This window comes from Phacochoerus africanus, chromosome 2, assembly GCF_016906955.1.
Source record: "Phacochoerus africanus isolate WHEZ1 chromosome 2, ROS_Pafr_v1, whole genome shotgun sequence".
Taxonomy (NCBI): domain Eukaryota; kingdom Metazoa; phylum Chordata; class Mammalia; order Artiodactyla; family Suidae; genus Phacochoerus; species Phacochoerus africanus.
This window is the reverse complement of record NC_062545.1, coordinates 273,637,305-273,875,115: the sequence shown is the minus strand read 5'-3', so window position 1 is coordinate 273,875,115 and position 237,811 is coordinate 273,637,305. Positions and strand designations below refer to the sequence as shown.

Sequence of the window (237,811 nt, the reverse complement as noted above, 5' to 3'; positions counted from 1 at the left end):
TGATGACAGTAGCAGTCTAAGCCCTATAGAAATCCAGGGGCTCCTCTGTATTTCTTGCCCACTGCCCATGTGCCAGGCACTGGGGACACTGCCATGACCATTTCTTCAGGGAGCCCAAGGACCCCTCGCCTGCCTACCTTGCCTGCGGTCCCCAAATCACACTGATGACAAACACCATGAAAGGAACAGGGAGAGGGCTCTGGGGGACCATGCAGAGAAACTCCTGTGGGGGCGGGGAGGTTCCTGGTGGCTCCACAGAGTCCCTCTGTCATTCAGCAGGTATTCACTGCGCACCCACTGTGTGCCAGGCCTCGGAGAACATAAGCAGAACCTCTGCGGTCTTGGGGCTTACAGTTAATGAGGGGAGAGAGATGTAAGCTAGAAATAGGAGTTCCCACTGTGGCTCAGTGGGTTAAGAACCTGACTAGTATCCACGAGGTCACAGGTTCGATCCCTGGCCTTGCTCAGGGGGTTAAGGATCCAGCGTTGCCCTGAGCTGTGACGTAGATCGAAGACAACTCAGATCCCGAGTTGCTGTGGCTGCGGTGTAGACCAGCAGCTACTCCAATTTGACCCCCTAGCCTGGGCACTTCTATATGCCACAGGTGTGGTGCTAAAAAGACCAATACATAAATAAATAAACAACAAAAAAAATTAATGAGTAAGATGTATTCTGTCAGAGGTAAAACTAAAATGCTTACAATAAGGCAGGGAAGGGGTGGGGTGGGAGGTGTGAGATGTTTACTGGGGCAGAGGCCCGACTCGGGAGGTGCTATATGAACAAGGACCCAAAGAAGCAAGGCGCCCTGCAGTGGAGCTCAGCCTGTGGCCCGACAAGGACACAGCGAGGCGTGGCTTAGGGAGCAAAGCAGAGATGGAGATGAGGTCCCACTCAGGGATCTGTGGCTGCCTAGCCGAATGGAGTGGATGCAGGTGCGAGAAAAAGAGAGCCTGAATCAAGGTCAAGGACGTTGACTTGAGCCACTGGAAGGATGGTTTCCATTTGCTACAGTGGAGAGCGGCCAGGTTTGGTGGTGGGAAGAGGAGTCCAGTTCTGGACCGAGAGGTAGGAAGTGCTTTTCAATGAGACATCCCGGTGGAGATGCCGAGGAAGCAGGCGATGCCTGGAGGTCACGGACAGATCCAGGCTGCAGGAGTCAGCTGGGAGTCATCCTGGCGGAGATGGAATGAAAGCCCTGCGACAGGACAAGATCACTAAGGGACTCTAAGGGTCGGGGAGACAGAGGGGGTGCTGGCGGGGAGGTAGGAGGGCACAGGAGGCTGGAGTGTCCTAGACGTCACTGGAAGGAGGAAGAACTCATTTCAGGAAGAGGGAGGTGGATACACGGGTCAGGCAAAGGGCGGGCAGGCCCCTATGATGTGGGGCCAGCATGTGGGAAGGTTCTGGGCCTTGGGGCAGCCCTGCCCTCTTTCCTGACCTGGATTTCAGCCCAAAGAGTCCCAGCTCACATTCAAATGCCTTATCCTAAGCTGCCCTGGACTAAGCGCTGGGAAGCACGCTCCACGCCCTGGTCGTCCTGAGAGCAGTGGTTCCCGTTCTTTCTGCCACGGGAGTTTGGTGTTCAGGGTGAAGGGAACTGTGCCGCCAGATATCGAGCCAGGGTTTCACGACCAAATTCCCACTTTGAGAGCCCCCTTCTGGCTGCTGTGGCTTGGAGGGCACAGGGGCCGGTGAGGAGCCAGGGAATCTGAGGGGCAACTGATTAGATGGGGGGGGTGGGAGGTGGGGGAGAGGAAGGGACGGAATGGGACCCCTGGGGGAGGGGGAGGGGGAGGCCCCGCAAGGAGCAGATCATAAACCAATGCCTATAGAAGAATTGAATCAAAATTGTTGAAAAAAATAGGACGAAAGGAGTTCCCTGGTGGCTCAGTGTGTTAAGGATCTGGCATTGCCACTGCTGTGGCACAGGTTCCATCCCTGGCCGGGGACCTTCCAGATGCCACAGACATGGCCAAAAAATGAAAAAGCCATCATTTCCTGCCTGGTTTCTTGGTTCCCCACCAAGCTGTCAGCACATCAGGGCTGCCCTCCTCCCCTCCCGTATCACAGTGACCGCCTAGACCTGTGAGGTCCCACCCGTGTAGCCACTGAGCACGTGAGATGTGGCCGATTCAGTGGAGGTGTGCTCTAGGCATAAAGTGCACACGGGATTTCAAAGGTTCATACAAAATAAAAAGAATGGAAAAAATCGCATTAATGTATTTTTATAAACAGTAAGAACCTACTGGATAGCACAGGGGGACGATACCTAATCTCCAGATAGAGCAGGATGGAAAATAATATTTTTTAAAAAAGTGGAGTTCCCATCATGGCTCAGTGGTTAACAAATCCGACTAGGAACCATGAGGTTGCGGGTTCGATGCCTGGCCTCGCTCAGTGGGTTAAGGATCTGGTGTTGCCGTGAGCTTGTTGTAAGTCGCAGATGAGGCTCGGATCCCACGTTGCTGTGGCTGTGGTGTAGGCCGGCGGCTACAGCTCCAATTCGACCCCTAGCCTGGGAACCTCCATATGCCTCGGGTGTGGCCCTCAAAAGGAAAGTATATATATATATATATATATGACTGAGTCACTTTGCTGTACGGTAGAAATTGGTACAACATTGTAAATCAACTATACTTTAATAATAAATAAAGTAAATAAAATTTGTGCAGGGAAAAATAAAGTTATACTTCCTGGAAAAAAATATATTTGATTTCACGTTGAACTGATCATACTTTGGATATAGTGGGTGAACCATATTATTACGAGTTCCCATCGTGGCACAGCGGAAATGAATCCAACTAGGAACCATGAGGTTGCAGGTTTGATCCCTGGCCTCGCTCAGTGGGTTAAGGATCTGGCGTTGCTGTGAGCTGTGGTGTAGGTTGCAGACTCGGTTCAGATCTGGCATTGCTGTGGCTGCGGCATAGGCTGGCAGCTGTAGCTTCGATTGGACCCCTAGCTTGGGAACCTCCATATGCCGCAGGTGCGGCCCTAAAAAAGGACAAAAAATATAAATATATTATTAAAATTAATTCCACCTGTTTCTTTTCTTTTCTTTTAGGGTTGCACCTGCTGCATATGGAATTTCCCAGGCTCGGGGTCCAACTGGAGCCGCAGCTGCCAGCCATCGCCACAGCCACAGTAATGCCAGATCTAAGCTGCACCTGCAGCCTGTGCCACAGCTTGTGGCAATTCGAGGATTCTTAACCCACTGAGCCAGACCAGGGATTGAACCCACATTCTCAGGGACACTATGTGGAGTTCTTAACCCACTGAACCATGATGGGAATTCCTCCACCTGTTTCTCTCTCTCTCTCTTTTTTTTTTTAATGAATCTACTAGAAAATATAAAATTCCGCACGTGGCCACATCATATTTCTCTCATGCACTGCTGTCTTGAACATTCCTTTTAGTCTCCATTGAAGTATCCCCTCCAGGGAGTCTTCCTGGGTCCCACAGATGAGCTCATGTTCCCCTGGTGTCCCCCTACACAGTGGCACCTGGTCCTGGGTTTTGCAGCACTTTCTGTGGTTTAAGGAGGTGTGTGGAGAGAAGTCCTTTCTGGGCAGGTGGATACACATCTGGCTGCCCGGGTATGGCAACGGCCAGATGTTGGCAAGGGGTGTCCTGGAACTCGGTCCAGAGGAGGGGGAGAGGGAGGAGGGTCCCACTGGGGAACCTGTGGCCTGAGGCCCGGGTTTAGGCTGGTCCTGGTTCTCTAGGCATTGTGTGGTTTTGACCGAGCTCATCCCATCTCACAGGTGAACGGGATCTTCTCATGGGGTTTCTAAGAATCAAAAATGCTTTGCCCAAGCACAGGAAAAAGAGTTCATAAAATATCTTTACCCTCTTAAGAACTTTCTCAGCTAATAAGAAAAAGATGAGCCCTTGATAGAAACTGGGGTGATACAAACTTCCCATCAGCCCAGAAACGGTCCCCCAAAACTCATCAAAGAGACACAAAACAAACTGGGGAGCAAAAAGACAATGATGACAACCCAGGGTTGGCAAAGGAGTAGAATATGGGCGGGGGGGGCAGGGGGTGCCAGTTGGAACTACCTTTCTGAACAGCATTTTGGCAGTCAATATTAATAGTCTCTGACTCAGCATTTCCACTTGGAGGAAATTATCCTAAGCCAACAATTAGAGCTCTATACAAATGTTTAGCATCAAAGATGTGACTCTGGCACATTTACAACGACAACAAAAATGGAAACACTGTATAATCCACTCATTCTACTCCTCGGCATTCAACTGGACAGAACTATAATTCAAAAAGATCCATGCACGCCAACGTTCATTCCAAGTGTATTTACCAGAGCCAGGACATGGAAATGACAAGTGACTATCACCAAATGAATGGATAAAGAAGAGGTGGTACATAGAGACAATGGAATTCTACTCAGCCATTAAAAAGAACGACATAATGCCATTTGCAGCAACGTGGATGCAACTACAGAGTCTCTTAGTAAGTGAAGGAAGCCAGAAAGAGAAAGACACAGGCGTGCCTGTCGCGACTCAGCAGAAGCGAACCCAACTGGCATCCACGACAACGCAGGTTCGATCCCTGGTCTTTTGCTCAGTGGGTTAAGGATCCAGCATTGCCGTGAGCTATGGTGTAGGTTGCAGACGCAGATCGGATCCTGCATTGCTGTGGCTGTGGTGTAGGCCAGCAAATACAGCTTTGATTCAACCCCTAGCCTGGGAACCGCCACATGCCACGGATGTGGCCCAAAAAAGACCAAAAAAAAAAAAAAAAGAAGAAGAAGAGAGACAAATACTATATGATATCCCTTATATGCGGAATCTAAAATGTGACACAAGGGAGTTCCTATTGTGGCTCAGTGAGTTAAGAACCCAATTAGTATCCACAAGGATGTAGGTTCGAGCCCTGGCCTTGTTGTGAGCTATGGTGTAGGTCACAGACGTGGTTCAGATCCCATGTTGCTGTGGCTGTGACTTAGGCCGGCAGCTGCAGCTCTGATTCGATTCCTAGCCAGGAACTTCCATATACCACGGGTTCAGCCCTAAAAAAGACCAAAAAAAAAAAATGATGCAAATGAACTTACGAAACAGAAACAGACTCATAGACATAGAGGACAGACTTGTGGTTGTCAAGGAGGAGGAAGAGTGAGGGATGGATGGATTGGGAGTTTTGGGTTAGAAGATGCAAATTATTATGCAGAGAATGGATAAACAAAGTCCTACTATGCACCATAGGGAATTGTAGTCAATATCCTATAATAAACCATAATGGACAATAATATGAAAAATAATAGGTGTATATGTATAATTGAATCACTTTGCTCTACAGCAGAAACTACCGCAACATTTTCAATAAACTACATCTTCGACCTACACCAGAGCTCACGGCAACATTGGATCCTTAACCCACTGAGGGAGGCCAGGGATCAAATCTTCGTCCTCGTGGATACTCGTTGGGTTTGTTACCTCTGAGCCACAGTGGGAACTCCCATTTTTATTTTTATTTTATTTTATTTTATTTTTTGTCTTTTTGCTATTCCTTTGGGCCGCTCCCGCGGCATATGGAGGTTCCCAGGCTAGGGGTTGAATCGGAGCTGTAGCCACCGGCCTACACCAGAGCCACAGCAACGCAGGATCCGAGCCGCATCTGCAACCTACACCACAGCTCACGGCAACGCCGGATCGTTAACCCACTGAGCAAGGGCAGGGACCGAACCCGCAACCTGATGGTTCCTAGTCGGATTCGTTAACCACTGCGCCACGACGGGAACTCCGGGAACTCCCATTTTTAAAAAAAATGGTAACAACCTACATAGCCAAAAGTGAGGGATTCATCTGTCTATACCAGGAATTTTGTACAACAAGGTTAAATTATAGCATGGATGGAAAGAGCATACGAGATAGACCTGTTAACAGAGCACAAAGATTCCATCAACTGTGTGATGGAAAAAAAAAAAAACCAAAACCAAAAAAACCAAAAAACCATGTTCTTTATTGTGTATCTTTCTCTCTCTCTCTCTTTTTTTTTTTTTTTTAACAGCTATACCCAAGGCACATGTAAATTCCCAGGCTACATGTCATATCAGAGCTGCAGCTGCCAGCCTTTACCACAGCCTCAGCAATTCGAGATCTGACCCACATCTGCAACCTACACCACAGCTCACGGCATTGCCGGGTCCTTAACCCACTGAGCAAGGCCAGGGATCCAACCTGCATCCTCATGGACACTAGTAGGATTCATTTCCGCTGAGCCACCACGGGAACTCCCTCTTTTTTTATTCTTTATTTATTTATTTTTTGGGGCCACAGCAGCTCCATGCGGGATCTCACATCCCAGACTGGGTATTCAACTAAGTATTAAACCTGGGCCACAGCAGTGGAAGAGCTAAATCCTAACCATTATACCACCAGGGACGTCCCATCATTGTGCTTCTTAATTAAGTAGCTTTTAATCATATTTCTTTCTCTGAATTACAAAAAGATTGTCAAAAGTGTATAATCCCAGAGTTCCCTGGTGGCTCAGCAGGTTAAGGATCCAGTGCTGTCACTGCTGTGGCTTAGGTCGTTGCCGTGGTGCAGGTTCAATCCCTGCCCAGATGTGGCCAAAAAAAGCGCATAATCCAGTATCTCCTAAAGAAACAACGGTCTCAGAGTTCCAACTGCAGTGCAGGCGGTTAAGGATCCAGCGTTGTCTCTGCTGGCTCAGGTTGCTGCTGAGGTGCAAGTTCAGTCCCTGGCCTGGGAATTTCCATATGCTCAAAGGGAGATCCCCCCCTGAAAAAAAAAAGGAAAGAAAAAGAAAAACCTGTCTGCCTATGTCCTGTGGGGAAAAGGGTTTCCTACTTGAAGGCTTTGGGGAGATATTGAATCTAAGCCTCAGGGCATATTTGCATACTAAAGGCTCTGAGAAGCTCTGCAGGCAACAGGCTAGGGGTTGAATAGGAGCTGTAGCCACCGGCCTACACCACAGCCACAGCAACGCGGGATCCGAGCCGCATCTGCGACCTACACCATAGCTCATGGCAACGCCGGGTTCCTAACCCACTGAGCAAGGCCAGGGATCGAACCCGCAATCTCATGGTTCCTAGTCAGATTCGTTAACCGCTGAGCCACGACAGGAACTCCAAGTTGTAAGCATTTCTATGCTTATTTTTTTCCTCTACTCGCCATAGGATTTGAAGAACCGATGTCCAGGGGAATATAATAACCAGGAGAAGCCAGTTGTTTTACGAGTTCTGACTCCCATGGGAGAGATGAGGTCATGAGGAGGCGGGCCAGATGGCACTAAGGCGCATTCACAGGATGGGCACTGCTGGAACGAGTCCATCAGCCACCAGCTCCCTGGCCACCTCAGGCGTCCCTGCAGGTGCCCGGCCCGCCGTTGGATTCAGGTGAGGCACCTGCCCTGTCCCCACAGCAAGCTACAGGGGGCCCCCCGACTCCAACCCGTGGGCGGTAGCTGCTGGCGGACCGTGTCTAGAGGAATCAGCCAGGCGGGGACACAGCCGCCGAGAGTGGCGGGGCCACCATGGGTCAAGGTCACTGGGTCAAGATCGCTGGGGAGGAAGATGCCCCATGTTGCCTCTCAGTGTCTGCCCCCTTGGGAAGAATTCTCTGGTATTTCCCACCCTTCTTGCCTGCTGGGGAGCTGGCTCCATCATTCACGCCGCGTGAATGCCACCCAGTCAAGGCAAATGGCGTTTGGAGAGGACCAGGGGCTCAGGGAGGAGCAGAGGCGGGCCATCCAGCCGTGTCAGAACTGCCCACCACAATCACAACCCCACTGGGCCCTCTGGTCAGCAGCCTTGTGTTTTAGGGGCCTGTGGACGTAGCCAGTCTCTCGTCTCTGTTGGGGGAAGCAGGATGGAACAGTGGTGAGCACAGGCCCTGGAGCCGGACTGCGCTTACGGCTTATGTGGCTTTAGGTAAATGATTGAAACACCTTAAGTCTCAGTTGCCATATCTGGAAAGTGGGCATAATTAAAAGGCCACCTCGGAGTTCTCCTTGTGGCTCCGTGGGTTAAGAACCACATGATCATGACGAGGATTCATGAGCATGTGGGTTCGATCCCCGGCCTCGCTCAGCGGGTTGAAGATCCGGTATTGCTGCAAGCTGCAGCATGTGTGGTTCGGATCCCGCGTTGCTGTGGCTGTGGTGTAGGCCAGCAGCTGCAGCTCTGATTCAACTCCTAGACTGGGAACTTCCACATGCCGTCGATGTGGCCCTAAAAAGAAAAAAAAAAATACTGCTTCCCCACAGAATCGTTATGAGATTTAAGAGATGTAAGGAAATACTTCGCACTACCAGTAAAGACTGACGGTTATTATTAATGAACGGTACACATGTTTAATGATATTTCATATTAACAATATTAAAATTATGGTTATGGACAAAGAGAAATCACTTAATGACGCTGTGGAAAGGCTCCTGAACCTTGTCCCGCCTGTGGGATCTGGGTTCAGGCACAGGGCCCCTCTGAGCCTCCGTCTCCTCATTTGGAAGCTGGGACTGTGGCGTCCCCAGGAGGCTGTGGCCTCGCAGGGCTGTTGATGGGCCTTGAAAGTGGGGCTTCGCCATCGAGGAAGGCACAGGTGTCACAGGGAGCAGCTGGGCCAGTGGGTCTGTGAACGAGAAGCTGGTGCAAAGCCCTTCCAGCCTGGGGACAAAGGCCCCCTCCCCAGCTTTCTCCAGGGCCCTGGAGGCGAGCAGGGATCTTTCGGTTCCTGAGTCCGCAACCATCACCAACACCACGCGGCAGGACAGTCATGAACGGGCAGTGTCCTGGTCCTCAGTCTGTGCCCACTGCCCTTGGGCAGACGGCCCTTCTCTGAACCTCACCCTCCCCGGGGAAGCCTTCAGTGAGGGTTCTGAGTGGGGCTCATCTCACAGACAGGCAGGTGGACACACACACACACACACAGGGGCCAAGGGTCCCCTAGTGCTCGCCTCGCCTTGCCAACCCCACCAAGGGCTAAGGGTGAGTCTTTGGGTCTGAGGGAGGGTCAGGAACGCCATGCTTGCCCCCTGGCCCAGGCTGAAGCAAAGGGGGGAATTTACCAGAAGGTCAGGAGGGGCCAGGGCCCCTCCCTGATGGTAAAAGCAGCCCCGGACAGTACCAGTTTCCCGACGACCCAGCTCCCAGGTGGCCCTCAACAGCCGCCAAAGCAGCAGCAGAAGTGGCAATGTCTGTACGCACAGAAGTGCTCAGGGGACGGCTGGGGAGGGGCAGGCCCAGGAAAATCTCCAGGCCGTGGGCTCCACCGGCGGAGACAAGGAGACAGTGTCTTCAGGCCGAGGTGGCCTCTGGCCTCTTCCTCCTTCTCTGCAGCCCTCTGCCAAAATTCAGTCCCGAGAGAGACTGTCTGATGGGCAACACTGAGGTTTGGGGACCACCCTGGATGGGGCGTGGGCAGGGAACTTGCCAGACAGCTCTCCTAGGGCTGTCCCCAGAGGAGGAGGGGGGGTCTCCTTGTAAAGGAACTTGGATGTGTTTTCTAGAAGAATGAAGGAGGCGTGCTGGGGACATGGGTGCACTCGGAAAAATCCCGTGGATCATTCTCGGGACCCTGCTTCTCCGGGACAGCTTCCGCCTCTGCAGACGGCTTCCCCTCGGCCTCCGGCCCCGGCTCGGCTTGGCCTTAGCTTCCCTCCCTCTCACCTGCCCACCGACCGACTGGTGAGTCACAAGGCCCGGGCCGGGGGAGAGGATCTGATTGGCCCACGTGCGCCAGGTGTTTGTCTGGTCCAATCAGCCCCGGCCAGCAAGGGCCGGTCACAGTGTTACTACAGCATCAGAGGGAAGCAGGACGGACACCCCAGTACCACTGACCACAGAACTCAAGAAGCCTCAAAGCTCGGAGCCACGCTCTGAAGCCCACCAGGTCCAACGCGCCCACCTTACAGACAGAAGAGAGAAGGACTAAGGTTCGCTAAGGGCAAGGGTCTGGATCCTGCGGCTTCTGCCAGGCGCGGTGGCGCTTCCAGGAACCAGTGGGCTCTCCCAGAGTCAAGCTCAGACATGCCGGGAGCAGGAGCAGCTTTCCTGGAGGCCAAGACCTGGAGCCCACGACCACAGGGAGCTGCCCACTGCCTGGCCTGCCCCAGCTCATCAGCGAGATGTGTGCAGGTTTCGGAGCCAGGCCGGCCCCTCCTTACCCCAGGGAGATCCAGAGCCAAGAGCCAAGATTCAGACTCCTTCGGGCAGATCCAGGGATGCTTCTGAGGGCAGCCCTGACGGCCCCTTGGGCCTGGCCCAGCTCTCCCAGGGTCCCACTGTCCCCACCCACCTATTTCTGCGCCAACCCAGGGGCCCCAGGAGAGACGTGTCTTGTCGCTGCTGCCCGGCCAGGGCCCAACCCAGAGCGGAAGCTCAGACAACACTGATGAATGCGATTGGTGACTCTTCAGCCCCTTGACTCCTCTTTGGCCATGACATTCAGTCCATCTGTCTCTTTGAGGTCGCCGTGCCCTGAATTCACTAACGCGCAGGCCACTGCCTGGAGCCCACTGACTTTTTTCCTATTCACACTTGGTCACTCTTACTCCCTGGACCTCAGGTCCCTCATCTGAACAATGAAGGGCTCCAAGTTCCTTCTAGCCGGGACATCGTGTGCTGTAACAGTTCCAAACTGGGGTGCAGGTGTTCCCATCGCGGCTCAGCGGAAATGAATCCGACTGGGAACCATGAGATTGCAGGTTTGATCCCTGGCCTCGCTCACTGGGTTAAGGATCCGGTGTTGCCATGAGCTGTGGTGTAGGTCGCAGATGCCGCTCGGATCCTGTGTTGCTGTGGCTCTGGCGTAGGCCGGCCGCTACAGCTCTGATTGGACCCCTCGTCTGGGAACCTCCATAGACCGCAGATGCAGCCCTAAAAGCAAGAAAAGAAAAAAACAAAGAAAAGGGTCAAGGCAAACTGTTTGGTGGAAGAGGCTTTGCAGGAGGAGGGGCCTCACTCCACACAGCAGTAAGGAGCCCCAAATCATGTGCCCCCAACCCCCATCTTCTGCCAGCATTGGCCCAGGGAGCCTCACTGACTACTAACCCAGGGCTTCGCACCCAGGGCTTCCCCCCGCTTGAAAACCAACCCACTGTGGGGCTCAGATGGGGTCGTCATGCAGATCCTGGGAACAAAGAGGCAGAATGTTGAAAACTGGAACTAGGCGAGCCTCCTCCGTAGGCTGAGAGGTCGGAGGTGGAGTTCTGGAAGTGTCTTTCCTGGACCCCCGCCCGCCTCTCTCTGTGCCCTCACTTAGAAAAGAGTAGGTCGGAGTTCCCGTCGTGGCGCAGTGGTTAACGAATCCGACTAGGAACCATGAGGTTGCGGGTTCGGTCCCTGCCCTTGCTCAGTGGGTTAAGGATCCGGCGTTGCCGTGAGCTGTGGTGTAGGTTGCAGACGCGGCTCGGATCCCGCGTTGCTGTGGCTCTGGTGTAGGCCGGTGGCTACAGCTCCGATTGGCCCCCTAGCCTGGGAACCTCCATATGCCGCGGGAGCAGCCCAAGAAATAGCAAAAAAAAAAGACAAAAATAAATAAATAAATAAATAAACTGAGTTAATGTTTAAAAAATAAATAAATAAAAATTAAAAAAAAAAAAAAAGAGTAGGGAGCTCCCATGGCGGAAACAACTCTGACTAGTGACCATGATGCAGGTTCGATCCCTGGCCTTGCTCAGTGGGTTAAGGATCTGGTGTTGCCATGAGCTGTGGTGTAGGTGCATACGTAGCTTAAATCCAGCGTTGCTGTGGCTGTGGTGTAGGCCGGTGGCTGCAGCTATGATTCAACCCTTAGCCTGGAAACCTCTATATGCTGCGGGTGCAACCCTAAAAAGACAAAAAAAAAAAAAAGAAAAGAAAAGAAAGAATAGCTTCTGCTCCTTCTGACTCAGAAATGCTTCTGGAGCTGGCACTGTCCCTCCCCCACAGGTGAGATGTGGGCTGGGGGCTGGGGAGGGACACCCTCCACCCCCACTCTGAGATCCAACAGTGCACCCAACCCCAAGTACCACATTGCTGACTGCTGGCTCCCAGGAAGGGGGCAGAAAGGACAGAAGTGACTCGAGGCTCCGTGGAGGCTGGCCTCTCTTGCCCTCCTGCCCAGCCCAGCGGCTCCAGCTCTGGCTCCTGGTGGGTCTCTGCCTCGCACCCCTTGAAGGACGCTTGCCAATGCCGCCAAGTTGATGGCAGAGCCCTGCTGGTGACAGAGTGCTGCTCTGGGCCTGGAGCCTGGGGAGAGACTGAAAACAAGCTAGAGGGAAAGAGCGGGGACGGCTTCTGGCTCCTTCCAAAGGGCCTGGTGGCTTCGGGTGACCTCAGGGCATTTGGTCTCTGAGGGCGAGGTCTGGCCCTTAGCCGGGAAGGCCCAGGGCGCCAGGGCAGGCTGTGGGGTTGGGGAGGCCCTGCGACAACCAGGCACCTGATGGTCTGAGCAGCCCCGGGTTCTGCCCTGCTCCGCTGCACGGCTGGGTTTCCCAGCAGCCCCTCCAGAGGAGTAAATACAGCCTTGTTAATAATTCCGTCTGAATCACCCGCACAGCCTCTGGGAGCTCCGTGCTAGGAGTGGCCCACAGGGGCCTGCAGAGGCTCATTATGTAGAGGTGAAACACGACTGAAAATCAATAAAGCCACCCGCGAATGGGTTTTATGAGGCTTGGACCTGGACAGAGAAAAGGCAGGCACCACGGAGACACAGGGAGGGCAAGGGAGCCCGCCTGTGGACTCTAGATTCCAAACCAACAAAGTCAGCTTTATCCCAGGCTCAGCCCTGGGAGGCTTGTTGCTTCCAGCCAAAACCCAGAGCGTTGGGTAGAAAGGACACAGCCCAGGGAGACGGCACAGCTGGCCTTCCAGTCCGGCGCTGGCTGCCTGGCCAGGAGCAGGTCAGTGGCCCCCTAGGACCTCACCTGGGCTGCCTCATCTGCGGACCGGCGAGCTACCTCTCATGCTCTCAGTGTTGGGTCTGGGGTCAGGGCTGCTAAAATCCCACCTGGCTCCCTACCCTTAGGGCACCGGTGATGGATGGATGTCATTAGCAGATGCTCAGGAAGGACACTGTATAAATCATGCCCTCCCCTCCCATGACAGCCTTTCCACTTCCTTTGCTAACCATCCACTTCTCGTCTCAGAGCCCCAACATTTTCTAGAGTCTTCCAGAAACCTCCAGGGAGATTGCAAAGGTTCCTCAGGGCTTCCCAATCCCTTGTACTTCCCTTCTGTCAGAGTGTTTATCTGCTGGAGCACCTTAGAGTAACAGAAAACCTGACCTAAACTGGCTAAAGCCTAAAGGGAACACTATTGCCTCAGGTAACTCAGGAGTCCAGCAGGATCTGCCTTCAGGTGAGGCTTGATCCCGGTTCACAGGCTAAGAGATGATCTGGGTTCCCTCTCTCCACTTCTGGCTCCGCATCCTCAGGGTTTGAGGCCATTCTCAGGAAGGCGCTCCTATTTGTCTGCAGGTGGAAGCTTAGGCATCCCACTTGCTATCTGCATCTTGCCAATAGTGACCCATTTCCTCCCCACCCTACCCTGCCAATCGATGTAGGGGGAGGAGGAGACAAGGGACGTGCTGATCAGCTTAAACCAACTGGGGTCCAAGCCTGGAGCCAGGAGTAGGGGGTGTCTCACCCAAACCACAGGCCTGAGAAATCTGAAGTCCAGTCTGGGATAGAGAAGAGGAGATAAAAGCGTGAGAGGCAGCCAAGCAAGGACCCCGCATCACTCCCTCGGGCTGAGCAGGGTGCAGTCCGACCGTGTCACCTCCCTGTGACAACTTGCCCATGCCTTCCCACTGCCCTCAGGGTAAAGGCCAGCCTCCTTGGCAGAAGGCCTCCTGGTGCAGCCACATCAGCTTTTCTAGTCTCATCTCTCTGCTCCTGACTTCAGATTCATGATTCCAGCTCTCCTAGATTTGTCCAAGTGTGCCAAGGTCTTCCATCACCAGCTAGCACATGCTGTTCCCCCTGCCCGAACACCTTTCCACCACCCGCTACTTCAGTGAGCTATTCATCTTATACAAAATGGCACTTCCTCTGTGAAGCCCTTCTTGATCTAGCCAGGGTTGGGTGCGAGGGCTCTATGCTCCCACAGACACCCCTCAGTTTAGATCACTGGTTTTTTGGTTTTGTCTTTGTTCCCTTATTATTTTTTAAATGGCTGCACCTGCAGCATATGGAAGTTCCCAGGCCAGGCAGGGATCGAATGAGAGCTGCAGCTGCCGGCCTACGCCGCAGCCACAGCAGTGCCGGATCCAAGCCGCATCTGTGACCTACACCATAGCTCGTGGCAATGCTGGATCCTTAACCCACTGAGCGAGGCCAGGGATCGAACCTGTGCCCTCCTGATTGCTGGCTGGGTTTCTGCTGAGCCATGATGAGAACTCCTGGATATTTGTATTCAAGTTTTTCTGTGAACATATGTCTTCATTTCTCTTGGCCATGCACCTAGGAAGGAAATTGCTGGGTCATACGGTAATTCTATGCCTCATCTTTGAGGAACCGCCAAGCTTTTTCAAAGCGGCTGCATCATTTTACATTCCATCAGCACATGTATAAGGGTTTCAATTTCTCCACATCCTCACCTTAACCCGCTGAGCCACCAGGGAACTCCTGCAGTAAGCTTTGAAATTGAAAAGTGTGGGCCCATCAGCTTTGCTTCTCTTTGGCAAGGCCGTTTTGGCTACTCTGGAGCACTTGCAGTTGCCTATGAATTTCAAGATGGGTTTGTGAATTTCTGCAAAGAAACCAGCTGGGATTTGGGTAAGGATTACACTGAATCCACAGATCAATATAGGGGGTGTTGTTTTAACAGTCTTGTTTTTTCTCTTTTTTCCCCGTCTTTTGGCATTTCTTGGGCCGCTCCCACGGCATATGGAGGTTCCCAGGTGAGAGGTCGAATTGGAGCTGTAGCCTCCGGCCTACGCCAGAGCCACAGCAACGCGGGATCCGAGCCGCGCCAGCGACCTACACCACAGCTCACGGCGGCACCCGATCGTTAACCCACTGAACAAGGGCAGGAACCGAACCCCCAGCCTCATGGTTCCTAGTCGGATTCGTTAACCACTGCGCCACGACGGGAACCCCAAGTCTTGTTTTCTGATCCATGAATGTGAGATGGCTCTCCATTGCCTTTAGCTCGTCTTTAATTAAGAAATAACTGGTTTTCCTTTCTTGACCGTGCATCCTCCTTTCTTGCTTTTGTGTGTTTATGTGCAACAGGCCGAGCAGAAGGCGCTCCACTGGGGCATGGCAAAGGCCGGAAGTGAGGCGAGAGTGGGGGCCAGGCCACCAGCTGCAAGGCAGCGGCTGAGGTAACCCTGGTGAGGGGTGCAGGTGGCTGGCCCGGCCAGTGGCAGTGGGGAGAAAGAAACGGGTAGGCTTGAGCCACAGAGCTGGTGCGAGGTGAGGGACAGGCAAGCGTCAAAGAGGAGGCCCGTTTTTGGGCTGGACCACACTTAGCAGGCGTGGTAATTTCATTTTCAAAGTGTGGCGTCGAAGTGCCTTTAAAACAGTCTAATCTGGCTGGTGCGGAATTGGAGAAGGGGGGTGGGGGCTGCAAGGTGATGGGAGCCGAGGGGAAGAGACCCTCTGTCACACGCTGACCCAAAGGTCGCAGGAGACCCTGGCCAGCCGAACCCAGACTGTGGTGCGGGGGTGGGGGATACCGGAAGGCAAAGCAGCCGGCCTGAGGAGCTTGGCCTGTAAGGGTGGGGTGTGGCTTAGTCCAGGGAGACTGGTCTTCACACTTGAACCAGCTCTACTGCTGACGGGAAGGGGCCAGCTCCCTTGGAGAGGGTGGAAGGAGAGGATGAAGCGGGGGCAGCGCTCCCCCACAAGCTCACCTCTGCCCCAGGGCACTACGGTCGCTGTCACTTACACGGTGGCCCTGCAGACACTGGCGTGTTGAGAAGTACTGCCATCCCCAGTGGGCTCACAGACCACAGCCCCGGCAGGAACGAGACCAGTGGCCATGCCAACTGGGGCCTTGGTTCTGCAGATGCTTCCACCAGCAGATTCCTCATTGTTTATGAAGTCCAGCAGCCTTGGCAAACTGGGAAGGAGGGAGCTCCTGCGTGGGGCACACCAACCCCTCAAAATACACCCCCAAACCGCAGAGGCAGCTTCTTCTCAGGTGGCGGGCGGGGAGGGATGCTCAGAAGTGCCCGCGGCTCCAGCCTGCGAAAGCGCAGGTCCGTCTGCAGGAAGAAGTCAGCACTTTCTCACCCCACTTAGCAGCCTCATTGCCACGTAGCCTGGGGGCTGTGCAGCAACCAGCCTGCTGCCCTGACAGATTCCCAGGGAAGGGCAGGACGCCCAATGGCAGCTGTGCCCTGAAGGAGCCCATGTGGGCGCTGGGAGGACGGAGCAGGGGTGGGGGTGCGCAGGGACTGGGGTGTTGGCTGCTCCCAGTAGCAGATCTGCTCCCCACTTCACCTGCTCTGCTGGCTTAGCAGGCAGAGAAACCAGAGGACAAGTGAGCTGTGTTCAGGTCCAGGCTTGAGCTCCCTGGTGGTCTAGTGGTTATGACTCTGAGGTGCAGGCAACTAGGCCTACCTGGCTTATGTGCAGTCAGGCCTGAAATGTATTTCTAACCAGGGCAGGAGGAAGCCAACGCTGATCAAGCGGAGCAGTTCAGCTGCCCCCCCCCCCAACAGCAACAGCCCCTGCCTGCACCCCCACCCGAATGCCACTGCGACCCCGCCAGGCAGGCTCAGTCAGGACAGCCTTGCTGCTGACCGTGGGCCCAGCAGGAGTCTGTGCGGGTGAGCGCTCATAGGTGTCCCCTGAATGACGGGACAAGCCTCAAGAAGGGAGTTGGGTACTTCAGCGGTTCTCAAGGTGGGATCTGGGACCAGCCAAGGCGGCACCACCTGGGAGCCTCTTAGCAAGACACTTTCTGGGGTCTCACGAGAGACGTACTGGATCAGAAACCCTGGGCCTCCGATGCTTGCTCAAGCTTGAAAAGCCCTGGACTCGATGGTCCCCAAGGTCCTCGCCATGCCTCTCCTCCGCTGTCCCTTCCCAAGTGACCTCAGCACCTCGCACCCTGGACAATCTCACCTGATGCCTGGGCTCTGCCCTGAGAACGCCCTGTCCCCACTCCTCAGGCTTCAGTCCAGACACCCTTGGAGACCTAAGGGTTCTGCAGAGTCGGGAACAAGCTGGGGGGAGCCCTGGGGAAATGACACGGACTCCGAGGCCTCTTTCTTCTGAGCTTCTGCGATACGGCGAGCCGAGGGCCATTCTAACATTCCCATGAACACCCAGCAGCATCCAGCGGAGCTCGAGGCCGGGCCCCTGACTCATCCTGAGCACCCCACAAGGTCGGTCAGGTGACCTGGGTGCTGACCGCAGCTCCGACACCAAGGGGCAGGGGGACGTGAAGGCGGGGACAACCTTTTCTGGCTCCAGGTTTGGCAGGTCCCTGGCTTCCTCTGATTCTGAAGGGGGGCAACCAGCTGGGCTCTCTGATAACCAGCCTCCCAGGGGTGCACCCGAGCCTGTCCCAGAGTCGAGGCTCCGTCATCTGCCTCAGGAGGCAGCAGTGCCCAGGTGCTGACACAGGTGCCCCCTGCCCCCCACCCTGGGGGGGGGACACCCGTAAATCCCAAGCAATGTTCAGTCTGTTCCCAAACAAAGCCTCTGGAGCTGAAGTCACGTGTGAGTTTCGATAGCAGCTGCCACGGATCTGCTAAGACACAGGGAACTTCTCTAGTAGGTGTCACTATTGTCAGTGGAAGCCAGTGGGAGGCAGTTAACTAATTTAGTGAACAAAAAAGTCACAAAGAAAAAAATTATTCGAGGGAGGTGGAGAAGAGACAGCAGCCCAGAGCCAGCGACTCGCTCAGATCACAAACACACATTTCCGTCCTCCAATCTTTATCTTACACGTTTGCGTCAGAGCAAGAGAACCCATCCCGTGCATCCCCGCGACCAGAGCCCCCCCCCACTATGTGTACACGAATGCTCTTCAGTGACCTCAGTGTTAAAAAAATACTGAAAACCCCTTCTGCATCCCACTCTAACCTGGAAAGCAAACGATATTTACAGACGTTTTCTCCCCCGAGTGAAACTTATTTCTGGATGAGCTGTGTCTGGGCTTCTGCGGTCACGTGACTGGGCAAATCCAATTTATGATCCGCAAAAGCTGTTCAAGGCGTCCAGAAACCCCCTTGCGTGGCCAGGACTTTGGGATCCATTGGCTTGAGGCTTATGTGCTAAGAAGGCTGACCGTCTGGCCCCTGACTGCTTTGGCTGCCCACACAAAACCTCAAAGCCTGCCTCAAAGTGAGCCTGCTGGCTAGGGAGTGAGCCGGCGTTTCAGCTTCACCTCGGCCTTGACCCGACCCAGAACTCCTTCCCAAACGGCCTGTCCGTAGACTTGATGCCACTGGATCAAATCCTCACAGTCCGACCTCCTCTGTCCCCTCCCCCAGGCTCCTCCCCCACACAGCCCCTCAGGGGACATGCACGTCCTGAACTAGCCCTGAGCCGTGGAAAACCTCTTTCAAGCATGAGCCGCGTGGAGAGGGCAGAGGCACCGCCAGGCGACAGCGGAGGACCGTGTTCAGCGTGCCGATCGAGGATGACGTCCCGGTGGTGGCGGCCACGAGTGTCAGCCTCAACTCAAGCGGCTCTCTTTTCAAGACCTCCTGCCAGAACTGGAGTAAAAGGTGGATCTTCTAGAACGTGTGGTGTGCTTTCAGATACACCAAGAGGTGTCAAGTCCAACTTCGTCAGTGGTTAATGAACTTACTGAAATCTGAAGAGAACAAACAGCAGCAGGCACAGGGGCCCGGGCCTCAGGGAAGCCAGGGCGAGGCCTGGAGTGCGGGAACGGGAGTGGGGGGCTAGGAGCCACTCCCTCTGAAATTCAGCTGCTCGGCTGCCGGAAGCACAAAACCAGGGGTGTCCTGTGGAGGGCACGGAGCAGGGCCAAGGCCGTCATCGGACAGCTCGGGTCCTAAGAGCCTTCCTGGAAGGAAACGCTCCAGGACGGGGCGATGGCCAGGGCCCCTCACGATTAAAACTGGCATCTCTGACCCCGTTCACGGGTCAGGAAGGACTAGACTCTGAAGGAGTGAAACAAGACACATACTCAGTGCGGGAGCAGGACATCACACGGTCCAAAGCAATAATACGAGCTCTTGGGATACAATTCCCCTTAGCTTGGAAAAATACACCCTTCACACAGCTGCTGGGAGAAAACGCTGCGATGCACCAAAGCCTTCCGCCTGAGCCCACGGGGCGTCCATGGGCGTGGGCTGAAGGGCAGAGGGACGAGGGGGGAGACAAGAGGGGGAGAGACACAGGCTGTGGAAGCAGAGAGCAGAGATCCTCGCAGATCACAACGCGGAAGTGGCCACCTCTCTGTGACAACCACGTGGAGGGACTTCTGAAGAGACTGGGTGCCACGCTGGCTGGCTGTACACATCCAAGGCAACAAAGAACTGGAAATTTGACTCTAAAGGGGTTCCCTGAAAGAAACTGGAACGGACTCAAGCTACCGCCTTAAAACCCTCTCTCACACTAGAGCAAGCTTCTCCTCCCAAGAGCAGGAGCCGCTGCGCCGCTGGCCACATTCCGCAGCATTAAAATGCACTGCTCCTCAAACTTTACAGCACTGAGGGGCCAAGAAATTGGCTCATGGAGTCTTTGGCTGCTGTAAGGAGCCGGATTAAGACATCAGAGATTGTTCTCGTTGTCCAAGAAATATTTTGCTAGCAAGATACACACACTTTATTAAAGGATCCATTACTTCCTAAAAGTTCACGGCCTCGGCACTTCCAGTCGAGGGCCCCTTTCTCAGAGGAAGCGTGGGTGTTTCACGTGGGCGGAAACGGAGTGGGAGACAAGGCAAAGCTATAAAGACCAGGGGTCACCCTGTGATGCGCCCCAAGCCCTGAAATCCCGCGGGGGCTTAACTATCCCACCGCTGGGTCACAGGAGCCCACGTCGACTGTGAAAACCAGGCTGCAAGAAGCAGGCTGTCCGCTGGTGAAACTGCAGGGCTTGGGACCCCAACCAGTCACTTTTACTTAAGAGCAGAGCTGACTGCTGGTCCAGCTGCTACTCGATAAAGAAAGAACACATTTTCACAGAACAGGAGGAGCGCTCACACACACTTTGGTAAAACCTGAACTACCACCTGTCTTCCCAATCTTGGGCTGGGGCCTGACCTCAAACCTGCAGCTGCAAAACAGGATCCGGGCAGATGACCTGCCTGTTGGGAAGGCTGCGTGTGGCCTGCTGTCATTTCTAGACCACTGCTAGTCTCGTCTGTACCTTCCTGTTCCAGAAGGGTCAGGACAGTAAAACTGCGGCCGCTCAGCCACCCTGAGTACGAAGAGGCAGCTGGAGGTGCCACACGGGATCTGAACGGGCGGCTGGCAGAGGAGCCAAGCACCTGCCAGAGGAGGAAGGAGCAGCAGGGGCCGGTATCGGCCCCCAGGCGCACCTCCTCAACCTCCGTCCCTCGAGCCCCCGTTTCCAACATGTGAATGAGGACACCTCCCTGGAGACCCTCTCGGGGGGGGGGGGTTCCTCAAACCCTTGATTCTTGCCAAGAAGTCTACGGCCCCATCCAGAACATCTGCCTGCAAGACAAAAAGCAAGCGCGTTCCTCTGTGGGGACACGGAGGGAGTCTGGCCGCAGCAGGAGACGCAATTCTGAAGCACTGGGGTGGAGCCGAAGCACCGGAAAACCAGGTCTGAACAACACGCCCACCCTCCCTGCCACAAGCTCCACCTTCACAGAAAAGGGTCCCTCCGATGAATACTGAGGGCGTACTTCCCTGCCTGGGAAGATGAGAAGACACGCGAACCCTCGCTACGAGCCGCGCGGAGCCTGTGCAGCCGCCTGCTCTTCCTCCACGCTCGGCAGGACTGGCCTCAGTGAAGGTCGCGCTGGGCAGGGGACAGAGGGCTCATCAAAGTGCAGGAAAAGAAAGTCTGCTTCCTCACTGGTCACTTAGGAAGGGACAGTGGCACAGGAGAGGGAAAACAACTGTTTTCTGAGACTCTATGGGCTCCCAAACCAGGGATACTGAGCACCGCCCCTAAACCTCGTGGCTTCTGATGGACCCTTTGATGCCAGAGGCAGGAAACCCACCACCAGACATGGTCGCTGTGCAGCTCCCAGAAGGCCGGACCAGCAGGGGCGATGTGGGCTTCTGACACCCGCCGGCACTCCCCCCCACGCTGGGAAGCCTGCCTGATGGAGCTTGGGTCTCCATCGCCCGTCTCAAAGCCTCGGGAAGAAACGACTGGCAAGCCCTGCCACGCCCTCGGTCACAACACACCTGCTGAGCTCGTCCCGTCAGCCAAGTGACTGAGCGTCCCGCTTCTCGGCCCTTCCCCTCGGGAGCTCGCCCTGCTCATCTCCAGGCTCTGAAAGTCTGGAAGGCGCCTCGGGGAGATTCTGCACCCCTGAGCCCTGAGAGCAAAACGGCGCAACCACACTCATCTCCTGCACGTACGTGCTCCTGGCATCCAGGGCCGGGTCTGCCTCCCGCCTGCTCAGAAGCCCTCCCTGGCTGAGAGCAAAAGCTCTTTCCCGGCAGCAGCGATCTCCCTGCTCTGAGGGATTAGTGTCAACATTATCCTCTCTGCCCCCAGCCGCTCCTTCAGGAGAAGTCCTCCCGTTTCCCCGTGCCCCGCGCCGGGCAGTCGGGGCGCCAGATGTTGAGGGGAAGGCTGCGGGGAGGGAGGCTTTTCGCGCTTAAGAGCACATTCCTGCCCCGCTTAGGCAGCTCGGGATCCACTTTAATCAAGAGGACAGCTTCCCACCACCAGGGAGGGCCCGGACCCGGCCAGTGACCCTGCAGCCCTGGGCGACCGCCGTTTTCCCGGGTGCCGTCAGAATCCGGGAGAAAGGTCTGGGGCGACAGGCAGGGCCAGGCCCCACCCACCCAGGCAGGTTCTGACTCTGGTTCCCAAACTGACCTCGTCTCCTTTGTGTCTAGGCCGCTCCCCTCCCCCTTCTCCGGGAGTCCGTGTCCCCGCTCGGCACCTGATCACCGCCACAGGCTGGGCTACGCCTGTGTCTGCCTGAAGAGTCCCAGGTAAAAAACCAGAGATGTGAGTTAAAAACAAAGTCTTGCCTTTCCCCGCGTCTGCAGCCCCGCTCCCACCTGCAGGAGAATCCCAGCGGCCTAAGCCGGCCACAGATCCAGCGTCCATGAAAGAGAGTGAAAAGTTAGGTTCCCGTGGCCCTTGGCTCCCAGCCACGTGCTTGGTGGTGTCACCGCCGGGACGTGCCGGCCGCTCTCGCTGACCAACGGGGCTGTGAATAAATGAAGAGTCTCCTTCGACGGCGCCCGCCCGCCTGCCCGGGAGCCGCTCCATCAGGCGGTGCCTTCCCAGTCGCCCGGGGGCTCCAGCGAGCCGTTGGTCACCTTCTTGACTTTTTTCACGTTCTCCATCACCCCTGGCGTCGTCACTCTGGATGAGGGCAAACACAGGAAAACATCAGTCTTAAAGTAAAGGCCGTCCTTGGCTCAGCACGGCGGCTAGGAGGGGAACGGGCATTGGCTCTGGATTCAGGCCGACCCAGGTTCAAATCCCGACCCTCCCTTGGCTAGCTGTGTCGCCTTGCCCAAGCCACGTGACACCCCTGGGCGGCAGGACAGCACGTAATCCCCAGCTCCCAGACTGTCACGAGGGCAAAGGGAGGTCCTCCACGGGGCAGCGTCAATACAGGCCAGCTGTCGTCACGGCCAAGCTTCCTCTCTCTCTGCCGTGGCCTCCGCAGCTCGGCTGCTTTTATGCGTCACTCACGATTATGAGCCCACTGCCCATCTGCATCGTCACTAACATTCTAAAAAAAAGCTAACTGGCGGTAGACATTTATAACAACCAGCCACAATGGACCACTTCTGGGTCCTGGGCCAGAACCACGGGTTCAGAGGAACCTTCTGGGCCCAAAGATTCTTTGACCATTAAAGGCAGAGAAGCGACTACTTTCTGCAAACCCAGGCCCTCCCTGGTCTCTGCAGGCTGGGCCAGGCTGACGGCTGCCAGTGGCACGCAGCTCTGCCTCCACAGTGCGCTCTCCGGGGCAGGGCCCTGAATCCCGGCGCCAAGGAGGTGCCACTGAGCCCTTCACGGAACACGTGGATCAAAAATGGAAGAACAGGGAGTTCCCGTTGTGGTTCAGCAATAACGAATCTGATTAGCATCCATGAGGACGCAGGTTCGATCCCTGGCCTCGCTCAGTGGGTTAAGGATCCACCGTTGCTGTGAGCTGTGGTGTAGGTTGTAGACGTGGCTCGGATCTGGTGTTGCTGTGGCCGGCAGGTGCAGCTCTGATTCGAGCCCTAACCTGGGAACTTTCATATGCCGTGGGTGCGGCCCTCAGAAGCCAAAAAAAAAGGAAGAACACTGGTCCCCAAGAGCCTGAGCAGCTGAGCGTGGTGGCCCCTTCCAGAGAGCGAATCCCAACATGACGTCTCCTGGGAAAGGGGTGCTTAGCAGGAGAGCCTCTTGCCTCTCAAGATGTGAGCCAGACAGATTCTAAGGAGCTCTGTATCCAGGAGGCAACCAAGAGGCTCTGCAGCAGGAAACGCCAAGCAGAGATCCCGGCAGGCAGAGCACCGGGGATTTTCAGGGCAGTGAGGCAGCTCTGATTCTATTAACAGCAGACATACATCTGTCCAAACCCAGAGGGCGTACAACGCCCAGAGTGAGCCCCAGCGTAAACTTCGGACTCCGGGTGAGAAGCATGAGTCAGCACAGGTCCACCAACGGTAAGAAACGCAGCACTGCGGACAGGACGCTGACCGTGCAGGAACCTAGGCCTATGGGCAAGGGGACAGGGGAAACCTTTGCCTAATTCTGTCCAATGGGGAGCCCCTAACACTGCTCTAAAAGCAGTCTGTTAAAAACAAAGACCTTGGCCCAGCAGCTCCCTCAGTCCTCCACGAACAAAGGGGCGCCTACGTCCTCCCATCGTGGACCAAAGGAAACTCCCTGGTCAGTAAAGCGAATTCAATGCATCAACCCACAGGCCCGCTCCAAGGACCCTACCTATCCCCCCACCAGCTTCCAAACCCTGTAACCCACCCAGGGCCCCTATTCGTGACACATCTAGAATTTGCCCAGCTGGACCCAACAGGAGGTTGGTAAGGAAAGAAAATGTTCCCTCCCGTCCTTCCTGTCACCCTGCTGCTGCTGTGACCAAGCCTCAAAGCCATCCAGTCCTCCCCAGAGCTGGGGTTCTTCTCAAACAAGAGTCCTCTGGACTTATGGGTCATCTGTGCTTGTGGCGAAGTCAGGACAAGGTGTGCTGCTGGGACATGGCCCCTGTGGGAACCGAGGGACTCCTGCAGAGGCTGTCAGTGAGCAGAAATGCAGCCCCCAAAAGAAGGGGACACGGCAGCTGAGAGGACCCGGCGGCGTGGCTTCCTGTCCCCTGGGGCGCCTCTCAGGCCTGACTGACCTCGCTGGGAAGAGCTCCACGCGCCCCAGGCGGAAACGAGCTCCCCGGGCCGCTTCTGAAGGGGCTGACCCTCTCCAGAAGGGGTCATGGGACGTGGCGTGGCTGTAGGACCAAGAGAACCATAAGCCTTTCCAGCTCCAGGAGAGCACCCTCTAGGCTCCTCCAAAGCTGTTTTCTTTCCTTTCAGTAAAGAAAGACAACCTAGAATTTTCCAGGAACACTCCTGGTAACAGCCAGAGGTTCTGTGCTACGGCACCGTGTTGAACTGGACAGAGTCCAACACGTGCTGCTGCTGAGGGCGGCGCACAGGCACCACGGCCTGAGGCGGCCGGGGCACCGGGCTCGGGAAAAACCTCTGCTCCGTTTCTGTCCCTGAGAAAGTGCTCCGTGCCAGGCGGTGGGCCGACTGCGAAGACAACGCTCACGCTGTCAGGACAGGCCCGGGGCGGGGCGGACAGCCGGGAAGAGCCGGAACTGGTGCTCTGCCCAGAAGGGACAGTCTTCCAGAGCAACACGCGAAGCCACTTCGCACAGACAGGAGTGCCGGGTGCAGGTGTGCCGACGGCTCGGGGTGAGAAGGCCCACTGGCTGGAGGGCCTGGGGGTGCTGTGAAGCCTGATTTGAAAGACGAGGAGCAGCGGCAAGATTGGAGGGGTGGGAGAGGGCAGGAGAGCTTTTCTCAAAAGAAATCTAGGAGCTCCTGCTGCGGTACATGGGTTAAGGACCTGGCTTTGCTGCAGCTGCGGCTCAATTCCTGACCTGGGAAATTCCATAGGCCGTTGGTGTGGCCAAAAATGAAAAAAAACAACAAGAACTCTAACAGGAAAAGACACAGAAAGCTCCCTGGTGTGGTCAGGGAGTGCTAAGCAGCGGCTGGTGAGGGCAGGAGGCAGGAGAGCGGAGAGCCTCCTGCTGCCGTGCCACCAGGGTGCCGATGGGATGCCTATGCTGGGCTTTCAGGCCTGGCTCCCGCAGGGACCCTGGGGGGTTAAGAGAAAAAAAGCGGAGATTGGGAGTTTCCTGGAGGCCGAGCAGTTAGGACTCGGTGCCTTCACTGCTGCAGCCCAGGTTCGATCTCTGGTCTGAGAACTGAGACCCCACATCAAGCCATGACATTAGGCCTCCAAGAAGTGGTCACTCGCCCCCCATGAGCCGAGGAAGAGGGAGGCACTTCTGACGGGGATGGGGTGGAGGGGGCGCCGTCAAGGCCCACAGAGCATGAGGGGAGAGGCGAGCCCAGGATGCCGGCAGGCAGGTGGACAGAGGACCTGAAGCTCAGGACAGGCCGGGGCTGGAGCTGAAATTGGGGAGTGGTCAGTGAGCGGAGGGTGGAGGGAGCCTTGGGAGCGAGTGAGCACCCAAGTGAGAAGAGGCAGAGTGGGTGTCCCGGGCCGGGGAGTGAGGGGCGCGCCGGCACAGAGGGGAGGCACAGGCAGAGCTGGCGAGAGCAGGGGTCAGGGTGAGGCCTGGAGCAGAGCTGCGGAGGTGCCAGAGGCCGATCAAGACACCCAACAGCGGCGATGCCAGGTAGGCCGCTGCGCCCTGGCTCCCCAGCAGAAGCTCTGGCAAGTCAGAGGGATGCCAGGCAGCCAGCCGGCCAAGGGCCGCAGGTACGCCTGGCAGCGGGTGACCCTCAGCCCAGGGGTGAGAGAGGAGGAGACCGAGGGGGTCAGAGGGCACGGAAAGACAGCCTCATCCCGGCAGGAGGTGGGGCTTCGTCCACTTGACAGCTGCAGGTGCATCGCCCCGCGTGTCCTAGTCTCGGTACAAACTCAGACGGGGGACAAACAGCTGAAGAGCCGCCCTCCGACCACCACTGTGCACCACAGACAACCTGCTGAGAGTCCCTCCACGCAGCCTGGCTGGCTCTGCGCAAAGTTCAGGTCAAGCAACAGGCAACAGTGATTTTCCGTCTACACTCAAATCCCGAGGATGCAGGGCCGTGCAGCCACCAGCACTCACTTCTTCCCAGACGGGGAGAGAGGGCGCGGCCTGCCCTTCTAACCCCGCCTGCCCACCCTGAGCGGGATGCCCTCCTGTGGCTCCAGACGAGCACCTCTGTCGCAGCACTGTCTACGCTGTCACACTGTTCCCACAGGAGCCCGGGGGCTTGGGCATTGGTTGGTGCCCACACCTGTATCCACAGCACTGATGGAGCTCACATCGGGCATGAGCAGACCCCACAAGGGGGCAGGCCAGCCCCTCTGGCCACCAGGTCCCACGGCCGTTTCCAGCAGAAGCTGCCCTGCTCAGGGAAATGGCCGAGGGGCCATTCCTGACTTCAAGGGGGCACTGGCCCCAAGGGTCAGCGGCTCTAGGGCGCTCAGAGGCAAGGGGCAACCGTGCGAAGGGCTAAGCCAACAGAGGAGCTCCCCGTGGGGCCAGGAGAGCGTGACGTGGAGAGGCAAGCAGACCAGAGCTGAGCGGGGTGGGGGGACGTGGCCCCAGAGGAGAGAGAGAGCAGGACCCGGCTGCCCCCCCGCTTTCCTTCCACGGCGAAGTGGTGACCCTTCTTTTCCTTGCAGAGCCCGTGTGTGACCAGCAGAGCCTACGAACGTGGGCTAGACGAGCAGAGGGCCTCAGGGCCGGCTCCTTCTGCCACACAAGACTGCCCGCAGCCGGGGCCGGGCCAGCCGGCCCACCGACGGATCTGCTTCCGGAACCAAACTCAGCCTAAAGGAAACCGTTTCTGGCCTTGGAATGCGGAGACGCGTGGGTGAGACGAGTCTGTTGGTCTCTGACCCCCCGTCTCTACATTACTGGCCAACGCACTGGAAGGAAGGCAGCAAGTCCTAAGAGGCTAACGGCAACCCCAAGGCTGGCGTTCTGGAACAGGAACCCTGGAGAGACACCTCCTGGGCCCTGGAACCCACCGCAAGCATCTCTTCCCACTCGCAGTTCGCAAGACGCTAGAAATAATCCCAGAATGATGCAGAGATGCTTCGTGTCCCACGTGGGGGTCAGACCTCGCCCCCTCCTTCAGGAAACACCCTCCGCGTGGCTGACAGAGAGCTCCCGACCCCCGGGGAAGCATGGGCCAGAGCTCTGCTGGCGCCTGGCTTGGGCTGTCTCTGGGCGACTTAGTAAGGGCCGTCCAGGAACAGCTCCCCCTCGCGGAAGAGGGAGAGGACAGCCTGAGGTGGTGGCCCCAGAACCTGGCAGGCCTTGCCCCTCCCCTGCAGGTGGGTAGAGCTGGCAGGCTGGCAGCTGCAGCCTCCATCTCAGGCCTGCCCTGCTCTGTCCCATCTCATTCATTCACAGAACATCCCCAACGGCCGAGTTCCCAGCGAAAGAGAAACCCCAGAGCGATGTGCTTGCTGACTTAGAGGCACCCGGCCTCGGTGGGCCCCTCCACTTCCTCTTCGGGCGCTCCGCTGGGCCGGTGCGCAAGGGACACCCCACCCCCGCGCCCCACGCACACCTTCCTTTGTGCAGACTGTCTCTCCAGCTGCTCCCTACGTGGCCCCTGCCACCAAAGAGAGGCTGACCTGACTACTGCAGAAAGGCGCACACGAAGCCAGCCACGGAGGGCAGAGCAGACAGAGCGCTCGGCCCCTTGTAACAGGAGTGGACACCAAGGCAACCAAAGGGTCACCCTGGCTCGACGTGGGCCCGCCTTTCCCAGCTCCACCGGCCTGGGGCCCGTCTTCTCCTTCCCGTGTCCCTCTCCTGATTTTCATACACACAGGCCCTCTGGTGGAAACAGTTACCGCTACCCCTTCACACTGTCCGAGAGAAATGAAAACCGAAACGGAATTTTTAAAAATGTTGCCAGTGGGAGTTCCCACCATGGCTCAGTGGAAATGAATCTGACTAGTATCCCTGAGGTTGCAGGTTCGATCCCTGGCCTCGCTCCGGGGGTTAAGGATCTCACACTTATGTGAGCTGTGGTGTAGGCCGGCAGCTGTAGCTCCGATCCGATGCCCAGCCGGGGAACCTCCCTGTGCTTCGAGTGAGGGCCTATAGGGACTCCTCCCTTGCTGGGGGTGGGGGAACAGCAACTGAGCAGAATTCAGTCCAGCGGAAGCTGCTAGGACCCAGTCATTCAGCTTCCCAATGTGACGCCAGAGCAAGCCTGCCTTAAATGTTTATGGAATCGTTTATGGAAACTGAAGGTTCGCTAAGGGCCCCCCAGGCAGGGGAGAGGGAAAACGCACCACGTCTCAGGTTACTTCCTGATGCTGCTGCTCACCAAACGGACTCTTTAAAAAAAAAAAAACCGCTTCAGCATTTTGTTTGCCACTAAGCTTGTTAGTTATAACTATACAACAAAAATGTACAAAGAATGACGTTGCAGTTTTTGGTTAGATCTAAGTGAAAGGCATTCATTAATACGGAATCTTTGGATGTGAATACTCCAGAAATTCTAAGCTATCTGACCAGGACAATGGCCTCTGAATATTACGTTTCTCTGGAAGGTACCGGCATGCCTTTGATTAAACTCAGAGCTTTTCGAAATAAGCCTTAATTTTAAAAAACTAAGAGTTCCTGTCATGGCACAGCAGAAATGAACCTGACTAGGAACGATGAGGTTGCAGATTCAATCCCTGGCCTCGCTCAGTGGGTTAAGGATCCGGCGTTGCTGTGGCTGTGGTGTAAGGTCGGCAGCTGTAGCTCCAATTGGACCCCTAGGCTGGGAACCACCATACGCCAGGGGGGCTGCCCTAAAATACAAAAAACAAAAAAACAAACAAAAAATTTAAAAACTATTCAGTATTCAAATTCATTTTAAAAGACCTTTTTTTTTCTGGAAACAAGAAAAAGGAAACAACGCACACTGAAAAATGTGGCCCTGAACAAGGCACCGTAAAAAACAAATGTCCACTCAACTCCGGACGAACTGGTATTTGTGCCTCCTCAACCAACAGTCACTTGCTCCGACTCTGCTACCGACATCTGACAGTTCTCCTGCCCCCACCTCCGCTCCTATAAAGGGGGCTTCTTCCTCTGTACAGGGGGCTGTTGTTTGGGGACCACCAGTGGGCTCTGCTCCATTTACTGCTTCCACAGAGGAGCTGAGCACATCCCACGGTCCCAACCTGCCGGCCGGCCGGCCCAGAGGAGCCCGCCACAGCCGGAGGCTCAGCTTCGGAACTGGGGAAAGGCCACCAGGGCTGGAGGCAGCACACCTGAAAGAGCCCTACAGGAAGGGAGAAAAACTCGGCCTTGAAGCTGATCATCAAACAAAACTGACTGCCCCGGCCCATCACAGGTCATCCGTGAACAAGCAAATATTCTCCATCACTAGTCACTTCTCCAGAAAATGACTGCCCTTTCCCAGAACACAGGACCCTAGAGTCACCGACCCTGTGACTCACTTTACTGCTCAGATACAGGCCTTGTCACTGTGCCAGCTGTGAAAAGCCACTCAGTTATCAGATGGCAAAGGACATGTGAGGATAATGAGCAGACTTACAGATGACTCGAGCGATTGTATTTTCAGAGAGAAGCTCCCAAGAGCAGACCCGACAGGAAGTGGGGTCGCCCATCCCCAGGGGGTTGGGGTTTTTTTGGCCATACCTGCAGCACGCAAAGCTCCCAGGCCGGGGGCTGAATCGGTGCCACGGCAGCAACCCGAGCCACTGCAGTAAAAGTGCCTTCAGCCACTGCACCACCAGGGAACTCTGATCCGCAGAAGTTCTGAATAAGCCAAGTATATCCCCAAGTTCCTGCCACTGAGTTATTGGAAGCAGGCTCCGATGAGGCCTAATGGGATGGCAAGTTCGACTTTCCCTGAAAAGACTGAGTGACGCCTGGCAGATACTGTCCCTCAAACTGAACACAAGAGCCCGGGGCTTGAGTGTCCATGCCCTTCTAAAAATAGAGGTACCACCTCTGGAGCAGCGAAATTCAGGGAGCAGCTGCTCCAATTCACACCAGGCGGCTTTGTGGTAGTAAAGGGGTGAGGGCAGAAAGGAGGTTTCTTACACAGACTCCATTTCCAAGTCATCTTCTTCCTGAGACAGCTGCAGGTAGGGGTTATCTGAAGCAGGACGGAACTTATAGCCCGTTAGAACAAAGAACACCAGCGTGGCCATTTCATCCAGGAGCTGCAAGTTTTAAACACACCCCCCCCCACCACCAAATAAAGGGATTAGAACATTATCATCTTTTTTTTTTTTTGTCTTTTCAGGGCCACACCCTCAGCATATGGAGGTTCCCAGGCTAGGGGTCTAATCGGAGCTGTTGCCTCCGGCCTACGCCAGAGCCACAGCAACACCAGATCCGAGCCTCATCTGTGACCTACACCTCAGCTCATGGCAACGCCGGATCCTTGACCCACTGAGCGAGGCCAGGGATCGAACCCACAACCTCATGGTTCCTAGTCGGATTCGTTTCTGCTGCGCCAGGAGGGGAACTCCTAGAACATTATTCTTTACCAGGCAGTGGAACCAAACAACCTGACCTGACCCCAGCGCCACCCCACCTAACCCACCGCTTGCTGATCAGTCACTCCAACGCCAGAGCTGACTGATGGGCGCATTTTCCTGAGAAGATCTGCCGAAGCCTTAGGCCAGGGGCATCCTGCCCAGGGATGATGTCTGCAATTCCCTGCTGTGACCGGGACCTGCACTGCTGTCTTTTAAGAGCTCATCAGATCCATGCGCACATCTTCCTACGGTGCCTAAGGCAGCAAGTGAGCACGTCTAGCCAAAGTCCCCAGATCATCGGAGGGCTGCCCCGGTAGTTCAACTACAGTCAGCATGTTGCAGAGACTTTATCACTGAAATAAGGATGCCCGGCAAAGAAGTGGGGCGGTCTGGACTCCAAGCTATGCTGAGCCCTAGAACCGAAGGGTGAGGCTGCACTTCCTTTAGCTTTTAATTATCCAGGCGAAATCTTACGCTGCCTGAGGCTTTTCTCTTCAAAGACTTTTAACACTGAAAACTAAAATCAATAACGCAACGACTTCCAGATCTCTCATGTAAGCCAGCAGCTTTTCTGGACAAACAGATAATCTGAACTGTAGACCAGAAGAGACACAAGGTCTTAGTGGCCGCTGCCGGATAGATCTGTAACACCCCCAACAACCTCCAGGACCTCCTCCTCAGACAGGAATGCCCTGGCTCAGGCCCCCGGGAGCGGCATACCTGGTAGAGCCACTTCCACTGGAACGGGACGGCGAGTTTGAGGAGAAAGGCGATGATCCTGGTGAAGTAAATGTAACACACGATCTACAGGAAGGGCAAGGAGACGAGAGAGAAAATCAGCAGGGAGATCACAGCAGCACTTTCGACAAGCCGCTCTCACAAAGGAACGGCAAAAGAGAGAAGACAATTATTTGACGCTGACAGCGCTGATTAATAAACGCAGGCAAGAGGGAGCTGCCCTGCTAGTGACCCTCGAGAGGATTTCTTCCCTTTCTCTAGGTGACCAAGACACTGACTGATGACAGTCGGGTCTCGGGGTGGGGGTGGGGGTGGGGGGTGGAGGGGGGCGGGGACGGACCCAAAACACTTGGCAGTGACGGCTCCTAACTCCTGAGTGACCCCTTCCTCGCCTTGCCCTCATACATGAGCCCTTGATTTCATACCCCCGAGGGCAATATTTTTTTTTATTCCCAGGCTCTAAGAAATGTTTTCCAGCAGTAACACCGAAACAGAGCCACGCGGGAGAAACAGTGACTTCAGTCTCTGCAGCAGATGCTGTCACCACTCGCCATCCACACGCAGAGGCAGTGCCAGCAACACTAAGCACTCCAGTAGGGACGATGTGACGAGGCGCCAGCACGCTGACCTCGAGAGAGTGGACTGCTCGCCGGGACCCTGGCCGGGGCAGACGGGCTTGCAGGGAAAGGGCTATGCAGGGACAGTCAATGCCAAAACCACAGATGTAAGACGACAACTCAGACACTTTCGTGTAGGGTCAAGAAGCAAATTCTGAAAGATCCATACTTTATATATTCCAAGAAATTCTGATCCTAATAATTTGGAGCAAGTCCTGCCTTTGGTGCTAAGCTTACATGGACTTTGCATGTCCATCCCAGTCCTATTTTTATTTACTTATTTTAAAAAATGTTACGGCCACACCCACGGCATGTGGACGTTCCCGGCCAGGGACTGAACCGAGCTGCAGCCACGCAGGATCCTTTCACCCATGGCGGGAACTCGCAGTCCTATTTTCAGAGGTGATCACATTTTTGTAAAATAAAGCAAGTCAAAGAACAGCTAGGTGGAGTTCTCCTGTGGCACAACCGGTTAAGGATCAAGTGCTGTCACTGCAGTGGCTTGGGCTGCCATTGAGCTGAGCACAGGCTCAATGCCCGGCTGGGGAGCTTCCACATGCCATGAGTGCAGCCCAAAACAAGAAAAAGAAATAACTATTGAACTGTTAACCATGATACTTAGGGGAAGAGGAAGGAAAGGGTAAAGGGCAGAAGCTCAGGGTCAAAAAAGGCTTTTGCTACGTTTCTATAATCTTGCATTTTAAAAATATCAACTGCGGGAGTTCCCATCGTAGCTCAGAGGAAACGAATCTGACTGGTATCCATGAGGACAAAAGTTCGATCCGTGGCCTTGCTCAGTGGATTAAAGATCCAGCATTGCCATGAGCTGTGGTGTAGGTTGCAAATGCAGCTCAGATCTCACATTGCTATGGCTGTGGTGTAAGCTGGCGGCTACAGCTTCAATTCGACCCCTAGCCTGGGAACTTCCATATGACTCGGGTGCAGTCCTAAACAGACAAAACAAACAACTGTGTGTTGCTTTCCTGAGGTTTTTTTTTGTTTTTTTTTTTTCTTTAGGGCCACACCCGCTGCTGGCCTACACCACAGCCACAGCCACAGCAACTCAGGATCCCAGGCATGTCTGTGACCCACAGCACAGCTCAAGGCAGCGCTGGATCCTTAACCCACTGAAAGAAGCCAGGGATCGAACCTGCAACCTCAGGGGTCCTAGTTGGATTTGTTTCTGCTGTGCCACGATGGGAACACTGCTTTACTGCGTACTTAAAGCCAAGCTTAAAACAAAAACTTTAGAAGAAGTAACTCGGATGTTTAGGTTTTTTTTTTTTTTTGGTCTTTTGTCTTTTTAGGGCCGCAGCCTCAACATATGGAGGTTCCCAGGCTAGGGGGCGAATCAGAGCTGCAGCTGCCAGCCTAGGCCACAGCCACAGCAATGCTGGATCCAAGCCGAGTCTGCGACCTACACCGCAGCTCACAGCAATACCAGATCCTTAACCCACTGAGCGAGGCCAGGGGTCAACCCCACATCCTCATGGATACTAGTTGGATTCATTAACCACCGAGCCACGATGGGAACCCCTCACATGTTTAATTTCGCAAGACCAGAGCCACCGCTTGGTTTTACCAAACGAAGCCCGCGAAGCTCCAGGGAGCACCCTTGCTGGGCTCTGACCAATTCTTTGGAAGTTCATCTGCTCTATTACTTCAGCCAACCTTATTTACAGACTCAGGAACCGTGTACTCACCAAGACGTAGTAATGTCTGAAAAGCTTCAGCTTTGCTAAGTTGATAGCAGCTAGGGAGAAGAAAAGGACAGAAGGCGATGCTCGTTAACGTCTCTCCTCATTTTTAAAGCCCATCCCTTTCAGGCACCCTCTTGACTATGGGGCCGGCCGGCCGGGTCCGGCTCCAGCACGGACGAGTTCTGCCTGAGGGCACACCCGTGTTTCTGGAAATGCAGCTCTGCGGGGTCTCCCCGATCACCAGGAGCTGAGGGAGCAGCCGGCTGGGGGGTCCTGGGGCTGCACTGTATCAGCCAACCAGTGCAGCTGAGGGCCCTGGGGTCAGAAGCATTAACCAGCCATACTGGGGGTACAGTGACACCACAGAAACGCGCAGACACTACAAATCGGGCCTCCTCCACCCCAAAGCTGTCATTAAAGACTGCAGCTCAGCCCCTGTGGCTGACAGAGCCGCTCCCGCACTGAGACAGTTTCGGGTGGGTCGAGCCCCAGCTGCGGGAGCCTCAGCTCACTGAGGGTGTAAAGTCAATTAACCCACCAATGTGTCCTGCAAATTCCACCAGATTTTCACTAGGTGTCTTGCAACAAAGCCGTTAAAACAGACATCCCTGGCTCTGTCTCACCTTCAAGATTGCTCAAGGTCAGGGAGCCGGGACAGCTAACTTCCTGCCACTGCCAAAGGCCATGAAATATTGATGACCACAGAGGGCAGCCTGGCTCCCTCCCCATCAGCAGTCCTTTCATTCATCATAAACCTTCCCGCAGGAGGCAAATTAATTTTGCTTAATAGCACTTAATTACTGGTTCCCTTTAAGAACGGACTGTGGGTGGTGAAGGATCGACTTTCCTCTGTCTCCTTCCTCTGGCTCATGATGAGTGGGGGGCAGTCGAGCTTAGGATTCCCAAAAGAAACTCCTGGAATCCTAAATTAATCTTCAAGGTGATTATCAACTAATGGTATCTGCAGGAACCGCCTCCAAGGTTCCATGTGGGGCAATGAGGGAAGGTTCAGAAAATGTGAGAAAATCTAATTTCCAAAATTGAGAGGCCCTAACACCCACGGCTGGAGCTGCGATGACCCCAGGCACTCACGCCACCTGCAGAGAAGCTAAACCATGGAGGCGGATCAGCAGAGGCTTTCTTATCTAGCAACCCCTCTGGTGGTCTTGCTAGTTTTTTAAAAAATTATTTTTTAATTTTTCAATAAACTCTAGTTCTCAGTCCGTTTTCATCTCCTCTGACCCCAGGCCAGGCTCCAAGATGCAGCAGAGACCATGGTCTCTGCCCCGGGGCGGCTGCCGTCCCCCCGGGCATGAGGGGCCCTGGGTCACTGGCTATCCACCCACAATGCTTGGCGCACAGTGCCGGGCGGTCTGGGGGACAGGAGGACAAGACCTCAAAACCGAGACGTGCTGGATGACTCGCACATTTGTTTAAACCAGTGTTCCTTTCGCGTTCCTTTTCATGTGCACGTCCCTGCTCCCGCTGGCAGTGGTCAATGAGACGGCCAGGTCCTGCTCCACTCCGCGCCACAAGCCCAGGTGGCCTCAGAGAGCCGGGGCCCTTCCAAACGAGCAAACCACTCTTGAATTTGGATGCTCCATCCTCTCCTTTGTCAATAATTGAGAACAATCAGATCATTTAAACAGTAAAAACACGTTAAAAGTCTCTTCTGAATTTTGCTTGCTGAAATATCCCCTGGCAAACCAACTCTGCCTTGGCTTCAACAAGAGCCATCAGACCAACAGAGAGACGTGGCCGGGCAAGGGGTGGGGGAGGACAGGGTCCCCAAGGAGCCGGCGTCCACACAGAGGCCCAGCAGAGCACGGGAAGAAGGGCAGGGACCAAGGTTCGGAGAGGCCGGCATCACACCTGGGCCTCGGCCAGACCAAGGATGGGGCGAGAAACCCGGTCAGACGGAGACGGCGACCAGCAGCCTCCTCCTCAGGCCGAGGCCCCAGGGGCCTCCGAAGGGCCCGAGGCAGGGCAGGACCTTGATCAAATCCACACTTTAGCACGTCTTCTGGAGAAAGGGTGGGAGAACAAGGGCCCAACTGAGGTCATGACCCTTGAATTTGTGGAGGTTCCTCTGAGAAGGGGCGAGGCATCTGTCCACACAGAGCGGGCAGGGAGCAAGGCGGGCCCCACCCTGGTGGCTGGCAGGGGGAGATGACCTTGAGGACATCGGAGAGAACTCTTCAGGTGAAGCCTGATGGGTCCCCTCCCAGCCACAGAGAAGGGAGTCAGGGGGCAGAGGGAGAGCTGGCTGAGAGAGAGTGGAGGGGCTACGGTCCTGCCCCTCACAGCCCCTGGGATCTGGGTCAGACACTCGGAGTGAGGCAGGCCAGGAAGCGCTCTAAAAATGAGCCTGTCCGCCACATCCAGGCGCCGTGAGGACACTCCAGCAAGGCAGTGATGCCATGCCATCCCAGGGCACGAGCCAGGATGGAGAACAACAGTATTGGGAACAACAGTATTGACTCTACTCTGAAACCCCTAGTCAGGACAGCCAGCATTTCCAGGCAAAAGTAAGACATTTATTGCAAAAGCTCAGCTCCTGGGATCAGGCTCCTGGGTCCCACATGGTGTTCAAGTTACAGCCAAGGCAGCAAAGGCAGGAAGCAAGCTCGCTTACTGTCATAAGAAACAGGAGTGGGTAACAGCACAGGCCCTGCACATCTGAACAGCTTGGGTTAAAATTCCAACTGCGCTGCTTACTGGCTGTGTGACCTCAGATAACTCGCTTAACCTCTCTGAGCCTCAGCTCCTTCATCCGTAAATAAGAATAACACCACCTACCACTAGGGTTGTTGGGGGGATTGATGAAACAGTACCTGGAACACCACCAGCACACAGCAAGCACTGGATCAATGTCTGATGTGACAGTATTAGGATTCCAGCCGATCCCTGAACAACATGGGTTTGAACTGCTCTGGGCCACTCAAACGTGCACTTTTTTCTCAGGGGTCAACATTACGATACTGTGGGGGCCGCGGTTTGCTGACACACAGCTGTGGAACCACAGATACAGAGGAACCGTGATGATGGAGGGTCGACTCTAAGTTACACTTGGACGTTTGACTGTGCAGAGGGCCAGGGCCCCTAACCCTGCCCTGTTCAAGGGCCACCTGTCTGCCTTCTCAGTCCAATGCCAGAAGAGGTGCTGGGGCTGCCACGTCTGGCAGGAACCCAGGCTCTAGTAAGTAAAACAGGACGCAGTGGTGGCCCCGGGATCTCCTGGAAGCAGGGCAGCCACACGCGCACACGCTGGGCGGCCTGAGAGCAGAGGAGGACCCACCCCCAGGCTGCAAGCTCGCCAGCACGAGGCAACGGGCAGTGAGCAGCGGGGCGAAGCCCGGGATCTCAAGCCTCCCTTTTGCTTTTCTTCCAAAGAAGCCTTCCCCGGAGTTACGCACGCTGACAGCCTGTGCTCGCTGGACCTCGGCTGGGCTGGGCTCCCACGGGAGTGAAGGCTCCCCCAGGCTGGGCTGGCTGTTTCTCACCCCGCCATGGGGAACAGCAAATATGGTAAAAGAATGAGCATGGGGAGAGCAGACGTACTTCGGATGGGAGCCAGGAGACCTGAACTCCGGTCCCTGCACCACTGCAACTCCGGGTGCCTGCGCCTGGCCTGCCTGCCGCTGCCTCTCTGGGGGGCCCTGGTCTCCTTCAGAGGAGAATTTCTTCACGGCAAATGCTTCCTAACCTGGCTGAGCACTGGAATCACCCCGAGAGCGTTCCTGAAGGACGGACGCCCCGGCGGCCTGACCCTGGAACCGAGCCCGGCTGTGAGGCTCGGAGCAGCCTCCCCGGGACGGGAGGGCAGGGGTTGGGGGCAGGCCCAGCTGCTTCGGGCGTGGCTACAGGCTGCCTCGGTGTGGCTTCCCTTTCCTCCCCTCACTCTCAGGCCCGTGGCCAGGACTCCGGGCTTTGGCAAGTGCTTCTTCCCACGAGACCTGAGCAAGTGCCCCCCGAGGCAGGAAGCGCCGGCCGGGGCCCTGCTTCTGACCGGTCAGCTCCGCCGCAGGAGCCGAGGAGCACAGGCACCCACCTGGAGGCAGCGTCATGCCTTCTGCACATCTTCCCCTTCCCGCTTGCAGCCAAAGAGTAACCAAGCGGGCCGTCAAAGAGCCCCTTCCCCGGGCCCCGGTCTTCCCTGGATGGTCCTGGAACTGTGACAACAATAAAAACCGCAGAGCTGGGTGTCCCATCTCCTGAGCAGTAACGGTGCGCCAGGCCCCCATCCCGCGCCGTCTCGTGAACGCCTCCCAGGAGCCTCTGAGGGCAGGGGCGCTGTGACCACCGCCTGACGGACGGAGGACTTGGGCCCGGAGAAGTTTAGGAGGTGACCAAGGGCACCCAGCTTGCAGGGGGGGAAGCCAGTGCTCCACCCCAAGTCCCTCCCTCCAAGCACCAAGCTTCTAAGGCCCACCCTGGGTGGCAATCTGGAACCCTGTAACCCACTGACAGCTCAGGGATGGGCTCGCAGCCCAGAATGCCAGGCAATGCCCGGGAGCCGCCGGCCAGCCTGAGGACTGAATGCCAGGTGATCTATGGGAGGCACGAAAGCAAAGCCCCACGACAACCACTTAAAGGGTAAAACGTCCCCAAACAATCCTTCCCCAGCACAAGGAAAGCCTCGAGGCTTAAAAACATGCGCACCGCCCATCATCTTTCTCTCCTGCGTCCTCCCCGCCACGCTTCAGAGGGAATTCTGAGTCCAACACCAAAGTGAAAGAACCGAGTGTGATGGCGAAGCCTGGGCGGCATGAGAATCGCTCTGACTCACCCTCCAGTCACCCCTTCCCACCACCTGCTTCAGCTCTGGGCCCCAAGCTCACACTGCACAGGACCCACGCGGGCGGCCTGGCTTCTGGGCCTCTGCTTGGTCCCGAGTGGGGGAAGCTGCCCGTGTCCTGCACAGAACCCAATAGCTAAGGGCCGTGCACCTCACTGCGGGCAACACTTTACCTGAGATGACTAATAAAAAGTAGCAAAGAAAGAAAGAAAAATGGCCCAAGGGAGTGGCTGCTGACCATCCCACGTGAGGAAAATAACTGCAAGGGATTTTCACTGTCAGGTCAAGCCAGGGTCTCTGCCTCCGGCCTCCCTTTTGCTCCAGAACTACGCCCAAGGCCTGCTAGATGAGGGGCCAGGGCCACGCTCGTCTCTGACTCCACTCCTGCCAGCCCCTCCTGTCTGTCTCTTTTTTGTTTGTTTGTTTTTTGTCTTTTTGCCTTTTCTAGGGCTGCTCCTGCAGCATATGGAGATTCTCAGCCGTCGCCACGGGCCTACGCCAGAGCCACAGCAACGCGGGATCCGAGCCGTGTCTGCGACCTACACCACAGCTCACGGCAACGCTGGATCCTTAACCCACTGAGCAAGGCCAGGGATCAAACCCGCAACCTTTGCTGTTGGCTGAGGATTATATTAACTCCCTGGTTACTTGATTATTTCACACTGTTGATCAGAAGCTGTGATTAGACTGATGACACTGAAGGAATCTGGGGTGACCTGCCGAGGATAAGTAATGAAAAGAGCTTTTGGTGATTGAAAGAATTAAAAATCACTGTATTAAGCCAGTCTAACAAAATACACTTTTTTCTCTCATTCTCTCTTCATGACAGTCCACGGCGCTATGGTTTCCATGCTTCCGAGGGTCACGGACCTGCCTGAAGATCTGCTGAAGGCCACAGACCCCTGCCCTGCCTCGTAGGCTGGCGCCACCCCCTGGGGTGAGGCCCTTGCGGATGCCTTGGCGAGAACATCGACTCAGGGCCCGCCCCACACTCGTTGGAGGTGGCCTGCGCCCAGGACAGAATTCTCTGAGGGCCTGTCACAGGCCCCCTCACCTCACGCCATCGGCCTCGTGCGCCAGGGACGCTCTGCACAGGTGACAGGCCTACCGCCAGGCATGGTGGGTTCCAATACAACTTGATTTACAAAAACGGGCCGGGGATGTTTCTCTTCCTCTCTCATCAGTGGGTTTTTCATGAGGCCTGTTTATATGAATGTACCCAAATAACACAATTTGTTTTTTTTTAACCATGAGTTGCCTAGAACGGACACCTTAGAGTCGTAAGAATATGGCCAAGAAAGTCTGAAGTGGGCTCGGCAGGCGCAGGAGAAAAGAACCAGGCAGCCCCGCGCTCCCGCTCATCGTGACCGCCAGGCTCAGGAAGCCTGGCCCGAACACACGCCTCTCAAGCTTTCAGTCTCAGGACCCCTTCACACTTTTAAAAATTACTGAGCACCCCAAAGAGCTTTCGTTAGCGTGGGTAGCGTCTATCCGTATTTACCGTATTAGAAATTGAAATAAATTTCCGGAGTGCCCACTGCGGTGTAGCGCGTTAAAAACCCAACACGTGTCTATACGGATGTGGGTGCTGCAGTCACACCGAGGGGGCGCTGTCCCCAAGTTCTCCGCAGGGCAGACTTTAACCATGGGGACATCACTGCCCTGACTCTGGAAATGTCACGGGCGCAACCATTTCTTTTTGGCTTTTTTAGGGCCACACCTGAGGTATGTGGAACTTCCCAGGCTAGGGGTGAAACTGGAGCTACAGCTGCTGGTCTATACCACAGCCACAGCAATGGGATCTGAGCCATGTCTGTGACCTACACCACAGCTCACAGCAACGCCAGATCCTTAACCCACTGGGCGAGGCTGGGGATCAAACCCACATCCTCACAGACACTAGTCGGGTTCATTAACCGACTGAGCCATGACGGGAACTCCCGTTTTTCAAAGTACAGAGTGAGATGTGCATTTGCGGATTAGCTCAGAAGCCTCCCACAGCCTAAATCAGCTCAATGAAAGACTATCAGTCAAGAAGGCACTCCTATTCTAATCCCCTCTGTCTCCTTTTCAAAGGGCTTGTGCTACCTACCGACAAGAAACGGGGGCTTTCCTAGTGGTATGTCCCCCCACAATGGCAAATGAAAGCCCTCTGTGCCCGCGTGACCTCTGGCTCTCACGCTGGCTCCCTGCTGAAGAGGTCCTAGGCTGTCACCTGGTGGAAAAAACAAGACACTGCGTGTGCCCCAGCATTCCTGTTCCATAGGGGTCAGGGTTCTCTCTACTACAGACGGTGAGGGACAACTGTGACCCCCCCCCCAGGGCTGCACCTGCTGGGGTAGACAGAACACCTTACTGAGACCCTTAGCCACGGCTCGACTTCCCGTGGAATAAATGGTCACGGAGACAGGTAACTCCCCCAGTCACCCCAAGGCCTCTAAAACAAGGCAGAGACGGCAGAGGAGTCAGAGGAGCAGAAGGCTGGAGAAGGGGGGTGGGAGTGCCGAGAAAGGACCTGAGGACTTCACATGGGGACCCGGGGCGGGGGCGGGGGGGGGGGAGGGTAAAGCCAAGAAGAAAAGCACAGATAAAAAGTATCAGCTAGGAACATTTAGACACTACCAGCCATAGAGGCAGCAAAATGCACCCAGAATTACTGAAGATGGAAAAGTGAAAATCAATCATCTCAATACACTAAGCTAAGAGACAGAACTATGCATTAAGTTACAGAACTAATGAAATCAACCTTTAAAATAATGTGCATAGAAGGAAAAAACAAAAAAAAAAAGACAAGAATATGCCCCCCAAATAAGTACTTCCAGAAGGTGAGGTTTTGTTTTTTCTGTTTTTTTGTCGTTTTTTGCCTTTTTAGGGCCGCACCTGCGGCATATGGAGGTACCCAGGTTAGGGGTCTAATCGGAGCTACAGCTGCCGGCCTACACCACAGCCACAGCAACGTGGGATCTGAGCCAAGTCTGCGACCTACACCACAGCTCACAGCAACCCCAGATCCTTAACCCACTGATCAAGGCCAGGAATCAAACCCAAAACCTCATGGTTACTAGCTGGGTTTGTTAACCACTGGGCCACTGAGTTTGTTAACTCACCAGAAGGTGAGTTTCTATTTTCTACTTTGGCATTCTCTGTTGGCGGCAGGGTGCTAAATTATGAAGATTCTAATTTGTGTTTTATTTCGTACAGCTTCTCTTTCCCCCACTCCAAGAAGGCAGAAGGGCTCTCTGAGATGCGTGGTTCAGAGGAAGGCCATGTAGCTGACTGAAAAGCAGATTTCTGTAGGCAATGCACCCGCTTGAGCTCCATGAAAAGAATTTACCCCAGAGGGCATTCCAGAAGGGGACCAGGGGATCCAGGGCCTCTGAAGGGAGAGAGAATAAAGCATAAAAGAGCGATTTCCCAGGACTGGAACCAAAGTGAGCTGGCACACTCTATAAGCAAGAAGCCGGGCGGGCCGCGGGAGACCGGGATCTGAGCGCCGCCTGGGGCTCCCAGCCAGCGTGACCCTCACACACCAGGCTGCTCACAGCAAGGACCCAGACAGCAGGACTCCGGACAGAAACTACTGTGGCCAAAATGCAGACACGTCCCCCCCGGTACTGTGCTCTCAGTAAGAACCCCGGGATCGTGCCTGATACGGGTAAAGCCTTGAAGTCAGGTTTAATTCAACTTAAAGAAAATAAAGTGAGGAGTTCCTGTTGCGGCGCAGCAGAAACAAATCTCACTAGTATCTCTGAGGACACAGGTTCGATCCCTGGCCTCGTTCAGTGGATTAAGGACCTGGCATTGCTGTGAGCTATGGCGTAGGTTGCAGATGCGGCTCGGATCCTGCATTGCTGTGGCTGTGGTGTAGGCCGGCAGCTGTATCTCAGATATGACCCCTAGCCTGGGGACCTCCATATGCCACAGGTGCAGCCCTAAGGAAAAGAAAAAAAAAAAAAAAAGAAAGAAAGAAAACGAAAAGAATGTGCTATTAATTGTATTGAAAGCATGGAGCAAGATTTGTACCTACTATCTATTTTCCAAGTTTTCCAGAATGAATCCACATTACTTTTATAATCAGAAAACAGGTCAGCAACAACACTGCATTTAACAAAAACAAATGAAGACTCTGCCCTAAAGAACGTTACTACCAGCACAGGGGGTATGACTTCACGGGTCCAGAGGCAGCTGGGACCTTTGAGAGAACACAGCTCCTCAAGCCTGGGGTCTGACCTCCGTGCTTGGGCCACGGCAGCCTGCAGCCGTGGACCGTATTCAAACAGGCTCAGAAACACACAGAACGTTTTCTCTGTGGAGTCTTCTCGACTCAGGAGGCACGGATGGAAAATCAAGAAGATGCAAAAGAGTTAGAATGGCACAACTATTTTAAAAAGCCAGAGCGTTTTATAGGTTCTTTCTGGCACCGGTCTCTTTTTAAATTAATCCCGACACATCTATTTTGACAGCATGTTAAATCAGCAGGAAGGGATGCCTGACACACAGCCATCCCCGATCCATTCTACCTCCTGTTCTCACCGGGAAGTGTTAGCTGGTCCTTCCAAGACGAGCTTTTCTCCTCCTGACTCAGTTTCAGGAAGGTGAAGGTCACAGTCACGAGTGGAAATGCCACGAATCACCTCGGCGAGCAGCCACCCCCAAGCCTCTTGCACAGCTGGTGTCAGGAAGGCTCACCGCCTGCCTCACTGCCACCAGCCCCTCTTACCAAGCCCCTAGGGCTCCCCCAACCTGCCTCCCAGGAACACAGCACCTTGAGCCCGGCCTCCCTCCTCCACCTCAGCAGGGCCCAGGCACGTGGCTTTAGGAGAGACTGAAGCTACAAAGCAGCACAAAGGAACTTGCCTTTTCCATCTGTTGCCGATGCTTCTTGTAAATGCCTGATTGACCTAAAAATGAACATGTGGAAAACAAAAGGTTAGCTGACAAGTTTGCATTCCTGTTTCCAGTGGTGGTAACTTGAGGCCTTGACTTCTTCCAATGTAGACCTAATAGGTCGGACTAGATGATTTTAGAGCCCTCTCCCCAAACAGCCGGATCCCTGAGAGTCAATACTTCCGCACGTCTGCCGTTCAAGCCTGAAGGTCAAAGACGCCCTCTGCTGGCTGGAAAAAGCCTGGCAGGGCCTGGGTGTGTCTTTTTCCACCTAACCCCTCAGTCCCACAGCCTTATCCCCAGGCCAACACAACTGAGACAATGGAGCCTCATCGAGCCCACCTGCTACGTGGGGAGAAAGGACCCTGTACGAAGGTCACAGGCTGACCTCTGAAGTCGAGGTCTAGGAGCTGCGCACACAAGGCTTCAGGCAAACTCAGTGTTTCACTGACGGGGGACTTATAACTTTACTGACAAAATGCCAGCCTCCAGGGAGGCCTCTCCAGCTGTGAGGTGCTGGTAACTAACTGCCATCACCACAGTTCGGACTAGGGAACGTGAACATGATTAAAGAAGCTGTAGACCGTAGTTCTAGGCAGAGTTCAAAGGCAGAGAAGGAAGGACTGCCTGAGGTGTGGTGGGGGGTGGGGTGGGCACAACAGACACGGTGCAGGTGCAGGGGGCGGAGGACCGGGGTCACACAGGCACAGCTGTCCACTCTCTACGGGACTCCTGAGTCATTTCTCCTGGAACCTGCATTGTCTGCCCACCTGTGAGAACTGAAGGGAGCAACATGTGAAAAGCAGCACAAAGCTGGCTGAATCCGAATGCTTAAAATTTTTTCCATTATTATTTTTTATCTTTTTTTGGGGGGGGGGGGCATACTTGCAGCATATGAAAATTCCCAGCCCAGGGGTCAAATTGGAGATGCCAGCCTACACCACAGCCAGGGCCATGCAGGATCCTTAACCGACTGAGCGAGGCCAGGGATCGAACTCATATCCTCATGGACACTAGTCAGGTTCGTCATCGCTGAGCCATGACGGGAACTCCTCAGTGTTATTTATTTATGTCTGGCCATGCCCACAGCAGGTGGAGGTTCCCGGGGTCAGGGACTGAACCCACACCGCAGGTGAAACCAGAACCACAGCAGTGACAATGCCAGATCCTTAACCCACTCAGCCACGAGGAAATTAGTTCTTGAGTTTTCTCATTTTACGCAATTTTCAGAATATTTACCTCTGAGAATGCTGCTGATGGGGGTTAGAATAAGAAATGGCAGGTAAGGACCCCTGGCGCTCCACGGTCCCTCCGGGGACTATTCCGGGGCAGGATAGGGGAGGTTTAGAGACTGAAGGGACTCGAGCCCTCTCCTCTGTGCTGCTGCTGAACTGCGACATGCACACGAGCGGCGCACAAAAGAGTTGGATTAAGAGTGGCTCCAACTGGCTGGAGTAAGAATTCGGCTCCACTGGCGCCACGTTCTAAGTACTTAGAATAACGGAACAGTCCGACACACGCCCGAGCTGAAGACTATTAATCCACTGCGCAGGGCATGGTGACGCGGACACCTCCTTCTGAGAGAAGGCAGTAAATCCGCGTTTTTAAACTTTATTCCAAAGAACGGATTGCTTTCAAGCAGCCATCAAACTAGATCACTACGAGGGTGCTTGATCTCTGTCAGCCCGTCTTCCTCCACTGAAGCGAGAGCTTCCTTCACTTTGATGAGACCTAAGGAGGATATTCTTCTCCAGCCACTGACCTGGCACGAACACCAGTCTACACTCAGAGCGCCACTTGGTTTATATGCAATCAGAGCACAATAGAAGCCTCTAAAGCCTGCCACTTCCGCGAAGAAGCCACGCTGAACACATCCAGCCTACACGCTGAGAACAAGCGCTCGTTTTACATTAAGGCCCTTGCTCAGTTTCCATCTCACTTGGTGAGAGGAGGCTGGTGATGGAATTTTCTCACCTCCCTTTCCGTCAGATGCATGCTATTTTATGCTGCTACTCAGCCCTCAGCCCCAGCTCTCCTCCAGTGTCTAAACTGCTACAGGCCAGTCCCGATGCCAGCTGAGCCCCTTCACGGCAACCTGGGCACCTGACAGAGACGCAAATGCCCAGGTCTTGCCCCTGGAAATGAATTCAGGTCAGTCTGGGACCCTGGACGCTGTCCTCTTCCAACAGATGCCCTGTGCGATTCCGGCGGGTTTGGGTGTGAGAGACAAGCGGGCGGCCCAGACAGCCCCCCGCCCAGCACTCACCACACCACGGGGAAGAGGATGGCTCCGCAGCACAGCAGGTCCACCAGAAACAGGGAATCCTTCCACAAGCCGTACTCGGTCGTCCCTTCCTCGGTGGACTCTATGATGATGTAGGCCACGTTCGCCAGGACCTACAGGACACAGGAGGTGCTAAGGCGCCAGGGCGTGGGCAGATGGTTAGCATGGCAGCCCCAACGTCGGGGACCCCCAGGCCTATAGGCCCCAACTTGGGACCACGGCATGATTTCCAGCTCCACACGCTCGGGCAGAGGTCTGCTTCCCCCCAATCAAGACGCCATTTCTGTGCCCTTGTGTTCGGGCCGCGGGCTGCAGCAGCTTGATGGGGGTGGGGGGGGGGTCTCAGCTGCCAGCCCAGGGGTGGAACCCAGGCTGCAGAGATCAAAGAGCCAAGTCCTAGCCATTAGGCCAGCAGAGACTGCCCAGTGCCCTCTCCTGAGCTTGCCTTGCCCTGCTCCAGGGAACACTGAGGGCGTGATGCATGCGTGCGACCTCTGACCTAGGTCACAGGAGGAGAGACTGCACCTGCCTGGCTCTCGCGGGACACAGCTCTGGAGCCCTGAGCTGACTTGTTAGGAGTCTGACTGCCCTGCAGCCCCCACACCGGGGACCAGAAAGAGAGATGCCTGGGAGATGCCCAGAGGATACCTGGGAGCCTCGCTGCTCCCACCTCACCTGATCAAGGCCTCCCCGCCCAGGAGACGGAGGCTCATGAAGACCTGAAGGTGACAACACCCCCAGCGCCATCTGACTGTAGCTGCACTGATTAAGCCACTGCCCAATTCCTGACCCGCAGAACAGGTGAGAGGGCAAATGGTTACTGTGGTGGGAAGTTACTGGGCTCAGGGCAACTTGCTACACAGCCACAGGCGACCGGGACACTGCTCTCGGGGCACCTTCGGCCTCAGCAGAGTCAGAAACAGGTGGCAGTTTGCATCAGATCCACCACGATGCCCATGCCCTCAGGCTGCCCTCTCCCTGCCCCAGGGCTCCGGCTCCCAGGGTCAGATAACGGGGTGCTTTATCAGAGACCAGAGCAGCAAGGAGGGCCGGCTTCAGCCCCAGGCGTGCGTGGCCACGCCCATCTGCACAGGAACAACCCGTTCAGCCTGCTCCATAGCGTGTTTCTCCCCACCGCAAGCTCTCAGCATCCACACCCTGCTTCAATTTCCAAAGCGAAGGCTGTGCCTTATATGTTCAGTGCCGCCATCAAGCTCTCAGCAGGCCATGCTGGCTAAGCAGACGGCGGCGGTGTTTTAAAAACTGAGGTACGGGAGTTCCCGTCGTGGCGCAGTGGTTAACGAATCCGACTAGGAACCATGAGGTTGCGGGTTCGGCCCCTGCCCTTGCTCAGTGGGTTAACGATCCGGCGTTGCCGTGAGCTCTGGTGTAGGTTGCAGACGCAGCTCGGATCCCGCGTTGCTGTGGCTCTGGCGTAGGCGGGTGGCTACAGCTCCTATTCGACCCCTAGCCTGGGAACCTCCATATGCCGCGGGAGCGGCCCAAGAAATAGCAACAACAACAACAACAACAATAACAACAACAAAAGACAAAAACAAAACAAAAAAAAAAACTGAGGTACGGAGCTCCTGCTGTGGCACAGTGGAAACAAATCCAACTAGGAACCATATGGTTGCGGGTTGGATCCCTGGCCTAGCTCAGTGGGTTAAGGATCTGGTGTTGCCGTGATCCTGCATTGCTGTGGCTGTGGCATAGGCTGGTAGCTATAGCTCCAATTGGACCCCTCACTTGAGAACTTCCATATGCTGCGGGTGAAGCCCTAAAAAATCAAAAAATAAAATAAAATAAAAATTAAAAACTGGTACTACTGAGCATAAGGGAGACATGATTTATGAGATATTCTTTTGAAGATCATCATTAGGTTGAAAGCAGAGATGACAATTCCATGAGAAGTCCACGGTCCCCAATACTCTGTCTCCCTACAGGTAGCTCCCTACACGTCTACAAAAATGTGACACCTGTCGCTAGGACTTGGGAAGGGTAGTTTCTCTTACCATCTAGGACTTACCAGCTAAATCATCACGGAAGCCATCTTGCACCTAATACAAATGCAAAAACTAGTTTGCAGTTTCACTGTCCTACCTCAGACCCCGCCTCTGGGCTCCCCCTGAAGCCCAGTCGCTCCTAAACGGCTGCATCTGTGACTCCGCCCATGACGACACATGGGAAACAAAGCCTTTCCCAGCTTAAACGGCTGATGGCACTGTTGTACATAGTTCACCCTCTTAATGGGAGGCACAAAATGTCCCCAGAGGGGCTGCTGTGGAACCAAGTGCCAACAATGTCCTTGAAACTCCTTTTTTTTGGTCTTTTCAGGGCCGCACCCGAGGCATATGGAGGATCCCAGGCTAGGGGTCTCATCGGAGCTGTAGCTGCCGGCCTACCCAGAGCCACAGCAATGTGGGATCCCAGCCGCGTCTGCCACCTACACCACAGCTCACAGCAACGCCGGATCCTTAAGCCACTGAGCGAGGCCAGGGATCGAACCCCCAACCTCATGGTTCCTAGTCGGATTTGTTAACCACTGAGTCAGGATGGGAACTCCTGAAATTCCATTTTTACTTCGCCCACTCCCTACCCAGAAATGCACAGTGACTGTCTGTGGCCAAAGGGAAACAGCTGCACTTTCTAGGCTGATGTTGGAGGACTTTGCAGGCTAGTCCTTATGTTTAAATACTTATAATTTCCTTATATTTAATTTTTAAATGGCCTTGTGTCCTCAGTGACCTGCCCTGTAACTGTGGGCTGTCTTCCTTCTGGGGAGCACAAGCATTACGTCACAGTTCAGACTGGGCCAAGAGGATGCAAACAGGAGGGGAAGGGGATGGAGCAGCAGGAAAACGGGGAGAAGGACCGTGGCCCATCACGTCCAAGCTCTGAGACCTTGGCTGGCGGAAGAACTCAGCACAGCAGAGTGGCGGCCCTGGCAGCTGAATGAACGGCCAAGCGCCGTGCAGCCCCTTGGCCTCTCCTGCTCACTAGACGGCACTGTCATGTCTGCCTCTGTCCTGGTTCTTTCCTCACAGGCTAGGCAAGGCCCATCTCTACCACAAAGCCCTTCTGGTCATGCAGAGGGGGGCGAATACTCTCTCCTTGGAAACCTAGAGCAACTGGTCTGTACCATCCCTTGCGCACTAACGTATGTCCCTTAGCATTGAATGGGAAGATGGCCCAGCTGCCAACATCGCCAAACTGCCCATCACCAGCGCTGAGCCAGCTGACCTGGGGGCCTGGAGAGCCGTCCCCTTCCCCGCGCAGCTGCCACACTAGCCTGGGCTCCGAGATGATCAGCTGTCGAGAACAAGTTTACCGAACAGATGCCCTCTGGTCGAGCAGCGCTGGGCAGCTGTGCATCTCAGCTAGCATCTCCCTGCTGACTCCGCATCCCTTTCGTCCCTGTTCTATCCCCAGAAAGACGTACACGCGAGCCAAGGCTCCTCCCCCGAAGGGCTCTCAAGCTTGTAAAGCTGGCCTCAGCCCAGGGCCCTACACATACGAAGCATTTAATAAACGTCGGGCCCAATACCTAATATTCTACCTCGTGGAAACTCACTGATGTACGTCATTCACGGTTTTAAAATATTTTATTAATAACACCGCCGGGTAGCTGAGCGTCTCTGCTAAGAGGATCAGCTGGTTACAGGGCAGACGGAGGCAGAAAGTAGGCAGCGCGTCTCCCCGACATCTCAGCAGCTCCCTCGTCACCCACCGGCCCAAGGACGGCGGATGGTGCGGCAGCTCCCAGAGCGATGACCCAAGGTCTAGGTCATCAAAACTCAGGTCGAGACGCCCAGTCCTCAATCCCGAGGGCAGAGGCTGGGGTTTCCGGGACAGCCGACGCCCCCTGCCCACACAGGCCTGAGCTGAGCCGTGCTCGGGGTCAGGAGCGAATGAGGACCCCGGGGTGAGGGCCCCTTTACCTGGAGCGGGATGACGATCATGAAGATCTTCTTGTCTTTATCAGAAAGGATGTGCTTGATGAAAGCCCAGCCGGTGCCAATGAGCGCGATGGTGATGAAGAGCAGCGCCCCCTTCAGGCTGCAGAAGAGAAAACTCAGTAAGCACCAAAGGGTCTCTTAGACTCACTCTAAGTGTGAGAGCCTACAGCCCATGCTACGACTTCAGGGATTTCTTGCAGAAGAGAGGCACCACTTCTCTCCAGGCTCCGCACCCCACTATCTGACCGCCCGCTGCTGCAGGGGGCACCCCCCCGCCCCACGAGCAAGCCGATAGCCCCATGTCCTCAAGTAGGAACGGCCACCTGCTCGCCACACACCTCTGCCCTGGCAGGAACCCGCCCCCCTGGCTTCTCTGGAAGGTCGCGTCACGGCAGGGGCGTCTCCCCGGCCCCCTGCGGACTCACAGGTGAGTGATGTAGTACACCACGGCCCAGCCTTCGATCGGGAAACCCTGGGAGGAGATGTAGTGGTAGTCGATCTGCAATCAAACAAGCGCCTTTCAGAGGCGGACCCGCCACGTGCCTTGCGAAGCGAAGCCGGAAATGCCCCGGAGGACGGCCCTCCTCCCGCCGCCGAGCGCTTCACCTGCCCACTCGCCATCAGGCACATGCGCGCTCGCGGACCAACGGCAGGTAGCTTGAGAAACCTGACACAAGGCTCCCTGTCACCAGCACCTAGCAGGATCCCTCTCGTGAGGCAGGTGATCCATTCCGGCAAGTGGCTGCCTGTTCTTTTCTTTAAAATCTCCAAATGCCACAGGCTGTTCGGGGTCCCCGCCAAGAGCTCTATCTTTCCTAGCCCTGCTACTTACATAAGGAAAGCGGCCAGTCCCTGAAAAACCTACATGGAATCATTCAGCTTCAAATATGTTTTCCTTGAAAAAAGACCTGTAAATGAGACTTCCCATCCTGGCTCAGCAGGTTAAGAATCTGATTAGTATCCATGAGGATGGAGGTTCGATCCCTGGCCCCCGCTCAGTGGGTTAAAGATCCTGCATTGCCATGAGCTGCAGTGTAGGTCACAGATGTGGCTTGGATCCCAAGTCGCTAGGGCTGTGGGTACTGTAGGCCGGCAGCTGCAGCTCCGATTTGACCCCTAGCCTGGGAACCCCCATATGCCACAGGTGCAGCCTTAAAAAGAAAAAAAAAAAAAAAAAAAAAAAGAAAGAAAAGAAAAAATATGTACCATTAGAAATTTAGAGCTAACTGAAGCCACAATCCCCAGATGCTTCCCGGCAGGACTCCCACAGCTGACACTGGTGCCTTTGTACATTCTTCATGGCTGTCTAGATATGAAAGCGACTTAAGAATCCTATCATGGAGTTCCCGTCGTGGCGCAGTGGTTAACGAATCCGACTAGGAACCATGAGGTTGCGGGTTCAGTCCCTGCCCTTGCTCGGTGGGTTGACGATCCGGCGTTGCCGTGAGCTGTGGTGTAGGTTGCAGACGCAGCTCGGATCCCGCGTTGCTGTGGCTCTGGCATAGGCCGGTGGCTACAGCTCCGATTTGACCCCTAGCCTGGGAGCCTCCATATGCCGAGGGAGCGGCCCAAGAAATAGCAACAACAACAACAACAACAACAAAGACAAAAAAAAAAAAAGAATCCTATCGTGCTATCTACATGGTTTCAGGAAGAATCTTTTACCTTAGATCCAAACAGGATTTATCCAAATTCCTGTCATTTCTTAAAACTATAACTGGATATATCATTACCTTCTCTATGACATTTCTTTCTTTTTTTTTCTTTTCAGGGTTGCACCTGAGGCATGTAGAGGTTCCTGAGCCAGGGTCGAACTGGAGCTGCAGCTGAGGGCTACGGCAACACCGGATTCGAGCTGCATCTTAGTTGTAGCTCACAGCAACAGAGGATCCTCAACCCACTGAGTGAGGCCAGGGATCAAACCTACATCCTCACAGACACTGTGTTGGGTTAACCCCATGAGACACAACGGGAACTCTCAGGTCAACATTTCTAAGTGGAGTAGGACCCTGAGCACATGTCTGGAGGCTGTCACCAGAGGCCCATAAATGGGCACAACTCATTCCCATTTGCATTAGTACTAAACATACAAAACTTAAGCTCAATTCTTTTTTTTTGTCTTTTTGTCTTTTCTAGGGCCGCACCCGCAGCATATGGAAGTTCCCAGGCTAGGGATCCAATTGGAGCTACAACTGCCAACCTACACCAGAGCCATAGCAACACCAGATCCGAGCCATGTCTGCGACCTACACCACAGCTCACGGCAACGCCGGATCCTCAACCCACTGAGCGAGGCCAGGGATCGAACCTGCAACCTCATGGTTCCTAGTCAGATTCGTTAACCACTGCTTAAGCTCAATTCTTATGCCACTGTCTTCAGAGCATCAGTTTTCTCTCAAATAAATATGCTGACACTGAACTTCAAATCAACTGGGAACAGGGATTACTTGGAAAAATAAGTCATGAGATCAGTTCAGCAGGTGGCACTCCTAGCTCAAGAAATGACGGGAGGGGCGGTGTGCGGGAGTGGGGAGGAGCAAAACCAAAAACATAAAAACCAGCAGGTGTTTGGAGAAACCTCTGAGTGTGCAGGGCATGTGTGAAGAGGTCCTGAGTCTAGTGTTGAGGAGACCTGATGATTTATACCCGTGACCGGGCCCTCCCAGACCAAAGGCGGCTTCAGGACACCCACTGCTGTGCCCTGCCTACTGATTTATTTTTCCTGCTGGTAAAGCCTCTGTCCCTCACTTCCTAAAGGACCCCCGAAAGAAGGATACATACCGCATGGAACACCAAGGAAAGGGACTTGGTGAAAGGAAGGGCCGCCATCAACCAGTGAATTTTAAACACATCGTTCCTAAAAAAACAGAGGGAAAAGAATTAAAGGAACAGGCCATACTCCCAAAGGACAGCCAAAGCTCTAGAAATCTTATATTTATAAGAAGGCAGTGACTATAATCTAAGCAAACCACAACCATGAAGCTTTTTTAAAAAGTGGTTGCTGCCAGCAGCAAAGGCCTGGAACGGAGCCCGAAGTCATTTCTAAGGTATGATTCAATGCCGTGAACGCAACCGAGTTATGAACTGAGGGAGGGAGGGAGGGGTTCCCAGGCCTGCCCAGGCCACCCACTTCCTCTCCAGAAACCACCTTGGAAAGCCCGCGGTGGTGAGAAGGCGGCAGGTGGACCTATGAGAACGGCATGAAATCCTCGAGAAGGCGGAGGTGACGAGGTACAGCTGCAGGGGAGCCTGCAGCCCCGAGGAGAGTGGGTCTGGAGCCAGGCCAGAGAGGGATGGTCACAGAGAAAGTGCTGGGTCCTGCCCCCTGGTCTCCTCTCACAGCTGGGACCTGTCCAACACACCAGGCCACTCCTCCCTCGTTCCCCACAGGCACCAGGTCACCTTCAGGCTGCCAGGCATTTGATTACTCTACCCTCTCCCGTCTCGCCCTGGGTTAACCTAGTGAGACACACAAGACCCAGATGGAGGAAAACTTCAAACTCTATTAAACAAACAAGGATGTGAGTAAGAGCTCCAGGGGGAACTCCCACTCTCAGATAGTGAGACGGCCGGCAAAGCCGCCACAGCAACAATGGGGAACGGGTGAAGCATCAGACAAGTAAACCAAGAGAATAGACCAGAAAGCTCAGAAACAGACTCGTGTGTGTACGGGAGCTTGATAACATAAGGTGACACCATGTTGGGGGGAAAAGAGCAGGCTGCTTAATAACTGGCATCAGTTAATAAACCCATCAGACTGGGAAAAAATCAGCTCAAACCTACCTAAGAAATGAAGAAAAAAGTTAGCTTAGGAGCTCTCCTATGGTGCAACGGGTTAAGGATCCCTGCTGTGGCACCGGTTCAATCCCTGGCCTGGGAACCACATGCCTCGGGTGTGGCCACAAAGAAAAAGGAAAAGAATACAGTATAACTTTTATCTTAACTGATAGCTATGTGGGGTTTGTTTATTTGTTATTTTATAGTTTTATTAACATGGGGGCAACCAAAAAATAATAATAGTAAAGTTAGTGTTCAATAGCAAAAAAAAAACCATGTAAGAAATGAAGAAAGCTGGATCTCTGCTTCACATTTACCCCCCAGGTGGGGTCTCGTGCTATACATAAAATACACATTTTGTGACCCTGGAGTAGGAATGGACCTCTTGGGATCCAAGAGGCACTGCCCAAAAGACTAAACTTAGATAGCTTTGACTCCATTAATACAAAAGATTTTTTGTCAACAATTCAACTGGGAGAAGAAATTTGCAATGTCTAAGACATACAAGGGACTGATACCCAAATACACAAGGAACTCATGCAAATGAACAACAAAAAAAAAGGACAGAAAATCCAACAGAAAGATATGCAAATTCAAGCCGTCACAGAGGGGAAACCCAGAAGGTGAACAAGTCCCTGCAAAGAGAACTCACATCACGAATCAGAGAAATGCAAAGGAAAAGGAGGGACCAGTTTAAACCCATCAGACTGGCAAACAAGAGGTGGGTGTCGGTGGGGACATGGCAGAAGTACAAGCTGGCACAGCTCACGTCCTGTCGGGCATCCCGGGCACCACCTTCTGAGAATGTGCCTCTGAGGCTGCACAGAGCCATCCAGGCACAGGGAGGAGGGGGAGTGGGGAGATGAAGACAAGCTGGGGGTCCACCATCAAGGGGTGGGCAAGGGCAACGTGGGGACCCCCGCCGTCGGGGACGCGCCACAGCTGAACGTTAATGAACCGGATGTACGCACGGCCACGGGAGTAGATCTTCAAGAGGATGCCCCTGAGTGACAGACGTACCAAAGACACCACCCACGGACAGCACGGTTTACCTAAGTTAAAAATACATGCGCCCCCCCCCCAAACACGCCTTGTCCGTGAGAACAGGCAGATGCCCAAGAGCACGTACTAAACACACTCGAGGGCAGGGGTGGCAGTGGACGGGAAGGGAAGGAGGGGGACAGGAAACGGAAGAGGGGAGGGCCTCGCCCAGAAGGAGGAGGGCGTGTGGGGAGCTGCCGCACACCCCGGTTCCGGGCTGCGTTCCGCCCTGGTACCTTCCTGCCCCAGGGCCTACCTACCTGAAGGTCACAGGGCAGTCAAGGCCAGAGCAGCAGGCTCTCCTGAGTAGGAGCGAGACTCAGCCAGAGCGCAAAAGCGTCAAGGGCTGTGCTCGCCCGCACGCCCGAGGCCACCGCCACCTGCGGTCGAGTCACAGCACGGACGGCTGGGGCAGGCGGGGACGCAGAAGGAGAGGACTCGGGCTCTGGAGCCACGCCGGCCTGGCTCAGATGCTGCTTCTCCAGACGACCGTAACCGTACTCAGCCTCAGTAAGTTCTGCTGAAAATGGGCGGACCCTGACCTCAAGGAGCCACAACACCCAGGGCCTGGCTGGGCACAGAGCGGGCACCAAGAGCCATCAGCCGCCCACGTTTCCTTCCTGTTGCCCCGAGACTCCTCTCCCTGGGCTCTGGGGCCCACGACAGAACTCAGAAAAAGTGGGAGGCCAAGATCTCGAGGCGCCTCCAGCTCCAAGGGCTACGAGTCTCTGAAATGCGCTGCAGCCCTGCAGTCACGGCCGCGATGTGACTGGGTGACCAACCTCACACGGCTGGCGTGAGGCTTCTGGAAGAACATGGGGATGGGGCCGAGGGCTGCAATTAGGCCTTTCTGCAGGTACGTGACACTTCAGCAAGAAGTTGAAAGTATGTTGTACAAAGTGGGTCATTTGACCACAGGTTTTTCAACTGTTGCCACGATTTTCTGTAACTGAACCAGTGACGATGACTGCTGTATCACGAAAGGGAAATGAAAGTCCCCGAACGTCTGGCTGAACTCTTTGGTGAGCACCCCATCTTTGCAAGAGACCCTGATCTGCAAAGCCCTCTTAAGACACATTATTTCAGGGGGAGTCAGACCGCAGACCTAAGGATCTAAGCCGTGGACAGGAAGGCAGGGCAATTATCATCCTCCTCGTTTTGTGGCCACGGAAAAAAAGATTTAGGGTAAAGCGAAGCACACAGGCAGCAAGAGTCAGGGTTTACACTTGAAATCAGGCTTCTGACTCCTAGTTCTTACTTTTCTGATAAAGGCAAAAGCAAAGCTTTCTTTAAAACAAACCAAGACCTCCGCCATCACCTTTTATGGCCTGAATTTGTAGGATTCTCTTCTCCTTACTAATGACTGCCTAATCTCTAGTCCAAACATGACTATGCGGGGTCCTTCACAAGTAAACAAGACGCTCCTTCCAACAAAGAGGAACTGGCAGCTGCATCCAGCAGAGCCCAGGGCCCAAGCTGAGCATGTCCACTGGGAGAAACTCTGGCCACCAAAGATGAAAGAGGCCTCAATTCCTGCTCACCGCTCCAGAGAAAGAGGTATCTGGTATTTGGGGGGGCTTAATTACTGTGTGAATTTAAGTTATTAAAACCATATTCACATACTGTCATTTACACCGTTTATGTAATGTAACAAAGACTTCAGATATTCTTTAACTGCAAATGAGTATTTTAACTGCAAATTAGTATTCAGATAATGTAACAAAGACTTCAGATATTCTTTAACTGCAAATGAGTATTTTGTTTTCAATTTTGGAGGAAGGGATAGAGAATTAAATACTAGCGCCACACATATGCAGCTGCTCTCCTCAGGTACCAAGAACAGGAAGTTAAGGCCTCAGGGGTTTCAGAAGAAAGGCCAGGCCAGGCAGGTGGCTTTGACAAGGTTTTCTCAGGTGACGAGCCTCCGGGGCTCAGTCTGGGCTGGGGCTTTCAGGACTCGGCAGCAACCCCACACTCTCACCCAGGCACTGGGCCACTGTCACTCATCTGCTAAGACTGAATGCCCCTGAACAGGACCCCTGGCTTCGCTCTGAGTCCTGGATGGTGGTGTCTTCGCCGTGGAAACACTGTGCCTATGTACTTCATTTTGCTTGTGTATTACTGAAATACTTGGACTTGCTCTTTAAACAAAGCGATGGGAAGTGAACAAACACCGAGGCATACAAAAGCCTCCCACAGGCAAAGCTCCTGGACAGCCTCCCTTTGTCTGGGAGGAGAGGCCCTTTGAAGAGAAGGAGGTTGCCAGTGCCGGACCCTCCGGGCTCAAAAGACAGCAGAAGGTCAAAGTACACAAACCCCGAAGCCCTCCTGGATGAGGCGCTCAAGGAGATGACAATTTACCGTCGTTTGCGAAGGATGTGGATCCAGACAGTCCCAGAGAGAAAAAAGAAAAAGGCCATGGAAATGTATAATTTAGGGAGAGGAATCTCTCCCGCTGAGAGGTAGCTGTCAGGATTCTTCTCTGTGATCTCGATCTGAAACCAACACGAAATTCAGTTTTACTTTTCAGGAACAGATCACCCACACGCGATCCATGACCACACACTCAGCCATTTGTAATCCTGGCTGTTTCGCGGAAGCCTAAGAAAACGAGTACCAGGAGATGACGAGCACGTTCTTTTTGAAACTCAGTTAGAGGTGACTTATAGGCACAACCACCACATTCTAACTGCACAGGCTGAAATGTAAAAACATCCCGCATGCCTTTCTATTTTCTCATTTAGGAATCTTCCCCGGAACCATGCTGCCCACCAAGAGAAATGTTACTCTGGCCATATTTTTCTCTCACTCTGCTTCGGCGTTGTTAAAACTACTCTTACAGGGAGTTCCCACTGTGGCTCAGCAGTAAAGAACCCGACGAGTGTCCATGAGGACTCGGGTTCGATCCCTGGCCTTGCTCAGTGGGTTAAGGATCCGGTGTTGCCGTGTGGGTTGCAGACATGGCTCAGATCTGGTGGTACTGTGGCTGTGCTGTAGGCCGGCAGCTCCAGCTCCCATTGGACCCCTAGCCTGGGAACCTCCATACACTGTGGGTTCAGCCCTAAAAAGCAAGAAACGAAACCAAAACCAAACCACTCTTACAAAGAAAGAAATGCCTCACATCTTACACGGCTGACAAAACGCACGTGGGACAGCTTCCATGTGGTACTCACATCAAGGCTGAATGAAAACTTGTCATTAGACCGTGTTTTGCTTCCAGGGCATTTATGAAAATAAAGACTGTACAGGCCTTCTTGGTCATCAGTGCTGATGTTAAAGAAAAACTGAAAGGGAAGAAGAAAAAAAATTTAAGGTGCCAAATCCTCAGCTAAAATGTTTAAATCCTAGAAATAAATCATGAACACGAAGAGCAGAAGAAAAGAGACCACTTATTTAAATTACTCGAACTCTCCCAGAGCAGAGTCTAAACAGACGTTTTCTAAGGCCAGGATCCCCTCCTAATGTCCTGGTACAGACAGTTCCACGCCAACAGGAAAGCTGACGCGACCGTACGGTGAGTACCTATGAACTCACGACGCAGATTCCACCATGAGCAGCTGCCGACATTCGCTTTATCACATCGCTGTCCAGCAGAGAAGGGGTTTTGCAGGAGTTTGCAGAGCTAGCCTAAGAAGTAGCTATCTAGTCTTCAAGACAACATATATGGTTGTTTTGCTCTCTATGTAAAAACAAAAACTTCTGGGAGCTCTCTTATGGCTCAGCTGGTTAAGGATCAGGCATTGTCACTGCAGCGCCTCGGGTCTCCGCTGTGGCACTGGTTTGATCTCTGGCCCAGGAACTTCCACATGCCGTGGGTGCAGCCAAAAGAGAAAAGAAACAAACAAAAAACCTTCTGAAGAGAGAAGAAGAGAGTTCCTGCTGTGGCTCAGTGGTAACAAACCTAAACAGTATCTATGAGGATGTGGGTTCGTTCCCTGGCCCCATTCAGTGGGTTAAGGACCTGGTGTTGCTGTAGGTCACAGACACAGCCTGGATCTGGCACTGCTGTGGCTGTGGTGCAGGCTGGCAGCTGCAGCTTGGATGCGACCCCTAGCCTGGGAACTTCCATATGCTTCGGGTACAGCCCTAAAAAGACAAAAAAAGAAAAAGAAAGGAGGGAAGGAAGGAAGGAAGGTGGAAGGGAAGGAGGGAAGGAAGGAAGGAAAAGAAAGGTAGATTCATCTGATAAAGGTAGAGAACCGTATTCTCTCATCAAAATGACCTGTTTGATTTCAGACCATAGTAACAGAGGCTACATCTTCTACACTGAGACATTTTTCTTTGGTTTTCAGCATATTTCATGCATTCAGATGAAATGTAACATAAATCAAGAAATGTTTGGGAGTTCCCTTCGTGGCGCAGTAGAAACAAATTGACTAGTATCCATGAGGATGTGGGTTCGATCCCTGGCCTCGCTCAGTGGGTTAAGGATCCGGCGTTGCCGTGAGCTGTGGTGTAGGTCGCAGACTTGGCTCAGATTCTGTGTGGCTGTGGCACAGCCAGCAGCTGCAGCTCTGACTGGATCCCTAGCTTGGGAACTTCTGTATGCCAAGGCTGCGACCCAAAAAAAGGAAAAAAAAAAAGGAATGTTTTATTTATATAATAAGTCCACACAATGTGACTCCTTGATCAGTTCTAGAGAACATTTTACTGTAAGCCTAAAATGTATGGTTTAGGGCTACAGACATAGGTGGTAAACTGTAAAGAAAATGAGGAAATGGTTAGGATAACGTTTCTCATGATAGGTTCCTCCAGAGCTGAGAAGAAACAGGAGGACACGTGGAGTTTCTGGGGTGTTAGCGATGGCCTGTCTCCTGTCCCAGGTGATGGTTACAAGGGTGATTATAACTCTCTGTACTCAACCTAAGTAGTATGTACGCTTCTCTATGTACTATGCCTCCAAATTAAAAAGGATGGTGGAAAAAGGGAGACATCTGACACGAAGACGGAAATAAAAGACCAAGAATATTCAAGCTGAAACTAATCTGTTAAAGCACGTCCCAAACTCACCATCGTAAAGCGAGAGCATGTATTTCTGTCCACCCAAGGCAGCCAGAAAAAGAAAAGTTTTCTCAATGTGTTAGCAACTTTTAACTCCAAATGTAAGACTCAGATGAAGTTTCTAAAAAAAATGTTAAAAAAAACCAAATAATAGAACCATCACGGTGGATCAGAGGAGGCACCTGACCCTTAAAGGAAAAATAAACAGAACAAAATAAAGCAAAAACGAAAACTGCAGAGCTGGGAGAAGGCTCAACAGTCCCCTTCCTGCTTCAGGTGGATAAACCATCACGTCTATGCTGAGGATGGCGCAGAAACTCCATCCAAACCTGTACTGTCCAAATCGGGGAGGACCCCGGCTGGCAGAGCAGCGAGAGCCACCTACTGATTCCTCCACAAGGAGAGAGAAGCCAGAGAACAAACACGCTGTCCGTCTTAGGTGCTGCCTGTTTTATGCATCCCGAGACCCCAGTGAACTGGCTGTTTCAACCAATACTCCGAATCACCACGAGTGCTGCTCTCCCCTTGACTCTCACCCTGACACAAAGCATCAGTTAACTGACAAACGTATATCCTACAAACGCTTTCCTTCTGTGACTTAAAAACAACTTTCTGGAGCTCCCGTCATGGCTCAGCGGTTAGCAAACCTGACTAGCCTCCATGAGGATTCGGGTTCGATCCCTGGCCTTGCTCAGTGGGTTAAGGATCCGTGAGCTGTGGTGTAGGGCACAGACAGGCTCGGATTCCAAGCTGCTGTGGTTCTGGCATAGGGTGGTGGCTACAGTTCCAATTGGACCCCTAACCTGGGAACCTCCATGTGCCCTACAAGGTGTGGCCCTACAAGACAAAAAACAAAATAAAATAAAATAGGGTGACTGGGGGGAAGCTTTGTAGACAAGGTAGCACTTGAGCAAAGACTTGGAGGAGGAAGAAATGAATCATGCAGATTGCGAGGGACAAACATTTCCTCCAGCGGGTGCAGCTGGAGCAGAGCCCAAGGTGGCCTGTGTGGCTGGAGCAGGGTGGGGAGGAAACAGGAGCTGAGGTCACAGCATTGACAGCAGCCAGACCACGTGGGCTGGGAGGGCAGTGGAGGGGCAGGGGCTTCCACCCTGAGACAGACAGGAGGCTGCTGAGGCTTCAGGGCAGGTGAGCAGCCCACGAGCTCTCGGTTCGCTGTTACTACTGACACTCAGAGTTCCCGTTGTGGCTCAGTGGGTTAAGAACCCAACGGGAACCCATGAAGGTGCAGGTCTGATCCCTGGCGTCACTCAGTGGGATAAAGATCTGGCACTGCCATGAGCTACGACACAGGTGCAGATGTGGCTCAGATCCCGTGTCGCTGTTGTTGAGGCTGTGGGTGTGGCTGGCAGCCGCAGCTCTGATTTGATTCCTAGCCTGGAAACTTTTATATGCCGCAGGCGTGGCCCTAAAAAAAAAAGAAAAAAAAATTACCGATGGTCACCAAACTTACAGAACATATAAACTGTTGGGCAAAAGAATCCATGGTGAAAGAAGTCAGGACAGCGGATGCAGGGGTGGGGGACTTTCAGAGGTGACAACAGTACAGACTCCTAAGCGGGTTACACAGGTACATGCACTCAGGACGCATGCATTTCACCCTAAGCAAATGACACCTCGATGAATGAAAACTGGTTAGAAAAGAGGCAGTGATTCTTATAAATTAATGATACAAGATTATCTGTATAGTGCTTGACAAAGCACTTTTTTTTTCTTACAATACACCTAAGAACTGTATGAGATAGTGGCCATCATTTTCCACTTTCAGATGATTAAGGAGAGAGGTTCAGAAGTTATGTGAGTTGTCCAAGGTCACCAGCTAGTACGTGGGCTCTGAGATCCAGCCCAAAGTCCTATTCCACACCCAACACAACGATGCTGCTGCCAGAAACAACTGCGACGGCTGAGCAGGTCACTCGGGCCTCTAGGTCTCGATGAACCACCTCTGAAGGGACAGCGTCACCCAAATGATCACCAAGGGTCCTTTCAGGTATAGCCTTTTGTGCTCCTGACAGGCTCTTGTGAGACTGGGCGTGTGCAGGGTGCGACGGCTGTGGACTCTCTGAATGGGAGGCAGCAGGGATTAAAGAGTCAGAGCTGTGGGGGCAGCTGGGAGAGCCGGGTTGGAATCTGGGTCTTGGCCCTTGCATTCACATTCGCAAAGTTATCCTCTCTCAGAGACGTACGATGTGATACGTGGTGGGTAAATAAGAGCCACTCTGGAGGTCTGCTATGGAAGAGCTACCGTATGTATTCAAGTGACTGGATAGGCAGCGTATCTAAATTATTATTCCCAAAGTCGAAATTCCTTTCAAAACACACCCTTTTACATGGCAGAGATGAATTCCACAAAGCTTTCCCCAAAGAGACTACATACCTGAAATGAAACTGCCCCATCATTATTACGAACGGAAAAGGATTTCTCTCCTGTTGCCTAAAAAAGACATAACAACCTATTTTAGGATAGTACTTGTAGAAAAAATAGGCTAATAAAAATAAGAATTAAAAAAAAAAAAAAAAAGCTCCAAAAGCCTCAATATATTTTCTGGTCTTCAAATGCTTTCCGAAAAGGAAATTCCCCATCTTTTCAAGGTATTTGAAGTCCCCTTTCACGGAGAACATGGTAATTCTTTAACCATTTCCTTTTCTCAGCTACCTCCTCTCTCTCCAGTAACCCCCGATTCCCCACTGGAGCACCTCTCTATTCTTAAGGCTTCGGCTAAATGGCAGATGCCAACCGACAGATCAGTGGTTACTGAGGGACCAGGGGCTGACAAAGGGGCAGGAGACACTCTTAGGTTGATGGATGTCTTCACCTCTTGGTTCTGGTGGTGGTTTCACAGGAGTACATGAGTCAAAACGGATCGAACTGTCCCTTTAAACATGTGCAGTGTACTATATATTAATTATACCTCAATGAAGCTGTTAAAACAAAACAAAATCAAACACTGCCACTTGGATGCCCCTTCACTGAAAAACCAAGACATCCCAAACCAAACTTGCCCGTTTTTCCATCTGCTATTTCTACTCCCTACCCCGCTGGGGGGAAAATCCGCCTCATCTCCTACCCTCCTGCCACCCCCAAACGGCGCCCCCTTATTTTACCTTCCAAAGGCTCTGCTCTAGCTCAGACCGTCATCCCCCTAGGCCTGTATTATCACGACAGCCTTCGGCCAAGACCCTCTAAGTTCACGGTCCCTGCTCAAGGCTACCCTGTGAGTTCCCGTCAGGACGACGACCTCCCCTTAAGCTTTATGCTTCACACCGGAGCCTGATCAAGAACACACGCCGACTTCCTATTTTCTGTGCCTCCACACCTTCAATTTCCTGGCTCTCTACCATTTGGGTCCCTCTGTCTGCTCCCAAATACCTACGACCTTCTACTTCCAACAGGCCAGTGCCCGCCTCGCGAGAGGCTCATTTCCACGTCCTCTCTGCTCCTGATGCGCTTCCTTCCCTTCCTTCTCCCCTCCCCAAACAATCCCCGACTTCAAGCGCTGCGGACACCTCCCTCGGGGCTGCCACACAGCTCGCCTCCTCTCTCCTCACTATCCGAGCTGCTCAGCGCTCAACTTGACGGTCAAGCTGTCCGAGTGTCAGTGTCATCTGTCCCAAGAGAAGGCCTGCAGACGGATGTGTGTGTAAGTCCACAACCACACACACGTACACTCACGAAAGCTGAGAGCACAGGGTGGGGGTAGTTCTTACCTTTGAATCCACTGTACTCCGTTTGGACTTTCCACTGTCTAGAATCAGAACAATTTAGAAGAGATTATCATGAGAGCTCCTAAGGATATTTAGGATCTCTTTATTAGACTCTAGCTTGGCTAATATCAAATAATTCAAACAATCAAAAAGGGGAGGCCCACATGCTATCATGTGAACTGTCATTTCCTCAGAATCCAAAATACCCTTGGGCTATAGAAGCCACAAATAGGAACCTGTTCCATTATAAATGTAGTCTAATAAATGAGAATATTCAGGGAGTTCCCTGTGGCACAGCAGGTCACTGAAGTGGCTTGGGTCCAATCACTGGCCCAGGAACTTCCATATGCTGCAGATGTGGACCCCCCACCCCCCCAAAAAAAGATACTACTCAGCACCAAAGATGGAAATCACTCCCAAATCACCTAGTACAGTTACTGCCAGAGACGCTATGTAGAATGACTTCCCTTATTTTCTAAGCAATTACATTTGAAACCATCGTTGTTTGAAAAAAAAAGATACACATATATGAGATGTATTTACATACATAGAAAAACAGCAAATAATATTAGCTTAAAGCACCCTTTTTTCCGCACAGAAAGGAGTGTTAGGATTGCTAATGACTCCTTCATGGAACAGAGAGGGGCATCTGTGTCTCATTTCTATTGAAGATACTCCTTGTGAGGAAGAGAGCATCTCAAGCTCCCTGCAGGAAGGGAGAGAGTTTCAGAATAAGAAGAAGGCAAAGAAGATTTTCTGCCCAGGGAATGGTCATTTGACCCCAAGGAACCTGGACAAGGAGGTGGCGGACATATACACGAAACTACATCATCACACGAATGTGACACTTCTGTGTGCCCTCCCATCTGCGTTAGAATTTTGACAAACTGAGGAAAAATATAAATAATTATACAATAAATAGCAAGTTATCTTTAAAGAACCCATATAAAATTATGAGATAAACCTGACGGTTAAGAAAAGAGATGACCAATATAAACTGGCTAATCAACATATGGAAAAAAGCGCACTGGGCAGTAAGAGCAACTTAAAATCAACCTTTCTGCCCTTCACCTTAGGATTAAAAAACAAAACAAAACTGAGGCGTTCCTGTCTTGGTTCAGCGCTTAACGAACCTCACCGGGATCCATGAGGATGCGGGTTCGATCCCTGGCCTCAGTCCAGTGGGTTGAGGTACTGGCGTGGCCGTGAGCTGTGGTGCAGGTCGCAGACACAGCTCGGATCTGGCATTGCTGTGGCTGTGGCATAGGCTGGCAGCTGAAGCTCCAATTTGACCCCTAGCCTGGGACCCTCCATATGCCGCAGGTGGGGCAAAAAGTAAATAAGTAAAAATAAAAAGAGTGGATAAGCAACGAGGTCCTGTTGTACAGCAGAGAACTACACCCAGTCACCTGTGACAGAACATGCTGGAAGACAGTATGAGGATGTACTTGGAGGGATGACAGGGTCGCTGTGCGATACAACTGAAACTGACAGAACACTGTCAATCAACCACACCTTAATAAAAAAACTTTAAAGAAAGTAAGTTCTCCATGTGAAAAAAGTTCTACAAACAAAGGTATCTGATACAGCAATGTTTCTTTTTTTTGTTTTTGTTTTTTAATAAATTTTATTGGCGTATAGTTGAGGCAAGGTTTCTTGTTTGTTTGGCCAGGCGCAAAGCACGTGGAAGTTTCAGGCCAGGGATCAAACCCACACCACAGCAGTGACAATGCTGGATCATTAACCCTGCACCACAAGGGAACTCTCAGAAATGTTTTATAATAGCATCAAAATGGAAATATGTCTCCTTAAGGTGAAAGGCTGGGCAAGTGACAATATCCGTTTAATGGGTATCTGATAAGTATGAAATATCTTAAAGTTAAGTGAACAGGGATATTTATAAAATTATAAACATGACTATGATTTTTTTGGTTTGTTTTATTTTTTGGCTGTGCCTGTGGCATATGGAAGTTATCAGGCCAGGGATTAAACCTGTGCGGCAGCAAGTGACCCAAGTCACAGCACTGGACAACCCCCAGTCCTTTAACCACTAAGCCACCAGGGAACTCCAACTATGCATTTTAAAAATCGAATGTTTTAGGAGTTCCCACTGTGGTTTCCACAGCTGGGGGGTAAGGCATAGCCCGGATCCAACCCCCACCCAGCCCAGGAACTTCCATGTGCTGCAGGTACAGCAAAAAAATAAATTAAAAAAAAAAATCAAATGTTTTACACTTAGGAAACAAGTTTAGAAGGAAACATAAATTACTAAAATTCTAACACTGGGACTAAGAAGAGATGACTATTCTTTTTTCATCTTTCCCACTTTTTTTTTTTAATTTGTTCACCTCGAAAATTAAAAAAATGCTATCATATTTGATTTTAGTTAGGAACAAAAAGAATCTATACAGCAGGATCCAAAAAAAAAAAAAAAGAATGCTAGCTTCTACCTGACAGCTTACCTTGTTTTTTCTGCGTCTGGCTGCCTGCTGAAACAGGGCTAACGGCAGGCTCCGGGCTCTGACCGAGGACCTTCTCGTCCTTGTTGAAGACGATCTTTGGTAACTGGATACCGGCTTCTGGGGGAGATTTTACTTTCACTCTGTATTCAAATAAGATAGAAGAAGAAGAGTTCAAAGAAATGCTTGTGACCGTGAAATGTCCTAAGTCCGGCACTGGTCCACCAGCTCAAGGTCCACCAGCTCAGGCAGACCCAGGATGCCCGAGATGCAGATTCTACCATCCGCACTTGGCAGGTGCGGACGCGGAAGCATTCTACAGAAAGCTGGTCAGCAGCGGGACGAGGCCCCGGGCAGCCTCACTCTAAAGCTTAAGTTCGTAGCACCCATATGGTGCTGACATGTCCATCTCCCCCGAAGTATCTGCAGTGTGTTCACAAGGTGGTGCACTGGGGAGAGCAACGGGAGATGAAAAGCCAAGAAGATGTTAAAGCAAAGCCTTGGGGAGCACGCGAGGGGCAGCGAGCACTCGTAGCAGCTTGCAACCCCAATTTTATCTGCCCCATCCTGCCTGGGGGGCCGGCGAGCTCCCATGCCTGGGCAGACACGTGACCTCCACCTGCTGGGCCACTTGCATCAAGGGGAGCACTTCCAGCACTGCTTTCCCCAGGCGGGATGCGAGGCACCTGCTCCGCTGACCGCGTCACGCTATTTCACACCGCTCTGCCCTTGCACATGACACCCTGGTGCCTGAAATGCTCTTCCCTTTCTTACTCATCCGTGCCGTCTGTTCTGGAGAAAGCTGGTCGTGCCTACACTTCTCTCCTCTTCCAACCGGTCTCTGCCCGACTCCTAGTTCGCTGTCATCATCTGTCTTGCTGCCCAGGCTCCCTCCCTCATCTATAAACTCCTCCAGGACTGGCCCTCTGTCGCCCCATCTCGTCTGTAATCTCCAGGACTCAGCAAAGTATTTGCCAGGGGGCCGACACCCAGTGTTAGCTCCACTACCAAATCCCCCCCAACTCTGCTCTAGGATTGACCGGAAAGATTATTAGCTTTACTTACTCACTTCTGGAGATGTTTAGGATTAGAAGGGTGACAGAGGCGAACTGTTTCTTTAAAATACAATAACCCATATCTTCATCCTGGGAAAGGAAGACCCAATTACACATCACCTCATCCACTCACACGAGAACTAGAACAAAATGTTTTTAGGGGAGTTCCTGTCGTGGCGCAGTGGTTAACGAATCCGACTAGGAACCATGAGGTTGCGGGTTCAGTCCCTGCCCTTGCTCAGTGGGTTAACGATCCGGCGTTGCCGTGAGCTGTAGTGTAGGTTGCAGACGCGGCTCAGATCCCGAGTTGCTGTGGCTCTGGCGTAGGCCGGTGGCTACAGCTCCGATTCAACCCCTAGCCTGGGAACCTCCATATGCAGCGGGAGCGGCCCAAGAAATAGCAACAACAACAACAACAAAAAATGTTTTTAGGCACAAAGCAAATAAGTGGCCAGGCTGCGTTCCCACAGCACAACGGTGGGTGAAAGCTGCCACCACCTCAAGAAAACAGCAGTGACAGAGGCAGGTGTCCCTCCCAGTGTCTTGGGCATGCGAGTGGAGACTGACCAGGTCGTGCCTTCGATGCTCACCAGGTAAGAAGAAAATCCATCATTCTTTGTACGGTCTAGGCTGAATCCAATCTGAGAGGGTAAAAACAGGAGAAGCAAATAACCATGCGATGTGTCCGCCCTTTCCTATTCCATGGGCAAAAGCTGACTCTCCTGGCCTGGCCTCCCCTCGGTTATCTTAACATTTATTTTGTAAGAAGGATCAGTTGTTACGAAAATTATTCAAGAACTACAACTGAGGAGTTCCCGTCGTGGCTCTACGGTAATGAACCCAACTAGTATCCAGGAAGATGCGGGTTCCATCACTGGTCCGCTCGGTGGGTTAAGAATCCAGTGCGGCCATGAGTGTAGGTCGAGATGCAGCTTGGCTCCGGCATTGCTATGGCTGTGGTGTAGGCTGGCAGCGGCAGCTCCAATTCGACCCCTAGCCTGGGACTTCCATATGCTGTGGGTGCAGCCTTAAAAAGACTAAAAAAAAAAAAAAAAAAAAAAAAAGAATTACAATCTAAGTGTTAAAAGTGAAACTATCCAATGCCTGCTCACAAGTTAAGTTTGCTTTATGGTCACACCCACAACATGCAAAAGTTCCTGGACCAGGGATTGAACCTGTGTCACAGCAGTAACAATGCTGGACCCTTAACTGCTATGCTACCAGGGAACTCCTCACCAGTTTCATTTTCTCTGTATTCTGATACGTCTCACCTAAGCAAGAGAAAAGGGTAAAAGCCTTGATCTCCTGGAAAGGCACTTACAATTGCGTCCTTGTCTGTGGCTCCTTCAGGCTCTTTCACTGAAAGGCTGCTGACATTCACCATCATGTACCCATTCTTGAAGAATCCAAAAGTGTTCAGATGGACCTTATGCCTCACGTCGTCCTAAAAGATGTGCAGTGGTGGGATTAGTAACATGGAGAGGTGAACGTGATTGTTTAACTTATTCACTTGCTTGAAAAACCATGGTACCGAGTTTCCTGCCAGCCAGCCAATGCTTCCGCACACTCAGTCATACATACAGCTGTGCTACACATCTTGCCCCAAAAGCTGAAGAAGACTCGACAGAAATGTGTAAGACAGCAACAACTGTTTGCAGGAGGAAGCACACAAGAAATCTGATTCGTTCCAATGTGTCTGCAAGGGTCCCGGAGGCAGACTGGACGGCCTGCTGGAAGGTGCATTCCAGAGAAGGAGAAAGAACGGTTTAGGCATCCTCCCATCCTTCCTTTGAGGAAAAGGCCTGGCATCCAGTAGGCACTCAAGCATGGAGTGGGGGAGGGGGTGGAGAAGGGGCCAGAGCTGCTCCAAGAATACCTTCACTTATATAAACCCTCTTAGAAGGAGTTCTGTGTAAGCAGCTCCTCCCACTGCAGGATGGGAGGAGACACCTGCACATTACCTGAAACCGTCTCAAAGCTGTGACTCTAATCTCAACTCAGCCAACAAACTTTAGGGCCAACAGAACAGCGGTATCCGTGAATACGTCTAAAGGTGAGGTTCCACAAAGACACTTCACGGTGTGTAAAGTCAGGAGTTCTACATAGAGGATTATTGACCTGAATGTGAACAGTTACTACATAGCTCCTAAAGGCAAGGCACTGTGCTAGGTGCTTTTCCAACAGCTGGATTTGGCTCTTCCTCAAACCTGCAGAGTCATTTTTGCTAGTGTTTGCTTCTTGCTTATATTTTAAAATCCCATCCTTTGTTTCTTTTATTTTTATTATCATTATTTTTAATTTTTTTTTGTCTTTTTAGGGCAGCACCTGCGGCATATGGAGGTTCCCAGGCTAGGGGTCGAATTGGAGCTGTAGCGGCTGGCCTACACTGAAGCCAAAACAACGCCAGATCCAAGGTGAGTCCGCAACCTACGCCACAGCTCACGGAAATGCTGGATCCTTAACCCACTGAGTGAGGCCAGGGATCGAACCCGCATCCTCATAGATACTAGTCAGATTCATTTCTACTGAGCCACAACAGGAACTCCTCTTTTAGTTTAAGTATAGCTATTCTACAACATACTGAGGGGCTCAGGGGGTCTAATTCTCCTCTTGGTCGTCTCTGCTGACTTTCCCCACAGGCTATTTCTTTGTGTGAGAGATAATTTTTCATTTCTAAACCTCAATCTCCTGGACTTCAGAGGTAGGTTTAATTGCAAACACCAAGCGCCTATGGCAAGAGGCTGTGGATCAGACCTTCAGCAAAAAAATCAAAGGGGACCCTGCTCATTTTACTGGCCCCCCTCCCACTCAAGGAAGGGAGCTCTGTGAGAGTTTGCCACGACGGGCGGAGGCGACAGGTACAGGCCAGTTCTCTCCCTTCCTGGGTCGAGGGTTTGGCTCCTGCTCCCCGCCTACAGCTGTTCAAAATCCAAGGCTCTGGGTCTAAATCTCCATGCCTCTTGGCAGCCCTGGCTTGTGTTATTCTGCCCACTGCGGTTTCGGCTCCTTCTCTCCCTTGCCTTTTTCTGGTCCTGGGACTGCCCCTGTCTTTCTAGGAGCCCAGCCATGCATCTGCTGGACTTCCACTTCTGGGTGGGACAGCACAGCCCGCGGCAAACCAGAACTCCCAGGGAGGAAAAAAAAAAAGGCCAGATAAGAGACTAGAAGTCACCTGCTAGAAGACACTGGCAAGCTGCCAGACCCCAAGACCCCGAGAAGCCAAAGCTCCCAGCCTTTCTCAGGTTTCTGAGGTTAATCCCCACAGAACATGGTCTGAGTGGGTATTTTCTCAGTTCTCCCAAAGAAGTTACAAAGCTACTACCATTCTAGATGCGCAGGAGAGAAATTAATTCAACTATATATGATGGATCCCCCAGGACATTAGGGCTTAATATTCTGGCAAAATCCCCAGATGAAACAGGCTACAGAAGAAGAATGAAAGAAAATGAAAAAATTCCTGCCCCACGCAACAAGGATGAATCTCACAGACATAACACTAAGTAAAATAAGCCATAATGACCACAGATATAAGAAATTCAGGAGTTCCAGCTGTGGCTCAGCAGTTATGAACCCCATAAGTATCTATGAGGATGCAGATGTGACCCCTGGCCTCACTCAGTGGGTTGCAACTTAGATCCTGCGTTGCTGTGGCTGTGGTGTAGACCAGCAGCTGCGGCTCCAATTCAACCCCTAGCCTGGAAACTTCCATATGTCGTGGGTGCAGCCCTAAAAAAACAAAAAACAAAAAAAAAAGAAAAAGAAAAGAAAGAAAAACGAAATTCAAACAAGGGGGAAATACTCCATGGTGACAGAGGTCAGGACGGTGGTTGGTGATTCCCAGGAGGGACAGACTTTGCAGTCACTTGCAGGGGAGGGGCCTTAAGGAGCTTCTGGAAGTGCCTGGGTAACACTGCCGGTTGTACAAGTGTTCTTACGCAGTAGAAACTCACTGAGTTGCACGCTTACAAAATGAGTATTTTTTTTTTAGCATATATATTATACTTCAACAAAGTTGAAATATTAAAAGCATGCTTGTTCTAATTTATCCTGCATTTAGACGCTGTGCAGGAAAATGGAAGCTTTGTTGTCATTTAGTCTAGCTCGATGTATATTTTCTAGGTTTTTTAAGGAAAATGTTACAATTTCAACCATACGACAGTTATTTTTTTCCATACAAACAGTACACTCCTTCACTGTTTTCTCTCCCTTTATTTTTTTTGGCCGCACTCCCAGCATGCGGAAGCCCGGGCCAGGGACCAAACCCCGTACCACAGCAGTGACAATGCTTGGATCCCAAACCCACTGAGCCACAAGAGAACTGAGCCTTTTCTTACTTTTATATAGCATTTCACCTGATAATACAATGCCATTAAAAACATGTTTTTGAAGACTGTTTTAAACAGTCCTACCGGCATCACAACTCCACGGTTTCAGCACGTCCCAAACTGGGTCACAGGCCAGGAGCTTTCCCACGAATCTACTCCTCGCTCAGCCAGGGAGTTAAGAGCAGCGTCCCCACCACAGGGATGAAGACGAGTTCAGAGGTGAAATGACCGCCCTGGACCGTGCAGACTGCAAAAGGCAGATCTGAAGTGAAGGCCATTTGCATACCACCATCCCCTCACGTGGGAAAGTAATCACAGCGTAACACTAAATGCAGGTTAGATCGCTAGAAGCAATGTCCACGCTCCTAGACACACGCAACACACCAAGGCTCGATCACGAAGAGAAAATCTGAACAGACCAATAACGAATAAGGAGACTGAACTGCTATTCAATCGGTCAAAGGAAAATGAACACTGATGCATCTCCGACTCTTCCAAAAACCTAAAGAGGAGGGAACACTTCCACACTTATTTTACAAGGCCAGAATTATCCTGATACCAAGCCTACAAGGATGCTACAAGAAAAAGAAAATTATGGAGTTCCCTCGTGGCACAGCAGAAGCGAATCTGATTAGGAACCATGAGGTTGAGGGTTCCATCCCTGGCCTCGCTCAGCGGGTTGAGGATCCAGTGCTGCCATGAGCTGTGGTGTAGGTCACAGATGCGGCTCGGATCTGGCATTGCTGTGGCTGTGGTATAGGCCAGAAGCTACAGCTCAGATCAGACCTTAACCTTCGAACTTCCATATGCCACAGGTGCGGCCTTAAAAAGACAAAAAGACAATAAATAAATAAATAAAGTGTACCATTCAATGGCTTTTTAAAAAAAAAAAAGAAAAGGAAATTATGAGCCAATATCCTTGATGAACAAAGATGCAAAAATCTCCAACAAAATACTAACAAACTAGGAGTTCCCGTCGTGGCACAGTGGTTAACAAATCCGACTAGGAACCATGAGGTGGCGGGTTCGATCCCTGGCCTTGCTCAGTGGGTTAAGGATCTGGTGTTGCTGTGAACTGTGGTGTAGGTCTAAGACATGGCTCAGATCTGGCATTGCTGTGGCTGTGGTGTAGGCCGGCAGCTACAGCTCCGATTCGACCCCTAGCCTGGGAACCTCCATATGCCGAGGGAGCAGCCCTAGAAAAGGCAAAAAGACAAAACAAAACAAAAAAATACTAACAAACTAAATTCAAAAGCATATTAAAAGGATCAGACACCATGATCAAATGTACCCCTGAGATGCAAAGATGGTTCAACAAATATAAATCAATAAATGTGCCACACCACATTAATGAAGTGAAGGGGGAAAAATCCTATGATTATTTCAACATATACAGAAAAAGCATTTGACAAGCACAACATCCATTCATGATAAAGACTCTCAACAAATTAGGTATGTAAGGAATATACATGAGCATAATATGGCTGTAACATGACAAAACCACAGGTAACATAATACTCAAAACTGAAAAGATGAAAACTTTCCAAGAACAGAACCAAACAAGGATGCCTACTCTCACCACTCTTAGGTGACAAAGTACTGGAAGTTCCAGCCAGAGCAATAAAAACAACAGGTATCCAAATTGGAAAGTAAGAAGTAAAACTGTCTCTATTTGCAGATAACATGATCTTATATGCAGAAAACACTAAAGAATCTGCCAAGAAACTACTGAGGAGTTCCCGTTGTGGCACAGTGGAAACGAATCCGACTAGGAACCATGACATTGCAGGTTCGATCCCTGGCCTTGCTCACTGGGTTAAAACCCAGCGTTGCTGTGAGCTGTGGTGTAAGTTGCAGACAAGGCTCGGATCCCACGTTGCTGTGGCTGTGGTGTAGGCTGGCAGCTGTAGCTCCAATTAGACCCCTAGTCTGGGAACCTCCACATGCCCTAAAAAAAAAAAAAAAAAAGAAAAGAAAAGAAAAGAAACTATAGAAATTAATAAATTCAGTAAAGTTGCAGGACAAAATCAATATATAAAAATCTGCAGCACTTTTTATACAATGACAACGAAATATATGAAAGAGAAACAGAATCAGTTCCATTTTCAACAGCATAAAAAACAATAAAATATTTAGGAATAAATCTCACCAAAAAGATGAAAGATCTATACACTGAAAATGAAAGAAATTGAAGAAGACACAAGTGAATGGAGAGAGAAGCTATATTCATGGACTGGAAGAATATTGTTAAAAGGTCCATACTAGCCATACTATGCAATGTAATCCCAATCAAAATTCCAATGGCATTTTCCACAGACATAGAACAATTCTAAATTCACAAGGAACCACAAAAGACCTAAAATAGCTAAAGCAATCTTAAGAAGAACAAAGCTGGAAGCATCACACTGACTATATATTCTGAAATATATTACAAAGCTATAGTAATCAAAACAGTATGGTATTGGCATAAAAGAAGAGACACATAGACGGATGGAACGGAAAACAGAGCCAGAAATAAATCCACTCATTTATGGTCAACTCTCTTAGACAAAGAGGCAAAGAAAACACAGGAGGGAAAGGACAGTCTCCTGCATAAGTGACATTGGGAAAACTGGACAGTCACACGCAGACGAATGAAACCCATATATAAAAATAAATGTAAAATGTACTAAGGAATTCACTGGTGGCTCAGTAGGTTAAGTATCCAGCATCATCACTGCTGTGACTCTGGTGACTGATGTGATGCAGGTTCAATCCCTGGCCTGGAAACTTCTGCATGCCTCAGGCATGGCTGAAATCAGTAAATAAAATGGATTAAAGACTTAAATGTAAGATCTGAAACTATAAAGCTACTACAAGAAAACACAGGAAAAAAAGCTTCTTAGCAGTGGTCTGGGCAATGATTTTTTTGGATAGAGGAAAAATATTTGCAAACCATATATCAGTTAAAGGGTTAATACCCCAAATTCACAAGGAGTTCAAACAACTCAACAGCAGCAAATAACCTGATTTAAAAATGGACAAAGGATGTGAATAGATATTTCTCAAAAGACATACAAATGGCCAACGGACATATGAAAAGTTGCTCAACATCACTAACCATCAGGAAAATGCAAATTAAAACCACAATGAAGTATCACCTCACACCTGTTACAAGGTGATTATCAAAAAGTCAAAAGGTAACAAGTGTTGATAAGGATGAGGTGCTGGAGGAACTTTTTTTTTTTTTTGGCTGCACCCTAGGCATAGAGAAGTTCTCAGGCCAGGGATCAGACTGAAGCCACAGCAGTGACAATGCCAGATCCTTAACTTGCTGAGTCACCAGAAAATTCCAGTGGAACTTTTTTTTTTTGTCTTTTTGCCTTTTCTAGGGCCACTCCCACGGCATATGGAGGTTCCCAGGCTAGGGGTCCAATCAGAGCTGCAGCCACTGGCCTCTGCCAGAGCCACAGCAATGTGGCATCCGAGCCACATCTGTGGCCTACACCACAGCTCACAGCAACGCCGAATCCTTAGCCCACTGAGCAAGGCCAGGGATCAAACCAGCAACCTCATGGTTCCTAGTCAGATTCGCTAACCACTGAGCCACGACGGGAACTCCTCCAGTGGAACTTTTAAACACCATTGGTGGGAATGTGAATTGGAACAGCCAATATGGAAAACAGTATTGTTTCCTCACAAAATAAAATTAGAACTCTATATGCTCCAGCAATCCCACTTCTGGGTACTTATCTAAAAGAAACAAAACCACTATCTTGAAAAGATAGCTGCAATCTCATGTTCCTGGCAGTACTATTCAAAACAGCCACAATAAGAATTTCAGTAGTTGTCAGCAGATAAACGGATTAAAAAAAAAAAAGTGGGAGCTCCCATCGTGGCACAGTGGTTAACGAATCTGACTAGGAACCATGAGATTGCGGGTTCAATCCCTGCCCTTGCTCAGTGGGTTAAGGACCCGGCATCGCTGTGAGCTGTGGTGTAGGTCGCAGACGCGGCTCAGATCCCATGTTGCTGTGGCTCTGGCGTAGGCCAGTGGCTACAGCTCCGATTCGACCCCTAGCCTGGGAACCTCCATATGCCGCGGGAGCAGCCCAAGAAATGGCAAAAAGACAAAAAAAAAAAAAAAGTGTGTGTGTGTGGACTATTTTCAGTCTTAAAAAAGAAGGATATCTTGTCATTTGCGACAGCATAGATGAACCTGGAAGACGTTATACTAAACGAAACAAGCCAGACACAGAAAGACAAATACCTCGCAATCTCACTTACATGAGAAATCTAAAAAAGTTAAATTTAGAGAGCAGAATGGTGGTTACCAGGGGCTGGGGGAAGGAAACGGAGAGATGCTGGTCAAAGGGTACAAAGTTTCAGACACTTGTTCTAAAGTAACTACTGCACAGAGTGGTAACCACGGTTTACAGTATTGTTTACTTGAAATCTGCAGAGAGAGTAAATCTTAATTGCTCACACACATAAAGATACAAATGGTGATGTGTATGCTAATGCGCTTGACTGTGGTAATCATTTCCCAACGTATATCAAACATCACGTTGTAGGAGTTCCCACTGTGGCACAGTGGAAACAAATCCAACTAGGTACCATGAGGTTGTGGGTTCGATCCCTGGCCTCGCTCAGTGGGTTAAGGATCTGGTGTTGCCATAAGCTCTGCCAGGAAGGTCACAGACGCAGCTCAGATCCTGCGTTGCTGTGGCTGTGGTGTAGGCTGGTAGCTGTAGCTCTGATTCGACCCCTAGCCTGGGAACCTCCATATGTCGTGGAGTGCAGCCCTAAAAAGAAAAAAAACAAAAACAAAAAACCATCATGTTGTAAAAAAAAACAAAAACAAAAAATCACATTCACATTGTATATTTTAAATACACAATTTGTCAATTTCTACCTCAATAAAGCTAGAAAAAATATTAACCCCAAAGAGCAGAATCCAAACTATATACAGTAAGAGCTAAATTTGTTTAAAAAAATTAAAAGGCACATATATTTACAATTATTTATTTACAAAGGATTTGAAAGTAATTCATCACACCGTGAAAAGATTAGTATCAGCAGGATGACGGGTAGTAACTGATTCCTTGTATTTTCTAAATTTCTAACAAAGGCCATGAAGTCACTATAATTACCCAAAAAACTCATTTGGGGGGAAACACACATTCAGCATATAGAGGTTCCCAGGCTACGGGTGGAATTGGAGCCTACGCCACAGCCACAGTGACACCAGATCCGAGCCACAACTGTGGTCTATGCCATAGCTTGCAGCAACACCGGATCCTGGGATCGAACCTGCATCCTCACGGATACTGGGAGTATTCTTAAGCGACGAAGCTGAGACGGGAACTCCTCGGTTGCTGTTTTTAAGTTCCACCATTTGCCAGTCCTCACCTAACCTAACCTCCAACAGTCCATTTTAGGCTACCATGTCACTGCATCAAATAAGACCTATAAGGAAGTGACTCCGTGCACTGTATTTCACTATACAAACTGTAGAGATGGAAATTTTGAGATTAAAAGGGACCAGGAAGGTCATACATTCTAATCATTCGTTCACCTTTATTTGATTTAGCTCAAAGTAAATAAACCAATATGTACAAAATATCACTAATGGCTGAGGCCCAAGAAGTGACACTCAGTCTCAAAAAAAAAACAAAAAAACAAAAAAACCCCCAAAGTTTCTTTTATGGTTCAGCAGATTAAGTACCCGCCTAGTATCCACGAGGATGTGGGTTCAGTCCCTGGCCTTGCTCAGTGGGTTAAGGATCTGGTATTGCTACAAGCTGTGGCAGAGGTCGCAGATGCAGCTCAGATCCAGGGTTGCTGTGGCTGTGGTGTAGGCCAGCAGCTGCAGCTCTGATTCGACCCCTAGCCTGAAAACTTCCATATGCCGCAGGTACGGCCCTACAAGGACAGGGAAAAAAAAAAATCTCCAACAGCCAGTGCTAACTATCCAGGAACAAGGAAACTTCTCCTTCCACCACAGGGACCAGAGTTCTGGGTGCCCTGGGACAAACGGCCCACCCACTGCGAGTGTCTGAGGATGGGTGTGAGTGGAGGAGAGAGAAGCCTCAGCGCTCACATGGCTCCCTCCAGATACTCTCTGGATAAGGGGCAGCGAAGTCAGTCTCTTGGCGGTAGAGTGACAAAGCAAAAGGAGGCAAGACAAGGAGTTGCCCGAGTAGAGTAAGGATGACAGCACCTGACACGAGGAATGAAGATTCAGTTACATTTTCCACACCTACCCCATCATTTCCATCAGCACTGACTCAGCAGTGAGTTTTGTCTGTTTCTCCAAGGATCACAGAGATTTCGAGCACCTCACCTTGAACCCAGGACTGTGCTAGGAAGAGCTTTATCACCATTCACTCTTACTGCAACACTATGAGGTCGTTACTGGCATGCTCATTTTATGGATGAGGAAACAGAGGCTAAGAGTGGTAAAACTTGCTTAAAATTTTCATGTTAGTAGGTGCAAAGCTCATGAACTGGCTAAGTGTCTCTCTGTTTTCACTAGACATATCCATAACCATAAACATCATATAGCATCACTCTATTTTTAAAATTTGGGGAGTTCCCATTGTGGCGCAGCAGAAACGAATCCATTAGGAACCATGAGGCTGCAGGTTCGATCCCTGGCCTCACTCAGTGGATTACAGATCTGGCATTGCTGTGCGCTGTGGTGTAGGTTGCAGATGTGGCTCAGATCCCTCGTTTCTGTGGCTGTGGTGCAGGCCAGGAGCTACAGCTCCAATTCGACCTCTAGCCTGGGAACCTCCCCAGGCCTCGGGTGCAGCCCTAAAAAAAAAAAAAAAATCTGGATAAACTGTCACAATGCATACTTCTGGCAACTTGTATTCTCAGACAACACTGTATCCTCTGAGGCCCCATCCGTGTTGACACATTGAACACACTCTAATTCCTCACTTCATCAGCGTGTATTCCACCACACGTACATCAGGATACATCCACTTTCCCAATGCATTACCTGAGCATTCAGGTAATTCCCAACCATTTGCTATGGCTCCCTGTACATAGCTTATGCATTATCTGCAAGGGGATCGAGGAGAGAGAGATATATATCCAGATGGGCGATCCTAGGACATAGAAATGACTGAAGGAGGAGTTCCTGTGATGGCTCAGCAGTAATGAACCTGACTAGTATCCATGAGGATGCAGGTTCAATCCATGGCCTCGCTCAGCGGGTTGAGGATACAGCATTGCCATGAGCTGTAGCGTAGGTGGCAGATGAGGCTTGGATCTGGCGTGGCTGTGGTGCAGGCCAGCAGCTACAGCTCTGATTCAACCCCTAGCCTGGAATGTCCATATGCTACAGATGCGGCCCTAAAAAGACAAAAAGAAAAAAAGAAAAGAAAGGAAGGGCAATGAGACTACAGAGGAGACCGGCTCAAAGAAAGACTAGGAGTCTCAGGGGTTTGAGTACCCCCAGCCCAAGGAGAACTGGGTGCTGCTGATGGGTTTCAAAGCAGAGTGACAGGACTAGGTTTGGCTTTGAGGAAGATTATTCCAGACACAAAACAAAACATACACTGCAGTGATGCCAGGACACCAGGTATGAGGAGGCCACCCTGCTTCAAGAGCTAGAAGAAAAAAAAGAAAAAGGAGGAAAAAAAAGGAGTTCCCATTGTGGCGCAGCAGAAACGAATCCAACTAGGAACCATGAGGTTGCGGCTTGGACCCCTGGCCTTGCTCAGTGGGTTAAGGATCTGGCATTGCCATGAGTTGTGGTGTAGGTTGCAGACGTGGCTCAGATCCTGCGTTGCTGTGGCTGTGGCGTAGGCCGGCAGCTGTAGCTCCAATTCAACCCCTAGCCTGGGAACCTCCAAATGCTGGGAGGGTAGCCCTAAAGAGTGGGGAAAAAAAAAATAAAGCTGCAAGGATGGCTCAGACCAAACAGTCACAGTGGTGATGACAGCAGTGAGTGGACTGGAGAGCTGTTTATTTACAGCACACAGCTACGGTGCGTGGTGATGAGAAGAATGAAAGATTTCTGACTTGAGAACATGAGCAGCTGGTGGTCCCAGTTACTGAGAAAAGAAAAACTGAAGAAAGAGTATATATAGGTTGAGGGTGAAGGGAGCCGGAGGATGGGCTGGTTTCTGACATACAGAGGTGCTTAGGAGACATCTAAGCACAAGTGGGGGTTAAGAAATTGGATACGGAGTTCCCGTCGTGGCGCAGTGGTTAACGAATCCGACTAGGAACCATGAGGTTGTGGGTTCGATCCCTGCCCTTGCTCAGTAGGTTAACGATCCGGCATTGCCGTGAGCTGTGGTGTAGGTTGCAGACGCGGCTCGGATCCCGCGTTGCTGTGGCTCTGGCGTAGGCTGGTGGCTGCAGCTCCGATTCGACCCCTAGCCTGGGGACCTCCATATGCCACGGGAGCGGCCCAAGAAATAGCAAAAAAAAAAAAAAAAAAGAAATTGGATACACCGGCCTGGTGATTAGGACAAAGGTCAGATCTAGAGATGAAAGAAGGAAGAAAACATGGCGCTCCTATCGTGGCTCAGCGGAAACGAATCTGACTAGGATCCATGAGGACGCAAGTTTGATCCCTGGCCTCGATCAGTGGGTTAAGGATCCGGCGTTGCTGTGAGCTGTGGAGGTCGCAGACGCAGCTTGGATCTGGCGTTGCTGTGGCTGTGGTGTAGGCTGGCGGCTACAGCTCCGATTAGACCCCTAGCCTGGGAACTTCCACATGCTACGGGTGTGGCCCTGAAAGGAAAAAAAAAAAACATTCCCATAATTGCTAAAGACAACTACTATTTTGGTGTAGTTTCTCCTTTTTTCCCTTACTTTAAAAGATTGTTTTACACTGACAATCCTGCTCTTTTCACTAATTAGAACACAGGAGGAGTTCCTTGGTGGCACAGCAGGTTAAGGACACGATGGCCAACCCCGCCACCACCAAAAGAAACCCTAAAAATTAAAAAAAACAAAAAAAACAAAAAAACATAAGAAATGTTTTATGTTCCCCCAGCAACTTCACATTTTAAACCACTTTCAAATATAAAGCAAGTGGAGTAACGATGCTTTAGTTTCTCTCACAAACTGAAATTTTTTTTTTTTTTGTCTTTTTGCCTTTTCTAGGGCTGAACCCTCGGCATATGGAGGTTCCCAGGCTAGGGGTCCAATCAGAGCCACAGCCACTGGCCTACACCACAGCCACAGCAACGTGGGATCTGAGCCACATCTGCGACCTACACCACAGCTCACTGCAACACCGGATCCTTAACCCACTGAGCGAGGCCAGGGATTGAACCCGCAACCTCAAGGTTCCTAGTCGGATTCATTTCCGCTGCGCCATGATGGGAACTCCCAAACCGTAACATTAACTGAGCTAGCTAACAGTCACTTACCTAACCAATTCTTTATTTTTGGCTTCATCCGAGGCATGAGGAAGTTCCCAGGCCAGGGATCAAACCCACACCACAGCAGCAATCCAAGCAGCTGCAGTGACGCTGGATCCTTAACCTGCTGAGCTACATAGGAACTCCCTTAGTCACTTCCTTCAAACAGCTCCCCAAGTGGTAGTCCACTGACCGTAACAGTCCACAAATGTGTTATATTTGGCAACCACTGTATGTTGTTTTTGTTTTTATTTATTTATGTTTTTTAGTGGATGCTTTTTGTTTGTCTGTTGCTTTTACATGATGATTTTAATTTTTTTCCATCATAGCTGGTTTACCGTGTTCTGTCAATTTTCTCCTGTATAGCAGGGTGACCCAGTTACACATACATGTATACATTCTTTTTTCTCACATTATCATGCTCCTTCATAAGTGACCAGACATAGTTCCCAGTGCTTCACAGCAGGATCTCATTGCTCATCCATTCCAAAGGCAATAGTCTGCTCTGTTAACCCCGAGCTCCCCATCCATCCCACTCCCTCCCCCTACACCTTGGCAACCACAAGTCTCTTCTCCAAGTCCATGAAAAGGTTCATTTGTGCCGTATATTAGATTCCAGATATAAGTGATATCATATGGTATTTGTCTTTCTCTTTCTGACTTACTTCACTCAGTGAGTCTCTAGTTCCATCCATGTTGCTGCAAATGGCATTATTTCATTCTTTTTCATGGTTGAGTAGTATTCCAGTGTGTGTGTGTGTGTGTGTGTGTGTGTGTGTGTGTGTGTGTGTGTGTGTGTGACATCTTCCTAATCCAATCATCTGTCGATGGACATTTGGGTTGTTTCCATGTCTTGGCTATTGTGAATAGTGCTGCAATGAACATGTGGGTGCATGTGTCTTTTTCAAGGAAAGTTTAGTCTGGATACATGCCCAAGAGTGGGACTGCTGGGTCACATGGTAGTTCTATGTATGGTTTTCTAAGGTACCTCCATACTGTTCTCCATAGTGGTTGTACCAGCTTCCATTCCCACCAACAGTGCAGGAGGATTCCCTTTTCTCCACACCCCTTCAGCATTTGTTATTTGTGAACTTATTAATGATGGCCATTCTGACTGGTGTGAGTTTTTGTTTTTATATTTGACTTAGTTGCCAGCTAATTTCAAATGAAAGCACTGAATTTCTAGCTTTTCTTAAAACATACACACACTCCAGCATATCTAGGGCACATAGGAAGGAAGGCAGATGAACATACTAAACTATACTGCATGCAGGGAAATAATCAGCAAAATTTAGTCAGGGGGGTGGGGCGGGGAGTGGAAGGGAGGAGTGAGAACCCCTAGATCATGAGACTTAAGAATACTTACCAATCATATTGTGAGGACAATATTTAGATTCTGATTTAAAATTTTTTTTGTTTTTTGTTTTTGGTCCTTTTGGGGAGGCATATGTTAAGTTCCCAGGCTAGGGGTTGAATCAGAAATTCAGCTGCCAGCCTACACCACAGCCACGCCAGATCCAAGTCACATTTGCAACCTACACCACAGCTCAGGGCAACGCTGTGTCTTTAACCCACTGAGCAGGGCCAGGGACTGAATCCAACTCTTCACGGATACTAGTCGGGTTCGTTGCCACTGAGCCACAATGGGAGCTCCTTAAAAAAAACTTTTTCTATTTGGTTTTTTTTTTGGTTTCTTTCTGGCCTCACCCAAGGCGTGCTAAAGTTCTTAGCCAGGGACTGACCCTGCATCACAGTAGTACCCAAGCCACGCAGTGACAACACCAGATCCTTAACCAGATGCACCACCAGGTAACTCCTAAAATGGGTGAATTTTAATATATGTAAACTATGCCTTAATACAACCATTTCAAAAAATTAAAGAATCTAAAGAAAGAACAAAAGAGAAAAAATTTGGAACTAAGAAAACCAGAATGATAGAAAATGTAGCATGGAGGAGTTCTGCTGTGGGCATGGCCAAAAAAATAAAACAAGGAGTTCCCATTGTGGCTCAGCAGAAACGAATCCAACTAGGAACCACGAGGTTGCGGATTCCGTTCCTGGCCTAGCTCAGTGGGTTAAGGATCTGGTATTGCTGTGAGCTGTGGTGTAGGTCGCAGACTCGGCTTGGATCTGGCATTTCTATGGCTCTGGTGTAGGCCGGCAGCTATAGCTCTGATTCAACCCCTAGCCTGGGAACCTCCATATGCTGCCAGTGCAGCCCTAAAAGACAAAAGAAAAAAAAAAAAAGAAGAAGAAGAAAGAAAAGAAAAGAAAATGTAGCATGGAACAAGAAAAGTGAATAAAAATGAAAGGACTTGTTTCTAATTTAAAAAAGAATTCAGGAGTTCCCGTCGTGGCGCAGTGGTTAACGAATCCGACTAGGAACCATGAGGTTGCGGGTTCGATCCCTGCCCTTGCTCAGTGGGTTGACGATCCGGCGTTGCCGTGAGCTGTGGTGTAGGTTGCAGACACGGCTCGGATCCTGCGTTGCTGTGGCTCTGACACAGGCTGGTGGCTACAGCTCTGATTCGACCCCTAGCCTGGGAACCTCCATATGCCGCAGGAGCGGCCCAAAGAAATAGCAAAAAGACAAAAAAAAAAAAAAAGAATTCAGGGGGAGTTCCTGTCGTAGTGCAGTGGAAATGAATCCAACTAGTATCCATGAGGATGCGTGTTTGATCCCTGGCCTCACTCAAGGGTCGGGGATCTGGCCTTGCCGTGATCTGTGGTGTAGGTCGCAGACACAGCTGGAATCCTAAGATTGTTGTGGCGCAGGCCAGCAGCTGTAGCTCTGATTTGACTCCTAGCCTGAAAACTTCCATATGCTGCAGGCAGGCTCAGCCCTAAAATGCCAAGAAAAGAATGCAGGAGTTCACGTTCTACAAGCAGTTGAGAATCTTTTTTTTTTTTTTTTTTGCCAAGCCGGTGGCATGCTAAAGTTTTAGGCCCAGGGATCCAACGCGTGCCACAGCAGCCACTCCAGCCACAGCAATGACAATGCCAGATCCTTAACCCACTGAGCCACCAGGGAACTCTGAGAATCATATTAATCAGGATAATTTGTATTTACAAACAACTGATACCCAAAGTATGGAACATGGGTCTGGCCAGGCTTTTTACTCCTGATTATATATTCTTTAAACTGTACATTCACAAAATATAATGCTTTGTTAAAGAAATGAGTCTTAATAAGACAAACTTTCTACAATACCACACTTCTAAGAAAACTGTCTATTATGAAAATAATGTACAAGGCTTTGGATCATAATGATTTATTCTTCCATTCTCCAGATATCATAACCTGCTGAATCGCCTGGGGGCACGTTTTGAGTTAAAAAGCAAGATCCAAGGGATCATCCGAGGCCTGTCATAAATCTCTTCCCTAGACACAGGAGAGAGAGGAAAAAAGGCAGAGCCTCTAATTAGAAACATATTTTTAACGCTGGTTTTAAATTCCTGGTCTCGTCTTTCAAGCGAAATTTGAATTCCTCCCGGAGATTCCAGCTTTGACCAGTCCAGAGAGAACACGAAGCCCAACTGGGAAACTGAGGCAAGGTTCGGCGTACCTTCCAAAGACCAGGCTCAAGGGGACGGACAAGTGGAGACCGCGGACAATCCAAGTCGGGATAAAAGTTGGAAGTGACGAGGAAGGACTGGCTGCCTGCGGCAAGGAAGCTAGGGAAGCCAGCAAGGATTACAAGCGCGGCCTCCTGAGTCCTTTAGGGTTACGCCGCAGTTCAGCCCCTTCCCCACATTCAGTTCGAATCTTCCTGCCACTTCCAGACAGACGGAGGACTCCCAACATTCCCACAGTTCCCAACAGACGCCTCTCCGAGGGAAGCCGCGCCGGGAGGGCGGGGGCCCAAGAGTCCACAGCCCCTCTCCCCTGGGCCCAAGTCGCCCCCAGTCCCGGAGCGGCCGCGGCCTCCGCCCCCCCGTCCCGGTCCTGCCCGGCCGCGGTGGGCCTCACCTTGAGCGCCAGGTGGTGGACGCGGCCCAGGCCGGGCTCGGCCAGCAGCTGCAGCAGCCCCAGTAGCGGGAGCAGCCGAAGTCCGGCGGCCAGCAGAGGACTGCGTGAGCCCGAGAGGCCGACGGGCGCCGGGGCAGCCATGTTTGTTCCAGCATCACCAGTCGCTTCCTCTCCCGCCCACTTCCGGGGTTAAAGGTCGGCGGCCGCCGGAAGCCGGGAAGAGGAGTTCAGCTGCCGGAGACGGGGACTAAGACCTTCTTCGTGGAGTGTTTGGCCGAGGAAGTCGCTGATAGGCCTGAGCTGGCCATTTCGGGGGCCGTTCAGTTGGCCTCTCCTGTGCAGACTTTTGGTTTAGCCCGAAGACGTTGCACACCCTGTGGGGAGGGTGTGCCGGTTGCCATGGCAACGGTCGCTGGGCGGGACTAGCTCAGGCCTCCTCTCCCCCCAGTGGAGCTTTGAAAGCGGTGGTGGATCTGCGCTACTGGGCCCACGGAGGGACCCGGCTCTCCAAGGGTGGGGATGCCTCCAAGTTGCCTAGCTATCGATGGGACTGACTCCTCGAACAGCATGACTTGTCATAGGTCTTTTGGGTTTTCTGAGGCACTTCACACTAAAATTTCAGACTAAGTGATTGTGATAGGAATTTATTGCGCCCTCATCAGGCACTTGTTAGGCCTGTTGTGTGCATTTAAACTTGGAACAGTCTGATGAGATGGGGGATAATGAGCATTATCCCCACTTTACCGATAAGCAAACTGAAACTCTTGAGAAATTAAGTCATTTGTTCAGGTTGAACAGGGAATTTCATGGGAGCTGCTAAATACTGTGTTACAGTGCTTCATGCTATTTCATCCTTTGTTTCTAATCTTTGGAATTTGGAGGACGATTTTTTTTTTTGTCTTTTTGCTATTTCTTTGGGCCGCTCCCGCGGCATATGGAGGTTCCCAGGCTAGGGGTCGAATCGGAGCTGTAGCCGCCAGCCTACGCCAGAGCCACAGCAACGCGGGATCCGAGCCGCGTCTGCAACCTACACCACAGCTCACGGCAACGCCGGATCGTTAACCCACTGAACGAGGGCAGGGACCGAACCTGCAACCTCATGGGTCCTAGTCGGATTCGTTAACCACTGCGCCACAACGGGAACTCCTGGAGGACGATTTTTAATAGGATTCAGTAGTTGGTTCCCTCCAACTCACTATATTTTTTTACCAAGAAGTTATAGAATACGTTTATTAAAATTGCCAGTAGACTAGCTAGGTTTATTTATTTGCTTAGGTTCTTTTTTTAGCTTGCCACACACACCACTGCAAGTAATGCATGCTCTTTGTGTGAAGTCATTTAAGCAAAAGAGGATAAAATAAAAACCACCAGGAAATCAGCTATAATGGAAAAACTGAAATCATTATTAAAAAAGAAACACCAGGAATCACGATACTGAATGACTATCGGTATACTAAAGTGTTTAATGACTGAATCAGATTTTTAAAGTTTTTAACTGGAACTAGGACCTGGAATTACTATGATACATTTTAATGGAGATAAAGCGCTATATTCAGGTTAAAAAAAATCAGTTGGGAAAGTAAAGAATAGAGGCGGTAGCGTTCCTACTGTGCCTCAGTGGGTTAAGAACCCGACAGAGTATCCATGAGGATGTGGGTTCCATCCCTGGCCTTGCTCAGTGGGTTAAGTTTCCAGGACCTTGCCCCAAGCTGCAGCTTAGGTTGCAGATGCAGCTAAGATCTGGTGTTGCTCTGGCTGTGGCTTAGGCCGGCAGCTGCAATTCCTCTACCTGGGAACTTCCACATACCACAGGTGTGGCTGAAAAAAAAAAAAAAGAGGAGAAAAATTTCTAGATCTTTTAGTTGGATACAACCTTAGTAAAAGTCATGAATCTATGAATTTTTCCCTTGAATCAAAAACCAGTGGTTTCTGTCACACCCTCTGCAAGGACAAAGGTAGAAGACTAAGTTATCGCCAGGAAGATAGGCAATATTTACTAATTGGTGGATTCTTTCTCCAACCTCTGATCTTCAGCCATCTATTATGAATCTTACTTCTTTGAACAGAATTGTCATTTGATCTTAGTACCTCACTTTACAGATGAAGAAACTGAGAACAAGAAACTTTCTGTTTTGGAAATCCACAAAAGAGATAATAGTTAATTTATTTATTGAGCAATTAAATTTGCCAAATATTCTGCTAAGTACTTTGATGTATACATTATCTCATTTCAGATCACAAAATCTTGGTAAGGTCTACATTTTTGTTCCTTTTTAAAGATGAGACTTGTTTAGATTCATTATTCAGGGATGGCCTGCTCATTTATAAATGACCCAGAGGGACCTCCCATCCAGTCCCACCCACCAAGCCTAGCTCTTAGTCTCTGCCCAGCAACTGTTATAAAAAGTTAATTTCGGAGTTCCCGTTGTGGCTCAGTGGTAACAAACCCGACTAGTATCCATGAGGACATGGGTTCAGTCCCTGGCCTTGATCAGTGGGTTAAGGATCCAGCGATGCCGTGAGCTGTGGTGTAGGTTGCAGACGAGGCTCGGATCCCCTGTTGCTGTGGCTCTGGCGAAGGCCGGCAGCAGCATCTCCGATTAGACCCCTAGCCTGGGAACCTCCACATGCCGTGGGTGTGGCCCTAAAAAAAAAAAAAAAAAAAGGCAGACAAACAAACAAAAGAACATAGTAGGAGTTCCCTCATGGCCTAGTAGTTAAGGATCTAGCATTGCCACTGCTGTGGCTCAGGTCACTGTGGCACAGGTTTGATCCCCGGACTGGGAACTTCCACATGCCTCAGGACTGGCCAAAAAACAAAGAAAGAACATAGCAGACATGTAAAACAATTGATACTTTCTTTTAGGTGTCAAGAGGAAATACCAAAGACAGCTGATTTTCACTTCCGTATGAAACTTGTCAAAAAGAATGGGAATTTTCAAGTGCAGTTTCATTTTTAAAGGCAGTTTGCAATTTTTTGGAGTATTATTGTACCTTTTAAAGTGAGGTACATTTTTTTAAATCTCTGGTTGTGAATTTGTATATACAAGTCTTCTAAAAACAGAAAGATCAGGTGGGATCTTAACTTTATTTAAGAATATAAAATTGATGAGATGTTTAGCTAGTTTATAGACCCTCTTTGTCCTTTAGTCTCTGGAAAGCGGTTCTACAAGGGTTCAAACCTGGGTTCTTATTCCTTCATTCATTTCCCTTGGGAATTATCATGTGACTTTCACAGGGTCACATGCCAACACCGTCTGTACAGAAGTTTATGAGGAATAGCTTCTTCAGATATTTGAGAACCATAATGGTTAGTCCCTAGTTTGGATTTGAGAGAAGAAAGGGAATATTAATTGCAAAGACCTAAAGTGAAATATCTTTTTAGATAGTTACTTCTCAAATTTTGTGAAAACTGCTATCTTGGCAATTATATTTAAGCACATGATTTCAGAGTTTCAAGAAAAGATTATTTGCATAATCATAATACTGTAACAGGGAACAGACAAGTTGAGTAACAGAACAAGTTAGGCCTGCCTGTCCCTGGCAACATTTTCAAAGAGGCATTAAACTTTAAGGTATTGGAGTTCCCGTCGTGGCTCAGTGGTTAGCGAATCCGACTAGGAACCATGAGGTCGCGTGTTCCATCCCTGTCCTTGCTCAGTAGGTTAAAGATCCGCCGTTGCCGTGAGCTGTGGTGTAGGTCGCAGACACAGCTATGATCCTGAGTTGCTGTGGCTCTGGTGTAGGCCGGCGGCTACAGCTCTGCTTCGACCCCTAGCCTAGGAACCTCCATGTGCCGTGGGAGTGACCCAAGAAATGGCAAAAAGACAAAAGCAAAACAAAAAAAACTTTAAGGTATTGACTGAAAAGGCCTGGAGGGGCTGGAAAGACTCTCCTAAACCTGACTTTCAGCCTTACGCTCTTGGTCAAGTGCCTTTTCTTTCCATTTCCCCTAGCTTTGCAAGATCTGCCAAAGGTTGCCACTAGTAGCAGAATTTGTAGTTTGAACTTAGTGTGATTAATACTATTTGGCATGAGTTTAGAAATTTCCGGAAATATTGAAAGTGATCATTGGGTTAATATTCTCCAGTTATGATTGCCGTTTGTCTTTCTTTTTTTTTTTTTTGTCTTTTTGCTATTTCTTTGGGCTGCTCCCTCGGCATATGGAGGTTCCCAGGCTAGGGGTCGAATCGGAGCTGTAGCCACCGGCCTACGCCAGAGCCACAGCAACGCAGGATCCGAGCTGCATCTGCGACCTACACCACAGCTCACGGCAACGCCAGATCCTTAACTCACTGAGCAAGGGCAGGGACTGAACCCGCGACCTCATGGTTCCTAGTCGGACTCGTTAACCACTGCGCCACGACAGGAACTCCCCGTTTGTCTTTCTTATCAAAAGAGATGACATTTCAGACCAAAAACCTCTGTAAATACCATATACGGAACTAGAAGTCAAATTGAAGCCTGGCAATACATTCAGAAGTCAAATGTCACTTTCATTCTTTGACTTGAAATGTCATTTCTCAGGATGTGGGGGAAGCCCACGGCCTCTCCTTGCAGAGAGTGTCCTGACACATCTTCAGTCCTTGCAGGTTGAAGAGAAATTTCAAGTTCACTTCTCTGTTGGCACCGTGTGACTTGCTCGGCCACAGGCCAGCTGGTTTTTCCTGATTTGAGGCACATCTTTATAGACCAGGGGAATTCCATTATCAAGTACAAAAATCGGTCGCAGTTTTAAGATTCTACACACCATGGAGCTCCTACTTTTATCCCACTCCAATTTTTTTCCACTAGACTGCTTTCTTGGGCCCTTAGTAAGTAGTTTGAATGCTGAACAAGAGGAGAATTTTAATCTAGAAACTGATGCAAGCTGTTTTAAAGGGGAAAAAAAAATCCTGAAAATTTCATTAGGAAGAGTGCTTCAGGAGCTCCCACTGTAGCTCAGCAGTAATGAACAAACCCAACTAGTATCCATAAGGACTCGGGTTCGATCCCTAGCCTCCTTCAGTGGGTTAAGGATCCAGCCTTGCCATGAGCTGTGGTGTAGGTTGCAGGTGCAGCTCAGATCCTGCATTGCTGTGGTTGTAGTGTAGGCTGGCAGCTGCAGCTCCCATCGGACCCCAACCTGGGAACTTCCATATGCTGCAGGTGTGGCCCTAAAAAGACCAAAAAAAAAAAAAGTGCTTTACCAATGGACAACCAATCAATTGTAGTCTAGGCAGTCTGTCTTGCTGCATCAGAACTGCTTTAAGGATTGCTTTACTTAATGGAGGAAGGAAAAGTCCTCCAGAAAACAAGAGGAAGGGCAAGGGAACCAGTACCTGTGCCCTCATGTGCGAAGTATTTTCCATCATTTTTTTTCTTTTATTCTTTGCAGTAATCTTTGAAACAAAGCAGCATTATTTCCATTTTATGGAGGAGGAGACTGAAGCTTAAAGGAAAACAATTCAACCAAAGCTCTACAGCTTTCTGTGCAGGGCTGTCCAATCAGCCTCACACCAAAGCCTGTGCTCATTGCCAGCTCCCTGCTTTCAGCCTCACAGCCACTTATGAGGTCCTGGGGTGGGGGTGGGGTTGTTTTTTGTTTGTTTGTTTGGCCATGCCCCCGGCATGGCGACGTTCCCCAAGCCAGGGTGTGCCTGATCCTTCATCCGCTGAACCACCAGGGAACTCAAAGAGTTCCTTGTTTTTGGTTTTTGTTGGTGGTGGTTTTTTCCTTTTGGACCTTCACATGCATCTTATTTTTTTTTTTAATAAATTTTGTTGGAGTATAGGTGACTTACAATGTTGTATGTTTCAGGTGTACAACAAAGTGAATCAACCATTCCTATACATATGTATTCACTCTTTTTCAGATTCTTTCCTCATACAGGCTATCACAGAATATTAAATAGATTTCCCCAAGCTACATAGTAGGTGTTTGTTACTGACCAATGTTGTATATAGTAGTTTGTATATGCCAATCCCAACCTCCTAATTTATTCCTCTCTGCATGAAATCCCTGTTTTAAGTGAAGCTCCGAGAGTTTAATTTGCCAAAGGCCACACACCTAAGGAGTAGTGGAACACTAGGATCCCAACTGAACAATTACAAAACCTAACCCCTTTAAAACAGGTTGGAGGAGTTCCCGTCATGGCGCAGTGGCTAACAAATCCAACTGGGAACCATGAGGTTGTGGGTTCGATCCCTGGCCTCGCTCAGTGGGTTAAGGATCTGGTGTTGCCATGAACTGGGGTTGTAGGTCACAGATGTGGCTCGGATCACGTGTTGCTGTGGCTGTGGCGTAGGCCAGCGGCTCCAGCTCCGATTCGACCCCTAGCCTGGGAACCTCCATATGCCTCGGGTGCGGCCCTAGAAAAGACAAAAAAGACAAAAAATAAAAAATAAAAAATAAAAATAAATAAATAAATAAATAAATAAAACAGGTTAGAAATATCTATACATCTAAGCTCCTGAATTAGATTTTTTTCCTTAAAGAATTTTATTACATTTACAGGTGTACAACAATCATCACAACCAAACCCTACAGCCTGTCCATCCCAAATCCTCAGTACATCCCCCACCCCCAACCTGTCTCATTTTGAAACCATAAGTTTTTTAAGGTCTGTGAGTCAGTATCTGTTCTGCAAAGAAGTTCATTGTGTCCTTTTTTCAGATTCCACATGTCAGTGATGGCATTTGATGTTGGTGTCTCATTATCTGACTGACTTCACTCAGCATGATAATTTCTAGGTCCATCCATGTTGCTAAAAATGCCCATTATTTCGTTCCTTTTAATGGCTGAGTAATATTCCATTGTGTATATGTACCACATCTTCTTTATCCACTCCTCCGTCGATGGACATTTAGGTTGTTTCCATGTCTTCACTATTGAAAATAGTGCTGCAGTGAACATTGGAGTACATGTGTCTTTGAGAGTCCTGGTTTTCTCTGGATAGATGCCCAGCAGTGGGATTGCTGGAGCTAATGACAGTTCTATTTTTAGTTTTCTGAGGAGTCTCCATACTGTTTTCCACAGTGGTTGGACCAATTTATAATCCCACCAACAGCGTAATAGTGTTCCTTTTTCTCTACACCCTCTCCAGCACTTATTTTGGATGATGGCCATTCTGGCTGGTGTAAGGCGATACCTCAGAGTGGTTTTGATTTGCATTTCTCTAATAATGAGTGATGTTGAACATCTTTTTTTTTTTTTTGGCTTTTTGCCATTTCTAGGGCCACTCCAGCAGCATATGGAGGTTCCCAGGCTAGGGGTCAAATTGTAGCTGTAGCTGTTGGTCTACACCAGAGCCACAGCAACGTGGGATCCGAGCTGAGTCTGCCACCTACACCACAGCCACAAGCAACACTGGATCCTTAACCCACTGAGTGAGGCCAGGGATGGAACCCGCAACCTCATGGTTCCTAGTAGGATTCGCTAACCACTGAGCCACGACGGGAACGCCTCGAACATCTTTTCATGTGTTTTTTGGCCATCTGCATGTCTTCTCTGAATTAGATGTTCCTTACTTGCAAGCACCATTAGAGCTACCAAACAGCCATAACAGAATTGTTTACTCTAACTGCATGGCAACTACTCAAGGTCTCTCTTTGTCTAGATACCTTATTTCAGTGCTAATAACATCCATGGGTTCAGATTATTCAGTGGAGATGTATACAGCGGCCTGCCAAGATCATAACTTGGTGGATCAGTGTTCTCTGGATGCCACTGGAAGGTAAAAGGGCTGTCTAGAACCCAGTCAGAACCCCTAGATAATGTCAGCATTTACACTGTCAAGATTTGCAGTATCTCTTGTGAAAACTGACTCCTAAGTAGGTCAGTCATTTGTTCATAGAATTTTTTATCTTAAAAATCACACCCTTTTAGGAGTTCCCATTGTGGCGCAGCAGAAATGAATCTGACTAGTCTCCATGAGGTTGCGGGTTCCATCCCTGGCCTCGCTCAGTGGGTTAAGGATCCGGCATTGCCATGAGCTGTGGTGTGGAATGCAGATAGGCTTGGATCTGTGGCTATGTTGTAGGCCACCACCTGTAGCTCTGATTTGATGCCTAGCCTGGGAACTTCCACATGCCATGGGTGTGGCCCTAAGAAGCAAAAAAATAAAAAATAAAAATAAAGAAATAATAAGAAAATAAAATAAAAATTACTCCCTTTTACTATAAAGGAAACTTAGTGGATTTAGTTCTTCCTAAAAAAATTCTGTGCTGTATTTGTTTTATCTTTTTTCTGCTGGCTTATTTCTCTTCATCCTGAATCCTATTGATTTCCATTGTTTTAAGATCAGTGGTGTTTTTTTTTTTTTCTTCATTTCTTGGAGATTCTGACACTTTCCAACCTTTTTTAGTTGCTGCCAAACTTAATGAAGTTAAAGATATTTGCAGCATGGTCTCATTAACCCAGTTCCATGTAGTTCTGCTGCTGTGGCTTTTAATGGGTTCCTATGACTATTTCCTGCTTACTCATCTTAAAAAGTTTCCTTTTAATGTGGTCTCTCTCTCTCTCATTTTTTTCTGCTGTCCCCCCCCCCCTTCTTTTTCTTCTTTGAGCAGCCGCAGGTTGTTTTTTCCTCCTGATTAGCATCTTTTCACAAGTGGTCACTGTTTTTGAGAAGTCTTCTAGAAGGCAGTCAAGACTCGATCACTGTATTTGAAAAAAAAAAGTCCAAACCTGGGCAGGAAGGGAAATTGAGCATTTCAGCATTTCCAAAGAGCTAACTAAACTGCAATATTGTTTGTTTGTTTTTAAATTTTTATTGAAGTATAGTTGATTCATAAGGTTGTGTGGGTAGTATTGTTTGAATTTCTAACCCCTCCATCTCACCCTGGCTATTAGTTTACCTCGGGAGGTAAGTGGTTGGTGTTTTTATTTTAGGGCTGCACCTGTGGCATATGGAGGTTCTCAGGCTAGGCGTCCAATCTTAGCTGTAGCCGCTGGCCTACACCACAGCCACAGCAACGCCAGATCTGAGCCTCGTCTGTGACCTACACCACAGCTCACGGCAATGTCAGATCCTCAACCCACTGAGCGAGGCCATGGATCCAACTCGCATCCTCATGGATGCTGGTCAGATTCATTTCCACTGAACCACGACGGGAACTCTGGTTGATGGTTCTGATGGTTACATATATCTAACAGGCTTGGAGTAGATTTCCCAGACCTGGTAACTGTAAGAACAAAATATGTAAACACACACTAAAAATGAGGGGGTGGAGGGAACTTGTAACTGAAAAAAGACAGACCAAAACAGTTTTGACAGTTTAAATTGATTGTAATTCTGTCCAACAAAGGAAGCCGACTTGGTTTATGGGCAAGAGGAGGAAAACCACCCTTGCTCCACTCTCTCCTGGAGTATGACAAGCTAGCCGAGTCTGAGGGCGGTGGGATTGAAGAGAAGCATCCCCGTGAAATATTTCTAAAATGGGGCCCAGTTTAGAGTCGACGGTTATTCAGAAAAGTTGGTAGCACTGGCTGTGGGAGAAAGAAAACTGGGGAGAAAGGGCCTACGGATTCAGAGGAAGGAGTTGGAACTCGGTTCTCCATAGCTTGTGGGGAATGTAATAATGTGTGGACCCTCGGGATACGGAGAAAGGGCGTCAGTACCTCCCCAGAAATTAGCTCTCAGCTTACCAACCACGGGCCAGGTATCAGGTGCTCTTTCCTTGATCCTTGTCACCACGCGGTGACATGGCTCTGTCATTCCGTCCATCTGAGCTTTCAGGAGAGGTGGAGGCATTGCCCGAGGCCATCCAGCCAGTAAGTGCCGGAGGCTGGATTGGAACCAAACCCATTATCTGTGGACCCAGCGCCTTTCCTTTTACCCACTAAGTGGCAACGTGATTTCACGTCTGAGTCTGAGAGTTTCTTGGCAGAACAAGTTGGAAATCACTGGTTTCGGAGATTAGAAATCACCGGTTCCGCGCCCCTGGATCCCTTCCCTGGCCACTCGAAGCGGCTGGGTCGCTCTTTGCCTCGACATCCCTCTCTGTGCAGCACAGACATCGCCCCACTCCCAGGCCCCACTCCCACCGCGCAAGGCTGCAGGGCTCCTCGGGCCTCCACGTTTCCCAGGCGAGGGGCAAAGACCATCCCGAGCGAACTCTGGTCGGTGTAAATGGCTGCCAGGGAAAAGTATTGTCCTTAAATTCAAAGCGGCCCTCGACGCAGGGGAGCAACCTCAGGCCTCGGCAGAGCACCCTTAATAACAGGGGCCGGCTACGTTCAAAGGCGGGTGGTTGTCCTAGGAGCAAGAGGGTGGCTGCTAATAAGCAATAATAATGAACAAAACCCGGCGGGGGGAGCCCCGGGGTCCCAGGTCCCGGCAGCCCTCCCACCTCCCTCCGAGGCCTTCCGGACCCCCGGGCTACGCGGGCGGGGCGGAGGGCGCCGGGAGGGAGGTTGGGCCGGGGCCGGGGGCGGGGGCGGGGCGCGCGCGTGCGCGAGCTGTCAGGCCGGCCCCGCCCCCGGCGCGCAGCCCCGCCCTGGCCGCCCCTCCCTCCCCTTCCCCCTCCCCCTCCCCTCGCTCTCCCGGTGTAGGGCGGGCGGGCGCTGCGGCGACCGCGGCTGCTGCTTCCTCGGGCCATTTTGCTGAGGAGAGACGGGGAGGAGGAGCCGCCGAGGAGACCCGAGCCGAGGAGCGGCGAGCCGGAGGAGGCGGCGGCGGCGGCGCGGGCACGGGCTTTCCTCGATCGCGGGGATCTCGAGGGGCGAAGGGATCGCCGGGGAGCGGGACCGGAGAGCCGCGCCTGCCGCGCGGCGCGCCCCTTCCCGCCCCCTGCACCATGAGCTGGGGCACCGAGCTCTGGGTGAGTGAGGGGCTGGGCCCGCCGGGCGGCGAGGGAAGGTGCCTGGCGCGCCTGGGCTGGGGGCGCGGGCCCGGCTGCCCGGGTGGGGGCGACCGCGCGCTGGTCGGGGTCCCCGCGGCCTGGGGGGAAGCGCGGGACCGGGTGCCTCTCGTCGGCCCTGGCTCGAGCAAGGGGTGCGAGCCAGATTCGCCCTTCGGAGGTGCGCGGCGCTGGTGTGGGTCCCCTGCTGCTCGAGCGCGGGGCGCGCATCTGGGTGTCCCTGCGGCCTGAGCGGGGGGCGCCGGCAGGACTCCGTCTCTCTGGCGCCCCGAGGCCAGGGGTGTGTATCGGGAAGAGCCTTAATCCCCCGGAGCGAGTAACCGACGCGCCGCGGACCGACCTCGATGGGGGGCGTGGAGGCCCGGGGATTTTCAGGACTGCGCTGGGCACTGGGCGCCCGGCGCCGAAATCCGAGGGCTGCTTTCTCTCGGTGGAGGTGCTGGCAGGTCGGGCGCTCCCCCGGGGGGGCGGGGCGGCCCTGGCGGGTCTGGCTGCGAGGTCTTGGGTTTGGGGGCGCAGGGACGAGCGACTGGTGTCTCCCCTTTGATGGCGAGGACTTTTGACCTGTGACGGTTTGGGGTGCACTTGTGGTTCTTTGAGGGGCCGCTCAGATCCTGGATCTGATGTGGGGACTGCGGCGTTTGGCCTGGAGAGGGGAGAGTAGTCGGAGTTAGAGGGAGATCTTGTGTTATCACCTTTCGGAAGGGGCATTCGCGGGGTAAATTTTCCATTTTTTAGCTGCTGGGAGGAGAGCGTCCAAAATGGGGTAGGCTGGCGCGGAGGAGCGCCCCGCGGGGTTCCTTAACCTGGGCTGCGGGTGGATAAACAAGTAGATGCACTCCCCGCACCAGGGCGAGCAGAGGATGCCAAGGCCATCATCCTTGGGGAAGAGAGGCTGTGGCTTGTGGAATGGAGCTGATTTCCCTGCCTTCCTCTGGATTCCTGAGGAAATCACTGGGCAAGGAATGGGGCAGAGCAGTGTCCAGAGGGAGGAGTAGATGAAATCTCAGTTATTGCCCCGAAATGTTCTCAAGATGAGACATTTCCCATGATGAACTGGAAAGTGCCTCCCCGCGGAATTCCATTTGTAAAGGGTGTGGAGGAGAAAGTGCGGGGTGGTGGTTGCTCTTTGAGCTGAGGCCAAGAAATTTCACATCAAAATAAAACAAGGTTACAGCAGCTTTAGAAACAGAGCGCATCCTCCCTTAATTTTTTTTTTTTTTTGCTTTAATTGTTTTTTACATAACCATTTCTTAGGCTCCGAAGCAGCTGCTGTTATTAATACCAAAATCCTGAAGGCAATAACTCCCTTACATTAAGATAATTTTATAAACATCTTTTATCTAAGGGGACTCAAATTTTCGACACATCGTCCTTTTTAAAATAAAGTAACAGATGGTTTTAAGTATTTACATACAGCTGATTAGGCAGACTACCATTTTAAGTGTTGAATGTCTTTCCTCTTTTTTTATATGGTTTTTATTTTTTCCCTTATAGCTGGTTTCCAGTGTTCTGTCAATATTCTACTATACAGCAAAGTGACCCAGTCGCACATACGTATATACATTCTTTTTCTCACATTTCTTTCCTCTTCTATTTCTTGTCTGATCTTTTTACCTTCTCTGGGATGGGGGACTAAATCTGAAGTAATTTGCTATTCAAGAGAACAGAATTTTCCCCTCATGTTCAAATAAGAGCAAGGGATTCTGGGGGGAAAATACAGCATATTTCTAAGTGACATAGGCTGTGGTTAAAGGGACTGAACTGGGCATTCACAGTGATGGTGGTGAATCTTATAGAAGGTGATCCAGAAGCAGGGGCGGTTCGGTAGCTGTAAGAAGAAAAACATGAGTGAAATAGCTACAATCACCTGTGCTATTCTGTACACTTCTTTTGGGGGTGGGGGGAAGAGGGTGGGAAGGAAGGCAAAGATGAGGAGTTGTTGAAAATAAATGGGAACGGGAATATATATGAGTGAGAGGAAATTTTGGATTTGCTTGAAAAGAATTTGGGGTGGTAGCGGATGGAAATATGAAATGAAAGTGGCGAGGGTTGGTCACTGGGGAAGCTGGGTGATGGGTCATGGAGGCCCTGCGATTCTCTGCCTGTTTCCTGTCTATGCTTGGCATTTTCTACAGTGAAAATAATTGGAAAAGATTTTTAAGGTGGAAGATGTGTAAACTACTTGGCACATTTTTTTCACATGGTAGGGCTTAAGTGGACAAACGCGTCCTCATTGTCTATATGCAAATATTTATCAGCGAAGAGTTAAAAAAGGAAGAAAAAGACATTCCACCAAAGCATCGGCCTTTGCCCTTGAGTGGCTTCGAGGTTAACAGAAGGAAAAGAATGAACATGTAATTGGCACTAAGTGCACAGTCTGAGTTTCAATACCAAGAAGTATAAGGCCTCAAAATGTCTACGTTCAGTGGCCTTGTTTTATTACTCTTTCAGATTAAAAAATGAAATAATGAGGGGTTCTGAAAAATAAACCTCCAGTTCTCTGGTGGTGAGAGACTGAATGTGGTGTGGTGTGTTGGGCAGTGTTGGGGCAGCCTGGCAGGGCACTGATTGAGGGTTCGCCTTGAATGGTGGCTGTGGGATCATGCACATGTGTAATGAGATAATGATGGGGCGCTCAAGCCGAGAACTTGGCAGAACGATGCTTCTAGATGGAGCGAGATGGAACTGTGGTTTGGTTGGTCACGTGTTATTCCTAACAGGTGGCTGCAGCTTTCATAGACCTTCACAGATGCTACCAGGTTTTACACACATCCTAGGTCGTGCACCAGCGTCCGTGAAGGCTTTTCAAAACTGCAAGTTTCTAACACACACTTTACATTAAAGGCCTGTTCTTAGCCACATCCTGCTTTGTAGAACCTTTCTCTTCTCTTTTTTTTTTTTTTTTTTGACCTCTCCATAGGCGTGAACTTTGATACTGTAGGACATTTTTTTTAGAAATCATGAAATGTCAGGAAGTTACCATGCAATCATAAAAATGGACTCAACCCATACTTTGTGATCACTCGATTGATTAGATGGTATTTAAATTGGGGCTTTCTATTTTCTATCAGAAGGTCATAACAAAATAGTTTGCTGCACCTGTGGCACGTGGAAGTTCCCGGCCAGGGATCAAAGCCATGCCACAGCTGTATCCTGAGCTGCTGCAGGGGCAATGCTAGATCCTTAACCCACTGCACCACAAGGGACCTCCTAAATGGCTATTTTAAAGTGATTAGGACATAATAAAATTACTTCTCTACAGCTCTTCATGGTACTGCATTTTAATCCATTTTGAAATTTTTTATTGCACAGCTACTGTGTGCGAGACACTGATATGCATCTGTTGTAAGTCACTTTCTATACATTCTACCTATTTCAGTGAATGCATCAAGCAGCTTTTAACTCTAGCCTGCAACATTACCGTCAAAAAAGAGATGTGTTTCCAAGACGAAATGAGGTGCATTGACTCAAGACTTGGACATAGAGTAAATAGTTTGCACTGACTCTTTGGAATTGTGACTGGTCATTGGAGAAATAGCAAAGCAAGAATTTCTTATGTTTGAATTCCTGTGTCTTCTCTGCCATCTTTCTTTCTGTTGGTGCTAATAAGAAATGGAGTAGCCCCCAAAAAACAAAAGCAAGAAAGCAAACAGAGAGAGCCAAAGCATACGTATTGGTTAACATAGTAAGAAGCCACCTTTATTGACCGTGCTTGGTTTTATTAAAACCTGGCTTTTAGAAGTTCTGTTGTGGTACAGCAGAAATGAATCCGACTAGCATCAATGAGGATGTGGGTTCGATCCCTGGCCTCGCTCAGGGGATCTCGCGTTGCTGTGGCTGTGGCATAGGCCATTACCAATAGCTCTCATTAGACCCCTAGCCTGGGAACCTCCATATGCCGAGGGTGTGGCCCTAAAAAGCAAAAAAACAAAACAAAACAAAACCCCCCAAAACACCTAGCTTTTAATGTGCATCCCACGATTTGCTGAACATAGTGATATTGACTATGATGCTCACTTTTAGGAGGCAGCAGTGAAAGAGTTGTCTACCAACTGTGCCAGGAACAACGCCTGACTCACAGGAGTAGTTCAAGAAATATTTATTGAATAAATGAATGAATCCTTTTTTTTTTTTCTTTTTCTTTTAACATTTGCTTTTTTAAAGTAATGAGAGGGTGGTTTTAACACCCTTCTGCACTTTGGCAGTTGTAAACATTAAAAAAAAAAAATTCCAGGAGTGCCTGCTGTGGCACAATGTGTTAAGAACCCAACTGCAGTGGCTCCGGTTGCTGCAGAGGTGTGGATTTGATTCCCTGCTGGGCCCAGTGGCTTAAAGGATCCCGCTTTGCCAAGTAGCAGCATGGGTTGCAGCTGCTGCTTGCATTCAGTCCCTGGCCTGGGAACTTCCATGTGCTGTGGGTTCAGCCATTAATAATAATAATAATAATAATAATAATAATAATAATAATAATCATGATAATAATAATAATTCTAGGCACCTCTTTTTAAAGCAGTTTTAGTTTCCTAGCAAAATCAAGTAGAAGGTCCAGGGATTTCCCATGCACTCCTTGCCCACAAATACTCAATCTAAACCTTTTTAACCTTTAAAGTAGGGCTTAAAAAGATTTCTGTTGTCATGTTGCTCTTGCCTGATGTATGTGTTTATATAAGAACACGTTAGAGTGTGTTAAAATGTTTAAACTGATTCTTTTTTAACATTGAAGTAATGGACTATTAATAGTTGCTGGATTTGGAGAATTAGTACCTCTTCTTACTGGTACATGAAGAAGACTCCTACTTAATGGTACTCGGAGCAAACTACAGACAACAGTTTACAGCTCCTCTGCTCTTTTTCAACCCTTCAGAGATTTCTGTTTGGTATGAAAAACATAGGAAGACCGTCAGAAGAGACATCACTCCTGGAAATAAGTTGAGCAGAGCAGATCTGCTTCAAAGGATGGACCAAGGGAAGCTTAATTATTATCCCTACCTCTCTATTAAAACAGGGTTTGCAAAGTAGATATTAAACGAAACATGAAGTCTGGCAATTTTTTAAAAAGTTTTATTAATTGATAGTTGTACACCGTCATCACAGCCCCATTTTAAAACATTTCCGTCCCAAATCCCCAGCCTAGCCCTCAACCTGTCTCCTTTGGTAACCATAAGTTTTTCAAAGTCGGTGAGTCAGTTTCTGTCCTGCAAACACGTTCATTGTAAATTTTTTTAGATTCCACCTAGAAGTGACATCATATGATGTTTGTGTCTCTCTGTCCGACTAACTTTACTTAGCATGATAATTTCTAGGTTCATCCATGTTGCTGCAAATGCCATTATTTCATTCCTTTTTATGGCTGAGTAATATTTCATTGTATGTATATTACCATATCCTCTTTAGCCACTCCTCTGTTATGGACATATAGGTTGCTTCCATGTCTTGGCTATTGAAAATAGCGCTACAGTGAACATTGGGGTACATGTGTCTTTTGTTTTTCTTTCCGTCTTTTTTTTCTTTTTTTCTTTTTGCCTTTTCTAGGGCCACTTCCGTGGCATATGGAGGTTCCCAGGCTAGGGGTCTAATTGGAGCTGTAGCTGCTGGCCTACGCCAGAGCCACAGCAATGCGGGATCCGAGCTGCGTCTGCAACCTACACCACAGCTCATGGCAACACCAGATCCTTAACCCACTGAACAAGGCTAGGGATCGAACCCGAAACCTCATGGTTCCTAGTCAGATTCGTTAACCACTGCGCCACGACGGGAACTCCTCCTACATGTGTCTTTTCAAGACATGGTTTTTTTCTGGATAGATGCCCCGGGGTGGGATTGCTGGAGCAAATCGTAATTCTATTTTTAGTTTTTTGAGGAATCTACATAACTGTTTTCCATAGTGGTTGCACCAATTTACGTTCCCACCAACGGTGTAAGAGGGTTTCCTTTTCTTCACACTCTCTCCAGCGTTTATTGTTTATAGACTTTTTGATCGCAGTCTGCCAATTTTGTGATTGAAATTTACCCATCAGCGGGTTGCCTTCACTTTATAGACATTAGCTATAATCCTGAACATTGCATTTTTGGTAGGTCAAACTGTATTCCAGGCTCCATAGGGAGTATTGTAAGTGTCCATGCAGTTTCCACAGGGGAAATGAATCCAGCTAGGAACCATGAGGTTGCCGGTTTGATCCCTGGCTTTGCTCAGCGAGTTAAGGATCTGGCGTTGTCATGAACTGTGGTACAGGTCGCAGATGTGGCTCGGATCTGGCGTTGCTGTGGCTGTGGTGTGACATGGAAAGAGCCTCTTAGAAGGACTATTCAAATATCACCCACTTCCTCGCTAAAGCTAATGTTGTGTTTCCTGCAAGTATTACTCATACTTGTTTCATCAACACCACCCACATTTAAAAATAAGGCTTTATTTTGACACTTAAAAATTGTAAGCTACCAAGAATACATGCATACCCTGGGAGATTAATCTAATTAGATTTTGGAATGTGGGTGTGAAGTCTTCTGGAATTAGTGTTTGTAAAAGAAATATTTGTTTCCTCATTTAGTAATCTGTATTCATACCAGCTTGAGCCCAGTGATGTGTCTAGATAAAAAAAGGGCCAAATATGTAAATTATATTAAAGAGTTAGGAATATACAAGCTTTTAATATTGATTGATCACGGCCTTCCAATTGGGACCAACTTTCAACTCAAAGCCTCGTCTGATTTGTAAAATTCTATGCTAAATGTATGTAAAACTCCATGGCTTAATACTTGAACCTCAATGGCTTAATCCTAGAACTATGCTCATACCTCCACCACCAGCACCAAAATAGACAAAACTCCTAATTTCTTGTTGTAAAAGTTATAATACCTCTTCACATTTAAACTATAATATCACATTACCTGTATTGTGCTTTCTTTCTTTTTTTTTTTAATTTAGAACACATCATTTCAGTGATTGGAATGAAGTTTTCAATAAGAATTATTTTTTAGACTAACATCTCTGGGTTTAGTGTACAACAGATCAGCAGCTACAGTTTCCACTTTTACTTCTCTACTCTTTTTATGGGGTTTAAAAATAGAAATAGATTATAATTGCATAAACTGTAGGTGTAGTATTTTCACGCGCACCGTGCGTAAACACTGTTGCATAATTGTCATCAACATGCCCCATTATTGAGAGCTTATCATGTCCCGGGGTAATGCAAAGTTTTTCCATCCATCATCTCCTTTACGCTTCCCAAGAATCCAGTGAATTTAAGTAGCATTTGTGCCAGCAACTGAGAAGATTCTGAGGTGGAGTTAAGAGTGCTTGGCTTTATAGGGAAGTAGCATCTGTGAAAGGAAAAGGGAGCAGATGTAATGCTGCCTGACGAAGTCTCCGCTAGACCAAAGAGGAGCTCTAGAGCAAAGGCTGCCCATTCAAGGAGTGTCCCATTGGCAGATACGGGTAGGCCCTTGTACCACTGCCTTGCTCGTTCATTGGCAAAGGGCTGCTCCTAGAACAGTCTGACCTTGGCTGCCATCTTGCTCAGTCATTGACTGGGGGCTGCTGGAAGAACACCATGACCTTGCTCCAAAGATGAGGCAGACCCTAAATGAAAGAGGCTGTCTGCTCATCATGCCCATTGCAGCTGGGCAGCGAGTCCTTTCTGGAAGAAGGATCTGAGCGGCACATTACTGTACCCGCCACATCATTGGCATCCCCTTTCGTAAGAGAGGAAATGGAAGCACAGAACAGTAAATCCCTTGCCAAGGTCACAGAGTGGGAAGCAGAGATTCAATCCCAAGGCTTGGGCTCTAGATCCCCCTGTCTATTTTTTTCAAGTTAATACTGTCAGGATTTATTATTATTGTTTGAATGCTTCATTATAGGAATTTTAAAACATATGTAGAGAAGATATTAGGAATCCCTATGTACTCATCACTCAGCTTCAAGATTATCAATATGTTGGCATTCTTGTTTCATCTTTTTGCCCCCACATGGTTTTTTAGAACCCTCGTCTTCTCTGTCACACATTGTAATGCTCCTCTGTCTCCTCCCTTTCTGAGGAGTCAAGCATAGAACACACATTCTCCTTACATCTTTTTCCTTTTCTTTTTTTCTTTTTTTTTTGTCTTTTTAGGGCTGCACTGGCGGCATATGGACGTTCCCAGCCCAGGGGTCCAATGGGAGCTGCAGCTGCCAGCCTACAACACAGCCATAGCAACGCCAGATCCAAGCTGCATCTGCGACCTACACCGCAGCTCATGGCAACGCCTGGATCCTTAACCCGCTGAGCGAGCCAGGGATCGATCCCGCGTCCTCATGGATACTAGTCGGGTTCCTTACTGCTGAGCCATGACAGGAACTCCCTCCTTCCTCCATCTTTTAACCTATGAAAAGGGAAGAGAACCCAGTTGTTCTGCATCTGATGCACCTTTGCTAGGGGATTTAAATGCATCCTTTCATAACCTGACAAGGACCCTGTGAGTGCATTTCCATTTTATAGACCAAACAATGAATGCTTATGCTGGAATTTAAATATTTTTTTTCCTAATACTAAACAAATGCAATTTTTAAAAAATGCGTCTTCTGAATTAGTAGCTCACAAACCCTCTTCTCCCCATTACTCACTCGTAATTCCCCTATCACTTATGTAAGTTTTGCTTTCGAAAACGTTTGATGTTACTCATGTTGAGAATCCCTTAGAACCAGTGACTCACAGTGCTAAGCGCTGCCGATGCAGCAGAAACTATTACGAATGAAGCTCGTGCTCTAGCAGGTGCTTCGTATATGTCTTGTGATACCCTCATTCTTGGTTTTTTAAAAAATTTTAGGAGTTCCCTTGTGACATAGTAGGTTAAGGATCCAGTGTTGTAATTGCAGCGCCTCCAGGCACAGTGCTGTGGCACAGGTTCAATACCTGCCCTCTATTTATTTTATTTTATTTTTTTTGTCTTTTTGCCTTTTCTAGGGCCACTTCCGAGGCATATGGAGGTTCCCAGGCTAGGGGTCGAATCGGAGCTGTAGCTGCCGGCCTACACCAGAGCCACAGCAACGCGGGATCCGGGATCTGAGCCGCGTCTGCAGCCTACACCACAGCTCACGGCAACGCCGGATCCTTAACCCACTGAGCAAGGCCAGGGATCGAACCCGCAACCTCATGGTTCCTAGTCGGACTCGTTAACCACTGCGCCATGATGGGAACTCCCCTGCCCTCTCCTTAAATTAGTAATTTTTAAACAATTTTTTTTTACTTTTTTAGGGCTGCACCTGTGGCATATGGAAATTCCCAGGCGAGGGGCCACATTGAAGCTGCAGCTGCCAGCCTATGCCAGCAACACCAGATCCAAGATCCAAGCTGCCATCTGTGAGCTACACCACAGTTCCTAACATCACTGGATGCTTTAATCCACTGAGCGGAGCCAGGGATTGAACCCACATCTTCATGGATACCTGTCGGGTTCTTAATCACTAAGCCAAAACAAGAACTCCCTGGCCTGGGAATTTTTATGTGCCATGGGCGTAGCCCCCAACAATTTTTTTTTTTAATTTTTAAATTTTATTGGCATATAGTTACTTTGCAATGTTGTGCTAGTTTCAGATATACAGCAGTTATTCAATCATACATAATGATTCATTCCTGATTATTTTCCCATATAGGTTATTATAGGATATTGAGTGGAGTCCCCTGTGCTATAGAGTAGGTCCTTTTTGCTTATCTGTAATGCATATGATAAAAATGTATTATACATTGTACATATTACAAACTTCATTATATGTAACATAATGTATATATATTAATCCCAAACTCCTAATTTATTCCTTCCCCCACATTTCCCCTTTGGTAGCCATAAATTTTTTTTTGAAATCTGTGATTCTGTTTCTGTTTTGTAAATAAATTCATTTGCATCATTTTTAATATTAGTCCCTCCATTCTTTTAAATCCAAAGTTATTTTTTTCTTTTTAATTTAAAGAAATTAATTTGTAAAGATATTAAATAGTAAGAGGAATATCAAGTTTCTGACTTGGAGTCTAACGAAATTACGTCTAGGTGAAAAGTTTTTTTTCCCAGCTTTTTAGGGAAAAGTTTTTTTTTTTTTTGACTTTTTTAGGGCTATGCCTGAAGCATTTGGAAGTTCCCAGGCTAGAGGTCAAATTGGAGCTGCACCTGCTGGCCTATGCCCACAGCCACAGCAACAGCAACGCGGGATCTGAGCGGTGTCTATGACCTACACCACAGCTCACAGCAACCATGGATCCTCAACCCACTGAGTGAGGCCAGGGATCAACGTGCAGCCTCATGGTTCCTAATTGGGTTCATTTCTGTTGCGCCACCAGGGTAACTCCCAAAAAGTTTTTTTTTGACACTTAAACTTTCATTGAAGTAGAGTTGATTTACAATGCGTTAATTTCTGCTGTAAAACAAAGTGACTCAGTTATGCAAATACATGTATCTATTCTTTTTCAGATTCTTTTCCCATATAGGTTATCAGAAAAGCCTTTGAATTAAATGGAGAACAAACAAAGAGAATCTAGACATTGACGACTTTGCATGTGCTCTGGCTGTCCTAGACAGGGCTTCAAAGTGGTTCTTCGGGATTGAAGGCGTCTTGGGAGTGCTGGGATGCAGGTTTGATCCCTGGCCCATCGCAGTGAAGGATCTGGCACTGCCACAGCTGTGGCTTAGGTCTTGACTGTGGCTCAGATCTGATTCCTGGCCCGGGTACTCCATATGCCACAGGGTGGCCAGAAATGAAAAAAATAAAAAATAAAAACAAAGTTTTGGTTTGTGAGGCACAGGAGACTACACTTTCCTCTCCTACTGGTGGCAAAAGAAAACTTGGCACCTCTCCAGGGAGCTGTTCTCATTATACTTCTTCGTGCAGAACCAAAGCTGAGAGTGGGTTCCTGAAATGCATTAAAATACCTGAGGGGTCCTTGGGAGAAATGACGTAGGAGCCCGCAGGTGAGTGAGACAGCCTGGAAGGGCTCAGCCTGGGCTGCACGGCTTGCCTGATCTAATTCTTAGGGTTGGGCAAGTCCTTACCTCTGCTCCTCATTTTCCTGATCTGTAAAGTTGTGTGGTCACGCTTTGCCTGCTTCTTTCCGCAAAAGCGTAAAGATGGGTGCGTGTTTGTAAGGTGCTTTGAGATTGCTGAATGAGAGGCGATGGGTAAATATAAGCTAGGATAGTCTAGGGGAGCGTTCAAGGGAAAGAAGAACTCTGCTGGAAGCAAAAAATGAGAAATTCTGGTTTGCACAGCACAGTCTGTCCTTTGATTTAAAATTCTGCTTTTAACAATAAAATAAAATAGCCTAATAGTAGGAAAATACTTGAGAATCAGTGCTTTGGAAAGGAAATCTGGATTATAGGAGACCATGCATGTTTATCTCTTCTCTCTTTTTTTTTTTCCTAAATATAAAATGTACTGCAAAACACTAACCATGCTAAAAACCATACTTTTTAGCAATATAATTAAGTCCATTTAAGACATAATTTTGGGAGTTCTCTGGTGGCCTAGCAGGTTCATGATCCATCATGGTCCCTGCTCTGGCTTGGGTCACTACTGTGGCGTAGGTTCGATCCCTGGCCTGGGGACTTGCACATGCCTCAGGCCTCCCCCATCCTACCCCCCAAAAAGATATACTTAAATGTTAAACCTCAGGGGGAGATACTTCTCTTTGGCTATTATTTAATTTTAAAAAATTCTACCAAAGTCACATAATTTCCCTCCAAAATCTGGATATTTGCTGCTTGAGATAGCTAATGCGTTATTCTGTATATCAGCTTAGTTTGTTTGAGACTGCTTTCTTCTTAGGAAAGAGAACTAAGAAGTGTAAAAATATTTGTGTTAGGACAGATATATGTGGAAAATACCTGGCAATGTTTGGGCAGAGAAATTCAGAATTCATGAGTGTGTATATAAAATAAAATTTTCAGCATGACTCTGAATTTTTTTTTTTGGCCACATCTACAGCATATGGAAGTTCCCAGGCTAGGGATCGAACCGGTGCCACAGCAGTGACCCAAGCTGCTGCAGTGACAACAATGGATTCTTATAGATGGAGCTCCAGAGAGAATTACCTCTTAATTGTCATTACCTTTTTCAGCAAGAAGGTCGGTGATATTGGTAGCAAATAACTATGACTTTAATACGTCAAAGAAGAAACTAAAATTATAAAAATTATACCGGGCAGGAGAGACAAGATATCCGTATCTTGTTCACAGTATTTATTCTTTGAGCATCTACTAAGTGCCAAGTCATGGTTCTTGCCCCCAAATAGCTTACAGTCTAATGCGGGGGGGGGGGGAACAGAAACATCGATAGGAAATTATCGTGCAGTGTGATAAGGACTAAGGGTGACTACATGCAAACAGGTGCACAGGAGCAGAACTCAGCCGGGAAAGAAATGGAGTCCTAAAGGACTGATAAGGGGTACAGGTGAAGGGGTGGTCCGGTCGGCAGCGTGATCTAGACAGAATCTTCCTGGAGGAGGGATTAAAGGCTGTGTCTGAAGGCCCCTAAGTACAACAGGATGCAGAGCTCCAGAATGAGCAGAGCACATGAAGAGGAGCCGGAAAGGGCAGACTGTAGCTGAAGCCAGGTGAGGACAGTGGCTTGACCTTGAGGTCCTGCCAGGCACTCACCCTTGAACTGTGGAAAGCAGGTAGCTATGGGGCTAGTTTTTCAGCTTCCTTCTTGCAGCTGGGGAAGGTTGGCAAGGAGCTAGAGAGCTGCAGACCAGACCAGGCTAATTGGCTGATTGGATTAATCATGTGGTTTGGACCCAGAGCACCTCGGCCAGCCGCATTTTTATAGGGACGGAATTGATGAAAATGAATTGCTAGGGAGTCTTGCTGCCTTAAGAAGACCTGGCAGTGGACATGTTGAGTGGTGGGCCAGGAGCCAGGGGGTAGCGAAGATGAGGTCAGTTCATTGCCTTGGCTAGTGGGTTAAATAGTTACGTATCAACCTCAGGTCCTTTTCTTTCTTTCTTTCTTTCTTTCTTTTTTTTTTTTAAACCATTTGGGCACAAAACCAAAAGCTCCAGTCACTTCTTCCTTGCCTGGTCCTTGTTTCTTCTCAGATGGTACAACCTTGCTGGGGCTACCAGGGTCTGCTCCTCAGCCCCCACCCCCCACGCCCCGGCATATGGAAGTTCCAGCCGGGGATTGAGCCAGGGTCTGAACCTGTGCTGCAGCAGCAACCAAGAGAACTCCTCCTCAGCTCTTTTAAGCTGATAGGTTTGGTATTTTCAGTATGCTTTGGAGGTGACTCACATTCACCAAATTCCCAAAGACTCCTGCACACACCAGAATGTGGGTTTCAAATTTATGAGAAGTATATCCATACGGAGACTAGCTATTCATATTTGCTGAACTGCGCATGTTCTCCCCGAAGGCTAATCTTTGTGGAAAGCTGAATTCTTTTTTTTTTTTTTTTTGTCGTTGTTATTGTTGCTATTTCTTGGGCCGCTCCCTCGGCATATGGAGGTTCCCAGGCTAGGGGTCGAATCGGAGCCGTAGCCACCGGCCTACACCAGAGCCACAGCAACGCAGGATCATTAACCCACTGAGCAAGGGCAGGGACCGAACCCGCAACCTCATGGTTCCTAGTCGGATTCGTTAACCACTGCGCCACGACGGGAACTCCTTTTTTTTTTTTTTTGTATTTTTGAGAAAGCTGAATTCTATATGAAGTTTCTTGGAGAGCATAAACATCAAAAATAGAGTTGGGTGAATTTGATGGATTGTGACACCAAGCTGTGGAAGCCTGGGGCATCTGTCCCTTCTAGAGGCAAATCTACATGCAGGATAGAGCCGAGTCTGTTTTACAGATGCTGTGTGGATGATTCCCTTTCCTTTTAACCTGTTCTTTCTTTACACAGACTCTACAGGGTATTTGGTCACTTTTAGAGCTTTTGCATTCAAATCCCTGTGGAATCTTGGCATCCTTGAGATTACATCCAGGTTTCCAGATCGGATGTTGAGCGTTTAGCATCTTCTCTCGTCCCAGCATTTCCTAAACTGTCAAGTCTGATCATCCGTAATTTTAAAAACTCTCCGAGGTAATTCTGATGTAGCTTAGGTGGCACAATTGAACACAAAGATTCCTTTCCATACATTCTCAATTTTTGTGGGTGTGTTTGTTTTTTGTTTTTTGGCTGTACCCGCTGAACATGGATGTTCCTAGGTCAGGGATCAAACCAACATCATAGCAGCGACCCAAGCCACTGCAGGGACAACATGGCATCCTTAACCCACTGCACCACAGGAGAACTCCCATATAGTCTCAGTTTTTGGCTCATTTTTGTTCTTTATAATGAAATTTTATTTTATTTTATTTTATTATTTATTTATTTATTTATTTCGCCATTTCTAGGGCTGCTCCCGCGGCATATGGAGGTTCCCAGGCTAGGGGTCTAATCGGAGCCGTAGCCACCTGCCTACACCAGAGCCACAGCAACGTGGGATCCGAGCCGCGTCTGCAACCTACACCACAGCTCACGGCAACGCCGGATCCTTAACCCACTGAGCAAGGGCAGGGATCAAACCCGCATTCTCATGGGTACTAGCTGGATTTGTCTCTGCTGTACCACAATGGGAACTCCCCCCCCCTTTTTTTTTTAACTTTTTAAATTTTTTTGTCTTTTTGCCTTTTCTAGGGCCACTCCCGCGACATAAGGAGGTTCCCAGGCTAGGGGTCGAATCGGAGCTGTAGCCACTGGCCTACTCCAGAGCCACAGCCACGCGGAATCCTTGCCGCGTCTGCAACCTACACCACAGCTCACGGCAACGCCGGATCGTTAACCCACTGAGCAAGGCCAGGGATCGAACCTGCAACTTCATGGTTCCTAGTCGGATTCATTTCCACTGCATCACGACGGGAACTCCTATAGTGAAATTTTAAATCTAGCAATAATTTGGAGCTCCGGTCTTACTCTGTTATTTAACCACTTACAAACTTAATAGTTCTAAGGAACTCTTTATTCCTTATAGCTCTCTAGTTGTGATTTTCTCAGGGACCCAGATAAGTCATAATTAACTCAGAAAGTATTAATGACCACCTGCAGTGTGCCAGGCTTTGCTCCAGGGAAGGATGGCAGTAAACCAAACAGTAAAAAAATTGGGGGAGTTCCCGTTGTGGCTCAGCAGAAACGAATCTGACTAGCATCCATGAGGACACAGGTTCTATCCCTGGCCTCACTCAGTGGGTTAGGTAAGGCTCTGGTGTTGCCGTTAGCTGTGGTATAGGTCGAAGATGCGGCTTGGATCTGGCGTTGCTGTGGCTGTGGTGTAGGCCAGTGGCTACAGCTCCGATTGGACCCCTGGCCTGGGAACCTCCATATGCTGCAGGTGTGGCCCTAAAAAGACCCCCCCAAAAAAACCCCCGAAAACAAAAACAAATTTTGCCCTTGTATACAAGATCTAAGGCAAATAGCAGGGTATATATAATGTATCCAATAATGATAAATGCTGTGGAGAAAAATAAGGGTGTGAGAGACTGAGAACAGTAGGATGAGGGTTGATGGAGTAAAGAACAGAAGTTTAGTGCTGGACATTTTGTGAGATAGATGCCTATTCGGTATCTGTGTATCTAGCGTCTAGGAGATAGTTAAATATATGCTCCTGAAGCTCTGGGAACAGAGAGCTAGGCACTTTGAGTCTTTTTTGATCTGATTACCCAGTATAAGTTTGGGTAATCAGAAAAGCTCAAATTGGAATGAGGTAAAATTCTAAACTGGTGGCATAGTTATAGGCCTGCAAGCACTCTTATTTAACTTTGGAACTCATGTCACGTAGAAAAACCGTCACAATACGTTGCCCTTTTGGACAGTGGCTATGCTTTCTGTGTGCTGGACTGTTTACCTTACTGAGAATCAGTAAGGTAAATAGTTTTAGGTTAGGAGGGCTGTAGGCTATTAAGAACTGACTGGGGAGTTCCCGTCGTGGCGCAGTGGTTAACGAATCCGACTAGGAACCATGAGGTTGCGGGTTCGGTCCCTGCCCTTGCTCAGTGGGTTAACGATCCGGCGTTGCCGTGAGCTGTGGTGTAGGTTGCAGACGCGGCTCGGATCCCGCGTTGCTGTGGCTCTGGCGTAGGCCGGTGGCTACGGCTCCGATTCGACCCCTAGCCTGGGAACCTCCACATGCCGCAGGAGCGGCCCAAGAAATAGCAACAACAACAACAAAAAAGACAAAAAAAAAAAGAACTGATTGGTTTTGTAAATTGTTATAAAAGCAGAATAAACAGATCTCGAAGCTTTGATAGGCTTAGAAGTAAAACTAATATACCAACTCATAAATGAAAACATGAAAATAAATGGCCACTGGCAGTGCATTGAGTTTTTGGTAATCATCGGAAATTAATATCACGCATGCATCATTTTAATAGGTTTTTGCAGGCAGTCTGGTAGTTTCCATTTTACTTCTTTGAAAGCTGCTTGTGTGCTTTGGAGATGATTAGAGAATGTTTAGAATTACTCAGTTCACACCGTGTTGACTTAGATCTCTGTTGTACCTGATATATTGCTTAATTTTCCTCTTTACATTTCTCAGAAGCAGTTTAAAATCTGCCATACTAGATCACCAAATCAATCAGATTGGTGGGGGGCGGACCCTCCTTCATTCGTGTGACAGATTCCTTTTTTTTTTTTTTTTTTTTCAGATTCTCTTTTGTAAGCCACAACAGTATCTCCCATTCACATGCCCTTCCCGTGTGACCTTGAGACTCTTCAAGGAGAGGGCATGAGGAGTTCCCGCCGTTGTGGCTCAGCAGTAAGAACCCGACTATTATCCATGAGGATATGGGTTCAATCCCTGGCCTTGTTCAGTGGGTTAAGGATCCAGCATTGCTGTGAGCTGCAGTGTAGATTGCAGACATGGCTTGGATCTGGCATTGCTGAGGCTGTGGTATAGCTCCAATTCGACTCCTAGCCTGGGAACTTCCATATGCCACAGGTATGGCCCTAAAAAGCAGGAAAAAAAAAAAAAAAAGGTGAGGGTTTAGGGTCCCTTCCCCTTGAGCCTAGGTAGATCTTTATGACTTCCTTGACAGACAGAATGTGGTGAAAGTAACACTGTGACTTCTGAAGCAGGGTCGTCAGTACACCATGCACTTGGGTTTGCTTTTTCAGGATGCGTACTCTTGGAACCCAGCTCCATATTGCTAGGAAGCCCAAATGGCCCACAGAGAATCCAGTTGGGAAAGTCAACAGTAGGGATTCCAGCTGACAACCCAGTTGAGGTCTTGACTAACTGTCATCATCGTCAGCTGCCAGCCCAATGAGTGAAGGGCTTGCTCCGTGCAGTGGAGTCCCCAAAGCCTCTGAGCCTCTCTAGATGGCTCGCTCCAGATGGAGATGCAGAGATTAGTTGTCCCTTCAAATTCCTGACCTATAATTAAGTGGTTCTTTCCTACTAAGTTTTGGGGGTGATTTCTTATACAATAATAACTAGAACAATATCTTGGATGTCATACTGGGTAATATGACCCTTGTTCATTGATTTAAGAATAGGGCTTCTGGAGTCCCCTGGTGGTCTAGTGGTTAAGGATCCGGCATTGTCACTGCTGTGGCTCAGGGTTCGATCCCTGGCCTGGGAACTTTAAGAAATTGAAAAGTTGAGGATCTTTCAAGAAGTTTATACTTTCTCTGAAGATGATGAAGGCGTATAAACTTCTCAAACTAAGTTTGCCCTAAGGTTCTTGTCATGAGATTGTACACTTTGAATATGTTGATGCTGTGCGCTTCTTTACAAAATCTCAAGAGTTCTTACATTATTGTCATAACTCTGGACCCGCAGAAGAGGAATGTCATTGCAATTCCTTTTTTTTTTTTTTTTTTGCTTTTTAGGGCTACACCTGCAGCGTATGGAAGTTCCCAGGCTAGGGATCAAATCAAATCAAATGCAGTATTTTCTGTAGTTTTAGTTATAAAAAAGAATCAATGTTCCGGAGGCAGTGAAGTCATCAGACTAAAGGGTAGCATCGCGATGTCTCTCTTATTCACTCTGGCTTTAGTCTCTGAGCGAAACACGTGGGCTAGGTGGTCTCCAACGGTTGATTATCTTTAAGTTCTTTTATTTTACTCGTATAAGAGTTCTACAATTTTGTCAGTGTGATGTTTTGTTCAGGAGCATGAGTTTGGAAGCTGATTCCTTGATTCTTAGCCTGATACTAACGAGCTGCATCATTTTGGACAAGTCATCCAACCTCAGTTCCTTCATCTGTAAAATGGGGCTCATGATCATGTCTACTCTATGGGATTATTGAGAACCTTAAATGAGCTAATGACTACTCGGAGCAGTAAATGTCTGACACAATAAGTTTTATGAGCAATGGCTGTCATTATCCACTGTCACATGTTGTTGGCTGTGATAGTTCACTCACCTCTTAAATCCCACGTTGAGAAGACGCTGAATGAATGTTTCTTTGTCTCGGGTTTTGTAGACGTGATCAATTGGGTGTCAATGAGATTGCATGACCCGAGTCCCTTCCACTCAAGGTACCACGTTCTAGGTAAATCCGAGTTCCAGGATCAACTGACACTGGAAGTGGGTGTCTCGGGAGTACTGATTCATTATAAATAATAGTAGTAATACACGGAGAATACGTCACTGTCAATGTTAATTATGGCAGCGTAGCTACTTCCAAGGCTAGAAACTCTATTTAGAAATTTTATGTATCGTTCCCACACTGTAGCTGAAAGAAATGCTAGTAACGTTAATAGGAGGTCTGTAAGAGTTTCAGCGACTCAAAAAGGGACACATAAATAGAATCATTAGGCACATTCCTCAAGTTGTCAGTCACTCTGGTCGTGGATTGAATGTCCTGGGTGTGACTCCACTGGCAAAAATATCAGGGACTGTTTTGCAGAACAAGACCTTTCTGGCTGAGAAACCTGAAAGGCTTGCCGTTTAATTGATTTTGGTCATTTGTGGTAGCTGAGCAGGTGAATGGGAAGATAACCGATACCATCCCGAAAACTTAGGCAGACAGGTGCTTCATTTCTGCATAAAAGTATTCAACACCTGATGGAAATGCAATGCAGGTTGATGTCTTCTTTTTGCTTTACTTTCTGGATTATTTCCGGATTATGAAGTGCCAATAATTGAGAAAGTGGAAGGAACAGCCAATTAGATGAGAACGCCCTCAATTAGATGTGAGAAGCTGGAAACAGTTGGCTGGGAGAAAGAAGGTTTCTAATAATTCCAACCAGATCTATTAATTCTTTTCTACAGGGGAAAAAAACCCACAAAAGATTAAAAACTTTTCAGTTGCAGAAATGGGCAAAGGATTATCTCCATCAGCTGTGTTCAGTGTTCAGTCACCCATACCTGGAAATCTGTAAAAAGATTGTTTTTTTAAAAATACATCCAGTTTGGAGTTCCCATCGTGGCGCGGTGGTTAACGAATCCGACTAGGAACCATGAGGTTGCGGGTTTGATCCCTGGCCTCGCTTAGTGGGCTGAGGATTCGGCGTTGCAATGAGCTGTGGTGTACGTTGCAGATGTGGCTCGGATCCCGAGTTGCTCTGCCTGTGGTGTAGGCCGGCGGCTACAGCTCTGATTGGACCCCTAGCCTAGGAGCCTCCATAGAAATAAAAATAAATCCGGTTTGTTTGAGGTATAGACCCCACCCCGGTCACAGGCGTGGGGTGTGGGGCTGGCTGTTCAATGGCTGCCGTGTCGGCCAAGCTGAAGATTATGCTTATCTTGATTTGTCGGTGTAGCCGAGACCAGGGTAGCTCGGAGGGAGATTAAAGGATTTCATACACTATTTACTTGGTAGTCTTTGAATTGTGGGCCAGGCCTTGGGACCAGGGACTCCCACAGGGAGGGAAAGTCAGGGGAAAAAAAGGAGAAAAGAGAACAGGAGAAAAAGATTAGCTAGAGGGAGTGTAGGATTTGCTGATGTCAATAGGTTGCCCTCAGGACAGCTGGAAAAAAGGCTAAATGCCCAGAATTTAAAAACGACCCACCCTTTGGATCCTGTGGGCAGCTCCCAGGGGTTCTGTAGGGAGAACCTACCAAGGTCTCAGCATCTCAGAGTGAAAACTGAGTACAGACCGGCCTTTACCTTGTCTGCCTAACCAACCAGCACACTCTCTTCCGGCCACATCTGCCTTCTCATCCTTCCTGCACACCAGCCTGCTTCTTGCACGGGGCTCTGGACGGCTCTGTCCTCGCGCTGCCCTCCACCCTCGCCAGGAACGCTCTTGCCCCACGTTGCTTCCTGCCGCTTCACCTCCTCCCGCCACCCCTGCTGGTTTTGTCCCTTAATATCTTTATCCCCCGTGCATTTCCACCCTTCAGGGAACTCTGAGAGCTAAGGTCACGATGGAAGAAGACTCTATGAAAGAAGCCACGCTGGGGAAAGGTCATGCCTTCAAAAGCGTGATTTATTTCTTGTTTATGGATTAAATTTATTTATGTATTTCCCCTTTTCCTCCCTGGGGAAGGAACCACTCTTACTAGTTTTTTTGTGAATATTTCCAGAGAGCTACCAAACATTTACAAACAAATGCCCCCATACAAATGTTAGCATCCTATTCACACTTTTTGGTACCTTATGTTTATCACTTATAATAGCTTGGTAATCTGTAATCCTTAGCTGCCTCATTCTTTTTTTTTTTTTTTTTTGCTTTTTGGGGCTGCACCCGTGGCACAAGGAGGTTCCCAGGATAGGGATCGCATTGGAGCTACAGCTGCCGGCCTACACCACAGCCACAGCAACGCCAGATCCGAGCCACGTCTGCAGCCTACACCACAGCTCACGGCAACGCCGGATCCTAAACACACTGAGCAAGGCCGGGGATCGAACCTGCAACCTCATGGTTTCTAGTTGGATTCGTTTCCGCTGCACCACAGTGGGAACTCTCTGTTTATGTAGTCTATGTTTCAAAGCATTTTTTTGAAAACCGCAAGTTGTCCATTTTTACTATCTCCATTTTTCAGGTTAATACATTTTGTGTTTATCAAACTTTCCTTGGGAGGTAAGCTCCACGAGGACAAAGTTTTTGATTTGTTTTGTCCACCGTGGTACCACCAGCATAGAGACTAGTACCTCGTACAGAGCAGATGCATAATGAATAAGACAGTTGCCAGACTGGGAACAGTCTTGGATTTTGTCCTTTTGACACCACCAGTTCAGGCTCTCATCTAATTCATGTGACTTTCAAAAAATAGATTCAAGAAGTGGAGCGAGGGGTCCGTTTTAAAGAAAGTAGTAATAATTAAGATTTAAAATCGTTTGTGCTGAGAGTTCCTGTTGTGGTTCAGTGGGTTAAGAACCTGAGTCTTATCCGTGAGGATGTGGGTTTGATCCCTGGCCTCACTCTGTGGGTTAAGGATCTGGCACTGCTGCGAGCTGCAGTGTAGACTGACAGCTGCAACTCTGATTCAGCACCTAGCCTGGGAACTTCCAGATGCCGTGGGTGTGGCCCTGAAAAGAAAAAAATAATAATACAATAAAGTGAAATTATTTGTGTCTGTTGTCCCAGAAGTGGGGAATAAAAGGAGATTGGTTTTCCAAAGAAGGCACACAAATGGCCAAGAAGCGTGTGAAACGATGCTGAACATCATTAGTCATTTGGAAAATGCCGATCGAAATCCCCATAAGATATTACTTCACATCCTCCAGGATGATTATAATTTTTAAAAAGTGTAAAGTAAGAAATGTTGGGGGGAGGCGTGCAGAAATTGGAACCCTTGTCCATTGCTGGTGGAAATATAAAATGGTATAGTCACTGTGGAAAACCATTAATTACCATATGATTTATCAATTCCATCCTAGATATAAACCCAACAGAACTGAAGATTGGTGTTCAAATAAACACATATATGGGAATGTCCCTAGCAGCATTATTTACAGTAGCCAGAAGGTGGAAACAATCCAAATGTCCATTGACAGATGAATGGATAAAAATATGCTAGAGCCGCACAATGAAATATTATTTGGCCATGAACAGGAATGGGGTAATGATACATGATACAGCTTGGATGAACCTTGAAAATATTAAGTCTGGTGAAAGAAGCCACACACAATAGGTCCCATATTGGGTGAGTCCACTTTTATCGAATACCCAGAACGAGCAAGTCCAGAAAGACAGAGGCATACTGGTGTTTTCCAGGGGCTGGGGAGGGAGGCGGGGCTAGGGAGTGGCTGCTTAGTGGGTACCCGTTATTACTTTTGGGTGATGAAAATACTTTGAAGTAGATAAAAGCAATAGTCGCACAATGTGGTGAACATACTACATGCCGCAGAATTGTTCACTTTAAAGTGGTTAATTTTATGTTACGTGAATTTCACGCACCTCAATGGAAAAGAAAAAAGGAAAAAGGTGAAAAACCAGACTGGTGCTGGGGATATTTGGTATCTCAAAGATGGAAATGAGCTAATCTGGGGGAGCTCCTTGGCCTTGGGAAATTCCAAAGCTATTGTAAACCCTCGTGAAACAATGGAGCTGAAGCTCCTCAGAAAGGTTCTAGATGTTTCTCCCAAGTAATTAAAGGGTTGCCCTGCTCTGTTTGAAGTCTCCTTAATAATTGTCTAAGTGCTCTTGTTGCAAAACAGGTTATAAGAGTATATTAGGTGCTATTCAAAGATATGCCCTCAACATTAGACCAGATTCAAAGAATTAATTGGGAATTGTTCTCTCTGCTAATTAATTTTTCACCAAATCAGTTGTTAAGCTATTTACCAAAACCAGTATTTAGTGGCTTTCGGTTAAATTGGCTAATGGTAGTATTCTCAAGTAGAAGAGAGTGCAGCTGGCAGTGAGCGGTCAAGGTTGACTTTTTTACACTTTACTCTAATTACAGCGTGTGACCGAAAATAACTATCTGGTTCTTTTTTGAAAGGCGCTTTGGTTAGAAGAACTATAAACATCATTCAGTTTACCTGTTTTGTAACTTACTCCCACACACACGCGTTGTGCTCCACACTCAGGGGATGGATCTGAGCACGGACAGCTGTCCTGAAGTTTAATAGGTGTGAGATTTCTAGAAATTGCTATCATCATTTTTCATTAGCGAAAAACCTGTCTGTTCCAAATGACCCCTTGTGTGTTATGTCAGAAGCGTTTTGAAAAAGTAGCCAGCAACTTGACTTAGGAGAAGTCTTTTTTTTTTTTTTTTTTTTTGCTTTTTAGGGCCACATCCATGGCATATGGAGGTTCCCAGGCTAGGGGTCCAATCAGAGCTACAGCTGCCAGCCTACACCACAGCCACGTCAACATTAGATCTGAGCCACGTCTCTCATCTACACCACAGCTGAGGGCAACCTGGGATCCTTAACCCACTGAGCAAGGCCAGGGATTGAACCTGCAACCTCATGGTTCCTAGTTGGATTTGTTTCCACTCCGCCAGGACAGGAACTCCGAAGTCTTTTTTTAAACAAAGGTGGGTATCTGTGTCTAACTTTTTTTTTTCCTTTGCTTTTTAGGGCCATATTTGAGGCATATGGAAGTTTCCAGGCTAGGGGTTGAATGGGAGCTGCAGCTGCCGACTTATGTAATACCAGATCTGCCAGCTACACTGCAGCTCTCAGAAACACCAGCTCCTTAACCCACTGAGCAGGGCCAAGGATCAAACCCGTGTCCTCATGGATACTAGTCGGGTTCTTTACCTCTGTGCTACAGTGGGAACTCCCTATGTCTATTTTAATTCCTCTCAGTCATAGAGGATGTTATAACTAAATCTGGCTGTGTGCTGACACCCACGATCTGCAGGGACCAGTTGGGCTTTATATTCAGAGTTGTTCCTACAGTGGGAAGGAAGGGCTGAAAGCTGTCTGCCACTTGCGAGCATGGCAGCTTTTCAGAGTCCTGGAGTACTAACCTCCCTTGAATGTGTTAAGGCATTCAGAGCAGAGTACAAGAAACTTAAGAATTGAATTGGACTCTCTCTCTGCTGAGTCGGCATAGCATACTAATTCTCTATTCCCGTTGGTAGTTTTTGGTGGTGTTGCTAAATTTTCAGGAGCTTTTAGTTCTGTGCTGATGTGTTACTGAAACAACTGTTTTAAACTTATTACTGACAGATGAATTTATATACAAACAGAAAGACATCCACATAAAAAACAAACTATGGTTACCAAAAGGGGAAAAGTGTGTGTGTGGGGGGGGGTAATAAATTAGGAGTTTGTTTTGTTTTGTTTTTTGGTTGTGCCTGTGGCATATGGAAGTTCCCAGGCTAGGGATGGATCCTACACCACAGCAGCGACAGGGCTGCTGCAGTGCCAATGCCAGGTCCTTAACCTGCTTCATCACAAGGGAACTCCAGGAGTTTGGGATTAATGTATGCACACGACTGTATATATAATAGATGACCAACAAGAACCGAAAATGTAGCTCAGGGAACTATACTCAATATTTTGTAATCTATGAGGGAAAAGAATCTGAAAAAGAATAGATATACATATGTAAATGAACCACTGTGCTGAAACTAACACAACAATTGAAAATCAACTATACTTCAATTACAAAAAAAAGTTATTGGGAGTTCCCACTGTGGCTCAGTAGATTAAGCACCTGACTAGTATCCAGGAGGATGCAGGTTCCACCCCAGCCTTACTCGGTGGGTTAAGGATCCAGCGTTGCCGTGAGCTGTGGTGTAGGTCTCAGATGCAGCTCGGATCCCACGTTGCTGTGGCTGTGGTGTAGTCTGGCAGCTACAGCTCCAATTCAAAGCTTAGGCCTAGGAACTTCCATATGCCAAGGTTGAGGCCCTAAAAGACAAAAGGAAAAAAGAAAAGAAAAAACAGTTACTGGAGTTCTCTGGTGGTGCAACATGTTAAGGATCTGGTGTTGTCACTGCAGTGGCTTGGGTGCTGCAGTGGTTTGGGTTCAGTCCCTGGCCTGGGAACCTCCACATGCCGATAGCACAGCCAAAAAAAAAAAAACCAAAAAACCAAAAAACCCCCAAACCAAACAAAAACACCAGGTATTATTGTACAATTAGTCTCAAATAGGCAACACTTAGTAAAACAAAAAGGGGGAAACTGCCTAATATAAGTTAGAGGGCAGTTCAAAATTTCCCTAGTCTGTGTTCATGTATATTACTCATGTGAAAATAAGCATGTTATGTGGTTTGCTAGGCAGAGTCACTGCTTGTGCCACTTGTTATCATGCTAGGCTTTTGACAGCCAGTGGAAATTTCCCCCTTCATATTCACATGGAGAAATAGGATTAAAAACGTAGATCTGTTGCCTGAAAGGCAAATCAGAACAGCTTTATTTTATTTTATTTTAATTTTTTGTCTTTTTGCCATTTCTTGGGCCGCTTCTGTGGCTTATGGAGGTTCCCAGGCTAGGGGTCGAATCGGAGCTGTAGCTGCCAGCCGACACCAGAGCCACAGCAGCACGGGATCCTGAGCCACATCTGCGACCTACACCACAGCTCATGGCAATGCTGAATCCTTAAGCCACTGAGCAAGGCCAGGGATCGAACCCGCAACCTCATGGTTCCTAGTCAGATTCATTTCCGCTGAGCCATGACGGGAACTCCTCAGAACAGCTTCAGAAGGGACTTGTCATGGTTACTTTCAAGTTCTGGAGTGTTTTTTGTTTTATTTTTCTTCTAGTGGGGTCCTGCGAAAATAGTCCCGTGTTTATAGAGATAAAATCAGCAGTGTGCATTTGACCACTTGAAAAACTTGAGGTTTCTTCCTGGCCAGCCATCATTCAGAAAACCAAAAACAAACAACAAGACAGGCAAGGGTGGTATGGTTTATTTCTTTCCAGTTAATTATTGCCAAATTTGAATTTGTGTGGCAGGTTTTGGCTCCAGATGGAGCAGTCATGGTGATCTCTTTCGGAGCTTTTACTCGTTGATTTTTGTAAATATCAGAGCAAATTACAAAATAGATGCTCCAAAATATTTTCTCAAGTTACTCCACGGTGTATATTTCATCCAGCATCAGTTTATGAAAAAACAGTGCAGGAGTTCCCGTCGTGGCTCAGCGGTTAACGAATCTGACTAGCATCCATGAGGAGGCAGATTCGATCCCTGGCCTCGCTCAGCGGGTTAAAGATCTGGCGATGCTGTGAGCTGTGCTATAGGTCGCAGGATGCGGCTCGGATCCTGCGTGGCTGTGGCTGTGGCTGTGGCTCTGGTGTAGGCTGGCAGCTGTAGCTCCGATTGGACCCCTAGCCTGGGAACCTCCCTATGCTGTGGGTGCGGCCCTAAAAAAAAAAAAGAAAAAAAGAAAAACCAATGCATTCTGATTGTCACTTTAATTCAAAAAATCAACCTAGCTGGTGTATGTTGGCTTTGGTCTGGGGGAAAAATACAACGATTTGATTGTCTTTTTTTGATGTATTATTTTACGACTTAAACTAAAGCTAGCAAAGGATGATTCTTACTTGCTTGATGTAAAAGTCCTCACTTAAGATTTTCAGGGGGCAGAATTTTCTGAGTTTGTAGAGATTCTTCTAGTAAAATTTAGCTACCTTATGGTCTTTCTTACCCCAGCCTTATTGAGATACAGTTGATACATAATACTGCGTGTGCTTAAGGTGTACAGCTTGCGGATTTGATACACATATATTACAAAGCGACTATCCCCGTCCCCTTAGCTACCACCTCCATCATGCCACATCATTACCAGCTCCTTTTTGTGGCTGAGAACATTTTTATTTATTTATTTATTTGTTTTTTTTTTGTTTTTCGTTTTTTGTTTTATTCCTTATTTTTATTGTGGTGAGAACATTTAAGATGGACTCTCTTAGTGACTTTTAAGGATATAAAAGATGAGTATAGTATTATTAACTATTATCACCATCCTGTACATTAGGTCCTCAGAACTTTTTCATCTTCTAACTGGAAGTTTGTACCTTTGACCAACAATTCCCCATTCCCCCCAGTAGCCCCCTCCACCCCACCCCTTAGTCCCTAGTAACCACCATTCTATTCTTTTGTTTCTCTGAGTTTGGCTTTTTTATTTTTATTTTATTTAATTAATTAATTCATTTATTTTTTGCTTTATTTTAGGGCTGCTACCCACAGCATATGGAGGTTCCCAGCTAGGGGTCCAATCGGAGTTACAGCTGCCAGCCTACACCACAGTCACAGCAATGGGGATCCGAGCTGCATCTGCGACTTACACCACAGACCACAGCTCATGGCCACGCCGATTGTTAACCCACTGGGCGAGTCCAGGGATCGAATCCACAACCGAATGGTTCCTAGTCGGATTCGTTAACCACTGCGCCACGACGGGAACTCCCAGTTTAGTGGCTTTAAGTGTGGTTTTATTATTTTCAGTTACAGACGAGGAAACTGTAACACAGATTATGTGACATCACTGCCAGTGCAGTGAAGCGCTGAGACTAGAGTCTAACTGTAGTGCCTCCTGTTGCAGAATCCGCAAACCTCCCCCTGCCCTGCAGTGAAACACCGAGTCTGGCCAGCAGTGTTGTATGTTTTTAATTTACTCTCATTTTGGTTTATTTTTAAAGCATGGCTATTCGTGTATTGGTTATATCAGCATTTGCCCAAAGAAATCTGTAACACAGAAATAGGAGCTCAAAACAGTGAAGTAAGTAAGATGCAGCTAGAAATAACTTACAACCACTCAAAAATAGACCCAAACATGGTGGCTTTCCTTCAAAATATCTATTCATGTTTATTTTTAAAACTGGAGTAGCTTTTAGTGATTAAGAAAACTGACTACCCGTGTGTAATTAATGAAAAGAAAACACTTGTGTCAGGATTATAGATATCTAAACATTTAGCTGTCTCACATTCCTTGGCAACAGCTTAGGGAAGGCAACTATGTACTAGATTTTTTTTTTTTTTTTGCTTTTTAGGGTAGAATTTTTTCTTTAACTTTTTTTTTGCAGTCGATCTCAGGGCCTTAAGAGTTCCTAATGGTATGATTGGAAGTTTAAAAAAAAAAAAAAACGTTATATATGTAAAGCCTCATATTATTGCATTTTTCATAACTAATATTTGTCATAGATCCATGAGAACGGGGTACTTTTCTCTTCACAGTGGCATCCCCAGCACTTGGCAGAGAGGTTGACACACATTATCCTGAAATCCAGTATAATAAACTATGTATGTGAACTAAACGGACTCTGATGATGAGCGCGAAGGAATTAAATAACTGGATGAAGTTTCCATTGACTCATTCATTCCTTCCACAGATATTTATCGAAGGCACATAGGTGATGTGTGCCATGTTACTGTTGATTGACGGTGCGGGATGTGGTGAGTCAGGCTCAGATGAGCTGCCGGGTGAACTAGCTCATTCCCTCGGGTTGGGATTGTAGGTGAGACTGCCCAGCACACCCTGGGTACATGGATTAGTGTGAAGGTAGCAGCTCTTGGCAGTAGATTTAGAAACTTAGAGGAAAAGACCTTTGAAAGTGAAGCCTGGATTTCTATTGAATGTGACAGGACACATCAATAGCAATGTTTTTCCCTTTAGTAAAAATAGCAAATTTGAATAAAATGCCCACATTGATGCTCTTTTATCGTGAAGGATGACCTAGAAGGAAATGGTAACACAGTAAAGTGAAGGTAGAAGTTACTTGCAGAATAGATATTTCCTTATGTTATTTCCTTGGGTGCCTTTAAAATGGGAATGCGTTAATTACATTAGAATGGTCCTATATCGATAATTAGGAAAAATGTTCATTGAAGAATATTTGGAACACATGGAGAAGGGTAAAGTAGTGGGGGAACCCTTATAGTTCTAACCCCCTGCAGGAACCATATATTTATATTTTTCTGTGTCAAAAATACATATCAGATTTTAAACCCAACGAACTAGAAAAGACAGACCAAATATGACACTTTAAGATATGACGTGTTTATGCGCAGCAGTTAAGATAAATTCAAATTTTCTGGTAAGTAAAGATTAAGAAGAGAACAGTTATGCGAGGAAATTCCAAACACTGATGAACATTTCTTAAAGAAGTTAATTTCTTGAGAAATCAAATGCATAATAAAGTAACTTACCTATCAAATAAGCAAAGTGGGTTTTTTTGTTTTGGTTTCTTTTTCTTTTTTTCCTTTTTTGTCTTTTTGTACTTTTTAGGGCTGCACGTGCGGCATATGGAGGTTCCCAGGCTAGGGGTCGAACGGGGGCTGTAGCTGCCGGCCTACACCACAGCCACAGCAACATGGGATCAGAGCTTTGTCTGCAACCTACACCACAGCTCATGGCAACGCCGGATCCTTAACCCACTGAGTGGGGCCAGGGATCGAACCCGCAACCTCATGGTTCCTAGTTGAATTCGTTTCCACTGTGCCATGACGGGAACTCCTGTTTTGGTTTCTATTCATTTGTTTTTTGTTTTACAAATGGTGGATATTCAGTTCTGGTCAGAGTTCAATAAGATAGGGACCTTTACTCTTGATGATAGGGTGTAACTGGTCATCCTTTTCTGGAAAATACCTGGGCAACAGTTAAGGCTGTTTTTCAGTCAGGTTGCTACAGCACAGCTGGCCTGTTTTTTAAATTTTTTATTTCTTTAATTTTTTATTTTTTTTACGACCACACCCAGGGCATACAGAAGTTCCCAGGTCAGGGACTGAATCTGAGCCCCAGCTGTGACCTATGCCACAGCGGCAGCAGTGCCGGATCCTTTAACCCACTGTGAGGGGACAGGATCAAACCTGCTCCTTTGCAAGGCCTTGAGACGCTGCAGTTGGATTCTCAACCCACTGCACCACCGCAGGAACTCCTGGCCTTTGTTCTGACTGGAGGGCGATTCTGCTGATAATTGGTTGTTAAATATTTTAAATGTCATTTCTGCTAATAGGTATCAATGAGTTTTTTAATGTTCCTCGCTGGAGACCTAGTAGTTCTTCTCCTGGGAATGTAAGCAAATTAATTTTGAATTAATCTTTCTGAGATTTCTTTGTGGCTTTGTACAGGAAAGATCTACACGTATATAAGCTCCATGAGAATAGAAACTTTATGCTTTCTCTTTGCTGCCCTGCCCTTCCTTCCTAGAATAATATTAGACACATAGTAGGTATTCAACACACTATTACTAGATGAATGTAATTTTGGCATAGAGAAGAAACAGCATATGTTGCTTACTTACTATAATAGTTTGTGTTCTCTTAACCTCCATAAACATTTTTGTTTGTTTGTTTGCTTTTTAGGGCCGCACCCGCAGCCTATGGAGGTTCCCAGGCTAGGGGGTCTAATCAGAGCTACAGCTGCTGGCCTACACCACAGCCACAGTAACGTGGGATCCAAGCCACTACACCTCACGGCAACGCCGTTTCCTCAACCCACTGAGCAGGGCCAGGGATCAAACCTGCATCCTCATGGATACTAGTTGGGTTCGTTAACCGCTGAGCCACAAAAGGAACTCTTCCATAAACATTTTATTTGCAAGAAATTATTCTATTCTTGTGATAGTATATGAAAAATATTTTTAGCTTTTAGACAGTAATAGTCTTGTATTTCTTAGAAGTTTTTTCCTTCTAAGTGTGAAGTCTTTCTTGCAATCAATAATCAATCCATACTTGGGAACTGAATGTTGCCTATCATCTGAAGGATGCTTTATATTTTTTAATGGGAACAAAATAAGAAGCGTATCAATCAAGGAACAAGTAATAGTTCAATACTTTATGTAATAGATTTTTCTATTGACTTCAGCTTTTTTTCTTTCCTAAATGTATATTCATTCTTGATCTCCACTTGGCAGAGGTTCGAGTGATCTTAAGTTTCTCTTATTCTGAAAACTTTCTCGTCAATCCAACTGTCACAATTAAATATTTGAGTTCCCTGGTGGTGCAGTGGGTGAAGGATCCTGCTTTGGCGAGGGTTCGAATTTCCACTTGGTGCCGACATGGCCCCCAAAAAAAGTAAAAAGAAAAAATTAATTATGGTACATTAAAAAAGAATAGATGGAACAATGTATGATGGAATGATGTGTACAAAAACAGCAGTAAGATGAACAACCATGGGCATTCTACTCGGGGGAAGAAATAGACTATTAATCCCTTCCAGAAGCTCCCTGTGAGGCCTGATCAGTCTTCCCCCTCATACTCTCCCACCCTAACTGAGTATTATCCAAAATTTTGTATTGAAAATATTCCTTTGTGTTTCTTTGTAGTTTTTCATCACTTATGAATGCAGCAGTAAACAATACATTGTTTCATTTCGCCTGGTTGGGGACTTTACATAAATGGAATCAGATGGACAGCTGGGCTGTTTCTAGTGCTTCGCAGCTATGAATTATGCGGCTATAAACATTCCTGTGCATGGCCCATATGAGTTTATTGTTTGTTTGTTTATCGGCCAAGCCCACAGCCTGTGGAAGTTCCTGGGCGAGGGATCAAACCTGTGCCACAGCAATGACCCTGGCCGCTACCGTGACAATGCCAGGCCCTTAACCCGTTGTGCCACAAGGGAACTCCACGAGTTTATTGTTTAGATCCTAAACCTTATACACCTCCAGCAGAGGAATCGCTGGGTGTAGGCTCACTTCTACTATGTAAAACCAATCTGTGTTCCAAGGTCCCCATCAGTGTATGAACATTCCCATTGCAGCACATTCTTGTTTTCTGAGTTTAAATTTTTGCCAGGCTGGTGGGTGTGCTATGGTATGTCATTGTAGTTTTAATAAGCATTTTCTTAATTGCTAGTAAGATTAAACATAATTTCATGCTTGCAATTATTATGATTTTTGCCCCCTTTCCATGTTGGGTTATTTCTTCTTTTTGAGAAAATTGACTTAGTGATCATCACATGAAAAAATTTTTTTCATAACTGTGTGATGACAGATGTTAACTAGACTTACTGTGACAATCATTTCGCAATATATACAAATATCAGGTTATGTTGTACACCTGGAACGAATATAGTGTTAAATATCAGTTATACCTCAATTGAAAAGGAAGGGAATTGATTCAAAGGTGTTCCTTCTATGTTCTGGATACTAAACCTTTATTGATCATGTGTTATAAATGTCTTCTCCCAGTTTTCCCTGTATCAGTTCACTTTCCCTGTGGTATCTTTTTTTTTTTTTTAAATACAGTGATTTTATTTCCATCATCTTACAGTATCCAGTATTATATATATCTTATAAGACTCTTCATCTCTATAACACAAACATATTTAAAGAAAGCATGTTACAAGATAGCATATATATAAGCAACAGTTTGGCAGAATTTTATCAATTCTAGTAGTTAAAAAAACCAAATTTTAAAATTCAAAAATAGCAATTAGCTTATGTTACATGTTGCCACATAAAATATCATGCTTTAAATAGTTTGTCATAAACACTGTATACAAATAAAATATCACACAAAATATATTTAAGAAAATGTTTCCTCGTGGTATCTTTTAATGAGCTGAAGTTTTTAGTTCTTGTACGTCAAATTTATCACACTGTTTTTTTTGTTTGTTTGTTTGTTTGTTTTTTGTCTTTTTGCTATTTCGTGGGCCGCTCTTCGCGGCATATGGAGGTTCCCAGGCTAGGGGTCTAATCAGAGCTGTGGCCGCCAGCCTACGCCAGAGCCACAGCAACGCAGGATCCGAGCCGCATCTGCGACCTACACCACAGCTCACGGCAACGCCGGATCGTTAACCCACTGAGCAAGGGTAGGGATCGAACCCGCAACCTCATGGTTCCTAGTCGGATTCGTTAACCACTGCGCCACGACGGCAACTCCACACTGTTTTTCTTTATGGTACATGCTTTTTTGTATCTTGTTTAAAAATCCTTGGGAGTTCCCACTGTGGCACAGTGGGTTAAGGACCCAGCATTGTCTCTGGTGGTGTGGGTTTGATCCTCGGCCCAGGAATTTCCATGTACTTAGGGTGCAGCTGAAGAAGAAAAAAAGAAAGAAATCCTTTCCTACCTCGGTATCAGAAAAGTATTCTCCTATATTGTCTCCTGGAAATGTTATATCCTTGCATTTTTATTTAGGTCCTTCATCTACTTGAAATTAGTTTTTGTGTATTATAAGAAATAGAGGGAGTTCCCATCATGGCTCAGTGGTTAACAAATCCGACTAGGAACCATGAGGTTGCGGGTTCAATCCCTGGCCTTGCTCAGTGGGTTGAGGATCTGGCGGTGCCACAAGTTGTGATGTAGGTTGCAGAGATGGCTTGGATCCCGAGTTGCTGTGGCTCTGGTGAAGGCCAGCAGCTACAGCTCCGATTTGACCCCTAGCCTGGGAACCTCCATATGCCACAGGTGTGGCCCTAGAAAATACAAAAAAAAAAAGAAAGAAATAGAGGTTTGATTTCATTTTTTCCCCAATAGCTATCCCAGCATGTTTTATTGAACAGCTTGTTTTTTTCCCCATTGGCCTTTGGTGATGATGGTTGATGGTGGTGGTGATGATGAAGCTGGTGGTGATGGTGGTGGTGTTGGTGGAGATGGTGTTGGTGTTGGTGGAGATGGTGTTGGTGGTGGTGGTGATGGTGTTGGTGGTGTTGGTGGTGGTGATGGTGGTGAAGGTGGTGGCAGTGGAGATGGTGGTGGCGGTGGTGGTGATGGTGTTGGTGGTGGTGGAGATGGTGTTGGTGGTGGTGGAGATGTGTTGGTGGAGATGGGTGGTGGCGGTGGAGATGGTGTTGGTGGTGGTGGAGATGTGGTGGCGGTGGTGATGGTTTGGTGGGGTGGTGGTGATGATGGTGGTGGTGGTGGTTGTGATGGTGGTGGCGGTGGAGATGGTGGTGGCGGTGGTGTTGTGTGTTGGTGCGGTGGAGATGTGTTGTGGTGGTGGAGATGGTGTTGGTGGTGGTGGAGATGGTGTTGGTGGAGATGGTGGTGGTGGCGGTGGAGATGGTGTTGGTGGTGGTGGAGATGGTGTTGGTGGTGGTGGAGATGGTGTTGGTGGAGATGGTGGTGGTGGGTGGAGATGGTGGTGGTGGTGGTGGAGATGGTGTTGGTGGAGATGGTGGTGGTGGTGGTGGAGATGGTGTGGTGGTGGTGGAGATGGTGGTGGTGGTGTGGAGATGGTGTTGGTGGAGATGGTGGTGGTGGAGATGGTGTTGGTGGAGATGGTGGTGGTGGTGGTGGAGATGGTGGTGGTGGTGGTGGAGATGGTGTTGGTGGTGGGAGATGGTGTGGTGGAGATGGTGTGTTGGCGGTGGAGATGGTGGGTTGGTGGGTGGTGGAGATGGTGGTGGCGGTGGTGGTGATGGTGTTGGTGGCGGTGGAGATGGTGTTGGTGGTGGTTGTGATGGTGGTGGTGGTGGAGTGGTGGTTGGTGGTGGTGGATTGGTGTTGGTGGTGGTGGAGATGGTTTGTGTGGTGGTTTTGATGGTGGTGGTGGTGGAGATGGTGGTGGTGGTGGTGATGGTGTTGGTGGTGGTGATGGTGGTGGTGGTGGAGGTGGTGGTGGTGGTGGTGATGGTGGTGGCGGTGGAGATGGTGTTGGTGGTGGTGGAGATGGTGTTGGTGGCGGTGGAGATGGTGTTGGTGTTGGTTGTGATGGTGGTGGTGGTGGAGATGGTGTTGGTGGTGGAGATGGTGGTGGTGGTGGAGATGGTGGTGTTGGTGGTGGTGGTGGAGATGGTGGTGGTGGTGGTGGAGATGGTGATGGAGCTATATGATGGTGACCATGGTGATGGTGTAGCATTAGCACTTACTGAAGGCTTATTTCTATGTGCCAAGCCAAGTTCTAAGTACGAGATAACGTCATTAATCCTTATAGTAACGCTTCAAGTAGATTCCGCTGTTATCCACACTGTTTTAGACAAAAGCCAGAAACAGGGAGAGGTTGAGGGACTTGCTCCATGTGACACAGCTGGTATGTCAAAGAGCCAGAGTTCCCACCAATTCATTCTAGCTCCAGACCCTGTTCCCGGCCTTTCAGTTCTTTGCATTCACCTATTTTTCTGTCCCTGGACAATACTGCACAGCCTCTTAATTAACTTTGTGAAGGTTGGTATCCTGTGTGGCTGGTATTCCCATCTTGTTCTTCAAGAGTTGTTTTTTGTGGAGTTCCCGTCGTGGCTCAGTGGTTAACGAATCTGACTAGGAACCATGAGGTTGCGGGTTTGATCCCTGGCTTTGCTCAGTGGGTTAAGGATCTGGCGTTGCCACGAGTTGTGACGTAGGTTGCAGACATGGCTTGAATTGGGTGTTGCTGTGGCTGTGGCATAGGCCTGCAGCTGTAGCTCCAATTGGACCCCTAGCCTGGGAACCTCCATATGCCATGAGTGCAGCCCTAAAAAAAAGCAAAAAAAGAGAATTTAGAAAGAAACTCTGGAAAATATATCATATAGCAATCTAGTTCTTCCACGAAACATGAGAATAATCACACTAAGTGTGATAAATCAATGTTGTGAATAGGCTCGGGTAAAGTTTGTCACCAGATGAGTTAAGAAAAAATTTGGCTTTCAGGAATTTTTTGATTTTGGGTTTGCACACAAGGCACCTGCATTAAGACAGTCCCATTGGCTCCTCTTGGACACTACCTCAATAAATTATCTTAAAATCCAGTCTTTGTACCTGATTATCCCTTCCTGTAAAAGCTATTCTCTCCTTTTAATTCCTCTTTTGAGAATGTCAGAGCCAAGACTTCAGCTGTTTTTGGAATATAGAACTAAAATAAATTATATTTCACAGGATGAACTGGTCAAGCAATAAAACCTTCGATTTATCGTGTGTATATATATATTCTATTGTTTGATTTTTTTTTTTTTAAGAGAACTTGTATCAGTTAAGGAGAGACTGTTTCCCCATTTTACAGACGAGGAAAATGAGGCTTAAGAGACAAGGAATTTTGCCCAAAGTAACATGACTTATGACTATTAGGGTTAGAATTTGAACCCAGGTGTCCAGGCTCCCAAGTCCAAAGCTCTCAGGTAACAGTCTCTTGCTTAGGAATGTTTGGGAAGATAGCATTTCAAACTTTTGCTGGGTCTGGGTTATTGGCCTAATTGAAGAAAATATCGATCAATAAGGCTTTTGCTATGTCCAAAACTTAGGTTTCTCCTCTTTAATGGGCTTCCTCCTATAGTAAAACAAAACCAAAAACAACACCTCCCCCCAAGAAAAAAATGTTCCACCTGTTTTCAGAATCATAGCTCTTATCCCTAAATCTCATAAAGCAATTTTAAAACAGGCTGTAAGCCGCAAAGAAGTCTCAGAGAGATAGAGAGATTGTGTTAGTTGGCAAACATCCGTCACGGGTTTTGAAATCACTGGGTCTTAGGAAATCCTGGCCACGGCTTCCCAGGCGTTGACTGATGAGCATGCCTGTCTCCCCATCACTTCTTTCTCTTTCTCTTCATACTCTGGATACACTGGATCTTTTCGCTTCCTTCCATTTGTGTTCCTCCCTTCCTGAGGCCTTTTCACATTCCCTTCCCTCTGCATGGCCTGTCTTCCCTTCTCTCCCCTCTTCTCCCGGTTTGCCTGGCTGACTTCTGTTTACCCTTCTTGTTTCAGTTGAAACATCACTTCCTCTGAAAGGCTTTCTCTAATCCCACATCTGGATTGAGAATCCCTTGCTTACATGCTTCCACTGCTCTTTCATTTTATTTTATTTTATTTTTAAATTTTGGGTCTTTTTGCCTTTTCTAGTTCCGCACCTGCGGCATATGGAGGTTCCCAGGCTAGGGGTCTAATCCGAGCTGTAGCTGCCAGCCTACGCCCAGAGCCACAGCAACACCAGATCTGAGCTGCGTCTGCAACCTACACCACAGCTCATGGCAACGCCAGATCCTCAACCCACTGAGCAAGGCCAGGGATCAAACCCACAACCTCATGTTCCTAGTCAGATTCGTTAACCACTGTGCCACGATGGGAACTCCACTGCTCTTTTATTTTAACCCCCATTACGACTCCACTGTTTTCCACTATAATTCCAGTGCCTGTGGTCAGTGCTCAGTAAGAAATGGTTGAAAGCTTGCAATATGAGGAAAGAAACAGGGGTGAGTTAGATGGAAAGTAACAAAAGACCCAAAGGAAAGAGGCTTAGGACACATAATATCTCACATTGCAAAGAGTCCAGAGGCAGGGATGTTCCCGGATTGGTGTTGACCTGCAGTAATTTCATCAAAGAGCCAGATGCTTTCCATCTCTTGTTTCTGCCACCCCAGTGATGCTTCCTCCTCGGGGTTACAGGTGGGTGTCAGCAGTTCTAAGCATCGCAGGCAGCTCTGACCATGTCATGAAGAGGAGGCATTCATTAGGGAGGAGATTCTGAGGGGCCACCTGTAGGTATCCTATTTGCCTCTACTAGCTAGGGTGATGTCACAAGTTCATGTCTAGCTGCAAGGGAGCTGGGAAAAGTGACCTTATAACAGGAGAGTTGCTCGAGCCCCACGGTGGGTGGCAGGTGACTACTCGTACTGGACTGCCAGCCAAGAAGGTCTATCCCAAAGGATATGCTACAGAACCAGGGGCTGGAAGAACAGGCCAGTCTCCCAAAGGACTGGAGTCAGCCAGTACTTTTCAATGCCCGGAGTCACGTTGTCTGGCAACTCTGCTTTATTCTCCATTTTTGCAGACTCGCTTCTTGCCCTAAGTTGGCATGCACGGGGACAGTTTTCACCTCTTACCTCCAGCACCTGTTTCCAGAGAGTTTCTCTCTTTTTTAACATGTTTATTTTATTTTTCTTTTATCGAAGTATAGTTGATTTGCAATCCAGAGTTTCCAACTGGTCCAGTGTAGCTGTTACGTAGGTCCTTTGGGTCAGATGCTGGATGGTGCACTGGGGTTCAGGTGTGGTATCCCTCGTCTTAAAAAGGGACAACCTCTGGGAGTTCCTGTCATGGCTCAGTGGTTAACGAATGCGACTAGTAATCATGAGGTTTCTGGTTCGATCCCTGGCCTCGCTCAGTGGGTTAAGGATCCGGTGTTGCCGTGAGCTGTGGTGTAGGTTGCAGATGTGGCTCGGATCCCATGTTGCTGTGGCTCTGGTGTAGGCCGACAGCTACAGCTCTGATTCAGTCCCTAGCCTGGGAACCTCCATATGCTATTGGTGTGCCCCTTGAAAAAGACAAAAAAAAAAAAAAGGAACAACCTTAGTTTGCTTGACTTTCTTAAAATTAGAACGGAGTTCATTGCTGTGAATTCAGATAATCTTTTTCATTGGTGTTGACCAAGTTGCGGGTGCTAGGGCTTAGACAACTTTTTCCCTATGATATTTCTATAATATTTTGCACCCCCACCCCCAAACACACACACATGGAAATATTTATAGAAGAAATAAGTCAAACTTTAAAAATCTCTGGCTTTTTCCTTTCATTAAAAATTTAGCTTATAAATACTTTGCTCTTTGTGAGTCTTTGGAATGCTTTCAAAATTCTTCCTGTTTGTGTGTGTGTGTGTGTGTGTGTGCTTTTAGAGCCGCACCTGTGGCATATGGAAGTTCCCAGGCTAGGGGTCTAATTGGAGCTACAGCTGCTGGCCTACACCACAGCCACAGCAACGCCGGATCCTTAACCCACTGAGCGAGGCCAGGGATCGAACTCACAACTTCATGGTTCCTAGTCGGATTTGTTTCCTCTGCGCCGTGGCAGGAACTCCCTCTTCCTGGTATTTAGAGTGTGGTTCCCCCCTCTCTCCCTCTGCTTTTTTTCTGCCTTTGGGTTGGTCTTGAACTTGTTTCCAGGAGGAGAGACTCACCTGTGGAAAACTATGGGATGTTTGAGTGGTACAGCGTTCTCCAGGGCTTAGAGGGGTGATGGACAGCTGGAGGAGAGGAAGGGGACTGAACTCTTGTACCTGCTGATTGAGCAGGCTCAGGAAAGAAACCGATTCACATTTAAACAAAATTCACTATCCGAGCTGATGCACAGAAGCCAGGAAATGCGTGGGGAGATGCCATTCGGGGTCGAAGCCAGCCAGTAACGATTCTACGTGTTTGCGCTAAAGATGTTTATCTTGTCATAGTTCATCATGTAGTTATAGACGTGCCTAAGCTGCTCTTGTGAACATTTTTTCCAGGAAAGACCAAGATTTGCTCTCTGACTGGTTTAGAAACTAGCCTACCACAGTTACAATCTAGACCTAGCTTTCTGAACCAAGTCTTTATAGCATCTTCATTTTTTTTTCCTTTTTTTTAGGGCCGCACCGGTGGCATGTGGAGGGTCCCAGGCTAGGGGTGGAATCGGAGCTGTAGCCGCTGGCCTACACCAGAGCCACAGCAACACAGGATCTGAGCCACGTCTGTGACCTGCACCACAGCTCACGGCAACACCGGAACCTTAACCCACTGAGCAAGGCCAGGGGTCCAACCTGCGTCCTCATGGGTGCTAGTCGGATTCATTAACCACCAAGCCACGACAGGAACTCCATAGCTTCTTCATTCTTTTTATTTTTATTTTATTTTTTTCATTTTTGGCCACCCCTTGGCATATGGAGCTTCTGGGCCAGGGTTCAGATCCCAGCCACGGTTGCGACCTAAGCCCCATCTGCAGCAACACCAGATCCTTAACCCCCTGTGCCAGGCCAAGGATCAAACCCCAGTGCTCCCAAGATGCGGCTGATCCCATTGTGCCACAGCGGGAGCTCCCTTGTTATTTTTAATTTTTAAAATGTATTTAGTTGTAGTTGATTTACAATATTGCGTTAGAATATATACTTCTTTTCAAATTCTTTTCTTTTATAGGTTATTTCCAGATATTGAGTATAGTTCCCTGTGCTATACAGTAGGTCCTCGTTTATGTCTTTGCATGTAGTAGTGTGTATCCGTTAATCCCCAACTCCTAATTTATCCCTCCCTGGGCCATGCCCCCCCCCCCATCATCCTTAATTCTTTTCCTCCTCTGCTTAAGATGTTTGACCATGCCTGTCTGGAAGGTTACTGTTAAAATGGTCATTGACAAAGTTAGTGGGTTTTGGGGGTTTTTAATGAAAAAAGTAAGTGCTCTTTGAAATGTTTTTTCCTTGGAATTCTTACTCTTTGCTATCTCTTTCATCTTTCGTTCAACCTGTTTGGGGCAGTTACAGATGTTTGTTTTTGTTTGTTGCTTTTGTTGCTATATCCCAAGGAACAGAGAGGGGGGAATGGAAAGCGACTAAGGTGTTCTAAGAACATTGACATACACCAGAAGCTCACTGCTTCCTGTATTGTATTCTTTTTTTTTTTCTTTTTAGGGCCACATCTATGGAGGTTCCCAGGCTAGGGGTTGAATGGTAGCTGTTACACAACAGCTCACAGCAATGCCGGTCCTTAATCCACTGAGTGAGGCCAGGGATCAAACCTGCATCCTCATGGATGCTAGTCAGATTCCCTAACCACTGAACCATGACGGGAACTCGTTGTATTGGTAATCTTAAGCGAATACGTTCTGCAGCAATTTCCCTTCCACCTCTTATCTGCTCTGCCTCCAGTAGAGAAAAAAAAATCTGGTGCTTTTTCCACGGTTACATTTGTAACCTTCTCTTTTCACTTGGGGTTGCAGTGTAAAATTGTATCATATTTGGCCCAGGGCATCCTGCACTCATTAGTCTTCTGCTTTTGGAGCCTTACATTTGTTGCACATTCAACTTCAGTCTCCTTATTGCCCTTTTTACACAATATAATTATTGTTATAAAAACTCCAAAATGCAGTTTCTCATAGTCTGTGCTCCTTTCCACATTCTTTTTGTCTTTTCAGAGATGCACCTGCGGCATATTGAGGTTCCCAGGCTAGGGGTCTAATCGGAGCTACAGCTGCCGGCCTACACCACAGCCACAGAAACATGGGTTCCGAGCCCGTGTCTGTGACCTACACCACAGTTTGCAGCAATGCCAGATCCTTAATCCACTGAGCGAGGCCAGGGATCAAACCTGCCACTTCATGGTTCCTAGTTGGATTTGTTTCTGCTGTGCCGTGACGGGAACTCCTGCACATTCTTTATATCACTAACTTCATCCATGTGCTCTTGCCTCTTAAACTTCAGCTAAAGTTTGTGGGTTTTTTTTTTTTTTTTTTGACTCATACATGTATTTTCATCTGTTTGCGTTTTTACTTCTCGTGTTTCCAATGCTGTTGCTGGAAAGAACCGTGAACATGGACTAATTCGTTAGTATTTTCACCTTCTCAACAGAAAGAGTTCAGTTGTGATTTGTTACAGCAAATATACCTAAATGCGTACCTTTTGGTTTCTGCTTTTGTTTTTGTTTTCTTTTTATGGCAGTACCTGCAGCTTTGTAGAAGTTTCCAGGCCAGGGGTCAAATCCACAGTCACAGCAATGCCAGATGCAAGCTGCCTCTGTGACCTATGCCACAGCTCATGGCAACACAGGATTCTTAACCTGCTGAGCCATAATGGGAACTCCCTGTACCTGTTTTTTATGGCACATTGTAGACTTGCTTTTTAGAGAGAGTCTGAGTTCAGTAAAACCTTTCCTTTTGTGTGAATACCCTAGCTAATTAAAATCCATTGTATACTTGGCTGTCCAACCATGACCCTGTGATATCAGAGCCTCTATTTTTTCAATTATGTCACAGGCTTTTCTTGAGGATGCCTTTTCAACCCAAGGAGAACACTACCCTTAACTGCAGAGCCCATTCCGGAAACAGCAGGTGTAGATATGATTGGATGGCATCTTCGTCTTCTTGTATTGTCAGAACAACTGGCCGTTACAATAAATCCTCTAATGCTGCCTTTCCCATTTTATCAATGCTTTCTCTGGGCAGATATTGAAGTCACTTGGGTAGTGGTTTTTCCTCACCTTCCAGTTTGACAACTTTGATGTAAAACATTTATTTGGGGATATCTCTGCTCCTAATATATGAGAAAAAGTCTTAATTTGTCCGTGAAGATGAATCGAAGTCTGTGTTAAACATGCAAGAAATAGAACTGCAGGTGGTACTTTCGGATGACACATTTTTTTTGTTTATAAAGTTTTAGGAAACTTTTTTGTTTCTGGAGATGCAGCCACTGAAATACTCAGACTCAAATTGATTTTTTAAAAAACATTTTAAATGGAGGCGTTGTTTCCTTTGCTCTGTGTAAATCTATACCTTCTGACCCTTTTCCCTCAAAGAGAAGATGAAGCCAATACCAGTAACGTCATCCCAAGGGATTCTGTTGAAATAGAGCCATTTAAGGTCCACTGCTTCTCAAAGTGGCCAGGACCTTAGGAAAGTGGATTTATCCAAAATCCCAGTATCCTAAAACAGTGGTTTGACAGCACAGATGGAAGTGGCCCCAGTGATAGGGAGGGGACAGTTCCCTTCCCTGAATAACTTGCTGCCAAGGGAGGGGTTTACCTGGAGGACAGCTGGCCTTTCTCTGATGCGGAGCTGTTTACACAGAGGTAACTTTAGCAACTTAGTTTCTTTTTTTTTTGTCTTTTGTCTTTTTTGTTGTTGTTGTTGTTGCTATTTCTTGGGCCGCTCCCACAGCATATGGAGGTTCCCAGGCTAGGGGTCGAATCGGAGCTGTAGCTGCCAGCCTACGCCAGAGCCACAGCAACGCGGGATCCGAGCCGCGTCTGCGACCTACACCACAGCTCATGGCAACGCCGGATCGTTAACCCACTGAGCAAGGGCAGGGATCGAACCCGTAACCTCATGGTTCCTAGTCGGACTCGTTAACCACTGCCCCACGACGGGAACTCCCTAGCAACTTAGTTTCTTACTAGATTGGCTTTTTCCAGGGATTTTGAATGTGTCACTTTAGTATACTTTTTTTTTTTCTTTTTATGGCCACACCTGCAGCATATGGGAGTCCCCAGCCTAGGGCTCGAATCTGAGCTGCAGCTGTAGGCCCCCCACAGCCACAGCAACAACACCAGATCTGAGCTCCAGCTTGCGGGAACGCCAGATGCTTGACCCGCTGAGCAAGGCCAGGGATCAAATCCGCATGCTCGCTGAGACAACATCAGGTGTTTAGGCCACAAGGAGAACCCACTGAGCCACAAAGACAACTCCTGCTTTAGTATATTTTTTGATTACAGGAAGTATCATGTTAACAATTGACCTACTCTTTGCCCAATAGTCTGTGATGATCTATATGAGAAAAGAATCCACAGCTTTGGAGAAAAACTTCCTTGTGGCTGATTTGAGTCTCCTCATCTTTTTTTTTTTTTCTCTTTTTTCCTGGTTTTATAATAGTTTTCTTTATTATTATTGTTGTTATTATTAATAGTTATTTCCCCAATACAAGGGTCTCCTCATCTTAAACGGCTTGTCTGAATGGAGTTCCAGGGCTAGCTTTTTTACATCATTTGGAAAAAAAGGTCATACTTCAGAGGTATTACTGAATACACAAGAATAGTCATAATAGGAGTTCCCGTCATGGCTCAGTGGTTAACGAATCCAACTAGGAACCATGAGGTTGCGGGTTCGCTCCCTGGCCTTGTTCAGTGGGTTAAGGATCCAGTGTTGCTGTGAGCTGTGGTGTAGGTTGCAGACGCGGCTCGGATCCCGCGTTGCTGTGGCTCTGGCGTAGGCCGGTGGCTACGGCTCCGATTCGACCCCTAGCCTGGGAACCTCCATATGCCGCGGGAGCGGCCCTAGAAAAGGCAAAAAGAAAAAAAAATAGTCATAATGTGCTGACCCAGAGAGACCAGGCTTGACATTGACGGATGGGTTTCTATTGCAGTTATATGGGAAAGCAACATTTGTTTGTATTAAACTTCATGATTTTTAGAAACTCTGAGGAGGTAATGACCCAAACAGATGCCAGAGATCATGCTTGTTTTGCTTCAATCTTCAGTGTATAAAGGAGCTTAATCCCAGTCTAGGACATAAAACTAGATCTGAAAAACACATGTGAAATACAGCAATTATTCAGTGATTGATACGGTTGTCCTTTCTTCATTTATCTGTTCCGCTTACTCAGCCCCTCTTAGCGGGAAGCTCTTGGCAGGATCCTTTGGTGGTTTGGAATTCAAGGAGCAATGAGAATTCAAGAGGAGGCTTGGCGGTGGGCGGGGGGGAGGAAGGTGGTTCTGGAACAGTACCTGTCGGGCTGTAACCAGCTACTCGCACACATCCATTTGCAGTCCCGCTGGCATCTTTGGAGTTATTCGTTGAGTGTATATATAGCAGGCACTTATAAATGAACCCTTTTCCATTAGGTCATCCATTATCTGACTTTCTTCATCTTTGGGAGTATGAAGCTTCCAAGTAGAAATTTTAGAGGATGTGTCAAATGGTAGTGGTTCCTAAAGGGTGGTCCCCGGTCCTCTGGAGGGTCTAGAAACCCTCTCATGGAGTCCATGAAGTCAGAACTGCTTTCATAATGATCCTAAGACACTGTCTTTTCCAATGCGTGGGCACGGGATGCAGAATCAGTGGTGGAGTGACCGCTGTGGCTCCAGATTGCAGTAGCAGTTATTTTGTTCCTCACCATTAGTTGTTTGTTTGTTTTGGGCAGTTCGCAGCGTGTGGAAGTTCCCTGGGCGGCCAAAAAAGTTCCAGGGAACCTGCGCCAAACAGTGACAAGGCAGGATTCTTAACCTGCTGAGCCACAGTGGAACTCCACCATTTGTTGTTTTTAAAAAAAAATCAGTTTTTTTTTTTAGGAGTTCTTGCTATGGTGCAGTGGTGAAGAATCCAACTGCAGGGCTTGGCTCGCTGTAAAGGCACTGGGTTGTTCCCTGGCCCAACGCAGTGGGTTCAAGGATCTGGCTTTGCTCCAGCTGTAGCATGGGTCGCAGCTGGGGCTAAGGTTTGATTCTTGGCTCAGAAACTTCCATATGCTCTGGGTGCGGCCATTAAAAAAAAAAAATCAGTTTTATTTTTAAATATCTGTGATGAAACAAACACATTATTAATTTTATTGTATCTCAACCTTTATGTACATATATATATTTATATATTTTATATATGTAAATATATATATATTTTTTTACATCATACATCTCTTTCCTTTTTTTCCCCACCTATGGCATATGGAAGTTCCCAAGATAGGGTTCAGAGCATTGCTGCAGCTGCCAGCCTACACCACAGCCACAGCAACTTGGGATCCGAGCTGCATCTGCAACCTACACCACAGCTCTTGGCAACACTGGATCCTTAACGCACTGAGCAAGGTCTGTGATTGAACACGCATTCTCGTGGATACTATTCAGATTCGTTACCACAGAAGCACAATGGGAACTCAAATAACATTCCAGCTTAGAAGTGGAAATTAGAATTTTGGAAAATGTGTACTTGCCACTGTGAGCTTGAGCGTTTCCAAATATTTAAAGACTCATCAGATAAGCTAGGTGGTGATATAAACATGTGATTTTAAAATATCTTCTACTTTGGGAGTTCCCGTCGTGGCGCAGTGGTTAACGAATCCGACTAGGAACCATGAGGTTGCGGGTTCGGTCCCTGCCCTTGCTCAGTGGGTTAACGATCTGGCGTTGCCGTGAGCTGTGGTGTAGGTCGCAGACGCGGCTCGGATCCCGCGTTGCTGTGGCTCTGGCGTAGGCCGGTGGCTACAGCTCCGATTCGACCCCTAGCCTGGGAACCTCCATATGCCGCGGGAGCGGCCCAAGAAATAGCAACAACAACAACAACAAAGACAAAAAGAGAAAAAAAAAAAAAAACTTCTACTGAGGAGTCCCCATCATGGCTCAGCGGTTAACGAATCTGACTAGCATCCATGAGGACACAGGTGCGAACCCTGGCCTTGCTCAGTGGGTTAAGGATCCAGCGTTGCTGTGAGCTGTGATGTAGGTCGCAGATGCGGCTTGGATCCCTCGTTGCTGTGGCTGTGGTGTAGGCCGACGGCTACAGCTCCGATTAGGCCCCTAGCCTGGGAACCTCCATATGCTGTGGGTGTGGCCCTAAAAAGACAATCAATCAATCAATCAATCAATAAAATATTTATATTGAAATGTGCCAACACTTAGAAGACCTGCATGTATTGGTGAAATATTTTCCAAATGACCGATGTGTAAAACAATCGTGCATAGGTACAGGATCCATTCAAAGTGCAAGACGCACTAGTGCATTTTATTGTAAGCAGTATGAAAAATTCAGTGCTATGGTTTCAGATTTCACATTGCAGCTCGCCTTTAAGAAACCACTGTTTGTCGAGTTTGGGTATGGTTGTCAAATCAGAATATCGCAGTTACCTAAAAGGAGCTTGGTGTCTGTGTGAGGTTGTATTTTTTGATACACTTCCACCAAAGTAAGGACTCACAACAGACTGAATGCAGAAGAATATCAGAATCCAAATGTCTTCTGTTAAGCCAGGCATTAAAGAGATCTGCGGACATGTAAAACTGCCACTCTTCTCATTTTTTTTGTTTTGTTTGGGAAAGTAAAGTTCCTAAAAATAAAAAAAATAATGCGTGCTATTTACATTAATGAATGTTTAATGTACTTACTGTTGACTTTTTTTTGGGCTATGCCCATGACCTGTGGAAGCTCCCCAGCCAGGCCTCGAACCTAGGCTACAGCAGCGACAGGAGCGGCCGCAGTGACGGCATCTTTAACTGGCTGTCTCAAATGTCCCAAATGGAACTCCTATTGCTGACTTTTTAGATGAACGTATAAATATGTTTTAAATCTTTCAGTTTTTGATTTCTGATAGGGTACATATTGGTAACTTTAAACCACAAAAACAAAAGCTCTTTTGGGTCCTTGATGAGGAGCAAAGGAGTCTCCAAAACTGTCATGTGACATCAAATAGGAAGGGAGGCATTTCTCTTTCTCTCCCCCCCCTTCTTCCCTCTCTTTTTTTTAATTCCTCTAAATTGAGGTATAATTTACAGATAATGGAAGGGACTCAATTTTTGATGATGGTACTATCCGCAGAGTAGCCAAGGCTATTTTTTTTTTTTTTAAATGCTGCACCCATGGCATATGGAAGGAAGTTTCTGGTGAGCTGCACTGCTGAATCTCTTAACCCACTGCACCATGCCAGGGAATGAACCGGCACCTCCCCAGCAACCTGATTCTCAACCCACTGAACCACAGCAGGAACTCCAGCAAAGGGGATTTTAAAAAACACCATTTACAATGTTTGCTCACAAAAGAGTCTGTTTAAGATTTGGAGGTTTTTTTTTTTTTTTCCATTAAGTTTTCCACATTTTAGTGAAGAATGTAAGTTGATTAGTTTTTCATCTGTTTTGAATTTTCTAGCGGCTGTCAAAAAAAAGTCCATGTTAACGGCGGTCCACGTGACGCAGCCGTATTTTGGCTTCATCAAAGATGTTTTAATATAACGTGAAAAAAACCTATGCTATATTCACAAGCAAGTACTAGTTTATTTGTTACTGAGTCAGGTTTTTTGTTATTAGGATCTTCTATCTTATTTGAACCCTGTTATTTTAGTAAGGGCTTGATTATAGCTTGCAGAATGTTCTTGCATACAGATAACTTGATTGAAAACATATTGTTTGGTTTGAGGCCAGTAATTTTTAAGGTGGACTCAACTGAAATGTAGATTTAAAAAAAAAAGAGTTTTGATCTCAAGAGCTGTTGCTTGATATTGTATACATTAGGGCTAAAAGGAATTGCAAAGTAATATAATAAAAATATGAAGTTGGATTGTTCGCAGGATAAGAGGGAAATCTAAGAGCAGATGGTCTTAGCAAGATTTCAAGGGAAATATCTATAATAGCTAAAAATAGTAAGGCTCTGAAGATAGGAAATTATACAGAAAGAGGTCTCTCAAATGGAGGGAAGAGTGTGAAAAGGATTTTTTTTTTTTTTTTTTTTGGTCTTTTTTCCATTTCTTGGGCCGCTCCCGCAGCATATGGAGGTTCCCAGGCTAGAGGTCGAATCACAGCCGTAGCCGCCGGCCTCTGCCAGAGCCACAGCAATGTGGGATCCGAGCCACCTCTGTGACCTACAGCACAGCTCACGGCAACACTGGATCATTAACCCACTGAGCAAGGCCAGGGACCGAACCTGCAACCTCGTGGTTCCTAGTCAGATTCGTTAACCACTGCGCCATGACGGAAACTCCTGCAAAGGATTTTTAAGTAAATAGGATCATTGTGAACCTATTAACAAAGAGTTACCGATTAGCAGAGAGCTCTAAAGAAGCCTGCTCTAAATAACTAGGAATGATTGTAATCATTACTTGAACTGTTTGTATATTTGTTCTTTCAAGTAGTTTAAAGAGATCTCCAGTCTTGTTTACACTATGATTTGGCCCACAACCCTTGTCCTTGCAGATGACATAAATAAATGACCTTCTTGAGCAGTATTTCTGGAAATGAAATCTAGGAGTCTGTGAGGTACATGATGAAGTACTGAGAATCAATGAAAATCTTAAATATTCATCCCTGATTTGTTATGAAGATAAAAAAAAATGACTAGGTGTACAGATAACCATTTTAAAAGATTACTTTCAATTAGAAAACATTGTCCTAAAATAAAACCTGAATATCTTAAAATTTTTTTTATGAAAGCATAGTTGTGTTATAACATTGTGCCAATTTCTGCACCGTGACTCGGCTGTACATGTATATGTTCTTTTTATTTTTCTTCAATTTTAATTTTATTTTTATTTTTTCTTTTTTCGGCCACAAAAAAAGAAGTTCCCAGGCCAGGGATCACATCTGAGCCGTGCTGTGACGGACACCGCAGCTTCGGCACTTCTGGATCCTTAACCCGCTGTGCTGCAGCAGGAACTCCTATGCATTCTTTTTGATATTCTTGTCTGTCATGGGGTATCCCAGGAGATCAGATATGTTCCCTGCGCTCTATAGGAGAAGCTTATTTATTCTTTCTAAATGTAAAACCCCGAATTTCCTCAGTTGAGGTTTCTCAAACTGTCCTGGAGGCCTGGGTGGGGGCATAAGGTTGAGGAAGTTTTTTCCTTCAGAAGAGGGTCTCTCAGATTTCAGAAAAAGTGTCTGGGGCTCTGCCACCCTTCTGATAGAAGTCAAGTATACAGAACAGTTTCTCATGTTTTACAGTTGGCACTGCTCTGAATGGAAAATAGAATCAAAGCATAAAGACAGGTTTTAAATGGAAGATACTGGATCTAAAAAATAAGCTAAAGGACAATATGCCGAATGTATACTGTGAGATGGCACATGCCTGGGATGGGATTGCCTTGTGGCTTTGTGGTTTGTTTTTTTTTTTAATTACTTTTTTAAATTGAAGTATAGTCGATTTACAGTGTTGTGTTAGTTCCAGGTGTCCTGCACAGTGATCCAGTTATACATGCATACATATATCTATTCTTTTTCCAGATTCTTTTCCCGTATAGGGTATTATAAGGTATTGAGTCTACTTCCCTGTGCTATACAGGAGTCCTTGCTGGTTATCTGCTTTATATTTGGTAAAGCGTCTATATTAATTCCAAACCCTAATTTATCCCTCCTCCATTGGTGACCGTAAGTTTGTTTTCTATGTCTGTGCGCCTATTTCTGTTTTGTAAATAAGTTCATGCAGAAGTTCGCAGGCCAGGGATCAAATGAGAGCCACAGGAGTGACAACACCGAATCCTTAATCATTAGGCCACTAGGGCACTCCCTTCTTTTCTCATTTTTTTAGGATTCCACGTATATGGCTTTGTTTTTATATTTGATCTGGCACTTTTTCATTTTTCATGATCCTAATGACAGTTGGGTGATATTAGGCAGGGCTTCTGTCTTCATGTTGCGGGCAATTGACTAAAACCTTGAGATGTTTGGTGGCCTTTCTCTAGTGCCAGAGCTGGGCTAGAACCCTCATCCTCTACTCATTGCCATTACCCCTCAGGAGCCACCCGTCCACCTCTGCCAATTCTCTCCCCCGAAATCGTGCTAAGCCTCTCTTCACCTTTGGCTTCTGGTCCCAGGCTCGTCCTTCAGATCCACCAGCTCACCAGCCTCCATCCGTGAGCTCTGAGTAGGTCTGTGCTTCCAACTCGATTCTGGACATGTCACTCCCTCGCTCAACATGTCACGTCACCCAGACTGCTGCCCCTTCCCTCCGCCAGGGTGCTCCCGGGACGCAGAGCCAGGGAGTTGCCCTCGAACCCTCCTCTCCTTCACATCCCTTCCAGCCTCCCATTTAATCCGTCACAAAGACTAGCTGGTTCTACCTGTTCGTGGTCGGTCAAATCCTTCCTTCTGCTCCCACTTCCCCTCCTTTGGTCTGTTGAACACCCCTGACTTCCAGCTGCTGGTGATGTTAAACATAGCTATGGTTGTGCCACTCCCTTGCCAAGCCCTTCAGTGGCTCACTTGGGCCTGCCAGGGTCTAGGCACCCTGGCTCGGCATGATGAGGCCAGGACCCTCTAGATCCATCACCCACCACCAGGCCATCCCACCAGATTCCTGGACCGTCTTTGCCTACCTGCTCTCATTCTTCCAGACCAGGAATCTCCAGGCACTGCACACATCAGGATTATATTTCTCTTCTTTTTGGTTCCCCAGCCCTAAGCACCGTTCTTGGCACAAAGTGTAGGCTTGATGTCTGTTCAGAGGTTGGAATAAAAGTCATGAGTCATTTTATTTGTTTGAGGAAAGCAGGTATTTTGTAACCCTTCTCCCTCCCAGTTCCTTGCCTCCGATTTCGGGGAGCTTACTTGAATGCTAACTCAGATAACGGGTAAGGTGCTGACTGAGTTGTCCAGGGTGTGTGTTCCACCTCGCAGTCCGTGGTGTCTTGGAGAGGACACTTGGCTTTGCGCCAGGACATCAACTGTATCCAAACACCACGTTTCTAACAGGAATAGGGAACGTGAACGGATGGGTCAGAGGTCAATAGCTCAGGCAGTTTTCAAACCAAATTTGGTAATGTTGAAATCACGAAAAATGTTAGAACTGCTTTCTAGGTACTGATATATTGTTGAGAGACTTGTTCGTTGGAGTTATGCTAATCACAGAGAAAGATTACAAGCTCTCCCCCACCTTTTTTTTTTTTTTAACAGGATCAATTTGACAACTTAGAAAAACACACACAGTGGGGAATTGATATTCTTGAGAAATACATCAAATTCGTAAAGGAAAGGACAGAGATTGAACTCAGCTATGCAAAGCAACTCAGGTAAGTGGATACTGAGAAAGGTTGGTTGTTAACTGCAGAATGGATGTAAGGATAATTTAATATTCTCATTTTGTAGTATAAATGCATAATCCTTGAAATTTTTCTTCTTTCATGTCAGCTTATTCTTCAATAAAAACAATTGTTTTTAAATATAAAAAATTAATTTTCCTAGGACAGTAAGCCTACAAATCAAGTTATGCTTTTAGAATCTGGTTTCTTGAAAGGATCCCTGCTGCATTTTGGAGCAGCTTTTTTGTTTTTTCAGAAAACGTCTTAAAAATTAACTTTTTTGGAGTGTAGTTGATTTGCAATGTTGTGTTCATTGCAGGTATAGAGCAAAGTGAATCAGTTATATATATATCTCCATTCTTTTTCAGATTCTTTCCCTATATAGGCTATCACAGAGTATTGAATAGATTTCCCTGTGTGTTACTTATCAATTTGAAATATAACGTAGGAGTTCTCTTGTGGCGCAGTTGGTTAAGGATCTGGCATTGCCGCTGCAGCAGCTTGGGTCGCTGCTGTGGCACAGGTTCGATCCCTGGCCAGGGAGTTTTTTAACGCCACGGGTGTAGCCAAAAAAAAAAAAAAGAAAGAAAGAAAAAAGAAAAATTACACACATACAGAAAAGTTCACCGATCTCGTGTACAGTGCCAGAAATTTTCAGAGGGAATACAACCCTAGGACCAGCACCCAGGTCTAGAAACAGCAAGTTACCAGCCTCAGGGCCTTTTCCATTCTTCTCCTCCTCCCCCCCCCCCCCCGCCAGGGGGGGCGGTTGACCACTCTCCCGATTTCTGACAGCCTGGATTAGTTGTGCCTGTTTTTAAACCTTAACGAATGTAACCATTTATTATGCACTGTTTGTATTTGGCTTCCTTTGTTCCTCATTATGTCTGTGGGATTCACTGTTGTTGCATTTGCTGGTACTTTTCATTGGTGTTTAATATTTTGGTGTATGAATGTATCACCGTTTTTTTAAATGATTTTTATTTTTTCCATTATAGTTGGTTTACAGTGCTCCGTCAATTGTCTGTGGTACGGCAAAGTGACCCAGTCACACACACATATATATTCTTTCCCTCGCATCATCCTCCACCATGCCCCATCACAAGGGACTGGGTATGGTTCCCAGTGCTATACAGCAGGATCTCATTGCTCATCCACTCCAGTCACAGTTTTATCCAATCTGCTGTCACTAGATTATTTCTTGTTTCCAATTTGGGGCTATAAAGTATAGACCCAGGTGTGGAATTCCTGGGTCAAAGGTGTTGTGTATATTTAGCTTTAGTAGATGGAGTTCATTTTCCAGGAGCTTTTCGGATTCATGCTCCCTCCAGCAACATTGGAGAGGTCTGGTGGAGGCCCTTCGGACACCTTCAGTGATGAAACTATCCAAGAAATTTGTGTTTTTACCCAAAACATTTAAACGTTGCTGGTAGAACTAAACTTGAAGTGGCAATCATGAATGATTTCTTGATTGGTTGAACTGGTTTGTGCAGATTGTTTTAAGACTTGTGAAATGTCTAGATGACTTTTGGTTTAGAAAACATTTTGTTTTAATCCAAAGACCATCTGGATAAGGTGAATGCCATCTGTCTTTTAAAGAATCTGGGTTCTTTTTTTTTTTTTTTTTTCTGGGTTCTTATATATAGGGTGGTTGTTTATAAATAAGAACCTAAGTGGTACTTATAGTACTCTTTTATGGATGATAAGTTTTGTTTCCAGTGAGTAAAAAACAAATGTACCATGTGCTGCTCAGTGAAATAGTTTTTGTAAATAAATTTTATTGATGTAAATAAATTTCGATAAACTGTAAATTTAATGTATTATTAATAAATAAATTATTTAATAGTAAAAATAAAGTATTAAATATATTGAATTAAAATTTTAATTGAGAGGGAGTTCCCATCATGGCTCAGCAGAAACAAATCTGACTGGTATCCATGAGGACATAGGTTTGATCCCTGGCCTCGCTTGGTGGGAAAAGGATCCAGCATTGCCATACACTGTTGTGTAGGTTGTAGGCGTGGCTCAGATCTGGCTGTGACATAGGCCAGCGGCTAATGCTCCCATTTGACCCCTAGCCTGGGACCCTCCATATGCCATGGATGTGGCCCTAAAAAGACAAATACACAAAACTTCCACATGCCATGGGTGGGGCAAAAAAATTAATAAATAAATTTCTTTCAAGATAAGTAAATTATTAAATATAAATATTTGATAATGCCTTTACTCTTAAATAACTTTATAAAAAATTAATAAATTAATAAATATTATTCCAGATGAATTGTGCCCTGCATGTATATCAGCCTCATTAGCACTTGAAGGCTTTTAAAACTGAAACTGGGACTGGAGAATGAGCTGCTTCATGTTAATTATTTAGACATTAAGTCGTAAAAAGTCTTTCGTGGGAACATGGGTTACGTAACAGCTTTGGCCAAAATAAGCTCTCACCTAATGGATTTATCTCTGTCTGTGGTCTTCTTTTTCTATTAGCGCACTCCCCCTTTTCCTGGAGCTTTAGTCCACTGTTTTGTTTCGCTCTGGGGGTTTGTCATTAGATGTCAGCATCTCGGTTGATGGCAATCTTCTGCCATCAGTTCTATGTCGTGAAGAGCAGGTGCTTTCTTTGCTCTCCCCTGAAAAGCAGCTGGCTCCCTGCCCTTTCTCACCACCCTCTGTGAGGGAACTGAGGATTCAGGTGACAAAATTGGAGGCTCTTGGTAAAGACTCCAGATCCCAATAATTAAAGGTTCAGATAATGTTTAATAGCGTTCCACCGACCACTTTCCCCTATTGTGGGATCGTGTTTCACAACTTGAAATAGAGCGGTGGTATTCCTGCTGTGCTGGCAATCTCTTGGGAAGTACTTTTCCTGAGATTTTAAATATTAGCATTTGTTTCATTACATCCACGAAGTATCTGAAGTTGTAGTTATTGGGAAAAACTGATAAAAGCTTACGAGTAATCCAGCGCTGCCTTCCGGACAATGACTAATCCTTTGGACTTCGCATCTTTTCACTGAGATCTGGGCGGGGCCCTTGATGCTGATGGGTAGTTGTCCTCTCTCTCCTTGGTTGATGCGCTATCCTACTTGCTTGAGTCTTTCGTAGCTTCTCTTGCCTCAAACCTCAACACCTCCTTTCCCTGCCTACCTCACTGAGAAAACTGAAGCAGCCAGAAGAAAATGGACTCGCACACACTCTGACCCACCTGTCTGTACCTGTTCCCACAGGTACACTCTTGGAGTTCCCATTGTGGCTCCATGGTAACGAACCCAGCTAGTACCCATGAGGTTGCAGGTTCCATCCCTGGCCTCGCTCAGTGGGTTAAGGATCCAGCGTTGCGGTGTGCTGTGGGGTAGGTCGCAGACGTGGCTCGGATCCCTCATTTCTGTGGCTGTGGCTGGCAGCTACAGCTCTGATTCAGCCCCTAGGCTGGAAACTTCCATATGCCTCAGGCACCTAAAAAGACCAAAACAAAACAAAACTCTTGAGCTCACTTCCCCCACCAGCTGCCACCATTTGTTTGCCTCCCTTTGCAGAAAACTGTCCCAACAGTGTCCTCCCTCGAGGTCCCCACCCACCACTCTGCACTGGAACTGCTCCTAAGGCGCCAGTGACCTTCATCTTGTCCCACCCAGTGGCCTGGCCTCAGTCCTCACTGGCCTTGACCCCTCAGCAGCTTTGCTGGAGTGCCTGCTCCCTCCTCGAAACACTTGCCTCACCTGGCATCGGACTTGGCATTGGAAACCGCAGTCTCTTGGCTTCCTTCCTATCTCACCGGAAACTTTTCTTGGCCTCCCCCGTGGTTCCTCCTCTCCTCCTGCGTCTTTGCCCCCACGTGCCCCGGTGCCCGGTTCCTCATCCTCTTCCCTGTCGTCTATACTCCCCTGGGGATCTCACCCACGGCTTTAAGTACCATCGTTATGGCAACAGATATGTGTCTCCAAGCTAGACCTCTGTCCTGAACTCCAGAAACAGGCTACGCATTTGGGTTTAAGGCACTATTTGGAGGCCTTCAAATCACCTGATGCGTAGCAAGTCTGAACTGAATCTCTCCACTCAAACCCAGCACTGCCCCCCCCCCGACTCCAGGAGGGGGGGTTACATCCCTCCTTGCTTCGATTCAAATCCCCAGGGTCCTCTTCGGCTCCTCTCTTTCACCACACTCCCCCACCCCCATCCAAGCCAGGAAGCCCTGGTGCCTCTGCTTTCCAGATTTATCCAGGACCCAAGCCCTTCTTAGTACTGGAGTACTTCTCGTACTCCACTGTCGCACCATTGTGGTCCGAATCCCCATCGCTGCCTCCTGCCTGGGTTATTTTGAGTCTTCTATCTGATTTCCCTTATTCCTCCCTCATCCCCTATTCATCTTTTCCACAAGGCAGCCAGATCACCGTACTCCTTCAAAACACCAGCATCTCCCCACTTCACACTGAGTAAGTCCAAACTCCTTACCCTGATGTCCTACAAAGCTCTGCACGAACAGGTCCCCCTGCCTCTCTGACAGTGTCTCTTTCCCTTTCTCCCTTCCTTTCTCTGCTCTTACGGGTCTCCTTGCTGTATCCTGCACGTGCCAGGCACGCACTCACCCCAGGGGTGTGGCTTTTCATAAAGATGTCATCTAGAGGTTCATTCCTCAGGATCCACGTGGCCAACTCCCTCACCCCCTTCTGGTCTTTGCTCAGATGCCACCTGCTCCACGAGGCCCTCCTTGTCTCCCTGCTGGACTTTTCAGTTTTTCCAAAGCGCTGATAACTGTCTAACCCATCATATGATTTTCCTATAATATTGTATTGTTGACTATCTTCCCTGCTACAATATAAGCCTCTCAAGGGGGGGGGGGCTCTTTGAGTCAGGTTTGCTCATGAATCCCCGTTCCTGTGTCTGGAACAGTGCCTGGTACGTAATAGGTGCTTAAGTAAATAGTCGTAGGAAGAATCAGTCCGCAGGGAACAGGTCTACAGTATTTGGTCAGCACTGCTTAGAGGAGAATTTTGTGTCTGCCCAGGCTTATGAGGGCTGAGGAGGGTTTAACAGACAGAACAACTGGGAGTTCCTGTCGTGGCGCCGTGGTTAATGAATCCAACTAGGAACCGTGAGGTTTCAGGTTCAATCCCTGGCCTTGCTTAGTGGGTTGAGGATCTGGCATTGCCGTGAGTTGTGGTGTAGGTCGCAGACAAGACTCGGATCCAGTGTTGCTGTGGCTCTGGCATAGGCCGGCAACTACAGCTCCGATTCGACCCCTAGTCTGGGAACCTCCATATGCCTCGGGAGTGGCCCTAGAAAAGGCAAAAAGACAAAAAAAAAAACCCAAAAAACAAAAAACCAGAACGACTAACAATGTATCAGCAGAGTTGAGGGGAGGTGGGGGGCTCTGATGAAGGAGACACAGAAAGTGCCTCACTCAGCCTGACAGGCTTACCCTCTCACTGTGGAAAAAAGTCTGCATGCAAATAAGGAAGGCAATAAATCAATTAAAAAATAACATTTCTCACCCCAAATAAGTAAAACCATTGATGCAGTATGGACCAGGATGAGAAGCAGGGGTTACTTAGCTAGACTGACTGGCCAGGAAAAACCCATTGCTTGAGAACTTCCAGACAAGGAGACATGCAAAGGTCTGACAGTAGTTCTTCTAGGCCAAGGAGTCAGCACGTGCAAAGGTCCTGAGGTGGGGACATGTTCAAGGAATGGAGAGGCCAGTGTGACTGGAGTACATTCAACAAAGACTTCCTTGAAATAGCAGTATGACGTTGAAAAACCATCCTGAACTTTTGGCGGAGATGTCTGTCATTAAGTAATTTCTGCACTAGAGAGAAAAATGCTAACTTATTTTAGACGTAGAAGGTGATAATTCAGCCTTTGGGTTTTGTAGGTCAATGGTGAGCAAACTACCAGTTACTGAGGCCAAATCCATCAACGCCTGGCCTTGTAAATAAAGTTTCGTTGGAATACAGGTAGATCCATTCATTTCTGTATTGTCTGTGGCTGCTTTTGCAAAACAGTGGCAGCTGAAGAGTGCGGCAGAGCCCACATGACCATGACCTACTTTCAAGTCTAAAATATGTACTGATTTACTCTCCAGCCCTTTATAACTTTGCATGTGTATGTATATGCAAAGTTTGTTGACCCTTGCTCTAGGTACTATCTATTCAAGGCAAAGTAGGGTCAACTTCTTAATATAATTTTCAAACGTCTTATATGACCTGTATAAGAGAACCAACTATTAATTGCCCTTAGCAATTATTTCTTAAAAAAAAAAAAAAAAAAAAACTAAATTATTTGTTACGACCAGGTAGTGAATTCACATGATTTAAAAATTCTGATGGTACAAAATGGTTTACCGTGAAGTGTCCCTTCTCTTACCCGTGTCCCAGGGAACAATAACTGTTATCTGTCTCTTATGTAGCCTTCCAGAGATATTATGTATACACAGGCAACGAAGTGTGTTTTTTTCCTCACTTCCCCAGCAGTTCAGTTGCCCTGGCCTTTCTGCATCCTGGAGATTATTCTGGGAGTTCATTTTTATTTTTTACAGCTCTACAGTGTTGAATTGGTGGATATGTTGATTGTTTCCAATTGTTTGCAACTCTGAACAAAGTTGCAATGAATAACCTTGAATAATACACTTGGGCAAAAAGCATATCTAGAGCCCAAGTTCCGAAAAGCAGCATTTTGGTTCTAGTAGAATTTGCCATGTTGCCCTTCTCAGACGTGGCCAACCTTATCACCATTCCAGAGTGCGTGGCAGTGCTGCTTACCTTGACCCTCAGTGCTTCTCGTTACCCACTTTTTTTTTTTTTAATCTTTGCCAATTTGATAAGTAAAAGTTGCTAAGTCTGAGCGGAAATTTTTGTTTCTCTTACTATGATGTGATTGAATGGGTTTTTATACATTTGAGCCCTTCATACTTTCTTCTTTTTTTCTTCTTCTTTTTTTTTTTTTTTGGTCTTTTTGCCTTTTCTAGGGCCACTCCCGAGGCACATGGAGGTTCCCAGGCTAGGGGTCGAATCGGAGCTGTAGTTGCCGGCCTACGCCAGAGCCACAGCAACGTGGGATCCGAGCCGCATCTGCGACCTACACCACAGCTTACGGCAACGCCAGATCCTTAACCCACTGAACGAGGTCAGGGATCGAACCCGCAACCTCATGGTTCCTAGTCGGATTCGTTAACCACTGCGCCACAACGGGAACTCCTCCCGTTCTTTCTTCTTGATGAACCATTCTTGTTCTGGTCAATTTTAAAAATTGGAGCTCATTGTAAATAGAAAAGGAAACTGTGTAGCAGTCATTTCATAAAACCTCTCATTGCCTTTTGCATACACAGAATATTAAACTGAAATGTACTTGAACAGTGCAAAAGGACCTTAAAGTGAAATGCAGGATTTGCTGAACTCAAAACATTAAACACGTTTTTACGAGATTTAGCAAAAAGATTATGAAAAATGTGTAGGGTGTCATGACTGTTTTGTTGTTTTTGTTTTTTAAACTCATGGTATAATTTTAAACAGGCTCAATTGACTCACTGCGAGGAAAGATAAAGAAAATAGTATTTACTTGTTTACTTCCTCTCCTAATTGAGTTATATAATTTGGTTGGTAACATGAGTCTCACAGTAAATCTGTCTAAATTATAGATTTATGCCCATCCCCATTCCTCCTACCACAGCTTCCTCACTTGTTTGTTGGCATCAGGAAAAATAGGGGTATTTTCTCCCTAGTAATCCTCGAGTTCTTTCGTTTTGAGAACACTGCCATACCATCACCCCTTGGTATCTGTTGGGGATTGGTTCCAGGCCCCCTCCTCCCCTTAGATACGGAAATCTGAAAATGCCCAGGTCCCTTCTGTAACAAGGCTTAGTATTTGTGTATAACCTAATCATTCTTCCATATATTTTAAGTCGTCTCTAAATTATTTACAGTACTCAATACAATGTAAATGCTATGTAAAAAGTTGCCCGCATAGAGCAAAAATCAAGTTTTGCACCTTGGAACTTTCTGGGATTTCGCTCCACATTGTACTTGACAGCAATCTGAATGGATTATTCTCCGGTGGTACTTTGTATCTCTCCAGACCTTGTTGTTACATTGTTTTCTGGTGGAAAAGTCTGGAGTCAGCTACATCTTCTCTTTCTTTGTAGGTGACTTGCTTTTTGGACCCTGGATGTGAAGAGGTTTTTTTTGTTCCACTTAGCAGTTATATAACTTCACTCAGCAGTGCCTTGTGGTTGCTCTGTCTTTGTTAGTTTCCCTTCTAGCCCTTTCATGGGCAAAGTCAATTCTTTCAGGGAAACTGCCTTCAATTATACCTGAGTATGTTTTCTATTCCACTTTTTAGGTCATGTGCTTCAGGGATACGACATTTCCTTGTGTTACAGCAACTTGTTCTTTTTTTCCCTCTGACTTTGAGAGTTGCTCTTCACCTTATGATCATCTGAAACCTTTCCTCTATTAAATAGGATATCCAGCCTCATGTATTTATTAGCTCCGGAGTGGTGTGTTTTAGTTCCAAGCTCATTTCCTTCACCTCACAGCTCCCTTTTCATCCCATTCTGTTTTATCCTGTCGTCAGGAGGTTGCTGCTTTCTTAGCTTTGTGCTTTTATGGTTTGCTTCTATTGTGGAGGAGCTTGGGTTTGCTTTGTTTCCTTATATGTTTTCTTCCAGATTAGGGTTTTGCTGTCATTTTCTTTTTTCCCTCCCTCCTCCATTCCTCTTCTTCAGTATTTAGTGAAGTGGTTACGAGGAACAGATTCTAGAGTCCCAGTGCCTGAGACGGTTCTTCCACTTCATAGTAATATGATTTGGGGCACATTACTCTCCGTGCTTTGTTTTTTTCATCTGTGGTTTGTGAATAATTATAATGACGATAGTCCCCACCTTATAAGGTTGTTGAGGGAACCTCATGAGAGAAAGCATGTAAACATCTTGGGTTGTTTTTGCTATTAACATAAGCAACACCAGTGCCGTTTATGTATTTATTTGTACATGAACGTTTCCAGGCCAGGGATCAAACCCAAGCTCCAGTTGCAACCTGCGTCCCAGCTGCAGTAATGCCAGGTTCTTAATCCCTGCCCTGCAAGGGAACTTCCAGTGCCCCTTTTTGATCTGATAGAATGCAGATGAATGACTGTTACCATGTTTCTGGTTCCACTGGTCTTTCTCTCTGAGCTTCATTATAGGGTCAGAGCGGGGAAAGTGTTACCAAATCAGGTTTGCCCACACGCAGCAAGCCACACAAGGTACTGAGGTTTGCAGCAGAGAAAAAAACCAAGGTACTGAGGTTTGTAGCAGAGAAAAGGTTGATTTACAAGGCTGTCAAGGGAGGGGACGGGAGCACACGTCTCAGATCCACCTCCCTGAAGGTGAGGGGCTGGGGGTATTTATGGGATAAAGAAGCAGCGGGTCCTGGGCATGGAGAAAGGTGATTGCAGATAGGGAAAAGGTAAGCTAGGTGACCCATGCTCTGTGCAGGTGTAGTTGGGGACCGTGCCTCTTCATGGGATGCATATTAAAAAATGCAGGCACCCAGCATGATCCTAGGGTGGAGTTTTGAGCCCTCTGACGTCAAAAGGTCACTCCTCAGACACCTTTGCCGGCTCAGTTTTCAGTGGTTCCAACCAGTCTTAGCTGGCTTGAGCCCCGTCTGGACGCAGCCGACTCCAAGTTCCTGGAAAACAACTCAGGCAAACATTGTTTAGGCTGCATGACGCTCGGAGGACGTGCAAGCCTTTTTTAGCCACAGTTTAAGCACGCTGTATCAGTGGAGGCAGGTTACAAGCAGAGGAGTTTTTGGTTTTTTTTAATAGGCCGTAAGACAAGCTGAAAAATTTGCTAGTCCCCGGTTTCTGTTAACCTCATGGGGACAGTTTCAAAAGCGCCTGGTTTTATACATCTTGTCTTTGAGACTCTCCGTTCTGTTGTCTCTTCTCTGAAACCTTGTTAGAGGTTCTGTTTGGGTGTTCCCGTCCTTAGGGCAAAGGTGTCTCCTCTTCCTTGGGAGTCCCTAAGTTTGGGGCGGCCCCCTCGAGAGCTTTGGTTTGCAGCCCTGGGAAGTGAAGACCCAGGTGGCCAGCCAAGTCCTGGAGTCTGGGTGGTCCACCTGCATGTCGTCCTCTCCGAGCCTGTCTGTCACTGTTTCCTGAGTGCTAACGCACCCTCTCTTTCTTTCTATCTGGATCGATTTTCAGAGATTTCCCTCGTAACTGTGAGGATGGCGTCAGCATCTGTTCTGCATTGTCCCGCAATCTTCTGTTCCTCATGCCCATCACCACTTCCCAGTGTGTAGACTGAGGTTACTATGTGCCCTTCTGCCCTGGCTTATTTTTCTGCCGTCAAGAAATGTCCTGGCTTTTATTTTTCACCTCTCGTTGGAAAATCACAATTCTCTGATCCGATTTTATTTTGCCATCCTCGTCTGGAAATCTTGTGGTGAGCTTTTAAAAATATGAGCGATGGAGAGCAAAAAACCAAACCATCCCTGGGTCCAACCCTGGACCTTCCATTTCAGAAGGTCTGAATGGGGCCCAGGCATCTCCTTTTCAAAAGCCTTCCTGCAACTCTTAGGATCAACCAATTTTTTTTGTTGGTTTTTTGGGGTTTTTTTTTTTTTGCCTTTTGTAGGGCTGCTCCTGTGGCATATGGAGGTTCCCAGGCTAGGGGTCGAATCGCAGCTGTAGCCACCGGCCTACACCAGAGCCACAGCAGTGCCAGATCCGAGCCACGTCTGCAACCCACACCACAGCTAATGGCAATGCCAGATCGTTAACCCACTGAGCAAGCCGGGGATCGAACCTTCAACCTCATGGTTCCTAGGCGGATTTGTTAACCACTGTGCCACGATGGGAAGTCCAGGATCAACCAATTTTAAAGCCAGCATCCTTATTAAAAGTTGTGTATTTTCCTCTTACCTTTTAAAACACTTGGAATTTCTCAGAAAGACCCCATAAATGTAAAGATGTTTTAAAATTTTTTTTTTATCAAAGTATAGTTGATCCACAATTTGTGTCAATTTCTGCTGTACAGCAGAGCGACCCAGTCATACATATATATACATTCTTTTTCTCATTTTATCATCTATCACATTCTATCACAAGCGACTGGCTATAGTTCCCTGTGCTGTATAGCAGGACCTAAAGATGCTTTTTCTGGTTTATCCACTAGCTTGTTGGTTTTTATGGTTTATTTGCTTGCTTGTTTTTTAAATAACTTCATACAGATAGGGTGAGAGAGCCCATCTCCAGAAAATGGAAACGAAAGTTGATTTTTTTTTTTTTGTAGTGGTCCCTAAGAGAAATAGTCTTAGATCTGAAGTTTCCTTCTAGACCTCTTAAGCTTTTAGTTTTCTGCTGGCATTTTGGTGAATTATTCATTGATGCTTCTAAGAAGCATCGTGAATGCTGCAGATGCTAACATTGTCAAGGTGACACTCATTCATCAGCACTGAGCTGTCTTCACAGGAGATCACCCACAGCACATCTTGAATCCTGTTTATGATTTGTCTGGTCCAATGGAAGTATAAAGACTGCTGGGTTTCACCTGGATCTATTCAAACTATGTTTCCTTCAAGGTGATAAAAATTTAAGTTATTTTTAAATGGCTGCCAAGGACAGGAAGCTAAAGAGAAAACATGGATTTAAGTAAATCTTTAAAATAACAGTTTTGAGGAGTTCCTGTCATGGGTCAGTGGTTAACGAATCCGACTAGGAACCATGAGGTTGCGGGTTCGATCCCTGGCCTTGCTCAGTGGGTTAAGGATTCGGCATTGCCGTGAGTTGTGGTGTAGGTCAGATGCGGCTCGGATCCCACATTTCTGTGGCTCTGATGTAGGCTGGTGGCTACAACTCCGATTCGACCCCTTTGGGAACCTCCATATGCCACAGAATCGGCCCTAGAAAAGGAAAAAAGACAAAAACAAAACAAAACAAAACAAAAAACCAAACAAACAGTTTTGAATGAGTTTATATATGTGATGGGAATTTAGAAGTGGCTTTCTATTTGTAATTTATAGTTAGCAGAAGAGATGGTTAATATTTAAAATCATGCACTAAAAATATCTCACATGTAACCTCTAGGTTTTTTCAGTACTCTCAATACCATATATGCTGCTCTTACTCTATTTGGAAAAGGAGTTATTGATTATCTAGTTATCTGCTTTCCATGGCTTTTTCCTTTTATCCCTGGGACATGTAAGTAAGAGCTATTATTTTTATTAAAATCTACCTTTTTAAGGATGAAGTGTGGTAAACCAACTCAAAAACTCTACTATGCTTTCAATAAACAAATTGAAATTATTTGAATGATTTTTGAATTATTTTTCCTCTAAAGCACATGCTTCCAGGAGATACTGCTTTTTCACATTCTTTCGGGTCTATACCTGTTAACTAATGTTTGCCAGGTATCCACAGTATCAGTAGAGAAAACACAGCATGGTTTGTTTAAGCGTAGCTCACGGGATAGTAACCTCCAAGTGGGTACATCCTTCTTTCATCAATTTGTCTAATTATAATTTTTAAATTGTTATATGCTCATGCCTTCATTTTAAAGTAATTGTGGAGGGAGTTCACATTGCGACTCAGTGGGTTACAAATGTGACTAGTATCCATGAGGATCTGGGTTCAATCCCTGGCCTCGCTCAGTGGGTTAAGGATCTGGCATGGCTATGAGCTGCAGTGTGGGTCGCAGACTTGGCTCAGATCCCGCGTTGCTGTGGCCGAATTTGCAAACTTTAAGGGACAGTAGACTCAACAGTGCACCTCGGACTCACAGGTGAAGAGCTGGAAGCAGAGACTTGCCCGTTGCTTTGTCCCAGGTCACACCATCTAGGCACATGGTCTCTGGACTTCTAGAACAACGTCCTTTTTACTAAAGTGCACTGTCTCTCCCATCATCCAGTGATACTTGGTAGAGACAAACTCACATTTCACTTTGCCTGTAAACTCTAACATGATCAAAGTTGTTGGATCCGGCATTGCCATGAGCTGTGGTAGAGGTCACGGTCAAGGCTCTGTGCTCTGGCGTTGGCCAGCAGCTGCAGCTCCGACTGGACCCCTAGCCTGGGAACCGCCATACGCTGCAGGTGCAGCCCTAAAAAAACAAAACAACCCCCCCCGCAAGTTGTAAATTTATTATTTCCCCTGACAGATTCAGGGGAAATGAAAATGAAAGAAATGGCTTGCGGAATAATGAAAGTAGCTGCTCTAAAAGAGGAATAGCAACAGGGAATAAACAGGGAAGTGAATGCTGAGATGCGGTCAAGTGAAGAGTCTCACAGTGGCCCATGTTAGCTCCTTCTAACCATGGAAACCAAAAGCAGGACCCAAGGGAAATCAGCCAGTGGCAGCGATGTTAGTGAGTTTTCTTTTTTCGAGATTACCTCTTAGAACATGGGCAAAACATTCTCTGAGAGACATCATAGCAGTGTTTTCTAAGGTCAGTCTCTCAAGGCAATAGCAAGAAACAAATGGGACCTAATCACACACAGCAAAAGAAACCTTAAACAAAACAAAAAGACAACCCACGTGGGAGAAAACATGTGCAAATGATGCGACCAACAGAGCTTGGTTTCCAAAATGCATAAACAGCTCATACGACTCCATAACAAAAAAAATCAAGCAACCCAATCCAAAAATGGACAGAAGACCTAAATAGACACTTCTCCAAAGAAGACATAGAGACGGCTGTATGTTGGCAAATGACGAGATGCTCAGCGTCATTAATTATCAGGGAAATGCACAAAACAATGAGGTATCATCTCACACCAGTCTGGGTGACCATCACTAAAAAGTCTGTAAATAATAAATGCTGGAGAGGGTGTGGAGAAAATGGGACCTTCCTACAGTGTTGGAGGGAATGTAAATTGCTATAGCCACCATGGAAAACAGTATGGAGTTTCCTCTAAAAACTATAAATAAAGTTACTATATGATCCAGCAGTCCCACTTCTGGGCATATAAAACTCTAATTCAAAAAATGCATGCCCACCAATGTTCATTGTAGCACTTATTTACAGAAGCCGAGATATGGAAACAACCTAAATGTCTGTCGACAGAGGAATGGATAAAGATGTGCCATATATACTCAATAGAGTATTACTCAGCCATAAAAAAGAATGAAATAATGGCATTTGCGGCAACATGGATGGACCTAAAGATTATCATACTAAATGAAGTCAGTCAGAGAGGGAAAGAGAAATACTGTATGATATCACTTATATGTGGAATCTCAAATATGATACACATGAACTTAATCTATGAAACAGAAATAGACTCACGGACATAGAGAACAGACGTGTGGTTGCCAAGGGTGAAGGGGATGGGGGAGGAATGATTGGGAGTTTGCGGTTAGCAGATGCAAACTATTATATTTAGGATGGATAATCAACAAGGTTTTTCTGTGTAGCCCAGGGAACTATATTCAATATCCTGTGGTAAACCATATGGAACAGAATATGAAAAAGAATACACACACACACACACACACGTATAATTGAGTCACTTTGCTGTATACCAGAAACTAACTCAGGATTATAAATGAACCATACTTAACTTAAAAAATTTTTTGTTTTAATGTAGAGAATGTACAGGGGAGTGTTTGGATTTTTGGCCTTGGAGTTGGGATTAGGCAGAGAGATTAGGGTGATTTAGGCTAATCGGAGTGGATGCACTAAAAGCCTGCTAAAGGCAAGTTAAAAGTTCTCCTCCGTAACTGTCTTAGCATGAACATCTCCCAAATATTGTCTCTACTTCCCTCAAGAAGATTTAGTCACAGGTAGGTTTCCTTAGGTCTTTGGGAGGCGGCCCCACGCCTTGAAAACATGCCTTATAGGCACTTCGATGTTTAATTTAGACATTTGGACCCAGTCCGTATGCTTGCCTTGGATTGAGAGTAAAAATGCTCTAACTAAGGATGATAATTAGGAAATAGGGACTGGTAGCCTGGTAAGAAAAACTGTCCTCTGCTCAGTTCTGCAAATAAAAGCCACTGCAGATAAACACATAGTCCCACTGTCCAGTTAAATAAGGTCAGGTCTTAACGTCTGGGGAGTGACTGGCCGGCGACCACTTTTGTCCTCATTTGCTCCACCCTTAGGTAAAAGAATCAGCGCTGTACAAGTCCTTCCTGTTGAAAGATCGAAGGAAATAAATGGAGTTCACGTCTGGACCTTTTGTGATTTTTTTTTAACTTCTTTTAAACTTATTCTTCATCTTTTATTCTTTTTTTTTTTTTAACTTGTAAACAAAAGCATTAACTTCATCTTTTATTCCTGATCTCTCAGTTATCTTTTTGAATAAGGTGACATGTCTGCCTTTTCATTTTAGGAATCTTTCGAAGAAATACCAACCTAAAAAGAACTCAAAGGAGGAAGAAGAATACAGGTGTGTTTATTAGCGATCATTATGTGATAATATCTATATGCCACTGGTGACGGTTCTAAAGGAAATCTACATATCTTTGGTAGATACATCTACAAAAACGAGTTGCAGTCCCCATTTCTATTTGTGTTGGCTTTTAAATTGGGGGAAAGACAATAAAAACCTACTCAGATGACCTTTCTTACACCGAGTCACTAGACCTGTCCCACACTGTTTCAGTTAAGGTCATTGGGAAAAGCTTAGACTATAAGCAAATACGGGAGGTGTGGACTGTGCTCTCTATGTCTTGATTTGGTTTTGTAGTATCAGGAGTCTCCTTCCTACTGCTCATTCATCTGGGAAATATTTCAGGCAGCCATTAAGACATCTTACTTAACACGAATAGCCCCAAAGTATTATGTCTTGGAGTTCCTATTGTGGCTTACTGGAAATGAACTTGACTAGTATCCACAAGGATGCAGGTTTGATCCCTGGCCCCACTCAGTGGGTAAAGGATCCAGCATTGCCTTGACCTGTGGTGTAGGTTGCAAATGTGGCTTGGATCTGGCATTGCCATGGCAGTGGCATAGGCCAGCAGCTGTGGCTCTGATTCAGCCCCTAGCCTGAGAATTTTCATATGCTGCAGGGGTGGCCCTAAAAAAGCAAAAAAAAAAAAAAAGTATTATGTCTAATTTAGATTTCCATATCCATTACATGTATGTATTTGTATTAGGGGTCATACTACAGCTACAAACAATGCCAAATATTGCCTTATGTAGAGCAGTTTGGCTTCACAAAATGAAAAATGTTTCGAGTGTAATTAATTCTGCACCATTTTGGTGAGAACACTCTTATGTGTAATGAATTGTCCAGACCCGAGGGGAGATGAAATCAAATTAACGGGGTTTTAATTACTATTTCGCCGAGCGAAGCAGCGTTAGGGTGGATGTGCCTTGTCTGAAAAGGAGCGGTGTGTGTTCTGTTTCCAGGTACACGGCGTGTAAGGCTTTCCTTTCCACCCTGAACGAGATGAATGATTACGCGGGGCAGCACGAAGTTATCTCTGAGAACATGACCTCCCAAATCACGGTGGAGTTAGCACGCTATGTCCAGGAACTGAAGCAGGAGAGGAAATCGGTAACAAATTTTTGCTTTTGCTTCCTAAGAGATGCACCAAAGATGAGGGGACTATCTCCAGAAGTTTTACAGTTCAGTGGACTCGTAGGAGATGATGGTGGCTCTTAAATCGCCACCTTTGAGAAGCATCTAGAAATTATGGACCCTTGGGAGTTCCCTTTGTGGCTCAGCAGGTTCAGAATCGGACATAGTGTCTGTGAGGATGTGGGTTCGATCCCTGGTATTGTTCAGTGGGTTAAGGATCTGGCATTGCCATAAGCTGCAGCGTAGGTTGCAGATGTGGCTTGGATCCGAAGTTGCTGTAGCTGTGGTGTAGGCCTGTAGCTGCAGCTCAGATTCCACCCTTAGCCTGGGAACTTCCATATGCGGCAGGTGCGGCTCTAAAGAAGAAAAAAGAAATTATGGACCCTTTTCCTAACATGTTTCTGGGTCTTTACATCCAATTTCAAGGGTCCCTCAGATGCTTTCAGACTCATCTGTGCCTTGTAAATCTACTATGCTTCAATAAAAAAAGGAAAAAAATGGTAAAAACAAAAAAAAAACCACCTCCTCTGTGGATACTAGAATACTAACCCCTTTGAGGAATTTAAATATCTTTGAGGCTATCAGACATACAAGAGTAAGCAATATAATATGGCATATGCTCTGAGAAATAAATCATATTAAAACAAATGCTTATAAGGAGTTCAGAAGAGCAAGAAAAAATGACTTCAGTTACAGCCACTCCGTTCTGAGGCTCATTCATTGCCATCTAATGAAGAGGGCCTTTTTGTTCCTCTTGCCCTCATTATAGTCTTTTCATAACTTTTATTTTTAACAAAAGGGAAAAATGCATACTCAAGTAAAGTGTATTCATAGCCTATTCCTAGATTTTGCCCTAAGAGATTTATCATTAAGCCATGGGCTGTATCATTGCACTTTTATCACCTGTGAGGTCCATAATAATTTGTTTGTAATAAAGTGACAAAGTTGGCCAATGATAAGCTTTTCTGTATAAATTTAGGCCCATGGTGCTCCTATGATTCTTTTAGTGCTCTGGAGAGACCTGAGCCAGCAAAATTGATAGGATTCTTGCTGCAATGGAGGCGACATAAAATCATAAAGACCAAGATAATTATTTCTTGGCATTCACTTGTGGAGCCCTGGGTTAAGGATCCTGCGTGGTCACTGCAGTGGCTCGGATCACTGCTGTGGCGCAGGTTTAGTCCCTGGCCGGGAAACTTCCACATGCCATGGGCGTGGCCAAAAAAAATTATTATCATGTATTTGAGATAGTTGGGACAAAGCACAGGCGCCGTGACAGAGCCTGCACTGGGAATGCCTAACCTGATCGGGCTCCGTTCAGGGAAGAGCTTCCCAGGGGACTTAACAGTTAGAGTTGATAGAGTTGATTTACAATGTTTTGTTCATTTCTGCTGTGTAACAAAGTGATTCAGTTATGCATAGAGACATATACATTCTTTCTCAGATTCTTTTCCCACATAGGTTATCATAGGATACTAAATAGGGTTCCCTGTGCTGTCTAGAAGGTCCGCCTTGACCAACCATTCCACATGCACTAGTGTGTGTATATGCAGATCCCAAGCCCCCAATCCATCCCCTCCCACCACCTGTCCCCTTTGGTAACGTCTGTGAGTCCATTTCTGTTACTAAGTAAAGTAAAACAGACAGTTGAGGGTTTCTTGTTTGTTTGTTTGCTTTTTCAGGGCTGCACCCAAGCCATATGGAAGTTCCCAGGCTAGGGGTTGAATCGGAGCTGCGGCTGCCGACCTACACCAGAGCCACATCAACTCGGGATCCGAATTGCGTCGGCAACCTCCACCACAGCTCAGGGCAACACTGGATCCTTGACCCACTGAGCAAGGCCAGGGATTGAACCCACGTCCTCATGGATACTCATGGGGTTCGTTTCTGCTGAGCCACAACAGAAACTCCCAGTTGAGGTTTTAACGGGACTTGAGGATCAAGCAGATATGGCCTGGGACAAACATTCAGTAGAGGGAGGGGCTGTGCAAAGGCCCTGGGACAGGAAGGTGAAGTTTAGTTCTTTCTGAACTAGAAAGATGTAGTAGCGCATGGCTTTGGGTATGTTTAGAAGTCAGGAGAAGATAGATGCCTTAGGATCAAGCTGCTAGATTAAAAAAAAAGTTTGATAAACTGAGATGACTTTTTTTATCTATTTTTATCTATCCACGTTAGAGCAATGATTCTCAAGTGGGCAGAATTGTGCTCCCCACCTCAGCAACTTTTGTCAGTGTCCTGAGACATTTTTGGTTGTTTGAGGCTTTGTAGCTGGGGGTGGGGTGGGGTGGGCGGGCGACTGGTATCTAGTAAGCAGAACCCAGAGGTGTTAAACATCCTAGAATGTACAGCACGGCCTCCACACCAAAGAATTACCCAGCCCGAAATGCCCAGAGTGCCAAGTCTGAGAAACCTTGCACCAGAGCCCCCGTTAGGTGACAGCCTGTAGACCAGTCACTAACCAAGAGCTGTCCTTTTATATCATGGAAAGGAAGCAGGGAGACAGAATACTAAGGTTTGGAATGAAGTAAAATACCTAATATAATCGTGGGTAAACACAGTAACTCTGAAGACGACATTGGACTCCTTCCTTGCTTCCTGGATTCCCTTGACCTTGCAGAGTAATTGTTCTGGTCAGTGCTTGTTACTGACCTTCTTCCACTCATAGCGTTTAGCGTCTTAGCCAACACCCTAAACAAAAACCCTGTGCATTTACCTTAGGAGGGGATCTTGATTCTGGAGTGAATCATGAAATGTGAAGCCCAAATAACCTGGCCTGTTGTTTCTTCGAATTCCTCCCCTCCAGCCCTGCGGTGCTCCTCATTCATGCCCTGTGCTTTCCTGCCTCAGGGCCTTTGCACTGGCTTTTCTCACTTTGGTAAGCTTTTCCCCCAGCAGGTATCTGCAGAACTCACTTCCTGTCTTCTTTCTCAGTGGTATCACCTTCTCCTTGAGGTCTGTCTTCTTCACCTTATTTAAAATTACAAAGCCCCCCTCCCCTCCCCACCCATTTCCACAACCTCTCCCTGCTTTATTTCATTTTTTTCTTTAGTACTTACCAGCTGCTAACATTTTATGTATTTACTTGTTTGTTTTTCTTTCTTTCACACTGTAAGCTCCACACGGGCCAGACTTTTCTTGTGCACTCTTGTATCCTAAGCCCCTGGAACAGTGCCCACTGTCTTATAAAGCATACCCGCAATAAATACTCTTGCAGTGAAAGAAAGAATTGAGCAGCAGTTTTATTTATTTATTTATTTGTATTATTATTATTATTTTGTCTTTTGTTTTTTTAGGCTCTCGGTATGTGGAGGTTCCCAGGCAAGGGGGTCAAACAGGGGCTGTAGCTGCCGGCCGATGTCACAGCTCCAGCAACACGGGATCCGAGCCGCGTCTTCGACCTACACCACAGTTCATGGCCACAGTGGATCCTTAACCCACTGAGGGAGGCCAGGGATCAAACCCACATTCTCATGGATCCTAGTCCGGTTCATTAACCACTGAGCTGGTTCATTAACCACTGAGCCACGATGGGAACTCCTAGCAGCAGTTTCAGACATAGCTTAGTTCTCAGCTAGACTTCGTTTTGCTCATGCCAGATCCCTGTATTTCTTGGCTAAATATGAGCGGGTCCTTCTGTTTATTTACTCACTGTTGATCATATGTCTTTTCGACAGTCTGTCATATCTGGGCTTTGAATTCTTTTCCCTTTTTAATCAAAAATTATAGTAGTTTAATTATAGTAAATTATAGGTGGTGCAGATAAATGGTAAATAATATCTCGCAACACGGAATGTTCCTCTTAAGGAGAATTCCAAGTACACGTCTCTGAGTCAGATGTTCTGTTGGGAAGGAGCTGTAAACAGCATGCTCTCTTAAAGGGTTTTGTAATTCTATTAAGACGGAAATTTAGGAAATTCTGAAACCTTTTGTAATTCTAGAAAGAATGCCAGTGGGTGCATACCATTTGCGGTGTTTTGATAGAATGCATCGTGAGCACTTTTGCTTTTTTTTTTTGTTACAAAGGTAATAGTTACTGTTATTTTGAATGAGTAAATGTGTGGTGGTGTGTTGATGTCCTATCATTTCTAAAATTATTCTGGGAGTTCCCATCATGGCTCAGTGGTAACGAACCCGACTAGGATCCATGAGGATGCCGGTTCCATCCCTGCCCTTGCTCAGTGGTGTTAAGAGTCCAGCGTTGCCATGAGCTGTGGTGCAGGTTGCAGATGTGGCTCTGATTCAGCTCCTAGCCTGGAAACTTCCATATGTCACACCTATGGCACTAAAAAGAAAAAAAAAATTATCGTTAAAATTATTCTGATTGGAGACCCCTGGAGGCCTAGCCATTAAGGATCTGGCATTGTCACTGCTGTGGTGCAGGTTCCATCCCTAGCCCAGGAACTTCCACATGCTACAGCCATGACAAATTAAAAAAATATATATTCTGATAATATTGGATATGTAATTGTTTGGCCTCAAGTGTTCGCTTTTACAGGTTCTAATAACTGACCTCTGCTGCACTTAATAGTCTGTCCTCACAGCAGCCCTTGATGGAGCAGGGGCATCATCTTACACATTTTACTGGTTCTCTTACTCACATTTTGCACCCAGGCAGCCTGCCTCTCAGGGCAGTGGGTAGTCATACACATGCTTTTGTTCCTATTGAGCTATTTTCTTGAACTTACTTCCAAGGATGCTGGACCACGTGACGTGAACATCTCCACTGGTCCAGTTAGCTGTAGAATGGCATTCCTCGTTGTCAATCTATATCTTAATTTAATTATTATTATTTTTTTAAAGAATGGGGTTCCTAAGATCGTCTCATCCTAAGCAGTGTTTCTCCCTGTGATCTTTCGGCTGCCCTGACTTTCCTTATAAGTGATCTCATTTTCAGAAGGATGAGTCTCAAAACCCCGGCAGAATGTGATTGGTGCCCCTTCCTGGCTATGTCACGTATCCGCAGAAGCGACCCCCACAGGACTAAAACTTAAATCAGGCTCTTCTGGGGTCCAACTCACTTGCCACGTTACTCTGTGACCATGAAGTGGGGCCAGTGAACTTCAGATCTTCCTTGGAGGAGAAGAGACCCTCGATCAGTAGTTTGTCCACAGAGCCGCAGCTCCCGGGGCTCAGGGGGACGAGGAAAGAACCCACTCAGGACTCTGGCAGCCCCATAGCTGTGGAACCTCAGGCACATTATAAACCTCTCTGGGCAGCCAGTTCTGAGTCCGTTGCTGAAGGCTGATTATAATGAACCGCCTTCGAGGCTTGGGGGAGGAACGTGAGGAGACAGGTCCACACAGCTAGTGCCTTGGTCATGGGGATCGATATACAGGCACCTCCCATCCACGCATTCTGTTTCTCAACACGGAATCTCCTTTCGACTCCAAAGGTTTTTTTTTTTTTTAAATTTTTACTGAAGTATAGTTGATTTACAGTGTTGTGTTAATTTCTGCTGTACAGCAGAGTGATTCAGCTTTATATTTTTTTTATATTCGTTCCCGTTATGGGTTGTCATGGGATGTCAAATGCAGTTCCCTGTGCTATGCAGTAGGACCTTGTTGTTTATCCCACCTATATATCATAGTTTGCCTCTGATAATCGCACACTCCCAATCCTTCCTTCCCCGGCCCCCTCCTCCTTGGCAACCACAAGCCTGCTCTCTATGTCTGAGTTTCCTTCTGTTTCACAGATAAATTCATTTGTGTCATATTTTAGATTCAGTATATAAGTGACATCATATGGTATTTGTCTTTCTCTTTCTGACTGACTTCACTTGGTATGATAATCTTTAGGTCTATCCATGTTGCTATAAGTGGCATTATTCCATTCTTTTTCATGGCAGAGTAGTATTCCCTTGTATATATGTACCATATCTTTTTTATCCATTCATGTTCTGATAGACATTGAGATTGTTTCCAGGTCTTGGCTGCTATGAACACAGAGGTATGTGTATCTTTCAAATTATAGTTTTGTCTGGATATATGCCTAGGAGTGGGATTGCTGGGTCATAGGGCAAGTCCAGAACTTTTTGCAGGGTTTATTACAGAAAACAGGAGCATATACAGGCCTCCTTGTGACCATATCTCGTAGCAGTATTGTCCAGGGCATTTTTTTTTTTTTTTTTAGGTCTGCGCCTGCGGCATATGGAGGTTCCCAGGCTAGGGGTCGAATTGCAGCTGTAGCCACTGGCCACGGCAATGCCAGATTCGAGCCGCATCTTCCACCTGCCCCATAGCACACGGCAAAGCCAGAACCTTAACCCGCTGAGCAAGGCCAGGGATCGAACTTGTGCCCTCATGGATGCTAGTCAGATTCATTTCCGCTGAGCCATGATAGGAACTCCTGTCCAGTGCATTTAAAATGTCCTTTCTTGGCGCTCCCATTGTGGAGCAGAGAAACAAATCTGGCTAGTAACCATGAGATTGTGGGTTCCATCCCTGACCTTGCTCAGTGGGTTAAGGATCCGGCGTTACTGTGAGCTGCAGCTCCGCTTTGACCCCTAGCCTGGGAACTTCCATATGCCGTGGGTGAGGCCCTAAAAAGCAAAAAGAAAAGAAAAAAAAAAAGACCTTTTAAAAAATACTGAATGGGTGAATAGCCTTGTAAACAAGCCACTTTAAAAATTTTAGATCGAGCTCCCACTGTGGTGCAATGGGATCTGCAATGTCTCTGCTGCTCCAGGACACAAATTCAGTCCCTTGCCTGGCACAATGGGGTAAAGGATCTGGTGTTGCCAAGGCCATAGGTCACAGCTGTGGCTCAGATCTGATCCCTGGTCCAGGAACTCCATATGCCATGAGACAGCCAAAAAAAAAAAAAGAGAGAGAGAGAGAAAAGAAATTTAGCTCTAGTGACTGTTTCTCATGGCTGACTAGAAATAATGTCTTGCTTAAGTACCATTCTTAGTCTAATACCTTTTGGGCCATTTGATACAGAGGCAAAATCCTCCCGGCCCAAAGGGATGATTTAGAACTCACAGGATCACCGCTGGATCTCGTTACCGTGTATAGAGAGTATTTCCAAGTTCAGTTCAGGATACTAGTAGAAATTTATTTTTCATCTAGATTTTGCTATGTTTGGAGAGACACATCTCCAAGAAGAGTGTGCGGTGAAAAATAGCTCACTGTGCCAAGGAGAGAGTTTCTGTGCTCTTTCGAATGGATTTGAAAGGAAGTAGAAGACGGGGAGGTAGTGGGAGAGACAGACCTTCTTCCTGCCTTTAGGACCATATCGTGCTCAGGAGCCAGCTGTTGGATGTTCAAGTCTTAAAATCTCCAGCTGTCCTATAACAGGAGAAAAGATGGTTTTTATGTGGTGGTTTCCATAGGTTCTCGCATTACAGTGCAGCTCGCTCCCATAATACTATGAATAACCAGTGTTTGTCCTGCCGCGTGAGTCTCTTCACTCGTTGGGATGTCATTGTGTTGCTTTTGTACAAGTAAATTCTGTAAAAGAGAGCTGGGCTTGCCGTTTGCAAGAGCAGAGCCGTGGAGGTTCCCTCCTGCCTGAGGCCTGAGCCAGCCACAGCGGTCATTAAGAAACACCAGCATTCCTGGGAGCCTCGGATGAGGGCTCTTACTTTCTTCACCTAATGGGCTCCACTGAAGGCAACTCTATTTTTGGCAAGATGCTTCCCTTTAGAGATAATGGAATCGCTGGCTGGTCCTTGGAGTGACTATCAGTCAGAGTGCACAGCGACAGCTCCTTTGCTTTGTGTTCAGTCTTCTATTCTCACACGTAAATTATCAATGAATCTGATTCTGCGACAAGGTCTGGGATTTACTGGTATTTAGCGATAATGGATAAAATAACTGGGAAATCGACAGTTCTTTCGAAGGCAACATGATTAGTTTTAATGTGTAAAATCTGGAAATGTTATAGTTTTCTAGGTTTTTTACAAATTTGCAGTGAGTACAGTACTCATCAGATCTTTAAGCTGACCACATAAATAAGAATTTCTAATTCTTTTATTTACTCTCTCTTTTTTTGGGGGGGGAGGGAGTTTCTGTGATTCATTGATTATATTCCAAATGTTTTAAAGCATGTCATTAAAACTGAATCAAAGAACAAAAGCTCTGAGTTCTCATCATGGTTCAGTGGAAATGAATCTGACTAGGAACCGTGAGGTTGTGGGTTCAATCCCTGGCCTTGCTCAGTGGGTTAAGGATCCGGCATTGCCGTGAGCTGTGGTGTCAGTCACAGATGTGGCTCGGATCTGGCATTGCTGTGGCTGGGGTGTAGGCCAGCAGCTGTAGCACTGATTCGACCCCTAGCCTGGGAACCCCTATATGCTGCAGGTGTGGCCCTAAAAAAAAAAAAAAAAAAGGAGCTATGTGTTATTCCAGCACTGTAATAATTCACTGAACTAATTCTTTATTATTTGATCTACAGGCTATTATCAGTTTTTGATTATTCATTTAGTTATATAGTTAGTTATAAAAACACTGCTGCAATGAATTCTTCCCTTTTGTGGCTGTTTTCTTTGTGTAGGGGTTGGGGGGTTATTTCTCCAAGCCAAATTCCCAGAAATGAGAAAGAGGTCAAAACCTGCCAGATTCATGGTTCCTGAGTAAGCTTTAGCCCTTTGTAAGATCGATGGCCTTGAACAGAAGAAGAGATGAGATTCCTAAGTCACTGAAAGGATCAGCTGGGAAATGAATTGCCTTATCCGAGATGCGGGTAATTCAGAGTTGCTGTCAGATAGATTCTCCCGAAAGAACCACTGTAAATACAGTCCTACTAAGGGTTTTTGCACACTGCATCTAATTATTAAAGAATTTTAGTGAAGGGGGTTCAGCTCCAACCTTTGAGTCTGTGTAGGGTCCACAGTGGTCACCGCTAACCACGTTTGAGGGATTTATGGAGATTTATAGCTCCAGGAGGGGAATCAGGAGGTTCCAGCCAACATTTACTGGAACTTCCAAGTAAATTTCTCATGGCAGGTGGAAAGAATGGTTCACGATAAAATATTGGCTAGGAGCAGAATCACTTTTTGGCAATGGTTATCTGAAGAGTTCTAGAAGAAATAATTAGGCACTACCTGCAATGTCTCACTTACATTTTTACCAACCTCAGATAATGCTTGCAAAACCTCACATCCTTGAGAATTGGCCATATGAAAATTTCCCCCAAGATTTCAATGTTTAAAAATTCAGGCTAAAAACTCTATCACTTATTTCATTTCTTTTCTTTTCTTTTCTTTTCTTTTCTTTTCTTTTCTTTTCTTTTCTTTTCTTTTCTTTTCTTTTCTTTTCTTTTCTTTTCTTTTCATCACTACACCCACAGCATATGGACGTTCTGGAGCCAGGGACTGAATCTGAGCCACAACTGTGGCAATGCCAGATCCTTTAACCCACTTAGCCAGGCCAGGGTCCAAACCCGAACCTCCTCGGGGACCCAAACCGCTGCAGTTGTTTTTTGTTTGTTTGTTTTTGTTTTGTTTTGTTTGCTCTTTAGGGCCGCACCTGAGGCATGTGGAAGTTCCCAGGCTAGGGGTCCAGTCTGAGCTGCAGCTGCCAGCCTACACCACAGCCACAGCAACACCAGATCCAAGCCTCGTCTGTGACCTATACCACAGCTCTCAGCAACGCTGGATCCCAAACCTGACCCACTGAGCAAGGCCAGGTATAGAACCTGCATCCTCCTGGATACTAGTCAGATTCGTTTCTACTTCGCCACAATGGGAACTCCATGCAGTTGGTTTCTTAACCCACCACACCAAGGCAGGAATTCCAAAAGCTTTCTTATCTTAGAGATAGGTATTGGATAGGTCCAATTTATGAAATTTATGAGGCAACAATTTCCCGTAAGGCAGTTGTGCATATGCAGATTCTAATATGTCTAGAAGTGTCGTTATGAGATGACGGCAAATAGATAAAACTGAGCATGAAAGAAAGCAAAAATAAATAAATAAATAAATAAAAGGAGTCGATATTGAGGATCAAGCTAATTACAGATGTTTTTGATTGATTCAGTCCTATTGAGACTCAGCCATGGATATGCTGTTATAAAGCCAGAACCTGCAGAAAGAAAACAGAAAAAGCAAAGCAGATTTTAGGTTTCATGATCTGGAAGAAGAACAGTGGGTTTAAAGAGCAGATCTTTCTAACTAGTGTTATTGCATTTATTTAAATACATCAAAAAGCAGGAAACCCTATCAAAGTTGTGGGTCTGTTGTGTGAGTCATGCTTACACAACACCCATTAATAGCTCCTGATTTAATGTGTGTCGATTACCAGGAAGGTATATTTTGTTTCGTTATGTCCTCTTTGTTTCGAAAGAACATGTGATCGTGGCATTCTATTAATTAAGACCCTTACCCCTTGTGATTCCATCACATGCCAAACCATGGTGCTGGCGAACCCGAGATATTTTATCTTGTCATTTATGGGATAACATACTTTGTTATCAGGATGCCTAAATTCTGCCCTTGATTTCATGGATTTGAAATGTGACTTTGGGTTTTATAGTCCCCCTTATATAAGTTGAAATAAGACCTTCTTTTTCTTCTAAAAACCCTGAGAATTTTCTGACTCTTCTATCCAGTCACCTGCTGGACAATCTCACCTTAGATACCCGATGCAGCATCACCTGTCACACCATTGTCAGCAGAGGCCCTGGAACTCAGCAATAAAGTGAAAGGTGCCCCAGGGTTGTGTGATGCCAGCCCCTTCAATCTGGCCAAAACCAAGTTTTGGATTCCCCTGAGTTGTTCCCCTTTTCCTGCTCCTTTCTAATCTGCAATTCCTGCCATCTGTAAATAGCACTCCTTTTCTTTTTCTTTTTAACCTGGTTGTTCTGGCCAAAAAGGTGGGGTACCAAGGACTTATTCTTCCCTTGAGCCCCATCCTTTTGTATAATGGCAGGTGCTGCTGGCTCTGCTTCCTGTAAACGTTCTGACTCCAAACATTTCTCACCACTTCCTCCACATCCAGTCTCATCCTCTCTTGTCTGGAGGATGCCCAAAGCCGCTTATTTTATTACATTTTTCCTTTTTTGGCTATGTCCTCGGCATGCGGAATTTCCTGGGCCAGGGATCAAACCCGCACCATAGCAGCAACAAGAGTGCTGCAGTGACAACGCTGGAGCCTTAACATACTGCGCCACAAGGGAACTCAGAAACCTTTTATTTTTTATTATGTATTTAATCTTTTTAAGGCCATACCCACAGCCTATGGAAGTTCCCTGGCTAGGGGTGGAATAGGAGCTGCAGCTGCTGGCTTACACCACAGCCGCAGCAACTGGGGATCCGAGCCATGTCTGCAACCTATACTGCAGCTCAGGGCAGCGCCAGATCCTTAACCCACTGAGAAAGGCCAGGGCTTGAACCCACATCCTCATGGATACTAGTTGGGTTTGTTACCGCTGAGCCACAACGGGAACTCCCATAAGCCTTATATTTTTAATCCATCTCTGCTTCCAGGCTTGCCCCAGGGTCCCCAGGGTCAGTGGTCTAGCTCCCCATTTCCATCTCCACCACTAGCTCACCTTTCGCAGGTGCAGCAGCCTCCTCCCTGGCCCTCCTGCCACCCCCACTCCTGTTCAGTACATTCCCCATACACCAGCACAGCCTCGTCATAACGCAGAACCGACGGTGTCGCCCCTCTTCTTAAATTTGTCAGTAGTTTTCCATTGTGCTCAGGTGACTTGGTCGAGCTCTTGCCTTCTCCTGCTTTATCCTTCATCTCAGTCTAATTGCATTGAATCTGGCTGTTCCTTGGACATGCCAAGCCTTGCCCACTTCAGAGCATCTTCATTAGCTGTTCCGCTGCTTGGAAGCATGTTTCCGAGAAATTTGCAAGTTCACTCCCACACTTGACTCAAGTCTCTGCTCAGGCATCATCGCAGACCACCCTACCTAAATGCCACCTGCATCCCTCTCGAGTCCCCTAACCTTTTTCTCGTACTGCTGTGTCTGATGAGTTTCACAAGGAAAGGGGGCTTTGTTTTACTCACAAGGAAAGCAACACCCGGCATGTGTGGGAATGCAATGAATGCCTCGGTTAGCTTCTACGACCTTTCAGCTCAGGAATGGGTTCCTGTCCCTAAAGTTTCACCCAGCCACCTGGCACTCTATCTAAAACCCTTATTAAGGGTGATTTTCCTGCTTTGGGCTTGAAAGAACAGTTTCATACCCTTAGAAGAAATCAAGTGAGGAATATGAGTCATTGGCTGCTTAATATTGATCATTTTAAGATCCTTTCATCTTGAGTTACTTGGGACTCTTCAGAGGAAATAGAATTTTAAGGAATGTGAAAGAAAGGATTATTTTTGAAGAACTGGCGTCTAGGTAAAGAGAGGGGACATGGAGGAGTCTGGAGAGTAAAAGCCAGCGAGGATAAGAGGACCCGTGGGGAAAGGGAGAAGCAGGAAGACCTTGGGGTGAAGAGAACTTTGGCGGGGTGGGGTGGGGTGGGGTGGGGGAGCAGAGTGCTGCTGGACCTGAGGGGAGGGGCTGCCCCGTGCCTGGATGGTCAGTGTTTGGGGAAGAGTTAAGCAACTGAGCGTGACACTGGGAGGCAGGCATTTTAGGAGCTTTAAAATACGTTCCTGGAGAAGATAATGTGTATTAGAAGTGAATCTGGGGGAAACGGGCCTTACTGAATGCAACTCCTGCCGTGAGCGTTTCTGGGTTTCTGGTTTGGGACTTTTGGGGGGCGGGGTGACAAAACGCTCTCTGGAGCAGGTCGGAAGATGCTTCACAGTTTTCCTACACGGTCCACCTAAATAGCTACACACACAGATTTCTCATTACGTTACTGAGTCCTGAGTCAGGCTTAGACGCTGCTAGTGTTCAAACCCACCACACTGAAGGCTTTGAGGAAATTCTCCCATTCATCACAGACATATTTTCTGGAAGCTCCTTTTGCCTTGGCCTTTTCAAAGTTTTGTGTTCCTTTGTTTTCATCTGTGGCAGTCTGAGTTTCATTTAAATAAAGATCCAGATGGCTGACTGTCCTTCATTGAGTGTTTATTCTTTTTTCGTCACCCCCACCTGTTTTTTTTTTTTTTTCCTTGAAGTGGCTGTTCTCACATCAATGCCATATTTTGCTTTTTTTTAAATATAGGTTTTAAAAATTAATGATCTATTTTATATAAATATAGTAAATGAGCAGCCATCATACCTGATCGTAGAGTGTGACTATGAGACAGCCTCACCGTTGGTCTCTTCAGTCTTAGTATGATTTCTTGCGGTGCAGTCAGGTCTTCTTGGAAGCTTTGTCATTGTCATTTTGCTTTAAGTTAACGTTTGCCTATTTTAGGTTCCCTGTGATTTTTATATCTGCTACCTCTGGTCCCCCTGGGGAATTTTCTAAAAACTTTTTGAAGGATGATTTTTTTTTTTAATATAGATTTTACCTGTATAGTTTTAAGGCTCAACCAAAAAGTTGAAATGAAAGTAGGTTTAGCTGTCATCCCAGATACCATCGGGCATTTTAAAAGGTCTATTATTATGTTTGAAAAGAAACGAAAGCATCTTATTACAGGAGAAAGCAAGGAGCATTCTTCTGGGTCTCTAGAGATGGCATTTCCTGTCTCTCCTCTGATAGGAGAAAAAGAGCTGCAATGACTTCATTCCGTGGCTCCAAAAGAAGTGCTTATTATCTTTCTCGAGAGAACAATTCCTCTTTATTTGGAGCCCGGAGACACACTTTTTAGAGCCACACTTGCCCACTGTCCAGCCAAGAAATGTTTTGCCTTTGTTTGTTAATAAACCACAAACTACATCTGGCAAAAGCTAGTTTGTTTAACTTTGTAACTGTTAAAATAGCTTTTCCCATTAAAGGAGGGGAGATGGAGCCGGCCACAGAGGCTCACCACTGCTTTTTAGGTCATGGGATGCTTAAGACCGAAAGGACGGCTTTTGTTTCCTCTGTTCCTTTCCTGAGGGGATCAGGCAGCACAAGTTTGCTTTTGTGTGTGTGTTGTAGGCAAATTGCTTTTGGAGGAACTTGTACTAGGAAAGAAAAACTAAAAGGGAAAGCAGTGACATCTAGATTTTTTTTTCTCAAGCCACACGAAATGTTATAATCACAATGCTTCATTCACGGCGGGGGTCCCATCGAACTGTGGCGTCATCCAGGGCTGTTGTAACAGGGGTCCGTCCTGGAAACACGCTGAGACCAATAAGGTCAAGGGCCACACCATGCCTGAAAAATAAGTTCAGGAGTTCCCACCCACTGTGGTTCAGTGGGCGACAGATCCAGCCTACTCTCCAAGAGGATGCGGATTCGATCCCAGGCCGTGTTCAGTGGGTTAAGAATCCGGCGTTGCACCGGCTGTGGCATAGGTCGCAGATGCAACTCCAGTTGGACCCCTAGCGTGGGGAACTTCCACAGGCCGTGGGTGTGGTGGTACAAAGAAAATAAACATTCATATTTATCATTAAACATTGACGTGAAGATGGGGCAGGAAAATTTCCTCTGTAGGTTTTCAATCAAAATTACCCCCGTGCTTCCAAAACATGACCTTTGGGGGGAGACTATTGTCTTTAGAGAAGAGTCCTTTGATCCTAAAGCTGAGCCCACCTTTCCTCTGCCGCATGTCTGTCATTTTTGCGTCTTCTTGATGTGTGTTTCCTCTCCGGTAGGACGGCCCTGGCTGAGAGCGAGCTTTCATTTTGTGAAAACATAGGTTTCAGAGTTGCTGTCGAGACGAGGCTCAAGCTTAGGAGCATGGCTTTGAACTGGGACCATCTTGGACTCTCAAAGTGAGATTTTAGGGATGGGGTGATCTTTCCAGCAAACTCCAGAACACGCTGGGCCAGCTTGTGACATGGGGCCCGATCTCTGGACGGTGTGGGCCGTGGCCGAGGGTGCCTCGCTGCCGGGCACAGCTGAGCCTGCATCTCCCTCCTAGGCCTCCTGCTCCTCCGCCCCTGCCCCCCCCCCCCCAGGCCCTCCCTCCATCCTCCTTTTGAGGTCTGTGGCTGTCAGAAAACCTGCCCTTCAGGCTGTACTTCACTCTGCTCTCAGCTCGTCTCACTTCTCCCGAAGCCCAGCCCTTTCTTGCTTGTCTGTTCTCCCCTCCACTCCATCTCTTTGCTGTCATGTCCCGGTGTCTATTAGGAGACTTGAAAAAGGAAGCCCCACGGGGCTCCTCTTGGTTCATAGAAACCAAAAAAATTGCTGGATGGATAAACTGTGCTGTCAAGAGGCGCTTGAAACAGTGAAATGTGACCTCAGCAGGGAGACGAGAAAACCTTCCCTTAGAAAGGAACATTGTTCTTTATTTAAAAGAAAAGTTCTGATTTTGCCCCCTCCTCCCTGGCCTCGGCTACCTTTTGTGACTCGGCTAAGCCCTAGGTTCTGACGAGGTGAGATTCACAGGCGCAGAGGCTGCACGGAGGGGACCGCTTCGTTTCTGTCACTTTGATCTTGCCTTCTCCACAGCACCCCCACCAGCCCTGCTCACCCCAGCCAGAAAACAGACAGCACATTCAAGCCTAGTAACTGAGGAAAGGCCATTTTTTTAGAAGGAGCATTTACCACCCGTGGAGTGGGTTCAGGACAAGCAGTAAGAAGTGGCGCCGTGTCCCAGCCCAGTCACGGTGGGGAGTGGCTGTGGTCCTGGGTGTCCAAGGCAGGGGAGCCTTATATGAACTTCAGAGATTAGCTGTGAGGATGCTGTCTGAGCAGCGCTGTGGCCTTGGGGCAAAGGACCCCGCCAGCCTCCAGCATCCTAGCCAGGGAGCTGCAGGTGCATGCTCCCGCCCTCTGACAGGTCAGAACTTCTCTGCGGCAGCTCTAACAGGGCAAGGGCCTCCGTTCACATGGTCCGTGCAGGTCAGAACAGCCTCTGACCTCTCAAGATCGCACAGCCCACATCTGATTGGATTCACCTGTGAATCCTGATCAACGGGCACCTGAGCTTTAGTCACCACCTGCACTGCTACCCCTTGGTCCAAGCCTCCATCATCTCCAAGGTTGAAGAGAAACTCCTACCTGGAACCTTCCTTCACGTCACTTCTCTACTCGGGGTCCTCCATGCCTCCCCAGTTCATTCAGACAAAAACCCCACAAGACCCTACACAGGCTGCCCCTTTCTTCTCTGACCCCTTCTCCTAGTATTCTTGAGGCTCACTTTGGTCTGGCCCACTGGTGTCCTTACTGGCCAATACTAAGCACATACCTGCCTCAGGGCCTTTGCACATGGCAAGGAGGTAAATTTATCTTTAAGATCTAAGTAATGGACTCATCCATCCACACAAAACATTTACCCAAATGCTGGCAGTGTTATTCAAAATAGCCTCCAAACTGGGAACAATCAAATGTCCATCAACTGGTGACTAGATAAACAAAATGTGGTCTGTTCATCCAAAGGAATATCATGCAGCAATAAAAAGGAAAAAAGAACTGATATATGTGATCATGTGGACGAACCTTGGAAACAGTATGCTAAGAACAGAATGAAAGAATGTCATTTTTGCCTGTCGCAAAAGACCTCATATTGGAGTTCCCTTCACGGCTCAGTGAGTGACAAACCCGACTAGGATCCTTGAGGATGCAGGTTCAATCCCTTGCCTCACTCAGTGGGTTAAGGATCCATTGTTGCCATGAGCTGTGGTGTAGGTTGCAGACTGCAGCTCAGATCTGGCATTGCTGTGGCTGTGGCTGTGGCTGTGGCCGGTGGCTACAGCTCTGATTTGACTCCTAGCGTGGGAATTTCAATATGCCAAGGGTGGGGCCCTAAACAGCAAAAAAAAAAAAAAAAAGTTCTAAAATTGATGCTGGTGATGGCTGGCTATTGTGACTCTAGTAGAAACCCCTGAATTGTACAATTTATTATCTTTTTTATTTTTTGAGTTTTACTGTTTTTGGTCTTCTGTCGTTTTTTTAGGGCCACACCCACGGCATACGGAGGTTCCCAGGCCGGGGGTCTCATCGGAGCTGTAGCCGCCAGCCTACACCACAGCCACGGCAATGCGGGATCCTCCACCCACTGAGCGAGACCAGGGATCGAACCCAAAACGTCATGGTTCCTAGTCGGACTCATTTCCGCTGCGCCATGATGGGAGCTCCTGAATTGTACAATTTAAATGGATGAATCGTATGGAATGATGAAATATAACTCAAAGCAATTGAAAAGTAAGGACTGAAGTGATTGCTCTCTTCGAACATTCCTGTTATTTCTACAAGTGGTGTCTTAAAATTCAATATTATTACAGCTAAAGTTTGAAAGGGAACTGGAAGTCATCCTGTTTTCATTTCCCATTTGTTTTTTTAACTGTTTAGACTTCTTTGGAGTGCACACACTAAATATTCAATATTTAAATGTCATTTAAGTGGATGGATGGATTTTTTTTTTTCTCAAGTGTTAACATGAGAAAGAGGGGGTAACTAACCACGGTGTATTTCCCCCCCTCTAGCACTTTCATGAAGGACGGAAGGCACAGCAGCATATAGAGACTTGCTGGAAGCAACTAGAATCAGTAAGTAAAAAAAAAAACAACAGCTCAAGAAATGTCTTTACCGATTTTCTGACTTGGATTTAACTTCAGCTTGAGTCAACCAGTATGTACCAAACAAACAGAGATGTTTATAATAGGAATTTAATTTGTTTCTAGAAATTATTATAGAAAGTAAAATGTTGAGGAGTTCCCTGGTGGCTCAGTGGGGTAAGGGCCTGGTGTTACTTCTGTGGCTCCGGTTGCTGCTGTGACCTGGGCTCCATCCCTGGCATGGGAATTTCTGTATGCTGCCAGTGTGGCAAAAAAAAAAAAAGTAAAATGTTAGGCCCAAAAGAGCTCAAGTAGAGTATTTTTCTGACAATCATATGAAGGGTTCCTGTTGTGGCTCAGCAGGTTAAGAACCTGACATAGTGTCCGTGAGGATGCAAGTGAAGGATCCCAGCATTGCTGCAAGCTGCAGCATGGGTCACAGATGTGGCTTGTGTCCATTGTTGCCATGACTGTGGCATAGGCTGGCAGCTATAGCTCCGATTGGACCCCTAGCCTGGGAATTTCCATTTGCCTCAGGTGTAGCCCTTTTAAAAAAGAAAAAAAAAAAATCATATGGAAAGACAAAAGTAGACAGTTTCGATAGAAATGCGGATTTTAAAATAACTTCCTTGAAGGGATGACAGGTAGCAAATCAGTTCAGAAAAGAGTGCCTTTTTTGGGGAGGGCTGTCCATAAAATTACAGCTGCTCCCGGGAATCTCAGGGTTCCATTCCTAGTAACTTTCCCTGCCACCGTGTCCCTCTGCTTTTAGAGCAAAAGGCGATTTGAGCGGGACTGCAAAGAGGCCGACCGAGCCCAGCAGTACTTTGAGAAGATGGATGCTGACATAAACGTTACAAAAGCAGATGTCGAAAAGGTAAGGCGAAAGTGAGAGTCTTTCATTTCCCTTTTTCACGTTCTTCGCGTTGCCTCCAGACTGCTAGTCCCCAATTTCTCCTTTCTGATGCCACCGCAAAAGACCTCTCAACTTGGGATCTTTTTCTTTTTCTTTTCATTTTGTGTCCGTGGGGACGTGCGGGTGGGGGAGGAGAAGGTGAAATCTGGGGGGGGTGGGGCGCGGATCTTCAGTGTTACGATTTGAGCAGTTTGTCGATTTGTTTAGTCACCAAGATGATAACACGGGGACCTAGAGCCCTCGGACATGTAGGGAGTGGTTTCCGGAGACTGTGGTTCTTTCTTAATGGCTTTTCAAAGAAAAAGTCAGCCTCTTAAAAGCTGGAGCAGACAGTCCAGCGCCATCTGTAAGAGCTTGGCTGCTTAAAGTGCTCCCATGAAAAAGATAAACAGACTCACACACTAGCCTGACTTCTAATGGATTCATTCAGGTTGATAACAGGTTGGAGTGGAGGGCTTGAATTTGTAAGCCCTCTCAAAAGCTTTTTCTCGAAATGCGCTTGTATTGGCTATGAGGAGCGTGATATTATTATAAAGCTTGTACTGTGTCTTCTTGGGGTTCCCTGTGTGTCTTTTCCCCAGAAGCTAAATTTTCTTTTTCTAAAAGTCATCAATATAGTGTAAACACAATTAGGCTGTTAAATAACAGTATTCATGCCTTAACTGCCCAGGGCTGCTTTGGCACTCATAGCCGCATGTTTTGCGTGGGGAAAAAAAGCACTGCATTTTCCTAGATTTCTTTCACTTCTGCCAGATTAATTTGGAGATGAACTCTGTTAGAAAATAGCGTGCATTAGTTATTCAGTTATTTGCCCAATTCTGCCAAATTCCTTGCTTAAAGCCTAGGTATATATCAGTGCAGCTTCCTGCACAAGTGTCTAATATATTAAAAAACACATTTTCAGTATCTATAGTTGATCTTGACTGGGGTTATTTGCTAAAAGATATATTCATTTGTTGGTAAAGTTAGCATAAATTTGTCCTAAGTTCTTATACAATATTAACTCCCCAAAGTATTTAATATATTGTTCCATTAAAATAGATTGTCCCAAAGTTTAATAAAAAACAAAACAAAACAGTTTGGGGGGAGTTCCTGCTGTGGCTCAGCAGGTTAGAACCTGATATAGCATCCGTGAGGAGGTGGGAATGTGTGGTCGCTGGCCTCGCTCAGTGGGTTAAGGATCCAGCTTTGGCACAGGCTACAGATGTGGCTCAGATCCAGTGTTGCTGTGGTTGTGGCATAAGCTGCAGCTGCAGCTCTGACTCGCCCCCTAGCTCAGGAACTTCCATATGTCCCAGGTGGGGCCATAAAAAGAAGTTTGGGTGAAATGAAATAAAATCTGTACATGTCTGGCACAAATCTATTTATTCTTTTTTCAAATATTTTCTTATCCTAAATAGAAAATTGGAGTGTTTTATTTGTTTTCTTTTTTTAAAGATATTACTTTTATGGCTTTTTCTTAGTATAACAGCTATCCATCCCCGCTCATTGTAGACATACCTGAAAATACAACCAACCAAAAGGAGAGGAAAAAAGTTAAAACATCCAACTATAGTAAATAAAAGGTATTTTACCTTTCAGAGCCTTTTCTTTTTTCTTTTTCCTTTTCTTTTCCCAACAACATGCGGAAGTTCTAGGGCCAGGGATCAAACCTGCACCCCCGCAGGGACAATGCCAGACCTTTAACTTCTGGGCCGCCAGGGAACTCCCAGAGCCTTTTCTTAAAAAAATGGCTATGTGTACTGCATATGTACAGCATAACAAAAGGAACATCTGCTCATCTATCTACAACCTATCTTAAGAAATAAAATCGTAGTGCTGTCTTTGGAGTCTCCTGTTCTAACTTCATCTCTCTTCTCTTCACCCTAAGAGGTAAACTTTATCCTTAATTTGGTGTTAAGCATCTCTTTGTGTCTTCATAGCTTTACTGCAGGCATGTGTATCTCCAAAAAGTTTATTTTATAATTTTGCATCTTTTTCACCTTTATATAGACGAAATCCACACTTTCATTTATTTTCTTGTGACTTGATTGTTTTTCACTTTATGTTTTTTACTTAATTCATAGGGAGTACAAAACACATGACTTTTATATGTTAATTTTAGAGCCTTTAAAAATATGTATATATTAAAGGGAGTTAGTTGCTGTTGTGGCTAAGTGGGTTACAAACCTGACTGGTATCCATGAGGATGCAGGTTCGGTCCCTGGCCTCGCACAGTGTATTAAGGATCCAGCATTGCTGTGAGCTGTGGTGTAGGTTGTGCAGGTTGCAGACGAGGCTCGGATCCTGTGTTGCTGGGGCTGTGGTGTAGGCCGGCAGCTGCGGCTCCGATTGGACCCCTAGCCTGGGAACTTACTTCCGTGTACTGTGGGTGCAGCCCTAAAAAGCAAAAAACTGGGAACTTCCACATGCTGCAGGTGCAGCCCTAAAAATAAAATTAAAAATTAAAAAGTTAAAAAAACGTATTTTAGCTATGCCTGCGGGATGTAATAGAAGTTCCCAGGACAGGGATTGAACTTGTGCCATGGTACAACTCAAGCCACTGCAGTGACAGTGCCACATCCTTAACAAGGTGCACCACAAAGAAACTTCCTGGCTAGACTCTTTTTATTTATTTATTTTTATTTTTTGTCTTTTTGCCTTTTCTAGGGCTGCTCCCTCGGCATATGGAGGTTCCCAGGCTAGGGGTTCAATCGGAGCTGTAGCCACCGGCCTACACCACAGCCACAGCAACGCGGGATCCGAGCCGCGTCTGCAACCTACACCACAGCTCATGGCAACGCCAGATCCTTAACCCACTGAGCGAGGCCAGGGATCGAACCTGCAACCTCATGGTTCCTAGTCGGATTCATTTCCACTGCGCCACGACGGGAATGCCTAAACTTTTTATTTCTATTTTGGGTTTTCTGTAGAGCAAATAGTGACAGTCTTATTTCTTCTTTTTCAATCTTTATGTCTTTTGTTTATTTTTCTCATCTTGCTCTGCTGGTCACAACCTCCTTTATGCTCGCAGAGCAGTTATTGTAGACTTCCTTTATTCCTTCCAATTATAAAGAGATTCCAATGTTTCCCAGTTAAGCCTGATTATAAAATACCCTTTATCAGGCTCAGGGATTTCCCTCCTTTTCTTATTTTGCCAAGAGATTTTTTTGTTTTCGTTTTTGTTTTTTGTTTTTTTTTTTAACGCTTGACTTGAGACTGAATATCATCAAAGACCATTTCTGCTTCCTTTAGTTCATTAATGGATTTGTTACATTATTAAATGTTCTTATATTGAACTGAATGAGCATTCCTGTGACGCATATGTTGAGGTTATGGCGTGTAGGATTTTGCTTTGGTTTTTTGTTTTTTAATGGCACTGCCTTTATTACGTTAGCATTTCTTACTTAAGATTTTGCATCTATATTCATTGAAATGGATCTGGAATTTTTCTTTCTTGGCTGATCTGGTTTGCTTTACTTATTAGTTTTGGAGTGTTGCTCTTTCTTCTATTTTTCTGAAATAAAATATCCGAGATGAGATTAACTGCTCCTTAAATGTTCTGCAGTGCTCTACTGTGGGAGAGTTTCTGACTACTGATTCAGCTCCTTTATTGTCTGCTTCTTTGGTTAATACCGGACTGTTATATTTTTCTAGAAATGGGTCCATTTCCTCCTAGATTTCAAGTTTATTGGCCAAAAGTTGCCCATAATATTTTCTTGGCTTAATTTTCTGCTAGATGCATTGCTGTGTCCCCTTCATTTAGTCCTAATATTGTTTATTTATACTTTTTTCTTTGGGGGGGTCAGTTTTCTAAAATCATTTTTATTAGCATTTTCCAAGAACCGAAATTTATCTTTGTGAAACTTCTCTTTTCTATTTTTATTTTCTATGTTATTTAGTTTCTTTTTCTTCTTCTTCCTCTTCTGTCAGTATCTTTGAATTGATTCTATTGTCCTTTAAAAAACAGCTTTCTTCAAACGCTTGCCTCATTTCAATTTTTCTTCTTTTCTAATATAGGCATTTAAGGAACAAATTTCCCATTTAAGTGCTGTCTTATCTGCAACCTCTGAATTTTGGCATGCAATAGTATTATTATTCACTGGCAGATATTTTTCACGTCTTTTATGTCTTTTTAATGATTATTTGGAAACATATTTTACCATTTCCACTTGTATGGCGTATGTAAACTTCTCTTTTCTGTGACTGATTTCTAATGCAATTGCATCATGGTTGTAGAAAGTCGGAGTCCGAGACTGTTTGTTGAGACCTGGCTTATGACCTAGTTAGTTACCTGGTCAATTTTTATAAATGTTCTCTAAAAACCTGACATGACTGTGTAGTCTCCCTTAGCGGTAGAGGTCTGCGTTTTTCTCATTACAGCAAACTTTCTGGTTATCCACGTCTTCCCGTCATTGCGGATTTTTTTTGGTCTGCTTGTTTTGAGAGAGATATACGTGGCTTCTTTGTGCCTTAATTTTCCTTGTCTGAAAATGGGAACACAGGAAGGGATTGAGGTGAGTGCCGGTTGAGTTAATAGATACAAGATTCTCAGGGCCCGCTGTGGCAGTGACCAGTGATTCCGATGTTAGCTATTGTGATGATAACGATGGAAGGTTGGTCATTTTCCTGTCCATTTTGCTCTTCCATTGTAAACTGCTTTTATTAAAAAAATAAAGTTTAGGTGGAGTTCCCATTGTGGCTCAGGAGGTTAAGGACCCAGTGCTGTCTCTGTGAGGATGCCGGTTCAATTCCTGTCCTCACTCAGTGGATTAAGGATCCAGCGTTGCTGCAAGCTGTGGGGTAAATTGAAGATGCAGCTCAGATCCTGAGTTGCCGTGGCCGTGGCATAGGCTGGCAGCTGCAGCTCCGACTCAACCCCTAGTCTGGGAGCTTCCATGTGCCTCAGGTGCAGCCCTAAAAAAAAAAAAAAGAACAAACAAACCAACAAAAAAACCCCACTTAACTTAAAAAAAAAAAAAAGAACAACTTGAGATTCGGAACAGTGGGTGCGTGATTATAAATGTATTTCTTGGAACTTCACCTCTAGCAAGTATTTTAAAGTGGGTCCTCCAGAGAGCTGGCATTACCCGGGGTCACTCCCAGGCCAGGACCGTATCAACCTAAATATTCAAGTTAAGAGTTGGGGAGGAGTTCCTGTCGTGGTTCAGCGGAAACGAATCTGACTAGTATCCATGAGGATGTAGGTTCGATCCCTGGCCTCCCTCAGTGGGTTAAGGATCCAGCGTTGCCGTGAGCTTCAGTGTAGGTTGCTGATGAGGCTTGGATCTGGCGTTGCTGTGTCTGTGGTGTAGGCTTTGTGGGTTCGTCCTTCTGTCTGGCTTCTCTCACCCAATGTGATGTCTGAGATTCCTTTGTGGTTGAACATTTTCCAAGATGACTTTTTTATTTTTCTCTCTCGGGTCCAATCCAAGATAGTTAAATGATTGAAAATGCAATTGCTGGGTCCAGTTACAGCTTTAGGACATTTGAAAGGTACCACCAAACTGAATTGCTCTGCTCATCTATTTTAATATTTCCACTGATGTGTTGTTTTTTTCTTATACTGAGAGCATCCTTTTGTTATTTTTATGGAAGTATAACTTACTTCCTCCCCAAGGGTATGATAAACTACTGGATTTTAACATCACAAATGTTGACGCTGATAGAGTAATATCTAAACATTGGAATTCTTCAGTAATTTTGCTTATGAGTGTGACTCGAAGCCCTGTAATTTCCCAAAACAAACAGGGCTTTGTCTGTTAGATAATTTTTTTGTTGTTGTTATCACTGGGGAAGCCTCTTGTCAGTATCAAGCTGAAAGGATGCAGTATTTCAGTTCTTATACGTACTTAATGTAATTTCCCATTTTTGACTTCTGACAGTCTTTGAATCTAATATAAATGTCTTTGCCTCCAGTTTCTGCAAATGATTGAATTATCCAATTGAATTGGAGATGGCTCCCTCTCCTTTTTCCAGCAGTCCGCCCCACAACACTCGGATGATATGTCTGTGTTTACAAAGACATTGTAGCTGCTCCCACCATGAGTAGGATGGACTTTCCTAAATTGTGCTTGTGTTTGATGATACAGTTCTTGGGAACTGCATGTGTATGCCTCTTCTAAGCTGCATAGCATCTGGGCATGAGCCTGATTTTCTTCTTCTCCTTTTGGGGGAGTTAAAAATTCCACATAGGGCAGTTGTCTTGTGATGCAGCTGGTTAAGGATCTGGGGTTGTCACTGCAGGGCTCAAGTCGATGCCGTGACGTGAGTTTGATCCCTGGCCTGGGAACTTCTGCATGCTGTGAGCTTGCCAAAAAAAATAATAAAAATAAAAATAGATTGCTTTCTGGCATATAGGCGTTCTTTATATACTCCAGATACGTGTGTGTGTGTACCTGTGTACAGATGTATATAATTACGCAGTTATCTTTACTTACGCCAGTAACTTTTGCTCTGCCTTTAACCAATATGTAGGTGCTCTTTTATTTTAAAACTTTCATCACTGCTCTTAAAATATTCTTGTGCGATGGAAAAAGCCTGGTCAGCCAGGACATAATCATTTCCAAGTTACACTGTTTTAAGGATCATGCTTAGAAGTACAGAGAGCCCCACTCTCCTTGGCCGCATCTCTCAGAAGCCCAGGGCTGTCAGAATGGGCATGGTGCCAGGGGACCATTGTTCAAAGTCACCTTGAGGAATTAAACACTTGCCATGTGTATTCTTATTTTTTCTTTCTTTTTTTTTCTTTTTTTTTTGGTGAGTTTAGAGTACAATATGTAGAGAAGTGGGCAAGAAACTACTTTTAAAAAAATTGTTATTGCAGTGTAGTCAATTTATAGCATTGTTTTAGTTTCAAGAGACTACTTTTTAATGGAATCAGTAGTTCAAGCTTTCTACAGTTTGGAGATTGCTTGTGAAGAATCAGAATTCTAAGTAGCCATTCATTTATTTTAGAGAAATGTTTCAAACTTTTTTCTTGTGGTTTGTTTCCACTTGGTATAGCATTTCAAACTCAGTTCTGAATTTGCCTACGTCTGTTTTCACATGCCCCCCCCCCCCCATGAATTGCCCTATACTTTTTTTTTTAATTTAAGGGAATTCTAATAGAATCATGATTTCATGGCCTTAGTCTCATCAAACAAACAAACAAAAAACCCATCTGGGGGAGTCCCTGGTTGTCTGGTGGTTTAGGACTTGGCACTTTCACCACCACGGCCCAGGTTCCATCTCTGGTCTGGGAACTAAGATCGTGCATCAAGCCACCTTGAGCTAGGGCCAAAAAAATAAATAAAAATCACCTGGGGAGTTCCATTCGTGGTTCAGCAGTTAACAAACCTGACTAGGATCCATGAAGATGCAGGTTCAATCCCTGGCCTTGTTCAGTGGGTTAGGGATCTGGCATTGCCGGGAGCTGTGGTGTAGATTGCAGATGCGGCTCAGATCCCAAGTTGCTGTGACTGTGGTGTAGGCCGGCAGCTGTAACTCTGATTCGACCTCTAGCCAGGGAACCTCCATATACTGCAGGTGCAGCCATAGAAAGCAGGAAAAGAAAGAAAGAAAAGAGAGAGAGAGAAGGAAGGAAGGAAGGAAGGAAGGAAGGAAGGAAGGAAGAAAGAAAGAAAGAAAGGAAAGAAGAAAGAAGAAAGAAAGAAAGAAAGAAAGAAAGAAAGAAAGAAAGAAAGAAAGAAAGAAAAAGGAAGAAAAGAAAGAAAGAATCAAAAGCAAAATTGCCTGACTTGTTGCCAGAATTCCTGAGTTGTGAGGGTCCCATCCATTCATTCATTCCCTCCCTCTCACATCCTATGTTGCCTCTGTGCTGGGGAGCTGGGGGACAGCACAGATACTGTCACAGAATCACATCGCCCTTGACTCTGAGGAATTTGCCTTTCATGTTCTTCGTAATGTTTAGTGGACTGTACCGTATATTTTCTCCTGGGTTCCTCAAGGGCTTCTTGAATGCCGTTTTGGTGACAAACACTTGAAGTCGTGTTCTATCTTTTACTGGGGTTTGGGGTAACAACAGGCTAGACCCATGTGGGAGAGCAGCAGGACGCAGTCTCCGCATCCTGACGGCGCCGCAGCTGGGATGCAGAAGGAAAAGGTTATCAAAATGAATGGAATGTGAACTAATATTTCTGAACAGAGAGAACAGTGTTTTCCAAATGCATGCATTAAACTGAGTTCATCCAGTTCAGGCAATGAATAATTCCCTTTCTCTAATTCGCCCCTGCCTTGTGACTGTTGGCGCTTACATAATTTCTAAATGCAAAATAGGATATTGTTGAACAGAAACTGCGATTCGTGGTTACAAGTAGCTGCAGAAATTGTTAGGGAGTTCCAAGTTAATGGTTTCTAAACTCTAGCATGAATTGCTGTGTTTCTTATCGCTCTCCTTTCCTTAAACTTGTGTGCTTCTTTCCCTGGCAGAGGCCTCATTTTCTGGGCAGGTTGTTTGCCATGAAACAGTTAACTTGGCTTCTTAATTCAAATTCATTGCAATTCTGGGTGTTGACTAACCAGAAGAATTCACTGTACAATGTGAGAGGTGGTTTTATTTGGCTTAATCATGAGTTTTATTGTATGACCTGATTTAAGGAAACGTTTTAAAAGTTAAATTAAATTAAAATGCTGACCATGAACACTTAAAACAGTGTATCCACTTCTTATGGAGTTTGCAGTCCATTTTTGTGTGATCTTACGGCTTCCAAAAATATTTGGCTTTGAACATGATTAGCTTTTAAATTCTCCATAGCCGCCCCATTGTGAAGTCGAATAGGGCATTTTAAGTCATTTACCAATTAAGGTAGAATTCTAAGAAGTATGTGATAAAACCATGTTTCTCATTACAATCGGGTCAGTAAAATATGTATATATCCTTTTTCTGTGTCCTGTGTTACATTATGGAATCTCTTAGAGAGAAAAGTAAAATTTCAGTAAAGAATCGATGTCAATTCTAAGCCGGAATGAAGGAATTTACTTTGAATGATTCTCCATTTGGGCATTATCTCGAGAAAACAAAGCCAACTGAGGAGGTAGGATGTTTTCCTCTGTTGGAAATAGGATGCTGGCCCTGTGCAGCCCAGGGAAGATAAAGTTGGTTCTGTTCTAACCGAAGCCAGCCGAGTAGCAGAGGGTTCAATTTTTTTACCATTTGGGGAAACATTCTCCAGCCGAATGACGACGTGAGTTATTGTACGTATAAGGAATGGTACTATTACATTTCTTTCTCTGCCCTCGATGTAACTCTGAAGTTGACATCTTTATTGAGTCTGTTAATATCTTTAGTGGTTTCCCCAAATTTGCTTCATATAAAATATCTGACTGTTTAGCTCAAGGAAGTATTCACTGCGACAATTTATAAAACATTTTTTTTTTTTTCCAAAAGAGGAAGTGGTTAGTATGAATGCAGGAAATACATTTTGCAACGACAGCTTGATCTTTTGGGTTTGTTTTTTTTTGTTTTTTTTTTTCATTTGCAACAAGAGGGAAATGTATAGACTTAAAAAGAGATCATCAAAAATGGATTTTGTTGCTGTCACTATTCCTTAATGAATGGATCCATGTTCAAATCAAAGATTTACACAAAAAAGTCGCTCTGGTTATCCTCTTTATTTGTATCTGTCTGTAGAAGTTATGTTTTGTTTACTGTGACTCTCAGTTTGCTTGTATTACGTGAATATCCTGAGTGGTTTCAATTGTTTCGATGCTCAGTGTTTGTCCTGGGGAATAATGGATATCTTTTCTTCTTTTGATGCTTCACATGGGAAATGGGATTTAATGGAAATTTTCTGCAATGATTAAAAGATGTGGAGTAAATATATTTATATGTGGAAACAGGGCACAACTTTGATCTATGTCCTAAATGAATATTAGTAGGATGAGGTTTTTTTTTTTTTTTTAAAGACTGTGACCCTCAATGTTTTAAAAAGTGAATTTGTGATAGGAGTGTTGAAACATAAAGTGATTTACTGTGGTTAAATGTTCCACATTTAAATACACTTGTAAATACAGGTACTCTTAAAGTTGCATTCAGCTCCCAGTTTCAGTTCATTTGCTAGCAGTTCCTATGGCCTCTCTATTGTTGACCTTAAAAAAGAAACAGGGAAGTCAGGATCTCAGAGTATCAGAAATGTTGGGGGGGGGGTGCTCCCCAAAGTAAATTTATATAACGTCTCAGTACTTTTGAAAGCCTCTTTAGTGAAATATTTTCAGGATGCGTTGTTGTTTACACGAAAATGCTGACGTTAAGAATCTGTCTCAGCTTCACTCTCGTACTCCTCAAAGCAGACCTCTGAGTTAGTGTAGAAAAGAGCAACGGAGCAAAGTCAGATGAGCAGTCATGGTCATGAACAAGATCGGAAAATAAGAATGAATTCAATAAAACATAATGCAAACATATTCATATTATACGGATATAGGAATATAATGTAAAAAGAACAAAATAAATAAAACGATAATTTACTTATACTGTGTGTGTGTGTGTGTGTGTGTGTGTGTGTCTTCACTGTGCCCCTCACTGTTCTAAAGGCTTTTGTATGGGAAATCATTTAGTACAGTTTTTTAATTCTTACTGAGAGTAAATGGTCTAGCTTGGCCAGGAGCTGGCTTTCAATCTTACTGCTCCCTGGAAGTGGGTTCAGATCTTGGTTCTATCACTCACTCGCTAATGGTGTGGCGTGATGCAATTTACTTCATCTCTGAGCCTGTCTCCTAGTCCACAAAATCAGGATGATATACTCCTCGAGGGCTGGTTGTGACGCGTGTAAAGCAGGGGCCTGTGTTTGGATGCACTTGGCGGGTCGACCCCATGACCGCTGGTATTTTGCCCCTCGGTGTCCTTGGCTTTTGACTACTTCTGGCTCCTCCCGCCTTCGTTCTTCTCCCTTCAACCTGCTAGGAACCACCGGACTCTACCTGGAAACATCCTGCAAGGATGTTTATCCACCAAACAGTTTAGACCGTCAGGAGGATGAGGAAGAATTGCCTTGGTTAAGGGCCTTGGTTGAGCGGATCATGAAGAGATGGAGGGACCAGGAAGATCCCAGTCAGCTGGAGAATAAGTCCATGTGTATAACATGCCAGGGACCCGAAGCTATTCAGAGCAGCAGCAGTTAAAAAATGGCAGCGAGGAGTTCCCGTCGTGGCGCAGTGGTTAACGAGTCCGACTAGGAACCATGAGGTTACGGGTTCAGTCCCTGCCCTTGCTCCGTGGGTTAACGATCCGGCGTTGCCGTGAGCTGTGGTGTAGGTTGCAGGCGCGGCTCGGATCCCGCGTTGCTGTGGCCCTGGCGTAGGCTGGCAGCTACAGCTCCGATTAGAGCCCTAGCCTGGGAACCTCCATATGCCGCGGGAGCGGCCCAAGAAATAGCAACAACAACAACAACAACAAAAGACAAAAAAAAAATGGCAGCGAGGTACGTCATAGATGAAATCACCAGGTCCTATCACCAACCAGCAAGTCCTGGGAGCTCGAACTTGTGGTTGCCAAGGGGGGAGGAAGGGTGGAGGTGGATTGGGAGTTCGGCGTTAGCAGATGCAAACTATTATATAGAGAATGGATAAACAACAACAAAAGACTCCCCCCCCCTTTTTTTTTTTTTTTTAGGGCTGTGCTCTTGGCATATGGAGGTTCCCAGGCTAGGGGTCGAATTGGAGCTACAACTCGCAAGATCCGAGCCGCGTCTGCAAGCTACACCACAGCTCGTGGCAACACCAGATCCTCAAGCCACTAAGTAAGGCCAGGGGTGGAACTCGTAACCTCATGGTTCCCAGTCGGATTCATTTCCGCCGCCCCACGACGGGAACTCCCCCCCAAAATATTTCTTGTTGAAGTATAGTTGATTCGCAATGTTGTGTTAATCTCCGCTTTACAGCACAGTGACTCAGTTACGTGTGTACGTGTGTTCTTTTTGATATTCTTTCCACTATGGTTTATCACAGGGTGGTGCGTATAGCTCCCTGTGCTACACAGTAGATCCTTATTTTATATGTAGTAATGCGTCATCTGTTCATCTCAAATTCCTAATTTATCCCTTCCCCTTTGGTAACTGTAAAGCCATAAATTTGTTTTTCTACATCTGTGAGTCCATCTCTGTTTTGTAAAGAAGCCCATTTGTATCTCTCTCTTTTTTTTTTTACTTTTTTGAATTTTTTTTTTTTTTTGTCTTTTTAGCTACTTCTTGGGCCGCTCCCGCGGCATATGGAGGTTCCCAGGCTAGGGGTTGAATCGGAGCTGTAGCCGCCGGCCTACACCACAGCCACAGCAACGCCGGATCCAAGCCTCGTCTGCAACCTACACCACAGCTCACGGCAACGCCGGATCCTTAACCCACTGAGCAAGGGCAGGGACCAAACCCGCAACCTCATGGTTCCTAGTCAGATTCGTTAACCACTGCGCCACGACGGGAACTCCGTATCTCTCTTTTTTTTTAGATTGCTGCACATTTAAGGGATATCATATGGTATTTGTCTTTCTCTGTCAGATTTCTTCACTTGGTATGGGTATCTCTAGGTCCATCCATGTTGCTACAAGTGGCATTATTTTATTCTTTTTAATGGCTGAGTAATATTCTTGTGTGTGTGTTTGTGTGTGTGTGTATCTCAGATTTCTACAGAAATGGAAGTCCGGCATTTCATTTCTTTCCTTGGACTTATATCATGACTAATTCTCTTGTTTTGTTTGGTGTTACTCTGCTAAGGAATATATCTTGTGTAGAACTACACTCCAACGTGCTTTCAGTATTTGTCTTTCTCAGTAATGCCACAGCAGTAGAGAATGTTGGTACGTAGGCATTAATTTTCCAGAATTCAGGCTGTTGTCTTGAGCTATGCATTACAGAACCTTGCAAGGGTCGTATTATTTATTAAGGGGAAAAAGTAAAGAAAAAGAGAGAATCAGTGTCAGCCTCCTGTAACTGAAAACTACTCAAGTCTCTTGCCATTGATAATGTGTTAGAAGCCAGGGCAGGGAGAAGGGACCAAGGTGGAGGCCACAATTTCTGTTTTACCAAGATCTCTGAGCTCGTACAAGTTTATTTTCACCAGCTGACCTTGGAGGGATGCCAGCAGCAAGATGAGCCGTATCGGCAGTGGCTTCTCTTGCAGCAGAAATTGTCACTCAACGTCTAATTCTCCCATCCTTTCTCCCTCCCTCCTTCCTTCCTTCCTTTTTTTCCTTCTTTTTAGGCCACCCCTCCGCCTAGGAAGTTCCTGGGCTAGGGATCAGATCCAAGTCACAGTTACAACCCACGCCCCAGCTGCAACAATGCTCCATCCTTAACCTACTGCCCCAGGCCGGGGATGGACCTGCTTCCCGGTGCTCCCGAGATCTTGCTGATCCTGCTGGGCCAGTGGGAACTCTTAATTCCACTTTTCAAAAAAGGCAACTAGAGTGTAGGGAAACAGAAGGCCTTTTCTTAAAACTGTTTAGCAAGTGAATGGCCCGTGAGAGATTGAGATGCTGGTCTCATTTGCTATCTTTCCATAGTCAGTCTCTCCTTCTATTTCATTGACTGGGTACCAAAGCAACCTACAATACTAGGACTGGAAGTTTAAGCCTTTTTTTTTAAAAAAAAAAAAGAAACTCAGGAAATTGCTGGAATATTTCAAGCATATTTCTTTGGTTAACTTATTTTGAAGTTTTTCTCTGTTCTGTATTTTCACTGCCCTTCGAATTTATCAAAGACAGACTCATTGTTTTGGCAAGTCCCTGGCCTGGACGTCTCCAACAAAAACTCACAGCACTCTGTCTGAATAGGAATTTTTAAATGCATTCTTAGTCTTGAACTTGAAAATGTATTCTAGATGCAGCAGTTTGCTGGGAAATGGAAACAATGCCATCTATCAGGCAGCAGTATCGCTCCAGACAGAGATGTTTTCCTTTGTTAATCTCTCTCTCTCCTACTATATTATATTCCAGAGCAGTGTGTGTGTGTGTGTGTGTGTGTGTGTGTGTGTGTGTGTACCTCGAAGGCAAGCCAGACCTCTTCCATCCTTCCCTGTTTTTGGAATTCTGCACTAGAATTTGTCTCTTTCACTAAGCTTCTTGGCAGAATAAACCATTCCTTCATTACGCTTTGCAGAAGTAATTATTATTTATGTTTCATTTTTATAATAATGAGATGAGGCTGTGAATACTGTTTTGGAAACTTGAAAAAAACTTAAATTATAGATAGCCTTCCCTTTGCCTTATTAAATGCTCTTTCGTGTTATTTTTCTCCTACACCACAGTCCCTCAAGGGGCTCGTCCCTCACATTACGGGCCTCTTGTTTCAAATCATTAGCTGTTATAAGCAACGCCGTGTGGCTGTCCTTTATGAACATGGACAGTTAGTTCCTGAGAATAAATTCCCAGAAGCAGAACTGCTGGGTCAAAGAGTAGAGTGGAATCAGCTGTACTCCTAAGTGTTGACACATCCTAGAGAAGTCCAGTAGAGCGGTTAGAATTTTCAGGGATTCTCAACGGATTGCTGTTTTTCTGATCTCAGAGATACCTAGAGGCGTTCCCATTGGGGCTCCTTGGATTAAGAACCTGACGTCGTGTCTGAGAGGATGCGGGTTTGATCCCTGGCCTTCATCAGTGGTTAAGGATCTGGTGTTGCTGCAAGCGGTGGCACAGGTTGCAGATCTGGCTTGGATCCTGTGTCGCTGTGGCTGTGGCCTAGGCCTCTGCCGTAGCTTCGATTCGACCCCTAGCCTGGGAACTCGATGTAGCCTTAAAAAGAAAAAAAAAAAAAAAGAAAAAACACCAAAACTGGGAAATGGGAAATTAGGTCATACTCTTTGGTGGTCCCTTACCTCCCTCGGATGCTGTGAAAATGTGTTTCTCCTTGTTCACTTCCACATCCCAAAGGCAAGGTGCCCCAGTCGTCAGAGCTCCTGGTGACTCCAAGACTCACCGGCTTTGCCAGCTGTTGCTCAGGAATGGTGGTGGTGCGGGGGTGTCATGTGGTGATGTCCTCGCAGCTGTGCTCCTGGAACTTTCCTCCCCAGGCTGCTGAACTCCACCTCTACCTGCACCCCTTCATGTCATCTCCGATTCCTCCCCACCGATAGGGACACCAGGTTGTCATGGTAAACAGGGATTCTCAGAAGGTGGGATGTGTGGGGACTTCTACTCGCTAACCCTTACACGTCTGTAAGTTTGAATTACTGTGTTGCAGCAAACACGTCTTTGTGACGGGTGAGAAAAGAACTCAAGACGGCAAGAGGCCAGATAACCCAGTTATTAAATTCGTTAAGTTTACCGTTATCTACAATGTTAAGTGGCTCCGGTAGTTTGAAGAGGCGTGGATCAAGAGCCAGGTGCCCTGCTGGATGCTGGCTGTGCCCCTGGCCCAGGCTGCACGCTCTCCTGGCTGGATTCCGGGGCTGGTGGTCAGGCCCATCTGCCCCGGAGTGGCGCCGTCGCAGGTCTCTGGCTATGGGATACTCAATAAGGGCAGCCTGGCTGTGGCGCAGAATAGTAAATTCAGAATAAAAATCTCGGTTTAGCCCGCCCTTCCCTGCCAGCCTGCTGTGTAATTGGCCTCTTCTTATGATAATGATGAAATGAAATGTTGAAAGTACAGCTGCTCCAGAGAACATTTACGGATGTTTGAGCTCCCAGTGATGAAACGTTCTTCATCGCGCTCTGCAAATTGTGGGTAATCAAGTTGGGCCTTGCTAATAGCCCCACAGACTTGGAAAACAAACACGGTTACCAAAGGGGATGGCGGATAAATTAGGAGTGGGATTAACGTATTTGTGTTACTATATATAAAATAGGTAACCAACAAGGACTCTGTATAGCACAGAGAAAGATACTCAGTATTTTATAATAGCCTATAAGGAAAAAAGAATCTGAAAGAGAATATATATCTTCTCGGAGTTGGCGTTGTGGCTCAGCGGGTAACAAACCCAACTAGTGTCCATGAGAATTTGGGTTCGATCCCTGGCCATGCTCCGTGGGTTAAGGATTGGACACTGCCATGAGCTGTGGTGTAGGTCGCAGACGCAGCTTGGATCTGGGATTGCCATGAGCTGTGGTGTAGGTCGCAGACGCAGCTTGGATCTGGGATTGCTGTGGCTGTGGAGTAGGCCAGCAGCTGCAGCTCCAATTGGACCCCTAGCCCGGGAACCTCCATCTGCTGCAGTTGTGGCCCTAAAAAGCAAAAAAAAAAGAATATATATATTCTCTTATGTATGTGTTTATAAAACTGAATCACTGTGCTATACACCTGAAATTAACACATTAGAAATCAATTGTACCTTGATTTTTTAAAAATTAAATTGAACCCCCCCCCCCACAAACTTGGGCCTTTCTAAGTTGTTATATTACATTGCTTGTCACCACGGGGGGGGGGGGGGGGGGAAGACTTTCCAAAAGCTCTGAACGCTGCCACAATACATAGTTTTATTATTTAAGGAACAGGAGTGGATACAATTTGTTAAGTCTGAGGTCAGTTTCGAAAAATTAATACATCTCATTGTTTATTTACAATATATAAATAGAACCAGTCCATATTTGCTCATTTTGTTAAACAGTCAAAAGCCATAGGCAGCCCTAATAAAAGATAAGAGGTATAACTTGGTATGAAAATCCACCACAGTCCCTATCTGAAAGTAAGCCCGTTCCCCAGGGCACCCCGCATTCTCTGTTTATGACAATTCAGACGTAGCCAGTCATTTCTCCTTAATATTTGACATATTAAGGAAGAAGTAATATTGCATTGAGCAGAAAGGAGCTACCCGTTTTAGCCAGGCTAATCATCTAAATTTAACAAACAAAATGGATTACAGTATTTTTGTCTCTAAACCCATTAGGATCTAGAAGCCCTGGGCTGCCGCTCAGTTTCTAAACTACTGTTTTCTTTATTTAGGAACTGTAACTCTGACCTTTTAGGCAGCACAGCTCTTCTTCCACAGGCCTGTTCAGTTAGACCGTGTCAGGAATAACAAAGCAGTGAAGTCACGCTTAAGCGGTACCTACTTAGGCCTATTCGGATTTATTTGGGGAGATTCCCAAGGATTTGCCAAAGAAATTCTAAAGTTTCAACTCCGTCTTTCTGACTGACAGCAAAAGTGTTGTAGCTCTTCCTTAAAGACGGCTATGACCTGTAGCCTCGGGCAGTCGTGTTCACTCTGGACGGTTTTAGAATGTTATTTCTAAATTCTGGAACTCTGACTCATTGAAAAAAAAAAGCAAAAAACTTCTGAACTCTGCCCTATGGTAATGTTGCATCTTTTATTCTCAGAATGGGAACTTTAGTGGAAAGAAATAGCTTATGGTCTGGCTGAGAATGAAAACACTGTACCTCTTTAAGATAAGAGCTGCTATTTTTAGACTGACTTAAAAAGAGATGAGAAACTGCGATGCTTAAAATCTTCATGTAGAAATTCCTGTTGTGGTTCAGTGGTAATGTACCCCACTAGCATCCATGTGGACGGGGGTTCGATCCCTGGCCTTGCTCCGTGGGTTAAGGACCCGGCGTTGCTGTGAGCTGTGGTGTAGGTCACAGACATGGCTCAGATCCCGCGTTGCTGTGGCTGTGGTGTAAACCAGCAGCTGTAGCTCCGATTCGACCCCCAGCCTGGGAACCTCCATATGCCGTGGGTGCAGCCCTAAAAAGACCAAAAAGACAACAACAACAACAACAAAAAAAACAAAAAAAACTTCATGTAGCCGTAGACTTTAGGAGATAGATTCTCTAAAATATCTAGTTACTTACTCGTACTCCAAATAAGTTTTTGAAAATATCTTTTTTTGGGGGGGGGGGCTGTACCCATCGTATGTAGAAGTTCCCTGGCCAGGGATGGAACCCAAGCCACTGCAGTGACAATGCTGGATCTTTTTAAAGTAAATTTGTGGGGTTCCCGTCGTGGTGCATCGGAAGCAAATCCGGCTAGGAAGCATGAGGTTGCGGGTTCGATCCCTGGCCTCGCTCAGTGGGTTAAAGATCCGGCGTTGCTGTGTGCTGTGAGCTGTGGTGTAGGTCGCAGATGCCGCTCAGATCCCAGCTCGGATCCTGCGTTGCTGTGGCTGTGGCACAGGCCAGGGGCTACAGCTCTGATTAGACCCCTAGCCTGGGAACCTCCATATGCCGCGGGGGTGGCCCTAAAAGGAGAAAAGACTAAATAAATAAATAAAAATAAAGTATATTTGTAATAATGAGTAACTGCCTCAGCACTCGTTTTAAAAAGAGACTCGAAGTTCCATCGTAAAATAAACATAGCGGCTTAGAAAACAAAATAAATTTCCATAGTAAATCTTGGTCAGAACAATGGCGCATTCCTGGGCCTGGGATTCAGCCGAGGGTATTAATTCAAAGCAGCTGGACCCTGAGGTTGAGAGTAAGACAGTCCTGTCTTCCCGCTGTGGCCTTGCAGAATTTGATGTGGGACAGTATTCTGCTCCTTTTAAATCTTGCTTTATCTTTCGAGTGAGAAAGAAAGAGACTCTAGAGAGACTAGGCTTTTGCATACTTATGTTCAAGCTTTTTCTTTCTTTCTTTCTTTCTTTCTTTCTTTCTTTCTTTCTTTCTTTCTTTCTTTCTGTCTTTCTGTCTTTCTGTCTTTCTGTCTTTCTGTCTTTCTGTCTTTCTGTCTTTCTGTCTTTCTGTCTTTCTTTCTTTCTTTCTTTCTTTCTTTTTTTTTGTCTTTCTTCTCTTTTTAGGGCCACACTTGCTGCCTATGGAGGTTCCCAGGCTAGGGGTCCAATCAGAGCTGTAGCTGCCGGCCTACACACCACAGCCACAGCAACGTGGGATCCGAGCTGCGTCTTCGACCTGCACCACAGCTCACAGCAACGATGGATCCTTAATCCACTGAGCAAGGCCAGGAATTGAACCTCTGTCCTCATGGATGCTAGTCGGGTTCGCTAACCGCTGAGCCACGACGGGAGTTCTTTTTTATTTTATTTTATTTTTGGGGGTCTTTTTTGTCAAGCTTTTTCTCTCAAGAAAACTCCCAGAGCGATAATGTTTCTTCACCAGAAGGTAGACCCATTCCCTCTGGAATCTGTTTGTTTCCCTTTTTTGGGGGGTGGGGTGGAGGAGAGGTGCCTGTGGCATGTGGAAGTTCCCAGGCCACAGCCATGACCATGCTGATCCTTAAACTGCTGTGCCACTGGGAAACTCCTGTTTGCTTTCTTCCACTCAGCTAACTTTTCAGGCTGGATTTTATACATGTTATTTCTTATCTTAATTTATTTCATAATTTATATCTAGTGGTCCCTAGTTAAATGTCAGGATTAGACAGTGTACAGGGCATCATGAAACTATTGTGAGTTATTATGTTTGTAAATGCAATGATACAAAACAAAAATATTATTAAGGATTCTGGGGAGCTTGGGGGAAGAGGGTGACCGTCACTTCCAATCAAATGGTGCTGGGGTACCTCCAGCAGGCTTGCCTCCACTTCCTATGAATGAAACATTCAGAGGTCGTTATGATGGATTTATTGTCAGGAAGCATTAATCTGTTTATGGGGGGGGTACATAAATACATACATATGTAATGATGACCTTCTTTTTAAAAATTATCATTATTATTACTGGCCATGCCTGTGGCATGCGGAAGTTCCCGGGCCAGGGATTGAACCCGTGCCATAGCAGCACCCTGAGCCACAGCAGTGACAGCACTGAGTCCTTAACCTGCTGAGCCCCCAGGGACCTCCCTAAGGATGACATTCTCATCTCTGTCTCAGAACTAAGCTCTTTTAAGTTTTTACCAAGTTAGAATCATTTCTCCAGAATGAACATGGAGGCTTTCCATCCTGGTACTCTTGTTACAAAAGAGCCGAGGGAACGTGCTTGCTCTCGGATTTTTCTGAGACTTTCTGGGGAAGATTCGTGAATGAAATAGAGATTTTTTTAGACATCTGAGGTCTACCTGGGATTTCCTCGCTGTTGTTTTTCTTCCCACAGTCATGACAGAGTGATACGTGATGCTCTAGATAATTGAAAGAGTTAAAGGGATTTTTGAGTTGGCCGCATTAGGGGGACAGATGGGCTGCACACAGGTAGCGGGGGAAGCTCTGATTTGAACAGAGGAGGGTTCCTGGTGTTGGAAGGGCATGGACGGTGCAGGGTACCCGGGCGCCTGACATGCTGGGGACCAGCGTAAGGTATTCACTCGCGGATGTGGTAAAGCGGAAGCCGAAGCATATGGTCAGGAAGGGAGTTGACAGGCCACCGACAAAGAGGAAGAACGTGGCGGTTGAACTCACCGAGGGGAGACATGGTTTTGAGATACCTAAAGGCCTTCGGAAACAGAGACCTCAAGTCATAAGGAAATCAGTTTGGAAATATTAATATCACTACCTTCATTTGGGAAGTGTTTACCTATGAATGGGGAAGAAAATTGAGGAAGTGGTTCTGGAAGACTCTTCGGGGATACCGAGATGAGTGAGGCAGGTCACGGAAGTCAGATCAGGTGAAGCTTTCAAGTCTCGAAGGCAGGAAACCGGTCAAGGACACTGAGATGTGAGAAACCGATCTCAGTCTGCAACCACTGCTCCGACAGAGGCTGGTGACACAGACCCCTCCGGCAGGTCTTCTTTGTGCTGGCATTTGAACGTTTCTCTGTTTTGTTTTTTTTTTAAACTGTTAGGTTCAGTAAAATAAAACAAAACACAAACAAAAGTTGCCTTGGCTCTGTTGGAACAGGGCCCTTTTCCTGTTGTGTTCTTGGCGCAGGGTAGTCAGTTTGCCAAGGATACAGGCCAAGCCATCTCTTCATCTGGCAGGGGGTAGTTTTGGACCTCGGTGGGGTTGGAGATTCATGGGATTATATTTATCAATGTGCTGGAGGAATCTGAGGAGGTATTACCAGCGAAACCACCTTTGGTATTTGTGGATGACTTTGGAATTTATAGACATTCTTGTGTGAACATTTATAGATCAGTTCGGCAGCTTGTTGGGGACAGCCCCTTTCTGCAGCTTGTTTGTGTGTAATTAACCAAAATGTGAATGAGAAGAGAGAAACAAATTTATGCACTGGAGAAAAGCAATGTGGTAAACACAAAATAGCACACACACATTAAAAAAAAAAAAAGCCCAAAGAGGGCTCCGTACTTACTGCTTCTTTAAAGTATATTCTGGAATTCCCTCATGCAGCGTGAGAAGGATCTGGCGTTGTCACTGCAGTGGTTAAGGTCACTGCTCTGGTGAGGGTTTGATCCCTGGCTCCGGAACTTCCATGTGCCACAGGAGCAGCCAAAAAAGAAAAAAAAATAAAATAAATTAAAGTGTATTCTGGAAATAAACATAGTGGAGAGTTATAGAAAGACCCATTTCAATCACTGGTTCACATGCCTTTTTATTCATCAAACTCCATCGAGAACTGGATAAAAAAATTTACAGGGGAGTTCCCGTCGTGGCATAGTGGTTAACGAATCTGACTAGGAACCATGAAGTTGGGGGTTTGATCCCTGGCCTTGCTCAGTGGGTTAAGGATCTGGCATTGCCATGAGCTGTGGTGTACCTTGCAGACGCGGCTCAGATCCCGCGTTGCTGTAGCTCTGACCTAAGCCGGTGGCGACAGACAGCTCTGATTCGACCCCTAGCCTGGGAACCTCCACCTGTGGTGGGTGCAGCCCTAAAAGGACAAAAGACAAAAAAAAATTGAAATATAGTTGGTTTATAATATTGTTACTTTCAGATGTACAGCAGAGTAATTCAGTATTTTTGCAGGTGATGCTCCATTACATGTTATTACAGAATAATGGCTAGAATCCCCTGTGCTATACATAATATCCTAGTTGCTTGTCTCTTTTCTATATAGCGTGTTTCTATAGTGTGTTCTTCCCATACCCCTAATTTGTCCCTCTCCTAAGAGTAACTGCAAGTTTGTTTTCTATAATCTGAGTCTGATATTTGTTTGCATTTTTTTTTTTTTAGATTCCAAATATAGGTAATCTCATACATAGTTATCTTTCTCTGACTGACTGACTTCACTTAGTGGGATAATCTCTAGGTCCATCTGTGTTGCCATGGATGACAGTGTTTTGTTCTGCTTCATGGCTGAGTAATATTCCATCGTATGTATGTGCCACACCTTCTTTGTCCATTATCAGTGAACATCCAGGTTGCTTCCATGTCTTAGCTTGTTGTAAACAGTGCTGCTATGAACATTGGGGATCACGTATCTTTTCAAATTGGTGTTTTTATTTTTTCCTGGATATATACCCACGATTGGAATTGCTAGATCATATGGTGGTTCTAGTTCTAGTTTCTGGAAGAACCTCCCTACCGTTTTCCATAGTGGCTGCACCAGTTTACATTCCCACCATCCATCCACTAGGGTTCCCTTTTTTCCACATCCTCACCAACATTTGTTATTTGTAGACTGTGGGATAGCCATTCTGATAGGTATGAGGTGATATTTCACGTCGTTTTGATTTGCATTTCTCTAATAATTAGTGATGCTGAGCATCTCTTCATGTGCCTGTTGGACTTCTGTATGTCTTCTTTGGAAAAACGTCTTCTCAGGTTTTCTGCCCATTTTCGAATTAAATACCTTTTTTAAAACAGCACCTGTGAATTGCAACACATTGAGGTGAATTTGACCCCCCCAGTCCCTCCAGTTTGGAAGTCAAGGCTTTTATTTATTATGTATAAACATGGGAGTATTCTCATTTTTTGCCCTCAGGCACGACAACAAGCTCAACTCCGTCACCAGATGGCAGAGGACAGCAAAGCAGATTACTCATCAATTCTTCAGAAATTCAACCATGAGCAGCATGACTATTACCACACTCACATTCCCAACATCTTTCAGGTAAGCCGTTCAGACCTCTCAGATTTGCTTTGTGTAGAAACACGTTGCATTCGGAGTTCCCTGGTAGCTCAGAGGGTTAAGGGTCTGGTGGTGTCACTGCTCTGGCACAGGTTGAATCCCTGGCCCCAGGAACCTCCACATGCTGTAGACACAGCCAAAAACAAAAACAAAAACAAAACAAACAAAAAAACATGTTTCCCTGGCATCATAATTTCTGGGCATATAGTCAAAGTATTTATATAATTATTATTGTTGTTATTATTATTGTTATTATTATTATTATTATGGTCTTTTTGTCCTCTTTAGGGCTGCACCAAGGGCTCATGGAGGTTCCCAGGCTAGGGGTCCAATCAGAGCTGTTGCCACCAGCCTACACCAGAGCCACAGCAACGCCAGATCCAAGCCGCATCTGCGACCCATACCACAGCCTGTGGCAATGCCAGATCCTCAACCCACTGAGCGAACCTGCAACCTCATGGTTCCTAGTTGGATTTGTTTCTGCTGCGCCATGATGGGAACTCCAAAGTATTTATATAATTCTAAATTTCTTCTAATTCAAATCATTTTTTAAGGCATGCAGATCAAGCATTGACCAGCATTAAGATTCAATATAACATGAATCTCAAGATTAATCAATAGCCTTTGCAAGCTTCTGTGGTTTGCCTCTGCTGCCATTCTTCATGGGTCTTAGAACTGTAATTCATAGATTAATAATACTCTGCTAAAAGGAGCATTCTGGTTACGAAAATGCAAAACTGTTAGGAATCAAAGCAGCATTCAGACAGTTGTAGGATTTGAAGAGATGAGTGTTCTTTCCTTTGGATTGGTTTTCTTCGGGCTTCTTTAGGTTGTCAAAAATGGTATGAGAAGGGGGAGAAAAGATGAAAAATCGTATGAGAAAAGATACATACATGTTCTCCCACTTTGGGTCTCTGTCAACTTCAAGTCCAGCTGTAGAAAAAATAAGAAATATTGTGTCATAGCATCTACACACACAGCAAACAAGAAGAGACCGTTGTCAGTCTCAGCCTGTGTTGAGTCAAAGTGGTTCACCAGATACTATGCTTTTGGTAAGGGATGAACTAGTGGCTCAAAGATGGGGGAAATGGGAGTTCCCTGGTGATTCAGTGGGTTAAGGATCCAATGTCATCACTGCTGTGGCTCTGGTTCCTTCTGTGGTATGGGTTCAATCCTAGCCCAGGAACTTCAGCTTGCCACGGGGCATGGCTAAGAATAAATAAATAAAAAGGGAGGAAATGTTTGAAATCTAATATCTAATACTAAATGATGTTAATAGTAAAACTACTTGAGTTTGGGTTCTTACTGCCTTGGAATTGTGTAAAGTATACATTGAGGCAGCTACATAATTCATCAAATAGGTGTCCAGCTGGCTAAGGAATCGAGGTACAATAAATTTATGGTTGCTCTAACTCTTAACCTTTTGTGTTTTGTTGTTTTGTTTCATTCATTTTTCTTTTCTTTTTTTGGCCTCCTTTTTTCTTCTTCTTCTTCTTCTTTTTTGGCTGCCCTGTGGCACATGGAGATCCCAGGCCAGGGATCAGATCCAAGCCACAGTTGCAACCTGTGCCACAGCTGCAACAGCACTGAATCCTTAACCCACTGTGCTGGGGCAGGGATCGAACCTGCCTTCCGGTGCCACAGAGACACCACTGATCCCATTGTGCCACAGTGGGAGCTCCTTGACTCTCACCTTTGGATAGGCCTGTTTTCCTCTGGGATTTTTTAGTGGTAACAATGCTGCTGAAAAACAACCTCCTTAAATAACAGCGGACCAAATTAATTTTATGCAAACTGCCATGTTGCAGAAAATACAAGAGATGGAGGAGAGGAGGATAGGGAGAATTGGAGAATCAGTCAAGACGTATGCTGAACTGGACCGGCAGGTGATTCCAATCATTGGGAAATGCTTGGATGGAATAGTAAAGGCAGCCGAGTCAATTGACCCGAAAAATGTAAGTACTGGAGTTTGGACTTCACGTATGACTCAGTGTTGGTGGTCCTCTTATTTCCCGGCCCCTTCCCTGGGGGCCACATTTAATCGTCTGAAAGCAGTTGCTTTTCGTGGTCACTAGTACTTGGCAACAGTAGCAACCCGGCTTCAGAGTTTTGTAACGTGGCCTCTGTGTTTTGAATTTAGCTCTCAAATTCCTTGTGCAGAAAACACAGGTAAGTGGTAAGCTGTCTGAAACATTATAGAATCAAACTGAAATGTTTTTGGAGCTCCCTGGTGGCCTAGCGGTTAGTCACTGCTGCGGCTCGGGTCACTAAAGTATTTTCCTATCAGTTAGCTGAGCAGCCTTTACAATTGGGATCTGACTCTTTAGGGCACTATGGACATTTTGAGCCAGATTATTCGTTGTTTGTAGAGGCCCGTCTTGTGTTCTCTGGGATATTTGGCTGCATCCCTGGCTTCTACCCACTAGATCCCAGTAGCCCTCCCTTCGCGGTGACCACCAAAAATGTCTCCAGACATTGCCCAATGTCCCCTGCAGGACAAAATCATCTCTGATTGAGAACATCTGTGGCCAGTGTTATCCATCAGGAGTCCTTTCCTAGAAGCCTATTTCCCTCAGCAGATATGTCACTTAAAACATCAGCCCAGGCTTTCACAAACATTTATTAATTTGCAAAACCAAGCAGTTAACATAGAAGCCCTGCCGTCATTATTCTGTGTCAGAAGAGCATCTTAAAAGATGAGCCCAGGGAGTTCCTGTCGTGGCTCAGTGGAAATGAATCTGACTAGCATCCATGAGGATGCAGGTTTGATCCCTGGCCTTGCTCAGTGGGTTAAGGATCCAGTGGTGCCTTGAGCTGTGGTGTAGGTCACAGATGCAGCTTGGATCCTGTGTTGCTGTGGCTGTGGTATAGGCTGGCTGCTGCAGTTCCAATTTGACCCCTAGCCTGGGAACCTCCATGTGCCATGGGTGTGGCCCTAAAAAAGACAAAAAAAAAAAAAAGCACATACACCCCCCCCCCCCCCCCGCCCAGGGAGGGGACTTGAAGTTGCCTCTTCCCTGTAAATAGATATATATTAATATTAAGGTCATTTGTGTAAAAAGTTTTTGTTGGTCCAATGTAACAATTTCCAAATATGTTAAATGGTAGGCATTTGAGGGAAGGATAGTTCTAAGGTTGTGGGTGTGGGTTTTTTTGGCTTTGTTTTGATTTTGGGATTCCTTGATCTAGAATAAATCTATTATTAATCAATATAACTTGCTTAGAATAGCCTCTCTCTGAGGTCATCCTAGTTCACAGTGTTAAAAAGCATTTGCACGGATGTGAACGTATTTGTGCGTGATGGGTATAATTTCAGGATTCACAGCTGGTGATAGAAGCTTATAAGTCTGGGTTCGAGCCTCCCGGAGACATTGAATTTGAGGATTTCACTCAGCCGATGAAGCGTACCGTGTCCGACAACAGCCTTTCGAATTCCAGAGGAGACGGCAAATCAGAGCTCAAATTTGGGGGCAAATCCAAAGGAAAGTTATGGCCGTTCATCAAAAAAAACAAGGTACTGATGGCTGGGCCCAGCGTCACATGAGTGTTTCTGAAGTGTGGAGATGTTCTTTCTTTCTTTCTTTCTTTTTTTTTTTTCTTGTAGTCTTAAAGGACCTAAGATTTTAAGCTTGTAGTTTCAGAATGAAAAAAAAAAAAAGCTCGTGTGCGATTTTATTTTAAACCCGTTCTCTCTTTGGTGGTGGTCCCTCTGCCATGGCCATCTGTCTTGTTTCAGAAGCATTATCACCCGCACCATAGCACCCACACTAACTCGATTACTGACCTCTGGCCATTTCTCATCACGCCTTTCCCTCCTAGACGGCTGGTTACCGGGGCTGGGGGAAGGGACCTGGCGCAGAATTTCTCTAACCTTGTGTCAGCACAGCTAACGGAAATCCTTTCCACGGGCCGATAACTTGGGTTTGAACTCATGTTAACACGTGTCTCCATGAAGGGTTTTTCGTTCTCTTTTTATGGCTCGAGCCGTAGGTGCATGGCAGCGTTAACTTGGGCGTAGAGTGTGATGGAGATGCCACTACTGCTTTAACCGTAGAGGAATCGACTGTTTCGTTGTAAAAGACTGTCTTGCTGTTCACAACCTCAGCACTGGCCGCCTTTCCTTGTCTCCTTCGAGCTGCAATAGTGTAGACGGTTTAGAAGTATTTTCCCTCCTGGCTCGCGCTGGCTTAGAGTAACTGATGAGAGCTGTAGTTTGCACGCGGAGGTGGCATGTGCTTCTTGTCAGATGTTTCTCGCTCTTCTTCTGTTGCTTTACTTACTAAAACTCCCACTGTTATCATATTCTCCATTTAACCTCTCCTTCCGTGTTTTCTTTCGGACCATGGCCTAAACATGTAATTGTTTGTGTTGGACTTGCTTTGGATTTCAAATATTATTTGATGCTTATTTTTGTTTTGTGTCTTATCTTCTTGTTTCTGATTTTTTTACTCTGTCACTGCTCCATCTCTTACACGTAGCTTATGTCCCTTTTAACATCCCCCCATCAGCCTCCCCCTCCCCCTCCTGCCTCTGCCTCACCCTCTGCTGTTCCCAACGGCCCCCAGTCTCCCAAGCAGCAAAAGGAACCCCTCTCCCATCGCTTCAACGAGTTCATGACCTCCAAACCCAAAATCCACTGCTTCAGGAGTCTAAAGCGTGGGGTAAGTTCTGCTCTGGAATCCTGTCTCTCTGGTGCGCTTTCGTTGCATGTTTTGCATAACTTATTTTGTTTGTGAATGACTCCATTGTGTTTTCCCATAACATAAAACAATAAGAACCTATGATTCATTGTAGCCGGAAAGAAGAAGAGCCACAGAGAGAGGAGAGAAGGGAGGAAGCAGGATGGATGGAAGGAGAGAGAGGGCAAGCCAGCCAGCCCAGAGGTCTTTCTGTCGGTAGTACCTCTGGGGAGCACCTTTCTCTGTGTCCCTTTTGAAACATCTGAGCCATGAATATTTTACCTTGATGTTACCAAAAAGGGAAACTTAGACTCTCTTTCTAAAGCGAGTCGACATATGAGGGATTGGCAGTCTCTCTAGAGTCAGAAAATATTTGCTTCATAATTACCGAAACGTGGAGTTCCCGTTGTGGCGCAGTGGAAATGAACCCGACTAGGAACCATGAGGTTTCGGGTTCGATCCCTGGCCTTCCTCAGTGGATTAAGGATCCGGCGTTGCCGTGAGCTGTGGTGTAGGTCACAGACATGGCTCGGATCCCGCGTGGCTGTGGCTGTGGCGTAGGCTCGCAGTTACAGCTCTGATTAGACCCCTAGCCTGGGAACCTCCACATGCCACAAGTGCGGCCCTAAAAAGCAAATAAAAAAAATAATAGTCATTACTGAAACAACCTTAGTGTAATGAAGGCACTTCTCTCTGAGCCATGCCTCAGGGTTTGAGGGGGAAACGGTACCTTACAGGGGTTTCTTTAGCTATTTTGATGAACTTATAAGATGTTGATTAAATATCTGATAAAAGATCTCGACGGCAAAAGGCCTGATGCAGTATTTATCTTTAAAGGGTGAAATAATAGCGTCTGACCTTTATTGAGCCTTGTCATTTGCCAGACTCTGTCCTGTGTGTCATTTCCTTTTCTTAGCCACCCTATGAATCTAGGTGCTAATAGTTCCTTACTTTCCTGGGTAAGAAAACTGGTGCATAAAAAAGGAGGAGTTAGGTAAATCAACAAATTAAATGTCTTCACTTAAAAATTTAATTTATCAAAAAATAAAGAAAAAACATTAAAACGTAATGGGAGAAAAGTAAGATGAAATTAGGAAGATAGAGAGCCAGGATTTAGAGCCGGGGAGCCTCCTTATGATCTGAGGTTCTGTTAAGTCTACACTCAGGGAGGATCCGTTATCTTGTGGTTGACTCGTAAGTGGACGCTATTCAGACTCAGCTTTGCCCTCCTCATTAAGATTTTTCCTGCTGAAGTCAAAGGATTTTATGGAACTCATCAGCCACCCAAAGTAGATACCAGTTTGGTTTTTAGAAAAAGATTAGAACAAGGTAATTTCCCAGCCTCCCAAATACATCTAAAGGGTCAGTCTAGTCAAAGCCATCCCCAAATATCCTTTATAATAAATCAACAAACATTAAGTGGGTTAACATGCGCAGTAAGGTCTTCCTTGGTCCCGTGCCGTGAAGGTCACAATACATTACAGCAGGGTATGTTCCTGTGCAAGTAACAACTTTTACTTTGCCCTTCCTCTGTGGGGGAAAAAAAAAGAAAAAAGATATGAGTATAATAGGTAACTATATTGTTACCTTTTAAAATCAGAGATGCAAAATAAAATAAAATAAAATAAAATCAGAGACGCAAACCTCATTTCTTTATCTGCAGAGTTCCTTTAGAAATGGACTCTCAGAGTTTTACGCAAAGAATGCTGTTGGTGGGATTACCCTGTTTTAAGACTGCCCAGCGTATCAGGTTAGAATTAGCAGTTTAACTTCCTAAGGACTCCCAGGGAGCCCTGGGTAGAAGGCAGACGATCGCCCCAGACGTGGATGACGGGTGGTGTTCAGGCTCTGTCGTTAGATCTCGCTTTTGCTGGCTGGTGGCACTCTTCACCCGGCTCTACTCCAGACCACAAAATTCCACATAGACTGTAACTGAGTAACCCCATGTCTGCTGCTTCTAAAACCTTTTCCGAGCACTCACTTATTATATGTATGAAAATACGTCTGCAGTGTTTTTTGGAAGCTCATGACGAAGTGTGTCGACTGTTTGTGACAGCTTACTGCTTGTGTGGATGTAGCCATCCCATTCTTCTCTCATCAGAGTCTGTCTGTAGCACGCGGTTTCTGAATCATGTTTCATGGAGTTCTCTCAATGTTTAGGAAGAGAGCAAGAATGTCCGTAATCAATAAGTGTGAGAAAAGATGGCTAGGAAAAATTTAAGATTGAAAAGCAAAAACAGAGAAATGGGTTATTTTAATTCAAAGAGTCCCCCATTTTTTTTTAGAAAAACAAAAAAAAAACAACCAGCCACAATTAGCAAAATAAATTCTATTTCTTACACCTCAAAAAAGAGGTCCCAGTGTTCCCACTGTGGCACAGTAGGTTCAGAATCCGACTGCAGCAGCTTGGGTCGCTGTGGGGGTTTGGGTTTGATCCCCAGCCCAGTACAGTGGGTTATAGGACCTGGTGTTGCTGCAGCTGCAGCATAGATCACAGCTGAAGCTCAGATTCAGTCCCTGGCCCAGGAACTTCCATATGCCATGGGTGTGGCCATAAAATTAATTTTTTTTTTTTTAGTTTTAGAAACTTTTAAAAGAATTTCCCAAATGGTGAGTGTCTTTGAGAATAAATACACACACATACACACACTAGAAGCATCAGTAAATAAACAGAAACATATTTTCGCTTCCTTCATTTTTAGTTGATCTGTTCGTAGGGTCAGATCTGAGGTGCCTTCCTTCAGGAAGTAGCAGTGTTTAAAAAAAAAAAAAAGGAAAAGAAAAGCAAAAGAAAAGGAAATGCATCATAGAAGTAAGCTTAGCAAAAGTTAAAAAAAAATCTGAAATTCAGGGAAATAAATTTGATTTTAAAGCGTTTTCAAAACGGAAGGTACATAGTTTAACAGGATCTATGACTAAAATGATACAATCCTTGCTACTATGTCATTCATGCTACTTTTTAAGACTATTGTGCCAAAGATAGGAAAAAGATTCTAGGAGGATAACAAACCTGTGATTTTAATGTCTTTTGATTTGTCATGTTTTGCAGCTGTCAGATCCAGATTTCAACCATTTGTTTCTATTGTCAGAATGTATAAATCCTATGCAAATGTTTCTTTTTTTCCCTTTTTTATTAAATTATAGTTGATTTACAGTGTTGTGCCAATTCCTGCTCTACAGCAAAGTGACCCAGTCATGTATATATGTATATAAGAATATATATATTCTTTTTCTCAGATCATCCTCCATCATGTTCTCTCCCAAGAGATTAGCCACAGTTCCCTGTGCTGTACAGCAGGACCCCGTTACCACTCCATTCTCAATGTACTAGTTCCTATGCAAACATTTCTTAGCATAACTGATTTTGTGTCTGAGTAACTAAGTAGGATACATTTTTTTTTTTTGTAACTCACTCACCTTTGTAAGAAAATGTCATCTCACTGGATACCCTTGAAGACTGGCTTGACTGCTATTACCCATTATTTCGTCTTTCCGTAAGTCAAAGAAAAATGAAGCTAGAGTGTATGTTCTCAATTTGCAATCTACAAATGTCTAACTCTAGCGTCTTAAGGAGTTCTTTTTCTAGTCTGAGCGAGGGGCTTCTCAATCTAAAATACGGACGTATTTCCCCCACACTTTAGAGTTAACTGCATGGGAACATCCCAACAGCGTTTGATCGAAAGGTTTTGAAAATCCCTCCTGATTGTTTGTCAGATGTTGCAATCTTCTGATGGCTACTCTCATTTTATTTATCTTATCTTGTTCTCTTGCTGATTATTGGCAGACTCAGTCTCTCTGTTTTCACAAAGAACTCATGAAGAGGACGATAGGGAAACCCACGTATGCTTTTGAAGCTAGGGAGTATGTTGTAAGTTTACCTGTGACGGCCAGGTCATGCGGTCACGGCACAGGCACTAACCCCTGTGACGGCACCAAGACTGGGGACCCAGGCGCTCTCTGACCCGGGCATCGGGAAAAGCCCGGTTGGGTCAAGTCAACCACAGGCTTCTGCATCTGGAAAAGTCGCCTGGAAAAGGGAGCCAAACTTCCCAATAATAATCCAGCTTCCTGAAAATGCCAGGAAGCCGGGCTTGTGTTTTCCCTCTTTTCGGGGACTGGAGCTGCCATCTGAGACAATGTCACTGAGTATGATTTTGCGGCAGCATGTCACCCATAAAACGCAGCTGCAGAGCATGGTTACAGACGGCAGTGTGTATGTATGTAGCGAGCTTACCCACACTCACATCTGAAACAGATGGATCTGTTAAAAAAAAAAAAAAAGAAAAAGAAAAAAAAACCCAGCGAAGCCTGAGCAGGGTCATAGAGCAGTGAAATGACTTTCCGTGGCCCTTAAACCACCGTGACTGACTTATTCGTGTTCGCTGTCCCCTTTCTTTGCACTTGAGGTTAGTACCTGTGACGGCGCAATAACACATGGTCCCGCTAGCTCTGTGTGCCCTCATGTGTTATTGGCACTTGTGGCTCCCCAGGCTCCATAATTGTTGCCCCAAACTGACGGCTTTTTACCTCTCCAGATGTCTCGCAACGCACTTAATGCATCCTTTCAAAGTATTCTCTCGGCAGATGATTGGGTGTCTAATTCGAAAGCGTCTAACTGGCGGGCTTACACCTTAAGACCGAAAACCAGTTTATAATCCTTAAAAGAAAAAGGATACCAGATCCTGTGATGGTGCTTCTCACAGACGATCCATCACTGTCCACTTCAGAAAACTGAATTTGTCCGAGAATCCGATCGTGCCTATTTTTATGGAGATTTGTTCTCAATCCAAATGACCTGTTTTTATTACGAAGTGATCCTATTCCTCTGCTATTAGTTTCGATGTTAGAATTCTGTTTTCCGAATGCTTAAGAAAGAACATGTCACTTTAAACAACGGAAGTAGCCGAATAGAGAGCCGGTAGAGGGCCGAGTTCAAATTCGCGACATTGACACGGTAACATGGGAGACGATATTTGTATATAGTCCTCTGCTTTGTAGGGAAGATATTTGCAAAGTTTTCTGCTGTGCACCATAAGTGTTGTCTGTGAAGAACTAAATTGTGATGAACAGATCTGTGCGAAAGTTTACAAGAGGGGTTCAACGCCTTAATGTAGCTTGCCCGCAGGAGAGTGGTCACAGATGCGACGGTACGTTTCCCCCCCAAAACTTTTGTCTTCCTACTTCTTTCCTTAAGAGGCTTTTTCCGGGTGTTCCCATGGTGGCTCAGCAGAAATGAACCTGACTAATATCCATGAGGATCTGGATTTGCTCTCTAGCCTCACTCAGTGGATTAAGGACCAGGTGTCCGATTCAACCCTTAGCCTGGGAACTTCTGTATGAGGCAGGTGTGGCCCTTTAAAAAAAAAAAAAAAAGTTTTTCAGAGTTCCCTGGTGGCTCAGTGGGTTAGGATCCAGGGTTGTCACTGCATTGGCTTGGGTCACTGCTGTGGTGCAGGTTCAATCCCTGGCTTAGGAACTTCCACTTGCCATGGGTGTGGCCAAAAAGAAAGAGCCTTTTTCCTCATAGGAACAATTTCTTTAAACACTTAACACCATTTGCAAAGAAGTATCAACTTTGAGTTAATCTGAAGAATAAGATTTTTAAAATCTATTTGAGGAATTTTTAACACTCTCTACCCAATTTAAAACCAAAGGCACTTTCTTTGGTGATTTGTCTCCATCTTATTTTTGGATCCTACTACCAGTTGCCTGAACTTTTAGGATTGATAACAGCTAGTCAGTGTGCCCTGAACTCTCAAAATACTGCTTTTGAGTCAGAAAGCACAGATCAGCTGTTATTCAAGAACTGGTGTTTCTTTTTCTTAATTTTGAGATCACTTTTATTCTGACGGGGGTCCAATAACCATTATGGTTTTGCCAGTCTCCACACCCAGCAGCATTGCAGCTGCAATGTCCTGATAATTACCAGGAAATCCATAGCAAGGCGTAAGGACCCCTTGGAATTGAGATAGTTGGCTCTTTCCTAAAAGTAATTTGCAAGAGCTAGATTTCCTATCGTGGCGCAGCAGAAACGGTTCCAACTAGGAACCATGAGGTTGCGGGTTCGATCCCTGGCTTTGCTCAGTGGGTTAAGGATCCAGTGTTGCTGTGAGCTGTGGTGTAGGTCACAGACGTAGCTTGGATCTGGCATTGCTGTGGCTGTGGTGTAGGCTGGCAGCTGTAGCTCTGATTCGACCCCTAGCCTGGGAACCCGCATACATTATGGGTGCAACCCTAAAAAGCAAAAAAAAAAAAAAAAGTGCTTTGCAAGAGCAGCAACTTAACAGAAGTTGACTCCCCAGGAGTTGGTGGCCTAGCAGTAAAAGGATCTGGTACTGTCACTGCTGTGGCTTGGGTCACTGCTGTGGCGTGGGTTCCATCCCTGGCCTGGGAACTTCTGCATGCTGCAGGCACAGCACCCCTTCCCCCTGAAAAACAAACAAACAAAAACCTTAAAAAGATAAAAACATTACTGGTATGTTGTGCAAGTATTTACTTTCCTGACTCTTCGTCTGTGTGAACCTTTCCATGGAAATCTGATGAACTAGAGGCTCTGTGATCATGGTTCAGCATCATGCTGTGTCACAGCTGCAAACTCGGTTTATACCCAGGCTCATGGACCCAATCCAGAACAGCAAACAGAAACTCTCCTTTTCTATCTCGATTCTTTGCTCCAGCAACGTGGCAGCTAAAGAAGTTTTGACAGATCAGCCCCTCTTGGGAACGTTGGTACAGATCCGCTATAAATCATTTTCACAAAGCGCCAGGTGAATTTATGTCTTAGGTGAATGCAGTGGAACCGGCCAAGTTCCTCTTCTTCTCATGTGTTGTTGTTTCTCTCTCTCTTTTTTCCCCTGTTATCTCTTCAATTTTTACACGAAGCTTTCTCTCAAGCTGGTAAGCACAATTATTCTATGCATGTCCTGACTCTAATCAGGTTCTTCGGGTGTGTGTTTTGTGGGTGCTCTCTCTGCCATGTGCATCTCTTTGAAGTTAACTGTTGAGTTGTGCTTCTCTTGTGTGTGCTTCTGTTGGTAGTTCTTTGTTAGACCTTTGGAATACAAAGGTCCAGAGTCTAACAGGGGTGATTGTAAACTTTTCAATTTGCTAAGAAAATTAACGCTTAACTCATGATTCGGTTTTCTTAACTACTGGGGTCTTAAGAGGATGACAGATGTTGATAAATTTTATTTAAATATGAATATAAATACAAAATATGGACAAAGATTAAATACAGGAGAGTTTATTTATTGGATTATTTTGAATAAAAGCAAATTTTGGTGTCCCCTGATGGCCCAGCTGGTCAAAGATCTGGTGTTGTCACTGCTGTGGCTCAGGTCACTGCTGTGGCATAGGTCCGATCCCTGACTCTGGGAGCCTCCACATGCCCTGGGCATGGCAAAAAAAAAAAAAAAAATCAAATTTAATGGTTGAAAGTTGCTCCTTCCTGGGAGCCACAGAAGCGGATGAAAAATGCTGGGAACCTGAGAGAAATATGTCGGAATGATACTAGGCTCAAACTCAGGTCTAAGGCACCTTTGAGAAATGAAAACCATGAAATCTTCTAAGGTGCTACAGAAAGACCTTGTAGCATGGCTGATTCAGGGAATCACAAGACGACTTTATGGATAATGAAAAGAGCCTCCTAAGCCTTTCTACAGTGATTTCTCTAGTGTTCAATGTTGTTTCTACTTTAATTGCATAGCCCTAGTAAATAGTCAAACTAATCATTAAGTTTATTAAAAAAAACCTCTTAACCTCGTAACCCCTGTTATACTCAAATATACTCAAACACCGCAACTGAGAATATCCTAATATCATGGACCGTGATGAACTGTGACAATTCGACCAGAAATAAGATCAGCATTTTAGGCACTGCTGTTGAGAACGTAGGACGATATTTTATGGTTACCCTTATATATTCTTTTATATGCATTTGAGTATATACATAAACGTATATACAGGATTTTTTCAGCCCGACTCACTCTTTGGCAATTGATCCAAATCAGTTGGATTTGGAAACGAAAGAAAAAGAATGTTTTATTAAACATTTCTTAGACTTTGAAATGAAATCCAAGGAAGAATTCTTGATGAAGACCTCTGCAAGAAGGAAATATCTAGATGCTGAAATGAACTGCAGTCATCAAAAGTATGAATTTGGGAGAAAATGGATCCATTAAGTGGGAGTCTCTCAGATGCCAGGGTTTCTTTTTGGCCCTTGTTCTTTTGCTGAGGTGCTGGCCGAAGAAGATGGTATAATCAGGCAGTCTTTCTGTTTGAGATAAATCATTTTACTAGCCTGGAATTGAATTGTTGCTCAATACCCTTACTTTGAAGCTAATAAAGAAGTAAACTCTTGGAGTTCCCTGGTGGCTCAGTAGGTTAAGGATCCGGCATGGTCACTGCTGTGGTACCTGTTCTATCCCTGGCCAGGGAAATTCCGCATGCTACAGGCATGCCCCCCCCCCAAAAAAAGTAAATTGTTACACAAAGACTATTGCTTGGTGTAAAAATAATAAAACTCAAGAAGCACCTCTTGTCATTGCCCAGGAGCAAGCTCTTGATTCCAGGAGCAATTAAAACAAGATCCCCTTAGAGCCACAGCCACTGAAAATATACCTCTGTGTGTGCGGGCCCTCTTCCAAACCCCGGTAGGGCCGGTCACTTTGGGGCCACCCCAAAGAGTTCAGAAAATCTTTTCTGACTCAAAGGTAGAAATAAAAATTCCTTTGTGGCAAAATGAATCATAAGTCAGAGTATTGTTTGAAAGAACTCAAGCTTCAAATGGCTAATAGGGTAAAATGAACCTTTGAAGGTACTTTCCAGAAACCTTGAGTTTCTTTGCATCTAGAAGAAGCTGTTGACCTGAATCTCCAATGGTAACATGAAGTTTATTTGAGGTACCGTTTCTGAGTCTAGTTTTTAAATAACAATGCAGAAACACAGAAGAGCTACTGAAAAGGACCTAATTGGTCAATTAGACTGACTGCTGATCAAGTGAAGGGAGCTCATTTAATTATTATTTTTCGTGTTTGTGGATAATCAGGATTAATTCGTTGTGGTTGGTTGGGATATCTATTCATACATCCTAAGGTCCGTGTGTTTTACGTACAGGTTTCTTTGCAGCTGTTTCTCCAGGGAAAGCCTTAGGCCCGTTCACAGTTTAGATCTGTTTGGTCCAACGGGGTATTCCCTCGCCACATGTGACTCTTTACCTTTCATTTGATGTCCGTGACGAGTAACTAAAATTTTAAAATTCAGTTCCACGGTTGTCCTAAGTACATTTCAAGGGCTCGGCAGCCACGCGTGGCTACTGTGTTGGACGGGGCCGCTGTGAGAACAGTGCCAACAGTGTGGCAAGTTCTTTTGGTTTCATAGAACATAGTGACGCTCAATAAATATTCCTGAATTAACATCGACCACTTAGCGCGAGTTGCTGACTTCTGAAGCAGTGTATCTTGCACCATTTTGTTGCATGCTAGCCTTCAAACAAAAATGGAAACGGAAACAAAAATCTCAGTTCTAGAAACCTGCGCCTCTGTAACAGTCAGTCCCGCAGGAGACAACAAAGCATGGAGCTTTCAGGCTCAGTGACTGAGTTGGGCAAATTGAAAAGCTCTTCATTAAGGTTTCCAGTATTGTGACACACGAGTACATAGAAGAGAAGAAATCAGTCTTTATTTTTATATTTAGTTGGCCTCATCTTAGTTTTAGAGGCAAATTGAACTTCCTTGGTTTGGGCATTAAGGAATAATCATCCATTCTGGTTTCCTTCAAATCTCGTCCCCCCCCCCACCCCACACACACACGCACACACACCACTAGTCTTTGAAAACCTTAACTGAAAGGTCATTGGGTGACCTCAGTGGTGAATTATTTGCTGAATATGCCACACGTGCAACACAGCAGCCTGGTATTTCCTCATAAGCAGCCCAGGAACTTGAGTCACAAGCCCCCGTGTGAGCTGCTTGGCAAATTCCACCTGATTTTGGAATTTTGGACCCAGTTTTCGGGTTCCTTCTTTTCCACCCACTCCCGGGCAAGCCAGTCTTGCCTTTAATTGGTTCTAAAGCAAAATCTCTTTCCTAAATTCCTGGCTTATTATCCCTGGTTATCGAGTGCATCTCTCTCTCTCGATGAAAATAGCCTCACTTAACGGAAGGCAATGGATGGCAGCCACCTGGCCACAGCCTCTGCCCTGTAAGCATATGTAAAAGTCTAGAAACTCACAGTTCGTATTTTCTACTTAAATCACATGCATAGAGGAAAGACAGCCATTGCTTTTGAAAGGGATCAGGATATCAAAGGATACGTCTTTTGATAAATCAGAAACAGCAGGAGTTCCCGCTATGGTGCAACGGGATTGGCAGCATCTTGGGAGTGCTGGGACGCAGGTTCCATCTCTATCCCAGCACAGTGGCTTAAGGATCCTGCGTTGCTGCCGCTGTGGCTTAGGGTGCAACGGTGGCTCGGGCCTGATCCCTGGCCTGAGAACTCCCTATGCCGCAGGACAGCCAAAAAAAATACAAGAAACAGCAGAGGTTGATTTCATACAGTGTGGGAAGCTGATTTTGAAGGCGGGAAAGCATTTTCTATGCATTTTCTGAGATGATCCTGAAAATGACAAAAAGAAGGGGCCGGACTTTTTAGAGGCAGGGATACATGGGGGGGGGGATTTTTTTTTTTTTTTCCTTAATGTCCTTTTGACCCATATTCTCTGAGGAACTAGATGTCCCATTTGTCACTTCACGGGGATGGAAACTTGGCCTCAGCCTGTGTGGAGAGACGGAAGGAATACTCGGACGGGGGTGGGGGTGGGAGAGGCACCACCATCCGTGTGGAACAATCGATGGGGATACTGATCCCTGTTTTCTGTAAAGAAAACATAAATTTAAAGCTTCAGTGTTGCCACCGACACTGATCGTTCAAGTGATGCGTCAGCCTCAAAAATTGATCTTCATTCATTCTCTCTGGAATCAGAAGTATATCTTCCTGTCTCAGTGTCCCCTGCCTTGTCGGAGGTGGCTGGGCTAGGGGAAGGGCACCTGAAATGGTTTGCGGGCCTTTTGCAGTTTGCATGCACTGATTTTGCATCTCAGCTGGGTGTCGTGGGAAGGCGCTTTGATTTATTTGATGAAAACACACGCAGACACCTGCCTCGCTCCGGGGTCTGGGCAATCTTTCCTGCAGGTTTTCCTTGCTGTCTTTTTCAAGGGGTACCGCGAGGCTTTCTGGCTGATTCCTATTTGCCTCTGCAGGGGGCGACACCGGAAGATTTTAGCAACCTCCCACCCGAACAGAGAAGGAAAAAGCTGCAACAGAAAGTCGACGAATTAAATAAAGACATTCAAAAGGAGATGGATCAAAGGTACAGTGGATCTGTGGGACCTATTAAGAAATTCGAGGGTGTTCCTGTGGTGGTGCAGCCGGCACGAACTGACCAGTATCCGTAGAGGTATATATGTTTGCTGGATCTTGAAAAGCGTCTGTCCAGGCGCCCACTGTGAGTTCCCTGTTTTCTGAGGTGTTCTGTAAGTTTGATCTTGGGGATGGCAGGTTGGTGCGTGTGCAAAAAAAAAGGAAAGTGAGGAAAGATCCAACATCTCTCCCCATTTGCACCATAACACCTTCACATATTTAAGGGATACTTGCTAACAGTCCTGATTGAAAAGCCACTTTAATAATTGCCTCTTGGAGTTCCCGTTGTGGCTCAGTGGAAATGAATCTGACTAGTATCCATGAGGACGCAGGTTCGATCCCTGGCCTCCTTTAGTTGCTTAAGGATCCGGTGTTGCCATGAGCTGTTGTGTGGGTTGCTGACGCAGCTTGGATCTGGCATTGCTGTGGCTGTGGTGTAGGCCCGTAGCTGCAGCTCTTATTCGACCCCTCCATATGCCTGGGAACCTCCATATGCCACAGGTGCAGCCCTAAAAAGACAAAATGATAATAATAATAATAATAATAATTGTCTCTAATCGTCTATATTCTCACTGAGGGAATTAAGTGACTCAATCATTAATGGTGATTTGAACTTAAAAGGTAACTTGAGGTTTTGGGCTCTATAAGTATCTTAAGATCCTACATAAATTTAGTTATACTGAAGCTGGGGTTAAAATTTAGTTATGCAAAAAAAATAAATAAACAAATGAAATTGGTACGGCAGCCCAGTTTAAGTATATACAAAAGAAAAGGAGTTTTTATGTCTTTATCTCTGGTAGAGCAACTCCTGAAAAAATAGATCATTTTAGGGGTTCCTTGGTGGCTCGGGGGGTTAAGGATCCAACATTACTGCTGTGGCTCAGGTCACTGCTGTGGTGTGGATTTGTCCATGACTGGGGAACTTCCACATGCCTGGGGTGTGGCCAAAATAAAAAATTAAATACCAGGCACTCTGGACATCGTAGGGTCCAATCTGGTTCTACCTGTTTCTGATGCAGACTTTGGATAAGCTTCGTAACCTCTTGGTAACTTGGTTTCTTCGCCTTGAGATGGGAATTAATATGCTTGTCTGTATGAGGCTTAAGTTTGTCAGGATACATACGGTGCTGAGGACAATACCTGGCCTGTTGCGTTTGTAAAATAAAATATTCAGCCAAGGAGTTCCCACCAGGAACCATGAGGTTCGATCCCTGGCCTTGCTCAGTGGGTTAAAGATCTGGTGTTGCCCTGAGCTGTGGTGTAGGTCGCAGAGGCTGCTTGGATCTGGCGTTGCTGTGACGGTGGTGTAGGCTGGCAGCGACATTTCTGACTGGACCCCTAGCCTGGGAAACTCCATATGCCGTGGGTACAGCCCTAAAAGAAAAAAGACCCCCCCCCAAAAAAAATTCAGCCAAGAAGATCAATTTTGTAAAATAAATGATTCATATAACACATGGCTCAATTCGCCAAGAAGATATAAAATTTTAAATCTGCGTGACCATAATAGTATCAGCTCCAAATACAGAAAAGATTATGCTATTAACCTTTTGACGTAAGTACAAGAGATACAAATACATGTTAAGATTTTTAAAGCTCTCTTCTCGGTAATTGACAGAATAGATTCACCGAGAGTCAGGATAGAGGACTTGGCTAACATAGCTAACAAAAGTGACCTAGTGTGCAGACGTCCAGTAACTGCAGATACACATTCTTTTCAAGTACACCTAGAACGTTTCCAAAAGCTGGGCATCTTCCGACTTCATAAAATGAATCTCCCCAAACATCAAAGGATAGATAGAGGCCATTCAAAGTCTGTTCTCTGAAGGCGGCAATTAAATTGAATATCATAACAAAAATTTAGAAATTAGGAGATGTGGCTCGAGGAGGTTCCTAGTAGCCTGGCAGTTAAGGATTCCGCATTGTCACTGCTGTGGCTTAGGTTCGATCCCCGACCTGGGAACTTCCACATGCTGCAGGCAGAGCCAGAAAAAGAAAAAGAAAAAAAAAGTGTTTGGAGTTCCCACTGTGGTGCAGTGGGCTAAGGATCTGGCTCGTCTCCATGGAGGCGCTGGTTCAATCCCCAGCCTGGCACAGTGGGTTAAGGATCCAGCAGCGGCACAGGTGGGCAGCCTTCCAAACAGGATTTTAGGAGGGGTGTGATGGGGTCTTGCCGTGTGTAGCCTTAAGGCTGTGTTGCCCACCTATCATGGATCCCAGCTGTGGGTTCAATTTCTTTTCTTTTTAAAATTATTATTACTATTATTATTTTGGCCACACCCTTGGCATATGGAAGTTCCCAGGCCAGGGACTGAACCTGCACCATAACAGTGATCTGAGGCAGAGCAGTGACAACGCCTGACCCTTAACCTGCAGAACCACAAGGGAACTCCAGGTATGGTTTTTTTTTCTTTTCTTTCTTTCTTTCTTTCTTTTTTTTTTTTTTTGCTTTTTAGGGCCGTTCCCTCGACATATGGAAGTTCCCAGGCGAGGGGTCCAATCGGAGCTACAACTGCCGACCTACGCCACAGCCACTCGGGATCCGAGCTGTGTCTGCGACCTACACCACAGCTCACGGCAACAGCAGATCAGTAACCCACTGAGCGAGGCCAGGGATCAAACCTGCAACCTCCTGGTTCCTAGTCGGCTTCATTTCTGCTGCGCCACAAGGGGAGCTCCCAGGTTCGGTTTCTTAATTGTTGAAGTCATGTGTAATGAAAGCCAAAGCCATGAACTGTGCTTCTTCATGAGGTCAACACACTGCAGCCCTGGAGACCCACGGTTTGCACACGGAACACGTGCCTGGCAGTACTGGGCATTCGTCTCTTGAGTGGGGCAAGGGGAGGGCAGGGTTACTTTACGTTTCCCATGCATCGAAGACTCAGGGAGACGTTGCGTTCCGAAAAGGCACCTGGAGTTGAAGTTAGGTCTGTGCATCGTGCAGACCTTGGTGGCAGAGTTGGTGCAGAAAAGTTTACGAATGGAAGCTGGCCCAGGATTCCCTTCCGGTCCACACTGCCGCGATCTCCCGCCCGCCCGCCGTGGTTCCCGAGATTGCCCGGCGGTGGGAGAGGGAAAGGGCCGAGGGCGTTGACCTTCACCACGTTGTCCCCCTTGTCTTTTCCAGAGATGCCATCACAAAAATGAAGGACGTCTACCTGAAGAATCCACAGATGGGAGACCCCGCCAGTCTGGATCACAAATTAGCAGAAGTTGGCCAAAACATAGAAAAACTGAGACTAGAGGCCCAGAAGTTTGAGGTACGAGAAAGCTGTCGTGGAAAAGCTTGGTTGGGAAAAAAGACGCAGAAGTCGGGGGAGGGTCACGAGGCATAGACACGGGGTAGAGGCTGGCATTCCGCTCTGCGCGAGAGATGCAGCTGGAGTCGGGTTTCCCTGAAAAAAGGAGGAAGACACGTCAGCCACCTGCCGTTCTGCTTGTCAGTACCTCCCGTTTTAATCATTTCCCTTAAAACAGACACTGTTTAAGGTTATATTGGGATACAGTTTTTTTTGTGGTTTTTTTTTTTTTTTTAAGTTTGTTCTGCTTTATCTCATGTTGACAGTGAAAAAGACACCATGTAAGGAGTTCCCATTGCAGCTCAGTGGTAACAAACCCTATTTGTATCTGTGAGGATGCAGGTTCGATCCCTGGCCTCACTCAATGGGTGGAGGATCCAGTGTTGCTGTGAGCTGCAGTGTAGGTCGAAGATGCGGCTCAGGTCCAGCGTTGCTGTGGCTGTGGCTGTGGTGTAGGCTGGCAGCTGCAGCTCTAATTTGACACCTAGCCTGGAAACTTCCATATGCCTTGGGTATGGCCCTAAAAAGACCAAAAAAAAAAAAAAAATCCATTGAGCAGTTCCCATCGTGGGGCATCTGGTTAAGGATCTGGTGTTGCCACAGCTGTGACCTGTGACACAGCTTTGGCTCAGATTCGATCCCTGGCCCAGGAACTTCCATATGCTGAAAAAGAAGAGAAAAAAAAAATCCATTGAAATACATTGCCATTCTTTCAGAGGACTCACTCTCAGAAAGTGATAAATGTGGGAGTTCCCGTTGTGACGCAAGGGAAACGAATCCGACAAGGAACCTGGCCTCCCTCAGTGGGTTCAGGATCTGGCATTGCTGTGAGCTGTGGTGTAGGTTACAGACGCGGCTCAGATCCCACATTGCCGTAGCTGTGGTGTAGGCTGGCAGCTGTAGCTCCGATTTGACCTCTAGGCTGGGAACCGCCATATGCTGCAGGTGCAGCCCTAAAAAGCAAAGTAAATAAATAAGAACAAATGTTTTTTGGGGGGCACTAAAGAGTTATAGACAAAAGACTTCTCTCCATCCCCCACTCCCCTCACTCCTGCCAAATATAAGGACCACAGAGCCTGGAAAAATAAATGAATTACTGATCATTCTAATCAGAATAGATTAAGTTTCTAGCAATGAAAGTTCAAATATGGTTGTTGTCATTATTTCTGGAATCTGTCAACAAGTTATTAGAGTTTGAGATTTTAGAACCTAGAAATGACCTTTTCTGATCATTTTTACTCTTTCACCTTTTTGACACTATTTCAAATGTTGCTGAAGATATTTTGACCTAGTTTGATTTCCTAGGTATGAGTTTTGTTCACTGTTTTTTTTTTTTAAGTGACACTCCTAGAAAAATGGGAAGTGTGGTTTTCAAACTGAGTCATTGCTTAAGTGTGTGGTAGGAGCGTCATGTTTCCCAGTGTGACCTCATTCATGGTCACAGAATTTTTGGAACCAGAAGGAATGAGAAGTGACTTATCGGAAATCACAGCTGCTGAAAAAGCCCAGGAATATAACAATAGGCTGGTGTCTTCCTACCGCTTTGGGAGCAATGGCTACATGGAAGTTTGTTTGCACTTCACCTTCGGGTGAAACGGAGGCGGTTGCCTCGGGTGCCTTTATACAGTCAAGGCCAGCAGACAGGAGGCTCCACCCCCGGTGGTCCTTCTTGTACCTGCATCAGTGCCCAATGAGCAGCCCAAACTTGGGGCCTTAAGAGTCCGTGATCAGGAGTTCCCGTCGTGGCGCAGTGGTTAACGAATCCGACTAGGAACCATGAGGTTGCAGGTTCGGTCCCTGGCTTCACTCAGTGGGTTAGGGATCCGGCGTTGCCGTGAGCTGTGGTGTAGGTTGCAGATGCGGCTCGGATCCCAAGTTGCTGTGGCTCTGGCGTAGGCCGGTGGCTACAGCTCCGATTCAACCCCTAGCCTGGGAACCTCCATATGCCGCGGGAGCGACCCAAAGAAATAGCAAAAAGACAAAAAAAAAAAAAGTCCGTGATCAGCCGTATGGCCCAAGGAACTATGTCCAGTCACTCGTGGTGGAATATGATGAAAAAGACTATGAGAAAAAGCATGTGTTTAGATGTGTGACTGGGTCACTTTGCTGTACAGCAGAAACTGACAGAACAATGGAAGTCGACTGTAATTAAAAAATGAAAAAAAAAAAAAGAGAGAGAGAGAAAGTCCATGATCCGGCCTTGTGCTGAGCTCAGGCCGGAGACTCTCACAGCTCTCGTTTGCAGGCCTGGCTGGCCGAGGTGGAGGGCCGGCTCCCCGCACGCAGCGATCAGGCCCGCCGGCAGAGTGGGATGTACGACCTGCAGAACCCACCTGCGGTCAACAATTGTGCGCAAGACCGGGAGAGGTACAGTATCTGTGCGGCGCCTGCTTTTCTGCTCTGTAGTCACGTCTGTGGCATCACAGGGAAGCACAGGTCCCGGGGAGAGACCGAGCATCTGTGATGATCGGCCTGTGATTTTTCCCAAGGCAGTGGCGGGTCCCGGAGCCTGCGGGGACCTGGTCCTGGTTAGGACGCTCAGGATGGGGGGTCGCCAGCACTTTGCTGCGGGCGGGGGCGGGGGGGGGGAACGGGCGAATGGTGTCCTCGCTGGGGGCCGTCGCTATAGTTGCTGTGTGTTTTCCTTTCTTGAGCAGCCCAGATGGCAGTTACACGGAGGAGCAGAGCCAGGAGGGTGAGGTGAAGGTGCTGGCCACGGATTTCGACGACGAGTTTGACGACGAGGAGCCCCTTCCTGCCATAGGGACCTGTAAAGCCCTCTACACATTCGAAGGTAGCCCTGCCCACCCCACCGGTCCCCCACTTTTCAGAAACCGTCACTCTCTCTTCCTGGGATCAGACCGTCTTTTGCCGTCTTCCAGAACTTTCTCTCCTTGCTTTTTTGTTCTGCCCATAATATTTATGACAACGACCTGGTTGACAGCTGTACATTTTGCCTTTGGGTCTGTACTGTTGCACAGGTTCGGTGAGCTTAGTTGCAGCAGAGAGCATGGACTCATGATTTTTGATATTTCATCCACTCACTCAGTACTCACAGGGTGCCTGTCTTGTAAAGACCCCTGAAGGGGTGGGATGCAGGTGGTAGGGTCTATACCCGCCTTTGGAGGAAATAAAGCGGACACACTTAGAGGAGAGGGTTGCTTGCAGTCTTCACCAGAGGAGGGGTGCAGAGCGATGGGGGTCTCAGGTCAGGATGAGCTCACTTCCTTAAGGGCGTCTAGAGAACTCTCCGTACTGTAGGATACCAGAGGCCCGGGCATGAGGAGGGCTGGAACTTCAGGTATCTTAGGTGGTAACAGTGGACACTTAAGAAGGGAAGGTAGGGGTTCCCGCTGTGGTTCAGCAGGTTAAGAATCTAACTAGTAAGGATGCGGCTTTGATCCCTGGCCTCAATCAGTGGGTTAAGGATCTGGCGTGGTTCCAAGCTGCAGCATAGGTTGAAGATGCGGCTCAGATCTGGCGTGGCTGTGGCTGTGGCATAGGGCAGCAGCTGCAGCTCCGATTCAGTCCCCAGTCTGGCAAGTTCCATATGCTGGAGGTGCAGGCCTGGTGGGGGGGGAGGGGAAAGGAAGGGAGTTTGGGGTTAATAGATACGAACTATTACATTTAGAATGGATAGACAAGGCCCTACTGCACAGCACAGGGAACTATACCCCATCTCCTGGCGTAGACTGTGATGGAATTTTTTTTTTTTTTTTTTGTCTTTTTGCTATTTCTTGGGCCACTCCCGCGGCATATGGAGGTTCCCAGGCTAGGGGTCCAATCGGAGCTGTAGCTGCTGGCCTACATCACAGCCACAGCAATGCGGGATCCGAGCCGCGTCTGCAACCTACACCACAGCTCACGGCAACGCTGGATCCTTAACCCACTGAGCAAGGCCAGGGATCAAACCGGCAACCTCATGGTTCCTAGTGGGATTCGTTAACCACTGCGCCACGACGGGAACTCCGGAAGATAATATTTAAAAAAAGAATGTATGCATATGTGTGACTGAGTCACTTTGCTCTGCAGCAGAAATTGGCACAGCATTGTGGATCACCTCTCTTTCAATAAAAAGGAAAACAGGGAAGACAGTAGGCCTGTCAGTGGGGGCGGGGATGTTAAGAGAAACAGCTGGGTTTCATTCGGCAAACATCGAGGAGCTGCTGAAAGTACTGGCGCAGTTGCCGACTCGACCAGAGCTGCACCTTAGGACCTGTACTGTCATAGGTGTAAGGTCAGTTAGAAGACAGGGCAAGTGATTCGAAAGATTTGCCTGGTGTTTCTCACACTGATGAACCTTGAAATGGTTTCCTGCACGTTGCTGATAAAGATACTGCGAAAGAAGCAATCCGGGCTCAGGTCATCTTCAGAAGCCCTGGGATAAGTGAATGTTAGGGGTGTCTTTCCTGTAGGATCCCCCCAGCCCTGCCCCGGCATGTGGAAGTTCCCCCGGCCAGGGATCAAACCGGTGCCACCGCAGTGATCCTTAACCCCCTAGGCCGCTGGGGAACTCCTATCCATCCTCTCTATACCGGTTTGGCTCTGTTAACCCTATCGACCTGGACTGAACAGGAAACGTAAAATACGCTGCTCCTTTGCCTTTTCAGGTCAGAACGAAGGAACCATCTCGGTGGTGGAGGGGGAAACACTGTACGTGATCGAGGAGGACAAAGGCGACGGGTGGACCCGCATCCGCAGAAACGAGGATGAAGAGGGCTACGTCCCCACGTCATACGTCGAAGTCTATTTGGACAAAAATGCCAAAGGTGCTAAGACTTATATTTAATACAACTTAAAAAAACTTTTTGTAAACAAAAAATTGGAGTTGTTTCTCCCCCACAACTCTGACGGTCCCAGGCAGTTCTTCAAAAGCCCGGACGGGGAGCCTCGAAGCCCATGTTTCCTGTAGCCTCCCTCGCCTGAGTTTCCTGGGCTGGTTTTGACTCTAATCAAAGTTTCGCTTGCTGATGATCTTTTACGCGGAACGCTGCCAACTGCCAGTTCACAGCTGTGTCCTTTGAAACCTGATAAACATTTCTCCTTCGGGCAGCCTCTGTCGATGGCAGAAAAGTTGCCCTTAGCTTCTAATCTGTGTTTCTGAATCTGAAAGTCCGCGCACCTTCCGATTCCGGGGGTGCCGAAGACTTTAGTTCTCTTATTTATATCGAGTATCTGCCGCAGATCGAACTACGTTAGAATGTTACATTTTGTAACTGAACTACGCTAGTTTGTTAAATTTTACCCTCATTCACTTTGGAGGAAGTCATAAATAAAGTCTAGAATAAGTAAAGAAGATTCTTACGTGGGTTCCCAAGTGTGTGTTTTTGTTTTTTTTGTTTTTGTTTTGTTTTTTTTGTCTTTTTGCTATTTCTAGGGCCGCTCCCGCGGCATATGGAGGTTCCCAGGCTAGGGGTCCCATCAGAGCTGTAGCTGCCGGCCTACGCCAGAGCCACAGCAACTCGGGATCCGAGCCGCGTCTGCGACCTACACCACAGCTCGCGGCAACGCCGGATCGTTAACCCACTGAGCAAGGGCAGGGACCGAACCCGCAACCTCATGGTTCCTAGACGGATTCGTTAACCACTGCACCACAATGGGAACTCCCCAAGTGTGTGTTTTAAACATGTTTCAGATCATTGCACGCTGTTCTCCTGTTGTGTCTCTATGATCCTAAGCAGCCAAGTGAAATATGGAAAACTTTGGTCAATCAACCGGTTGATTTTTGCCTATGACTACTGATCTTTGTTTTGCCAATTGACAGAGTTGAGGAGTTCCCTGGTGGCCTAGTGGGTTAAGGACCTGGTGTTGTCACTGCTGTGGCGAGGGTTTGATCCCTGGCCCCTGAACTTCCACATGCTGTGGGCGTGGCCAAAGACAAAAGACAGAGCTGATTGGATGTGCTAGTGCCGTAGAGACAAACCATTGTGTTCTGTTAGAGATTTTGTGGGACGGGGATCTGGACTCAGCTCACACTTGTTTGGGTGGGGCGGTGCGTAGAAGTGGTGCAGCAGCAATGGCTTCTACATAGACCCCGGCACATCACTTCAAGGTTTTAAGGGTTGTTTTTTTTTAATCATTGGGCGTCATTAAGACCCAAAGTGTGTGGGGAGTTTCATTGTGGCTCGGTGGTAACGAACCTGACTAGGATCCATGAGGACGCCAGTTCCATCCCTGGCCTCGCTCAGTGGGTTAAGGATCCAGCGTTGCCATGAGCTGTGGTGTAGGTCGCAGACGCGGCTCGGATCCCACATCGCTGTGGCCGTGGTGTAGGCCGGCGGCTACAGCTCCAATTCGACCCCTAGCCTGGGAACCTCCATAGACCTCAGGTGTGGCCCTAAAAAAAGACCAAAAAAAAAAAAAAAGACCCAAAGTGTGAATTTACTGAGAAGGCTTTTAGAATTCCTAGATCATTTTGTATAACTACTCATCTCATGGTTAAAATGTTTCGGGAATCTGGGCTACGTGGGTTGCATTTTTTAATTGGCCTGATGGGTAGGGACATTGGTCACCTGCATGGACGGGTACCGAGCCCAGTGGTTGTGCCCATTTCTAGAATCCTTCCTGAGACCTCAGAGAGTCAACTAAAAATGAGTTAGCATCAAAGTACTGGGTTGAGGATCTCTTTGTCTTTTTGCTTTGAACATGATTTATTCACGTCCTTCCTACTTTTAAAATGGGAAATTAGCTCCTTGCTTCTAACATCATGGGCTCCTCTTAGGGGCTCAGGCCACTTTAAACCTGACTTTAAAACTGACAGCGACACATCGGGGGTCCAGGACCTGGCAGGAGTTAGGGGCACCTGTTGCAGATTCTAGCAGAAAGGTCTCATTTCCCAAGGGCATCCACATGGAACTTAGTAACTTAATGACTTCCCGGTTTTTAAAACACTTCTTATCCTAAAATCACCGTGGATTCTCAGGAAGTTGCAGAGGTAGGACCGAGAGATCCCTTTCACCAGCTCCCCACCGTGGTTACATCTGACACAACTTTAATCCAATAGCAAAAGCGGGAAGCCGACACTGGCCAGCCTGGTTATTAAATAACATTTCGCAACTCAGATTGCCTGTGCATTGTTTTGACCTTTAAGCCACACGGGATTTTTTATTTTTATTTTTTATTTTATTTTTTGTCTTTTTGGCATTTCTTGGGCCACTCTCGCGGCATATGGAGGTACCCAGGCTAGGGGTCTAATCGGAGCTGTAGCCGCCAGCCTAGGCCAGAGCCACAGCAACGCGGGATCCGAGCCGCGTCTGCAACCTACACCACAGCTCACGGCAACACCGGATCCTTAACCCACTGAGCGAGGCCAGGGATCAAACCTGCAACCTCATGGTTCCTAGTCGGATTCGTTAACCACTGCGCCACGACGGGAACTCCCACACAGATTTGTTTTAATGAGCAGTAGGTGGTCACAGCTTTGGACATGTAACAGAGATGGGGAGACCTAAGATAGTAACCCCCAACTTTCTATCCCATGGTGAACTCACTTCCTGACTACGAATTACTAGAGAAGGCAAACTAAACACGGCAAAAGCCTTAAAATGAGGCAAAGCATTAGTCTTTTAAAAGCCTGGCTTGAAAAGTGCGGCATTCCATTAAAGTAGGGGTTTTTTGTTTGTTTTGGGGGGGGTTGTTTGTACATTTGTTTTTGCTTTTTTTTTTTCATTCCTCTGAAATGCTGTGCACGTCTGATTCAGAAAATAGCTCAGCTGGTTTTCAGGGCTGGGCAGGGTGGTTCGGGCCCATCAGTCGTGTCATGATTTTAAGTTACACGCCTCAGTACCTTTCCCAGATGAATCTGTGTAATAGTGACTCAACGGGGAAAGATATTTTGTAGGTTGAATGCCATCGAGTCAACGCATCGAGTCAAGGATTAGCAAAGTATTGACATGATTCCCCAGGGAATTGGGAATTCCCTTTTCCACCCAAAGGATACGTTGCTTCCAACAGTTATCTGTTAAAATAAAAGGAGCCAAGTCGCAGCTTGTGTATCAAGTTTCTCTTTTTATTGAAAGATCTACTTCGAGGTGAATCACGTAGGTAGAAGCCTTGCCTCGCTCCCTCGTTTATAAATCTGTGCAGCCTGCCCCGCAAACACTGCCCCTGCCCCCGAGCCCATCCCAGGCAGGCAGGGCTGCTGCTTTTTGACGTCAGCCTGTCACTCAAAAGGATTGTTTTACTCTCAGTAATGCGGGTGCACGTTGTGTGTGTGTGTGTGTGTGTGTGTGTGTGTGTGTACCAAGTGACTATTTAATAATTGCCAAAATAGGCTACAGTCAGTTCTGATTGGTGGACTGGATTGTGCTGTCTTCTTTATGATTTTGTTTTTGCTTTTTTTTTTAATTGCTCGCTGTTAAATATGTCCCTAACCGCCACCCCCACCCCCACTGCATATACTGCGATTTAAAAACCAGAGGGGTTACTTGAATTCGTTGTTTTAACGTGTTCCTCTTTTATCTGTTTGTTTTATGGGTGATTCTGCTGCCTAATGACGTTTTGGGTTTTGTAACCGCTGGGGAAGCCAGAAGGACGGTTACACGGGTAGCTAGGTCCCCTGCCGAGCCACCCTGAGTTAAGGGTATAGACGCTTGGGTTCTGAGTAAGTTGTGTTGGAGCACGGCCACCGTGACTGCTCCTCTCGCTCCCGATCCTCCGAGAAAAGAATCTGTCCGGCACCTTTTAGTTGTACCCTCGTGTCTGCCTCTCTAATAAACGCTGTGTTTTTCTCAGTGTTGTGTATTTTACATGATGTTTCACCTCTCCCAAGAAAATGATTCTGTGTAAAACGAGCATTTAACCCTCTCGTCTTCAATCATGGGGGATTCTCTTGCCAAATGCTTTTTAAACAACAGCAAAAATCTGCCCTTTGCCCCTTGTGTGATGACACCACCTTCTACTTCTCACCCCGTTTGCACCTCCTGGGCTTTAAGAGTCTGTCTCTCTTCTCCCCTTTCCAGATAAAGAACTTTCACTGTTTCTTGCTGAGTAAATTCCGAGTGGCCAGTTTTCCTTTTCACCCAAGATTTTGCGTGTCACTGTCAAAGACCCCAGAGCGGGGGGGGGGGGGGGGGGTCTTTGGGTCGCGGGGAGAGAGCCCGACCTTTGGCGACCTTTGGCATCCTGGCCTCACCTGGGAAGCTGGTTTCCTTCTGCGACTCAGGACCCAACTCATTGGCAAGACAAGCTGGGCTGCCTGGGGGCTCCCCTTCCCCCCAAGGAAAGACTTGGCTCTGACGGCAGAAAACCGTGAAAGTTCCTTGTCTGAGACGTGCCCTGGGGCAACCACGGCTCTGAAAAGGCCCCCTGCTCCCCTCACCCAGGGCGGTGCCCTCTGCCCAGAGGACTGGTGCCCGCCCCTGCCCTGTGGCCGCCTCTCTAACTGCCTTCTTCTTTGTCTTTCTTTTGTGTTCTAGATTCCTAAAGGTGGTTCCGGGAGCCAGAGCCTCGGGTGAGCCCTCCCAGGAGAAACCCTTCGGTCCGCTTGTCTCCACAGGCCTGGGCGCCCGGGGAACAGACCGCCTGGGGCTGGGCTGGCACAGTGTGGCCCTCGGAACCTCCGCCTGAAGTGACGTCCCCACGCCGTGCAGCCGCTTGCCTTTTTCTCTCTTTGTTTCTTTGTTTCTTTCTTTCTTTTTTTTTTTTTTTTGACAGCATGTTCCTCGTGGCCCAGCTCCTCCCCTGGCCCAGGGCGGCCACCTCTGCAGGTGGCAGGTCTGTCCCTGTCCTGGTCCCCCAGCCCTCACGCGTGGCCCCTCCTTTCCCAGGGGCCCTGCCTCGGCCCTCAGTCCACTGGGCGCGTCCCGGCCCGTCCAGGGTTCACACTGTGCCTTTTGCAAAAACTTTGCCACTGGTCTCCTGGGGAGACCAACAGAATCTGGACGAGGAGGGCCGGGCCTGCGCCAGGGTGACTGGGCGCCCCGGTCCCCGATGTGCTCCCGTTAGAAAATACTCGTCTCTTCCCAAGGCCTGTGAGGAGCCAGGGGTCCCTTTCTGACTGTGGGTCCTCACCTCTTACTAAACGTTGGCCCTTGCAGCGTTTCCCGGCCTGAGAGTGTCCGTGGAGCGCGCACACACACACACACACACACACACGCACACATGCACACACACATGCTGTTTGGGCTCTGTCTGGAAGAGTCCACACCGGAAGTCAAATTCCAGCTTTTGTAAAAAGACCAAAAAAATATAGATAAAATTCCAGCTCTTGGGCCAGCGCCGCAGTCTTGCCCGTGTCCACCTTCCATGGGGTCAAGGAAGGTGCCAGCCCACTTCGCCCCGAGGTCCCCCTGTTCGCGGGAAGGGCAGCTCGTGACCGAGCGTCTCAGCTCTGCATTAGCTCATTGCCAAGGGCAAACGCCCCCCTTTCCACCATCTCCAACTCCCGCGTTGTAGTGTTCTAGTACTTTCCTCACCCCCTGCTTCTCGTGGTCCCATCAAGTGATCATGTGGTTGGAGCGTCTGCGTTTTACCACGTGCTCTCCGGGCCACGCGGAATTCATCGAGTTTGGTTTTGAGCTAAATTTCCTTCCGCTTACGGATCTTTGAGGAAACGTGAGGTCATGGAGCCCGTGGCCACTCATGCCTTAGAGTTGCTTCTCTCCTTTCCTGGTGCAGAAACAGTCAAGGGAGATCCTTGGCTGTGAGTTTCTGGAACACGATGCCGTCAGAAGCCCAGCGATGCACTCGGGCATCTTTCTCCTTTTGTTCGGCTTTTGGTAACCGCGTGGTCACCTGGGGGACGCCCAGGGCTCCCCAATGCTTGCGAATCTAAGACCAGGTCTTAGAGGAGCCTAAGGGACAGGGACAGAAAGGACAGGTCCTGAGGGTTGGGCCTTCGTTCAGGGGTAGGAAGAGGGTTCCTTTCAGCAAACCCCAGGGTTGACCACACTCCAGCCTCCGGAAGCGGCTCAGTTAACCCTGGTTGGCAAGAGACCACCAGCCAGCGAACGCCAGGAACAAACAGGGGAAGAGGAAGTGGCTTCCGATTTGAGCGAGTGAGCCTGAATCCTCTTTCACTCTTTCTTCCCCAGCCGTGGGCATCTGGGCGCTGCTCCATCAGCACCCCCGGGCGGGGGGGCGGGGAGGGGGGCGGCCCCATCCTCGCATGCTCCTTGGTTGAGAGAAGACCATCTTGGCTGATGACAGTGAAGCCAGGAGGCCAAAAGGCGAGTAGAGTCAGGGCCTCACCTGTGTCCCTGCAAACCAGCAGGGGCGCGGTCCCTACGGGCCATCCCAGTGGCCCCACCAAAGGCTCCTCTGTCAGTGGGGTGGCCAGATGTCTCTAGGAACTTCTGAATTTCACCAAGTCAAGCTGCCCACTCTCCACTCCACAAGGATTCTAAATGTTTTTTTTTTTTTTTAATCTGATTTTAGAACCTCGGTAATGCATGTGCATTGCGTCTTTCATATTAGGGGCCAGGATAGATTAATGTTTTACAACATAGAGGAAAAGATATAAGCTGCAGTAATTTGTTCTTTTTGGTGTCCATTAAACCCAATATAGAGTATGCTGGTATCCTCTTGTGTTCCCTGTGCCTTTTTTTTTTTCCTCTCCTGTACCACTTGCGTCCAAAAAGGAATGGATAACAAGTGCTTTTCAATGTTAACTTTGGTGTTTGCTTCTCCACCGTCTGTGTGGCAATGGGGAGAGGGCAGGCCTGTATCAGCTGAGCTTATTAGAGGAAATAAGTTATTATAGGATAGTTGAGATATTACCATTTTCTCTGGGAATCCTACTGTGAAATCATCTATGTATTATTACGGAGCAGTTCACTTAGAGTAGAACCTGGAATTTCTCACGTGCTTCTCAGCCCTCCCTCGTCTCCTCTGCCCGTCATTTCTCCTCCGATGCTAGAACATTGTTGTAAGAATGACTCATTTTTTAAAGAAGCTGCCCTTAAAATAACTTAAAAAAAAAAAAGAGAGAGAGAGAGGAACTTGTCATTTACCCAATTTTTCCTTTGCAGGATGGGAAGCAAGAAAAAGGCATGGGAAGCTGTAATGGGATTTTTTTCCTTTGGGTTTTTATCAGATCATCTTGAAGCTTTCAGGTTGTTAAGACAGAGGAGCCTGTCTCCCAGCGGTAGCGCGGAGGCCTCTAAGGCCGTTTGGTCACATCTGTAATTACTGAGGAAAAGTTAACCGAACATGAAAAAGTTATGCTGATGTTAAGTATTTTCCCAGAGAAGTCGATTTCACACTTCCTAATGGCTCTGCCTCCTGTGCTTCTGTCATCAGAAAACCTCTTGAAGAAGTGATCCAAATTTCTGTTTTAACCTGATCTTGGGCAACCGCTAAACTTCAGGGTTTATTTGTGTGTGTGGCACGAATTCTACCCTTTGGAGGCATTTCGGTGTTGCGATGGCCCATTGCCGTTGTAAAGGTTCTGGAATGGCCCCTGTGTCTCTGGAGATGGAATTAAACCAAATAAAGTGCTTCCATTGGAAGGCTTCTATTGACCTTGTAACTATCTGTTAATCCTCTAAATGTTAAATAAAAGTATAACTTCTGGCACGGTTATCACGGGACTGTTTCACTGCACAGAGAGGGGACCCTGGCCACGAAAGCCATCAGAGTCCCCGGGGCTGGAGGCTGGGCTGCCATCTGCATGTCACTGATTTGCTGTGTAAGCCCAGGCCAAGTCACGTCGCCATCTGCTCAGGGCGGGGCCCCGAGACCCAGCAAGCTCTGAATTCCACCCCCACCCACCAGGGGAAGGCTTTTGAGGCCTCCGCGGTGTGGGATTCAGGTTGGTTCAGTCCAGGGACTGGGGGAAGCTCCTTATGGCCTGGACTTTTTTTGGTGCCTGCAGATTCAGCTGGCAGCTGCTCAGGGCTTCCAGGGACCCTGCTATGGGGGGCCATGAAATTGCAGCAGCTTTGCGTTTCACCAGCCATCTGATGTCCCTCTCCTTGGCAGCTTGGCAGGAATCATCTCGGGTTTCCGTGAAGCCGAGGGCAGTGCAGCATTTAAGGGCGAGGATGGGTCCGGCGGGAGGCCCTGTCCATAGCCCGCCCTGAAAGTCTCGCCCCAGGCTTTTGAGGGAAGACAGGATTGGTTTGTGCTCACACCTTCTCTCTCTAAAGGGTCAAGTCAGGAAAATGGTCGTTGAGGGAGTGAAACATGAAGTGAGCCATGGGGTGGCCTCGCTAATGCCAAGTGTCACTTGCTGAGGGGTGGGAGGCGAGGCCACTAGTAAGAGACCAGGCCTCAGCCTCCTCCCACGGAGGCACGTGATTGGCCTTTCCAGCAAGAAAGTCCTGCCAAGTTCTCAGCAAAGGTTGCTGCCGCCTGTGCTGGGGAGGCCCGGCCCGGGGAGCCAGAGCTGAACAATCAAGTCAGGCTTCTCAGGAAGAGATGGGTGGTCCAGGGTACTGGGCGGTCCAGGTGGTGGTGGTGGGGGGCTTCCCACTGAGGCCTCCTTGTCTAGGTTGTCAGCGAACTGTTAATTAATCAGGGGAAAATGTTTCCAGCATGTTCTTCCCGGGCTTTTTATCATATTTGGGAGGCGTCTAAGACACAGAATGTCTCCACCTGTCTCACTCAGAACCGTCCTTCCCAGCATCGAGTTGTTAGGAGCTGGGCTCGGTGGGGGCGCGGGTCGCCGCCTCTCTGGCCTCAGTCTCCCCGGCAATGGGGTGAGGACGCCGTGGAGACAGTTGGGAAAACACTTGGTCGATGCCACAGCCACAGCGCTTCACAGACGCCAGCTCTGATTCCGAGCTCCCTCCGGCTCCGAGACGGAGCCTGTCCTGGCCCTGAGCTCGCGGGTCCGAAACGCCGCCCACTTTCTCCCATCTTCATGCGCCTACTCCGCGTTCAAGCGTTTGGGGAGGTGACACCTCACCCCTCCCAGGCACCTCGACCTCTGTGACCCGCTTCCGACCCTTCGAGGTCGGAAAGCAGCAGCGGCCACGCAGATAGGTGCAATTGGTGTTCCGGCGGCAGCCGAAGGCAGCCGCCGTGAGCCCAGAAACCCCTGACTCACACCGGGCGGTGTGGGACTCTCGGCCCCGCCTCTCCCTCTCGCCCCGCCCCCAGCTGCTGGCCACGCCCAGGCCCGCCCCTGCAGCCGCCGCGCAGAGGCGCTGGCGACCCCTAGTGGGAGAGAAGCGCGCCTGCGGGGGGCGGGGGGAAGCACGAGCGTCTCCAAGAGGTTGACCAGGAAGGAAATGGGCAGAACCAGGGGCTTCAAGTATGCCCGCTCTTTCTTTCTTTTCTTTTTTAGGGCTGCACCATGGGCATATGGAAGTTCCCAGGCTAGGGGTCCAATCAGAGCTACATCTGCCAACCTACACCACAGCCACAGCAACGCCAGATCCTCAACCCACTGAGCGAGGCCAGGGATCGAAGCTGCGTGCATCCTCATGGATACTAGTCAGGTTCGTTAACCACTGAGTCACGATGGGAACTCCTGCCGTTTCTTTTTTAATTAAGGCAAAAGAGACCTCTGAAATTGCAGCATCCAGGAGACAGCAAAAAATGGATGATGTGGGTCTGAGTGAGGGAAGGAGCCAGAGGCCAGCGGTGACAAGCAGCTGGCCTAGCCATATGGGGATTAATGTCCCCGCGTGTCCTAGGCAGTGGGGGAGCCCAGGCCCGTCTCTGTCCACCTCCTCCTCCCTGCTCGCTGCTGGCCTCTTCTGAGAAGAGGGGG

The 237,811-nt window shown here is 47.1% G+C and overlaps 2 protein-coding genes and 1 long non-coding RNA gene across 19 annotated transcripts; 1 reads left to right on the top strand and 2 right to left on the bottom strand.

The window, feature by feature from the left end:
* Positions 1-21,722: 21,722 nt before the first annotated feature.
* Positions 21,723-84,637, bottom strand: GPR107 (G protein-coupled receptor 107). Of its 3 annotated transcripts, XM_047768683.1 has the most exons (19): positions 84,497-84,637; positions 68,152-68,274; positions 67,421-67,471; positions 66,841-66,920; positions 65,779-65,918; positions 63,320-63,357; positions 61,989-62,045; positions 57,763-57,873; positions 56,951-57,084; positions 52,553-52,628; positions 50,197-50,270; positions 49,754-49,871; positions 45,795-45,925; positions 43,499-43,542; positions 33,847-33,896; positions 31,509-31,592; positions 30,346-30,467; positions 28,575-28,619; positions 22,360-22,421 (listed from the first exon to the last, which is right to left on the bottom strand). In XM_047768683.1, exons 1-18 carry the CDS (start codon positions 84,635-84,637, stop codon positions 28,586-28,588), a joined length of 1,608 nt encoding a protein of 535 aa, XP_047624639.1. In that variant the 3' UTR covers positions 22,360-22,421; positions 28,575-28,585. The 3 variants fall into 3 exon arrangements, with proteins under 3 accessions (XP_047624636.1, XP_047624638.1, XP_047624639.1); XM_047768682.1 differs by lacking the exon at positions 28,575-28,619 and having other exon boundaries at positions 22,060-22,421; XM_047768680.1 differs by lacking the exons at positions 28,575-28,619; positions 30,346-30,467 and having other exon boundaries at positions 21,723-22,421.
* On the bottom strand, positions 83,783-84,490 carry LOC125120448 (uncharacterized). The gene is made up of 2 exons (XR_007133321.1): positions 84,093-84,490; positions 83,783-83,908 (listed from the first exon to the last, which is right to left on the bottom strand). It is a non-coding gene; the product is annotated as an uncharacterized LOC125120448 (long non-coding RNA).
* Positions 84,638-95,007: 10,370 nt separating the features above from the next.
* FNBP1 (formin binding protein 1) lies at positions 95,008-235,674 on the top strand. 15 transcript variants are annotated; one of them, XM_047768666.1, is made up of 18 exons: positions 95,012-95,299; positions 146,009-146,124; positions 161,450-161,506; positions 162,472-162,619; positions 180,015-180,077; positions 180,859-180,963; positions 203,613-203,741; positions 205,568-205,714; positions 207,076-207,273; positions 208,238-208,420; positions 212,223-212,306; positions 215,321-215,335; positions 219,697-219,806; positions 222,981-223,113; positions 225,398-225,519; positions 225,807-225,946; positions 227,763-227,921; positions 232,569-235,674. In XM_047768666.1, the coding sequence occupies exons 1-18, from the start codon at positions 95,276-95,278 to the stop codon at positions 232,574-232,576; spliced, it is 1,941 nt and encodes a 646-aa protein (XP_047624622.1). In that variant the 5' UTR covers positions 95,012-95,275; the 3' UTR covers positions 232,577-235,674. The 15 variants fall into 15 exon arrangements, with proteins under 15 accessions (XP_047624620.1, XP_047624622.1, XP_047624627.1 ...); XM_047768664.1 differs by lacking the exon at positions 232,569-235,674 and having other exon boundaries at positions 95,008-95,299; positions 227,763-228,456; XM_047768671.1 differs by lacking the exon at positions 232,569-235,674 and having other exon boundaries at positions 208,325-208,420; positions 227,763-228,456.
* Positions 235,675-237,811: the final 2,137 nt, after the last annotated feature.

Coding starts and splice junctions, on each gene's coding strand:
- GPR107 (XM_047768680.1), bottom strand. CDS start 84,637: ATGGCTGCCCCGGCGCCCGTCGGCCTCTCGGGCTCACGCAGTCCTCTG. Junction 67,472..68,151: donor CCACAGACAAGGACGCAATT/GTAAGTGCCTTT, acceptor TTACCCTCTCAG/ATTGGATTCAGCCTAGACCG. Junction 22,422..31,508: donor AGTGGAAGTGGCTCTACCAG/GTATGCCGCTCC, acceptor GCCCTCATCCAG/AGTGACGACGCCAGGGGTGA.
- FNBP1 (XM_047768664.1), top strand. CDS start 95,276: ATGAGCTGGGGCACCGAGCTCTGG. Junction 180,078..180,858: donor GCTGGAAGCAACTAGAATCA/GTAAGTAAAAAA, acceptor CTCTGCTTTTAG/AGCAAAAGGCGATTTGAGCG. Junction 219,807..222,980: donor CAAAAGGAGATGGATCAAAG/GTACAGTGGATC, acceptor TGTCTTTTCCAG/AGATGCCATCACAAAAATGA.